This window comes from Carcharodon carcharias, chromosome 5, assembly GCF_017639515.1.
Source record: "Carcharodon carcharias isolate sCarCar2 chromosome 5, sCarCar2.pri, whole genome shotgun sequence".
NCBI classification, from domain to species: Eukaryota; Metazoa; Chordata; class Chondrichthyes; order Lamniformes; family Lamnidae; genus Carcharodon; species Carcharodon carcharias.
The window spans coordinates 64,325,836-64,614,193 of record NC_054471.1 but is presented as its reverse complement, the minus strand read 5'-3'; the positions used below and the strand labels follow the sequence as shown (position 1 = coordinate 64,614,193).

General features: G+C 42.8%; 2 protein-coding genes across 8 annotated transcripts; one reads left to right on the top strand and one right to left on the bottom strand.

The window, feature by feature from the left end:
- Positions 1 to 67,895: 67,895 nt before the first annotated feature.
- On the bottom strand, positions 67,896 to 72,449 carry tpbgb (trophoblast glycoprotein b). Its single transcript, XM_041187188.1, has one exon. The coding sequence runs from the start codon at positions 72,053 to 72,055 to the stop codon at positions 70,895 to 70,897; it is 1,161 nt and encodes a 386-aa protein (XP_041043122.1). The 5' UTR covers positions 72,056 to 72,449; the 3' UTR covers positions 67,896 to 70,894.
- A 24,917-nt stretch (positions 72,450 to 97,366) lies between these two features.
- ibtk (inhibitor of Bruton agammaglobulinemia tyrosine kinase) lies at positions 97,367 to 249,556 on the top strand. 7 transcript variants are annotated; one of them, XM_041187927.1, is made up of 28 exons: positions 97,367 to 97,517; positions 140,354 to 141,107; positions 143,339 to 143,435; positions 144,230 to 144,354; positions 146,911 to 147,021; positions 153,977 to 154,147; positions 155,245 to 155,362; positions 156,170 to 156,350; positions 157,784 to 157,847; positions 171,220 to 171,397; positions 174,098 to 174,278; positions 176,379 to 176,984; positions 178,284 to 178,370; positions 186,506 to 186,588; positions 186,688 to 186,725; positions 187,422 to 187,518; positions 192,674 to 192,775; positions 195,252 to 195,369; positions 200,147 to 200,207; positions 202,699 to 202,826; positions 204,863 to 204,975; positions 221,234 to 221,385; positions 227,562 to 227,716; positions 231,764 to 231,856; positions 236,849 to 237,007; positions 238,692 to 238,853; positions 245,364 to 245,496; positions 247,396 to 249,556. In XM_041187927.1, exons 2-28 carry the CDS (start codon positions 140,784 to 140,786, stop codon positions 247,519 to 247,521), a joined length of 3,963 nt encoding a protein of 1,320 aa, XP_041043861.1. In that variant the 5' UTR covers positions 97,367 to 97,517; positions 140,354 to 140,783; the 3' UTR covers positions 247,522 to 249,556. The 7 variants fall into 7 exon arrangements, with proteins under 7 accessions (XP_041043861.1, XP_041043858.1, XP_041043862.1 ...); XM_041187924.1 differs by having other exon boundaries at positions 157,784 to 157,907; XM_041187926.1 differs by lacking the exon at positions 97,367 to 97,517 and adding an exon at positions 132,826 to 132,844 and having other exon boundaries at positions 157,784 to 157,907.
- Positions 249,557 to 288,358: the final 38,802 nt, after the last annotated feature.

Here is a 288,358-nt window from a genome sequence, read left to right as displayed (position 1 = left end):
TATCCTCCCAGTCCAGGGGTTCCTAAATCTCTTGCTTCCTTTCATTGTGAGGGACTATAAGCCTTTTGTCCTTCTCCTGAAACCTTTCTTCATATCACTGATGTTCCTGCACTAACTAATGCGGCTTTCGCCTATTTGCCAACAGCCTCACATAGAGTACACATTTAGTCTTCCTCTTGGCCATGGGAGTTTGCCCCCATTCCTCATCTTCCTTCAGAGGGTCAGATGCAACCATGATGATTAGCATCCATCCCTCTTCTAAAGGTAATTTCATACCCAAATACAGCTCTACCCACGCTTGCATTTTCCCCTAGCAGGCCCACCCAGGCATACCAGAAATCTGTAGGTAGGTGAATCCACACCTCCCCTCTTATACTCTTTTCTCTGCTGTTCAGCTTGAACCAATCTGCGTGGAAAAAATTATCAAGGCTCACAACTGTTCTTCTTAATAGTTTATAGTAACATTGGTAAACGTACAAACATCAGTATCCTGCTCCCCTTTTAAGTTAAATCAGCACTCACAAATGAACTTACAAATGTCAATACCATGATCCTTTTTAAAAGGTGAATCAGTATCAAACTCACAAACACTGTCCTGTAACTTCTGAACTGCACTCACACTGTTAAATCTTGGATTGCTGTTTTCTGAAAATTTGCTCCTTCGATTCCTGCTGTTCCTTTAGCTTAGTTGTCCTGCTTTAGTCCATCCAATTCCCTTATTAAACTTATTTGCTGAGAGCTCCAGATTGTACAGTGCTGCCACCATTGTTGGCTGCTGCCTTTTCTCTTGTCTGCTTTGGATGTCACTGCTATCTGCTGCTATCACTACTGCTCTTATTACTGAAACATACGTTTCTTAAAAAAATACTCAAAGATCACACCCATGACAAAGATTGCTGCAAAAATCGCTCCTCAATTCTGTGTCTTCTTACATATTGTAACAATTTCATGAATAGTTTATTAGCATATGAAGGTGGTTTCATTGTGCAAAATCCTGGTTATATTAGGCCAGTTTCACTCTAATCAAAAGGTTCTCTGGTTCATGAATGGTGTGTTATGATATGAAGGTGGCTTCGAAAGGGGAAGATCCTGGTTACGATATTCAGTAGGTATTTGCTCTAATCAAAAAGTTCTCTGGGATTAGCCTTTTCAAGGAATGTGACAGCACATTCAGACACTGGCTCTAAATCTGTAGGTATTACTTGCAGTTCTACAGTTTGTAGATGCATACCCATTGTGTGGCCTATTGGCTTCATTAGCTGTCTCTTGATTAGTATATTGAGCAAGTCACTCAATGTGTATACATTAGGCATTCAATGTCCTGTGGAATACTGGGAGGCAGAGTTTGGCCAATTTCTTAAAATTGTTCATAACGAGCAGCTTTTTTTTGCAGAACCCCTTTTCTTTTGCTTTTAAGTGTTCTTCTAAGTTGAATGCGTTATTGCTAAAGTATCGGCTACACTTCCACCATATCCAGCAAAGTAAACTTACAGATGCACCTTTTCTGCCATGTGGCTTGAAGCCCTCAATAAAAAGTCTCCTGCTCTATTATCTTCTGGCTGTTTGTTAACACACCTTCACTAGCCCTTAACAAGCAAAAACTTCTAACTAAGAACTAAACCTGTTAGGTACTGGAAGGAATTGGAAGTGTGAGTGAAAATGCACCAGTACTCTATTTATGTTGCCATACAAAAATACATCAGCAGAATGTTGACACATGTAATAGCATTAATGCACAGATTCCCCTAAGTATTTATATAATCTCACATGCATTGTCTGACTGCAATGCAAGCGCATGGTTGGAAACTTGCCCCGCTGAGGACACAGACCTGACTGTGTCTAACAGGAGTAACTTCTTATTTTAAAATTGTGCTTTTAAATATCCTAATCATTGCTAAAAGCAATGGCAAATCAGACACTCCAGATTACTAATGTTGCTCAAACAGCTAATAAGCTTTTGCTGCCAGTATAGATACTAGTGCCAAAAAAGCAGAAGGGAAAATGTGGATCCTGAAATTGTATGCGGAGCCAGTATATCCAGATTCTGGTCTAGTTTCCAGCACATTCCCATTGATGTAACAGCAGGAGCACATCAGAATGGCTGAACTTATTCAACTCCACCATCTCCAAACTGGTTTTACCAACTGAATGTTATTATCAGTTACAACTATTTGAGGGAAGATAAATGATTGCCAATTAGACAAACTTGGCAAATCCTTAAATAACTACTTGTTCAGCATTATTGGATTTATGCTGTGACTGAAGTGAGTACACAAGAAAATATAAAACTTGGATCAAGCTACCAAGGGTATTTTATGTGCATTGATCTTCTTATAGATTTTGTACTCAGCAGACTTATAAATTGTTATAAACATTCATTTAATATTGCAATGTCCCAAATCATCAACAATTACCTGACTTTAAACAAGATTTTGGCTGTGTCATATGTTAAAGGTAGATCCTTATCAAAAGTGAGACATTATAAGCAAAATTAATATGACAAATTGCAAATATATTTAAATACATGAAGCTTTATTTATTTTCACAGAGGAGGAAACGGGAACAGTTTATGTTTTTAAACCAAATCCCAGAAATTTGACAGTCCTGTCATATTTGCACAATTTTGAGAAGAATTTGGTTTGCCTCATCCACATAACGTGCACTTTATCCATGTGTGAGCCTGTAGCAAATGCTTGAACTGAGACCAGGATTTTCTGGGCCCTTTGAGGAGGGCCTCAGAGGTAATGGGAGGAGGGACGGCTTGTGTAGTATCGTGTGAGTTGGCATCGGAGTCATCACTTCAGTTGCATATTTAGTGCAGGATGGATGGCGTGGTGAGATGAAAGGGTGAGCAGATCTGCCAAGCAGGTGTTGCAATTTTATGCAAAGTGCATGGGGGCCAGGGGGTGCAGAGCTCCGGCAGGTAAATAAGGTGGCAAAGAGGCTGTAGGTTAGTTCAAGGCTTCACTCGGCAGCTGTCGGGTGAGGCAGTGTGTCTTGACAGGAAGGCTAGAGCAGTGGGCCATTGCATCTTGCTATGAGAAGACTGTGGTCCAGTGCTATGACATCAGGAGTGTGTCAGGGTACCATCTGGTTACTGACACTTGGGTGGAATGAAAGGGGAATGAGGTTGTTGGAGGAAGTGCCCGGGAGAGGCGCCCTTGAGACTGGGCCTGCTCATCTGCCATGAGCATTGTGCACACAGGAGGTGAGTGAGGAGGAGCACCTGAGGCGGACAGAGGTATTAGTCACAGGCTGTCACAGGCTGTCAGACAGCATCAGCCTCATGGCTACCTATAGACTGTGGCAGCCTTGGGATGGGGAGACAGGAGAAGACAGCAGAGGGGACCATAAGCAAGCTGCAGTGCGAAGAAGAAGGTGCCCTGCAGCAAGTGTCTACAGGCAGAGGATGAGTATTCTCCTAATGTCAGAGTAGCAGAGTCGCCAAAGACTGAGCCTCCCCGGAGAGGCATGCACAGATCTTTATATCATGGTGACAGGCAAACTGAGCCCTATTGGTATTGGTAGTCACTCGATGCCAATGGCAGCGAAGGTACCAGTGGCCCTTAACTTCTGTGCCCCTAGTTCATTCCAGGAGCCCACTGGAGGCATCTCCCAGTCAGGGGCACATCACTGCATCAAGGTGGTGACCAATATCCTTCTCAGGAGGACCAGCCAAAACACCCATTATCGTACTGATCTGGATAGTCAGACTGAGAGAACCACAGGAGTCAGAGCCATCACTGGATTTCCCAGGTGCAAGGTGTGATAGATTGCATGCATGTGGCCATCAAGGCTCCTACAGGCCAGCCAGTGGCCCTCATTAGCAGGAAGGGATTTCATTCCATCAACATGCAACTGGTCTGTGACCACTGCCAATGGATCCTGCAGGTGTGTGCTTGGTACCCTAGAAGGAGCCACGATGCCTACATACTCAGGCTCTCCCAAGTGCCCGAACCTTTCACTCCGCCCCACAGCCCTTCAAGGTTGGATTCTGAGCAGCCAGGGTTACTCACTAAAGAGATGGCTACTGACTCCAGTTAGGAAACCTCAGATAGAAGCAGGGGAGAAATACACCAGTCATGTGGTGAGCCAAGCAACAATTGAGCAGACCATCAGTCTCCTAAAGATGAGATTCAGGTGTCTGGATCATTCCAGCGGGGCACTTCAATATGCCCCAGTAAGGGTCTCTTGGATTGTGGTGGTCTGCAGCACTTTGCACACCCCGGTGGTGCAGAGAGAGGAGGCCATAGCCAATGAGGATATAGTGGAGTGCAAGACATCCTCAGACAAAGAGGATGGTGAGGAAGCCAGAGAGATGCTTCAGCACCATGAATGACAACAGGAACCCCATGGAGGATGCAATGACAAATGCACTAGGGAGCCTTGGAAGGCACTTACAAATACACGCTTCAGATGATCCTTCCCACGTCATCCTTCAAATCAAAGAAAGGTCCACCTTCACCCTCCACTGTTGCTGTTTATTTCAAAATCCCAGGGTCCTACACCCAGTGACACTTTGCCCATCTGCATGGATAATGTGATGACCACAAATGCCATGGTCCCTCCCAGACAGCTGACCTATGAAAGAGAACAGAAATTCAAAGAGTTTCACCCTTCCAGACACAGGCCTCTAGAATCAGCTGAAGTTCAAATGGATGTATGTGCAGTGGAGGACACAGGAACACCATCCTCATGCTCACCCAAGGCTCCATTGTGCCCAATCATGAGACTATTCATCTTCTTGCATCCCCATTCTTACCTCACCATCCACAATGGAGCGGCTCTGCCAAATCCAGAGCTTCCTCTTCCATGAGTGTGAAGGTAGCGAGCAATGGGATCCTGCCATCAGTCTGGGTCCTTTCTTTTGCACTTTGGGCTATATTCTTCTGCAGAAACAAAGAAGAGAAATGTTAGTTACACAACAAAGAGAGGCACACTCCCTAAGCAAGTGGCAGCTGAGCTGTTAATTTTGGGGGCACTTGAATATGTCCAGTGGTCGACACACTGGAGCAACCTTTCAAGGGTCAGCACTGGGTTACAATCCATGTAGAGACCGATAACTTGAAAAAAAAATTGAACTTCCAGTGACTGGCTGAAAGGATCACACAACAAGATTTCAAGTTTTAAGGCTTTTACTGTAACAAACAAGCTAAAAGCAACGTTGACTAAACATTATTTCAGTAGGCAACTTAAACCCTAAACTACAGAAAAGTTTCCTATTATCTTTTAAATGACCAAAAATTATCTTTTAAATGACCGAAAATCCTTCTCCATGGTTATATTTAACTCTGTCCCTTAAGGCACTTTGTTCATCAGGAACTACTCCAAGGCTATTCTCAGGTCCCAAGGGCTTGCTTTTTCTTTTTCCAGTCAGGTAACTTCTAATTCCCCGAACTGACTTTCATGGTGAGGGTGATCCCAGAGATTTCTCCCCAAGCCAATGCTAGGCAAATTTTCCAGCCCTGTTTAAATCCTCATGAACATGGTCTCCTCAATCCAAGCATAAGCTTCCACCCACATTCTGCGTGGTGAACAATAGAAACTTGCTTCCTCTATCTCTCTGCTCTTTCTCTCTCTCACTCTTAGATTCTTTCAGACTGACCATATCTGTGAGGTTCAGTGATATGTTAGGAAACCCTGCAACATGATCCTAGAGTGGTTTCCTGTGGATTCTTACCCTCTCAAAGTCCTTTTCCATGGCAATGTGAATTACATGGAATGCTGATTAACTATCTTCTAAAACCACAACTCTCTATCTTGGAATTAAATAGAGAGTTTAAAGTCTAACTGTCTACAAAACCTGACATTCCTAACACCTCCCTGCAACTTGGAGAACACCAGTCTATCTGCCATCAGCATTGCTGTCCTTGTCATTATTTACATGAGTGATTATCTTGTATCTTCCTCTCAGTAAAACAACCTGGGATCCCTTTAATCTTTAATAACCAAGCCACTGAACTTGTCAGGCAGAATTCAGAGCAGATCACATGACCTCCTTCATTCCTCCATTTTACCCTAAATTTTATCCCACGGCATGCAAGAGAAAGCTCCAAACCCAAACAATATTACAAACTTTGTATTTGTGGCAACTGACAGACCCGTTGACCAAGATGCGGTATATTTTTCTTACAGGATCTTCTGCGGCCTAACCCCATTACCACTGAGTGGTAATTCTCCACCAACCTTACTTCTCATGTTGCCATTTGTAAACCCCTAAGGGAACTGAGGTGTGGGGTACTCACCTTGGCAGAACGAATGAAGTCTTTCACATGCTTGCAGCACTGCAGCCAGATTCTCCGGATGACCCTACTGCTGACCTCCTCTACAGCCTCCATCGTCTTGCTTGATTAGGGGAGGTCTCTTCCTTCTCTCCCTGGGAAAGAGGGCCTCAATCCTTTCCTGAGTAGCCTGGAGGAGAGCATGCAGGATGTTGTCACTGTAACATGCCACGCCAATAAGTATCAGTTTCCTCTGGCTTTCAGAATGGCTGCTTTGCGGACCAGTATAGACCTTCTCACACTGGCAGGGCTGGACTGGTGGCTGTGGCTTCAATGCAGACTGAGGCTTCAGTGCTGGCTAAGGTTTCACTGTAGGCTGTGGTCTCACTTCAGTGTTGCCTGAGGCTTCATTGCAGGCTCTGGCCTCATGTGCAGGTTGTGGCCACAGTGCAGGCTGATGCTTCACTGCAGGCTATGGTTTCACTGCTGGCTTGGCTTCATTGCAGGCTGAGGTTACAGTGCAGGCCGAGGCTTCTTTGCAGGCTGTGGCCCACAGCAGGTGGCTTTGGCCTCAGTGTTGCAGGCTTCACCGCTGACTATGGCTTCAGTGCAGGCTGCAACTTCACTGCAGTCTTTAACTAAGTCTCAAGAGTGCTAACACATCTTATAAAATGTGGCTACTGTCTCACTGATCGCTTTCATTCCAGCATTGATCCCCCGCCTGCCGGCAGATAATTGTGCCACAGTGCAGGATGGCACTCCATTCAGAGATCAGATCGCAAGTGTTAGCAGCTACTTCTGGTCCCGGGCCTTTCATGGAAAATCCCAGCCTAAAACTTCTTTGTCCCTTTCCCTGCTTTTTTTCTCCCTTCATTATTTCTCCTCTTCTCAAACCTATTTTCTGGCAGAGTTCCATTTTACATTACAACAGTGACTACACTTCAAAAAGTACTTCATTGGCTGTAAAGCACTTTGAGAACAAAAACAAAAATACCTGGAAAAACTCAGCAGGTCTGGCAGCATCTGCGGAGAGAAACACAGTTAACGTTTCGAATCCGTATGAGTCTTCAACAGAACTAAGTAAAAGCACTTTGAGATATCCGGTAGTCATGAAAAGTGCGACATAAAATTAGTCTTTTGTTCTTTTTCTATTTTTCTAAGTCTGCAATAAAATACATGTCCAGCTGTTCCCTGTGAGCTGAGATGGGAACAGCAGTACAGTGGTTATATAACAGGACAAGTGACACAGAAGCCTGGCCTAATGATCTAGAGACATACACTAGAATTTTCCAGTCCTGCAAGGCAGCACAGACTAAAGGAAGTACACAAGTACATGCCAGGGGGGTGAGGGGCAAGGCAGCACTAACTGAAGGAAGTACACAAGTACATATATGGGCAGGGTTCAGAGGGGTGGGTGGGTGGGGGGAGGAATTGGCCGAGCACTTGGAAGAGCTTGTCAAAAGTGAGCATTCTTCTGCAGCTGAGACTCCTCAACTGAGAATCAATCTGCCCACTCAAGCAATGCAAAAGCATGAAAGTGTCACCAAATGCTCCAGAACTTTTCATCCCTCAGACACAGACTGCAAATTATTGTGTGTTTTAGGGGGCTGCAGAGCAATTAGCCGACTGGGCAAGCTGTAGAATCCCCTGGTGAAAGCTGGTCATGGCGGAGGCACTGGTGAGGGCACTCACAGCCCCTTGCAATGTCTTTATTAAAGTTTGGATCAGTATCTATTATGGTTCAAGCTAACAGCACAGCCCTGCAGTGCGGGTTAGGACAATGCCTATGCATAAGCTGAGAGCACAGCATGCAGTTCAGTGGCCAAAGCTGCCATCAATTGGTCAAGTGGAGTGGGGAGGATGTGGGTGGGGTCTCGGATAGCCATGAAGCGCACTACACACTGGGCATCCAAGTGGTGGCCAGCACACTCCTGCATGCTTGAAGGGGCCCTCAGACTTAACCAAGAGCGGTTCTTAGGACACATATGCTACCCACGTGTTTCTCTCTTTAATCCTGCAGGAGTGGAACATCAGGATCATGGAGCCTGGTGACTTAGCGGTATGCCCCATGGCTTACAGAGACCAGAGAAGAAGAAGAAAAGTGCGGCGGAGGCGTCGGCTCGGCAAAGGGAGGAACACCTCCCTCACGATGAACGTGTGGCAGGGCCTGCTATGTATGCAGCTGAAGGTCCACAGCAAGCCATTTCTTATAGGCACTTCACGTGACCCAGGGTCTATAGGCAGAACATGTCATTCCTGAAGATGACTGAGAACCACTTTCGCCGAAGACTGTGCATATCCAGGGAACTGGTTGGTCACATCAGCCACCTGCTGCAGGATTTGGAGGGCATCGACTGCCAGTGGCGGTGAAAGTGATCACGGTGCTCAAGTTCTACGCCAGTGGCTCCTCCCTGGGCTCCACAGGTGACCTGTGCAGGATCTTGAAAGCCTCCATGCACAACTGTATCCAGGAGGTCACGGACATCTTTGCGAACGCACAGGACTCTGTGCATTTCGCTCGGGATCAGGGAAGCCAGAAAGCAAGAGCGATGGGAATTGCGCAGATCTCAGGTTTCCCACAGGTGCAGGGTGCCATCGACTGTACTCACGTGGCGCATAGATCTCCATGGCAACAAGCAGTCAACTACGTCAACCGCAAGGGCTTCCACTCACTGAATGTTTAGCTGGTTTGCAACCACCACAAAAGCATTCTACAGGTCTGACAGGTCTGAGCAAAATTCCCATGGAGAGTCCCACATCCTTAGTAGGTCTCAAATCACTGATATCTTCCAGGGTCCACAGAGGCTGTAGGTTTGGCTCCTCGGGAACAAGCGCTACCCACAGGCAGTGAGGCTGATGACCCCGTGCGGCAGTCTCAGAGGTGACGGTATAACAAGGCTCATGCCACAACCCGGACTTTGGTGGAGCAAACCATAGACACATTGAAAATGACGTTCCATTGTCCCAACAGGTCCAGTGGAGCACTGCAATACAGTCCACTGAGGGTGTTGCGCATCATCATCACTTGCTGCGTGGTCCACAATCTGGCACAGCAACACGGGGAGGACCTGGCTGAGGAGGAGATGGAATAGCTGCTTGTCTCCTCTGATGAGGAGGATGTTAAAGGGGATGATGGTGATGAGGTCCTTGAAGGGGAGAGAGGTGTTGCTAAATTTTGAGACAGCATGATTCCTCCCTTTGGCAGCCATGACTTTGCAGCAGCTTCCGATCCCTTAGAGAGTGCTGGCTCAGTGCAGGGGAACCCTTTAAATGTGGCACCCAGGTTATTGAAAGCCTGAAGTGACGGTGGAGTGGGTGAATCAGACGCCTCCCCACCAGCAATCCTGCCTGTTTCCTGTGAATGCATTATTAATGAGGTGGAACGTGCGTGGAACGGGACAATACATCACGAAAACCTGCCATTGTGGCCGGCAGGTAAAACATCTTGTTTCATGCCCGCTACCGCACTGCGTCCAATTCTGGGACAGTTCAGTCCATAAATTCCAGTCCAAACTGTACAGCTGAACAATGCAATTAATTAAATAAATCTGGAACAGCTGTCTGAGCTGTCTCACAGACTAGACAAGCATAGGGCACTCTACATAGCAAAGGCTATGGGCCCTGACAACATTCTGACTGCAGTCCTGAAGATTTGTGTCCCAGAACTGGCCATGCCTCTTAGCCAAACCCTTCCAGTACAGCTACAATGCTGGCAACTGCTTGACAAAGTGGCCAATTGCCTAGTCTGTCCTGTCCACAAAAAGCAGAGGCTCAATTTGGGCTCTGCCAGGACTGCTTGGCTCCAGACCACATTATAGCCTTGATCTAAACATGGGAAAAAGAGCTGAATTCCACAGGAAGGGTGAAAGGTAAGAGGTGACATCAACGCTGCATTTGATCAAGTGTGGTATCAAGGAGCCTGAGAAAAATTGAAGTCAAGGGGAAAACTCTCCACTCGCTGAAGTTACACCTAGCACAAAGGAATGTTGGTTTGGTTGTTGCAGGCCAATCACCTCAGCCCTAGGACATTGCTCCAGGAGTTCCCCAGGGTCATGTCCTAGACCCAAACATCTTCAGCTGCTTCAACAATGTCCTTTCCTCCTTCCCTCCAACTGAAGTGTGGATGTTTGCTGATGATTGCCGTGTTTAGTTCCATTCACAACTCCTCAGATAATAAAACAATCCATGCCAGCATGCAGCAAGACCTGGACAACAGTCAGGCTTGAGCTGATAAGTGGCAGATAACATTCTATTTCCAACAAGAGAAATCTAACCACCTCCCCTGACATTCAATGGCATTACCATTCCCACACCAATGCATCCTAGAAGTCACCATTGACTACAAACTTAGCTAGAGCAGTAACATAAATACTGTGGCTACAGGAGTAAGTCAGTTGCTAGAAATTCTGTGATGAATAACTCACCTCCTGATTCCCCAAAGCATTTTCATCATCTACAATTAAGGCATATAGCAGAATTGTGATGGAATACTCTCCACTTCCCTGGATAGCCACAACCCTCAAGAAGTCTGACAAATCAGAACAAAGCAGCCTGCTTGATTGGCATCCCATCCACCACCTTAAACATTCACTCACTCCACCACCGACACACAGTGACAGTGCTGTGTGCCATCTACAAGAAACACTGCAGCAACTTGCCAAGTCTCCTTTGACAGCATTCCTAACCTGTGACCTCTACCAACTAGAAGGACAAGAGCAGCAGGCATGTGTGAACATCAATACCTGCAACTTCCCTTTCAAATGACACATCACCTTCACTTGGAAGTATATCACCATTCCTTCACTGCCACAGGGTCCCTTCCTAATATCACCGTGGCTGTACCTACACCAAATGGACTGCAGGAACCCCATCACCACCTTCTTAAGGGCAGTTACGAATGGGGTATAAAAACTGGCCTAGCCAGTAACTATTCTTCCTGTAAATTAAAGAAACAAAGCAGGCTGTAGGTGAGATACCTCATTGCTAATTTGGATTTAGGAGATTTAGGCTTAAATTCGTCCCTTTACCTCTCTGAAAGAAAATCAAGCAATACCATAGCGCTCAATCCTTTTCCCAACAGATACCAATCTAGCTCCCTTTTAAAGGTACTAACTGAGACCAAATCAACCAGTTCATATGGAATGAAAACAAAGTACTGCAGATGTTGGAAATCTGAACTTCATCTGGGAATCTGTTCCATGTATCTCATCATCCTGGAGGCGAAAAAGATTTTCCAATCACTAACTTCCTCTAGTACTGTAAGTTTTGTATTTAAATAATTATTAGGTAATACAGAACTTGAGTATCGCTGGAAAAAGAGACATGCTGTCGAAGCTTTTCATCTTATACTCATCAGGACAGAATTCGCAAGAATATCAATTGTAAAGGAAACAACAATTTACACTGCATGAGAAGTGGAGCAGTTAATTTTGTATCTGCCTCGTCCAGAACTATTTTTTTCATTTGTTTTGATTCATTTGCAGGATGTGGACCAGCATTTATTGACCATCCATAGCTGCCCTTGAGAAGGTGGTGGTGAGCTGCCTTCTTGAACTGTTGCAGTCCATGTGGTGTAGGTACACCCACAGTGCTGATAGAAAGGGAGTTCCAGGAATTTGACACAGTGACAGTGAAGGAACGGTGATATCTTTCCAAGTCAGGATGATGAGTGACTAATCCTATTTTCCAGCACTAGGCCCATAGCCTTGTCTGCCATGGCATCGCAAGTGCACATCCAAATACTTCTTAAATGTTATAAGGGTTTCTGCCTCTACCACCCTTTCAGGCAGTGAGTTCCAGATTCCCACCACCCTTTGGGTGGAAAAATTCTTCCTCACATCCTCTCTAAACCTCCTGCCCCTTACCTTAAATCTATGGCCCCTGGTTATTGATCCCACCACCAAGGGGAAAGGTTCCTTCCTCTTTTCCCTATCTATGCCCCTCATAATGTTATACACCTCAAACATGTCCCCCCTTTCTGCAGTGCATCTTGTAGATGGTACACACTGCTGCTGCTGTGCGTCGGTGCTGGAGGGAGTGAATGTTTGTGCATGTGGTGCCATTCAAGCAGGCTGTTTTGTCTTGGATCATGTCAAGCTCCTTGAGTGTTGTTGAAGCTGCACTCATCCAGGCAAGTGGAGAGTATTTCATTACACTTCTGACTTGTGCCTTGTAGAAGGTGGACAGGCTTTGGGGAAGTCTGGAGGTGACTTACCTGTCACAGGATTCCTAGCCTCTGACCTGCTCTTGTAGCCACAGTATTTATATGGCTGGTCCAGTTCAGTTTCTGACCAATGGTAACCCCCAGGATGTTGATAGTAGGGGATTCTGTGATGGTAATGCCATTGAACATCAAGGGGCAATGGTTGGATTCTCTCTTGTTGGTGATGGTTGTTGCCTGGCACTTGTATGGTGCAAATGTTACTTGCCACTTATCAGCCCAAGCCTGGATATTGTCCAGGTCTTGCTGTATTTGACCATGGACTGCCTCAGTATCTTAGGAGTCAAGAATGGTGCTGAACATGGTGCAATCATCAGTGAACATCCCCACTTCTGACCTTATGATGCAAGTAAGGTCATTGATGAAGCAGCTGAAGATGGTTGCACTGAGGACATTACCCTGACGAACTCCTGCAGTGATATCCTGGAGCTGAGATGTCTGATCTCCAACAACCACAACCAGCTTCCTTTGTGGTAGGTATGACTCCAACCAGTGGAGAATTTTCCCCCTGATTCCTATTGACTCCAATTTTGCTAGGGCTCCTTGATGCCACACTCAGTCAAATGCGACCTTGATTCTCACCTCACCTCGGGAATTCAGCTCGTTTATCCATCTTTGAATCAAGGCTGTAATGAGGTCAGGAGCTGAGTGGCCTTGGTGGAACCCAAACTGGGCATCAGTGAGCAGGTTATTGCCAAGCAAGTGCCACTTGATAGCACTGTTGATGACCCCTTTCATTACTTTACTGATGATTGAGAGTAGACTGATGGGATGGTAATTGGCTGGGTTGGATTTGTCCTGCCTTTTGTGTACAGGACATGCCTGGGCAATTTTTCACATAGCCGAGTAGGTGACAGTGTTGGTGCTGTACTGGAACAGTTTGGCTAGGGGCATGGTAAGTTTTGGAGCGCAAGCCTTCAGTACTATTGGTGGAATATTGTCAGGGCCCATAGGCTTTGCACTAAACAGTGTCTTCAGCCATTTCTTGATATCATTTGGAGTGAATCGAATTTGCAAAAGACTGGCATCTGTGACGCTAGGGACCTCTGGAGGAGGCCGAGATGGATCATTCATTCGGCACTTGTAGCTGAAGATTGTAGCAAATGCTTCAGCCTTTCCTTTTGCACTGCTGTGCTGGGCTCCTCCATCATTGAGAATGGGGATATTTGTGGAGCTTCCTCCTCCAGTGAGTTGTTTAATTGTCCACCACCGTTCACAACTGGATGTGGCAGGACTGCAGAGCTTTGATCTGATCCATTGGTTTTGGGATCACTTAGCTCTGTCTATCACTTGCTGCTTATGCTGCTTGCCATGCAAGTAGTCCTGTGTTATAACTTCACCAGGTTGACAAATCATTTTTAGATATGCCTGGTGCTGCTCCTGGCATGCCCTCCTGCACTCTTCAGCATTGATCCCCTGGCTTGATGGTAATGGTAGAGTGGGGCATATGCTAGTCCATGAGGTTACAGATTGTTTGCGAGTACAATTCTGCTGCTGCATATGTCACAGCACCTCATAGATGCCCAGTCTTGAGTTGCTAGATCTGTCCAAAATCTATCCCATTTAGCACAGTGTTAGTTCCACACAACATAATGGAGGATATCCTCAATGTTAAGGCGGGATTTCATCTCCACAAAGACTGGGCAGTGGTCACTCCTACCGATACTGTCATGGACAGATGCATCTGCGACAGGCAGATTCTTAAGGATGAGGTCAAGTATGTTTTCCCTCTTGTTGGTTCCCTCACCATCTGCTGCAGTCTTGCAGCTTGATCCTTTAGAACTCAGCCAGCTCAGTCAGTACAATTGGTATCAAGCCACTCTTGGTGATGGACATTGAAGTTCCCCACCCAGAGTGCATTATGCGACCTTGCCACCCTCAATGCTCCTCCAAGTGGTGTGCAATATGGAGGAGCACTGATTCATAAGCTGAGAGAGGACGGTACATGGTAATCAGCAGGAGGATTCCTTGCTCATGTTTGACCTGATGCCATGTGGCTTCATGGGGCCCAGGGTCGATGTTGAAGACCCCCAGGGCAACTCCTGCCCAACTGTACACCATTGTGCCACCACCTATGCTGGGTCTGACCTGCCAGTGGGATAGGTTGTCTGGGACATTATCTGTAAGATATGTTTCCATGAGGATGACTATGTCAGGCTGTTGCTTGACCAGCCTGTGAGACAGTTCTCCCAATTTTTGCACTAGCACTCATATGTTAGTAAAAAGGACTTTGCAGGGTCGTTTCCCTTGCCTAGGTTGATGCCAGGTGGTTTAGCAACTCAAGACTGGGCATCCATGAGGCGCTGTGAGCCATCAGCAGCAGCAGGTGGTCTATCCAGTTTCATTCCTTTTTGAGGCTTTGCAGCAGTTTGAAACAACTGAGAGTGGCTTGCTAGACCATTTTAGAGACAACCACATTGCTGTGGATCTGGAGTCAATTTTGGCCAGATGAGGTAAGGACAGCAAATTTCTTTCCCTAATAATAAACTAAACATCCCAGTTCTTCTGGTATTGTGCTTGTCCGAACCATTGTGCCTGGAATATTATCATTAAAGGACGTTAGTGAACCAGTTGGGTTTTTACAACAATTAGCAATGGTTTCATGGTCATCATTTGACTTTTAATTCCAGATTGTTACTGAAATCAAATTCCACCATCTGCTGTGGCAGGATTTGAACCCAGGTCCTCAGAGCATTATCCTGGGTCTGTGGATTACTAGTCCAGCAACAATACCACTATGCCACTGTCTCCCCTATTGCCAGTGTCCAGGTTAAACAGCTTAACAACTTCAACCATAGTGCAAGAGGAGGACCCTGGCACAGGCAGTCAGCAGCAGTCTATCTAGAGGATTTAGCATCTAGTCTATATTCAAGTAAGAATAAGTGTAAAATAAAAGCAAGGGTCCTTATTCTGATTAGTTAAGATATGTCTGGGGAGCTCAGTCCCGTGATTTACACATCCTGCGCTATGTGGGAAATCCTAGATGCTCCTGGCGGTCTGGATGACCATGTGTGCAGGAGGTGCCTCCAGCTGGAGCAACTCAAGCTCTGGGTTTTGGAGCTTGAGCGGGAGCTGGGAGCACTATGGTGCAATCACAAGGCTGAGAGGTTTGTGGATAGTACGTTTCAGGATGTGGTCAACCTGCAGCTTAAGGAATTTCAAGCAGAGAGAGAATGGGTGACTGTCAGACAGAAGGAGGGCAGGTGGTGAAGGAATCCCCCAGTGCTTCTCACGAGCAAACCGTTTTTCGGCCTTAGAAAATGGTGAGGGTGATGGTTCCTCTGTGGAAGCCAACCAGAGGAAAGGTCATGGCACTGTGGGTGGTCCAGCTGCTCAGAGTGGAGGAAAAAGTGTGGAGGGGCAATAGTGGTAGAGGATTCATTAGTGTGGGGAGTAGATAGGCCCTTCTGTGACTGTTGACATGATTCCAGGATGGTATGTTGCCTCCCGGGTGCCAGGGTCAAGGATGTTACGGAACGGCTGCAGGATGTTCTGAAGAGGGAGGATGAACAGCCAGATGTTGTAGTCCATGTTGGGACCAATGACATAGGAAGAAACAGAAATGGGATCTTGCAAACAGACTTTGAGGAGTTAAGTAGAAAATTGAAAAGCAGGACTTCAAAGGTAGTAATCTTGGGATTACTCCCAGTGTCACACAATAGTGAGCATGAGAACAGAAAGATAGAGCAGATGAATGTGTGGTTGGAGAGATGGTGCAGGGGGGAAGGCTTTAGATTCCTGGGGCATTGGGAGCATTTCTGGGGAAGGTGGAACCTGTACCAGTTGGACGGGTTATATCTGAACAGGAACGGGACCAATATCCTCTCAGGGAGATTTGCTAATGCTGTTAGGGCGGATTTAAGCTAAATTGGTAGGGGAATGGAATCCTGAAAAGTAGTTCAGAAGGGAGTTCTGGGCCCAAAATTTGGAAATGAGCCCAGGCAGTAGGGGGCATTTTGGAGTTAGTGACCATAACTTAGTTAAATTTAGAATAGTTATAGAAAAGGACAAGGTTGGGCCGGGAATAAAAATTCTAAACTGGGGAAAGGCTAATTTTACTGAGATACGATTTGGCCAAATTGGACTGGGAGCAGTTACTTGCAGATAAAACTGTGTAAGAGCAATGGGAGGCATTCAAGGAGGAAATAGTGAGAGTACAGGGCAAATATATTCCCGTAAAGACAAAAGTGGGGACAAGTCCAGAGAACCCTGGATGTCAAAGGACATAAAGGTTAGGATTAAGAAAAAAAGAGAAGCTCACATCAGATACCAAGGGCTCAATACAGCACAGTCCCTAGAGGAGTATAAAAAGTGCAGAGGAGAGCTTAGAAAGGAAATTAGGAAAGCTAAGAGGGTGCATGAGAAAGCATTGGTGGGTAAAATAAAGGAAAATGCAAAGGGTTTTTTTTAAATATATAAAGAGCAAGAGAATAACCAGGGAAAGAGTAGAGCCAATTAGGGACCATAGAGGTAATCTATGTGTGGACCCAGGAGACATGGGTACAGTCCTCAATGAATACTTTACGTCAGTCTTCACAATGGAAAAGAACGGTGCAAGTATAGACATCAGGGTGGAGGATTGTGAAATATTAGAGGAAATTAACACAGAGAGAGAGGAGGTACTGGCGGGTTTGGTGGCCTTAAAAGTGGATAAATCCACAGATCTGGATGAGATGTATCCCCGGTTGTTGAGGGAGGCAAGGGAAGAGATATCAGGGGCCCTGGCAGTAATTTTCAAATCCTCTCTGGCCACAGGTGAGGTGCCAGAGGACTGGAGGACTGCTAACATTATCCCATTATCAAAAAAGGAAGGAGGGGATAGATCAAGAAATTACAGACCAGTCAGTCTAACTTAGGTGGTGAGGAAGTTACTAGAAAAAGCTCTGAGGGACAGAATATATCTGCACTTGCAGAGACACAAATTAATCAGCGATAGTCAGTATTGATTTGTTAATGTTTGACAAATTTGATCAAATTTTTTGAGGAGGTAACCAGTAGTGTTGATGAGGGTAATGCATTTGATATGGTCTACATGGACTTTAGCAAGGCATTTGATAAGGTTCTTCACGGCAGAATGGTCAAGAAAGTAAAAGCCCATGGGATCCAAGGCAAAGCGGCACATTGGATCCAAAATTGGCTGAGAGGCAGGAAGCAGAGGGTGATGGTAGAGGGATGATTCTGTGACTGGAAGACTACTTCAGTGGTGTTCTTCAGGGCTCGGTGCTGGGGTCCTTGCTGTTTGTGATGTACATAAATGATTTGGACTTAAATGTAGGGGGTACGATCAAGAAATTTACAGGTAACACAAAAATTGGTAGGGTGGTACATGGTGAGGAGGATAGCCATAAACTGCAAAAGGACATCAATGGACTAGTGAGGTGGGCAGAGTAGTGGCAAATGGAATTAAACCCAGAAAAGTGTGAGGTAATGCAGTTGAGGGGGGCTAACAAGGCAAGGGATTACACTATGAATGGTAGTTCCCTGGAAAGTACTGAAGATCAGAGGGACCATGGAGTGCATATCCATACATCCCTGAAGGTAGCAGGGCAAGTAGATAAGGTGGTTAAGAAGGCATATGGGATACTTGCCTTTATTAGCTGAGGCAAAGAATACAAGAGCAGTGAGATTAAGCTGGAACTATATAAAATGCTGGTTCGGCCACAACTGGAGTACTGCGTGCAGTTCTGGTCACCACATTATAGGAAGGATGTGATTGCGCTAGAGAGGGTGCAGAGGGGATTTTCCAGGATGCTGCCTGGGCTGGAGGGTCTGAGCTATGAGATTGGATAGGCTGGAGTTGTTTTCCTTGGAGCAACAAAGGTTGAGAGGAGACCTGATAAAGGTGTATAAGATTATGAGGGGCATAGATAGGTTGGATAGGAAAGCACTTTTTCCATTAGTAGAGGGGTTAATAACTAGGGGGCATGGATTTAAGATAAAAGGCAGAAGGTTAAGAGGGGAGCTGAGGAGAAATTTTTTCACCCAGAGGATGGCAGGAGTCTGGAGCTTACTGCTGGAAAGGGTGGTTGAATCAGAAGCTCTTGTAACATTTAAGAAGTATTTCGATATTCACTTGTGTTGCCATAGCCTCCAGGGTTTTGGGCCAAGCGCTGGAAAATGGGATTAGTATAGTCAGATCTTTGATGACTGGCGCAGACACAATGGGCCGAATGGCCTCCTTCTGTGCTGTGGATGTCTATGAGTCTATGGGATTATATCCAAAGCTTTCATTATTTCAAAGATCATGGGCAGGATTTTTAGCTTAGCGTGTGGGTGCACGCCTGACCTGACCAAGTGTGAAATGACACACGATGACGTCAGCCGAACATGCCGACATCAACGCACAGTCGCGCAATAGTTTTGTCGGCAGGCACGTGCCGGAGACGGCAGCACATCCGCCAACAATTAAAAGGCCTGTTAAGAGCATTAAGTTACCAACTGTGCTGAATTTTTCACTGCCTGTTCAACCTAATGGAGCCACAAGCGGGATGAGGTTTCCTAAATCAAATACAAATGAAATAAAAGCTTTAATTTTTCATTTAAAACATGTCCTGCTCAAGTGACAGAGTCACACAAGGAGACATGTTTCATTCATTTCTTGTGCTGTTTAATAATTTTTTTCAATATTTTCTTCATCTTCCTGAGGCAGCTCTGTGCCTCAGAGAGATTATTCAGCGCTCTTTCACACACATGCGCGAATTGTTCGCTAGGCCCGTTCGCCCTCCTTCCCCCCGCCCTCCCATACAGGCAGCGCTTATTGTTGCCGCTCGCATATCACACTTTGCGAACCTTAATTGGCCCGTCTGCATAAAATCGCACAGCGCTGCCGATCGCGGGCGGTGGTTGGCTTTCCGACCGGCCCTGCCCGCTCCTGTCGATCCTGCATGCCAAGGGCAAAATTCTGCCCCGTGTCTTCCCTTAACTTTATATCCAATTAAAATAAATGTAATTGCATGCGTTCTTTCTTTATTACTTAGTTTTCCAATCACCCTGGCCTTTATCCTCTGAACCTTTCTTAAATGTAACCAGAACTGCACATCATACATCAGGAATGGCTTCCTGTGATTGTGTGTCAACCTAATGTTTACTGACTTCTAATGAATCTCCTCCAGATATATCCAATATCCAATTTTCCTCATTGACAATTGTTTCACTTTGACCAATGGCTTTCAGAATAGAAACAATTCCTCATGAATCACTTTCCTTTTCAAATTCTGACAATAGAAATCCTGCATCTTGCCAAGTCTGTCATCCAGAGCTCCTGGATGTGTAAGCAAGTCAGGCAGGATTCCAGCAACTGCCCAATTTCAAGCTATTTTTTTGTGGCCAGCTGACCCTTGAACACCAACATCTGAAGTCAAGTGGCTCCCCTTTGGCATCATTTTGTTATTCTAGTTACTGTTGTTTGTTTATTTAAAAATCACTTTGAATGGGCCAACCACTCGCTGAAATTTTGGAGTGTTGCCCTTTAAGAAGAAACACTCCATTGCGTATCCCAGGGTTTCTAGGCATCCTGAATCCCACAGTTCCACTGATCCACTTAAAATAGGATCCTTTGATGTTATTTGTTTGAGTGAACTAAATCTTTCTGGAATTTTAAACGTGTTGCCTCTTTAAAGAGAGGCAGTTGTTTAGGTCCAGCAAGGTTGAGCTTAATCAATAGCATATTTCCCACTGGTCTACTTAAACAAAATCTTTTCATGTTATACATATGTTCATTATTAGCTGTTCCTATCAGCATTATCCTACATTTATCCCTATTGTAATCCATTTTGTATTTCTAAGCTCAGCACATAATTTGCCTTAGACTCTAAAGATAATCAATCTTTTTAATCATTAGCCTGTCTACATTGCTTTGCATCATCACAAAGCTTAATAAAACTAGTACAAACACTTTGTTCCATATTATTCACAAATACTGTGAGTAAGGGAGATTCTATTACAGATTTCTAAACACCATTGCTAATTACTTTTTCCAGGAAGGCCACCTTGCCTGGATCAACACCATCTGACTTTTATTTCTAAACTAATACACAATCTGTTTGGACAATTGGTTATGTAGCAAACAAAAATGCCAGAGAAGTGAGACTTGGGATCAATTAGTACCATTTTAAAAGGAGCCTGATCAATATCTGTTGAGAAGCAGGACTGGAGGTTATAGAAATATTTCATGCTGTTTGATTTTCTTTTCAGGGAAGGTCAGCAAGCAGAATCAGTGTTCTTTAAAGTAGAGATCAACAGGAAATGAGGAGGTGAAGTCCATAATACAATGATAATATAGAAACTCTGGCTAGAGGGGGCTTGATGGGCTGGTTAGGCTTTTCTTGCTTCAATTTTTTTTTTATTTTTATCTGTTCGTTAAACCTTAGTCTCACATAAAGAGCTTTGATGAATGTCTTTTGAAAACCCAAATAAGGATTAACTATTGAATTATTTTCATCCAACACTTCAGTTATTTCCTCAAAAATTCAATAGGTTGCAAGACATGACCTATTTGATCCATCACAATCTCTTTTGCTCCAGCCCAGATGGTGACCCATTCTTGGAGGTCCTACTTGAAGGTCCATAACAAATCTAAGTTTCTTGCAAACCAAAGTTGGTGTCCTAGGTCTGCACAGTAGGCTACACTATTAACAGTCACCTCCTAGTTATGGTGTATCATGCATTGTCCATCATATTTTCTTATCTCTGAAAGGCAATAAATCTGTAGAGTATAATAAATCTGTACAATACTTAAAATATAGGTAGGATCAAGCCAGTGGGTCAAAAAATTGTCCTCACAACATAATTCTAACATCTCAGTAGCATAAGTAGCATCTTGGTTGAAACAGTCTTCAGATTATCTGAATTTTTGAAGCATGGAGTTCAGGTATTCAGACAGAACTAAAGCTGTAATTTATGTTGTGAGAGTCCTTTTAAGTGAAAGATATGCCTTAGAAGTTAGCTATGAATTTGGTGTTAATATTTCAGTATTACTATCTTTCTGCAAACATTTTGCTTTATAACTGAGCTTGTCCATTCCATGATTTGTTAGTCAGCATTTATTAACATTTAACCAACCTGTCCTAGACAATAAGCAATTTTTTTACTTAATCATTCTCTGATGCAGACGAAGGAAAATCCATCCAGCACAAACATATCTCATTTCCAATGATCGGAATTTGCAGTCAAAAACAAAAATGGTCACTATCACCATGGAAACAATGGGCTATTTTAAAGCTGATTGATGCCAATTTTTAAATCCCAGAATCACAGAATTGTTACGGTGTAGAAGGAGGCCATTCGCTCCATTGTGTCTGCACCAGATCTCTGAGCATTTTAACTTAGTGCCAATCTCCTGCCTTTTCCCCATAACCCTGCACATTGTTTCTATTTAAATAATCATCCAATGCCTCCTTGAATGCCTCAGTTGAACCTGCCTCCACCACACTGCCAGGCAGTGCATTCCAAATCCCAACCACTCACTGTGTGAAAAAGTTTTTCCTCATCTCACATTTGCTTCTTTTACAAAACACTTTAAAATTGTGCCCCCAGTTTTCGATCCGTTTACGACTGGGAATAGTTTTGCCCTATCTACTCTGTCCAGAACCCTCATGATTTAGAAAACTTCTATCAAGTCTCCTCTTAGCCTTCTCCTCTCTAAGGAAAACAGTCCCAACTTCTCCAATCTTTTCTCATAACTGAAACGTCTCGTTCCTGGAACCATGCTTGTAAACCTCTTCTGCACTCTCTCCAATGCGTTCACATCCTTCCAAAGCTGTACACAATACTCCAGCTGAAGTCTAACCCGTGTCTTATATAAGTTCATCATAACCTCCCTGGTCTTGTAATCTATGCCCCTATTAATGAAGCCTACTGTATGCTTTAGTAACAGTTCTCTCTACCTGTCCTGCCACCTTTAATAACTTATGTACATATACACCCAGGTCTCTCTGCTCCTGCAGAATAGTATCCTTTATTTTATGCTGTCTATCCATGTTCTTTGTACCAAAGTGTGTCACCTCAACTTCACCACATTGAACTTCATCTGCCACCTATCTGCCTAATCCACCAATATGTCAATGTCCTTTTGAAGTTCTACACTAACCTCCTCACAGTTTACAATTCTCCCAAGTTTTATATCATTCACAAACTTTGAAATTGTCCCCTGCACATCAAGACCTAGATCATTTATACATCAGGAAAAGCAAGGGTCCCAATACCGACCCCTGGGGAACTCCACTTCTTCCAGCCCGAGAAATACCCATTAGCCATTACTCTCTGTTTCCTACCCCTCAGTCAATTTTGTATCCACATTGCTACTGTCCCTTTTATTCCATTACCTACAACTTCCCTCACAAGTTTGTTATGTGGCACTGTATTGAATGCCTTTTGGAAGTCCATGTACACTACATCAACGGCCTTGCCCCCATCAACCATCTCTGTTACCTTTGTAAAAGTCCAGCAATTTAGATAGACATGATCTTCCTTAACAAATCCATGCTGACTATTCCGAATCAATCCACGTTTTTCATGTGACTACTAATCCTATCCAAGATAATTGTTTCTAGAAGTTTCCCCACCACCTAAGTTAAAGTGACTGGTCTGTAATTGCAGGGCAGATCTTAACAAATTTTTTGAGCAAGGACGTAATTTTTGCAATTCTCCAGTCCTCTGGCACCTCCCCTGAATCCAGGGAACATTGAAAGATTATTGCCAGTGCCTCTGCAATTTCCACTCTCACTTCCTTTAATATCCTTGGATGCATCTCATCCGGTCTCAGTGTCTTATCAACTTTAAGTACAGGCAGCTTATCCAATACCTATTCCTTATCAATTTTAAACCCTTCTAGTGACTGAGTTTCCTCTGCTGTCACCATGGCCTGGGCAGCATCTATCTCATAGGTAAAGACAGATGCAAAGTATTCGTTTAACACCTCAGCCATGCCTCTTGCCTCTATGTGTAAATCCTCTTTTTGGTCCCTAATAGGCCCTACTCCAGCCTTTCACTATTGAAGTGCTTATAGAATACTTTGGGATTTCCTTTTATGTTAGCTGCCTGTCTTTTTTCATAATCCCTCTTTGCCTCTTGTATTTGCTTTTTCACATCCCTTCTAAACCTCCTACATTCAGCTTAGTTCTCATTTGTATTTGCTACCTGACACCTGTTGTGAGCACACTTTTTCTTCTTTAACTTAATTTCTATCTCCTTTGTCACCCAGGGAGCTCTGGATTTGTTTGTCCTACCCTTCTCTTTTGAGGGAACATACCTTGGCCGTGCCCAAACCATCTCCCCTTTGAAGGTAGCCCATTGTTCAGCCACTGTTTTTCCCACCAACCTTTGGTTTCAGTCTAACCAGCCTAGCTCTGTTCTTGCCCCATTGAAGTTTGCTCTCTGTCAGTTGATTATTCTTACTCTGGATTGACCAATGTCATTTTCCACCATCATCCTAAACCTTATGGTACAATGATCACTGTACCCTAAAATGTTCCCTCACTGTCACTTGATCTACTTGACCACCTCATTCCCAAGAACAAGGTCTAGCAGTGCCTCCTTTCTTGTTGGACTGGGCATCTACTACTGTAGGAAATTCTCCTGAACACAATCTAGGAACACTTGTCTGTCACTGCCCAGTACACTACCACTATCCCAGTCTATATACAGGTAATTAAAGTCCCCCATTATAACTACTCTATGATGTTTACACCTCTGTGTAATTTCCTTGCAGATTTGTTCCTTTATATCTTTCCCACTAGCTGGTGATCTATATACTACACCGAGCAATGTAATTGCACCCTCCTTATTCCTTAACTCTAGCCAAATCATTTCTGTCCTTGAATCCCCTGACACACCCTCTTTTGCCTGTACTGCAATACGCTCCTTAACCAAAAACATCACCCCTCCTCCTTTTTTCCCTTTCCTATCTTTTCTGAACACCTTGTAACTAGGGATAGTTGACACCCACATCTGCCCTTCCTTAAACCACCTGTGTGTGATGTGTGTTATCACCACAACATCATAATCCCACAAGGTAATCTGTGCCTGTAACTCCCTAATTTTATTAACTATACTCGGTGCAATCACATACATGCAGTGTAACCTTGATTTAAACTTCATTACTTGCCCCCTTACTATGACTCCTTCTATTAACTTACTATTCTCTAATATAAAGCTACCTACCTCTCCCAGCATCCCATGCACACTGGTATTACTTTCTAATATTCTCCCCTAGGTTCCCACACCCCTGCTGAGTTAGTTTAAAACCTCCCCAACAGCACTAGCACTTTTACCCTGTTCATCTAAAATCACCTAGAATATACTGTAATACAGTAATCTCCCAGTTTGTCATACTCTTTGCTCTGCAGCTAATCTTTTACAGCATCATGTGGAATGCTCCCTTTTTGCCACTTTGGATGTTGATTTAACTGGCTGATAACTTATAAGGTTACAACTTTACTCGTTTTTCTTCTTGGAACTATGTTTGCCATTTTTCAGTTCATAGAAGCTACTGTGTAGTTATTCTTTTTATTCATTTCTTTACTGATCCAAAGTAAATTCACCTTGAAAGTAAAAAACAAATTGAAAGTATAATGGGAAAAGGATTTAGAGCAGAAGACATGACAAAGAAATGAGAAGGAAAGCAATTTACTAGAATGCTGAATGAACAAAGTGTGTGTTATTCAATGGATATAAAGCAAATTCATTTAAATTTCTGTAAAAACAGTACAGCATAAAAGGTGCAGTAGTAGAATTATTGCTAAAACTTGGAAAATAGTTTTAACTCACTTAATTTGTCTTAATTACTTTTTAAAAAATTATTGCTTTGTAGGATGTGGCCAGGCTAGCATTTATTTCCCATCCCAATTACCCTTGAGAAGGTGGTAGTGAGCTGCCTGCTTGAACAACTGTAGTCCATGTGATGTAGGTACACCCACAGCGCTGTTAGGGAGGGGGCTCCAGGATTTTGATCTAGCGACAGTGAAGGAACGGCGATATACTTCCAAGTCAGGATGGTGTGTGGCTTGGAGGGGAACTTCCAGTTGGTGGTGTTCCCAGGCATCTGCTGCCCTTGTCCTTCTAGGTGGTAGAGGTCACAGGTTTGCAAGGTGCTGTCTAAGGAGCCTTGGTGAGTTCCTGCAGTGCATCTTGAACATTGGTACACACTGCTGCTACTGTCCATCGGTGGTGGAGGGAGGCAATGTTTAAGGTGGCGGCTGCAGTGTCAATCAAGCAGGCTGCTTTGTCCTGGATGGTGTCAAGCTTCTTCAGTGTTGTGGGAGCTGCACTCATCCAGGAAAGTGGGGATTATTCCATCACACTCCTGACTTGTGCCTAGTAGATGGGGGACAGGCTTTGGGGAGTCAGGAGGTGAGTTACTCGTCCAGAATTCTGACCTGCTGTTGTAGCCACAGTATTTATATGGCTAGTCCAATTCAGTTTCTGGTCAATGGTAACCCTGAGGATGTTGATAGTGGGGGAATCAGCGATGGTAATGCCATTGAATGTCAAGGGCGATTGTTGGATTCTCTCTTGTTGCTGATGGTCATTGCCTAGCACTTGTGTGGCACGAATGTTACTTGCCACTTGTCAGCCCAAGCATGGATTTTGTCCAGGTCTTGCTGCATTTGGACATGCACTGCATCAATATCTGAGGATTCACAAAAGGTGCTGAACATTGTGCAATCATTAGCGAACATCCCCACTTCTGACCTTATGATGGAAGGAAGGTCATTGATGAAGCAGCTGAAGATGGTTGGGCCTAGGGCACTACCCTGAGGAACTCCTGCAGTGATGTCCTGGAGCTGAGATGACTGACCTCCAACAATACAACCATCTTCCTTTGTGCTAGGTATGACTCCAACCAGTGGAGAGTTTTCCCCCTGATTCTCATTGTTTCCAGTTTTTCTAGGGCACCTGGATGCCACACTCAGTCAAAAGCTGCCTTGATGTTAAGAGTAGTCACTCTCACCTCACCTCTGGAGTTCAACTCTTTTGTCCATGTTTGAACCAAGGCTGTAATGAGGTCAGAAGACGAGTGGCCTTGGTGGCACCCAATCTGAGTGTCAGTGAGCATGTTTTTGCTAAGCAAGGGTTACTTGATAGCACTGTTGATGATCCTTTCCATCACTTTACTGATGATCAAGAGCAGACTGATGGGGTGGTAATTGCTGTGTTGGATTTGTCCTGCTTATTGCGTACAGGACATATCTGGGCAAGTTTCCATGTAGCTAGATAGATGCCAGTGTTGTGGCTGTTCAGGAACAGTTCATTTGTGGAGCTGCCTCCTCCTCCCACTGGTTATACCTGACCTCATCCTCACCAACCTGCCTGCCGCAGATGCATCTGTCCATGACAGTATTGTTAGGAGTGACAACTGCACAGTCATTGTGGAGACAAAGTCCTGCCTTCACATTGAAGATATCCTCCATCATGTTGTGCATACCACCGTGCTAAATGGGATAAATTTCGAACATATCCTGCAACTCAAGACCAAGCATCCACGAGGCACCGTGGGCCGTCAGCAGCAGTAGAATTGTACACGAACACAACCTGTAACCTCATTGCCAGGCATATCCCCCACTCTGTCATTACCACCAAGCCAGGGGATTAACCCTGAAGAGTGTAGGAAGGCATGCCAGGAGCAGCACCAGGCATACCTAGAAATGAGATGTCAACTTGGTGAAGCTAGAACACAGGACTACTTACATGTCAAACAGCCTAAGCAGCAAGTGAAGATAGAGTTAAGCGATCCCACAACCAATGGATTAGATTTATGCTCTGCAATTCCGTCACATCCAGCTGTGAAAGGTGGTGGACAATTAAACAACTCATTGGAAGAGGAGGCTCCACAAATATCCCTATCAACAATTCTGGGAGCCCAGCACATCAATGCAATAGATAAGGATGAAGCATTTGCTACAATCTTCAGCCAGAAGTGCAGAGTGGATGATCCATCTCAGCCTCCTCCAGAGGTCCCCAGCATCACAGATGCCAGTCTTCAGCAAATTCGATTCACTCCATGTGATATCAAGAAACAGCTGAAGACACTGGATACTGCAAAAGCTACGGGCCCTGACAATATTCTGGCAATAGAAGCGAAGAATTGAGCTCCAGAACTTGCCGTGCCCCTGGCCAAGCTGTTCCAGTACAGCTACAACACTGGCATCTACCCAGTTATGTGGAAAATTGCCCAGGTATGTCTTGTACGCAAAAAGCAGGATAAATCCAACCCAGCCAATGACTGCCCGTTCAGTCTACTCTCGATCATCAGTAAAGTAATAGAAGGGGTCATCAACAGTGCTATCAAGTGGCACTTGCTTAGCAATAACATGCTCACTGATGCCCAGTTTGTGTTCCACCTGGGCCACTTAGCTCCTGACCTCATTACAGCCTTGCTTCAAATATTGACAAAAGAGCTGAACTCCTGAGGTGAGGTGAGAGTGACTGCCCTTGACATCAAGGCCGTATTTGACAGGGTATGGCATCAAGAAGCCCTAGCAAAACTGGACTCAAAGGTAATCAGGAGGAAAACTTGTTGGAGTCATACCTAACACAAAGGAAGATGGTTGTGATTATTGGAGGTCAGTCATCTCAGCTCCAGGACATCACTGCAGGAGTTCCTCAGGGTAGTGTCCTTAGTGCAACCATCTTCAGCTGCTTCATCCATGACCTTACTTCCAACATAAGGTCAGAAGTGGGGATGTTCACTGATGATTGCCTGTTGCAGATGCATCTGTCCATGACAGTATCGGTAGGAGTGACCACAGCCCAGTCTTTGTGGAGATGAAATCCCGCCTTAACATTGAGGATATCCTCCATTATGTTGCGTGGAACTAACACTGTGCTAAATGGGATAGATTTTGGACAGATCTAGCAGCTCAAGACTGGGCATCTATGAGGTGCTGTGAGCCATCAGCAGCAGCAGAATTGTACTCGCACACAATCTGTAACCTCATGGACTAGCATATGCCCCACTCTACCATTACCATCAAGCCAGGGGATCAACGCTGAAGAGCGCAGGAAGGCATGCCAGGAGCAGCACCAGGTATATCTAAAAATGATTTGTCAACCTGGTGAAGCTATAACACAGGACTACTTGCATGGCAAGCAGCATAAGCAGCAAGTGATAAACAGAGCTAAGTGATCCCAAAACCAATGGATCAGATCAAAGCTCTGCAGTCCTGCCACATCCAGTTGTGAACGGTGGTGGACAATTAAACAACTCACTGGAAGGGGAAGCTCCACAAATATCCCCATTCTCAATGATGGAGGAGCCCAGCACAGCAGTGCAAAAGGAAAGGCTGAAGCATTTGCTACAATCTTCAGCCAGAAGTGCTGAATGAATGATCCATCTCGGCCTCCTCCAGAGGTCCCTAGCATCACAGATGCCAGTCTTTTGCAAATTCGATTCACTCCAAATGATATCAAGAAATGGCTGAAGACACTGTCCAGTGCAAAGCCTATGGGCCCTGACAATATTCCGCCAATAGCACTGAAGGCTTGCGCTCCAAAACTTACCACGCCCCTAGCCAAGCTGTTCCAGTACAGCACCAACACTGTCACCTACTCGGCTATGTGAAAAATTGCCCAGGCATGTCCTGTACACAAAAGGCAGGACAAATCCAACCCAGCCAATTACCATCCCATCAGTCTACTCACAATCATCAGTAAAGTAATAAAAGGGGTCATCAACAGTGCTATCAAGTGGCACTTGCTTAGCAATAACCTGCTCACTGATGCCCAGTTTGGGTTCCACCAAGGCCACTCAGCTCCTGACCTCATTACAGCCTTGATTCAAACATGGACAAAAGAGCTGAATTCCCGAGGTGAGGTGAGAATCAAGGTCGCCTTTGACTGAGTGCGGCATCAAGGAGCCCTAGCAAAATTGGAGTCAATAGGAATCAGGGGGAAAACTCTCCACTGGTTGGAGTCATACCTACCACAAAGGAAGCTGGTTGTGGTTGTTGGAGATCAGACATCTCAGCTCCAGGATATCACTGCGGGAGTTCCTCAGGATAGTGTCCTCAGTGCAACCATCTTCAGCTGCTTCGTCAATGACCTTACTTCCATCATAAGGTCAGAAGTGGGGATGTTCACTGATGATTGCACCATGTTCAGCACTATTCTTGACTCCTCAGATACTGAGGCAGTCCATGTTCAAATACAGCAAGACCTGGACAATATCCAGGCTTGGGCTGACAAGTGGCAAGTAACATTTGTGCCACACAAGTGCCAGGCACTAACCAACACCAACAAGAGAGAATCCAACCATCACCCCTTGATGTTCAATGGCATTATCATCGCTGAATCCCCCACTATCAACATCCTGGGGGTTACCATTGGTCAGAAACTGAATTGGACCAGCCATATAAATACTGTGGCTACAAGAGTAGGTCAGAGGCTAGGAATCCTGTGACAGGTAAATCACCTCCGGACTTCCCCAAAGCCTGTCCACCTTCTACAAGGCACAAGTCAGGAGTGTAATGGAATACTCTCCACTTGCCTGGATGAGTGCAGCTTCAACAACACTCAAGGAGCTTGACATGATCCAGGACAAAACAGCCTGCTTGAATGGCAACACATGCACAAACATTCATCCCTCCACCACCGACACACAGTAGCAGCAGTGTGTACCCACCTACAAGATGCACTGCAGGAACTCACCAAGGCTCCTTCGACAGCACCTTCCATTCTAAAAAGGGCAAGGGCAGCAGATAGATGGGAACACCACCACCTGGAAATTTCCCTGCACGTCACTCACCATCCTGATCTGGGAACATATCGCCATTCCTTCACTGACACTGAGTCAAAATCCTGGAACTCCTTTACTAACAGCACTGTGAGTGTACCTACACCACATGGATTGCAGCGGTTCAAGAAGGCAGCTCACCATCTCCAGGGCAACTATGGATGAGCAATAAATGCTGGCCCATCCAGCGAAGCCCATAACCCGTGAATGAATAGTGAAAAGCAAGTTGTTCCATTGAGCACCACCATTTCATGACTGAATGTGACATGACTGCAGAGCTTAGATCTGATATGTTGGTGTGGTATCTCTTAGCTTTGTCTTTTGCATGCTGCATCTGCTGCTTGGCATGCAAGTGGTCCTGTGTTGTAACTTCACCAGGTTGATGAATCATTTTTAGGTATGCCTAGTGCTGCCTCTGGCATGCCGTCCTGCTCTCTTCATTGAACTGTGGTGCAATGCAGCATTATGTTTATTATAATCTGATTAAAAATATGTAGTGTGGCTTACTGATGCCAATTTTTGTATTGCTACCATCTCACTTACGTCTAAAAATTGGGTTATTAAGATAAAAATCACATGGTCGAATAACCTACTAATTTACCCATGCCGGTTTTTAGGAGGTTCTTGATTTAGGCACTTTCCAGCAGTATTTTTGGGCTCCCAACCTGCAGTACAGTAAAGCTGGAGGAAATACTGTCATTCATTTTTTACTGCAGCTTGCTTTTGCTTTTTGAATGCCGAAGGCTTCTAGTATTTGATCTCCTTGCCACGGTAAGCAATTGAAAAATGTTCCTTGCTGCTATAAGCTACTGCTCCCTTTCATTCTTGTCTTATAACATGCTTCTACATGCCTATCAAACTCATCCATCCTGCTGGATTTCTCTGCTTTCACTCTCTGAGCTACGTACAAAATTGTGTGATTAGCTCCGCAGTTCACTGAGTCACGAGGTCAATATTATGGCAGAAGTTCCCCACACATGACTCTGTCAACCACACACATGGGGCTGAATTTTCTGTTTGGCAGGGGTGGGGGTGGTGGGGACTGGGCACAGACCCAAGAGGCCGCCATTTTACACCGGCAGGCCAATTAAGTTAATGCCCAAATCAGCATAATGCCCGACTCCCAATGATAGCAGGAGTGGGCAGGCGGTGGTGGGGGTGCATTGTACACCGGGTCCAATGGCGACCCAGCGGCCTGTTTATCAGAAGCGCTGACAGCCTTTGCAAGGTTGCTCACAATGTCAAGTGGAAGGGCTCACTAGAGGGCTTCTGGTGAGCAGGCCAGTTCGATGGGGAGGCCAGTGGAGCAGGCCAGGCTGGAGGGTAGGGCAGCGGGACAGGACAGGCCAGGCCCAAGTGTAGGGCGGGGGGGCCAGTGTGCCCCTCATTTCTCAGGTGACTGCCTTGCTGCCCTCCCCGAGGAGGTGGCAGCACGGCGGAAGGTGCTGGTTCCCCGGGATGGGAGGAGGGGCCCCCTGATCACATGATGAAACGTGCCTGGGGGGAGGTGGCGGAGGTGGTGATCTCCCGTGAGGTAGTGCGGCGCACCTGGGTCCAGTGTCACAAGCGTTTCAACAACTTGTTGCGCTCTGGCAGGGTGAGTACCATGTCGGTATTGGACATGTAGCCCAGCAGGCCGGCTTAACCCCCTGCTGACCCCCCCACCCCCCTCCCCCCAAACCCCGCATCCACCCCCCACCCCCACCCCCCCCCAACCCTGCCACCACCCAATTCTGAATGTAGTGACTGTATTGAATCATTGTCGGCATTTTTCCTTTGTTGGGTGGGCCAGCAGATACTGCCCATGCTGAGGTCAGCCTGAAAGCGTGATGAGGAGGTGTGTTTTGCCCCTGCAGCATGTGTTATGCTGAGTCCCACATGACTGGAGTGGGGGCAACTTGGAGGAGCCGCACCTGGGCGCTGTGTTTGAACTCCAGGACATGTCCAAGTCAGGGGGATGACATGCTGGGAGGGGAGCTTCAAGCTGGCGTGGCAACAAACAATCTGATGAGCTCTGCGCTCCACCTGCTTGCGCCTCCTTGCTATGGAGGGATATATCATGCGGTGCCTAATGTGATGTAGGCAGCATGTGTCCGAGCGGGGGGTGCGGGGGGTGTGGAGCAGGCCTAGCATCTTTGTGTGAGTGTTCAGTAGCAGCGGGATGAGGAGGCACTGGAGCCCCGCAATGTCCCAATCTGGTTGAGGTGGGCCGTGCATGTAGAGAGTCCATTTGCAATTTTCACTAATCAAAGCTCGTCTCTCATTTTCAGGAGAAGAATGCTCATAACGCAGCAGTGAGTGTGAGGGCTGGCGGCGGCCAGGCGCAGATCCCTATTCTTAGCCGTTTCGAGCAGGAGGCCTTTGATCTGGAGAGGCGCCATGCGCCAAGATCCACTGGTATCGGTGAGGCTGGGGTGCCACAGCCAGGTATTTATACACAACAGTGAGGTCAGCACTGTTTTCCAATAGTCATTGCACTGCTGAATGTTAACTGATTTAATTTTGCAATATGTCTTGACCATTGGTTATGGAAGGATGAGTGCATAATGATTCAGGGAACAGGGACACACATTGACATTGTCTCCACGTTAACTGATCCACTACCCTTGTTCTTCCTTTCAGCATCAGTGGAGCAGGGCCGGGAGGAGGAGCAGCAGAGGCCCCCTCTCACACCTGAGGGGCCTGAAGTCTCACCAGCGTCACACCATTTCTGCGAGGCAGGCACCAGCGCATATACGAGCGCCTCGGTGGGGATTAGAACGTTGGCTAGTGTCCCGGGGCAGAGCGGTGAGGGCACTTCACAGTCGCTGGAGGAGCTGGCAGAGACAGAGAGTGCCCATGGTGCCAGCAGTTAGAGGACTGCAGGGGACCAAGCACATGCTCAGTCGGTGGCTGATGATGTGCCTCTGGAGTTGTCCACGATGCAGCAGATGCAGGAAATGCGGCGGGGTGTGTGGGAGCATCTGGGGGAGATAATGAGGTTATGCTTGGCTTGGCCTCTGTGTTGGAGGAGTCTACATGGATGCTTGCCGAAGCAATGAGCCACATGTCCAAGCGCCATGCTCCTCCTTGGAGAGAGTGGCGACCCTTGCGGAGAGGATACTCCAGGATACCCGTCAGGTCTTCCTGGGGATGCGCCCTGACCAGCATGCCCTCACATCGGCATTGCTCTCAGCTGGTCAGTGCCAGCGTGGGAGATGATTTGGGCATCAACTTTCACAATTCGGTGCCCATCCATCCACGGTGAACAGGGAGGTCCGAAGTGAACTCACGGCGCAGCAGCTGCCTGGCATCTCTATAGGCACCTCTCAGGGCGCTCCAGATGAGGGTGGCAGCTCCTCCATCCCTCTCCAAATGACCGTAGCATCTCGTGAGGCTGCGAGGTCTGGGGAGATGCCAGCTGTGGAACTGGCGGCTCCCTCCCAGGCGAGGCCAGCACTGGCTCCACGGGCCAGATGATGATCGCCAAGGTCATCGAGGCCAACAGGACAGCAAAGTCAGCATAAAAACAAAAAACTGCGGATGTTGGAAATCCAAAACAAAAACAGAATTACCTGGAAGAACTCAGCAGGTCTAGCAGCATCGGCGGAGAAGAAAAAAGTTGACGTTTCAAGTCCTCATGACCCTTCAACAGAACTGAGTAAATTTAGGAGAGGGATGAAATATAAGCTGGTTTAAGGTGGGGGGGTGGGGGTGTGGGAGTGTGGGGGGAGAGAAGTGGGGGGGTGTGGTTGTAGGGACAAGCAAGAATGATAGGAGCAGATAATCAAAAGATGTCACTGACAAAAGAACAAAGAGGTGTTGAAGGTGGTGATATTATCTAAACGAATGTGCTAATTAAGAATGGATGGCAGGGCACACAAGGTACAGCTCTAGTGGGGGTGCGGTGGAATAAGACTAACAGGGCATAAAAGGTATAGATTTAAAAATAATGGAAATAGGTGGGAAAAGAAAAATCTATATGAATTATTGGAAAAAGCAAAAGGGACGGGGAAGAAACAGAAAGGGGGTGGGGATGGAGGAGGGAGTTCAAGATCTAAACTTGCTGAAATTGATATTCAGTCCGGAAGGCTGTAAAGTACCTAGTCGGAAGATGAGGTGCTGTTCTTCCAGTTTGCATTGAGCTTCACTGGAACAATGCAGCAAGCCAAGGACAGACATGTGGGCAAGAGAGCAGGGTGGATTGTTAAAATGGTGAGCGACAGAGAGGTTTGGGTCATTCTTGCGGACAGACCGCAGGTGTTCTGCAAAGCGGTCACCCAGTTTGCGTTTGATCTCTCCAATGTAGAGGAGATCGCATTGGGAGCAACGAATGCAGTAGACTAAGTTGGGGGAAATGCAAGTGAAAGGCTGCTTCACTTGAAAGGAGTGTTTGGGCTCTTAGACGGTGAGGAGAGAGGAAGTGAAGAGTGCTGTTGTTGTCTGGCGCACTGACCTCTACCTCGCGGAGGCTGAGCGTCAACTCGCAGACACTTCCTCCTACCTCTCCCTGGACCATGACCCCACCACTGAACATCAAGCCATTGTTTCTAGGACTGTTACTGACCTCATCTCCTCTGGAGATCTTCCTCCCACAGCTTCCAAACTGATAGTCACCCAACCTTGGACGGCCCGCTTCTAGCTCCTACCCAAAATCCACAAACAGGACTGTCCCAGCAGACCGATCATGTCAGTCTGTTCCTGCCCCACTGAACTCATTTGTCATTATCTTGACCCCCTTATCTCTCCCCTTGTCCAGTCCCTTTCCACCTAAATCCATGATTCCTCTGACACCTTACGTCACATCAACAATTTCCAGTTCCCTGGCCCCAACTGCCTCCTCTTCACCATGGACGTCCAATCCTTCTACACCTCCATCCCCCACCAGGATGGTCTGAGGGCCCTTAGCTTCTTCCTCGAACAGAGGCCTGAACAATCCCCATCCACTACTACTCTCCTCTGTCTGGCTGAACTTGTTCTCACACTGAACAATTTCTCTTTTAACTCCTCTCACTTCCTCCAATTAAAGGTGTGGCTATGGGTACCAACATGGGCCCCAGCTATGCCTGTCTCTTTATGGGGTACGTGGAACATTCCTTGTTCCAGTTCTACCCCAGCCCCCTCCCACAACTCTTTCTTCGGTATATCGATGATTACTTTGGTGCTGTTTCATTCTCTCGTCGGGACATGGAAAAATTTATTAATTTTGCTTCCAATCTCCACCCCTCCATCGTTTTCACATGGTCCATCTCTGACACTTCCCTTCCCTTCCTTGACCTCTCCGTCTTAATTTCTGGTGATAGATTGTCCACCAATATCCATTACAAACCCACTGACTCCCACAGCTACCTCAACTACAGCTCCTCACACCCCGCTTCCTGTAAGGACTCCATCCCATTCTCTCAGTTCCTTCACCTCCATCGCATCTGTTCTGATGATGCTACCTTCAAAAACAATTCCTCTGACATGTCCTTCTTCTTCCTTAACCGAGCTTTTCCACCCACGGTCGTTGACAGGGCCCTCAACCGTGTCCGGCCCATCTACCGCACATCCACCCTCACGCCTTCTCCTCCCTCCCAGAAACATGATAGGGTCCCCCTTGTCCTCACTTATCACCCCACCAGCCTCCGCATCCAAAGGATCATCCTCCGCCATTTCCACCAACTCCAGCATGATGCCACCACCAAACACATCTTCCCTTCACCGCCCCCCCCACCCCCCCACCCCCCCACCCCCCCCACCCCACTCCCCCGGTGGAATTCCGTAGGGATCGTTCCCTCCGGGACATCCTGGTCCACTCCTCCATCAGCCCCTACTCCTCAACCCCCACCTAATGCACCTCCCCATGCATACGCAAAAGATGTAACACCTGCCCCTTCACTTGCTCTCTCCTCACTGCCCAAACACTCCTTTCAAGTGAAGCAGCATTTCACTTGCATTTCCCCCAACTTAGTCTACTGCATTCATTGCTCCCAATGTGGTCTCCTCTACATTGGAGAGACCAAACGCAAACTGGGTGACCGCTTCGCAGAACACCTGCGGTCTGTCCGCAAGAATGACCCAAACCTCCCTGTTGCTCGCCATTTTAACAATCCACCCTGCTCTCTTGCCCACATGTCTGTCCTTGGCTTGCTGCATTGTTCCAGTGAAGCTCAACGCAAACTGGAGGAACAACAACTCATCTTCCGACTAGGCACTTTACAGCCTTCCGGACTGAATATTGAATTCAACAAGTTTAGATCTTGAACTCCCTCCTCCATCCCCACCCCCTTTCTGTTTCTTCCCCATCCCTTTTGTTTTTTCCAATAATTTATATAGATTTTTCTTTTCCCACCTATTTCCATTATGTTTAAATCTATACCTTTTATGCCCTGTTAGTCTTATTCCACCCCACCCCCACTAGAGCTGTACCTTGTGTGTCCTGCCATCCATTCTTAATTAGCACATTCATTTAGATAATATCACCACCGTCAACACCTCTTTGTTCTTTTGTCTGTGACATCTTTTGATTATCTGCTCCTATTACTGCTTGCTTGTCCCTACAACCACACACCCCCACTTCTCTCCCCCCACAACCCCGCCCCCCCCCCAACGTTAAACCAGCTTATATTTCACCCCTCTCCTAATTTTACTCAGTTCTGTTGAAGGGTCATGAGGACTCGAAACGTCAACTTTTTTCTTCTCCACCGATGCTGTCAGACCTGCTGAGTTTTTCCAGGTAATTCTGTTTTTGCAAAGTTAGCAGGCTGTCTCAGATGCCACTCCCAGCGATGGGGCAGCACCAAGACGTCACACCCGGAAACAAAAACATAAGGCACCTTAGGCACACCACAGGCTTTTCACTGGTACTTTTGTGTTGGCCCGAGATGAGGTCCTTATGATTTGCTTTGTTTGGTAACACTATTTTGTTTTTTTAAGAATAAGTTGGTTTGCTTGACAGAATAAATTCAGCTATGTCACCATGGCTGAGGTGCCTCTTTTCTTCTGCATGGTTTCCAAAACTGTAATGAGTGCTTGGCTGGACATTCAGCTTTATTAACAAGGCCCTTCGTTATTGTTCCTAACCTGGCAGGTTTTGCACTTAGGTGTCGAGTATTGAGCCGACAGCCCACGCTTGTCCTGGTGGTCCATCTGTGGTGTGCTAGCTGAAGGTTCATTGGATTAAAGCCTCCTGGGTGTCCCTGCCTTCCTGGAGTATGCCTGGGTCAGCGTCCAGCCCTTCAGCATTTCCCTGTGCAAGCTCATCCTCGGATTCAGTTTGCAGCCACTGCATCTACATCTTCATCATCCAGAGAGCCCCCTTCCCAGCGCAAGATTGTGGAGAGCACAGCATGCAACCACTATCACCGACACACGATCTGGGGAGTACAGGAGTGCATCTCCTGAGTGGTCCAGGCATCAGAAACGCATTTTGAGAAGACCGATGGTTCTCTCCACCACAGCCCTTGTGGAGGCATGGCTCCTATTGTACCGCTGCTCAACTTCTTGGATGGAGGAGAGGTGTCATGAGCCACCTTCTGAGGGGATAGCCCTTGTCACCCACCAGCCATCCATCCGTCCACGCCAGAGCACCGAAGAGCCTCGGCCCTGGGAGTGTCTGAGGATTTAGGTCTCATGGGAGCTGCCTGGGTACCTTGTACAGACTTGTAGAATCTGCATCCTGTGATCACACACTATCTGCACGTTCATGGAGTGGAAGCCCTTCCTGTTGACGAAGGCACTGGGCTCTCCTGCTGGCGCCTTGATGGCCACATGTGTACAGTCTATTGCACCCTGGACACAGGGGAAGCCAGCAATGGCCGTGAAGCCTCTGGCTCACTGTGTCTGGCTTGCCTGGTCCCAACAGTAGTGAATGAAAGTCAATGCACACCTGAACAGAGCATCTGTAACCTGCTTGACACAAGTGTGGACAGCTGATTGGGAGACACCGCAAAGATCACCCACTAACCCCAGAAGGAGCCAGAGGCATAGAAATTGAGGGTGGCTGTGACTTTCAGAGCCGCTGGCATGGGATATCCACCCACATGTTCAGCGGAAATCTCAGGCCCTATCATCTGACAAATATAGTTGACTGTCTCCCTTGAGTGATGGAGCCTCCTTTGGCACTGCACCTCAGACACATTGAGGTAGCTGCCTCGCCACCTGTACACCCTGGCAGCAGTATAGTGGCGTCTTCTGCAGCCCCTTCTGCCTTGGTCTACCTCTTGGCCCTGTGTCCCTTGTGCCTGTGCCTGTCCTCCCAAAGGTGGCTCCCCAGGAGGCTGAATGTGCACTCCTGGCCTCCTCCCCCTTCTAGCCATCCCTTCCTCCTCAGAGGAGCTGCCTCCAGTGGAGAGTTCAGCTCCTATTCCCAGACTAAGGGAAGGCTTCCCGAAACCTGCAGGCCCAGAAAAGATTCCTCACTGCAGAGTGCTGACCCGAAGGTTAAGAGTCCAGAAAAAGCAGCTGGTATGTGTTTTGAAGTACTGCAGGCCACACAGGCAAGTTTCAAAAACTTTTACAAATAAATGCTTGACTGTGCACACTCACGACCCCAGGGACCCCTCTTATCCCACCCATGGATGAGGTTAATATAAATGCGTCCTATCTGCCTGCCCGTTGCGCCCGTACGCTGAGCCGAAGATCGCACGGGCGCGAAAAATCGGCCTCGATTGGTGCCTCAAGGGCCTGAAATGGCCCATTAATTAATGGTGGATGTGCGTCGGACATCATCGTGTGCCCGCCCAGTGAAATATCGCAATGGTGCGCAGTGACGTTGGGACGTTCGCCCAACGTCACTGCGCGTCATTTTATGCACGGATGTGCAGGGCCTGCCTCCGCATGCCAAAGGGAAAATTCAGCCTATGATCTCAGCCTTGTGGTTAACTGCACACAGCCCTTGTCTTGCTTATTCGTCAACCATCAGCAGAGAATTTTATCTGTTCTTTTACATAGTTACATTTCTTGGTCAAGGCTTGCAAAGTTTACCCCTTATTAGATAGAAGCTGAGTTGTGTATTGTATAACAGATGAGTGCAACTTCAGTGTTGCTTCAGTTAATAGATCAAATTAAATTGCATAGAAACAAGGGATGGATGGATTTAATTGTTTCTAATTGTATTTTTTTTAGCCAGTGCTTTACAGTGATCAATCATCAGTAATCAATGATTAACGTGCTACACTAATCATACATTCTGACATACGCCGTGTTCAATTGTTCAGTGTTTGATAATGTGTGTCAGTTGACTGTTCTCTGTGCTGTATGTTGTTTGTCAAGCCTGTGGGTGTGGTTACAGAGGAAGAGAAACTGAAAGCAAGCCAGAAGCTAGAAGCATGTGGCTGGAGGCATTTCGAAAAAACTTTTGTAGTAAAGTCCTGCTGACACATAGAACCTGCTATGTGCCACTGCTACATATCTCTGAGGTATAAAATGCAATAACTAGCTACAAAGGTGGATAATTATTTAAATGTATTACCTCCAGCACCTTTTGGAGTTCAAGACATGAATAAAAACATACATAGAAAATAGGAGCAAGAGTAGGCCATTCGGCCCTTTGATCCTGCTCCGCCATTCATTATGATCACGGCTGATCATCTAACTCAATAGCCTGCTCCCGCTTTCTCTCCATACCCTTTGATCCCTTTCGCCCCAAAAGCTATATCTAACTCCTTCTTGAAAACATACAAAGTTTTGGCCTCAACTACTTTCTGTGGTAGTGAATTCCACAGGCTCACCACTGTCTGGGTGAAGAAAATTCTCCTCATCTCAGTCCTAAATGGTCTATCCCGTATCCTCAGACTGTGACCCCTGGTTCTGGACTCCCCCACCATCAGGAGCATCCTTCCTGCATCTACCCTGTCTAGTCCTGTTAAAATTTTATAGGTTTCTATGAAATCCCCCCTCATTCTTCTGAACTCCAGCGAATATAATCCTAACCGACTCAATCTCTCCTCATATGTCAGTCCCACCATCCCAGGAATCAGTCTGGTAAACCTTCGCTGCACTCCCTCTATAGCAAGAACGTACTTCCTCAGATAAGGAGGCCAAAACTGCAAACAATATTCCAAGTGTTTTCTCACCAAGGCCCTGTTCAATTGCAGCAAGACATCCCTGCTCCTGTACTTGAACCCTCTGGCTATGAAGGCCAACATACCATTTGCCTTCTTTACCGCCTGCTGCACCTGCATGCTTACCTTCAGTGATTGGTGCATGAGGACACCCAGGTCTCGTTGCACATTCCCCTCTCTCAATTTATAGCTATTCAGATAATAATCTGCCTTCCTGATTTTGCTATCAAAGTAGGTAACCTCACATTTATCCACATTATACTGCATCTGCCAATACATTTACCCACTCACTCAGTTTGTCCAAATCACACTGAAGCATCTCTGCATCCTCCACACAGCTCACCCTCCCACCCAGCTTTGTGTCATCTGCAAATTTGGAGATATTTCATTTAGTTCCCTCATCTAAATCATTAATATATATTGTGAATAGCTGGGGTCCCAGCACTGATCCCTGCAGCATCCCACTAGTCACTGCCTGCCATTCGGAAAAAGACCTGTTTATTCCTACTCTTTGTTTCCTGCCTGCCAACCAGTTTTCTATCCATCTCAATACACTACCCCCAGTCCCATGCACTTTAATTTTACATGTCAATCTCTTATGTGGACTTTGTCGAAAGCCTTCTGAAAGTCCAAATAAACCACATCCACTGGCGCCCCTTCATCAACTCTACTAGTTCCATCCTCTAAAAATTCCAGTAGATTTGTCAAGCATGATTTCCCCTTCGTAAGTTCATGTTGACTCTGTCCGATTCTGTCACTGTTTTCCAAGTGTTCAGTTATTAAATCTTTTATAATGGACTCTAGAATTCTCCCCATTACCGTCATCAGGCTGACTGGTTAATAATTCTGTGTTTTCTCTCTACCTCTCTTTTTAAATAGTGGGGTTTCATTAGCTACCCTCCAATCTGTAGGAACTGTTCCAGAGTCTATAGAATCTCAGAAGATGACAACCAATGCATCTCCTATTTCTAGGGCCACTTCCTTAAATACTCTGGGATGTAGATTATCAGGCCCTGGGGATTTATCGGCCTTCAATCTCATCAATTTCCCCAACACCATTTTCCAACTAATACTGATTTCTTTTAGTTCCTCCCTATCACTAAACCCTGTGTTCGCCAACATTTCTGGTATGTTATTTGTGTCCTCCTTTGTGAAAACAGTTGGTCAGCCCTTTCTTTATTCTCCATTATAAATTCCCCTGTTCCTGACTGTAAGGGACCTACATTTGTCTTCACCAATCTTTATCTCTTCACATACCTATAGAAACTTTTACAATCAGTTTTTATGTTCCCCGCAAGCTTACCTTCGTACTCTATTTTCCCCTTCTTAATAAATCCCTTGGTCCTCCTGTGCTGAATTCTAAACTGCTCCCAATTCTCAGGTCTGTTGTTTTTTCTGGCCAATTTGTATGCCTCTTCCAAGGATCTAATACTATCTCTAATTTTCCTTGTAAGCCATGGTTTGGCCACTTTTCCTGTTTTACTTTTGCACCAGACAGGAATAAACAATTGTTGCAGTTCACCCATGCACTCTTTGAATGTTTGCCATTGTCTATCCACCATCATCCCTTTAAGTAATGTTTCGCAATCTATCATAGCCAACTCGTGCCTCATACCATCGTAGTTTCCTTTATTAAGATTCAGGACCCTAGTCTTAGAATCAACTACGTCACTCTCCATCTTGATGAAGAATTCTATCATATTATGGTCGCTCATCGACAAGGGGCCTCGCACAACTAGATTGCCAATTATTCCTTTCCCATAATACAATATCCACCCCAGCTTGGCCTGTTCTCTAGTTGGTTCCTCAAAGTGTTGGTCCAGAAAACCATCCGTATACACTCCAGGAATTCCTCCTCTGCAGTATTACTACTAAGTTGATTTGCCCAATCTATATGCAGATTAAAGTCACCTATAATTACAGGTGTTCCTTTATTGCATGCATCTCTAAATTCCTGTTTAATGCCATTCCTAAAATCATCAATACAGTTCGGGGGTCTATATACAACGCTCACTAACTTTTTTTGCCCCTTGCTGTTTCTCAGCTCTACCCATACAGATTCCACATCGTCGGATCTAATATCTTTCCTCACTATTGCGTTAATTTCCTCCTTAAGCAGCAATATAACTCCACCACCTTTTCCTTTTTGTCTGTCTTTCCTAAATCTTGAATACCCCTGGATGTTCAGTTCCCATCCCTGGTCACCCTGCAGCCATGTCTCCATAATCCCGATTATATCATACCTGTTTATATCTATTTGCTCAGTTAATTCATCCACTTTATTGCGAATGTTCCTTGTGTTAAGGCACAAAGCCTTAAGGCTTGCCTTTTTAACTTTACTTGTCCCATTCCCACTATTTTTCACAGAGGCCCTGTTTAATTCTTGCCCTTGATTTCTCTGCCTATCACTTTTCTTATTCCCCTTTCTGTCTTTTGTTCTTGTCCTTGATTCCGCCCCCTCTGACTCCTTGCATGGGTTCCCATTCCCCTGCCATTTTAGTTTAAAACCTCCCCAACCACTCTAGCAAATATTCCCCCAGGACATCAGCCCCAGTCCTGCCCAGGTGTAACCCATCCAGTTTGTACTGTTCCCACCTCCCCCCAGAACTGGTCCCCATGTCCCAGGAATCTAGAACTCTACCCCTCACACCATCTCTTCAGCCACGTATTTATCCAATATATCCTGCTATTTCTACTCTGACTAGCATGTGGCACTGGTTGTAATCCTGAGATCACTACCTTTGAGGTCCTATTTTTCAACTTACTTCCTAACTTCCTATATTCTGCCTTTCGGACCTCATCCCTTTTTTTACCTATGTTGTTTGTACCAATGTGTACCACGACCACTGCTCACCCTCCCCCTTCAGAATGTCCCCTAGCTGCTCTGAGACATCCTTGACCCTAGCACCAGGGAGGCAACATACCATCCTGGAGTCTCGTTTGCAGCCACAGAAATGCCTATCTATTCAGCTTACAATTGAATCCCCTATAACTATTGCATTCCCACACTTTTTACTCCTCCCCTGTGCAGCAGAGCCAACCATGGTGCAATGGATTTGGCTGTTGCTGCTTTCCCCTGAGAGGCCATTCCCCTCAACAGTATCCAAAGCAGTATATCTGTTTTGCAGGGGAATAGCCATGGGAGATGCCTGCACTGCCTGCCTATTTCTTTTGCTCTGCCTGGTGGTCATCCATTCCCTACCTGCCTGTGGATTCTTAGCCTGCGGTGTGACCACCTCTCTATATGCTATCCACGATACTCTCCGCCTCGCGGATGCTCCACAGTGTCCCCAGCTGCCACTCCAGCTCTGAAACCCGGGTTTCCAGGGGCTGCAGCTGGAGAAACTTCCAGCACACATGCTGGCTCCGGGCACTGGAAATGTTCCCGGCTTCCCACATAGAGCAGAAGGAGCACGCCACAGCTTGGAGCTCTCCCGCCATGACTTACCCCTTTAAATTAAATTAAACCTTTTGGAAGATACTTAATATCAAATAATATCAATTACTCTATCAATTTCTTCCCTGCTCCTTATTGTTATAGAATATAGACCTTACAAACAATGAACCACAAAATAAGACCTTAAAAACTATAAGCGATAAAAGTGGTAAATAGTTACCCGACAGTACTCACAGTACTCAAAGGATCACCTCGTTCCCTCCTCACTGAACTCCCTCAGTCACCTCTGCTCTCCCAGCTCCTTTTCAACTCCCGCCTCCTCTCGCGCTCCTCTTCAACTCCCGGCTCCTCTCGAGTTCCTTTTCAACTCCTGGCTCCTCTCATGCTTCTCTTCCTACACATATGGATGATTCGACGTAGTAGCAACTCGCAAGGAACTGATACTCATCTATTGCCTCGGAGCTGAAATCCATTGAATATTCGTGCAGTTCACAAAAGAAATGTCTATGTTTGATATGGCAGTAAGTGCTCTCAAAACATACTTCGGGTTAAAGAAAAGTGCGATGATCAAACAATATACATTCTGCCAGAGATGCCAGGGAAATGGTGAGACCATAAAATAATATGTGGCAACATTGTGGCAGTAGGCTTCCTTAAGTAAATTTGGCATATTGACCAATGAAATAATTCATGACCAACTTATTGAAAAAACTTAAATTACATGAATTAGGGAATACCTCTGTGTGGAGTATGATTTAACCTTGGAAAAACCCACAACCTTAGCTGTCTAAATCAAATCAGCCATGCTTAATCCAAAGAGGTTAAACAGAGATGCACCTTGAGACTCAGGGTTTCTGACACAGCTTATCCAATCAGTTCAACTGCAAGGGTTACGGATAAAGGGACCTGAGCAGGCTCATCAACACTTGCATCATTGCGGTCAGGTACCCTCACAAATGTGCCCAAATTGTAGAAGTGTCCATCAATTCACAACGCCACATCCAACTCAAGGGAAAAAGTGTGACTCATACTCAAAAATGAATGTCATATAGAAGAATCTATTCCTGAGAGTGACATTTGGCATGTATATTCCATCAGAGATAATAAAGTACCAGGTTATTTTAAGGAATGCTCAGAGGAGACCTCAAGCTTCTCGGTGTCACTCCTCATTGATGTTGGCATGTAAGTATCTATATTGACCGACAAACTCCACCATTGTTACCATTGGAACTTTCTCTCACTCCTGTGACAGACAACCTTCAAGTTTCTGATGACTCAGTTATTCCAATATTGGAAATGATCATATTTCCAATGCACCACAAAAATGTCAAACTAGACAAATTCTCATTCTATGTAACCAAAGGCTTATGGGGGTAAACCTATTTGATAAGCTTGGCTTCAAACTTAAAGATCCCACTGGAGCACACATTAACATCATCGATGACACACTATGTACAATGGTATCCTTCCTTATCTACTGGGTTTGGGGAGATTAAGGTGCACTGTCATGCTCATCATGTTAACACATCAATTTTGCCAGTTCCACAAACCTTGAGATGGTTGCCATTTGTGATCTGTGCCAAAGTGCCACAGGAGCTGAAGTGACTTGAAGCATATGGTATCATTAAGCAAATTAACTGATTGCCATGGACATGCACAACGTGAACAATGGTGAACATAAACTAGACATCAACCTTAAAGCAGTCAGCAAAGCTATCATTGCAGTCAAGTATCCACTTCCTATGATCCAAGAACTACTGGCATCATTTCATGACTCCATAGTCTTCACAAAGCTCAGCATATGATGGGACCATCTTCAGATACTGCTGGTGGAACAAAGCTGATATTTTACAGCTTTTTTCACTCATGAAGGTGTGTTTCAGTACTGCAGCATGCCCTGTGGACTAATTTCAGCACCTAGCGCATTCCAGAAGCTCATTTCATGAGTCATGTCAGGCACTCAACCTACTTGATGATGGAGCTGTGCATGGAAGTGTTATGACCAATGCAGTTGGTAAAGCTGAGTTATTTAAAAATCTCAGAGGGAAACTTTAAACAACTGTCATAACCTATAATTTTAAGTGTTATGTTTGAGATGCGACTCAGGATGCAATTGGTGCAATTCATGAAATGGACCACCAGTTCTCGAGGTATTACATTAAACTAAATGAAACATTTTATTAATTAATGCAGGTTAAAATATATATACACATGGCTTCAAATTACTACTATGATAACTTTTAACAAATTCCCAACCTAATCTCCATTAAGGCAACAGCAATCCATAGACTTAACCAAACACCAGGCAAAGCATTTTCACTTTACGAATTCAAAATGAGGTTTGTTTCACTTTTATTCCTGTGGAGAGAGTTGGAGGCTTACAGCTGCTTTGATGTTACATTGCCTCTGCTCTGCACACCTGAAAACTGCTGAAGTTATACCTACCACTGCCCACTGAATGTAAATTTTCATTGTATCACCAGCCCCTTCTAACAATGAAACCTGTTTCACAGTACCAATTTCATTAGTAATATAAACATATGGCTTGGTAGCTGCTAGATAGGCGTCGGTTTTCATCCCACTTCTTGAATGCTGTATTCAAAATATGCAAATGCATGCTATCACTCTTGCATATCAAAACTAGTACACATCAAAGCACCCAGACTAGCTGGCTTTAATCCAATTAAGACACACCCACAGAATAAACCTCTATTTTAAAAGAAAAATATTTTCCAATAATATTATATACATTATTAGCTTCATGACAGGAAGGGACAAAGCAGAACACGGTCAATGGTTATCAATGGTGCTCACTTGACTACACCATTTTGATGCACACAAAGGATAAATGTACTTTTGCAGCATCCAAGATTGACTTTCTAGGGTACAGAGTGATAGCTGCTGGAGTAAAGCCTACACATGACAATATCAAAAATTCTTAGCTGCCCTTCTGACCCCATGAACAAATTGCCATTGTTCCTCAGTACTGCCAGATGTTAGCACAAATTCACTCCTAAGTATGCAGAGATCGCGGAGCCGCTTTGAAAGTTGCTACACAAAGATGCACAATGGGAATGGACAATCTCATAGCAAGCAGATTTTGACATGTTAAAGGTGAAGATATCATCTCTGTCAGTCCTTGCACATTTCAGCCCACACACACAAACATGTGTCACTGTAGACGTGTCAGAAAATACGATTGTAGCTGTGTTTCACAATATATTGAAGGAAGTGAATGACCAATCACGTATGCTTGTTGTTATGAACTGAACACAAATATCCTACTGGAGAGGGGGCCTATATCTACACTTGGGAACACTGACATGTGTATCTCTATGGTAGAAAATTCACTCTCTGCACTGATCACCAAGCGCTTAACTACATTGTTAGCCAAGTTAGGATCTGGTCATCAATCTCTATGCATCTACACATGGTCAGATCCTCTTTATCAGCACAATTTTGAGGCAAAGAATACCGCAGGTTCATGCAACCAAATAGTTGACATGCTTTGCCATGATACTATCACAATCAGTGTATGTGATTGATAAGTGACTTGCAACATTGAAGACTACATGATTGCAGTGATTTTGCATGCACCCACAAATCTTAGGTGAGTGGAGGTGGAGACAGAATCGGTGACAGACTGCATACTGCAGAAAGTAAGTCAGTACTAAAAAAACCAAGTGACCTTGTGAAATTGATGAGGAACTGGTCCAGTACCACAGAGTACACAATGAGCTCACATTGTTGGATGACAACTGTATCACACGTGGAACTCGAGCGATTATTCTAAAAGCACTACAGCAACATGTATTGCATCTTGTCTGTGAAGGGCTTGCCATTGTTAAGATGAAACAACCATCCCGTGAAGCAGTCTGGTGGCCAGCAATAAAACTGTGCAAAGAAGAGTTCACTAGAAACTGCATAACATGTACGCTCAGTGAAAAATCTGTTAAAGCATGTTCTGCAACTCTACACCCTACCCCATGGCTAACGATACCATGGCAATAACTCCAAGTAGATATTTTTGGAAAGATGCAAGCAGCCCCTAGCAATCAATATTTTTTTGCTTGTTGCTCACGATTGACATATCAAATGGCGAGAAATCGCTATTAGAATTCCATAACTGTCACTTTGGTCATTGACATTTTATAAAAGTTGTTTATAGAATAGGGTTTATCAGGGATTGTTCTACAGACAATGGACCACAGGTTGTTTCCAGTCATTTTATAGAGGTCCTAGCAAGCTACGGAATTCCCCACTCTCTGACATCGCAATACAGCCTGCAATTGGCTGGTGGGGTTGAGAAATTCCATAGGGTTATCAAAGACAATCTAAGACCTATCATTTTTCTTTCATTCATGGGATATGAGTATCGATGGCTAGGCCAGCATTTATTGCCAATCCCTAATTGCCCTTTAGAAGGTGATGGTGAGCTGCCTTCTTGAACCGCTGCAGTCCATGTAGTGTAAGTACACCCACAGTGCTATTAGGGAGGGAGTTCCAGAGTTTTGACCCAGTGACATTGAAGGAATGGTGATATATTTCCTTGTCAGGATAATGTGTGGCTTGGAGAGGAACTTGCAGATGGTGGTGTTCCCATGCATCTGCTACCCTTGTCCTGTGAGGTCATGGATGTCATGGGTTTAGAAGGTGTTGGCTAAGGAGTCTTGTTGAGTGGCTGCAGTGCATCTTGGAGATGGTACACACTGCTCCCACTGTGCATTGGTGGGGGAGAGAGTGACTGCTTAAGGTGATGATTAGGGTGCCAATCAAGTGAGCTGCTTTGTCCTGGATGGTGTCAAGTTTCTTGAGTGTTGTTGGAGCTGCACTCATCCAGGAAAGTGGGGAGTACTCCACCACACTCCAGACTTGTGCCTTGTAGATGGTGGACAGGCTTTGGGGTGTCAGGAGGTGAATTATTCTCTGCAGAATTCCCAGCCTCTGGCCTGCTGTTGTAGCCACAGTATTTATGTGGCTGGTTCAGTTCAGTTTCTAGTCAACAGTAGCCCCCAAGCTGTTGATAGTGGGGAATTCAGAGATGGTAATAGCATTGAATGTCAAGGGGAGATGGTAAGGTTGTCTCTTGTAGGAGATGGTCATTGCTTGGCACTTGTGTGGCATGAGCATGTCAGAGGGAGAAAGGTTTATTAATCCATTCATATCCTAGGTCACACAGGTCAATTCATTCCACACACCCCAGCCGGATAGACACCAGTCAAACGTATAACTGGTCATAACTTTCACATACTGCTGACCATTCTTAATCCATCAGCGTCATCCAACAAGACTATCAGAGCAAAAGCAGAAGAAATCACAAAGTGTCAAGATAAAGCAAAAGCCTGCTTCAACAAGTGAACACACGTGAGGGAACCATGATTTGAAGTTGGGGGTTGCGTCCACATCAAACATTTGCATCATCTCTATCAGGATCAAAGCAGGGTCAAATGATTGCTCGGTACCAACACCTATCTTTTGGATAACAACACTAATTGGGTCCTGAGTTGCTTAATAATGAGCAGACCAGGATATTTCAAGGACAACAACTATGAGGATACACTTCCTTTTCCGTTGAGCGACCATGATGTTGATCACTTGCCTCATAGAGGTGATCACGTAGAACCACAGCCTCAAATTCATAGATCTTAGTGCTATCATTAGCAGCCTTCATATCTCAGAGACTAATTCTGTAGACACTTTGAACTTTAAGAATGACTCAATGTACATAGGTTTGATGTTTAGGATGGTTAAATTTAAAATCGGGTCCTTTAGGTTTACAAAGGTGATGAAACATATTATGATCCCATTGTGGAATGGTAAACTAGTATAACCAAATTTACAAAACAATCCCCAAATGAATAAATTCATGATTTCACTTTTTGTAACTTTATTTTAAAATGAATCAGAACCAATGTATGTTAAACAAGAATTAACTGGAAAATTATATTTTAAATAAAAAGATAAATTTAATTTTTAAGTAGTTGATACAACAAAGATATGCCTGACACAAGCACTTGCCTCTGCATTGCTCCCTGGACAGATGTGGCAGCATGTGCACTTTTAGTCTTTCCAACTCAATTGATTTGGCCCTCAAGTTGCATTCACTAGCAGGCGTAATCCATTTAAGGTCCCTGGATTAACATCGACAAGGCACATGTCTATGAACCCTCTCTCACTTAAGTCATGTCAGTCTTGATGTCATAACTTTGCAGAGTTCCTTTTCAACCAAAGAACCAACAATACCTGGTTCAAAATCTGGTCCTATGATACAAACTCTGAGCTCTTTTGCATACCTGAGCTATTCAAATTGCCTTTTAGCATTCGTTTCCTTTTAGCTTGCTCACATATCACTTCCCCAGATGCCTCTGGAATTCTATTTTCCTTCTTACTGCCAAACAGAAAACAAACCTTTTCAAAGAGAGCTTTGTTGACTTCTCCTCACATGAATTCTGTGTTCCCTTTTCTGTCCCTGTCTGCTTTCTCTTTATATCTGATCTGTGTGCTGATTGCCCTCTGCCTTCACCTCTCCTTTGTGCCTGGCCACATGGCTTCTACCTTAACTTCCTTTCTGTTGCTACTATTTCCAGGTCAAGGATCACCAGGTCACATAGACTAGTGTTTCTTCTTACCCCAGAAAATTACAACTGATCCCTTTACAATTGATAAAAAGGTGTTAACTTTCGGTACAAAATTTTCCTCCATAGTTTTGAACTTATTTTCTTTCCTGGAAAGCTAGGAGGACACTCACTAGTTACCAGCAGATTTAGAAGCTTGACCTGAAAAGGGCAATTGAGAGTGTGGGAGCACAGCAGAAGAATAATGCCAACCAGTATCTCCCTATCCTCATAGCAAATGTTATCAGTGATAATATTTAGGCCCAAGAAATTTTATGATAGTATAAGTGACAAGCTGTGTCTTTGTAGAATTTGAAGCTCTGGGTGATCTGTGCCAACTTTGATACCCAGATCTGCCATCCAGATCACATGCCTAGGCAGTCTTGTAAGCAGCTGTCAAAGCGAGTTCAGCTCTCTATTTTTATGTCACTGGCTCATTTCAGGCTGTAATGGGTATTTTTGTAACATCACCTAAGGGGACCATTCAGGCCTGCATTCACTAGACCACCGATGCCATCTTTAGGAGAGCTGGGGTATTCATCCATTTTAGTTTGATTCCATGCACACCAAAAATTTGTTATTTTAAGCTGAAAGTCAGGTTTTCATATGACTCATCAATTTGTTGGTATTTCACAGGGAAAATCAAGTCTTTCCATTGGATTTGGAGGTTACCAATAAGAACCAATCAGATCAGTTGAAGGCACACTTGGTGGTTACCAATATGAGCCAATCAGATCAATTTGAGGGCAAAAATGAAGGGTATTAATTTTGTTTTACTATTATATGTTCACCAAAGCTGGGCCAGAAAGCATTAAGGTGAGTTAATGTTTTTTTCAGCATTGCAGTTCCAGGTCTTTTTATTAATTCACTGCCCATAATGTAGCTCCTAAGAGCGAACTTTAAAAATGTTTAATTTCTCTTGTGTCTGGCTTTAGTCTAATCTGAAGGTTTATTTTCTTCAAGGTTAACTGCAGCTGCCTTTAGAGTAAGTTCTCTTGTGTAAATATATTAACTGGCTTTAGGGGATCTATGATTGTTTTTAAAAAGTTTGAAAAGGACTTTTAAGAGTTTGTATCAACCATAAAGGGATCAATTGTAATTTTCTTGGGTAATAAGAAACATTGGTCCATGTTATCTAGTGACCCTTGACCTGAGAAGTACCAACAAGAAGGATGTTAAAATGCGGAAACCATGTGGCCAAACACAAAGGACAACAGCAAGACAGGAGAGCTTGCGACAGAAGGCGATCAGCACACAGATGAAACACAAAGAGGAAGTGGATACAAAGAGAAGAACACAAGAGATAGGAGCTGGAATAGACCATATGGCCTGTCGAGCCTGCTCCACCATTCAATATATTCATGACTGATCTTGGACTTCAACTCCTTTTTCCCATCCATTCCCCATATCCCTTAGTTCCCTGAGAGAGCAAAAATCTGTCTATCTCAGCCTTAAATATATTCAATGATGGAACATCCACAACCCTCTACAGTAGAGAATTCCAAAGATTCATAACCCTTTGAGTGAAGAAATTTCAGCCCTAAATGATCATCCACTTACCCTGGGACTGTGCCCCTCGAAATTGATGTGAGAAGAAGCCAGCAAAGCTCTCTGCAAAATATTCAGCTTTCTGTTTGGCAATAAGAAGAAAAATAGAATTCCAGAAGCTCTTGGGAAGTGACGTAAGAGCAAGCCAAAAGGGACTAAATCCTAAAAGTGGTTTGAATAGCTCAGGCATGCAAAAGAATTGAGAGCTTGTGTCAGAATCCCAGATTGTGAGCTAGGTATTGTTGGTTGATAGGTTGAAAAAGGACTCTGGAAGGATACGTCATCAGGACAGACATGAACCCCAAGTGAGAGAGGGTTCGTAGACCTGCACTTTGTTGGTATTAATCATCGTGGGGGATCTCAGATGGAAAAAGCTGCCGTTGAAAGCAATTTGAGGGCTGAATTGATGACTGGAAAAGTGAGAGACCCTATGTGCTGGAGGCCAAGTTAAAGGACTTCAGAATTGCACATGGTGCAATATGTGTTTCGGAATTGCAACATGGTGCAGGTGCTTGTGGTTTTATAAGTCTTTGCTGTATTGACTATGCAAAAGTGAAATTTATCTTTTTATTTGAAGTACCATTTGCCTGTTGATTCATGTTTAATTTATGTTGATTTTGATTTATGTTAAAGTAAAAGTTACAAAAAGTGAAATCCTGTTGGTAGTTTCTTCACGGTGGGTGGGTGGTGGGGGAGGGGTGTGTCATTCAGTAAATGTGGTTATTTTGTTTTCGGTTTCCCCATGGGGATCATAATGGTACAATAGGTTTTTATTCCAAAAGTATACTTTATTCATAAAATGTGTAAAATTACATTAAATAACTTCAAATTTTACATTACATAAAATGCATAGTTCAATTTCTTTCAACACAACTCTAAATTGCTTCACTGCACTTAAAATTACAGGTTATATTTACAATCTACATTTCATGTTAAACGTACAACCTAAGGGGTTTTACACAGTTTCCAGTCCCTTGGTATATTATGGTGGCAGCACCTTAGACATTGGACATTCCTCATTGAGCTTTTGCGGCAGCTGTCCCAAGCTTTCATGCATTCCACAGCACATAGCCCTGGACTTGGAATGTGCCAGTCTGGAAGGCTTGGTCATTGATAGCTCTTTGCACCCACAAAATAGATGATCCTCCAGCTGCAGGTGATGCGCATTCCTGGGAAGATCCTGTAAAGCACAGAGTCCTAAGTTATAGAGCTTCGGGATGAAGCCCAACAAAAACCATTACACCTTTTTCCAGAACTGCTTTGTAAAGGCACATTCCAGAAGAAAGTGGGCGGCAGTCTCTTTCCCACTGCAGTGGCCTCAAGGGCAATGTTTGGAGGCAGTGAGGGGCAAGTGATACTGCACTGCCCAACTGACTAGAATATTTATGACAACATGGCCAGTCCCATCCGTTGCGACGCTGCGGACAGGTAGAACCTCAGCTCATAGTGACATTTGGTATTTGCATACAAAGGTTCTATGTACAGCCTGATGCAGCCGTAAACAAACATGGCCTTCAGGATGAAGGTGACGTTGGGTATGTTCTCTCCCCCTTTGTCTAGTGGCTTCAACATCTTGTCCCTGCAGACACAGGCTGTTTTCGATCTACAAAGCAGAAAATGGCTCGAGTGACCACCAAACGCAGAAGTAGGCTATGGGCCAGACCTGCACCATGCAGAGCAACACCAAGAGAACCTAACATAGTGATGACCAGGTTCTTACCTGCAATGGAGAGGGAGCATTGCTCCTATATACCCAGTTTCTTTATCATCATGGCTATATGCTCCTTCCAATTCTTGGCACACACCACAGCCCCTCTGAACCATGAACCTTCAGATAGTCTGGCCTGTTGATAAAGGGAATATAGGCTGGAATAGGCTGAAAGTCCATTGAATTTCGGCAGAACTGGACAATTCCGGCAGTGGGTGGGGCCAGAAAATCCCACCCATAGGATCATTAGTTCAGTTCTCGAACATGGCTTTGCTCTTATCACAATTTACTCTCGTTTTAAAAACCAGTTCGAACTTGTTGCTGATGCTCATCAATTTGCACAGGTTATGAACCTAAAGGTGAATGGCAGCCAATCAGATCCACCCAAGGGCACATGTCAGCTGCCCTTGCCCAATCCTACAAACCCAGATTTTTGTTCACTTTAATTGAAGTGTGTAATTTTTATTTTCAGTAAAAGAAAATAAACTTTTTTATGTCACCCAAAGAACAATATAACTAGAAATTATGAATGAAAAATGCTTAATGTTAAGCTTGTGTGCTTCTATTTTGTTCCATTATATTCAGACATTTTGTGACCAGTCTAAAAGCCCCATTGGGAGGATGTTTTCCATCGGTTGTTCTTTTAGCCTGCAGAACATGGTGTGGGCGAGAATTTTAGCTACTACTGAAAGAAGTGGAATTTAGCGGTGCCTATTATAGCATGAGTGGTCACCTTTGCACTTGTAAAGGGGCAGTATTTCGGCAACCTTGAAATCTTGCAGCAGTTTCATGCTCATGATTTAATATGTAGAAGGCAAGGACTCTATTCTTTAGTATGTGTAGAAAATTCAAGAAAAGTGTAGCAAAGAGCATTAAGATTTCTGAGGTTTCGTTTGACCTGACAAAGGCATTTGTTGCTGTGAATTGTGATGTGCTGTGGGAGATTCTTCTGGCAGATTTGTGAATATTACACAATGGTATGTTGACCTGAGTAGTAGACCAAGGTCATCTGTCACTGCTATTTGTAGTCACTAACGGAGTTAGACAAGGTTGTGTTCTTGCTCTAATCCTAAGGTGCTTTTTGTGGTACTGTTCAAGGAATTAAAGGACTCTGACAGAGGAAGCTATATTCAAGATTGTACAGTCAAGGTGGCAGTATCTTCAAACCTCATTGTCTGTGTGCAAAACAGTAGCAATGCAGATAATTGTGACTTGCTTCTTGTGAATGATTGTGGACTATTCATCCACGCTATAGGGTATTAATTTGCTTTCTGACTGAATTGCTCAGATGGCACAATGTTTTGCCCTTACCTCCAACTTAAAAATGTCATGGATTGCCCCAACCTGGTCACACAGTCACACCCCTTGTGATTATGTTAATAACTTACCACTTAAGGTCACAGACACATTCTGTCACCCTGGTAGTGTTCCCTCGCAGAATATCACAGTTAATGATGTTAGTCATTCAATCATGCCCCCAGTCTCATATAAAATAATTATGATCCCTTCGATGCTCACAACACCTCTCAATACTTTCTTAATTCAGCATTGCTTTAAACTGTGCTTTCGTGGATTTTAGGATTGTTACCATAAAATAAAAATACTGACATATTGGGTACCTGCATCTTCAGTTATCACTTGCCCAGATAATATTGCATCTACTCATTTTCACATCTCACAAGGCTGTTCTTGAGCAGCCAGTTTTTCTGAGATTGTCAGATTTTATTAATTTCCTAGGTTAGTATGTATGAGACTCTAAGGCAGCGACACAAAAGGGCCATTCTCCACTCCATAAAGTTCAAGGGCCATAAATGGGACTGCAGGCTTCTATTTATAACTGGTGTCAGTGGTAGAACTCTCATCGGAATCAGAAAGTTGTGGCTTCATGGTCCACCGCAGGACTCAACACAGAATCTAGGCTGACACTTTTTGCCCTTTCATGTGAATATAGAAGTTCCCAAAGCACTATTTAAAGAAGAGTAGCATAATTCTCTAGATGCCCTGGATGCCATTTATTCCTCATCCGATATCAATAAAGTAGTTTTTTGGGTAAAACATCTCATTGTTGCTTGTGCAACCTTGCTCTGTGCAAGTTGCTGCCATGTTTCCCTATAGTCAGCACTGACTATACTTCAAAATGTATTTAATTGGTTGCGATGTTCTTTGAGATATCCTGAAGCCATGAAAAGACGTCATAAAATATTTTACAAACATATAAAGCATAGGTTTGTTAGAGAAAAAGCTAAGCCTACTAAGGATCCAAAGGCAGAGGACACAACTAAAGTATCAAATGAGTATTTTGCATCTGTTTTCAAAAAGGAAGGAGATGACCTAAAAGTTACATTACAAGAGGAGCTGGGAAGTTATGAACAGGTTAATGACAGATAAAGAAGATGTATTAAAAAAAAGTATCATTACTGCAAGTTGGTAAATATCCTGGTCCAGATGGAATGAATGTTAGGCTGCTGAAAGAAGTAAAGGCAGGAAGAGCAGAGGCATTGGTCACAATCTTTCAACCCGTATTGCATACAGGTGTGGTGTTAGAGGATTTGAAAGTTGTAATGTTATACCATTGTTCAAGAAAGGGGTGAGGATTAAACCAGAAAACTGCAAGACAGTCAGTCTAACATCATTGGTGGTGAAGTTACTGGAAACCATTGTCAGGGAAAAAATAAACCCTTATTTGTAAAAGTTCAGGTTAATGAAGGAGAGCCAGCATGGATTTGTTAAAGACGAACCATGTCTGACAAACTTGACTGGATTCTTTGATGAGGTAACAGAAAAGATTCATCGAGGTAGTGTGGTAGATGTATATATGGATTTTTGAAAGGCATTCAACAAAGTGCCAAACAGGAGGCTTATTAAAGAAGATGGAAGCTGTTGGAGTTAAGGGGAAAGTGGTGGTATGGATACAAAATTGGCTCTGTGACAGGAAACAAAGAATGGTGATGAATGGATGTTTTTCGACTAGGAGGTATTTTGCAGTGGCCTTCCCCAAGAGTCAGTTTTGGGTCCATTACTCCTTGCAATTTTTATAACAACTTAGACTCATGTGTTAGGAGCAGCATCCTAAAGTTTACAGGTAGTATGAAACTTGGAAAAGTAGTAGATCATGATGAAGGATTTTTATAGGTTTCAGAGTGACATAGACAGGATGGTGAAATGAACAGAAGTTTAGCAGACTGAGTTCAAACTGCAAAACTGTGAAGTGATATACTTTGGAAATACTAATGTGGAAAAACAGTATACAATAAATGACATGATTTTGAAAAATGTAGGTGAACGGAAAGACCTTGGTGTCCATATGTACAAATCAAAGGTGGTTAAAAATGTATGTGGGTTTCTTGGATTGATAAATAGAAAAATAGAATAAAAAAGCAAAAACATTATAGTGAAACATTATAAATCACAAGTTAGACTTCAGCTGGAAAATTATCGGACACTACAATTCAAGAAAGATGTAAAGGCATTAGAAAGGATACAGGTTTTCAAGATAATGAGAGATTTTGATAGGGTATATAGGGAAAAAATATTCTCTCTGGTGACTAGGTCAATAACTAGAATTAATGGATACAAAATCGTTGCAAGAAGATCTAGAGGGGAGATGACAAGCATTTTTCACTCAGAATTGTCAGGATGGGGATTGTTCTACCCGAAAAGATGTTGGAGCTGATTTCATAAACAATTTTACAAAGGTGTTGGACAAGTACTTGAGGAACAGGAACTTACAGAGTTATGGACCAAAAAATGAGAATGTGAAACTAAGCACAGCTGCTCTTTCAAAGAGCCAGCACAAATATGATAGGCCAAATAGCTTCCTTCTTTGTCATAATTTCTACTATTCTATGAAAGGTGCTAAAAATACAAATTTGTTTCTTTACATTAAGTTTCCTAAATGGAAAAGAAATCCTCTCCCTGGGTGTTTAAATTGTTTGTTACGAACAGCAAGTCCTCCATTCCAATGCCAGATTTGCAGTGAATTGTCATTACTGTTGTCACGAGGCAGTCCGGCTTACCAATTTTATTTAGGGAAGAAGGTCAAGTATCAGGATGGGTTATGGGCAACAAAGCATACTTGATGGCTCATGACTTTGAGGGGCAACCTTGTGGACGGGTATAATGAGATATGTTGATGAACTGGGGTGGTCATTAAGTGAACTATTGTGGCTCTGAGAGGAAGGTTTCAGGGGCTAGGTAGCTCAGGAGGCATGCTGCAGTTTTCTGTACAGTGGGTCTCTTGCTGTGCCTTGTAGTAATCTGGTATTCAGAAAGGAGTGGAAATGGAATATCTGTGGGAGAAAGCCCAGTGAAAGGGTTGTGAAGATGAGTAAGACAATTTAGTTCATCTAAATCCAAACAAAATAAAACAAACTATTGTTTGTCCCAGTTTTTAGGGCAGTAGCAGGCGTAAGCAGAAGAAGGTGTCGCATTGTGATTGGGGAAGATACTTGTGACATAACTGAAGGGAATAATTAGCAGTAGTTAAAAAAAAATTTGCATTTACATAGTGCCTTTCACAATCACTGAACATCTTAAAGTCCTTTGCCACCAATGAAATGTAATTTGAAATGTAATAACTATTGTGATATAGGGAACATGACACCCAAATTACCCACAGAGCATTCTCAAGGACAGCAATGTGATAATGACCAAATAATCTGTTTTTGTGATGTTGGTTGAGGGATAAATATTGGCCAGGGTACTGGGGATAACTCCCCAGCTCTTCTTCAAAATGTGCCATTGGATCTTTTACATTCATCCATGGAAGCTAACGGGGTCCTGGTTTGACATCTCATCTAAAAAATGGCACTTCTGACAGTACTGCACTGGAGAGTCAGCCATCATTTTGCGCTCAAGTCTTGGAAGGAAACTTGAACCCACAATCTTCTGGTTCAGAAGCAAGAATGCTACCAACGGAATCACAGATGGCACCCACATTGGGAGAACCTGTATTGTTGTAAGACTGTATTCAGAGTAAAAGAGATGTGAAAAGGCTATGGCAGTCTTGGTAATATGACACTTCCCCCAACTCCTGGGAGCGATCCAGCTGGCAATGATCTGCATGCCCACCTCTCTCCTTGCACCTGACTTAGCTGTCTCAGCATCTGTCTGCCGTAAGAGAAACAAGACCTCCTTCCTGGTCCTGATATCGTCAATAAGGACTTTGAGCGCAATATTAACAAATTGAGATGCCCTAGCCAGTGACAACATACCTGCTGTGCTCCACAAACTTTTCAAACACCAAGAAAAATGACACCTTGCCTTTAAGAGGTGCAGGCTGGCTTTAAGAAACAGCAGGAATGTTTCAGTCTCCCAAATAGGGAGCTGCTTATAAGCAGAACAATTTGTGCTAGCAGCTTCCCACCTATACTCAAATAAGACCCCAAATCGTTTGGGCTTCTGACTGATGCCATCACGCAGGCAGGGTGGAAACACTATCCAATCTGTTCTTAGAAGAAAAATCAATTCTAATGTTTCTTTCTAAGTTCTGTGTTTTCATCTGCTTGCACAGGATTTTTTTTCTTTCAAAATACGGTAGAAATCAAATTCGAAACCGATGGCATCTGTTACTGGCTGTTAAAAATCATGTTGCCGTTTCCCTGACAACTCATTTGATAAATGCAATGCCCAACATAGTACTGGAGATTCATATTGACCACCTAGATGAGATTCTAGCAGTATTTAAGGAAAGGAGGGGAAAAGAAAATAAAGTAGTGAAAAGTATAAGGATATGACTTGCAACCTTAATAGGAAAAATTGGAGATCGTCACCTGGGAAGATGCTCATGAAATATGCTTTGTGCCAGTTTTAATGTGATGAATTTGAGGCTGTGAGGCCATGTTAAACAAATTCTCGGCTCTTAGATTACTGAGTCTATGACCTCAATTTTACTAGCATGCCGAGGACCACCACTTGGACCAAGTAAACCTATGTGAGTGAACGGCAAGACCGGAGAGGGGATTTTACCAGTAGTGACCAATTAAGAGGCGGCCTATCTCTCTGAGTTGCTGGGCCAATAGAGGTGGCCACTGCTGAGGCTGCAAGGGGAAGCAGAGTGAGCCTTCATGTTCAGACACTCTTGAAGGGCTGGAAGGAATTTTTTAATGTGCCTGTATCAGGCAAGGAGGTCTTAGGGATTGGAGGGATGAACCCTTCAGTGGGAGCATCGGACCTTCCTGGGTGGGCATTGTTACAGGGGGGCCCCAATGTGGGCCATTGTGCATTATTAAAGGAAGACCACCTCCCCCCTCCCCAGGAAATCACAAGGAGGCTACCTTAATGTACCTGGCAGTATCAACATGCGTCTGGGAGCCATGCTGCAATAGACCAGAGAAGGTGTTAAATGGCCATTATACCTAATTAATTACCTAATTGACCAACTGCCTCTGGTTGGTGGGCAGCCAATCTGCTGCCATCCCTGCCTTTCGCAATATGCTATGGCAGCGGGAAGATGTGTTTCCCTCCTGGCGCCCTCTTGTGCCATTTTACCAGTCCTCCTGCCTCCCAGCCTGTGTCCAGAGGGCTGGTGAAATCCAGGGCTCTATATAAAGTCAAGTATGCAATAGTTCACAAATGTGGACTATTACAGAAGGAACATGTCTTTACCTGGTCCACTTTCCATGTGAGTTCAGATCCAAACCAATGCAGAAGATATCTTAACTGCCTTTTACAACGCGCTAACAAGCCATTCTGTTCAGGGAAACCAGGGTTGGGCAATAAATACAAGCCTCGCCAGTACAGCCCACATCTCAAGAATGAATTAAAACAAACTACAGTTCCAACAACAGTCCCCCACAATTACATTATGAGTCACAGTTTACAGGAAAAGGACTTTGCTGCAAAAGACTGGAACGAGATGAATTAGAACAGATTTGCATCTGTAATTTCCTTCCATTACAATTCCTAATAATTTGGAGGCAAGGTGATCAGGAGAATTACTAGAGAACTGAGGGAAAGCAGAGCCATTTAATACACGGATAAAGGGAAAATCTTAGTCAACACTAGTCTGGGATGCTGTTTATAAATCAAAGTTGCCAGAAGCCTGCAAACATGTTTTAGGAATATGTGCTCTAGGAAATCTAAAGTAGTGGAAGTAGAGGAGAAAATGCTAGTGCCCAGCTCAGCAGACAAACAAAGGAACATTCATTTTAAAGTTGTCAACTGTCTGTTGTCTGTAGGTCAACAGAAAAATCAATAGTCTGACTTCTAATGATTCATTTTTCCACTTCTGTTTCTTGTGATTTGGAAGGGTCAATTACTGATGTTCGCATTGTCAATGATTTTTTTATCTGCAACAGAAAAAAATCAGCACCCAAGCCTGTCACTTCTTTCACACCCCATCCATCATACCGTCCCTACTATTTCATTCTTTTCTTGGCCATATCCAGTTTTGTAATTAAAAACATCACCATGCTAGAAGGCACATTACATTTTACTTTATTATAGCACATGGTTTCACTGTTGTGTGGTTCTGTGTGTCACAGCTAGAGAAAACAGTTTTAAGGATTCTAGGATCCTTACATAGCTCTATATTAAAGAAAGGAAATTGCAGTGGAGAGGAGAACTGCACCTCATCACAGGCATAGCAGAATAATGAGTGCATGTTGATTGAAGTCGCAGAATCACATCTAATTGCTCTTATGGTCTGGCAAATAATAAGTCTGACAGCTTATCCCTAGGAAACTGTACACCTGTTTTAAAAGTGTAGACTGTTTAATTTGCACAAAAAGCAAATAACAGTAAGTAACACTGCCAAATAACTACAAGGATGTGGAGTTGAGGGAAAATTGTATATAGCAGCAGAGATTTGCACATCATTGTAGGCACATCATTGCACAAAAGTGCGTCAATATTCTAGAAATTATAGTGACTCTTGCTATCATACAAGCTTAATGCACTTGTATCAAATTCCTCTATGCGTTTAATGGGGGTATTATCCAATTTGTTTTATATGGGCTGAATTCTCCATTAAAATAATGAAGAGAGGAATTTTCTACAAACACTAGGGGTAATTTTGACTTTGGTGATACAGTACTATAAAACTAGCAATATCGATGAGGTAGCCCCTTATACCTGTCTACCAGTTTTACAGTGTTTATAGGATAACATCATTCATAGTAATTTCCAGGGTTATACGTATAGTTGAATGCAATAGCCAACTGATAATAACAGTCATAACCAAATCAAGTTACAATGGTAGGGCAGCATTTAATGAGTTCCTTAAACTTAATACAATGTTCAGTTAGTAATGGCAAGATAATTTAATTCATGGTATTTTCTGACTTATTTTGATTGTAATAGAGTTAAACACAATCCCACCAGGGGGCCATGAGTATATACAACAACTTGCAGAGATGTTCAATTCCCTGCTTCCCCTTCCTCCAATTCTTGGCAATGGTCATTTTAAGGGAAACTTTCTAAGGTGCCACAAATGTTCAACAATGGAAAAGATGGAAGTGCATACTTACATTTGAGATAAATAAGAATAACACAGTGACACTCGAACCTATCAGTAAACCTTAAATTTATTGTAATACTCAGTCCATTAATGAAAATTATTTAAGGAACAATTTATGATAGTTTCCAAACTTGAGGCTTTGGAAAGTAAATAATAATTCCAAGTAAATGAAAATTGTAAAGCTAAGTCGATCTGAGGTTTATATTGGAATATTTTGGTTTCTGCAGAAATTAAAACAGAAATGGGAAGTAGACCAATTGGCATCTGAAAGAGAAAGACAGCCATGTTTGACCCTACTTTTATTTTAAATTCCAACATTTAGTTTTTATCTTTTTTTGATGCCCATTCTTCGCATCTTGGTTAGATTTGTACAGATATCTTCAGCTTTAAGATAAATGTTGTTTAATGACTACAGCATCTTTTTTTTTAAAAAAAAAAATCTGTTTTAAACATAGAAATATGCACATTTAGTGGTGTAACCAACAAATGAAATAAAGGGTAGACGCATAATACACAACGTGGGAGAGGAGGGTTGAGGAATTGGTAAATTGCAAAAAAAAAATCATTAACGGAGGATCTGATTTATTTTCTGTGGGTTATACTAGCATCTGAATTATTTCAACAATCTTGGCATAAGGTTATTCCCCTACCTACTCCCACACTGAAAATATCTAAAGGCTAATTTCTGTCTTAGATTCAGACAATTCGTAATGAGTTAGAACTGGTGTAAATCCCATCCAAATGGTCACATTGGAAATAACACTCAATACAAATTGTATAACCACATTTACACAATTATTCTTAGCAACAGGTGCACTCTTAGGTAGGTTAAGGGGAACAGCAGTAGTGAGATAGGAGAATTGTGCATATCAAATTTAAAGGGATGCAGACAATATCACAATAATGAGGCAAACAAAATCTGAAAATCTTTGGAGAACCTTAAAAGGCATCTCAACTAATTAGCAGCCTTTACCTAGACTAAAGTGGTAGACCAGCTCAGTATGTCGTTTCATCATTGCTAAAGTTGAGGCGGTTTAAAAAAAGGGTTAGAGAGCTTTTGCAAACTCTAATCAGTAATTGTGTTTAGCCAATAATCCTTTTATTCTACATTTCTTTATGAAATTAAAGAAAATGAACAAAGTGACAGGAAATTAATTCTACTATGTTTCACATATTCAAAATTTAATATCACCAATGAACCAAAGGAAGTGCAATTGTATTTTGCTTCACTGTGCCAGAATAATTTCTGGAGAATTAAAGCTAATTTTAAACATGTGGGGTCAAGTTTCCCTTGCATACACTCATATACATATTCTGGGTGGAATTGGCCAAACCAGCACAAATGATTGATGAATTTAAACTTGGATGAGTTACTTCCCAAATCACTTATACTTGTATTTTACATGACCTTTTACGCTGGTGCAAGATTCAATTCACCTAAAACATGTCCCACCCACAAAACTGGTGAAGCTCCCAGCTCAAAATTGTGGGATTTTGCTGATTATGCTGGTTCTGAAAGGCTTTTCAAATTGTGCTCATTTTCGGAGGTGAACAGGCACTAGTAGGCACATATTTAGGGTTTTCACATCAAAAATATTTTAATTAACTAAGAAACTGCCTAGTGTATACCAATAAAACTAGCAAATGGTTCCGTATGTTTCTTTAAGTAATTTTCAATGATTTTAATTTGGGTCACTCATAGGACTGGACATTCTTACTAAAATATTTCTATTGATAAAGCCATTTTAGCTGTATTAATGAAACTGCATCAGGTTACCACTCTTAAATGCATCAGAGAATATGTTTAAATGGAAAGGGAATAAGGAAACCACTACAGTTCAACATTGCTCAATTGCAATAGCTTATGGAAAATTTCATGTTTGTGATTAGGCAAATGAATTTTAGTGGAAATGAAGCCTAACCTAACCAGTGCAATTTTAAGTGCATTTTGGCTACAATTTGCACTCAAGGCAGAAACTCCACCCCTTTGTTTCTTTGTTCATTATTTCCTCATTTTAATCAGAATCCAAGCAACATAGATGACAAATACTGAACATCTTTAAAATGGACTAAGAAAACGTGCTTTTTTTAACTGTCCAGTTTGCTAACAAATTTTACTTTACACATTAACCTCCCATATGTCATTCTTATTGTAATTTTCTCCCCACCTTTTTCTTATTGGTGATGCCTACAATATGGCTCTCTGGATATGTGAATGGCTCTCTGGTGTCTTGTCAGCTGACCTTCTTATATGTGTGCAGCTGTGTGGCAATGCTACTTGGCTATCTGTTTAAGGAGACCATAACACGTACGGGTAAGCTTGGTCCTATTCTTACCCATGGTTGCACAATAACTTTAAAGTGGAGATCAATGAAAAGCAATTTAAAATGAGAAACGAGACTATTTTTCTCTCCCTGATTCTTGTAACCAATATTAATGCTCCCACCTTCACCACTGATGGGATTGGGTGACTGCATAAATTATGATTATGGTCTGTTTTGGCACACTCAGTATCATGCCATACTCACGACAGACTCATGCTCTTGAGGGTCCACTCCTATTTGCCCCAACATAGCCAGAACATCTTTTTTATTCATTCATGGCATGTGGGCTTTGCTGGCTGGGCTAGCATTTATTTCCCATCCCTAGTTGCCCTTGAGAAGCTGGTGGTGAGCTGACTTCTTGAAATGCTGCAGTCCATGTAGTGTAGGTACACCCACAGTAATCTCCAGCAATGCTTCAAATCCTCAAATCTATCCTGGATTCCCTCCTTTTCTCTTTTTGCATGTTGTTCCTTAGCGACAGTATCTGCCGTTATGCTAAAAAATGTATGCTAGCAAGACCCAGCCATTTCTATGCACATCTCAGTATTGTGAGACTGCTTATCTGATACAAAGTTATGTATGAATCAATTGCTTGTCTCCCTTTGAAATTCCTCTGTTGCTGATTCTTTTCTTTCCTAGGTATACACTGTCTGAACTAAATGGTGTGAAACCTTCGTTTCTTGTTTGAGCCTGAGCATTTCACAGATCCTAACCATCATCAACACTGCTTATTTTTGCAACAATAACTTGCATTTATTTAGCATCATTCATGTAATAAAATGTTTCAAGGTGCTTCATAGGAGCATTATGAAGCAGAATTTGATGCCAAGCCACACAAGAAGATACTAGGGTAGATGATCAAAGGCTTGGTCAAAGAGGTAGGTTTTAAGTAGCCTTTTCAGGTGAAGGCAATGATGGAACAATTAAAATCAGAGCTGCTCAAGAGGCCGGATTAGAGGAGCGCAGGTAACTTGTAGAGTTATGGGGCTGAAAGAAATTACAGAGGTGCTAGGGGTTTGAGGGAGTGGGGGGAATTCAAAAATGAGGATGAGAATTTTAAAATTGAGGTACTGCTTAAACAAGAGCCTACAGAGTTCAGTGAGCTCAGGGATGTTGGATGAACAGGACTTGGTGCGAACTATGACGCAAGCAACAGAGTTTTGGATGAGCTCATGCCTATGGAGGTTAGAACTTGGGAGACTGACCAGGCATGCATTGGAATTGTCAGAGTCCAGAGATAATAAAGACATGGATGAGGGTTTCGGCAGCAGATGAGAGTTGTTTTTAGTGATAGTCCAAATACATAGTCAGATCATCTTGAGGTCAAGTATGACACCAAGGGTGTGAACAGTCTGGTTTAATTTCAGAGAGTTTCCAGGAAGAGTCAATGGTTAGGGGGTGGAGGAATGGGGTTTGTAACAGGGCTGGAAGACAATGGCTTTGACCTTACCAATATTTAACCGGAGCAAATTTCTGCTCATCCAGCACTCAATGTCGTACAAGCAATCAGGCAATTTACAGGAGTCGAAGGGGATGGTGATGAGGTACAGCTGGGTGACATCTGTGTACATGTGGAAACTAATGCTGTATTTTTGGATGATGTTGTTAAAAGCAAGCATATAGACAATAAAAATTAGGCCAACAATAAACACATAGGAACACCAGTGGTAATGGTGCAGGAGCAGGATGCCACTACAGGCAATTCTATGGCTGGATAGTTAAATATGCAACCAAGTGAGCGCAGTCCTATGCAGCTGGATGATGGTGGACAGACATTGCATGAGGTTGGTGTCATCAATGTGTAAAAGGCTGCAAACAGATCGAAATGGACAAAGACAAGTTTACCATGCTCACAGTCACATAGAAGTCACATTTGTGCGTTAGACAAGAGCTGTTTTGATACTATGGCAAGTGTGAAAATTGAACTGGAGCAGTTCAAACATGGAGTTCTGGGAAAGATGAGCACAGATTTAGGAGACAATACATTTAAGCGAGCTTGCAGATGAGGCAGTAGTTTGCAAGGACAGAAAGTTTAAGTGTCATATTTTTGAGAATAGGAGTAACAAAGGCAGATTGAAAAAGGGGGACAGTATTTGAAGAGAGAATCATTAACAATATTAGTTAACTTGACAGGCAGGAAAAGGAAGTTGGATTGTCAGCAGTTTAGTGAGAAACGGGCTGTTGAAGCAAGTGGTGAGTCTCATGGACAAGATAAGATTGGAGAGGGCATGAGGGGAGAAAGGAAAGAAAAGAAAACTAGGGAACAGAAGCCACTACTGCCTTTAGTCAGCTCCACTGCCACTGAAGCCATTGGCCAGACATTTTTATCTCCAGAATCAACTTTTAGCATGCCCTGTACATCAGCTTCCTGAGCTCCAATTTATACAAACTCTTGCTAATCCCAAAGCCCATTGGCCACACCCTGTCCTGAATTAAGTCCTGCTCACCCATCATCTCTGTCACCACAGATGTGCATTGGCTTGTGTCCCTAACATCCAATTCAAAATCTTTGTCTTCATTTACATATCGTTCAACCATGGCCTCATCCCATCAACCTGTGCGGCCTCCTCCTGACATTTATACTAGCTTATGTTCTACAATTCTGACTGCACTCCTGCACATTCCCTTCCATCCTCTGGCACTCCCTTGGCCACTCCTCACCTGAGATAAATCCCCCAGCTACTGGTTAGAATTCTTTCCCTAAATCTCAATGCTTTGCTGTTTCTTCCTCCATTTTAAAAAATCTTCTCAACCTATCTTTTTGTCCATGCTTTCAGTTATCTCTTCTGCTTAGTATTTATCATCTGTGAAGTACCTTGAGACATTTTGTGTTCAAGGCACCGTATAAATGTGTTGTTGTTGTTGAGTTACCAATGTGCTTTCAGTCTTGGCTTTGTCATCTTTGCAGTCAACCTAGCTTTGATTTAAATAACTTTGCCACCTGAAAGGTACATCTGCAGAGCTTGCTGAGTACAAAGAAATATGTCTCATAACTGCTGCTGTAACTCAACATAACTCGTGAGTGACAGAGAAGTCAAATGAAATCAAATCACCCAGCATGGCTGGACATTACTGTTCAGATGATGAATTACTTTTTCTTTAATGAATCAAAACAAATCCTATCTGTTCTTCACTGTTGTGGTTTTCTTTTGTTTATGGAAATGAATAGCTTACAATGTATGTCTTCACTGTGAGGAAGATGCAGTTGACATTCACAGAACATGAAGGTATCAATAACTATATCCAGCACCATGTCTGCCACAAACACACATACACACACACACACACACACAAACACACAATTTATGAAAGTAATCAATGTTATTAATCAAAACCACATTCATTTAAGACCAAAAAGTAGCTACAATATTATTTATTTTCTTAATAAAAGTTAACAAAGCCATCGTTAAGCAGAAAACATACAGCTTGAATATGCTTACATTCATCAGGGCTCTAAGAATACCTCTTTTTTTCCACCTTCCATTACACTGCTTTATTTGCATGCGATGATTCTTTAACTGACATGGTGATTCTTTGATGATTTAACAATCAACATCATGAGGCCTTCAAATGAATAGATGCACTGTAAACCACCCCCCCCACCCCCCCCCCCACCCACCCACTGCCCCACCCCCCTCCCCTCCATCCCCAGCCTCCCCATCATGGCCTTATTTATGTCTCCAGTATTCACAAGACCGATGGCATTAGTTGAGTATGTGACATGGCAAAAAGCTGTATTCAGCACATTTCTCACCATCACTTCACTGGTGCAAACCTATATATAGAGCAGAACAAAATGCACTCCAGATGGCATTAACCTAGATTTCTATCTGTGCTTTTTTTTTGTTCAGTCAATAAAATATCATACCTGTGTATCATTCTTTGGAGAAAATGATCAGAGTGCAAATGAGAAAAATTTTAGAAAATGACAATCAAAGGAATTAATAGCACCTGGCACCAAGAAAAGTAACATTGAAAAATAGAAACTCAATAAGAACAATAGTTTAGGAAGGGACCATTCTACCTTCTTTATACCGTTACAAGTGATCAGGCAAAAAGTCTCATTTTTTGTTTGAAGTACAAGACACGCGCTGCCACCTTGCACTTTAAAATATATATAGACACCTAATTCATGCCTGAGTTTGGTTTCATAACTAATTTTATATAAATGTATAATTTTCAAAGAATAGATTTGGATAAAATTGGTTCATTGAACTGTGGAAATGTATGTTTCCCACTGTGCTTCAGAAATTCAAGTGGTCAACATTGGTTAAAAACATACGTTTCAAGTAGATTTTGGAACTACTAAAAAGGCAAATGCCTGTGAACGTAAAATAGATGAGCTGATTTCTAGCAGTCATGATTTTAGGTCGTATTTTGTTACAAATATATGCAAATAGTAAGGGCTTAAGGAGGTTTCCACCAACATATTAGACAGGATCTTGCGAGTGAACTCTTGCTATATTTAACTTGTTAGACTTGTCCGATTTCTTCTCCCTCCAAGGTAACAAATGCAAAGTTAGGTTTTAGGTAGTGTCTGCAATCTAGTTTCTCGGAAACATCAGGCTGTGCAAATTCTGCAGCCAGGAGTGTTTTTGTGATCACACCATTTGTTTCCTAGTATTGCTGAAAGCTAGCAGTCCTCCTTCAGGATGTTTTTCAAATGCTATGTGCCTAGATGCCAATGTGTACAAGCCTGTTACCAAGTCATCTGCCAAATTATTGATAAAACATTCAAATGAATTAAATTGATGTGTAATAATAAATTTGGAGGAGGTTATAAACATTAGCTCTGCGTTATTTCACTTTTCTATTTTGTTCTATCAAGTCACTCCATCAAACCTTCCATAGTATGTTGTGTAAAGTTATTCCTCTATTAATAACTACATTAGAGAAAGAGAAATTTTCGAACTTTTCCACAACACAAACACCAAGATAAGATGTTCTCAAGTGCGAATGCCTCACATCTGACATGCATCTGCATTGCAAGGGAAAACGACTACAGAAAGTGAAATGCTTCTGTTACCTATTATGTTCTGATGAAAATCACTGTACATGAAAGGCAGATAAGTGTCTACACGTTAAAGTCCCATGCTGTTGTGGCCGCAAGGCTCATTCATGCTGAGGAGCTGAACAAATGTCAAATGAGCTGGATTCATTCTCTGGCTAGCAATTTTCTAGCATAACCCCAGTGCAACCCCTCCCTAAATGCACCAGAACACTCATGCATTATATCAAGTGGTGCTACGCATTCAAATGTTATTAAATTTTATTATAGGATTGGGGAATCTAACTGACTAATTTGCTAAATAATGCAGGGTTTTCCAGTACAACAATTGGTATTTACAGTTCCACTTTGCACGGTGTTGTCTGTGTGTGCATGCGTGCCTGCAGCAATTACATTCCTTCAATGCAAATTTTCAAATTTGATGGACTAATATTCTTTACGATAGCCTTCTTATTTGTTTTAGTCGAGAAATTAAGTTCATACCAGCTAGGAGTTTTTAAATATTACGAAACGATGGACTTGCAAAGACCACCTTTAAAAAAATCCATAGAAACTGAGGCTCAGCACGAATGTGATGTTGCTGTTCCTACCCGCATGTGCACCCGGGAAATAATCAGTTGTCAGGCAGCACTTCACAACTCCTTAGATGTTGTGACACTCGGCGGGAGGCCTGTGGGCAACATCAATAGAGGAACTCTCCGTGCAGTCTTCCATTCTTTTAAATAAAAGCGGCGGGGTGGGGGGCTGGAGAGAATCCTTGATCTTTGTGGATCCAGATGTTTCCAAACCCCAGAGTTTCACAGAGGCAGACAGGCTGACGACCAGCTTTCATTCCAATATACTCCTCATTACCCAATAGAACTCGTGAGACCAACAGATAAGGAGGAAAAATTAAACGACTGACTTCATTTGTCACTTTACCTTGCTAAATTCGTGGAAGATAGGTAGACTTATTTACAAAAATAAAACCCCCATTAAGCTAGCATTAAAATACCATTACGGTTATAAGCGCCTTTTTCACTCAGTGACTAGGAGTGATTGAAGTCACTGGAACTGAAAAGAATGCATTAAACCAGCGGGTTGCTTTGTGTTGCTGCACCGCCTGGGGACCGATAATAAAACTTCGAGCCGGTGAAGAAGCCCCACGTTTAAAAACTGTTTCGCTACAGCATTTGTTGTATTGCTTGGATCGTTATTTTGTTTTGCTTCAGCTTATGAAATGGTAAAACGGTTACTGTAGCAATTAATCTGCTCTCCCCACTATAATACACTGGAGGGCTTTAAATCCCCAGTGAGTTTTCTGAAGTACTCTATTATTGCAGCAAGGCTTGGAGAGAGAGCTGCGATCTTTTCCAAACGCGCTCTCTATTTTGGCACCATCACACAGTGGGTCATGAAAAGGGGCAAAGGAAGATCTCTCTCTCTCTCTCACACACACACACACCATTGCACATGGTGCACTTCCCACTGAGAGTCAAACCTTTCTGTCACTGTTGGATATCCGCTGTCAGGAGAGTGACACAAGCAGCGTTAAGCCCGTTGGTCCGAGTGGATGGGTCATCATGCATAGCTATTACAAAGAATGAATAGTAAAATAAAATCCAAGCGGACCGTCTTTAAGTCTCAAACAAGTCAACTTTCTTTTACGCATCCGAATTCGAGCTAAGGTTTGTCAATCTGGGGTCCGAATTAATCTCGTATCTGTAATGATAGCCTTCCATATGGTCTCGACAAGCATCCCTGACATTATAAAGCCACTTTTTGATGCCTTTTCTGTTTAGGTACAGGACAAACATGAAGATCACCCCGATCAGGGCCAGGACGATCCCGAGGAAGACGTAAGAAGTTTGCAGCACGCTCTCCATGTCTCCCTGGACGGAACACTTCAGGTCGGAGGGTTTCAGCTGCAGGATGGGTTTATCCCTCAGGCTTTCTGGCGAGGCGCACAGGAGGCTCTCCCTGTCCAGCACTTTGTGGGTGTTCTGCAGCCACGTCAGCAGCTCCTCGATGCCGCAATCGCAGACGAACGGGTTGTCCCGGAGTTGGACCCTGATGTTGGGCTGGGAGTTCAGCTCGCTCAGGGTGCTGTTCCCCAGTCTCTTGAGCGCATTCGAGCTCAGGTCCAGCGTCTGGAGGTTCAGGTTCCTGAAGGTCTCCTTCAGCTCCACGATCGAGTTGTTCCGGAGCTCCAGGTGCTGCAAGCTGGGCAGGCGCGAGAAGGTGCGGGCCGGCAGGTAGAACAGGTCGTTTTCAGCCAGTTGCAGCCTCCGCAGGTTGGGCAGGCTGCCGTTCTGCAGGAACTCGGAGAGCTGCTCCACCACCGAGCCGTTCAGCAGAGCCCGGCTCAGGTTGAGCTCCCGCAGGCTGACGGGGGCAGAGCCGAAAGCCGTCGGCTGCAGCCACCAGATGCGGTTGTTGCTGAGGTCCAGCTGCTGCAGGTTGGGCATGGAGGCGAAGACCAGCGAGTTCACAGCCCGGATCCTGTTGCCGCTCAGGCTCAGGCTGACCAGTTGCTGCAGGGACTTGCCGAAGGCGCCGCTGTCCAGGCTCGAGATGTTGTTGCCGGTGATGAAGAGGGTCCTCACGCTGGCCGGGATCCCGCTGGGGATGCTGCTCAGCTCCCGGTTCACACACTTCACCGTCTTGGCCGGCTCCGAGCACTCGCAGGAGCTAGGGCAAGAGCCCGCACTCAGAGCCGAGGCCAGGAGCAGTGCCAGGGAGAATGTGCCCAGCAAAGCCGAGCTCCCCAGCCCATCACAGCGGCGGCAAGTTAGAGGCAGCCTGTAGGCAGACATGCTCAGCATCGGTTTGGATCAGCTTATCTCTATCAACCTCCTCTTCACAGTCACGGGAAAGTGTGTGGGGGGGTGGGGAAGGGTGGGTACGGGGGAACAACTGGAAATAAGAGGGGTGCACAAACACTGGCAGTGAGTGGAAAGCTGCGAGTCCGGATCCTCCCTCCAGCTCGCGCTCACTCAATTCAACCCACCTCCTCTGTAAATCAACTCAACTTCACTCTTTCACTTTGTTCTGCCTGTCGGGTTCTGTGAGAATCGCCGTCCGCTGCAAGTTTCACCCTCCCGCTTGCTGTTTCCAGGTCTTCCGGATGATGAGAAAGGGGAGGATGAGAATGGAGGGGCTCGGGTTACATATTTCGTGCCTCTCTCTCTTTCTCTCTCTTCTCAATTTGCTGCCTGACTTCAGATCTCACTGAGGGACATATATATATATATATATATATATATGTGGGGTGGGGGGAGGGAAACAGGAACCAAAATCCAATCGGCGTCCCAGAGCAGCCCGCCCACCGCCTGCTCCTTTCCCAGTTCCTGCTCTAACTTTCCACACTTCGAAAGTGTTTCTCCCGCAGGCGCCGCGAGAGAGGAAGTGACTGCCTAGGCTGTGGCCCCAGCTCCACAGTCATGGGCGCCGGGGTGGGCAGGGCTACTCGCATCAGGGGCTGCTGACTAATACCACGTCTCGTTCCCATGGGCTTTGGGGCCGGAAGCAGAGGGCACATTTCTCTTGCGTTGATCAGAAAAAAAGGGTTTCAGGAGTTCGGTGAACACTTCATTTAATAAGTGAGAGGGAGCCACCCGCGAGGTGATCATTCACCCGGCAGGCAGCCCCCAACCTCGCAAGCTGAAATACTGTTTATTAAACAGCACAAAAAAGAAAATCTGACTTCAAAACATGAGAGTCTAAAAAATGGGCAATACCCGCCCTTGGATACAATTGGTCCAAGAGTTGGATTAACAAATAGTAACGACGAGTCATCATCCCGGTATCAGGACGCTCCGCTTTGTAAACATAACATTGTTACAAAGGATATTCATCATTGCTTTACATTTGTGCAGGATCATATTTTCTTCAAACACATTAGTAACTAATGGGAATGGGTGCCAGTCTCCTTAATGTAAGCGATTATAGACAGACACTTTTACATTACAGAGATATAATCACTGGACATGCCCGGCTGACTTTACACTGCACGAAGCCAATGGTTTGACCGTCTGATTGTGGTGCAGGGTAACAGAGCCCTCCGATCCCATGACGAAAAGTCATTCATGAAACATTTACCTTTCTCCATATGGTTTTTTTCCAAATATTTATCTACCTACACACTCTCCACCTCTCCCTGTTTCTGCCCCATTTTTCAAATTGTACCATTCATTTTTTTTTTCACTTGCTGTCGTTTTCCGAACCCCACAATGGAACTGCCATTGGCCAAAATATCTTCGACATCTCAAAGTGTAGGGGGCAATTTTTTCCCCTCTTGCGGTTCGAGGGCCGTTTCCTGTAACATTTACTGGTTTATTATCGTGTGGAACCGAGAAATTTTGGAACATCGATTCCACAATGTAGCACCCGAAGGGACGATTAGCTCTGTGAATAGATCAGGTATGTTCCTGGGTTGGAGTGGCGAATTATTTGAAAAGGCACAGCTATCTATCAGCATTTGGAGTGTGTGCGGGAGAGAGGGAGAGTGGAGCTGCTGAGAGATTGGAAAGAATAATTTCGCGGTTAGAACACCGACCTGACTATTTTGGGCAAAGAGGCTCTGCCTTGGAAGTTCATTTATCCCGTTGAAAGTTCATTTGTCTCCCATTATCCGCCAAACTAATATCAAGCTTTGGTATTATTTGCTCTTTGGGCACGTTTTCTGTCCTCCCCCTCAAATTATCTCCTTTTTAGATGCAATGTCTGGGAGATGTGAAAGGCTGAAATGCAGACGCTGCTGAATAGACAGGAGATCCTCCACAACAACGCCGTTCACCTTCTTACGAACATTTATTTGGCCTCAATAACTCTATTTTACAGACTCGTGCAAAACTTCTACCAGAATGACAGGCTCCAACCAGGTGATAAACACCGTGTCTTCAGTTGAATGGGTTTGCTCCCTCTGGTTATGGCCTGCGATCATGCGTGACTCCGACCAGAGCTCGGAGCGTTGCGATTTGCGCCCAGCCGAGTGTTGACAGCTGAGCCAGGTGCAAGCCGGGGTTTCATTCAAATATTGTGACTGCGCTCCAGATAGCACACATTCCTGTGAATGTGAGCTCGCCAGTTGGTGGTGGAGGGGGAGCACATTCCTGCAATGTTTGGACATCCCTCCAGTTTCATTTTCGCATTACCCAGGGCCCTAAGCAAATTATATTTGAAATATATATAATAAAATCGTCGGTCGGCAGAAAGCTTTCCGCTTCTCTGGGAACGCGTAACAGACTTGTTAGAAAATGGAAGCCCATGGGAGGCTGGCAGCAGGGACACCACATTGGCTAAAGGACAGAAAGCAGAGCGGTGGTGAATGTTTCATTTTCGAACTGAAGGGAAGTGTACAGTGGTGTTCCCGGGGGGGGTCAGTATTGGGATCACTGCTCTTTTGTTCTATATTAATGATCTGACTTGGGTATAAAGGGCATAATTCGGAGTTTGCAGATAACATAAAACTCCAAAATGTGACTCACAAGGAGGAGAGTAGGAATGGACTTAGGAAAGATTGGAAAATGGACCGACACATGGCAGATGAAATTTCATACAGAGTGAAGTGATACGTTTTGAAAGGGAGAATGAGAGGCAACATAAACTAAATGAAACAAGTTGAAAAATAGCGCAGAAGCAGAGAGACATGGGGAAGGTGTATGCACAGCAATCCTTGAAGGTGGAAGGACAAGTTGAGAAGGCTGTTAAAATACATTGGGATCTTTGGCTTTATAAACTGAGGCATAGAGTACAAAAGTAAGGACACTATGCTCTACCTTTATAAAATGCAGTTTAGGCCTTGGCTGGAGTATTGTGTTCAAATGTGGGCACCACACACTTTAGGAAGAATGCCATGGCTTTAGAGGGAGGGCAGAAGATACCTGCTCGAATGGGATCAGGGCTGAGGAACTTCAGTTATGTTGAGAGACTGGAAAAGCTTGGGTTGATCTTCTTGAAGTAGCAACCATTAAGAAGAGATTTGATAGAGTTGTTCAATAAGGAGAAACGAGTGGTCAGCAACCAAAAGATACAGGTTTAAGATGACACATAAAAGAAAGAGAGGAAGCATGAGAAGTAACACAGTGTGTTGTGATGTGGAATGTGCTGCCTGAATGGGTGCTGGAAGCATATTTAATAGTAACTTACAGAAGGGAATTGGATAAATACTTAAAGTGGGGAAATTGCAAGCCTGTGGGGACAAAGAAGGGTATGGGACTAATCGGGTAGCTCTGTCAAAGAGCTGGCATTGGTGTGATGGGCTGAATGGTTTTGTTCTGTGCTGTATTATTCTTTAGTTCTATGACTTTCAGATGCAGCTATGGAAGTGTTGCTTTAGAAAGTCAGACTGAGGAGAGAGGCCCACTTTGTAATAAAACACAGGCCTCCAAGAAGAGATGCTCTGGGGTAGTGAAATGAGGTGAATAAAGGTGTGTCAATCTCAATATCCCACACACAGCAATTCAACATCTGAAAATGATTAATTTCCAGGCCAGGCAAGATAAGAGACCACAGTTTCCTGGAACGCCCACTGCTAAATCACTTACAATGAACTTTCCAACACATATTAAACTGCTTAATGTCGAGGACCATGAGGTGGCATAGCATCCTTTCCACTTCCAGTTTTCATCTGTAACTATTTTTCACTCACATGTAAGCAGATAAATATATAACGCTTTAGAAGGTTCATGCAAAACTAATTCCACTGTCTCTCTCCCCGTAGTGCTGTACCTTCCTCTGCTTCAGAATTTCTTTTAATTTTTTCCTAACCAGTGCAATGCTTTTTACTTTGATCACTGCCTATGGCAAAACATTCCATTCTTCCACACTAACATTGAAAATCCATACACACTATGTCTACTGCACTCTTTTTACCTAATCAGTCACTTCTTCAAATAATTCTATTAAATTTGTCGAACACAACTTTTTTTTTTAACAAATCTGTTCTGACTGTCCTCAAGCCAGATCTTTTTTATCCTGATTAATCTATGCAGTTCTAAATACTAACTCATTTAATATTGATTAAGGACTCTAAGAGTTTATCCATAGTTTCGTCTACCTATCTTCTCAATTCCACTATCATTTGTCATGAAACAATGCAACATATTTGTCTAAAATCTCCTCCATATCTACATACTCCATGGCTAAACTCCCTCTATTCCTCAGAGGTACTGCCCTCAAATTATATTTATATGGTTATAAAAACATTTGAAATGTACCTTTATATTATCTGATAGCACTTTTTTAAGATAATCACCTTTCCAATTGACCTTTGTGCCACCCAGACTCCTCAGAGTTATCTTTAGTGCTGTTAATTGTCTAACAATTGTTATTAATTGTTAATTTTTTTATTATATCGTTGATTTTCTCACAATTATTAATGGATATTGGAATTGACTACTTGGAAATAAACACCAGGAGCTATAAATTGGGCTGCTGATTTGCTATCACCTGTTTTACACTATTGAAAGAGGTCAAGTACAAAAACAGAATGGTGGTTTCGTAGAGTCCCATTTTTAGAAGGCAGTGAGGGCAACAATTTTAAAAGGGATTGAGAAAGGAAAAGAATAGAGAGGACTTGACAATGTTGGTGAACATGGCATGCAGAAGAGGAAATTAAGTGTGCAATAACAGTAGAATTGCTACCCTAATAAAGCTTAACCAATGACTACCAAATAAATCCTTAACACCTTCACATTAACCACTTGCCAAGAACTAGATGAAATGTTTTGCAATAAATGTTATTGTTTGGTTTGCTTGAACCAGTTTATTACCTTATCTTCAATTCATCCTTCATCTAAGCCCTTGAATGTGTAATTGTCATACAGTTCCACACCTGGTTCTCCAGAACTCCCTGCTTAAATCCCACAAATATGATTTCTAAACTGTACACAGCATTAAGACTGCCCTCGTGGAAGTGATCAATGACATTCTATGTGACTATAATGTTGACCAATTCAAATGACATTAGCATTTACAATACTAACAGGTGATTGGAATTCTTAATAGCAATTAACACTTGAGTAGACCTTTTCTTGTCAAAGTCATCAAAAACAAAATCAGGCCATAAATCATGAATATTTATTTATTAAGCTTCTTAGGATAATATAATTAACCATACCTTAATATTAAAGAGTGGGATTGCTCAAGATATTTAGAAAAGAAATATTATCGACAGAATTAACATTCTGGGTTACACAGATCTTCCATGTGTTCCACAGTAAATCTGGAATAAAATGTTAGTATGGTGATTATGAAATGATTGGATTGCCATTAAAGCCCAGCAAACCACTCAGTTGTATCAATTGCTACAGAAAAGTTAAATAAGAATAGAACTGAACAGGCCACCCAGTATCAATTTAAGCATTGGACAAAACAAAGGTACACCCAGTCCTGTCAACCTTGAAAAATCGTCCTCACTAACATCTGGGGACTTGTGTCAAAATTGGGATACAGGCTACTTAAGCAACAACCTGACATAGCCATATTATTAAATCATACTTTTAAGCCAATGTCCCAGACTCCTCCATTAATATCCCTGAGGTGGTAGTGCAATGGTATACACAGTCAGAGGGAGTGGATTTGGGAGGCCTCAATGTTGACTTTGAACTGCATGAATAGGACTGGACACAATAGAGACAATTTCGACACAAGTCCCCAGATGTTAGTGAGGAGGACTTTTCACAGTTGACAGGGCGGGGTGCATCTTTGTTGTGTCCAATGCCTAATTTGATGCTGGGTTCCCTGTTCAGTTCTATTCTCCATGGCATTGGGTCAAATGTGGGAGAGGAAAGCTCCTGCTGATTACCAACTACCGCCTTTCCTCGGCATTCCTCCATGTTGAACACCACTTGGGAAGAAGGACTGTTGATAGCAAGAATGTATTCTGGGGGCCGGGGACTTCAACGTCCATCAACAAAAGACACTCAGTAGCGCTATTACTGACTGAGCTAGGATAAGCCTGAAGGACAAATCTGCCAGACTGGGCCTGCAGCAATTGATGAGAGAACCAACAAGAGGGATAAACCAACTTGACCTCATCCTCACCAATCTACTTGTTGCAAAAGCATCCGTCCATGACAGCATTGGTTTGAGTGACCACCGCACATCGTTGTGGAGACAAAGTCCCACTTCCATATGAAGATCACCCTCCATTGTGTTGTATGGCACTACCACTCTGCTAAGTGGCATAGATTCAGAACAGATATAACAACTCAAAACGGGGCCTCCATGAGGTGCTGTGGGCCATCAGCAGCAGCAGAATTGTATTCAACCATAAACTGTAACCTCATGGCCCGGCATATCCCTTACTCAACCATTACTTTGAAGCCAGGGGAACAATCTTGGTTTAATGGGGAGTATACCAGGAGCAGCGCCAGGCATATCTAAAAATGAAGTGTCAAATCAGTGAAGCTACAACATATGCATGCTAAACAGTGGAACCTGCAATGTTATAGGCAGTTAAGCAATCTCACAACCAACGGATGAGATTAAAGCTCTGCAGTCCTGCTACATCCATTCATGGGCAACTGGTGGTGGACAATTGAATAAGTAATTGGAGGAGGAGGCTCCATGAATATTGCTATCCTCAATGATGACAAAGCCCAGCACGGCAGTGCAAAAGACAAGGCTGAAGCATTTGCAACCAGCCAGAAATGCTGAGTGGATGAGCCATCCTGGAATTTTCTTCAGATCCCTGGCATCACAGTAGCCAGTCTTCAGCTAATTTGATTCACCATGTGAAATCAAGAAATGGTTGAGTGCACTGGATACTTCAAAGACTATGGGTCCTGACAACATTCCAGCTGTGGTGCTGAAGATCTGTTCTCTAGAGCTAACTGTTTTTCTAGCCAAGCCGTACCAGCACAACTACAACATAGGCATCTGCCTGGCAAATTGAAAAATTACCCAGGTATGTCCTGTCCCTAAAAAGGAAGACAAATCCAAAACAGCCAATTTGTGCCCCATCAGTCTACTCTCAATTATCTACGAAGTGACGAAAGGTGTCATCAACAGTGCTATAAAGTGTGGCATTTACTCACCAATAACCTGTTCACCAATGCTCAATTTAGGTTCAAAACCATTCAACTCTAGGTGTCTTTATAGCCTTGGTCCAATCATGGACAAAAGAGCTGTATTCTAGAGATGAGGTGAGAGTGGCTGCCTTGAATATCAATGCAGCATTTGAGAGAGTGTGGCATTAAGGAGGCCTAGAAATAATAAAGTCAATGGGAATCAGAGGAAACTCTTCATTGACTGGAGTCCTACCTAACATAAAGGAAAGATGGCTCTGGTTTGTGGAAGCTGATTTTCTCAGTCCTAGGACATCACTGCAGGATTCCCCTCACTTCTAGCTATTGGGAAATTTTTTCTTCTGGGAAAGGGTTAGCATTATTTTTTTTTTCAAACCCCAACCGGCACCTCTGATTTAACGTGCAAGCTATTTGGCTGACAAGAGAGATACTGGAAACAAGAAGGGGGAGCAAGAGAGGGATACTGTAGTCCGATTCAACATTATAGAGTGCCGGATTGTGGGACAGTGTTTTTTCAATTAACATTCATCCTGTGTTTGTGTCTGTTTGTGTGAAACCACTTCATTATATGGAGGACTCAAAGATACAGAGCATTTATTTTTTAAAAAATAAATTAAGGTGGATGGCTCAACTTCATCTTCATCTATTAGATCAATGACCTTTCTTTCATCATAAGGACAAAGGTGGGAATGTTTGGTGGTTACACAAGGGAGAATTTTCTCCCCGTTGGGGGGCTTGGAAGGGAGCAGGTGGGCGCACAACCGATCACCGCTCGCGATCGGCTGCACGCCGCCATTTCACGTTGGCGGGCCAATTAAGGCCCACCCAGCGTAATGCGCACCTAGAAGCATTGAGCGCTTCCTGTGCTGATGGGGGGAGGAGGCTGAGTCGGTGCCTACGCTCTTTTGCGCATACGCGTGAAAGAGCGCAGAAATCTCCCTGTGGCACAGAGCTGCCTCAGGGAGGTTAGTTTGATTTGTAAAAATTTTAATAAGGAAGAAGAAATGTTTAAGGCATGTTCCCTTGTGCGACCGTGTCACATGAACTGGGACTTGTCAATGAACTTTAATAAAAACTTTCATTCAATTTATGAACACTTCATGAAACATCATCCCGCCTGTGGATGAGGTTTCATGGTAAATGCGAAGGCTCTTTGCCTGCCTGCCAGTGTTAAGGTTGGATGGGCAGCTCAGTTAACCACTCAAATTAGTTTTTAAATGGCCTTAATAGGCCTTTGACAGTTAAGTGGGCGCGTAGCTAACTCCGCTGCGCGCCCACTGAACTGAGGATCAGAATGACCCACAGTGACATCGGGATGCATGGCCAATGTCACCACGCATCATTTTACATGTTGGCAAGTGGGGCCCACCTCCGCACACCGACCAGAAGATTCTGGCCTCAGCGTTCAATACCATTCGCAACTTAGAAAATGAAGCAGTCCCTGCTCGTATGCATCAAGGTCAGGAAAACATTCAGGCTTGGGCTGATAAAATGGCAAGCAACATTTGTGCCACACAAATGCCAGGCAGTGATCATCTCCAACAAGAGAGAATCTACCTCTCTTTGACATTCAATAGGTTTCCATTACTGAATTCACCACAATCAACATCCTGGTGATCACCATTGACGATAAACTTAATTGGACCAGCTATTTAAATGCTGTGACTACAAGAGCAGTTCAGAGGCTGTGAATTCTGAAGCAAGTAACTCACCTCCTGACTCTCTCAAAGCCTGTCCACCATCTACAAGGCACAAGTCAGGATAGAATACATTCCACTTGCCTAGATGAGTGTAGCTCCAACAACTTTCAAGAAGTTCGACATCATCTAGGACAAAGCAGCTCCCTTGACTGATGCTCCATCCCCCATCTTAAACATTCACATCCTTTACCACTGGTACACTGCAGCTACCTACAAAATGACAGCACTCTCCATGGCTCCTTTAGTAGCACCTTCCATACCCACAATCTCTATGATCTAGAAGGACAAGAACAGCAGTCACACAAGAACACCTGCAAGTTTCCCTCCAAGAACCCTAACAACATTTTGGATCCCTACACCACATGGACTGCATCTTCTCAAGGACAATTTAGTGATGGGCAACAAATGCTTTCCTTGCTTATGGTCTCCACATCCCATAAATGAATTTTTAAAAAATTCAAAATTGTGTTTCGGGGTGTATAGCTAATAAAGTAACAGCCTTGATTCAGAGATGTGAAAAGTTTAGTTAGTTCAACTTATTGTTGATAAGTTGGCAGCTTTGGCAAAGATTTATGGACGTTACATAACTATCATTCAGAGTCAGTGTAAGAAGGTTGCTGGTCTTGTCTCCTTCATGGTGTCAGCATGATGTATCTCCAGTAGTTTGGCTTTCTTTTGATATCTGTCCTCCCTCAGTAGCACCAACCTTGCTGCTATTGTCAGCAATTTAACTCTTGCATATATCTGATACAATGATATGCCTTTCTTTGGCTAATGAAGTTCTTAACCTTGCTGGACTCATGTAATTTCTATCTCTCAAAAGTCTGTCTTCTCTAGTCAAGTTTTCTCGCTCTCCCGCCTTGATTGTTTTGCTCTTTCGTATCAATAGAAATATCTTTTATATCTTTTGATTCTCAAGATAAGATGACGATTCATTTGAACTGGTCTGTGAACTGCACCATATTTCAAGGATTCTCTGATTAAGCAATATCAAATCAGACATTTATCAAGCAAATAATGGGAAATTCTTAATTTGTGGAAAACTAGATTTATCCATCAGTTGAAAAACCATTTTACCCTGCTTAAATGCTGGTTCAAGGCAATCCAGGTAAAGGATTAGATTACATCCATATTCAAAGTGAAAACTTATTTCACTTTGCTAGTGTATAAATCATTGGTCAAAACAAAACAAGGTAAGTGATTCTCTTCTTGATTCATTCCAGGCACTTAGTAGCTTGTTCTGTGACAGGTCTGGGTGTATCCAACTCTGACTACTGATTGGAACCTGCCAGTAACTATGAGAGATCCTTTGTTCTCACAGTATAGTTTTACCTTAAAATACTTATCATTCTTACAATTAACTCTTTGTATTTTTGCAGTGATGCAGGATTACTGTAAACTAAGATTAAGGCCTGCAACAGGTAAATGTTGGGGCTGGAATGGAGAAATAGGAGACCACTAAAATCCGTGTTTTTTTTAAACTTTGAGCTGAGTTTCAAACCCAAATGCAAAGACCACCTATTTCTCCATCATCTACCTCTGCCTTGATCTTACCTCCAATGGTGCTGAAAATCTCATCGATGCTTTTTCCGCTTTCAGGATCTACTTCTCCAATACTGTCCTCACCAACCTCTTAGTTCCTTTCCACATAAAATAGAGCTCATCCAAATCCACCTCTATCCTACAATAAATGCAGAGTTATACAAAATTGTGACTCTGATAGGGTGCCGATATCATTTGGAAGATAATTTTGTAAAAGTAACCTTTCAATCCTGTTCCCATGTCACCCCTGCTTTTACTAATGTCTGTTGGTTTCCTACCATCAAAGAAACAAATTCAAAAACCTTGTCCAGGTTTATACATCGCTCTACACTCTCACTTACAGGCAATCATAGAACAGTGCAGCACAGAAGGCCATTAGACATATTGTGTATGCGTTGGCTCTTTCAAAGTGTCGTGAACACTGAGCTTTATGCTTTAAATGTCCCTTTAACTTAAGATAAAACAGAACATGCTGAAAACGTGATGGTGAAATCATGATAAACACTTCAATTTGGAGAAATGCCCAGGTGATCCAGTTGCTATTGGGAGAGAAATTCAAACAGAAATCCAGTGAAGTATAATTTGCCAGTATTAAAATCTTATCCACTATATTTCACAGAAAAGGGACAGCTGCTGTTTGAGACACAGGGAAACAAAGGAGCTACTGCTGTGGGGAAGTGGCTGGACTGTTTTCTGTTACTGACCAAGCAGGATGCTGGTGAGAGTTCAGTTTCTGTTCAAAAGAAAGGTAACAGAACAGGCAGGGCTCTTGGTGATTTAAGGAATGGAGAGACAACAAGGTGCGGCTTGCTGGTGGTAATCATATCCGATAAAACCTGGGCTGAGTGAAACAATTTTTGAAGGACAGTGGAAGTTTTGACCTAGCGGAGTGGGGAGAAGTGAACCTGCTGGACATCTGAGAGTGACTGTGGGACTGTTCCTATAATGCTACATATAGAGTCATAGAGAGTCATAGAGTTATACAGCACAGAAACAGGCCCTTCAGCCCATCATGTCTATGCTGATCATCAAGTACCTATCTATTCTAATCCCATTTTCCAGCACTTGGCCCGTAGCCCTGTGTGCTGTGGCATTTCAAGAGCTCATCCAACTACTTCTTAAATGTTGTGAGGAAATTCTCAATGGGAGAGGAGATTCGGTCAGAAGATGCTGGAAGTGAGGGAAATCTAACCCTATCCCCTTCTCCTTTAGACCAGAAACCCACTTACTTCCTTCAATTACCTCCCTTTCAGAAGCGTGTACAGAGAAAGGGTTTCATAAGACATATTTCGGTTCTGTTGGTTAGTTAATGCGAAAGTTACCTTTTTCATTAGTTTGACGTATTAGTTGCCTGTTAATGTTTGATCTATGTTTATTTTTGTTTGTTTGTTACGGTAAAAGTCTTAAAACATGAAATCCTGTCCTTCTGTTCTTTCTCTTGGTCACTGGGAAATTCATCTCCTTTTAAAAGTTATCGGTCTCTACAGGGCTCATAACACAAAAATCACTGTTGTTAGTCCTATTCCCCAGTTCCTTCCCCATGCCTCTGCTATATTTTTTATCTTATTTATCCAATTGCCTTGTGAAGGCTGCTATCAATTCTGTATCCACAATTACATTAGACAGTGCATTCCAAATCCTACTCATTAAGTAAAAGAAAGTTTTTCCTCATCTCACTTCTGCCAACACCTTAGTGCCCTTAGTTGTTGACCCTTCAGCCAATGGAAAAAGTTTCTCTGTATTTAATCTATCTAAATTCTTCATGATTTTAAACACTTTTGTCAAATTTCCTCTTGGCCTTCTGTGCTCTAAGGAGAACAACCACATTGCTGTGAGCCTGGAGTCACATGTAGGCTAGACCAGGTAAGGATGGCAGAATTCCTTCTGTAAAGGACATTAGTGAACCAATGGGCTTTTACAACAATTAGCAATGGTTTTGTGGTCATCATCAGACTTTTAATTCCAGATTTTTACTGAATTTAAATTTCACCATCTGCCATGGAGCCATCTGCAGAGCATTACCCTGGAATACAAGTCCAGTGACAATACCACTATGCCATCTCCTCCCCCTAGCAGATAGTGGAATTTTCCTCACTGCTTACTGCACTTATCGTTTTGTATCATCTGCAAATTTTGAAATTATGCCCTGTACCCCCAGGTCCAAGTCATCAATGCATATCGAAAGTAGATGTGGTCCTAGTGCTAAATCCTAGGGAACTTCACTTCATACCTCTCCAGTCTGAAAAACAGCCACTCAGCATAATCTCTTTTTTTCTATCCCTTAGCTAACTCTGTACTCGTGATGCTACTGCCCCTTTTATCCATTTGTTTCGATTTTGCTAAGACGTCTAATATATAGTATTTAATCAAGTGCCTTTTGAAAGTCCATATTCACAGAAACAACTGCCACCTTCTTTGTACTTCATCAAAACATTCAATCAAATTGGTCAAACATGATTTATCATTGACAAATCCAAGTGGGCTCTCCTTTATTTGTCTCTGTCCAAGTGGCTGTGAATTTTCTTCCAGATTTTTATTTTTACAAGCTTCTTCACCACTGACATTAAAGTGCAATTGCTAAGTTTATCCTTCTCCTCTTTTTTGAACAAGGATGTAACATTTGAAATCGTCCAGTCCTTTGACACTGTATCTAAAGAGGATTAGAACTTTGTTCATGGGATATAGCTATCACTGGAAAGGTCAACATTCATTGCCTATCCCTAAGCTTTTAACTGAATAACTTGCTAGGCCATTTCAGAAAGCTGGTACAAGTCAACCACATTGGGCAGTGGGTCTGGAGTGAAACATGGGCAAGAATGCTTAAGAACATTAGTAAACCAGATGGCTTTTTACAACAGTCCAGTACTTTCATGGTCAATATTATTGTTACTAGTTTTTTTTAAATTCCAGATTTACATATTAACTGACTTTAAATTCTCTAGCTGCTATGATGAGATTTGTACTTATGTCTCTCAGATCGTTAGTCCAAGTGTTCTGATGAAAGGTCATTGATCGGAAACATTACCTCCACTTCTTTCTTTGCAGAAGCAGCCAGAGCTGCTGAGTATTTCCTCCATTTCTTATTTTTATTTCATTCGTCCAATTACTAGTCTAGCAATATAATCACAATGCTACCATTCCCTATATGACTAGCACATTTGCAAATTCTATCTTACTTCTCTCAGCAATTGAGGATGTATCCTATCTGGACTAGGTGACTTATCTGCTCTAAGTACTGCCAGTTTGTCCAGTGCTTTCACTATTTAACCAATTTTAACTCATCCAGTATCCCAACAACCTCCTGCTTTACCATAGCTCTGGCAAAGTCGGTTTTCTTGGCAAACACCAATGCAAAGTACTCAACTAGTGCCTCAACAAAGCCTACTGTCTCCACCAATAGATCTCCATTATAGTCATTAATTGGCTCCACCATTCCTCTGACAACACTTCTACTGTTAATGTCAAGAGAAAATTTTTATTTGTTTACAGTATGTAGGCGCTGGCATTGCTAGCATTTGTTGCCAATCCCTAATTGCCCTTGAGGATGTGGAGGTGAGCTGCCTTCTTGAGCTGCTGCATTCAGTGTGGTGTAGGTACATCCATACTGCTGTTCGTTAGGGAGTTCCAGGACTTTGGCTGAGCAATAATGAGGCAATGGCGATACATTTCCAAGTTAGGATGGTGTGTGACTTGGAGGGTATCTCGGAGGTGGTGGTGTTCCCATGTTCTGCTGCCCTTCTCTTTCTGCATGGTAGAGGTTGCTGTTTTGGAAGGTGCTGTTGAAGGAGCCTTTGGGTGTTGCTGCACTGCACCTTTGTAGATGGTACACACTGTTGCCACTGTATGCCAGTGGAGTAGGGAATGGATGTTTGAGGTGGTGGATGGGGTGCCAATCAAGTCACCTGTTTTGTCTTGGATAGCGTCAAGCTTCTTAAGTGCTGTTGGAGCTGTACTCATCCAGGCAATTGGAAAGTATTCCACCATACCCCTGACTTTTGCTTTGTCGGTGGTGGATGAGATGAGCCACTCACCTCAGAACACCCAGCCTCTGACCTGCTATTGTAGCCACAACATTTATATGGATGATCCCCAGGATATGAACATGCGAATTAGGAGCAGGAGTAGGCCACTCAGCCCCTCAAGCCTACTCTGCCATTCAATAAGATCATGGTTGATCTGATTGTAACCTCAACTCCAAATTCCTGCCTACACCTGATAACCTTTCACCCCTTGCTTATCAAGAAACTATTTACCACTGCCTTAAAAATATTCAAAGACTCTGCTTCCACTACCTTTTGAGGAAGAGCTCCAAAGAGTCACTACCCTCTGAGAGAAAAAAAATTCTCATCTCTGTATTAGATGGGTGACCCCTTATTTTTAAACAGTGACTCCTAGTTCTAGTTGTCCCACAAGAGCAACATTCTTTCCACATCCACCGTGTCAAGATCCTTCAGGATCTTATATGTTTCAATCAAGTCACCTCTTACTCTTCTAAGCTCCAGCAGATACAAGCCTAGCCTGTCCAATCTTTCCTCATAAGAAAATCTGCCCAATCCAGGTATTAATTTGGTAAACCTTTTCTGAACTGTTTCCAAGGTATTTACATCCTTCCTTAAATAAGGAGACCAATACTGTACACAGTACTCCAGTGAGATCTCACCAATGCCCTGTATAACTGAAACATAACCTCTCTACTTTTGCATTCAATTCTCCTTGCAAAAAAACTATAACATTCTATTAGCTTTCCTGATTGCTTGCTGTACTTGCATACTAACCTTTTACAATTCATGCACTAGGACACCCAGATCTCTCTGCATCTCAGAGCTCTGCAATCTCTCACCATTGAGATTAAATGCTTCTTTTTTATTCTTCCTACCAAAATGGACAATTTCACATTTTCCCACATTATACTCCATTTGCCAGGTCTTTGCCCACTCACTTAACCTATTTATATCCCTTTGCAGCCTCCTTATGTCCTCTTCACAGCTTACTTTTCTACCTTTCGTTCTGTCATCAGCAAATTTAGCAACCATACTTTCGATCCCTTCATCCAAGTCATTTATATCATTTGTAAAAGTTGAGGCTCCAGAACTGATCCCTGTGGCACACCACTTGTTACATCTTGCCAACCAGAAAAAGACCAATTTATACCTACCCTCTCTTTTCTGTTACCTAGCCAATTTTTTATCCATGCCAATATGTTACCATGAGCTTTTATTTTTTGCAATGATGTGGCACCTTATCAAATGGCTCCTGGGAGTCTAAGTACAGTACATCCACTGGTTCCCCTTTTTCCACAGCGTTTGTTACTTTTTAAAAGATCTCCAATAAATTGGTTACACACGATTTCCCTTTCACAAACCCTATTGACTCTGCCTGATTACCCCGAACTTTTCCAAGTGCCCTGCTATGACATCTTTAATAATAGCCTCTAACGTTTTCCCAATGACAGATATTAGGCTACCTGCCCTGTAGCTTCCTGCTTTCTTTCTTCCTCACTTTTTAAATAAAGGAGTTACATTCACTATTTTCCATTCTAATAGAATGAATAATGTTGATGGTGGGGGACTCAACAATAATAATGCCATTAAACGACAAGGGGAGGTGATTAAATTCTCTCTTGTTGGAGATGGTAATTGCCTGGAACTTGTGAGGTCCAAATGTTACTTGCCACTTATCTGCCCAAGCCTGAATGTTGTCCAGTTTTCACAGACTGTTTAATTATCTAAGGAGTTGCAAAAGGTACTGAACATTGTTCACTAATGATTGTACGGGATGTAAACTTCTGACCTTATAGTGGAGGAAAGCCATTGATGTAGCAGTTGAAGATGGTCATACCTACGAACCTGAGAAACTCCAGCAGTGATGCCCTGAGGGTAATAATTCCCTGATTTCCGTTGTGTTCAATTTTACTAGGGCTTCTTAATGTCACTCTTGGTCAAATGCTGCCTTGAAATCAAGGTCTGTCATTCTCACCTTGCCTCTGAAACACCTCTTTTGTCTATGTTTGGGCCAAGGCTGTGATGAAGTCAGTTTTCAACTAGTCCTGGCGGAACCCAAACTGAGCATTAGCAAGCAGTTTATTACGAAGTAAATGCTGCTTGATAGTACAATCCGCAGCACCTTCCATCACTTTGCGGGTGTTTAAAAGCAGGCTGATGGGGCAGTAATTGCCTGGATTAGATTTGTCCTGCTTTATGTTGACAGGGCATACTTGGGCAATTTTCCGCATTATCCAGCATTCTAGCTGTATTGGAACAACTTGGCTAGAAACACACAGCTAGTTCTGGAGCACAACTCTTCAGTACTATAGCTGGAGTTGCAAGAGTCCACAGGCTTTGCTGTATCCAGTGCACTCAGCTATTTCTTGAAAGCATATGAAGTGAATTGAAATTGCTGAACGTTAGCTTCTATAAAGGTGGAGAGCTGAGGAAAAACCGAGATGGATCATCCATTCAGCAGTTTTGGCTGAAGATGGTTGCAAACACTCCAGCCTTGTTCTTTGCATTCGTGTACTGGTCACCACCATCATTGAAGATGGGGATGGTTGTGGTGCCTTCTCCTCTCATTAGTTGTTTCATTGTCCATCACCATTATTGACTGAATGTGTCAGGACTGCAAACCCTTGATCTGCTCTATTGGTTGAAGGACTCCTTAGCCATGCCTGTAGTACACTGCTTCTGCTGTTTAGCATGCATGTTGTCCTATGTTGTAACTTCACTTCATTTTTAGGTACACCTGGTACTGCTCCTGGCATGCTCTTTACTCCTCACTGGGTTGGTTCTTTGGCTTGCTGGAGTTGGTATTTGAAGGGTATGCCGAGCAATGAGATTACAAATTTTGTGGAATTCACATCTAAATGTTTTATGAATAGAAGCATAGAGTAAAAAAAAACAAGGAAGTAATGATTGGGCCTCAACTGGAATACTGCGTCTAATTCTGGGAATCACAATTTAGGAAGTATGCGAAAGCTTTAGAAAGAATGAAGGAAATATTGATGAAAATAGTCCTAGGTTTGAGGGACTTCAGTTACATTGATAGATTGAAGAAGTTGGCGCTGTTCTCCCAGAGAAGGTTGAGAGGAGGTTTGGGAAAGATGTTCAAAATCTAGGTCTAGATTGAGTATATAGAGATGCTTGGCAATAAATCCTGTAATATAAATTGCTGTGATGGTTTGAAATTTGGCATTCTTGCTTTTGTCCTGATGAGTGTAAGACAGAAAGCTTCGGCAATATGTTCCTCTTTTCAACAATATTAGAGAGAAATTGTTCCCATTGGTAGAAGGGTCAAGAACCAGAGGACACTGGTGAATAGCAAAAGAATCAATAGCAACCAGAGAAAATGCTTTTTTTCCCCACAGTGAGTAGTTAGAATTTGGAATACATTTCTTGAGAGTTTGCTGGAGGCAGATACAATCATGGCTTTCAAAAGGGAATTGGATAAGCACTTGAAGTGAAAATATTTGTAGAGCTACGGAGGAGTGGGGCAACCTGATTTGCTCTTGCAGACAGCTGGATATAACAGGCTGAATGGCCTCCTTCTGCACTGTGCCCATTCTATGATTCTATGAAATTTGTGATGTTGATGGCCTCATGGGTGCCCACTTTTGAGCTACTAGGTATGTTCTGAATCTATCCCATTTAGCATGGACATGACGGAGGATGTTCTCAGTGTGAAGGTCAGACTTTGCTTTCACTAGGACTATGTTACTGATTCTGTCATAGATGCATATGCGACAGGTAGATTGGTGAGGATGAGGTCAAGTAGATTTTTTCCTCATGCTGGTTGTCCCATCACCTGCCCCAGGCTTTAGGAAAAAATTTTACTGTCTTTTAAATCTGCCAATTAACACTCTCAACACAAAGTAATAATGCCTCTGATACCAAATGTTGGGCTGTCAGGCAAAACTTCCTTCAGAACTCATTCAGATTCATCTGTCATGATGCTACCATGCCATTCTCAGTGATGGACATTGAAGTCCCCTTCCAGAACATATGCAGTGCCCTTTAGATTCCCTTTTATGTTAGCCACCAATCTATTCTCGTACTGTTTCCTTGCTCCTCTTATTTCACTTTTTCTTTGTGTTTTTTATCTTTAGCCTGATTCTCCCTTGTAGTATCAAGCTGACATCTGTCATATTTTCTACATGCCATTTCTGAAAATTCCTACATCCAGTGGATGCCCACTTATCTTTCAAGTTTGGACCCTATGCATCACTTTTCTCTCATCTCTGCCTTTAGTGACAGTGCCTTCAGTTGTCTGAATCCCAGGAATGTCCTCTCCAAATGCTTTAATCTCGCTACCTGCCTAACCTCCTTCAAAAGCCTCTTCAAAAGTGTTTTGTCATCTCTCCCAAGAGATATTCCCTACTTATTCTATCAATTTCCTTCATTACTTTAAACATAGCAATCCGGTCCCCTTAATCTACTTATCTCTCGGGAATACAAGCTAATTTATTCAGCCTCTTATACAGTTAAGTGTCTTCATTCCAGATTTCACGCTGATAAATTGTCGCTCGATTCCCCCCAGACAGAGGTGCCAAATATTGAGCCGAATATTCTAAATAAGAACTGATTGGTGTTTTAATACAAGTTTTCCAGGGGCAACATCCTGAGTTTAAACAATCTGAAATTTTCTGTCTGCACCCGGAATACTGATACTGGTTTGGTTGGCAGAACAGAGGAAGAATTGGGAATTGAAGAGGAATAAAATCAAAAAAAAATGGAAACACTTCACAAGCAAGCTTGCATCTGTTTAGAGAAAAAACCAATTTGTGAGACATTTTTTTTTACTGGGGAATTGCAGGCTATATGGGATTAGCAGGCAGGGTTTTGCTGAGAAGTATCAATGGATTCTTCTGTCACTTCGAAAGATGAATGTTCTAACAAGAGAAAAAAGACAATTTACAGTCTAGGTTGGTGGCGTCTCGTGTGACACAGGGCAGAATTTTAAGGCAGCGGGATTTACGTTCCCACTGAAGTCAATGGGGTTTAGAATGTCTTGCCGCATTTTACGGTCCCGTCCCCACCGAAACTGGGCCATAAAATTCTGCCCATAAAGTCAAGTTTCAATATGCATAACCAATTGCAAATACTGCATATGACGTTGGTGGGATGGATGGAGGCATTGGCTTTGTGCCATGTTTGTATATCTGAAGGCACTTGACTCTGTTCTCCTCAAATGCCAAAACTGCTTGATGACAGATGCTTCTCCATTTGGGTCTGTCCAAGGTTGTTTTTACCCCCATGCCTTGGGATCCAGTTTGAAAGCTCTGAAACAAAAACAGAATTACCTGGACAAACTCAGCAGGTCTGGCAGCATCGGCGGAGAAGAAAGGAGTTGACGTTTCTAGTCCTCATAACCCTTCAACAGAACTGATCTTTCTTTACACGGAGAGGGAAATATAAGCTGGTTTAAGGTGGTGGGGGGCGGCGGGGGGGTGGGGGGGGGGGGGTGGTGGTGGTTGTGTGTGTGTGTGTGTGTGTGTGTGTGTGTGTGGAGTGGAGGGGGGGTTGTTAGGATAGGAGCAGATCATCAAAAGATGTCACAGACAAAGGAACAAAGAGGTATTGAAGGTGGTGATATTATCTAAACGAATGTGCTAATTAAGAATGGATGGTAGGGCACTCCAGGTATAGCTCTAGTGGGGGTGGGGGAGCAGAAAAGATTTAAAAATAATGAAAATAGGTGGGAAAAGGAAAATCTATATAAATTATTGGAAAAAAAAAGGAAGGGGGAAGAAACTGAAAGGGGGTGGGGATGGAGGAGGGAGATCAAGACCTAAAGTTATTGAATTCAATATTCAGTCCGGAAGGCTGTAAAGTGCCTAGTCAGAAGATAAGGTGCTGTTCCTCCAGTTTGCGTTGGGCTTCACTGGAACAACGCAGCAGGCCAAGGACAGACATGTGGGCAAGAGAGCAGGGTGGAGTGTTAAAATGGCAAGCGACAGGGAGGTTTGGCTCATTCTTGCGGACAGACCGCAGGTGTTCTGCAAAGCGGTCACCCAATTTACATTTGGTCTCTCCAATGTAGAGGAGACCGCATTGGGAGCAACGAATACAGTAGACTAAGTTGGGGGAAATGCAAGTGAAATGCTGCTTCACTTGAAAGGAGTGTTTGGGCCCTTGGACGGTGAGGAGAGAGGAAGTGAAGGGGCAGGTGTTACATCTTTTGCGTGGTCATGGGGAGGTGCCATAGGAGGGGGTTGAGGAGTAGGGGGTGATGGAGGAGTGGACCAGGGTGTCCTGGAGGGAACGATCCCTACAGAATGCTGACGGGGGGGGTGAAGGGAAGATGTGTTTGGTGGTGGCATCATGCTGGAGTTGGCGGAAATGACGGAGGATGATCCTTTGAATGCGGAGGCTGGTGGGGTGATAAGTGAGGACAAGGGGGACCCTATCATGTTTCTGGGAGAGAGAAGGCGTGAGGGCGGATGCATGGGAGATGGGCCGGACACTGTTGAGGGCCCTGTCAACGACCGTGGGTGGAAAACCTCGGTTAAGGAAGAAGGAGGACATGTCAGAGGAACTGTTTTTGAAGGTAGCATCATCGGAACAGATGCGACGGAGGCGAAGGAACTGAGAGAATGGGATGGAGTCCTTACAGGAAGCGGGGTGTGAGGAGCTGTAGTCGAGGTAGCTGTGGGAGTCGGTAGGCTTCTAATGGATATTGGTGGACAGTCTATCACCAGAGATTGAGACAGAGAGGTCAAGCAAGGGAAGGGAAGCGTCAGAGATGGACCACGTGAAAATGATGGAGGGGTGGAGATTGGAAGCAAAATTAATAAATTTTTCTAAGTCCCGACGAGAGAATGAAGCAGCACCGAAGTAATCATTGATGTACCGGAGAAAGAGTTGTGGAAGGGGGCCGGAGTAGGACTGGAACAAGGAATGTTCCACATACCCCATAAAGAGATAGGCATAGCTGGGGCCCATGCGGGTACCCAAAGCCACACCTTTTATTTGGAGGAAGTGAGAGGAGTTGAAGGAGAAATTGTTCAGTGTGAGAACAAGTTCAGCCAGACAGAGGAGAGTAGTGGTGGATGGGGATTGTTCGGGCCTCTGTTCAAGGAAGAAGCTAAGGGCCCTCAGACCATCCTGGTGGGGGATGGAGGTGTAGAGGGATTGGACGTCCATGGTGAAGAAGAGGCGGTTGGGGCCAGGGAACTGGAAATTGTTGATGTGACGTAAGGTGTCAGAGGAATCACGGATGTAGGTGGGAAGGGACTGGACAAGGGGAGAGAGAAGGGAGTCAAGATAATGAGAAATGAGTTCCGTGGGGCAGGAGCAAGCTGACACGATCGGTCTATCAGGACAGTTCTGTTTGTGGATTTTGGGTAGGAGGTAGGAGCGGGCCGTCCGAGGTTGGGCGACTATCAGGTTGGAAGCTGTGGGAGGAAGATCCCCAGAGGAGATGAGGTCAGTGACAGTCCTAGAAACAATGGCCTGATGTTCAGTGGTGGGGTCATGGTCCAGGGAGAGGTAGGAGCAAGTGTCTGCGAGTTGACGCTCAGCCTCCACGAGGCTCTGAGGCTGGCTTTCAGATTGTCTTTATATCTAAGTTTGGGACGTCCTGTTGTGTAGGCACTGGGGAGTAGTAATCTCAGGTGATCAGACAGCAAAATCAGTAGCTCTCCATCTGCAGACATCCTTGAAGCAGTGAAGCATGAATGTCAACAACACTATTCTTCCATACCTGACCTCGAAAAGGGAAAAAAGTAATTTGTTTGGTGGCAAAACATCCCCCATACAGATCGGCGTAATATATTCTATATTTTATAATAAAAGGGATCAAAAACATAGAAATGTCTTCATGCAATTCAGCTACAATGGTTGTGACAGTCTTTTTATTCAAGAGTTCATTACCATATATTGCATGCTGCACAGGCAAAGCCACAAATTAAGTGGCTTACAATCTGTATTTTAAGGATTTCATTTTTAAAAAATTAATAAATTATGCAATACATCTAGAAGAAAATATGTTTTAAGCATTTTTTTTATTTGTTTATGGGATGTTATTTGCTGGCAAGGTCAACATTTATTGCCCATCCCTTCAGAAGGTGGTGGTTTTTTTTTAATTCATTCACAGGATGTGGCTTCGCTGGCTGGGCCAGCATTTATTGCCCATTCCTAGTAGCCCTTGATAAGGTGGTGGTGAGCTGCCTTCTTGAACTGCTGCAGTCCATGTAGTGTGGGTACACCCATAGTGCTGTTAGGGAGGGAGTCCCAGGATTTTAACCCAGAGACAGTGAAGGAACTGTGATATATTTCCAAGTCAGGAAGGTGAGTGACTTGGAGGGGAACTTCTAGGTGGTGGTGTTCCCATCTATCTTCTGCCCTTGCCCTTCTAGATGCTAGTGGTTGTGGGTTTGGAAGTCACTGTCTAAGGAGCCTTGGTGAGTTCCTGCAGTGCAGTAGATGGTACACACTGCTGTTCCTGTGTGTTGGTGGTGGAGGGAGTGAATGTTTGTGGATGTGATGCCAGTCAAGTGGGCTGTTTTGTCCTGGACGCTGTTAAGCTTCTTGAGTTTTGTGGAAGCTGCACTCATCCAGGCAAGTAGGGAGTATTCCATCACACTCCTGATTTGTTCTTTGTAGATGGTGGACAGGCTTTGTGAAGTCAGGAGGTGACAGGCAGACAGTCAAACAGGGAAACAGTCACATAGACAGTCAAACAAATAGGCAAATAGTCAGACAGACAGTCAAATAGACAGGCAGTCAATAGTCACATAGACAGTCAGACAGACAGTTAAACAGACTTGCAAACAGTCAGCCAGACAGTTAATCAGTCAGTCAGACAATACACAAGAACACAAGAAATTGAAGCAGGAGTAAACCATTCACCCCATCGATCCTGCTCTGTCATTCAGTATGATCGTGGCTGAATGGGGCTTCAACTCCACTTACCTGTCCTCTCCCCATTTCCCTTGAGTCCCCGAGAGAGCAAAAATCTGTCTGTCTCAGTCTTAAGTGTATTCAACAGTGGAGCATCCACAATGCCTGGACTAGAGAGTTCCAAAGATGAACAAATATTTGAGTGAAGTGATTTCTCTTCATCTCAGTCCTAAGATAGTCAAATATACAGAAAGACCTTTAGACAAGAGAGTTCGCTAGGCAGACAGTTAAACAGCCAGACAGGTAGTCAGAAACACAGACCAAGAGTCAAACAGTAAGACAGACAGTCAAACCGATAGTCAGACAGAGAGTCAGACAGTCAAATGGACAGATAGACAGTCAAACGGACAGATAGATAGTCAAAAACATAGACAGTCAAAAAGGCACTCAAACAGACAGGCAAACAGCCAGATAGGCAAATGGACAGTCAGTCTGACAGATGGACAGTCAAATAGACTGCAGTCAAACAGTTAGACAAACAGTCAAACAAATAGAAAGACAAATAGTCAGACAGACAGTCAGGGGCAGTCATTCAGACAGTTAAACATATAAACAGACAGTCAGCTAGTCAGATAGGCAGTGAGTCAAAGAGTCAGGCATCCAAGCAGACAGTCAGTCAGACAGTCAGCTAGACAGACAAAACACAAGAACACAAGAAGTAGAATCAGGAATAAACCATGCACCACGTCGAGCCTGCTCCACCATTCAGAATGATCACGGCTGACTGGGGTTTCAACTCCTTTCCTGTCTGTTCCCCATTTCCCTTGATTCCCTGAGAGCAAAAATCTGTCTGTCTCAGTCTTAAATGTATTAAACGATGGAGCATCCACAATCTCTGGGCTAGAGATGTTCCAAGGATTCACAAACATTTGAGTGAAGTGATTTCTCCTCATCTCAGTCCTATGTTGTCTTATGTATGTATTTGAAATCTTTTCCTTTGTTAATAAATATTTTAATTTAATTTTTAAAATTTCCAAAGGTCTTAGTGGACTCATTACTTCTGAATTCAGTGCACACATCTTCTCATAATAAGTACAAAATGCAAAACCATTGTGATAGTGTGGCCAAGTTTTCCTTGTGAATTTGGTCTGCTGGCACACATCATCTGCCACGTTATAACAATTGTCAAATATACAGAAAGACCTTCAGAGAAAAGAGTCAGGCAGGCAGACAGTTAAACAGCCAGACAGGTAGTCAGAAGCACAGACCAAGAGTCAAACAGTCAGACAGAGAGTCAAACTCATAGTCTGACCGACAGACAGTCAAACAGTCAGACAGACACACAGAAAGTCAAATAGACATACAGGCAGCAAGTCAGTCTGACAGGCAGTCAAATAGTTAGACAGTCAAACAGGCAAACATGCAAACAGAGTCAAATAGACAGTCAGACAGCAAAACAGTTACAGAGCCAAACAGTCAGACAGATGGACCGTCAAATAGACAGTCAAACATGCAAGCTGACAGTCAAACAGGCAGACAGTCAAACAGATAGACAGGCAAATAGTCAGACGGCCAGGTCAGGGATAAAAGCAAAAAAACTGTAGATGCTGGAAGTCCAAAACAAAAATAAAAATACCTGGAAAAACTCAGCAGGTCTGACAGCATCTGCGGAGAGGCGCACAGTCAACGTTTCGAGTCCGTATGACTCTTCAACAGAACTAAGTAAAAATAGAAAAGAGGTGAAATGACAGTCAGGGACAGTCAGTCAGACAGTTTAGCAGGCAGCCAAACACAGTTATATAGCCACAGTCAGACGGACAGCCAGTCAGACAGGGTCAACATGTCAGGCAGACAGACAGACGGACATTCAAAGTGTCAAAAGACGGTCGACCAGAGAGTCAGAGATTGAAACAGTTACTCACTTTCTACCTGGAGACCGTCCGTACCCAGAGAGACGAGGGGCAGCCCACATCCAATCAGGACTGGAGATGCTGAGAGAGCGAGCCTATGGGAGCGGGCGAGGGTGCGGGGTGCGTGTTGGTGCTGGTACAGACGGTTGGTTCAGTCGGAGCCCAGAGAGGAGCAGCAGCCGAGTTTGTGATTATGGTTCCCGGCAGCGTATCCCCAGCTCAGTCCAGCGCCACCGCCCTCTTCAGCGCCCGTTTCAACTAGCGAGCGGTAAGGAGGCAGCCCCGAGCACTGGGCCGGATGGGGGCAGCGGGTGAGGGCGAGACACACCCCGACTCCCGGGGCCTGGGTCTTGACTCCCAGCCCCTCGGTGTTTTCTCGGGGGGTGGGGGGGCGGGTCAGGCTCCTCTTCGGCATTTCTGTTTTGACTCTGTAAGGAGAAGGTTGGTTGTTTTAGTGCCACGTCTGCTGTTAGGGCCCAGCACGCAGGAAACCTCTGACCGAATGAGTTTGTGAGGAAGGGCAAAGCTAAAGGTGACCGTCCTGGGCCAGAATGAAACATTAACAGCACTGACACCACCCCCCACCCCCCTCAGTAAATTTTCTATGTTTCTGTTTCTAGGTAACACACGCTTGCAATCTTTGATATATAATATTCCCGTTAATTAAATTATAGCTCAGATAATGTTATTCCAAAACGTTTCTTTTACTTCTGAAGATTCCCCCCCCGGCAATTCTTTTCCAGTACCTTGGGTCTCCTTCATACACGAGTGTTGGAACGGGCTTTTCGAATATAAAGTTCTATCGCGATTAAATTTGATTTTGTTCCAATGTGAGTATTTCTAAACATAAAAACAAAAAAACTGCGGATGCTGGAAATCCAAAACAAAAACATAATTTCCTGGAAAAACTCAGCAGGTCTGGCAGCATCGGCGGAGAAGAGTTGACGTTTCGAGTCCTCATGACCCTTCAACAGAACTGAGTGAATATTAGGAGAGGGGTGAAATATAAGCTGGTTTAGGTTGGGGGGGGGGGTGGGGGTGGGGAGGTGGGGCGGGGAGAGAAGTGGGGCGGGTTGGTGTGTGGTTGTAGGGACAAGCAAGCAGTGATAGGAGCAGATAATCAAAAGATGTCACAGACAAAGGATCAAAGAGATATTGAAGGTGGTGATATTATCTAAACGAATGTGTTAACTAAGGATGGATGGTAGGGCACTCAAGGTACAGCTCTAGTGGGGGTGGGGTGGAAAGGCTAGCAGGGCATAAAAGATTTAAAAATAATGGAAATAGGTGGGAAACGAAAGATCTATATAAATTATTGGAAAAAAACAAAAAGAAGGGGGAAGAAACAGAAAGGGGTGGGGATGGAGGAGGGAGTTGAACATCTAAAGTTGTTGAATTCAATATTCAGTCTAACTCTGGATAGTCATCAAAATTAATAGATGATTGTTTCCAACCTCTCACCACCCCACCACAACAGGCAAATGTCTGCAGCTGACCAACTTGAGTTAGAGATCAATCAAAGACATTTTTTATCCTTGGGATTTGAATGTCATTGGCAAAAACAGCATTTATTGTCCAACCCCATTTGCCCTTGAGAACATGGTGGTGAGCTGCTGCCTTGAACCACTGCAGTCTACATGGTGTAGGTGCACCCACAGTGCTGTTGGGGAGAGAGTTGCAGGAGTTTGACCCAGTGAGAGTGAAGGAACGGTGGTAGTTCCAAGTCAGGATGGTGCATGACTTGGAAGGGAGCTTTCAGGCATTGATATGCCCATGCACCTGCTGCTCTTGTCCTGGGTGGTAGTGGTCAGGAGCTTTGGTGAGTTGCTGCAGTGCACCTTGTATGTGGTACAAACTGATGTTACTGTGCGCTAGTCGAGGGAGTGAATAGTGAAGTGGTCGATGGTGTACTGTTCAAGTGGGATGCTTTGTCTTAGATGATGTCGAACTTGTTGGAAAGTATACGACTGGAGAGCATTCTGCAATCCATCTCCTGGACCCACTCTGCACTTTCCCTCTTTGAAGGTTCAGCCCGTGTCCTTCGGTTCTGGAGCTTGGTGCAACCAGGAACAAATCATAGTTCAATTTATTTAAGAACTTAAATATTTGAATAATATCTCTTCTTTCGGATAAACAATCTTTGATGTTCTCACCTCTCCTCTGTAGGTTAAATGCCTTTAGCTAGTTATTAGTTTCATTGTTCTGACATCCCAAGTTTTGAGTTTATTGAAGTGCTTATCCTCAAGAATGGCAGTTTTGCCCCCATCGCATCTGCCTGCTGTTGTTCTGAAAGGGAGTTTGCTTTTCAGTATGTTTCTGTATTTGCCATTTGTATAATGCTGTATAATTTTGGTGTGGCACTTTTGATGTGTCTCTTCTGAACAAGTTACTGTCTCTTAAACATATGGAGATAGAGTTTCTGCTTTTGGTGGGGTCAGCCATTCTGCCCCAAAATTTCTGCCGGCTTTAAAAAATGCTGTTATTTCTTGAGCCAGCAGAATTGGACAGCGATTTAAAATAATTTTATAAAAATATTTTGCTTAAAAAAAACCCTTGATATATTTAAGTGTTGTAACCTGGTTAAGTTTGATTATTATAGTGGAAGAGCGTTTACCACAAATTACCTTGTCAATCCACCACCTGTGAGTAGCCTGGATTTTTTTTTAAATTACTGAAACTATTTTCCAATTAGATTGGGACACAACCCTTCACTGTCCTTCACTATTGTTGGAACTCCCTTTTAACAGCACTGTGGGTGTTCCGATAACACATGGACTGCAGCAGTACAAAAAGGCAGCGCACCACTTTCTCAAGGGCAATTAGAGGTGGGCAATAAACACTGGTCTAGCCAAAGACGCCCACATCCGATGAATGAAATACTGAATGCCTTAGTACTTTTTTGAAATTCATTCAAAAACATTTAGAAGATACCTATGAAGAATCCTTGTGTCCGAAAGTTTCACGTTAACTTTTGGAGCCTTCTTGAAGACTTGCATGCTTAACTAACTTGCTGGAGCTTTTTAAAGAGGTAATAAAGAGGGCTGATGAAGGTAATGTTATTGATGTGGTGTTCATGGACTTCCAGAAGGCAGTTGATACAGTGCCACACAACAGACTCGTGAGATGTTTTCGCTCATGGAATAAAAGGGATTGTAGCAATGTGGATACAAAATTGGCTGAGTCATGGGAAACAGCGAGTAATGGTTAATAGATATCTTTTGGGCTGGGGGAAAGTTTGTAGTGGAGCTCCCCAGGGGTTGGTATTGGGACCCTTGCTTTACCTGATATATGTTAAAGATTCAGATCTTGCACTTTACAGATGATGCAAAACTTGGAAGCATTGTAAACTGTGAGGAGGACAGTGTAGAACTTCAGAAGGACATAGACAAGCTGGTGGAGTGGGGGGCAGATAGGTGGTAGATGAAGTTCAATGCAGAGAAGTGTGAGGTGATTCATTTTGGTAGGAAGAACATGGAGAGACAATATAAAATCGGGTACAACTCTCAAGGGTGTGCAGGAGCAGAGGGACCTGGGTGTATATGTGCATAAGTCATTAAAGGTGGCAGGACAGGTGGAGAGAGCAGTTAATAAGGCATACAGTATCCTAGTCATTATTAATAGGGGCATGGAGCACAAGGGTAAGGAAGGGTTATGCTGAACTTGTATAGGATGCTAGTTAGACCTCAGCTGGAGTATTGTATACAGTTCTGGAAATATGTGAACACATTGGAGAGAATACAGAAGAAGTTTACAAAAATGGTTCCAGGAATGAGAAATGTCAGTTATAAAGCTAGATTGGAGAAGTTGGGACTGTTCTTCTTGGAGAGGAGAAGGCTAAGAGGAGATTTGATAGAGGTGCTCAAAATCATGAGGACTAGACAGAGTAGTTAGGGAGAAACTTTTCCCACCCGTAAAAGGATTGAGAACAAGGGGACACAGACTTAATGATTTGTAAAAGAAGCAAATGCAATCACACAGTGATTGGTTCGAGCCTGGAATGCACTGCCTGGAAGTGTGGTGGAGGCAGGTTCAGTCAATGCATTCAAGAGGGCATTAGATGATTATCTGAATCAAAACAATGTGCAGGGGTACGGGGAAAAGGCAGGAGAACGGCACTGAGCCAGAATGCTTATTTGGAGAGATGGTGCAGATATGATGGGCCAAATGGCCTGCTTCTGCGCTGTAACAAGTCTGTGATTCTGTGAAGTGCACTTGATGGAAACTCTCACTGATGATCAATTCAACCTGGGAGCAAGGCCAATTTTATATCGGGGGCTGGTTATAATTAACAAAAAGATTGTGGAAAATCCAGTTGCACTGAATGCAAGTGGCACTTTTTTTATTTGCTTACGTGGGTGTTGCTGTTATTGCCCATCCCTTGTTCAGAGGGCATTTAAGAGTCAACCACATCGCTGTGGGTCTGGAGCCACATGAAGGCCAGACCAGGTAAGGACAGCAAATTTCCTTCCCTAAAGGACATTAATGAACTTGATGGGTTTTTACGACAATCGGCAATGGTTTTGTGGTTGCCATCAGACTTTTAATTCCCGATTTTTATCATATTCAAATTTCACCATCTGCCGTGGTGGGATTCAAACCCGGGTCCCCAAGGTATTACCCTGGGTCTCTGAAATACTAGTTCAGTGACAATACCACTACGCTGCCACCTCCCCTGATCTTTGGCACTGGTATCAGGTAAATTGCACCAAGAAAACCAACGTAATCAAGTGGAAACTCCAGGCCATGTTTCTTGAGTAGTCACTCATTTTTGCTGGTGAATTCAATTTTTTTTTGTCATATGCATTTGTTAATTGTTCTTAAGCCCAAAATTTCAACTTTCATTGATCTTAGGACATTATGATGCAAAGGATTTACTTCATCAAATCTTCTGTTTTGAGGAAGTATGTGATCTTGTTGATTACGTAAGGCTTTGGTGACTTCCTATGTAGATAAAGCTTGAGAGTGTTTTCCAATCCACACAATTGTTCACAAGAGAATAAAACACTTAAATGCTAAGCAACAGCAACTTGAAATTATATAGTGTCATTTATCACAGAAAAACATCCCAGGGTGCTTTAGATACATGAGCTAAAGAGGAAGAGATTAACAGAGGTGACTCAAAGTTTGGACAAGGATGTGGATTTTAAAGAGGAGACATACGAACCACTTGGCCCTTCGAGCCTGGATTGCCATTCAATAAAACCATAGTTGATCCGATTACAACCTCAAATCCACATTCCCACCTACCCTTGATAACATTTCACCCCCTTGCTTATCAGGAATCCATCCACTTCTGCATCAAAAATATTCAAATACTCTGCTTCCACTACCTGTTGAGGAAGGGAGTTCCTAAGATATTCAACTCTTAGAGAGAATATTTCTCCTCATCTCTGTCTTAAACAGGTGACCCCTTATTTTTAATCAGTGACCCCCTAAATACTAGATTTTCCCATAAGAGGAAACATCCTCTCCATATTGACCTGTCAAGACCCCTTGGGATCTTATATATTTTAATCAGGTTACCTCTTACTTTCTAAACTCCAGCGGATACAAGCCTAGCTTGTCCAACCTTTCCTCATAAGACAACCCGCGCAATCTGGGTATTAGTTTAGTAAACCTTCTCTGAACTGCTTCAAATGCATTTACGTCCTTCCTTTAAATAAGGAGACCAATACTGTAAACAGTACTCCAGATGTGGTCTCACCAATGCCCTGTATAACTGAAGCATATCTTCCCTACTTTTATATTCAATTCCCCTTGCAATAAGCAATAACATTCTATTAGCTTTCCTCATTACTTGCTGTACTTGTATACCAGCCTTTTGCGATTCATGCACTAGGACACTTAGACTCCTCTGCATCTCAGAGCTCTGTAATCTCTTACTATTTAGAAACTATACTTCCTTTTGATTCTTCTTGCTAAAATGGACAATTTCACGTTTTCCCACATTATAATCTGTTTGCCCACTCACTTAACCTATCTATATCCTTTTGTAGCCTCCTTGTGTCCTCTTCACATCTTGGTATCCTACCTATCTTTGTGTCATCAGCAATTTTAGTATCTATACCTTTGGTCCCTTCATCCAAGTAATTTATATAAATTGTAAAAAGCTGAGGCCGCAGCACTGCTCACTGGCACACCGCTCGTCACATCTTGCCACCCAGAAAATGGCCCATTTATGCCTACCGATTCCTGTTAGCAAGCCAATCTTCTAGCTCTGCCAATGTGATACCCCTCATCATAAGTTTTTATTTTTCTTGATAACCTTTGATGTGGCACCTTATCAAATGCCTCTGGAAATCTAAATAAGTACATCGCCTGATTCCTCTTTATCCACAGCACATGTGACTCCTTCAAAGAGCTCCAATAAATTGGTTAAACGTGATTTCCGTTTCACAAAACCATGTTGATTTTGCCTGCTTACCTTGAAATTTTTCCAAGTGCCCTGTTATAACATCTTTAATAGCGTCTAACATTTTCCCTATGACAGACGTTAAGCTAACTGGTCTGTAGTTTCTTGCTTTCTGTCTACCTCCCTTTTTGAATAAAGAAGTTCCATTTGCTATTTTCTAGAGAATTTTGAAAAATTAAAACCACCACATCAACTATCACCCTAGCTATTCATTTTGAGACCCTAGGATGAAGTCCATCAGGACCCAGGGACTCTCAGCTTCAACAATTTTCTCAATAATACTTCCCTGGTGATTATAATTTTCCCGAGTTCCTCTCTCACTTCCAATTCCTGATTTACAGCTATTTCTGGGATGTTACTTATATGCCAGTCAAGTCCAGTTCAATGGTAAACCTCCTCCACCAGGATGTTGATAATAGGGGATTCAGTGATGGTAAAGCCATTGAATGTCAAGGGGCAATGGTTAGATTCTGCCTTGTTGGAGATGGTCATTGCCTGACAGTTGTGTACTGTGAATATTACTTGCCACTTGTCAGCCCAAGCCTGGATATTGTCCAGGTCTTGCTGCATTTGGACATGGATTGCTTCAGTATCTGAGGAGTCGCGAATCGTACCATACATTGTGCAATCATCAGTGATGGTAGGCAGGTCATTGATGAAGCAGCTGAAGATGGTTGGGCCTAGGACATTATATTGAGGAACTACTGCAGTGATGCCCTGGAACTGAGATGATTGACCTCCAACAGCTACAATCATCTATCTCCCTTTGTGCTCAGTTTGACTCCAACTCTCCAGCAGAGAGTTTTACCCTGATTCCCATTGACTCCAGCTTTGCTAGGGCTCCTTGATGCCGCACTCAGTCAAATGCTGCCTTAATGTCAAGGGCACTCACTCACCTCATCTCTGGAGTTAGCTTTTTGTCCATGTTTGAACCAAGGCTGTAATAAGGTCAGGAATTGAGTGACCCTGGTGAAACCCAAACTGACTGTCAGCAAGCAGGTTATTGCTAAGCCCAGTGCTGCTTGATAGCACTGTTGATGACTCTTTCCATCACTTTACTGATGATTGAGAGCAGATTTATGGGGTGGTAATTGACCAGGTTGGATTTGTTCTGCTTTTTGTGTGCAGGACATACCTGGACGATTTTCCACATTGTTAGGTTGTAGCTGTACTGGAACAGCTTGGCTAGGGGAGCGGCAAGTTCTGGAGCACAAGTCTTCAGTGCTATTGTCGGAATATTGTTAGGGCCCATAGCCTTTGCAGTAATCAGTGCCTTCAGCCGTTTCTTGACATCACACAGTGAATTGAATTGGCTGAAGACTGGCATCTGCAATGCTGGGACCTCTGGAGGAGGTTGAGATGGATCGTTCACTTAGCACTTCTGACTGAAGATTGTTGCAAATGCTTCAGCCTTGCCTTTTGCATTGCTGTGCAAAAGTACAATAACATATTCTGATAAGTTCTCATTTTGTAGCCCAAATACTAAGCCCCAGTCAAAGTAGAATACCGAGGAGTTTCCAGTAGTTTGGAGGAAAGACAAAACAGATTGCCGTAATTACAAACCCAGTAATGTTAGTTCAGTATTGAGCAGAATAATAGAATTGATTAGGATACCTGCATGATAACCTATTTATTAAGCAGCATCATGATCCTGTGCAGCTAAACTCTTCGTCTTTGTTGAGGAAGTGATGTCTCGAGTAATAATGGCTGACTATCAAAAGGTATTTGACGTGCCACATGGAAAAAATACCAAACTATAAGCAGTGGGAATTGAGGTAAAATTGAAGCATAATGAAGAAATCAATTTAAGGCAGGAAGAAACAGATACACACTGAGATACTTTCAGATATCCTATACTGGTGTTGGGATACTTGTAGGATCAGTGTTGAGATCTCTGTATTTCTGATTTAGGTGAGTTTTGTGTGTTCAGAAACTCAGTGCAAGCTGTTCAAGTTAATAACAATACTTGAATAGAAATCATATAGCAAACATGAGCTATATAAAAGGTATAATGTGGAATAATGCTGGATGAAATTTAACGTGGCAGTTGTAAAGTGTCATGGATAGGAAGGGAAAAAATGAGTAACACGCAATTCCTGAATGGTATTGAAATGGCTGAAGGTGAAGGTGCTTAAGCTCAAATACATGACTGTGGAGTAGCAATCACCTGGCATATAGAAAACTGAGCTATTCAATGAAAACAATAGAGTATAAGTTGCACAGTCACACAAACCATTCATTCCTTGGTCAGGCTACACCTTGAATGTTGCTCTCAGTTCTGGCCACTGAAACACAAGGCAAGTATTAAATCTCTGGAGGCACTTTCAAGAAGAACCGCAAGAATGCCAAAAACAACGGTGTGTTTTTTTGGGAAGTTTAGATTATTCAGTCCTGAAATAAAATGTCTGAAAAGAATTTAGTGTGTTTATGTGGTCACGGTATTTAAAAGTTAAACCTGGAAGAACAAATTTGTGGCAGTTGGACGCAGGTACTCAGGCTCAAAAATCTGCTGCCCATATCCTGACTTGCATCAATTCCTTGTCATCTATCACCCCTGTACTTTATGATTTACATTGATTACCAGCCTGACTGCTTCAGTTTTAACATTCTCATCCTTGTTTTCAAATCCCTCCATGACCATGCCCCCCAATCTCTTTACCTCCTCCAGCTCTACAGTCCACCAAGAGGTGTGTGTTCCTCTAATATAAATCCCTAATTTCCATCACTCTACCATTGGCAGCTATGCCTTTAGCTGCTTGGGCTCTTAACTCTGGTAATCCTTTTATCAGCTCCTCTGCATCTCTACCTCTCCTCTTTGAAAACTAAGTTTAGGGAATGAAGAGGTTCTAGTTCGGCAGAGAGTAAAGTAATGTAGAGGTTGAATTGCAGGACAGATGAACAACAACTTGTATTTATATAATGCATTTAATGTAATAAAATGCCCCACAGCTCTTCACAGGAGTGTTATTGAACATAGTCAATGTGTCATGAATGTGGATCTTGATGATTAGGCAATGTGGAGAGTCTGACTAATGGTCTTCTATGTTCTTGAAAAGGCCCTGGGCATTTTATTTTCTTTAACCTGTTTCATGGTTTGTAGAATGTAATTTTTAAAGGTTTCCCAGGTTTCAGATGACTAAGGTGACAGTATGATTTGACCAAGTGAGGATGGATAAGAAAAACAAATTGTCTCTTGCAATTCAACTTTTCAAATAAATTGATCCATCCAAAATTATATTTCAAACAATTAGCTTTTTAAATAACCTTGTCACAATATAATTGCAGTTGGTGTACATGGATTTTGGACATTAATATATACCATTATGATAAGAATCAGTTGACAAATGAATGTGACATATTGCTGATGACTTTCATATTCGGAGTCTAAAGATGCAAGCAAATTGAAACACCTCATTTAAATTGCTTGAAGATTGTGTAGATGTATTTTTTGTTTGCGTGGACAATTCTATTGCATTGTTGATTTCCTGGAGTGATTCACAATTTACTTTAAATGGTTTGCGTTGAAACAGATGACTGTTTAAATGTACACATACTGTATTATAATTCTAGACTGCAATGATCGACTCCTGAAATTGCGCATTTGCCGAAAAAAAAGACATGCTTTCGAAGCTATCCGTCTTGCACTCATCAGGGCTGATGTAAGAATGTCAAATTTCAAAGGGAGCAACAATTTATATTGTGCGAGAAAAGGAGTGCTGATTTGTTGGCAACTTGGCTCTCTTGGTTGAGACATTGGCGAATGCACCAGGGAGCTATTTTCCACCTTGCTTTCGTTTATTCAAGAAAAGTGCAGTGTCTGGACATATTCCTTTTATGTGCTAAGGACTGCGTACAAATGTCTTTTTTCTCATATGCATAAGTGTGCCAAGTTGCTAACTGATAATCTTAAATTGATTGTTAGTGTAATTCTTAACACACTTGGGATTGTTCAGCAAATGCTGCCCAATTGTAGAATCATATCTAACATTAGACATTATGTTCTGAGTTTTGCAAGCACAGGATGGGATGTGCATCCTGTGTATCTGGCATTGCACCAGCACTAAAATTCATATACCATATTACTCATTTGTGTGGTTCTCAGTACCTCTTTTTGACTTGATGGCAGTATCCTGTTGGTGGAAAACACAATGTATATGAATTTCAGTGCCGGTGATGCCAGGTGTTGTAGGTCGTAACGACTGGTGGATTGTATCAAACAGCATGCCCCATCGGTTACTCGCAAGAGGCAGAGTACTAAGAAGATGCATGATTTGCTGGCCTCTGTTTTCTCTGGGTCCACTTCTTGGTCAGCTTAGCTTTCCACTTTTTTCAGTACCCTTTCAGTGAGCATCCAGAGGTCATGGCCATCAGCGACTGTCTCCCAATTGTCAGCAACAATATCCACCACCTTTATACCTTGCTTGCAGGTGTCATTGTAGTGGAGATATGGACATCCAGAAGGTCATGATTCAGTGGCCAGTTCACCGTACTGAAGCTCTTTGAGAATATGGCCATCATCCATCTGATGAACTGGCCAAGCCAGTGCAGATGCTGTTGGCTTAGCAATGAGTGTAATTAGCTTAGCTGATGGAATTAGCACGCTCCAGGGCCTCTGCTTCGGTGACCTTGTCCTGCCAAGAGATGCCAAAAATGTTCTGAGACAGTGAAGATGGAAACTGTTCAGCCTTCTCTCCTGCCTAGTGTATGTTGTCCAGGTCTCACCACTGTAGAGGAGTGCGCCGAGGACGCAGGCTTGATAAACTTGCAGTTTGGTGTTCTCAGGTTGCTGTTGTTCCAAACTCTCCTGCTCAGCTTGGACATCGATGAAGGCAATATATAGCGATCTCCTTTGTTAATGATATTTCTCTTACAGCTGTTGGTCTGAGAAGCTCATTTCAATTGTAGACCTTCCAGTTCTGAAACTACACTGGGATTTGGGGTAGATGCGTTCAGCCAGGATCTGCAATCTGACAAGGGTAACACGGGCAAATACTTCTCCCACAACACAAAAACAGAAAATGCTGGAAAAATTCAGGTCTAATAGCATCTGTGGAGAGAAAATCAGAGTTAATGTTTCGAGTCTATATGACTCTTCAGAGCTATTGAGAAGTAAAAATGTGATGAAATTTATACTGTTTAAGGAGGGTGGAGAAGGTGAAACTGGTTAGAAGGCCAGTGATAGGTGGGGGCAAAGGAGAGATTGACAAAGATGTCGTGAACAAAAGGACAAAGGGGGTGTTAATGATAGTGGTCAGGGCTAAAGGAGTTGTTGATAGTGGCATTAAAGTATGAAAGCGGAATGTGATAATATCAGGACAAGGGTAAGCACTTGGAAAAGAACAACATGAACAAGTGACAGATGGCTCTTGTGGAGGTGGGGTGGAGGGAGGGGATGGTGGTGGGAAAAAGGATTGAAAGCAGGATAAAAGGTGGAGATAAAATAAATGAATGAATAAAAATGAAAATAAATAAAAATAGGTGGATGAAAAATAAAAAATAAAAATGAATATTGAGATAAGGGATATAAAAGGGGTGAGGAGAGAGGGCAAAGTTCATGGTCTGAAGTTGTTGAACTCAATGTTAAGTCCAGAAGGCTATAAAGTGCCTAATTGGAAGATGAGGTGCTGTTCTTTCAGTTTGTGTTGGGCTTCACTGGAACATTGCAGCAGGCCAAGGACAGACATACGGGCATGAGAGCAGGATGATGTGTTGAAATGCAAGCGACAGGAAGGCCTGGGTTATGCTTGCGGACAGATTGGAGGTGGTCCGCAAAGTGGTCACCCAGTCTGCGTTTGGTGTTTCCAATGTAGACACCACCGCATTGGGAGCAGTGAATGCAGTAGATCAAATTGAAGGAGGTGCAAGTGAAATACTGCTTCACCTGAAAGGTGTTCGGGCCCTTGGATTGTAAGGAACGAGGAGGTAAAGAGGCAGGAGTCGCATCTTCTGTGAGTGCATGGGAAGGTGCCATGGGAGGGGAATGAGGTGTTGGGGGTGATGGAGGAGTGGACCAGGATGTACTAGTTGGAATGCTCCCCATGGAATGCTGATTTGGTGGGGAGGGTTAAGGGGAAGATGTGTTCGGTGGTGGCATCATGCTGGAGTTGGTGAAAATGGCAGAGGATGATCCTTTGAATGCGGAGACTGGTAAGGTGAAAAGTGAGGACAAGGGGGACCCTGTCATGGTTCTGGGAGGGAGAGGTGTGGGAGATGGGTTGGACATGGTTGAGAGCTCTGCCAACCACAATGGGTGGGAAACCTTGGTTAAGAAAAAAGAAGACATGTTAGAAGTGCCATTTTGGAAAGTGGCATTATTGGAACAGATGCAACGAAGGAACTTCTACCATGATGCTCAGCAGGAGATTCCTCGATACCTGTTGCAATCACTGCGGCCTCCCTTGTTCTTATATAAGGTCACTATCTGTGCTTCATGCATCGCCCCCTCTTTCCAGCAGAGACAGAAAATTTCGTGCAGATGCTGCAGGGTCATCGGTTTCCCGTGCTTGATGAACTCAGGCAGTATGGCATCAGCACCTGGAACCTTACCCATGAGTCAATAGCTTTGCTAAGCTCCTCCACTGTGGGTTTGATATCCAGCTCTGCCATGACAGGCAGGCTTTCTACGTTCTCCAGAACTTCCTCGGTGACAGTGGCTTCCCAAGGTAAGTGTTCCACCCATCTCTCCAACTGTTTATTGCAATCAGTAATGACCTCCGCTGCATTTGTTTTCAGTGGAGCCATTATTTTTGCTGATGAACCTGTTGTCTTTTTAATCCCTTCATACATGCCGCTGGCATTTTCCCTATATTGAAGGGCATCTGGATATTTTGGCAACGTTGTAACCAGTAGTAATTGACACACCACTTAGTAGTTTGTTGTATTTTACTTCGAGGGACTCTTAGTGCAGTCAGAGTTTTCTTGCTCGGATCGTCCTTGTAATTAATGAGAACAGACCTCTTGGCTTCAATGACAGGTTTCATCACAGTGAGGTTAGCCTCGAGCCAGTCAGCATTTTCCTGCTCTTCTCATATGGTGAGTGTGTGGTATTGTCGATGGTGTCTCAAAATATGTTCCTTTTTGCTGTGTGGGAATGCCAGAACTGTTGGTTTTTATCTGGGTAGGCAGTATGGCTGATGTTGATGTGAGAATGGTTCCTTCAACAGCACCTTCCAAACCCACAACCACTACATCTAGAAGGACAAGGGCAGCAGATAGATGGGAACACCACCACCTGGAAGTTCCCCTGCAAGTCACTCACCATCCTGACTTGGAAATATATTGCCGTTCCTTCACTGTCGCTGGGTCAAAATTCTGGGACTCCCTTCCTAGAGGCACTGTGGGTGTACCTACACCACGTGGACTGCAGCGGTTCAAGAAGACAGCTTACCACCACCTTCCCAAGGGCAACTTGGGATGGGCAATAAATGCTGTCCCGGCCAACAAAGCCACATCTCATGAATGAATAAAAAGAAAATTCTGTTTTGAATGAGCGAACTTCAAGAGGTTGCATCATAACTCTGGTGCAAACACGTCGGCACCGTGGTAGCTGTGTATCTTGAGAATGCTATTCAGAGAGTCATGTCTAGTGATAATCAGATTCAGCTGGTGCCAATGCCCTGATCTTGGATGTCCCCAGAACACCTTGCATGGTTTGTTCTGACAGAAGGTGTTTGTTACATACACCTCATAGCAGCAGAGCTCAAGTCCATTCTCATTATCTTTCCCAGGCTATGTTGCCTGAGGCAGGAGGGCCAGATCTCATGGTCTGCATCCACTCTTGTGTTGAAATTGATCTGTAGGTGACATGAGGATTCTGCTGATGGCAATATCGGGCTCCTCATAAAACTGGTCTTATGCTCTCATGGAGTGTAGATACTCATGAGGTTAATTGGCCCTGTTTGAGTTGAGAGGTGGATGGAGAGAAAACGTTCCAAACTATTTGTGGGTGGGGGTCTATCATTGAGAGTAGCAAGTTCCTTACCGTGAAGCCTGCACCTTGCTCCCACGTTTCTTCCAAATTCTTCCTCTGCCAGATGAATGTGTAATGTATTTCTTTCAGCGATCCATTCTCGGTGAGCCTAGTCTCTTGTAAGGAGGCTAAGTTGATGTTCAGCCTATCAAGTTCCAGGTCAATCACGGCTGTCTTGCATGCATTATCAACAGCTGCAAGTCGTCTGTCAATCCGGTGCACATGGTTCTGATGTTCCAACTTGCCAATGGAAGTGTTGGTAGTTTATTTTTCTTTTGTTTTCATGGTGCGATGGATGTTGTCCCAAGTACCCATTGAAGCAGGTGGGCCATGGAGGGCCAGCACTTTACTAGTTGGGGGCTGCCCAACTTGAGGTCCCAACCTGCCAAGTGGGACATGATAGTCTATTCCGCTGTTGGATACAGCCTGTAGCATTTGTACTCCAGCCCAGTCAAGTTGGGCTTATCACTCGAAACTCAATCCCCCATGTGTTAATGCTTTGCAGTGAAACTGGAGTGTCCCCTCCTGGTGCAAGCCTAGGAAAAATATATGGAGACTCTGAGCTGACCAAATGTCAGGGTCCACCACTTAACCTCTACAGTTGAGTGCAATAGAATCCAAAGCGCATTTGGTACCGGCTTGGATGCAGGAGTTGCTGGAAAGATGACATATTTATACATGCATCTCTCTTTGGGCTCCACTCTAGATTTTAGACCTCAACTCTGCTGAGGTATTCACAAGGCAATGGAGCTATTTGTCCATAGCTGGGAGTTGGTCCATGAGTGCCAGGGCATGTCCACATGTCAGTGGGCTGGCACACTGGATGTCTGGTGACCAAATCTCTTCTCTCTGCAGAATTAACCTGGGGCTGTGAGGGGCCCAGTTTCCATGTGTTGCCATGAGGAGGCATAACTGAGGAATTGTCAACTCTGAAGTGACAGGGAATAACTTACACATGAAGCTCAGTCATCTCAGCTCTAGGACATCACTGCAGGAGCTCCTCAGGGTAGTATCCTAGGCCCAACCACCATCAGCTGCTTCATTAGTTACCTTCCTTCCATCATCATAAGGTCAGAAGTGGGGATGTTCGCTGCTGATTGCACAATGTTCAACACCATTCACGACTCCTCAGTTAATGAAACAGGCCATGTCCAAATGCAGCAAGACCTGGACAATATCCAGGTTTGGGCTGACAAGTTGCAAGTAACATTTGCGCCACACAATTGTTAGGCAATGACCATCTCCAACAAGAGAGAATCCAACCATTGCCCATTGATGTTCAATGGCTGACCATCACTCAATCCCCCATTATCAACATCCTGAGGGCTGCCATTGACCGAAAACTGAACTGGGCTAGCCATGTAAATACTGTGGCTACATTAGCAGGTCAGAGGCTAGGAATAGTGTGACGAGTAACTCACTTCCTGACTCCCAAAAGCCATCTACGAGGCACAAGTAAGTGTGATGGAATACCCCCCACATGCCTGGATGAGTGCAGCTCCCATAACACTCAAGAAGCATGACACTATGAAGGACAAAGCAACCTGCTTGGTTGAAGCAATCCACAAACATTCACTCTCTCCACCACTGACGCACAGTAGCAGCAACGTGTAACATCTACAAGATGCACTGCAGGAACTCAGCAAGCCTTCTTCGACAGCACCTTCCAAATCCATGACCCTTACCATCTAGAAGGACAAGGGCAGCTGATAAATGGGTACAAGTTCCCCTCCAAGCCACCCATCCTCCTGACTTGGAAATATATCACTGTTCCTTCGCTGTCGCTGGGTCAAAATCCTGGACCTCCCTCCCTAACAGCACTGTGGGTGTACCTACACCACATAGACTCCAGCAGTTCAAGAAGGCAGCTCACCACCACCTCAAGGGCAACTAGGGATGGCCAATAAATGCTGGCCCAGCCAGCAAAGCTCACATCCCATGAATGAATAAAAAAAAAAATTGGCTTCTTTTCATATTGCTGCTAGCCAGCAGTGTAGGCTGATATGAGAAACAAACGAGCACACAAAAGCAGAAAGCATGCTTACTCTCATCATCCACACACCAGATGCATCACATCGACCTGTTGGGGACATAGTATGCCTATGGCCATACCAGTCTGAAAGCTCCTGATCTCGAAAGCTAAGCAGACGCAGGCCTGGTTAGTATTTGGATCGGAGACTGCCTGGGAATATCAGGTGCAGTGGACTGGAACACCCTTTGGATTGCAGAAGTAAAACAGCATGTTTGGTGTGAGTTCTATGGGTATCATTGCACATGTATTTAATTCTTTTGTCCAATTATGATGATTACATGAGGTTGGAAATGGGTGATAATAACTAAGAGGTGGAGAGTAGCTTGAAAATCCTAAAGCAAAGTAGTACAAGTTATCACTGGCTTTTTGTTAATAAAAGGAACTTAAGCAAATGCACTTTATCAATATGCTTTTTGAATAGTACACTCAAAAGCTGAGGAAAAAGCCATTTGCCGCATTAAGCCTAATTTCTGTGATACAAATCCATTATTTAATTTCCTTCCATCACTCACTGCCAATCACTAGGCTTAAAACCAGTAGTTCTGCCTGGTGTATACTGCTCAAAATGTCCTCTCCAGGTACAACCTAAGTTTAGAAAAATAAAATGTCTAATCATACTGTTAATCATAGTTTGAGTGGAGCACAAAATATTAAATCATTGTGTTTTAATGTAATTTTAGTAAAACTATTGCATTGTCTTTTTAGTTTCAAGTTATTTAGACTTTTGGTTCTACCAAGTTCCTGCTGATAACCCGGAGCCTCCACGGTCTTGGCTCCAAAACCAGAAATAAATTTCCTCTGTTATTAGCTCAACAGTGCCTGTATGCTGATGACTGTGCAATTAACAGCTCCAGCCACAACTATCCTGACAATGAAGCAACTGAAACCAATCCGCAACAGGACTTGGACAGCATTCAGACTTGGACTGACAGATGGTTGGCAATGACCATCTCTAACAAAAAATCCAAGTGCTTCCCCCAGATTTCAATGGCCCTAGCATTGTTGAGTTCTACTGTCAACATATGTTGGCAATGTTGCATTGAAGGGAAGATTAACTCAATCAGTCTCATCAACAACATGGCCTCTCAAAGACACCTACAAAGCTGAATTCAGGAGTGCAGTGGAAAACTTCCCCATTTCTGGTTGCTGAAGCTACAGCAACATCCACTGAATACCATTTTCTGTTTGAATGTTGATGAAACTGGAGAATACTGGCAAGGAGCTCAGTTTGGGGAGATGGTGGCATAGTGGTATTGTCACTGGACAGTCCAGAGACCCAGGCTCTAGGGACCTGGGTTCGAATCCCACCATGGCAGATGGTGGAATTTGAATTCAATAAAAATCTGGAATTAAAAAAGTCTGATGATGACCATGAAGCCATTGCAGATTGTCGTAATAACCCAACTAGTTCACTAATGTCCTTTTGGGAAGGAAATTTGCTGCCCTTACTTGATTTGGCTTACGTGTGACTCCAATGTAGTTGACTCTTAAATGCCCTCTAAACAAGGGCAGTTAAGGATGGGCAATAAATGTTGGCCTAGCCAGCGATACTCACATCCCATGAGCGGATAAAAGGTCAATGACAACCCGCAATCATTTAAACAGTTCACTGAAACTTGTTCCATAGGACTTGCTAAACTCATAAATCCTCCTTTTAATTTTTATTTAAAGGAAACTTCTGGTCACAAAAAACCATCCACCTCAAACGTGGTACCTTTGTCAGACAGGATAACAACTTGTATTGATATATCTTAAAGTAGGAAAATGTTCACAGGAGAGTAATCAGACAAAAATTGAAACTGAACACGAAGGATATATTATGATGGGTTATGTTAGGATTCGTTGGAGCTTGTCAAAATGGTAGGTTTTAAGGAAGCTGTGAAAAGGAGATAAGAGCTAGAGAGAATTAAAGAGGAAATTTGAGCTCAAGGCCTAAATGGCTGAATGCATGGATGTCTGCGATGTGGTGGGGGGAGTGAGTGATGCATCTTAGCTTAGAGATGGAAAAATGCAGAGTTCTCGAAGGGCTGTAGGGTCAAGGAGGTTAGAGGGACAAAAATTGGAGAAAGCCATGGGTTGATTTGAACACAAGGATGAGAATTTTTAAAATGAAGTGTTGGTTGACCATGAGCAGTAATTATTTGATGGGTGAAATAAATATGGCACTGGTGAGGCTGCAGGCAACAGAGTTTTAAATGAGTCCATGTTTTTGGATGCAGAAGATGGTAGGTCAGCCAAGAGAGCAGTGGAATAGTGAAGTCTGGAGGTAACACAAGCATGGATTAGCATTTCAACAGTTTACGTGCTGCGATAGGTCTGGTGAAGGGCAATAGTGGAAGTAGTTAGTCTTTGTGATGGAGAGGATATGGGATCAGAGCCTCAATTCAGGATCAACTAATACTGTAACTGCAACAGTCCGATTCAACCTTAGGGGCAGTGTGGTGGGGGGGAGAAGGGGGAAATGGAATTGGTGACTAGGATTTGTGGTAGGAGCTGAAGAAAATGGTTTGTTTTTCCAATATTTAATTGGAGGAAATTGCTGTTTGTCCAGTACTGAGTGTTGGGCAAGCAGGCTGATAGCATGGGGGCTGTAGAGGGATCAGGGAGGTGGTGCTGAGAACAATTGGGTGACATCAACGTGCACCTTGAATGTAAGATTTTGTCGAGGTGAAGCCTGTAGTTGAGAAATAGGAGGGGGTCAAGGATGAGATCCTTGGAGGACACCAGCCATTATAGGATATGCCTGGTTTAGATTGGAACGCGAAGAGTGGAATCAGGTGAGGATAGTGTCACTCAGTGATACCATGGATAAGGTTGAGATAGGAAATCCTAGGCATATTTTCTCAGCTCCAGCCTGGGCTCTTTGTAATGACTTGATACACTGGGTGAAATGAGGCACACTAGTCTCCTGGCTGTTAATGTGGGGCCTGCTTATTTGTCCACACCTGGGCCTATTTTTCCAGACAGTTTAGACCTATTTGACCTTCTTTGCGAGGCGACAATAGGTGCTTTGCAATCAACATATTTAAGTGTAGATGTTTGGATCTCTGCTCTAATAATCCAAAGTCTCTGTTGTTGATTTATCAGTGTGTAAATACTACTGTTTACCACCTCAAAAAAAATTCATTGCTTTAAAAACTTCTATTAAACCTCACATTACCTTTTCTGTTCCAATGATCTTCAGCTCTTTCACAGCCAGTTGACAATGGCATTAAATAACCATGCAATCAAAAGAAGGCGATTTTTCCAAGAATATTGTTAATCTGCCAAGCCTAGCAAGGGACAAGACATATAAGAACATAGGACTTAGGAACAGGCTACTTCAACTAAGTTTAGAAATGATATTTCTGCTAGGCTTCTTCCTAATATCCAGCCAATTTATTAGTGCCCTTCCCTTTTTGCCATTGGTCAGGAATGGAGCTATATGCCAGCCATTCCAGAGTGCACAGCTTCAAAAACAGTTCCTCTGACATGTCCTTCTTCCTTAACCGAGGTTTTCCACCCACGGTCGTTGACAGGGCCCTCAACCATGTCCGGCCCATCTCCCGCGCATCCGCCCTCACGCCTTCTCCTCCCTCCCAGAAACATGATAGGGTCCCCCTTGTCCTCACTTATCACCCCACCAGCCTCCGCATTCAAAGGATCATCCTCTGCCATTTCCGCCAACTCCAGCATGATGCCACCACCAAACACATCTTCCCTTCACCCCCCTTATCGGCATTCCGTAGGGATCGCTCCCTCCGGGACACCCTGGTCCACTCCTCCATCACCCCCTACTCCTCAACCCCCTCCTATGGCACCACCCCATGCCCATGCAAAAGATGCAACACCTGCCCCTTCACTTCCTCTCTCCTCACCGTCCAAAGACCCAAACACTCCTTTCAAGTGAAGCAGCATTTCACTTGCGTTTCCCCCAACTTAGTCTACTGCATTCGTTGCTCCCAATGTGGACTCCTCTACATTGGAGAGACCAAACGTAAACTGGGCAACCGCTTTGCAGAACACCTGCGGTCTGTCCGCAAGAATGACCCAAACCTCCCTGTCGCTTGCCATTTCAACACTCCATCCTGCTCTCTTGCCCACATGTCTGTCCTTGGCTTGCTGCATTGTTCCAGTGAAGCCCAACGCAAACTGGAGGAACAACACCTCATCTTCCGACTAGGGACTTTACAGCCTTCCGGACTGAATATTGAATTCAACAACTTTAGGTCGTAAGCTCCCTCCCCCATCCACACCCCCCTTCTGTTTCCCCCTTCCCTTTTTTTTCCAATAAATTATATAGATTTTCCTTTTCCCACCTATTTCCATTATATAAAAATAAAACCCCACTAGAGCTATACCTTAAGTGCCCTACCATCCATTCTTAATTAGCACATTCGTTTAGATAATATCACCAACTTTAATTTTAACACCTATGTGTTCTATTGTACTATTGTCGTTGACATCTTTTAATGATCTGCTTCTACCACTGCTTGTTTGTCCCTACAACCACACCCCCCCCCCCACCTCTTTGTCTCTCTATCTCTCCGCCCCCCACACACACACCTTAAACCAGCTTATATTTCAACTCTTTCTTGGACTCGAACGCAAGTTCTGTCGAAGGGTCATGAGGACTCGAAACGTCAACTCTTTTCTTCTCCGCCGATGCTGCCAGACCTGCTGAGTTTTTCCAGGTAATTCTGTTTTTGTTTTTTTATTCCCCACTACTTTGTTAATGGAACAGCCCTTACCAGTCCACAACTGGACCTGAATAAAACCTAGACTCTGTTACTTTTTTAAAAATTCATTCATTGGGTGTGGGTTTCGCTGGCTGGGCCAGCATTTATTGCACATCCCTAGTTGCCCTTGAGAAGGTGGTGGTGAGCTGCCTTCTTGAACTGCTGCAGTCCATCTGGTGTAGGTAAAATCACAGTGCTGTTAGGAAGGGAGTTCCAGGATTTTGACCCAGCTGTAGTGAAGGAACGGCGATATATTTCCAAGTCAGAGTGGTGAGTTTCTAGGAGGGGAACCTCCAGGTGGTGGTGTTCCTGTCTGTCTGCTGCCTGTGTTGTTCTAGGCGATAGTGGGTGTGGGTTTGGAAGGTGTTGTCGAAGGAGCCTTGATGAATTCCTGCAGTGCATCTTGTAAATGGTACACACTGATGCTACTGTGTGTCGGTGGTAGATGGAGTGAATGTTGGTGGATGGGGTGCCAATCAGGCAGGTTGCCTTGTCCTGGACAGTGTCCAGCATCTTCAGTGTTGTGAGAGCTGTACTCATCCAGGCAAGTGGGGAGTATTTCATCACACTCCTTACTTGTGCATTGTAGATGGTGGACAGGCTTTGGAGAGTCAGGAGGTAAGTTACTCTTCGCTGGATTCCTAGCCTCTGACCTGCTCTTTTAACCACAGTATTTATATGGCTAATCCCGTTCAGTTTCTGGTCAATGTTAACCCCCAGGATCTTAATAGTGGGGGATACAATGATGGTTATGCCATTGAACATCAAGGGGTGATTGTTGGATTCTCTCTTGTTGGAGATGGTCATTACCTGATGGTCATTGTGTGGCACGAATGTTATTTGCCACTTGTCAACCCAAGCCTGGATATTGTCCAGGTCTTGCTGCATTTGGACATGGGCTGCTTCAGTATCTGAGGAGTCACGAATGGTGCTGAACATCATGCAATCATCAGCAAACATCCCCACTTCTGACCTTATGATGGAAGGAAGGTCATTGATGAAGCAGCTGAAGATCGTTGGGCTGGGGACACTGCCCTGAGGAACTCCTGCAGTGATATCCTGGAGCTGAGATGACTGACCTCCAACAACCACAAACTTCTTCTTTTGTGCCAGGTATGGTTCCAAACCGCGGAGAGTTGTCCCCGATTCCCATTGACTCCAGTTTTGCTAGGGTTCCTTGATGCCACACTTGGTCAAATACGGCCTTGATGTTAAGGGCAGTCACTCTCACCTCACCTGACACAGGACACTACTTGCGTGCCAAACAGCATAAGCAGCAAGTGATAGACAGAGCTAAGCGATCCCACCACCAGCGGATCAGATTGTAGTATTTGTATGGCTATAAATCGGGTGTTCAGCTTTTTTGTCCATGTTTGAACCAAGGCTGTAATGAGGTCAGGAACTGAATGGCCCTGGTGGGACCCAAACTGGGTCAGTGAGCAGGTTATTGCTAAGCAAGTGCCACTTGATAGCACTGTTGATGATCCCTTCCGTTACTTTACTGATGATTGAGAGTAGACTTGGGCGGTAATTGGCCGTGTTGGATTTGCCTTGCTTTTTGTGTACAGGACATACCTGGGTAATTTTCTACATCACTAGGTAGATGCCAGTATTGTAACTGTACTGAAACAGTTTGGCCAGGGACGCGGCAAGTTCTGGAGCACAAGCCTTCAGTGCTATTGTCCATAGCCTTTGTAGTATCCAGTGCCTTCAGCCATTTCTTGATATCACGTAAAGTGAATCGAATCGTCTGAAGACTGGCATCAGTGATGCTGGGGACCTCTGGAAGAGGCCGAGATGGATCTTCCATTCGGCAGTTTTGGCTGAAGATTGTTGCGAATGCTCAGCCTTACCATTTGTACTGCTATGCTTGGCTCTCCCCATCATTGAGCAGCGTGGAGCCCCCTCCTCCAGTGAGTTGTTCAGTTATTCACCACCCTTCACAACTGGCTGTGGCAGGACTGCTAGACTGGGTCTGCTGCAGGTGGTGAGATCCATTGGTTATGGGATCGCTTAGCTCTGTCTATCACTCTCTGCTTATGCTGTTTGGCATGCAAGTAGTCCTGTTTTAAAACTTCACCAGGCTGACACCTTGTTTTTAGGTATGCCTGGTGCTGCTCCTGGCATGGGCTCCTGCACTCTTCATTGAAGCAGGGTTGAATGGTAAAGGTAGAGTGCAGGACCTGCCAGGCCATGAGCTTGTGTTCCACAACCAAGTGGTTATGGTACTGGGTTTGTAACCCCAAGGTCAAGAGTTCAAATCTCACAATGGCAAACTATGAAACAATGTAACTTCATCTGAATAGGAACAGATGGAAACGTGTTTGTACTCGAAAGAGTTACAATTCTGCTGCTGCTGATGGTCCACAGCACCTCATGGATGCTCTATCTGTTGCTGGATCTGTTTGAAATCGGTGGTAGTGCCACACCACACAATCTGAAGATGGGACTTTGTCTCCACAATCACTGTGCGGTGGTCACTCCTACCGATACTGTCATGGACAGATGCATCTGTGGCAGGCATGTTGGTGAGGATATTGGTGACCCAGTCTAGCAGCTATATCATTTAGGACTCAGCCAGCTCGGTCAGTGGAGCCACTCTTGGTGATGGACATTGAAGTCCCCCACCAAGAGTACATTTTGTGCCGTTGCCACCCTCAGTGCTTCCTCCAAGTGATGTTCAACATGGAAGAGCACTGATTCACCAGCTGAGGGAGAAAGTACATGGTAATCAGCAGGAAGTTTCTTTATCCATGTTTGACCTGGTGCCAATGTTGAGTACTCCCAGGGCAACTCCCTCCCGACTGTATACCACTGTGCCGCTACCTCTGCTGGGTCTGTCCTACTGGTGGGACAGGACATTATCTGTAAGGTATGATTCCATGAGGATGACTGTGTTGCTTGACTAGCGTGACATCTCTCCCAATTTTAACACTGGCCTCCAGATGCGATTGCTGTTGTCGTTTCCAGTGCCTAGGTGCATCAAGCCAGGTGGTCCGTCCAGTTTCATTCTTTTTTGTGACTTTGTAGTAGTTTGTTACAACTGAGTGGCTTGCTAGGCCAGACTTCATGGGAGCATTTAAGAGTCAACTATATTGGGTCTGGAGTCACGTGCTGGCCAGACCAGGTAAGGGCGACAGATTTCCTTCCCTAAAGGAACAACAATCGACAATGGTTTCATGGTCATCATTAGACTTTTAATTCCAGATTTTATTGACTTTTATTGAATCTGCCTTGGTGGGATTCGAATCTAAGTCCCCAGAACATTACCCTGGGTCTCTGGATTACTGGTCCAGCGACAATACCACTACGCCATTGCCTCCCCCTTCATTCTCTTTTAATTGCATGTTCGTAAAGGCACATATGGCACATTTTTCTTAAATTCATTCACGGGATGTGTGCTTTGCTGGCTGGGCCAACATTTATTGCCCATCTCTAGTTGCTCTTCAGAAGTTGGTGGTGAGCTGCCTTCCTGAACAGACGCAGTCCATGTGGTGTGGGTACACAACAATGCTGTTAGGAAGGAAGTTCCAGGATTTTGACCCAACTATAGTGAAGGAATGGTGATATATTTCCAAGTCAGGTTAGTGAGTGACTTGGAGGGGAACTTCCAGGTGGTGGTATTCCCATTTGTCTGCTGTCCTTGTCCTTCTAGATGGCAGTGGTCATGGGTTTGGAAGGTGCTATTTGAGGAGCCATGGTGAATTCCTGCAGTGCATCTTGAAGATGGTACACACTGGTACTACTGTGCCTCAGTGGTGGAGGGAGTGAATGTATGTGGACGTGGTGCCAGTCAAGCGGGCTGCTTTGTCCTGGACAGTGTCAAGCTTCTTGAGTGTTGTGGGAGCTGCACTGATCTGGGCAAATGGAGAGTATTCCATCACACTCCTGACTTATGCAGTGTATGTATGGTGAACAGGCTTTGGGGAGTCAGGAGGTGATTTCGAGCCGCTGACCTGCTCTTGTAAAGGTCATTGATGAAGCAGCTGAAGATGGATTGGCCTAGGACACTACCCTGAGGAACTCCCGCAGTGATGCCCTGGAGCTGAGATGACTGATCTCCAACAACCACAACCTATTGACCTTTGTGCTAGGAATGACTCCAACCAATGGAGTGTTTTCCCCGATTCCCATTGACTCCAGTTTTGCTAGGGCTCCTTGATGCCACATTCAGTTAAATGCACCCTTGATGTCAAGGGCAGTCACTCTTACTTCACCTCTGGGATTCAACTTTTGTCTATGTTTGAGCCAAGACTGTAATGAGGTCAGGAGCTGAGTGGCCCAGGTGGAATACAAACTGGGCACAGTGAACAGGTTATTGCTAAGCAAGCGCTGTTGTTTGTGACCCTTTCCATTACTTTACTGATAATCAAGAGTAGACTGATGGGGAGGTAATTGGCTGGGTTGGATTTGTCCTGCTTTTTGTGTACAGGACATACCTGCGCAATTTTCCACACAGCTGGGTAGAAGCCAGTGTTGAGGCTGTACTGGAACAGCTTGACTAGGGGCACAGCAAGTTCTGGAACACAGGTCTTCAGCACTATTGCTGGGAAACTGTCAAGACCCTTTTCAATCTGTTGCTTTCTGCAACAGATTGCAGTATAATTTTGTTAGGTTTAATTCACTATGTTTTACAATATTAAGCCATTGTTGTAATAGATCAGTAAACTTCCAATTCCAAGTGCTGTTTTGTTTATGGATTATTATTTTTTTCTGCCTCTTTACTGAAGCCATTCTTTTTGCCCCTGTTCCAAACTGCATTCCCGAGCTACCCACTTCAACCCTCCCCCTGGTAACTGACTGAGGCGAGCCCATAATGTTCACAATCATGGTGTCATATTTGACCCCAAGATGTGTTTCTGACCACATTTGCCCTGTTGCTAAGACTGCCAATTGTAATCTTTGTATTGTTGCTTGACTTCACCCCTGCCTTAGCTGATCTGTTGCTGAAACTATCATTCATGCCTTCATTACCCTAGATTGAACTATTCCAATGCCCCCCTGCCCTACCCCCTCCATAAACTTGAGATCATCCAATACTCAGTACTCATCCAATACTTGTGTAACTCTCAGCCAGTCCCACCCTCCATCACCCTGTGCTTGCTGACTTGCTTAACCTGCTCCTGGTCAAGCAATGTCCTGATTTTAAAAATCTCAGCCTTATTTTCGAACCTCCCTATGGCCTCACCCTTCCCTATCTCTGTAGTTTCCTCCAACACTGCAAACCTCTGAGATATCTGCACTCCCTTCATCCTGGCCTTTCATACATTCCCAAGCATAATTGCTGCACAATTGGTGGGCTATGCCTTCTGTTGCCTGAACTGTTATGACACAGTGGATGGTAAATGCCGAGCTGCTGAAATTCCAAAGGGAAACTTGAAACAGCTGCCGCAACTGTTTTACAATTTCTGTTTGATTTCGAGATGCGCGCCTTGAATTCAGCAGTAATAAATCCTGCGAGACTTGAGAGGTTTTTTTACAAAACTAAATTAAACATTTATTAATAAAGCAAAGATTTTAAGCACATACATGGGTCTACAAATTACTACTATAATAACTCCTAAATCCCCTAATTAATCTGCCTCCCAGATACACCTCTGTTAAGGTAACAGTAAAAACAAATAGATTTAAACAGACCCAGGCAAAGCACACAATACCCAGGACAGTGACATTCAAAGTGAGTTTTCTTAGCTTTGGTTCCTGTAGATAGCAACTTGATGCACAGAGGCTGGAGGCTTTTCGCATTTATGTTAAACTTTAGAATGTGTTCCCCCTTGCACAAAACTTCATCTCCTTTTAAACGTATCCCTTTTTAAATGCAAATTCCATTGTTCCCATATGTTTTTGCAACTTTGCTTTCCTCATAATATAAATCTTTTCATAGTACTAATTTTATCAGTAACCTTTGGGAAAAATAAACACACTGTTTGGCTTAGCTTCTTCTGGCTAAGTCTAACATCTTACCATCTCTTTGAAATTCAAAGTGCAAATCTTCCTTACACCTCACATTCTAAAAGTTCAGCCATGTTTACGTATTTTTCATTTCAAACTGAGCTTCCCTTTTGATAATTCAAAGCCTTCAGACCAGCTGTCTTCTATTCAATTAAATCCCACACACACACACAAACTAATCCAAACCCCACTATTAACCTACCTTTACAATAAATCACAATAATATTATGAAAATTATTATATTTTCATGAGAAGGCTCCAAGCTCTGGAATATGTCCAACACCTCTCCATTACACTTTCCTCCTTTAACACACTTCTTAAAATCTGTTTGTTTGACAAAGCTTTTAGTCATCTGGCCTATATCCCTAGGTGTGGTTCAGTGCCATACTTGCTTTTATAATGCTCCTGTTAAGCATCTTAGGATGGTTCATTACTTTAAAGGTTCTATGTAAATATAAATTGTTTTCCCATGAATGTAGATAGATCACAAAGGAATAATAGCAGTCTCCTACCACCAATGTAACACTTGCGATATTGCATCCCATGTAACCTCCTAAGTGGAGGTGAATAACAAAATACATTAAAACTTACAATCGTCTTTATAGATTATAAAAGCTTTTGTATTACATTCCACAAAGGAGAACAAATTTGATAATTTGTTACATTTATTGCTGATTTATTCTCCTCCTTCCTGTTAATTGTATATTTATTGTTTAATTGTATGCAGGTGATGGGCATAACTGGAACTTGAGATTACTGAAACCATGGCTGTTAGGCTAAGAGATGTAAGCTTGTCATGTATAATTCTGTAAATAAATGCTTATGAAAGTGGTAACGATTGGCTCAAGTTCTATCTTTCCCCGCCTGGCTTCCTGATGTATGACAATCCCTCGGATACCAAAGCAAATTATAGCACCCTTGTTGATAACTCAGCAAAGATTTGAAACTGGGGAGCTTCCTGAGTGTAGTTCTGCTCATTGGGTAGATTTGCATTTGTGTAACCTTTTTAATCTTGCTGGTTAATATTTACCTAACTTTAAAAAATTATGCACCATTTGCTCCCATTATTGACAAGCTTAAATATATATATTATTAATCGGGCTTTCTGAAGGTTTATTATATTTGTACTTGTTTTGCTAGTTCAGTGATTGAAATTCAAGTAGATTGCTTATATTGTTATCCATATCTTTTTAATATTTGAGATTTGAATTGTGGCCTCTGTCATTTCTCCAGTAAAAATTCTCACATTTTTTTTCGTAATTATGCTGCTCAATCCCTGATCCAGGATTGTTTAGCTAATCTCAGTCAAAGAGCCTGTGGTGGTGGGAGGCTGCTACAGATTAGACTTGGTTAAGATTGGTTTATGCTGGAGTGGTTTACCAATGCTCGGTGCCTAGGCTTACACATGAAGAAAGGCCCCATAAATGTTGGGAAGCTTGAGCATGGTTCATTGCATTCAGAGGGGGAAAAGGAAAAAAATTGAAGGAAAATGTAGATATAATATTTTAGACTTTGATGTTTTGCTCTTGACAGCCATATTAAATTGTGATTTTGCTATTTTTAAGAAATCTTTTAGATATTTAGGAGGTCATTCAGAATTGCTGTGAGTTTCATAATTTTAGATAGAATTGCAAGCAAGAGAACAGTCGTGTAGGAAAGATTACAATTCTGGACAGTTCCTAAAATCACTTAATTTTCCTTGCTATTGCCTGATGGGCTGAAGTGAGGACATAGCTGAAGACGCCGGCTCATTAGGCACTTTGTTTTTGTAGCAAGCAAATGTATTGAATTGAATATAAGCTTCTGTGATCCAAAAGCCTGCAGCCGAAGTTTCATTTATTTTAAATCTCCAGTCCTATGAGTACTGGAGACGATTCAAAAATTTATTAGACCTTCAGAGCCCAAAGTTTTGCCTATGGCATCATGAGGTGCTTTATCTCAGAACCTCTGATTATTGCTTTATCAAGGGAATCACTGGTAAATGTGTAGTATTAAATAGTAATTTACAGTATAGAAGCAGGCCATTAAACACAATGAGACTATGCTGGTGTTTATACTTCACATGAGGCTCCACAACCTTTCTTCATTTAACCCTATCTGCATACCCTTCCATTCCTTTCTCCCTCATATTTATCCAGCTTCTTATGCTGTTTGCCATAACCAGTCCCTGTAGTAACTCAATGCATATTCTCATCACACTCGATATAGTGGTTTCTCCTGAATTCTTCATTATGCCATTAGCGACTATCTTATTTTATGGCCCCTAGTTCTGATCTGCCCTGAGTGTGGAAATGTCATCTTAACATCTGTCCTATTAAATACTTACGTAACCTCAAAGATCTCAAACAGGTCAGTCTTTTAATGAAAAGAAACTATTTCATCCCCCTCGCTTCTGTCCACGACAGGCGTAGCCACTCAGTCCTGGTATCACTCTAGCAAATCTGCCTGCACCTCTTTTAGTGCGTCATAGGTTCTTTATAATCTGGATACAAAACTGTTCACTGTATTCCAAGTGTAGTATAACCAAGGTTCCGTACAAGTTTAGCATAACCTTTCTGCTTTTTAATTCCATTTCTTGTTCAAAATATCAAAAGCAGTACTAATTCGGTCCTTGCCGTGTTGCAACATTCAAAGTGCATAGAAATGTTTTGTTTATATTTTGATGTCTAACTAAACACAAGTACATCTTGAAAGCATCAAAAGATACTTCAAAGGGATTTGTAAGGCTTCATTCTGTGATGGCCTTGAAACATTTAAGTGAAAGTCATTGAATGGGCCTGGTCCCTATGACTAGCTTTTCCAGAAACAAATACTTCTTTATGATCCTGCCCACAGATGTGCAGCGTTCAACCTGCAGTGAAAGACAAACATTGAAATTGGCCACGAGAAGCCAAAGGATAAACCCCTTTGCCAGCTTATAAATCTCTCATCTTGCCTTCTGCTGCAAGCTACTTTTTAGAACTTGAAAATTACTCTTTCTGAAAGCCTGCAGAGAATCCCATGCTCATTGCATACTTTGATAACATGTTTAACGGAGAAACTAAAAATAGATAACTTCCTGGCATCCAACCTGACTTAGATTTTCACTTTTGATAGCGAGCTCCCTATCTCTATCCATCTCAAGTAAGCTATCAGACTCTCTAGAATGGATTCCCTTCATTATTTTTAAAAGTTATATATATTTTTTTCCCTATAAGCTTAATGTCCACTATTGAAGCTAGTCCCAACTTGTGGAGTCCATCTTAACAGCAAAGATTAGATCTTCAGAGCCCAAAGTTATGTCTATGGCATCATTAGGTGCCCCATCTCAGAACCTCTGATTATTGCTTTATCAAGGGAATTGCTGGTAAATGTGTAGTATCATATAATTATTTACAGAATAGAAACAGGCTATTCAACTCAATGAGACTATGCTGTAGTTTATACATCACATAAGGCTCCACAACCCATCTTCATTTAACCCTGATCGGCATACCCTTCCGTTCCTTTCTCCCTCATGTTTATCTAGCTTCCTCTTAAATACACCTATGCTTAAGATCAAATATTTTGTCACCACCTTCTGTACATTCTCTAGGAGCCTGATAACTCCTGCTACGTGTTAGCATCAAAACCAGCCACGTTACTCTAGGTGTGGCTCACATATAATATTTGTGGTTAGTGTAGTGTTGTAGAAATATTATCTGAAACCCTATTTGTTTCCTATGGTTTTGGGACCTTCAGTGATTTATCTATGGTAATTTCTAGATCTTTATCCATAACCATTCAAAGGTACTTCAAACATGTGCGTAATTTACCCACATTGAGGGTTATCTTCAATGCACAAATGTATTTCCCTAGTTTACCTAAAATGAAAACAGATGCAAAGTATCCATTTTGCACTTAATTTTCATCTAGATCCTCAAATCTGACTTGCCCTGCTAACTTCCAAAGGATCTATGTGGTCCTTGTTCAGTTTTCAGCTTTTTAAATTTGGCATTTGATTGATGTTGGCAAGACTGCACGTATTGCCCATCCCTGACTTCTGAGAAGATAGTGGTAGGTCTTATTATTTCACTGAAATCCTTATTGTGTGGTCTTACATTGAAAATTACAGGATATTGATCCAGAAAAGGTGAAGGAATGCTAATTATAAGGCCAAGTCAGTATGGTGTGTGACTTGGGTTTGATAAAGTGCCCATGGCATCACCACTCTCCTCTTTCTCAATAATAGATATCAAAGTAACCTCACTGATTTGTATTACAGAACTTGAGTATTGCTGGAAAAAAAAAATTTTGTCAAAGCTTTTTGTCTTGCACTCATTAGGACACTTTGCAAGAAAGGCAAATGTAAAAGGAACAACAGTATATGCTGTATGAGAAGAGAGTACTGATTGATTGGCAAGTGGACTCTGGTGGAGCTATTGCCATGGAGAATGTACCAGTTGATGGTGACTGACAGTTAACTGCCAAGCAGTTTGAAATTTAAACCAGGCAGCTTGACTCTTGGTCAAGGCATTACCCTGAGGATTGAGCCAGTGAATGGCTGTCACTTATTTAGCTGAAACAGGCACATTGTGTGTACATGTCCTTTCTGTCTGCAAATAACAGGGCACTGTGTATTAATATAAGTAGCTTCCAATACATGCAAATGCGCCACACTGTATGCTCGACTAACTATCTTAAATTAGTTGTCAGCGTAATTCTTGGCACACTGAGGATTATTTAGCAAATCTTGTTCAATTGCGGACACTGTTTTGAGTTTTGCAAGCAGGAGCTGTTTGGCTACGGTCTATATCTTGCCTGTTGTGAACAGTGGAAGGGACATGCTATTTGACATGATCCCCCAGTCTTTGGGTCATACAGCCTGCTTATCTGGCACCACACTGGCACTGAAATTCATTTGCTGCAGATTGACTTTTTGGCTTGACGGCAGCACCCTGTTAGTGGCGAATACCACTTGTGTTGCTTCTGCATAGTAGCAGCGTGAAACAGCTAGCTTCACTTGTTCTAAACTGGCAGCCACCATCAACTGGTGCATTCTCCATGGCAACGCCTCGACCAATCAGAGTCCACTTGCTAACCAATCAGCACTTTTCTCGTACAGTGTAAATTGTTGTTCCCTTTTCATATGGTGTTCTTACAAATTGTCCTGATGAGTGCAAGGTGAAAAGCTTCAGCTAAAAAAAGGTCTCTCTTTCAGTTTGAGCTGTTGTGGTACAGTTTAAAGGTGATGTGTACTGCAACCATGGTGTGCAATGATGAATAGAATGGATATTGAGTGCAGTGGCTTGCTTCTGATTTCAGTGGCATTCCTGACTTTATTTAGTAACTAATCTGGCTTATCTGAAGCAAGTCCCTTTCTTGTACCTAGTGAAGAGGTTAATTTCCCTATTAACTTCTCTTTTGCACTTTGTTATGCACATATCATCTTTTCTAAAACAAAAGCAAAAACAGAATTACCTGGAAAATCTCAGCAGGTCTGGCAGCATCGGCGGAGAAGAAAAGAGTTGACGTTTCGAGTCCTCATGACCCTTCGACAGAACTTGAGTTCGAGTCCAAGAAAGAGTTGAAATATAAGCTGGTTTAAGGTGTGTGTGTGGGGGGCGGAGAGAGAGAGAGAGGTGGAGTGGGGGTGTGGTTGTAGGGACAAACAAGCAGTGATAGAAGCAGATCATCATAAGATGTCAACAACAATAGTACAAAAGAACACATAGGTGTTAAAGTTGGTGATATTATCTAAACGAATGTGCTAATTAAGAATGGATGGTAGGGCACTCAAGGTATAGCTCTAGTGGGGGTGGGGAGAGCATAAAAGATATTAAAAAAAAAAAAAAATTTTTTTTTCCCTTTTCTTATAATGGAAATAGGTGGGAAAAGGAAAATCTATATAATTTATTGGAAAAAAAAAAGAAAAGGAAGGGGGAAACAGAAAGGGGGTGGGGATGGGGGAGGGAGCTCACGACCTAAAGTTGTTGAATTCAATATTCAGTCCGGAAGGCTGTAAAGTGCCTAGTCGGAAGATGAGGTGTTGTTCCTCCAGTTTGCGTTGGGCTTCACTGGAACAATGCAGCAAGCCAAGGACAGACATGTGGGCAAGAGAGCAGGATGGAGTGTTAAAATGGCAAGCGACAGGAAGGTTTGGGTCATTCTTGCGGACAGACCGCAGGTGTTCTGCAAAGCGGTCGCCTAGTTTACGTTTGGTCTCTCCAATGTAGAGGAGACCACATTGGGAGCAACGAATGCAGTAGACTAAGTTGGGGGAAATGCAAGTGAAATGCTGCTTCACTTGAAAGGAGTGTTTGGGTCTTTGGACGGTGAGGAGAGAGGAAGTGAAGGGGCAGGTGTTGCATCTTTTGCGTGGGCATGGGGTGGTGCCATAGGAGGGGGTTGAGGAGTAGGGGGTGATGGAGGAGTGGACCAGGGTGTCCTGGAGGGAACGATCCCTATGGAATGCTGACAGGGGGGGGTGAAGGGAAGATGTGTTTGGTGGTGGCATCATGCTGGAGTTGGCGGAAATGGCGGAGGATGATCCTTTGAATGTGGAGGCTGGTGGGGTGATAAGTGAGGACAAGGGGGACCCTATCATGTTTCTGGGAGAGAGGAGAAGGCATGAGGGCGGATGCGTGGGAGATGGGCCGGACACGGTTGGGGGCCCTGTCAACGACCGTGGGTGGAAAACCTCGGTTAAGGAAGAAGGAGGACATGTCAGAGGAACTGTTTTTGAAGGTAGCATCATCGGAACAGATGCGACGGAGGCGAAGGAATTGAGAGAATGGGATGGAGTCCTTACAGGAAGCGGGGTGTGAGGAGCTGTAGTCGAGATAGCTGTGGGAGTCGGTGGGTTTGTAACGGATATTGGTGGACAGTCTATCACCAGAGATTGAGACAGAGAGGTCAAGGAAGGGAAGAGAAGTGTCAGAGATGGACCACGTGAAAATGATGGAGGGGTGGAGATTGGAAGCAAAATTAATAAATTTTTCCAAGTCCCGACGAGAGCATGAAGCGGCACCGAAGTAATCATCGATGTACCGGAGAAAGAGTTGTGGAAGGGGGCCGGAGTAGGACTGGAACAAGGAATGTTCCACATACCCCATAAAGAGACAGGCATAGCTGGGGCCCATGCGGGTACCCATAGCCACACCTTTTATTTGGAGGAAGTGAGAGGAGTTGAAGGAGAAATTGTTCAGCGTGAGAACAAATTCAGCCAGACGGAGGAGAGTAGTGGTGGATGGGGATTGTTCGGGCCTCTGTTCAAGGAAGAAGCTAAGGGCCCTCAGACCATCCTTGTGGGGGATGGAGGTGTAGACGGATTGGATGTCCATGGTGAAGTGGAAGCGGTTGGGGCCAGGGAACTGGAAATTGTTGATGTGACGTAAGTTGTCAGAGGAATCACGGATGTAGGTGGGAAGGGACTGGACAAGGGGAGAGAGAAGGGAGTCAAGATAACGAGAAATGAGTTCTGTGGGGCAGGAGCAAGCTGAGACGATCGATCTACCGGGGCAGTTCTGTTTGTGGATTTTGGGTAGGAGATAGAAGCGGGCAGTCCGAGGTTGGGCGACTATCAGGTTGGAAGCTTCCACAGCAGCATTTCACTTGCATTTCCCCCAACTTAGTCTACTGCATTCATTGCTCCCAATGTGGTCTCCTCTACATTGGAGAGACCAAACGTAAACTGGGCGACCGCTTTGCAGAACACCTGCGGTCTGTCCGCAAGAATGACCCAAACCTTCCTGTCGCTTGCCATTTTAACACTCCACCCTGCTCTCTTGCCCACATGTCTGTCCTTGGCTTGCTGCATTGTTCCAGTGAAGCCCAACGCAAACTGAGGAACAACACCTCATCTTCCGACTAGGCACTTTACAGCCTTCCGGACTGAATATTGAATTCAACAACTTTAGGTCGTGAGCTCCCTCCCCCATCCCCAGCCCCTTTCTGTTTCCCCCTTCCTTTTTTTTTCCAATAAATTATATAGATTTTCCTTTTCCCACCTATTTCCATTATAAGAAAAGGGAAAAAAAAAATTTTTTTTTTTTTTACATCTTTTATGCTCTCCCCACCCCCACTAGAGCTATACCTTGAGTGCCCTACCATCCATTCTTAAGTAGCACATTCGTTTAGATAATATCACCAACTTTAACTTTAACACCTATGTGTTCTTTTGTACTATTGTTGTTGACATCTTTTGATGATCTGCTTCTATCACTGCTTGTTTGTCCCTACAACCACACCCCCACTCCACCTCTCTCTCTCTCTCCGCCCCCCACACACACACCTTAAACCAGCTTATATTTCAACTCTTTCTTGGACTCGAACTCAAGTTCTGTCGAAGGGTCATGAGGACTCGAAACGTCAACTCTTTTCTTCTCCGCCGATGCTGCCAGACCTGCTGAGTTTTTCCAGGTAATTCTGTTTTTGTTTTGGATTTCCAGCATCCGCAGTTTTTTTGTTTTTATCTTCTTTTCTACCTTAGGCAGTCCCTCGGAATTGAGGATGACTTGCTTCCACACCAGTTCAATAGGTTCTGAGATGGTTGGTAAGTCCAATGTGCGATGAGGTTTGTATATTTTCTGTGACACCTCGATTTTGCCTTTACCTGCTCCCCCTTGATGTGTTCAGTATGTTCCTGAATGACCCTTCTCTATTCTGATCAGTGACAAACCAGGGACTCCCATGAGTCAGTGGGGATGTTTAACCTCTTCAGGGATGTTTTGAGGACATCCCTAAAGTACTTCTGCTGTTCTCTTCGGAGTCTCCTGCCACAATTGAGCTCAGAGTGGAACAGTTGCTTTGGGAATGTAGTGTCAGGCAAATGAACATGATGTCCTGCTTAGTGGAGCTGATTTTGAGCAATTAGCGCATCGATACTGGGCGTGTTGACTTGGGAGGGGATGCCACTGTTGGGTTGGATTGGCTTTCTTGTCCCCAGGTTTGGAGGATCTTGTGAAGACACTGCTTCCAGTGTTTTGAGGTGCCTGTTGTAGGTTGTACAATTCTTCAAAGCATATAGGAGCGTTGGGATCACTACTGCCCGGTAAACATGACCTTAGTCTCGGGTTTCAGATCCTGGTCTTCAGCTACTTTTTTCTCGGGTGGCTCAAGGCTGAGCTTGCACATTGAAAGCAATCATGAAATTTGTCATCTTTGTCTGCCTTTGTTGAGTGGAGGTTCCCAAAATGAGGAAAATGGCCCATGTTTTCTAGGATCCCTCCATTGATCTTAATCATGGGGGCATGTTGTGCTGTGGAAGCTGGTTAGAAAAAAACAGAAATACACACCTTATTCAAGGAACAGACTAGGTTTCCCTGCCAAGCAGTATAAATTTAAATAATTATTTCTTCTTTACCACAGTTAGTTCTGCCTAGGTGCACTCTGCCATCTGTCTTCTCTTTTACGTTTACTCCAGGGTCTTCCTGAAGAACGAGTCTTAACACTTAAGTTGTCTGCAGCAGTAACTTATGCAATCATCTGAAATCTGATGACCCATGATTGTTGTTGCCTAAATACTTCCCAGCGTGTAACAGTCTATTTAATTCTGCACTACAATGTCGATTAAGATTATGGGCTAGATCAGTGGTGTCAGACTCGTTTATATAGTGGGTCTGATCCAGTACCTTGGCACTTGAAGTAGGTATTTATACAGCTGTCAGCATACAGTTCTTTAAAAGAAAAGTCTTTCCAGATTTTGGTTCTGATGATCCAGCTATTTGATGGACAATCATACAATTTGTCTTAATAGCAACATGACATATGTGTTAGTAAGCATCACTGCTTTTTTATTAACTATGCTTAAAAATTATCTCCATGTTTTTTTTGATGCCATCCAAAACTCTGCTGGCCCTGTCTTAACTTGTAGTGAGTCTCATTCCCCTATTACATATGCTGGCTGACCTACATTGGCTCCCTTTCAAGCAACATCTTGATTTTAAAATTCTCATTCTTGTTTTCAAATCCTTCATTGCCTTACTCCTCCCTATCTCTGTCATCTCCTCCAGCCCCACAACTCTGAGATATCTGCCCTTCTTTAATTCTGGATTCTTGTGTATCTCCAGTTATAATTGCTCGACCATTGGTGGTTGACCCTTCAGTTGTGTAGGCCTCAAACTCTGGAATTCCCTCCCTACAACTCTCCATCTCTCTACCTTGCTTTCCTCCTTTAAGATGCTCCCTAGAGCGTACTTCTTCCAAGCTTTTAGTCATCTGACTTAATATCTCTATGTGGTTCAGTGCCATACTTTATCTCATAATTCTTCTGTGAAGCGCCTCGGGGTATTTTATGTTAAAGGTGCTAGATAAATATTAGTTGTTTTTGTCTTTGAATGTTGTGTTCTTTCACCACTATGTTGCTTACATATTAAGTAATTGGGCTTTCAATTCAAGCCTGCAAATAAGTATAAAATTCATGTAAAGGTTCTGATAATTTAAGCAATTGGCATCACAGTTATTCTGGATTAAAAACTGCACAGCTTGAGGAGTATGAAAGTACCATTTTTTGTTGTTCTTGCATGGAACTTAATGATATTGTGATTACCATTTCCTGAATGTTCTACTTTTTGGTCACCAATTTGAACTTTATTGATAACCATGTTAATTAATTTCAATTAGAAAGAAAGCTGCGTAATGACTGAGAAAACAGTCCTGAATACATTAAAAAAAAATACTCCTCCCTTTTCTTACCACAACCATTCCCTCTTTGGTCTATTCTTGAATAATTAATATCTTCAATTATAACCATTAATCTTTTAATGCTTATTTCCTTGGTATTGCAGATTAAGGCCCACTGTCTGTCATATACTCCTGTTCAGGTCTACTTCACAGCCTTACTTTCTCTCAGCAAAAGGCCATTCTGTCAGCAGCTTATTCTGTGTGCCTTTTGCTGAGAGCATGATTAATAATGCCTCGTAGTATATATGAATGAAATCATGGGGCAGTGGGCAGGTAAATTCACTTTGTTCACTTATCCATCCTTGAATGCCCAGGTCCTGCCACATGTGATTTGGGTAGATGCAGTATATCAAGGAGGTCCAGATTTAAATATACGTATTGGGAACCGATTATATCAGTCAGACTTTGAAGCCATCAAGAACATACATCAGATTTTAACTCCAGGCTGAGAAGCTTACTGCATGCCAGAAGAGGACTAGGGCTTGGAGACATACGAACATACAAAATAGGAGCAGAAGTAGGCTATTCGGCCCCTCGAGCCTGCTCTGCCATTCAGTGAGATCATGCTGACCTGTTTGTGTTTCAAATTCCACATTCCCATTTACCCCTGATAACCTTTGATTCCCTTGCCTAATAAGAATATATCCACCTTTGCCTTAAAAATATTCAGTGACCTTGCCTCCATTCCACTGAGGCAGAGAGTTCCAAAATCGCACAACCCTCAGAGAAAAAATGTCTCCTCATCTCTGCCCTATAAGGACTACCCCTCATTTTAAGAGTGTCGCCTGATTCTGGACTCACCCAAGAGGAATCATTCTTTCCGTATCCACCTTGTTAGGACCATTCAGGATCTTTTAATCTTCAATCAAGTCACCCCTGAAATATGTGCTTTTGGAAATCCCCTTTGTGGGGCCTGGATGAGCTGGTGTGCTCCCCTGGGCCTTGCAAGGAAAGCTTGGGCAATCCCATTCCCTGCTGTGAGATCTTCCCAGGCTGCACATTTTTTTTAAAAAGAGGCCAACAGCCACCTTAATGGGGCCCAGGAGCTAAAATAGCTCAGGCCACATTGTTTGAAGCATCAGGTTAATTTCTAACTCATCTTACCACTCAAAACCTGCCCCAAGTTGAAATTGAACCCCTTGATTGGTTTCAATGTAGAAATGAACAGATGAGTATCTTTTCTGAATTCTAATTTTGAATATGTTGCAGTGGGCTGCTAATTGTAACCATTAACTAGCATGTATTCGCCACTTGAGCAATAGTCCTAAACTCATGTACCCACCTTATTCCCATATCTCTTTAGCCCTCTTGCCTTTAAGCATCTTTTATAAATAAGGCAGGATCTGGCCAAGGTAGACTGGAAACAGACACTTGTGGGGAAATCTACAGAGGAGCAGTGGGGGGGCATTCAAAAAGGAAATGGGGAAGGTACCGGCTCAACATATTCCTTCTAGGGTGATAGGAAGGAATAACAAGCCCAGGGACATTCAGGCTACAATGAGAAGGGAAAGAGAGGCTTTTAGCAGGTACAACGAAAGCAAATCAGCGGAGACATTAGTGGAGTGCAGAAAGTGCAGGGTGGAGCTTAAGAAAGCAACTAGGAGAGCAAAGAGGGGATGTGAGAAAGCTCTAGCTGGTAAAAGTAGGGAAAATGCCAAGATATTCTATAAGTATATCAGTGGGAAGAGGATAACCAGGGAAAGAGTAGGACCCATTAGGGACCAAGGGGGCAATCTATAGCTGGAGCTAGAGGACATTGGTAGAATGTTGAACAAATACTTCATATCCGTCTTCACCAAGGAGAATGAGGATGAAGGTATCGAACTCGGGGAGAGAGACTGTGAGGTTCTTGAGCAAATTGATATAGGGAGTGACAAGGTATTGGAGGTGTTGGCAGACTTAAAAGTGGACAAGTCTCCAGGTCTGCATGATTTGTGTCCCAGACTGCTGAGGGAGGCAAGGGAGATCGCAGGGGTTGGACCCAAATTTTTAATTCCTCTCTGGCCATGGGGGACTGGAGAGCAGCTAATGTGGTTCTGCTATTTAAGAAGGGTTGTAGAGAGAAGCCAGGGAACTACAGGCCAGTGAGTCTCACGTCAGTGGTAGGGATACTATTGGAGAAAGTTCTGAAGGAGAGAATCTATGTCCACTTGGAGAGGCAAGGTTTGATAAGGGATAGTCAGCATGGCTTTGTCAGAGGGAGGTCATGCCTGACAAATTTGATTGAATTTTTTGAGGAAGTGACCAGGTGTGTAGATGAGGGTAGTGCAGTTGATGTAGTTTATATGGATTTCAGCAAAGCCTTTGACAAGATCCCACATGGGAGACTTATAAAGAAGGCAAATGCACATGGGATACAGGGTAATTTGATAAGGTGAATTGAAAATTGGCTTAGTTGTAGGAGACAGGGTGATGACAGAAGGATGCTTTAGTGACTGGAAGCCAGTGTCCAGTGGCTTACCACAGGGAACTGTGCTCAGTCCCCTATTACTTGTCATTTATTTAAATGACATAGATGACTATGTGGGGTGTAGGATTAGTAGGTTTGTGAATAACACAAAGATTGGCCGGGTGGTTAACAGTGAGGTTGAGTGTCTTGGGCTACAGGAAGATATAGATGGGATGGTCAAATGACAGATAAGTGGCAGATGGAATTTAACCCTGAAAAGTGTGAGGTAATACACTTTGGAAGGAGTAACTTGACAAAGAAGTATTCAATGAACAGCAGAACACTAAGAAGATTTGAGGAGCAAAGGGACCCTGGCGTGTGTGTCCATAGATCTCTGAAGGCGGAGGGGCATGTTAGTGGGGTGGTGAAAAAAGAATTTGGGACACTTGCCTTTATCAGTCAAGGCATAGATTACAAAAGTAGGGAGATCATGTTGGAGTTGTTTAGAACCTTGGTGAGGCCACAGCTGGAGTACTGTGTGCAGTTCTGGTCGTCACATTATAGGAAGGATGTGATTGCACTGGAGGGGGTGCAGAGGCGATTCACCAGGATGTTGCCTGGGTTGAAACATTTTAAGTTATGAAGAGAGGTTGGATAGACTTGGGTTGTTTTCGTTGGAGCAGAGAAGACTAAGGGGTGACCTGATCGAGGTGTACAAGATTAAGAGGGGCATGGACAGGATGGATGGGGGCAGCTGTTCCCCTTCGTTGAAGGGTCAGTCACAAGGGGACATAAGTTTAAGGTGAGGGGCAAGAGGTTTAGGGGAGATGTGAGGAAAAACTTTTTTTACCCAGACGGTGGTGACGGTCTGGAATGCGCTGCCTGGGAAGGTGGTGGAGGCAGGTTGCTCACATACTTTAAAAAGTACCTGGATGAGCACTTGGCACGTCATAACATTCAAGGCTATGGGCCAAGTGCTGGTAAATGGGATTAGGTAGGTAGATCAAGCGTTTTTCACAGTCGGCGCAGACTCGATGGATCGAAGGGCCTCTTTTGCACTGTGAGATTCTGTGATCTTTTGCACCTATTTATAAATGCAGTCATGGTCTCTAACATCTGATGAAGCCTTCTCCAGATTCTTGATGCCTTGTGTATAAATGAATTTCTCCTGTTCCTGTCCTAAGGTCTTAAAGTCCTATATGAATGAAAGTTCTTACTTTACATGAACCTTTTGCAGCTTTCTTGTTTTTGGTATTTGGGCAGGTGGGATTGTCCGAGTTCTTTCTTTTCATTGACCTCTTGCTGTCAATAAACATTGACCATTGGAACAAAGTGGACTTCAGTTAGAGATCTGCATGCCTCACCAATGTCCCTGACGTAATTTCAGATGCTGTTCAGAAGGATGTTGGCTGATGCAGTGCTCTGACTGCATATGTAAAGTAATAAAAAACAAAAACAGAATTACCTGGAAAAACTCAGCAGGTCTGGCAGCATCGGCGGAGAAGAAAAGAGTTGACGTTTCGAGTCCTCATGACCCTTAAAGTAATTGTCTGAAAATGTTTTTTTTTTGTTGCCCTGCACACTTTTCAATCCCTATAGGTGCAAGGTGTAATAAGTATAAAATTATTTTACTGGAATGAATTAAAATATTTATCTACATTATGATTTTTAAGTCAGTATGTTTCTGCTATAATATTTAAAAAATGTATATATCAGAATGCATGGTTGATTATATATCATGTGTGACAGATTCCCTTAAATGGCACACATCCTGCTATAAATTTCAAGACAAATGGAAAATATTACTGCCAGAATTTGGTAAATATAAAGGCTGAAATACTATACTGGGCTCAGGATAAAACTTGGCTGAGTTTCTGAATAGTGCAAAACTAATGATAAGTTTTAATGCAGCAGAGGAAAAACACTAAATCTAATTTAATTTTTCCTCTGGATATAGCTATAATGCGATTCCATGACACCAGATAGTACACAAATATTGACTACAATTGAAGTTTGGAAAACTGTTGTCCTGAGGGTTACTGAAGTGGCTGAAATGTTATCTTGTAGTCTTGATTAGATGTACTTAGAGGAGCAGTATTCTATCCTGATTCCCTGGACGTTGCACTCTGTGGTTTAGCTTATTTATACCCTTATATCAAATTGACTTTTTGTGCAGGCTTCAAGAGTGCACTTATGTTTTCTCACATGCAACTGCTATTCAGCCAGTTTCTATTTGATTCTGACCAAATGCATGCAATACAGTGTATTTTAAATAAAGGTAATATCCCCATGGGTTGTAGACTGACAACAAAGCTTTCATAGTTTGTGACCTGTCAAGAGAATGAAAGATTGTTAGTCATCAAACCATGATATTTTATGCCCTGTGCAAAAAAAGCTGTTTCCAATGTTTTACCATTTTTGAGAAAGTGCTGTGTTCTCTTCAGAGTGGCATAATGCTCAATAAATACAGGGCATAGCAGCCTTTTCTGATATAAATGCAAAATACTGCAGGTGCTGGAAATCTGAAATAAAAACAGAAAATGCTAGAAATACTCAGCAGGCCTGGCAGCACCTGTGGAAAGAGAAAGAGTTCAACTTGAGAGGAAGAGTCATGTTCAACTTGAAATTTTAACGGTTTCTCCACAGATGCTACCAAACCTGCTGAATATTTCCAGTATTTTCTGTTTTTATTTCAACCTTTTCTGATGTCAGTTCATAAGTACTTTTTAGCACATTGCACTGATTTTTTTTTCAGTATCTCCAGTATAATAGAAGTAATGCAGGAAAAATTGCATAATGCTTTCTTGTTATGCTCGCCTGCATTTATATTGCAACTTTTTTTGAAAACCCGTTGAAGAAAAAGAATGATCCTAAGTGTGTGAGAAGTGGTACTTTAGGAATTTCTCTTGTAAAGCAGCAAAATTGAACTAATACAGCTTGTTGAAATATTTGCTGTGCACTGAACTATGTTTTTAAAAATTATTTTTACAGGTGACACTTACAATTATGGAGGCTTAAGCAAGAAAAGAGTTGTGGGGGAGCTTCCCTTCCCCTATGGTGGCTGACTTCGGAGGAATGATATTCAAGAGAGTGTGATGGATATATTTTGACCGAAAGTTTACAACAGTTTTTATTTTCCAGAAATATTATAATTAAATTTCTATTTTTGTCTATTTAATTGCAACAAAGTGCCATATATTATAGATAGTGTTTTATACCTTGAAGGAACAGTTCCTTGAACTAAACCAGCACTGTTCTCATGTACTGAACTAATGTAACGAAGGCTAGAGGATTGCTAGAGTGCAGTGTTTTTAAACACAAGCACAAATCTAGCACTGATGGTACAGCTGCCAGGCAACTAAGTTCCGTAGCCTTCAACAGAAATTTAAGACTTTTTGAAGACCTAGAAAGTGGGAACAGAATGAATTTGGTGACTGCTGACTGCACTCCAAAGTGCCGCTCTCTGCAGCATGCCCTTGACATGATTTCAGTGATGACTAAGGGAACTGAAGGTCAAAGTAAAGCCTTCCTTTCATCTTATTGCTATAATGCAGCTTCCCTGAAAGATAGTTTTGGCAGAACAGTTCTACACATGGCTGCGTCTTGTGGTAAAAAATCTGTTTTGGATTGGCTTCTTGAAAAGAAAAGGGCTGATCATTCCGTGAAGGATAAGGAATCTGGATGGACAGCTCTGCACAGAAGTATATTCTATGGACACATTGATTGTGCTATGTTTCTTCTCAAGGTACTGTGTTCTATTCTGTTTGTGCAAGTATTAATAGTCCAGTTAATATTGTTGCAAGAGTTATGTAGCTATGACGTTGTATTAGATAGTTTCTGGATCTTCTAGGCAGCTAAGTTTCTTTACCACTACCACTCCTTGTACTATGTTGGTCAATGAAAAAAGAAACCAAAGAAAAGATCAGACCTCATGTCAATCTGATATTCAGTGGCATAGATAGGAAAACATTATTTCTAAAAATCGAACTTTACAATAATAGCAACTTTACCTTTAACATAGTAAAACATCCCAAGGAGTTTTACAGGAGCATTATCAAACAAAATTTGAACCGAGCCACATGAGATATTAATGCAGGTGACCAAAAGCTTGGTGAGAACAGGTAGATTTAAAGGAGGAAAGAGAAGTGAAGAGGTTTAGGGAGGGGCCTATGCGACGTGGGACTTGGCAGCTGAGGGCATGGCCGCCAATGATGGGATGACTAAAATATTTAACTAGAAAACATTTCAGCTTATCTAGTAGAGTTGCCAACCCTACAGGCTTGGTCTGGAGTCTCCAGGAATTGAAGATCAATCTCCAGAACACTACTGTGTACATCCCTGGAGAAAAATTATCAGAACATTGAAAACGATTGTTTTTTTTGTCATTTTCTTTGAATATTTAATTTACCAGATATAAAAATATTGAAAACTGGGGGAAAAAGGCTGTTTGGTTGGCGGTCAAGCATCATCTAATTGGGTATTTGAGTCTTTTCGCTTTCCAATTGGCATAGGAAAGCAGTGCGTCACAAGGATGGACATGTTGGCAACTAATGGCTGGACTGTGGGGGCAGATCATGTGTTGAAACCTCCAGAAATGCATTTACTCACAGTTGCCAACCTTATCATCTAGTACTGAATTTTGGAAAGTAATGTGACGATTTAGAGACAAGTGGATGGACTGTCACAGGTGGTGGAGAGATAGACCTTGGTATCATCACTGTACAGTTGGAAATGGGTGATATCTTCAAGGGGCAGCATGTGCAGTCATATTAGAACCTGCAACGTATATTAAGTTGGAGGCAACTCATATGTCGTCATTGACAGTGATAGACAAACCATTGTCATCTATTTTAAGAAGCACAAAAGAGACTTGATTTTTGTAACAGCAGGATTACCTGAATAGACATATGCCTTGGGGAGTGAAAGCATAGGGTAGGGGTAAACGAATAATTTTTAATTTGAGGCATGTCAGTATTAATCTCTGCAAGCACCTTTTTGATTTGTACATTGCATTGCTCCAGTTACCAAATTAGGTAATATGGTGAGCAACAGCAATTAGTCAGGAGGATATGGGTGGGTTAGCAGAGTAGGTGATGGATAAATGCAAGAAAATGTGAAGTACATCTTTGAAAAAATAATACTGAAGGAATGTATATTGAAAATAGATTATTTGGAGAGTAGGGGGCTGCAGGATGGTCTATACACAGATCTTCAACCTGCAGATAAGGGCATAAAGACAAGGTTTTATATAATAGAGCCTTGAATACTAAATCACAGAAGTGATATATTGATATAAGCCCCACTATTTAGGCTACAATTGGGATACCAAATGCCAACCTGGACTCACCATTTTTATATCCTTAAGAAGGATAGAGTGAAGATTCTTGAGAATTATATCAGGAATGTGGGATTTTAGATATGGAGAAAGCTTAATATTAGGGGTTTGTATAGGATCTAATGAAAGTTTTTCTAAAGAATGGAAGGCTTTACAAGGATAAATAGCTAACTATTGTTTTCACTGAATCAGTCATGAAGAGACATAAACTTGGAATTGTTATTGGAAGATCAAAGGGGCTGTTAGATTAAATGTTTGCAAATACAGATTTATTGGGAACATGAACTGTTTCACTACAAATGGCTATTGAGGTGTAGACTAAAAGATGTTTCAAAGAAGGATTAAATTGGTATTTACAAATGAAGAATATAAGAAGATATGGGGAAAGAGCAGGGCAATGAGATTATAACCCCAATTGAAGTTATATCTGGCTGAAAGACTTATTTCTATGCTCTAGTTGCCATGATTAAAGTTTTAAAGTTGCATGTGGTGCTGTTTAAAGTGGATGTGATTTCTAGAATTTCATCGACTTTTTCAAATTTCATTTTCTTTGTACATTGAAATTATCTTGTTTATATTGCCTTTTAAACATGTGAAGTTTATAGTTTCTGATTTCTGCTTTTGCCATTTTTTTTTAACAGCATGGGAGTAGTCTATATGTACAGGATAAAGAAGGGTTATCTATACTCGACTTGGCCATGAAAGATAGACCATCACATGTGATTTATCGAAAGACTGGTATAATCCTCTCTTCATTCTCTCAATATATGTATGTAGTAATTTAAAGTAAAAAAAAAACTAAGTAAACATTGAACTATCTGTTTAAATGTTTATTGTAAAATCCTTACAAAATCTCTACGGTGTCATTTATAAATCATGTGACTGAGTTCTAAAGGTTATTTTAAGTATGGGTACCTGGTTGTTTTGAAGTAGGAATCTTCATTGTATACAGTACCAGTTAGCTGCAGGTGCTAATGGAGTTGGAGGAGCAATTAGTGACATTTTAAAAGTGAACTTATTGCATTATTTATGCCACCAACACTGCAAACACAAGACTAGTGTAAAGATGCAACTTGACAATCTTCTGTACCAGTGATTTGCTATATGACTAGTTTAATTGATGTCCAATAAAGATTGGGGAGATGGTGATGAGAATAGATAGTTTCTTGGAGGGAGCAAATAGAGGATAGAGTGACCTGCTGTTGGCATTAGCAGATGCTGTAAGCAGGCCATCTGCTTCTCCTCTTGGCTGGTTATGACATGTAGCAACGCAAGAGGTTTGGCAAAACATTCTAAAAGCGCCATAAAAGATATTTAATAAAAAACATGTGTGTTAATCTCTCATTCTGTTCATTTAATGTTATAGAAACTGATCTGAATTTTGTCCAAGTATTTTTAATTCTTACTATTAACATCTGTTGAAGGTTGCATTGATTAAACGAACTAATTTAGCTATGTGACTGCTCAACATTATACTTAGTGGTTTAGTGGCTTTTGAATTTTTGACATGTATATTCAGATTTATTTTCTAGATCCCACTGAAGTCTATACCTGGGGTAACAACACTAATTTTACTCTTGGTCACGGAAGCCAACAAAGCAAGCATCATCCTGAGCTTGTAGACTTCTTCTCCAGGTCAGGGATCTACATTAAGGAGGTACAAAAACTTTCTTACGATGCAAACTTATGTTTTAAAATCTCTTGTGCTAAAATGCAGGCCCCACAGCAGATATTTAATAATTTTTTGCCAATTAACTCTTGGAGTGTGCAAACTAATCACCTGTATCTGCCTGGCTCAGTGATAGCACTTTTGCCTCTAAGCCAGAGGTTTATGTGTTCATGACCCATCCCAGGACATGAGCAAAAAATCTAGGTGAGCCCGTCAAACTTTGAAGGGATGCTATGTTTCTAAAAGTGTCATCTTCTGGATAAGATGTTATGTCAGCCCTGTCTGTCGTGTTGGATAGATATTAAGGACGACATTGCACAATTTGAAGAAAAAGGCCTCCTGCTGGTCATGCTAACATTGATCAGATGCCCTGCTTACAGCATCTGCTAATGCCAACTGGTCATTGATCTCATTTTGCTGTTTGTAGAATATTCTGTGCAAAATGGCTGCCACACTTTTTCAAAAGCAGCTGCAGTTATACTTCAAAAGTAATTCATTGGCTGTGGAATGCAATTGTTTCTTTCATTCTGATTTACTGTTTACATTCAGCTTGAAGTATGTATCTGGCGTTGTTTTTTAGGAATGTGAGATTTTAAATATTGAAGAAATTGTACATCCAGAGTTTGAGTATTTCATATAGAATGTCCTGTGAACCACAAGATTAAAATCCCTAAAAACTTCTGTGTTTCATAGAAATAAAATTCAAAACTTTCTTTTTGCATCAAGGTGACCTTATATGAAATGATTTATAAGCTATAATAGTTTTTCTTTTATTATAAATGTTTGTTAGAAGCAGTGTTGGCAAGGAAACTGAAATCAGACAAGTTAAATCCTAATTGATGTGGTATGGAGCTTACTATTTGTGGAATGTGTGTAATCAGAAGTAATGTGTGCTTGATGTAAAAGGAAAGAATGTTACCGAGGTTTGGACATTATGGTGCCTGATATCAGTTCAGAGTAGAACATTATGGTAGGTGATATGTGTTGCTTTATTGATTTGACAATTTTTTTTATTGCAGCATATACCTTGAACAGCAAAATAAGCTGTTGTCAGTAAACTTACTTCAGCATTCTAATTTTTTAATTGGTTAATGAGCTGTGAGATATCACTGGCAAGGCCAGCATTTGTTACCATTGCCCAATTGGCCTTGAGAAGGTGGTGGTGAGTTACCTTCTTAAACTGTTGTAGTCCATGTGGTGTAGTTACACGCACAATGCTGTTAGGGAGGAAGTTCTAAGACTTTGACCCAGTGACATTGAAGGAATGGCAACATGTTTCCAAGTGAGCATCATTTGTGACTTGGAGGGAAACACAAGTATTGGTGTTCCCTTGCATCTGATGTCCTTGTTCTTATGGGTGGTAGAGGTCATGGGTTTGGAAATGCTGTTGAATGCAGTGCACCTTGTATATGGTTCACCTGTGGTGAAGGGAGTTAATGTTTAAGGTGCTGGATGAGGTGCTAGTCAAACAGGATACTTTGGTGTTGAGCTTTTTCTTAATTCTTTGGGATGTAGGCATCGCTGGCAAGGCCAGCATTTGTTGCCATACCTAGTTGTCCTTGAACTAGGCCATTTCAGAAGGCATTTTAGAGTCAACCACATTTCTGTGGATCTGGTGTCACGTATAGGCCAGACCAGGTAAGGATGGCAGATTTCCTTTCCCAAAAGGTTATTAGTGAACCAGATGGATTTTTACAACAATCGATGGTCACCATTATTTTATTTTTAATTAACTGAATTTAAATTCTATCAACTGCTGTGGTGGGATTTGACCATTAGCCTGGGCTTCTGGATTACTAGTCTAGTGACATTGTCACTACTCCATCGTCTCCACTCTTTTTCTATGTTGTTGGATCAGCAATCATTCAGGCAAGTAAGGAGTATACCATCACACTCCTGAGTGGTACCTTCTGGGTTGTAGATGGGCTATGGGGAGTCAGAAAGTGAGATACTCGCAGCAGAATCTCAACCTCTGACCTCGCAGTAGCCATAGTATTTATATGGCTGGTCCAGTTAAGTTTTTGTTCAATGATGATCACCAGAATGATGTTGGTGCATTTTTCAGCGATGGTAATGTTGTTGAATGTCAAAGGGAGATGGTCAGGTTCTCTCTTGTTGCAGATGGTCGTTGCCAGGTACTTGTGTGGCATGACTGCCACTTGTTATCTTGTCTAAGGAAATGTCCCTCATTTAATCATGATTTAACAATAGGCTATTGTTCAGTGGATGGTTCACAATCTAGTGGAAAAATTTGTTCTACAAATTGGACAGGTTGCAATAAAAATAAAATTTGATGCACTATTGATCTGGTGCAAAGCATGTCAAACCTATTCTACCGATTATGCTTGTGAAAGTAACGATTAAGCTAAATTTGAAACTTTGTTTCTGACATTGTTTCCGTGATTGGAATCAGAAATCGTTTCTAATACATCTTTTGGAGGCTGAATGCTTTACAGTTTTAATGAGGCAGATACTACTCAAATGTGTAAAATTGGAAACAACAAAAAAGTAATCATTCAAATAATGTACTTTGTTTTTGTCCAGGTTGTGCTTTGCAAATTCCATTCAGTATTCCTTTCCCAAAAAGGTCAAGTGTACACCTGTGGCCATGGCCAAGGAGGGCGTCTTGGACATGGAGATGAACAAACGTACCTTGTAGGTAGAAATTCTATGTTAAAATTTCTTTTTTTTAAATCATTTTATAATTTTTTCCCTTTCTATGAAAAGAGATTAGAGATATTTTGAAAATTCATGATACATTTTTAATTTATAGTGATCTGGCTTTTCCACTCAGTGACAAAGCTAAGTCGTTCACTGCTGGCTGCCCAAAAAACCCCCATACTTGCCTTGTCTGTGGGCTACAGTGAAAGCTTCCTCATCCTCCTGCAGCAGGACCTAGTGTTGACACAAGCAGTGAGGGCTTCCAGTATGCTGCATTATGAGTGAAGCCTTTTAACATCATAAGCTGAAGACACGTCCCTTGATTTTTAAACAAGTTATGTCACTTTTTAAAACTGTTATAAACTTTTAAGTGCTATTGAGACTTTATGACAGTTTTTTTTAAAGTTTGTTGGCATCTGCCTCTTGGACATAAATGCAGAAGGATTCCTCTCGACCTCCCAATGGAGTTCCCCACTTCCCTTCCCCAGCCAACACCTTAGCTCTGCCACCAGCATCCTCTGTTCTGCTTTGGCTGCCCTTGCTTCTCGGTCCCATTGGTGTTAAAAACTGCACTTGGCAGAGGGGGAAAAGGTAGCATTTGATAGAGGGGAAACTGAGAAGCTGGATTTGCCAGGGGATTAATGAAAAAAAAAAACATTTTTATTCACAATTAGCAGCCATCTGTTAATTTTGTGGGGACATAAGCATGACTCTGATTTAAAACTCTGATTTTTAACCTTAACTTTTAGCACAAAACATCCATACAAGTTGAGAGCAAGCAGGCAAAGTTTTCAAATTAATAGCCCTTGTTGCTTTAAGAATAAGGAGGATGGGAGTGTGGGCTCAGGGCAGGTGCACTGCAACTTCTGGATTTCAGTGTTCTGACTTCTGAGCATTTGCTGCTATTGAGAAAGGAAAATCAGAGCCAGTGTGTACAGGAGACAACATTGGCACCTTTTAGGATCTTTTGGGATTGTCAGTCTGATTGTATCTATGATGGGGGCAGCATGTTATTTGGTGATTGTGATAATTTGATGAATCTCAGGCTTTTGACTGAGCCAGAGCAACATCAAGGGTCCTATCCATTTGCAACCTTTGTGGCATGCTGAGACAATATTGTTTTGTGGTCCTATTCTAACGGTGGGAGGTAGTCCGAGTTGTTGTGGGCTGTTAGGAAGTAGTTCCAGACTATTTGATGCATTTTGAGTTCCAGATAGAGTCCATCTGTTACCCAATTTGATTACATATAATCTTGTGGGAAGAAATGAAATCTTTGGCATCTAGCTATCTTTAGCAGTGATAGCTCTCACTGTTTGACTGTGGGTGATATTTGTGAGAATTCTGTTCCCAGTCCCTTGGTGGCTATTGTAGTAGTGAAGGAAAGATGCTTGTTAACCATTATGGCCACTTCTCAGCTCTTGGGTGTTTTGGAAGCTGTAGCTGTTCAGCCCACCCAGTTCCTCGTGAGCTTTACATGTTGTGAAAGGTGAAGTGGGTCTGCATCGCTGTTTGCCAGCTTTTTGTTGAGTTGTTTAGCATTTTCTTCACTTTTAGCTATCTGAGTATCTTAACATCTTGGCTAAGTATTTAAAAAGAATCTTTTGTGAATCCCATTTTCCCTTTGCTCCACCTTGGGCAGCAGAGCTTCCAGCTGCCTTGGCACTACCCTGGGACTCCCTCCCTAAACCCTGGCAAGTGTTCATTTCTCCCTACACCTTTTAGCTGTCTGATATGTTCCCTTCTCCCCTCACACTTGGTAAAGGACGTTGGAACATTTTAATTTAAAAGGTGTTATATCAGTACAAGTTGTGGTGCAAGTTTGACCTTTTTAAAGTAAGGCCCAAATAATATGATTGAGACATAAAGGGTATTGTGGTGTGGTCTAGCAGCCAGAAAATGTAAAAGTATTCCAGAGGTCCTGCTGAACTTCATGGTAGTTCTAGGTTGCTGCCATGGAATAAGATAATGGGAGAAGGTTGGTCATTGGAAGCGAAACAATCATCGGGAGGGAAATAAGTGATTGGTTTCTCTAGTCCTGATGACTATCTAACTGAGGGTCTATGTGATTGGCAACCATCGACAGTAAGTAAGTGATCAATGCTTACCAGAAGGAGGTTGGTCATTGAAGGGGGAGCGGACAGGTTGTGGGGTCAGGGATATTTACGGGTTTAGTTGTTGACTGGAGTGAACTGCTCCTAGTTCAACCATGCTGTAAAGGCACTTACTTCATGGATCTGCCTTTACATTTCCTTTCTGCTGCCTGCCTTTCAGAGGCACAAGAAAACTGACCTGTATTTGTTTAAAATATAAGCTGTGATAATTGGAGGAGCATAGCCTCCTGAAAATATTTTGAGGATGACCTAACTGCTTAGAATGAGTTGGTTGGTTGGTCACCTTACCCCGTGCCCCCAGCAACCACCCCAATCTACCTCTGTTAAAACCAGAAGTAGGCATTTTAGGGTTCGAATGCTCATTTTTGCCCTGAGCAGGTTAAAATTACCCCCTAAGACTTTGAATAATGTTTGTATATGATTTTGCTGGGAACAATAAAACGTTAACCATTTTCACAATTGTCTGGTTTACATGTTCTCAAGCTGATAGCAATATTTTCCAAATTCTTTGGAATGTAGATCCGTTTTATTCGAGTTATTTGTAGGAACAATTGTGTTCTGTGTTTATAGCTTTCTATGAGTTCCTTGTCAATTTCTTTCCCTCCTGAGAACACTGATTTCTCTCTGGGTGGGATATTAAGAGTTTTTTTTTATTCATAAGATGTAGGCGATGCTGGCTAGGCCAGCATTTATTGCCCATCTCTATTGCCCATGAGAAGTCTGTGGTGAACTGCCTTCATGAATCACTGCAGTCTGTGTGGTGCAGGTGCACCCACAATGCTGTGAGGGAGGGAGTCCAAGGATTTTGACTCAGTGACAGTGAAAGAATTGTTGTATGATGTGTGTGCCTGCATGCCTATGTAATAAAAAGGTGCTCAGCAGAGCAAGGGCTAATGTGACTGGAGAATTAACACTGCCCATGGTATGATGCATAGGTACACATGGTAATAGACTGAGAGAACATTCTAGAAGCAGCCTACCTGCACGGCAGCCACACCATGCATGACATTAACTGAGGCCTGTACATAGTTAAGGATTAACAATAGATGGTTCATGTTTAAACACAAGTCTCAAGATCTCTTTATTGAGACATCAAACAAACCCATAACACAACAGGAATGGTGATATATTTCCAAGTCAGGATGGTGAGCGGCTGGGAAGGGAACACCTGGGTGGTGGTGTTCCCATGTGTCTGCTGCCTTTGTCCTTCTAGATGGTAGCAGTCGTGGCTTTGGAAGGAACTGTCTAAGGAGCCTTGGTGAGTTCCTGCATTGCATCTTGTAGATGGTGCACACTGCTGCCACTGTGCGTTGGTGATGGAGGGAGTGAATGTTTGTAGATGGGGTGCCAATCAAGCAAGCTGCTTTGACTTGGATTGTCCAAGCTTTTTGAGTGTTGTTGGAGCTGCACTTACCCAGGCGAGTGGAGAGTATTCCATCACACTCCTGAATTGTGCTTTGTAGATGATGGGCAGGCTTTGGAGAGTCAGGTGGTGAGCTACTCGCCACAGGATTCCTAGCCTCTGACCTGCTCCTGTAGCCACAGTATTTATATGGCTGGTGCAGTTCAATTTCTGGTCAGTGGTAACTGCCAGGATGTTGATAGTGGGGGTTCAGTGATGGTAATGACATTGAATGTCAAGGGGCATTGGTTAGATTATCTCTTGTTGGGGATGGTCATTGCCTGGCATTTGTGTTGTGCAAATAGCAGTATCCAGTGCCTTCGTCAGTTTCTTGATATCACCTAGAGTGAATCAAATTGGTAAGGAGTGGCATCTGTGATGCTGAGGACCTTCAAAGGAGGCCGAAATGGATCATTCACTTGACACTTCTGGCTAAAGATTGTTGCAAATGCTTCAGCTTTATGGAACCATAGAAAGGTTATGCTGTAGAAAGAGGACATTCAGCCCATCATGCCTGAGCAGGCCAAAAAGAGAAATAAGAAACTAGCTGCCTCATTTTATCCCATTTTCCAGCACTTGCTCTGTAGTCTTGCAGGCTATAGCATTTCAGATGCAGATCCAGGTACCTTTTTAAATGAGTTGAGTGTATAAACTTCAGCCAGCAACTTAGGCAGTGAATTCCAGATGGCCACCACCCTCTGGGTGAAAAAGTTTTTCCACATGTCTGCACTAATCCTTCTATCAATCACCTTAAATCTATGCCCCTTGGTAAATGACCTCTCAGCTAGGGGAAACAAGTCTACCCTATCTAAGCCCCTCATAATTTTGTGCCACCTCAATTAGGTCACCCCTTAGCTTCCTCTGTTCTAAGGAAAGCAACCCTAGCTTATCCAATCTCTCCTCATACCTGCAATTTTCAAGCCCTGGCAACATTCTTGTAAATCTTCTCAGCACTCTCTCCACAGCAATTATGCCCTTTCTGTAATGTGGCAACCAGAACTCTACACACAATTCCAGCAGTGGCCTAACCAGTGTTTTATACAGTTCCATCATTCCATCCCTGCTTTTGTATTCAATACCTCACCCAATAGAGGAAATCATTCCATATGCTTTCTTGACCACCTTGTCCACCTGCCCTGCCACCTTCAAGGATCTGTGGACATGCACTGCAAGGTGTCTCACTTCCTCAACCCCTCTCAATAGCTTCCAGTTTATTAAGTATTCCTTTGCTATGTTTGCTCTCCCCAAATACATTACCTCTCACTTTTCCTGGATTGAATTCCATTTGCCACTTCTCCACCCACTCAACCAAACCATCAATATTATTCCTGAGTCGACAGCTGTCCTCTTTACTATCAACTGCATTGCCAATTTTTGTGTCATCTGCAAATTTCCCAATCATGCCTTCTACTTTGAAGTCTAAATCATTAATATACACAACAAACAGCAAGGGCCCCAACACTGAGCCCTGTGGAACACAACTGGAAGCTGTTCTCCATTCACAAAAACATCCATCAACCATTACCCTTTGTTTCCTGACACTGAGCCAATTTTGGATCCAACCTGCCATCTTCCCCTGTATCCCATGAGATCTTACTTGCCTGATCAGTCTGCCATGTGGGTGGGACCTTGTCAATGCCTTACTGAAATCCATGTAGACAACACCCACTGCACTACCCTCATCAATCCTCCTTGTTACTTCCTCAAAAAATTCTATTAACTTAGAGGTAAGACACGATCTTTCCCTAACAAAATCATGTAGCCTATCCCTGATAAACCATGCCTTTCTAAGTGACAGTTTATTCTGCGCCTCAGAATTGTTTCCAATAATTTGCCCACCACAGAAGCCAGACTCACTGGCCTATAATTTTCTGGCCTATCCTTTGCACCTTTTTAAATGATGGTACAACATTAATAGACCTCCAATCTTCTGGGACCTTGCCTGTATCTAGCCAGGATTGGAAATTGACCCTCAATTTCGCCTTCGAGATTCTCCCGCTGATTTGACACAGTTTTTCCTCTGAATAGCTGTGTCCAGTGCACTCTTGCCAGCTCACCTCTCAGCTTTGTAAAATTTAGAATTTTTACTCATATTCTATCTTTGTTCTTTTCCATAATGATGCTAAAGCTAACTCTAGTATGGCTACTATCTCCAAAATGGTCCTCCATTGCTACTTTATCCACTTGTCCAGCTTCATTTCCTTAGACTAAATCTGGAATTGCTCCCCCTCTCGTTGAGCTTGTTATGTGTTGGCTAAAAAAGTTCTCTTGAATGCAATTCAAGAATGTTGTGCCCTCTGTGACCTTCACACTGTTCATATCCCAATTGATATTAGGGTAGTTGAAGTCTCCAGTGATTACTGCCCTATTGTTTTTGCACTCGGAAGCCCTGTCTACACATTTGCTCTTCTAGCTCCCTTCCACTCTTTGGGGATCCATAGCAGACTCCTAGTAATGTGGCTGCCCCTTCTTTATTTCTGGGCTCAATCCATATGGCCTCATTTGATGCTTCATTTGGCATATTGCCCCTCCTCACGGCTGTTATTGATTATTTAACCAATAATGCTACACCCCCACCTTTTTTTATCCACTTCCCTATTCTGCCTGGAAACTCTATATCCAGGGAAGCTGAGCTTCCATTTTGTCCCTCAAGTTAAGTTTCATCAATGACCTCTCTTCCACCCCTTCACCGCTAGCTTTAATGTGCCCAAAGGATGCATCCCTGACCTCTGCCTCTTCCTTCTCAACCTGCGGCCACTTTGCAACATCACCAAAAAAACATGGGGTCAGGTTCCACATCTGTGCTGTTGACACAGCTATTTGTCACTTCTAGACTCTGGTACTCTAATTCACTATTGGTCAGCTTCTCATCCTCCACACTGCATAAGCTTCAGCTTTCCTAAAACTTCGCTATCTCTATCCTATATGGCACTATTTTTGTGCATTCTGACCTTCCTGGCCTATGTTGGCTTCCAGCTTCCCAATGCCCAAAATCTTAAATTCTGATCTTATGTTTAAATCCATTCAGAATCTTTCTCTTCCCTATCTCAGTAACTGCCTCAAGTCACATATGCACCTCAGAACCTCTTCCTTCACACCGCCATTAGTGGCTTTGAGCTCTGGAATTTTTCCTCCAACCTTCCTGCCACTCCACCTCCATTTCCCTCTTTAAGACTTTTTGAAAACCCGTCTCTTTGATATCACTTTTGGACACCCCTTCTGATACCATTACCTTTGATTCAGAGCCTATTTTTGACTGATTTTCTTTGAAGCGCCTGAGGCTAGATTTGTACATTTAGGGCACTGTATAAATGTTGAGCTTTTCTGAACCTCATGACTCAGCTACTTGGCAAGACATTGTTGGACAAGATGTGTAGAGATTTCTAATGAGACTTTTTGATTGCACATTTACTATATAACTTTGCTGTTTTGTTAGGTTCCCCGAATGGTGGAAGGTTTAGCCAGCCATCGTTGTTCTCGGATGGCAGCTGCAAAGGACCATACAATTGTTTTGACAGAAGATGGATCCATTTTTACTTTTGGACTGAACACTTACAATCAGCTGGGTATTGCACCTCCACCAGCCAACAGTAGCATACCAAGACAGGTATTTATGGGAAGTCTTTTGGAGATGCATGACAAATGGCCATTTGAGGGGCCGATGTCCTTATAATGAAGCAGTTTTATTTTGAACATTTAATGCAAACTGGAAATTTTAGTGTCACTATCAGCAACTTTTTCAAAAATAGTTGATCTGGGCTAATGAGAATTTTCAGTGAGTATATTTCGTGAAGTTAAGGTTAAACAAAATTGTGGGAAAGTTTCAAATTCTTAAATTTATTGAACAGTCAATTAAAGTTAGGTTTTGCCGTATTTCATAGGGTGGGAATTGAATTTTGGGATTTGGTATCTTCATAACTTCAAAGGACATTTGGATATGTACTTGAAAAGAGATAAAAATGAAGGGCTGTGAGGAAAAAGCAGGTGAGTAGGACTAATTAGGTAACTCTTTGTAAGAGCCAGAACAAACATGGAATAGGCTCGTTCTGTACTGCAAGATTCTATGATTGTATTTTATGAGTGTCGGAGAAGAATTACCAAATAAATGTGACCTTTTGTAGCCACTGAAGTTAAGCAGTTCTCTTTCACGCCATTATATATGAAGATTTGAAGTGGAAATGCCCAGTAAAATTAAATAATATTCTTAGTTGACAGTTCTAATTAGTAGATCCAGAGATTATTTATTACATTTGATTCAGATTTAAGTAATTTTATTAAAAATGTTGCTTTTGAAAGCTAACCAAAACCATCATCCTGAATAATGTGTGGTTTTATTTTTCAAGTTCACTCTCCACCTAATGTTTCCTGAAACTTCTAACTTTCTTAAATTTTTAAAATTAAATTTCATAAACAGAGCTAAATTATGTGAGTGAGCTTAATGGAAGCCTTAAATTAGCTTGGGGTAACCACAACCCAAACTTTATAGCAAGTAAAATCTAAAATTTATTTTGATCTCAATTGCACATGCTGTCGAGAACTTTGTACCAGTGCGCTGTTTGAGTATGATGTACCGTAATGTTAAGAATTTTTGTAAAACCATACATGGAACCTGTTGGTTTGGAATAAATAGAAAAGGAAACGTTTTTTTTTGTTTTTATTTGCTTAATATTTGTGGATCTGTACTTTTTTAACATGTTTATGAAGGTTCAGTCCAAAACCCTTAAAGGAAGAACTGTGATTGGAGTTGCTGTGGGACGATTTCACACTGTTCTGTGGACAAGGGAAGCGCTGTATACCATGGGTCTGAATGGTGGCCAGCTTGGTAAGGTGTAGAAGCTGTTTCAGTTGTAATGCTTGTACTAGTGAATTTGCCATACCCATTTTGCATGTCACTAAAAACCTGCACAAAGCTGTGACATTTTATACACTAATTGTATTTAACAAAAATTTCTTTTCACTTTGCATCATCCTCCACTTTCTATAAATATCAAGTGTGGCCAGTTCCTTATAGCCTAAGTTAAATGTAGGGTAAACCCTCTACATTTTGCTCAGCCTTAGAAGCGCACACTGCTACATTATTTTGATAATTTAACTTTGAACACTTTTTAGGCTGTTTAGTGTATGATTGTATGAGCTTACATGAGATACCTGCAATTGTTTAAAGGGAGTGATTATTATTCTGCCAGTCTGAGCAGGATTTGAACCTTGGTCAGATAGGTGAAAGGACATTGTGCTACGCTATATTTTGTTTACCTCACCTGTAGCCTTTGTTTTAACATTTTGTTATGATTGTTTTGTGTGTGGGTGGCTTACTGGTTTAAAGTCAGTTTAAGTGTACAAATTACATAATTATAATTTTTGACAAATATAGGTGATAAAATTGTTTTTGGCATACTCTGTGCTAAAAAATGTTAAAATATTGGTACACTATTCTTGGAAATCTTCCTCCATTTTTAAAGTTGCAATGATGGTTGTATCCCTCTGCTTTAAATTCAAGATTTTGATCTTGCCTTTCAAATTTTTGGAGATGTCAATATCTGTGTGTTACATTACAGTTTATTCTGAATGTGTGTGAATTTGAGTATTCTGACATGCCAGTATTTAAAATTTATCTGAATTATTGATTCAGGTTACTTAATGGACCCTAATGGGGAGCGATGTGTGCTTGCACCTCGTCAAGTATCAGCTTTGCATCATAAGGATATAGTGATATCTCTAGCAGCAGCAAGTGATGGAGCCACAGTGTGTGTTACGGAAAGAGGAGATGTTTACCTGTTGACAGGCTATCAATGCAAGAAAATTGCTTCCAGGTATTTATTTGTCTTTAACATTTTTTAATTATTAGAGTAGGACTGTTTCAAAGGATAGTAATTGAGAATCTACAGACCTGAATTTACAATACTGTATCTCTGGTGGAATCTCAGTTGCCAGAGCACAGATTGGAGAATCCAACTTGGAAGTTAAGTATGTCCAATTCGTGGTGGTATTTAGTGATACTCTGAACTGTTAACATGTTATTCAAAGCTCCCAAGGACCAGTGTGTCTTAGTTTTGGGGTTTGCATTATATGGATGGTAACTTGTTGATTCCTGGGATGAAGGGGTTAATTTATGAGGAAAGGCTGAGCAGGTTAGGCCTATAAACGTTTAGAAGAATGAGAGCTGATCTTATTGAAGCACATAAGATTCTGAGGGGGCTTGACAGGGTAGATACTGAGAGGATGGTTCCCTTCATGGGAAATCTAGAACTAGGGAGTACAGTTTCAAAATAAGGGGTCTCCCATTTAGGCCTGAGATGAAGAGGAGCTTCTTCTCTTGAGTCATGAATGTTTGCAATTCTCCACCGCAGGGAACAGTGGAGGCTAGACCACGTTCAAGGCTAGGTTAGACAGATTCTTGGTCTACAACGGAGTCAAAGGTTATGAGGGGGACAGGCAGGAAAGTGGAGTTAAGGCCACAATCAGATCAGCCATGATCTTATTGATTGGCAGAGCAGGCTTGAGGGACCAAACAGCCTATTCCCCTTATTTTTTATATTCTCTTGTACCTTGTACTTTGACTACACTTTGATTTATAAAACCAGCATACTTCCTCAGACAACGCACTTGTGATTTGCCTCGTCTTTCTAGAAGGTAACACATTTTTGCATTTAAGGGAGTAGGTTGGGCCTTTATTTATTATTTAATTTGTAGTGAGAATAATAGTGAACTTGTTACTATCAATATTTGGACAATTAGTGAACCAGTTAAAATGTATTGTGCACTGTTTTGATGTTGCAATAGAGATGTACTAGTATTGAAGAAAGTAGAGAGAAGATCAGTAACAGTGATTTCAAGTGGAAGCATAATGACTGAGAGGGAAAAGTTAAATAATTTCAGTTTACATTGTTTAGAGAGTGAGTCCTCCCTGAAGTATATAAGATATTAAGTAGGCTAGAGAATAAATCCAAAACCGGTCCAGAGATAGTGGAGTATAAGTTACTGAAAATATAAATCCGATATTAAAGTTTCTACACATAACGGATGATAAGTGTCTGCAATTACCTGTCAGGGTAGTAAAGGTGCAAACACTGGGAGCATTCAAGATACATCTGGATAGTAGTCTAGTAGAGTTATGGAATTAGATGTAATGCCGTGTAATGTTCTTAGCGTACATTGGATTTTCTCGATTGCTAACCTTTTGTTGTATGTATGATAATTATCTTTCCAGGAGGTGCTGAATTTAATTGTTTTCTTGGATGTGCAGGCAGTTAAACTTGAAGAAAGTTCTTGTTACTGGTGGACACCTGGATCATAAAGTTGACCCTCAGGTACTTAATGAGGGAGGAGGTGAAAATATTTGCATACTTGCCCTGGATGAAGCAGGCAGGGTAAGTGGAGATATTTGCAGTTTTCCTTCACCCCTCTCTCTCCTAATATTATGATGTACCAACGCATGCACTAGGGGTCAGAGGCACAGAGATTTAACTGGTGTTTTTAACTATGTGCTGTGGTGTTGCTAAATGGAGGTCAGTTACATTATAAGTATTGGAAAATTTTGTGTCCCCACTCAGCTACTCTCCTCTGCCTAAAGATGACATAGACAGTCATCTGAAAATTAATTGCTTCTCTTATTTTTTTCAGCTGCAGGCAGTATCTTCTGGTAGGCTGTAATGGAGAGTGTGGGTGAGAAATCGAATATTTAGAAAAAAAACACTACCTCTTACCCCTCCTTATTCAGCTTTATATTCTTATTTAAAAATAGACAAATAGCTGGGGGAGGCGATGGTATAGTGTTATTGTCAGTAGGCTAGGATTCCAGAGACCCAGGGTAATGCTCTGGGAACCTGGGTTCAAATTTCATTGCGGCAGATGGTGAAATTTGAATTCAATAAAAATCTGGAATTAAAAGTCTGATGACCACAAAACCATTGCCGATTGTCGTTAAAAACCCATCTGGTTCACCAATGCCCTTTAGGGAAGGAAATCTGTCGTCCTTACTTGATCTGACCTACATGTGACTCCAGACCCACAGAAATTTGGTTGACTCTTAAATGCCCTCTGAACAAGGACAATTAGGGATGGGAAATAAATGCTGGCGCATGAACAAATTTGTACCTACCTCGAATTTGGGCGGATTTACTTATTGCCACACTTTTATCAGATCCAGCGAGTCAGATGACATTTCTTCAATGTTTAGGTGTAACTGTTTTGTTGTTAAATGCCAACTGCAATACTACTACTATTCTTGCCCAGTTGGATCTACATATAACTGTAAACCACATGGATGACTTTTGATGTCCTTCAAAGTGGCCTAACAAGCCATTCAGTTATACAAACAAATTGCTTCAGAGGTTCCAACACTGTCTTAGGGTAGCTAGTGATGAGCAATAAATGCAGCCTTGCCAGTCATCCATGGAACAAATAAAACAATGAAATGGTTACATCCCCCTCTTCTCATAATAGCTGAAGAAGAGGTGACAGTGAGGCAGAGATGTAACTATAATTTGAAGTACCGATTATTGTGGAAGGCAAAGGGTTGGGAAATATTAGTACCACGAACAGTCAGCCATGACTGGACATAATAAGATTGGTGTGACATTTTTAAAAAAAAACTTTAAAAAATTTATAACATTGTTTCTGTGATCTGATTTCTTTGCATATTGAACTAATGCAACTTAAAGGAATAAACTACCTTGTGTCTATGGTTATGTGACTGGGGAAAAAGGGAATGATCACTAACAAACTCAGGGTGGTGATAAAGTTCTTTGATTAGTTTAAAGTATCCTTTTTCTAAATAGAACCTGTTGTCAACAATAGCACTAATTGGCACGGAAGTAGAAAGTACGGTATGTGACATCTGCTTTTGGCTATAGTGTAAAATGATACCCTTAAATATTTGTAGAATATGAATCCTTATTAAATGTTAATTGTTGCTGATAAGTCATTTACAATATAGAAATATGAAAAATCACATTTTGTCAATGAAGTGTTCTCTGCCAATGCTTTTACAGTTTGAATATCAAGTCATTCAGCATTTACAAAATTGATTAGAAAGACCTTTTATTTTGACCTTTAGCCTGAAGTTTGTTCAGTCATGTACACCCAGGATTGAAGTGTAGTGTTATGTGTGCCATCTACTGGCCTTAGCATAGGTGGCAGTTGTTTGTTTTGTTTGAAATAGGGTATTGTTATGAACAAAAATGATTTTATTCCTCAAACTTTAGCCAGAGTGGTAGGATGTAGGTTGATGCTCAGGATCCATTCATCCTTTTGAGCTCTTGCTGTTGGCTTTGGCGATGATGTCTGGAGCAGTGGTAGGTGGAACTAGGCATAGATTTAGTCAGAAATTAGAAAATTGCTGATCATGGTTCACCTTTTTTTGGCCATTGTGACAGAATTTCATCCTGCGACAAACTGGAATGCCTTTGCAATATATAATTATTGGAATCTAAATTGCCTTATCTTAGATGAAGTCTTTTGTTTAGGTATTGGGAGAGAAGTTGCCTTAGTGCCAGTACACAAAACACTATGGTGATAACTGCGCTTTTAGGGTACAGCAGTCTGGCTTAGCTAGTTCTATGTAAAGACGTTGTTGCCTGTATCTAGATTTTGTTAAAAAGAATGTTGTTTTCAAAATGCTGGTGCATGTGTGTTTATAGACATGGGGAGAAATTTGTCTTCAATGTCTGAACTGTGAAAGGCCATTTAATTCAGATTTTGGTCATTGAAATTTATATTTACCCTGAATGTATGTTATAGATGCCATCTACTGGCTTTAGCATAGCTTATCATTTTATCAGGGAGTTATTGGTTTTCATATGTCATCTAAATGTCAATACTTAATGCAAATTCTCCACTGAAGAGCATGATTAAGTGTGATGTGATGGACCAGGAGGGCCATTATGCATTTAGTGATGTTCAATGAACAGTGCAGGAGGGCATGCCAGGGGCAGCACCTGTCATACCTAAAAATGAGGTGTCAAACTGGTGAAGCTACAACAGGACTACTTGCGTACAAAAGAGTATAAGCAACAAGTGATAGTCAGAGTTAAGTGATTCCGCAACTAACAGATAAGATCTAAGCCCTGCAGCCCTGCCACATCGAGTCATGAATGGTGGTAAACAACGAACAGGAGGAGGCGGCTCCACAAATACCCCCATCCTCAATAATGGGGAGCCCATCACATCAGTGCAAAAGAAATCAAAACCAGCTGCAGCCATAAGTGTCGAGTGGATGATCCATCTCAGCCTCCTCTGGAGGTCCTCAGCATCACCGATACCAGTCTTAGGCATTCGATTCACTCCATGTGATATCACGAAACGGCTGAAGGCACTGGGCCCTGACGATATTCCGGCAATATTACTAACGACTTGTCCTCCAGAAGCTGCCGCACTCCTAGCCAAGCTGATCCAGTACAGCTACAATACTGGCATCTACCCAGCAATCTGGAAAATTGCCCTGGTATGTCCTGTGCACAAAAAGCAGGACAAATTCAGCCCAGACAATTGCTGCCCCGTTGGTCTACTTTCAATCATCAGTAAGGTGATAGAAGGGGTCATCAACAGTGCTATCAAGCGGCACTTGCTTAGCAATAACCTGCTCACTAATGTTCAGTTTGGGTTCTGCCAGGGCCACTCAACACCTGACCTCATTACAGCCTTGGTTCAAACATATGCAAAAGAGCTGAATTCCCAAGGTGAGGTGAGAGTGACTGACCTTGACATCAAGCCAGCATTTGACCGAGCGTGGCATCAATGAGCCCTAGCAAAACTGGAGTCAATGGGAATCATGGGGAACTCTCTGCTGGTTGGCGTCATACCCGGTAGTGATTGTTGGGTGTTAATCATCTCAGTTCCAGGACATCACTGCAGGAGTTCCTCAGGGTAGTGTCTCTGCTCAATCATCTTTAGCTTCATCAGTGACCTTCCTTCCATCATAAGGTGCGAAGTGGGAATGTTCGCTGATGATTGCATAATGTTCAGCACCATTCGCGACTCCTCATACCGAAGCAGTCCATGTCCAAATGCAGCAAGACCTGGACAATATCCAGGCTTGGGCTAACAAGTGGCAAATAACATTTGCGCCCCACAATTTGTGCCAAGCAATGACCATCTCCAACAAGAGAAAGCCATTGCCCCATGACATTCAATGGCAATACCATAGCTGAATCCCTCACTATCATCACCCTGGGGTTTACCGTTGACCAGAAACTGAACTGGACTAGTTATCTAAATACTGTGGCTACAAGAGGAGGTCAGAGGCTAGGAATCCTGCAGTGAACTCATCACCCGACTCCCTAAAGCCTATCCACCCTCAACAAGGCACAAGGCAAGAATGTGATTGAATACTCTCCACTTGCCTGGATGAGTGCAACTCCAACACCATCCAGGACAAAGCAGCCAGCTTGATTAGCACTCTATCCACAAACATTGACTCCATCCACCACAGATGCACAGTGGCAGCAGTGTGAAACATCTAAAAGATACATTGCAGGAACTCACCAAGGCTTCTTAGACAGTATTTTCCAAACCCACGATCTGAAAGCACAGGGGCAGCAGAAACTTGGGGGTGGGAACACCAAAACCTGTTCCCCTCCAAGCCACTCATCATCCTGACTAATATATCGCTGTTCGTTCACTGTCACTGGGGCAAAATCCTGGAACTCCCTTAAAACACTGCGGGTGTGCTTGCACCACATGGGCTGGAGCAGTTTAGGATGGCAGCTCCCCACCACCACCTCAAGGGCTGTTAGGGATAGGCATTGAATGCTGGCCTAACCAGTGACGCCCACATCCCATAAATAAATAAAACCAATGTTGTATCAATGATTCAATTAAGGTTTCTTGCAACTGTATCACTATTGTGTAACTTGGGCATTGTGCCACTTGCTATGTCATTTCTGCTATTCTGTAATTAGCTTGTATGTAAATGACAACAGTTTAAATTAATATATTGTATTTTAACATAGTAAATGATCCAAAGTGCTTCGCTAGATTGATTAGGGTGGAATGCAATAAGGGATTTACTGGAGACGACAGCATCAGAGTTGGAGGGTGTGATTGAGATTGTTAGCTACAGAAGTGTTGAGGAGAATGGATGGCCAAAGGCTATATGTTTGTCTCTCTTTAATCTGCAAATTCCATTGTTCTACGTGTCTTTGCAAATTTACTTTTCCCATAATATGAAAATCTTTCATGTTGCCAATATGGTCAATTCCTTCGGGAACAATAAACATACTGCTTGGCCTTGCTTTTCTTGTTAGTTGTAAACATCCTATCATCCCTTTGAAATCTAAACAACACGTTCACTTATCTGAAAATGATAATTTCCTTCACACCCTACATGCTGCCCTCATCCGTGTTTACTCATCAGCATTTCAAATGCCTTTTACACCGAACTACTTCTGATGATTTCAATCTTGCAATCTCTGACTCCAATTCAATTAAGTCACACACAGCCATACACACACTCAGTCGTAAACCTACTTTAGAATAAACCACAATAATATTATGAAAAAAATATGATAGTTTCATGACACCAACTGATCAGAGTAAAATTACATAGCCCTATCATATATAACTGAGAATTCGGGCAGCTAACTGGAGGGTAAAGCTCGATCAACATTCCCACTCTAAATTATGGTGGAACCCAGCGCACACCTCTGTGAATTGTGACAAGTGAACATGGGGTGGGGGGGAATGGGGGGGCAAAACATGTGAGCTTATGATGGGTATGGAAAATGAATGCAGGAAAGTTCTTTAGATACATGATTCTATGCATAGATGGCATAATTTAAAGTTAGTGTGTCAAAGGAAAATAGAAACATTGGCAATATTTTATTTCGAAAGAGGCAGATGGGCTCCTTGCACCACTGCGACATTTCCGGTTTCCAAAGCTACTCAGCCCTCCAGCTCTTATCCATGTCTTTGTTACTTCCAGACTGGACTAATCCAGCACTCTCCCATCCTTCATGCTCTGTAAACTTTAGCTCATCCAAAGCTCTAATATTTGAATCTTATCCCATATGCGTTCCCACTCATCCATCAGTACTGTCCTTGCTGGTCTGCACTGGCTCCCAGCACTCTCAAGTGCATTTGATTTAAAATTTTCACTCTTCTGTTTTAGATCCCTTCATTACTTTACCCTTCTCTATCTCTAAACTGTCCCACCTCTGTTATCCCTACCACCCTCCTGCACCCTCTCCTCAACCGCCCCCCCCCAACTCAAATGCTATATTCCTGACTCTGGATTCTTCTGTATGCCTCCCAGCATAGGTGGCCATGCCTTCAGCTGCCTAGGCCCCTTGTTCTGGAATAATAATCCTAGACTCCTTTGCTTCTCGACCCCTGTCTCCTCAAAACCAATCTTGTCATCCTTCCTATTATTTTGTCCTTTGGTTCAACCTCCATTTTTAACTTGTGAAGTGTTTTTGGATATTTTTTCAAATTAAAGGTACTATCTAAATATACAATGATAATGATGATGGAATTGTGGCACTGGCTAGCAGCTGGTGGTTGAATAGAAAACTATGGCAAGTTTTCCCTTAGGTACTGGATGAATTCATGTCATTAAAAACGATACAAGACTGTTGCTTCTCAACTTAGACAAGAAACCAAATGGGAGATTTGGAAGGGTAGGTTAGACAGACCAATGTTTTCTTCCCAAAGCATCTAACCACATTATATTCTCAATGCTTTGCAGTATTGTTGCAATCATAATGTAAATACACAAAGATAAAATGGTCCTGCAGTGCTGTGGTAGAGTCAGAAAGCATTCGTCTATGAAACTTGCCGCTCTTCGTGTTCCCTTCCTCAAATCCATGTGGAGGGTGAGAGCCAAGAGGCAGAAGGGAAAGTTTTTGTTTTTAGTGCTTGAGCATAAAGCATTACCTGGAGAGACTAAGAGGAAAATTGATCAGTGCTGATCACATGCCTAAAATGGGGCCTATCCATATAAACTAATGAACAGAAATTTGACTTGACTCATTTTAAGTGCAGTGTGGATCATGGACCTACAAACACAAATAGCCATGTGGGGATATGATTTTGTTGCAATAATGGAAACGTGGCTTAAAAATGGTGAAGACTGGACTTTTAATATTCAAGGATACAAGGATTTCAGAAAAGATAGGAAGAAATAAAGAGGGTGGAGTGGTGATACTGATTAGGGAAGATATTGTGTTGGAAAGAGGATGCTCTGGAAACAGGATGTCTTTGTAGGGGTATGGGCAGAATCCATTTGTCTAGAATATGACCACTATTACAGGTATTCTGAAGGCCTCCAAATACTGAGAGCTGTCTCCTTCTATGCTGTTAACCATTCAGTAACTCTATTCTATGACCTGGAACTTGCTGCCTACAAGGGGAATAGAAGCAGGGACTTTCAATGAATTGAAAAGAAAATTGGATATGTACTATAGAGGGAATTAAACTTGCAGGTCTGTGGGGGAATGGGATTGACTGGATTGCTCTACAGAGCCAGCATCGACCTGATGTACCAAATGGCTATTATGCCTCTGTGACCTAATTTTCCTCTCTGTCCTGGTCAGGTGATGCTTTATGCCCAGCTGAAGATGAAATAATCCCAATGACTGTTATAGTTTCCTGCTACAAATTAAGTGGGTTTATAATCTTTATACCACACAATTACCCATTCCAACTTGTCTGTGACCTAAAACAAAAACAGAATTACCTGGAAAAACTCAGCAGGTCTGACAGCATTGGCGGAGAAGAAAAAGAGTTGACGTTTCGAGTCCTCATGACCCTTCCACAGAACTGAGTGAATATAAGGAGAGGGGTGAAATATAAGCTGGTTTAAGGTGGGGTGAGGGGGTGGGGTGGGGGGGGTGTGGGGCGGGGTTGGTGTGTTTGTAGGGACAAGCAAACAGTGATAGGAGCTGATAATCAAAAGATGTCACAGGCAAAAGAACACAGGTGTTGAAGGTGGTGATATTATCTAAACGAATGTGTTAATTAAGAATGGATGGTAGGGCACTCAAGGTACAGCTCTAGTGGGGGTGGGGTGGAAAGACTAGCAGGGCATAAAAGATTTAAAAATAATGGAAATAGGTGGGAAAAGAAAAATCTATATAAATTATTGGAAAAAAGGGAGGGGGAAGAAACAGAAAGGGGGTGGAAATGGAGGAGGGAGTTGAAGATCTAAAGTTGTTGAATTCAATATTCAGTCCGGAAGGCTGTAAAGTGCCTAGTCGGAAGATGAGGTGCTGTTCCTCCAGTTCTCACATGAAATGTCAACTCTTTTCTTCTCCGCCGATGCTGCCAGACCTGCTGAGTTTTTCCAGGTAATTCTGTTTTTGTTTTGAATTTCCAGCATCCGCAGTTTTTTGTTTTTGTCTGTGACCCATCCTGATGAATGTATAACCTAATTTTTTTTTTTGAGTGCAGTCTAAAGGAATACCCTAACATTGTTTGCTGAAATTCTCAAAACAATTTTCAACTTATTTTCTGGAAACATGAGAAATTTCTAAGATATAGTGCAGTATTTTGTAATGTTGGTGGGAATTAATTAATCAAGGCCAACCTAAAGAGCAGACAACAGTTACAAATATTATGTTCTGGGACTGTATCTTTAACTTAAGGTAAAACGGAGGAATGAAGGGGGTCATGTAACCTGTTCTGGTTTCTGCCTGACAGCAAGCTTAAGTGGCTTGACTGCTGTGGGACAAGCGAGGCCCAGGTCCAGAGACTTGCTGAGAAGATGCAAGATGTTCACACCTATAGATAGTGGTAAGAGTAATTGTGCTGACTGTGCTGGACTGTTAGCTCCAAGTCACACAGGGAAGTGTTAGGAATGTTAGACTTTATAAATGGTTAGACTTCAAACTGTAAGTTTAATTCCAAGATAGAATGGAGTTAAGTGCCTAAGAGAAAACTCATTAGCATTTCTACCTGAATACAAGGCCCATGTGATTCGCATTTTCTTGGAGATGAGCTTTGAGATGCAAAAGCCTATTGAAAACCACTGTAGTATCAGGTCACAAGGTTTCCTAAGATATTACCGAACCTCTCAGACACAAGTCAGTCTACAAGAATCTGAGAGAGGTGAGATTGAGGCACCTGGTCTTGCACCTGAAGTAGAGAAAATACCGACCTTATTGTTCATCTCACAGAACACAAGTGGGAGCTTGCCCACAGATTGAAGAGACCAAGATTGTGATTTTGTAAAGGAGGCTTGAAGATTTGCCTAGCTTGGGCTAGAGGAGAAGAATCTCCTTCACAGTGAAAGTCATTTCTGGCATTAGAAGTTATCCAGCTGGGAAAGAAAACAAACAGACCATCAGGAATAGAGAATAGCTTTGGACTGGTTCTGGGAGAATAAAGGGCCCATTTAAGGGACAGCATGAAGTATAACCATGGTGGGGGATTTTCGGTCTTTTAAAAAGTTAAATGGGGAAACTTCTCTGTAGTTTAAAGTATAAGTTTTCTCTTTAGTGTTTAGTGAATGTTGCTTTTCGTTTTTTTGACAGTAAAAGCCTTAACTTGGAACCTTGTCATGTGATCTTTTCGGTCACTGGAAATTCAAATATCTTTTTAAGTTATTTGTCTATACAAGAATCATAACTATTATTAAAGGCTGAAGCCAAAGGAATTGCAGAACCTCGGGACTTATGGGTGGGGTGGAAATCACTTAACTCATCAATATAAGCAAATGGGAAATTAACAAGAGCACAGATCACCTATTGAGCTGAGCTCTCTGCAGTTGAAGTGAGACCCATTGTCAGCCAGAAGTTAATAGAAGTTACAAATGGAGCTGAACACTCAAAGTAGCAGCAATCAACACCCCTCTGACTTTATAACGAGTGGAAAGTCATTGAAGCAGCTGAAGATGTTGGCTGGAATTTTCCGTGCCAGCTGGCATCGGGCATGTTCGGTAGTGTGAGCAGACAGTGGCGTGATTGGTTTAACGACCAGTTTCCGATCGTCCCCTCAGCCCGCTGATGGCGAGCCGTGTTCTTTGCCATCAGACATCGGGAACCTCATTGCAATATATCAGCATGTCATTATTAGGCCTGCCTACTGGAATTGGTCCTCCCCTGCCCCCCAGCTAGATCGTCCGCCCACGTTGGCGAGCAAACATACCAGTGTAGAACACGTCTTGACAAGTGTGGCGTGCAGATGTCGGGACTTACCTGCCAGGGCTTTGCTCACATCGTGGGCATCCGAGGAGTAGAAGGTGCTGGAGCCCACCATCGATGTCCTTCATCCTCCGGACACCCTCCCCTCTCCATACTCCTTCCTCACCAAAACCCATGCTGGGTGGATTTTCATAGACATGGCTCTGCTGTGAAGCAGCTCAAGGAAGTTGGAAAGTCACCGTTGATGCTCACAATGGATGATGGTCAAGGGGGTGGAAGAGGAAGGTCTAGAATCGACTGGGAGAGGAAGAGGTTTCAGGGGGTAAGGTTGGGAGTGGGGGAGTGAAGGTGTTGGGAAGGGGGAGAAAGGTGGTGTCGGATGGGCGTTGTTGGGAGGGAGAGAAAGGTGGTGTCGGATGGGCGTTGTTGGCAGGGGGAGAAAGGTGGTGTCGGATGGGCGTTGTTGGCAGGGGGAGAAAGGTGGTGTCGGATGGGCGTTATTGGGAGGGGAAGAAAGGTGGTGTCGGGGGGGTGTTTTTGGGAGGGGGAGAAAAAATGGGGTGAGGTTGGGAGAGAGGGAATGAAGGTGTCGGGGGATTGGGAGGGGGAATGAAGATGTCAGGGGAGGTGGCGGGGCAGGAGGGGGTAACGAGGGAGGAGATAGCAACTGGGGAGGTAGGTGTAAGGAGGGGGTGGAAGATGCAGGGGAAGGAGTGGGGAGGGTGTCTGGGAGGGAGTAAGGGGTGTGGAGAGCGGACGGAGTCTGGCATGGGTTTTGGTGAGGAAGGTGTATGGAGAGGGGAGGGTGTCCGGGTGTTGACAAAGGGGTGTGGAGAGGGAGGGTGTCTGGAGGATGAAGGAAGGGTGGGTGTGGAGAGGGGAGGGTGTCCGGGCAGTGAGGAGGGGGTCCAGAGAGGGGAGGGTGCCTGGAGGGTGAGGAAGGGGTGAACGTTCAATGGAGGGATTTGACGGCCTCCTGGGATGCAAGCTGAGGTTGGACATAGAATGAGGGAATGATGGGAGGTAGGTGGGAGGGTGAGTGTTCAATGGCAGTGATAGAAGAGGTGGCAAGGGTTGTTGATGGATGGGAGGCAGACACGGACCCTGGGGGCGAGAACGAGGAGATTGGGGAAGAGAATGTGGATGGGGGTAGGATTTTTGGGCAGGAAGGGAACGTGCATGCTCACCTGGATACCCCTGAAGGAAAAGGATTGGGGCTGGCAGGTAACGGAGGGGAGGTGGAATGTGATTTTGGGGGTGTCAACTGTGATTGGGGGAAAGGAAATGGGTGACTATGGGAACGTAAAGGACAGAGAGTGAAAGTGAAACTAAATTAGCACCATGTTGTCCAAATCGAAAGTGAAACGAGAGTTGTGGTGGGCAAGATCATGTGCTGCATGGGAATGTGATCAGTGGATGGGTGGAAATGCATGTCAGTCAGATGGACAGTTAAAAACGAACCCCAGCAGCCAGCATTCAAAATGCTCAGGGCATTGAGGTGAGTGTGAAACCTGAAGGATCCACGTGCAAGGGAGAGTGCTTGCACGAGACTCCAAAATACCCTGCCACACAAACACTTGTCCCTCCGGAATCGCTCGTGGGCCAGTTGCTCCTCTGTGGTGACAGATCTTCCAGGCTGCTTATTCCCACCTCTTCACTGGAGGAGGCATCCTCTTGGCTGCAGATGAGCAAGTGGATGGAGCTGAGGGAATGGCTGAGTGTGTCGGTCCCTTGGCAGAGCTCCCTGTGAACCAAAGTAGAAATGAGTCGTGCATAGCAGCAGAGTCAAAAGTGGGAGAGAGAGCACTCAGTTGTGTCAAGGGAGAGATGATGTGGTGCAGGATCCAAGGCTGGTTGGTCACGCCGCTGCCCACCCTGAAGCTAGAGCAGGGGTAGAGGACATCGTGGTGGGCCTCCACGACATCCAGAAGGTGTTCCAGTGATGTGTCGCTAAATATGGAGGCTGCAGTCATCTTGCCTTTTGTAGACATCCTCCCTGCAGTAGTTTTAGCCTGGAAGCACTGAGATGCGCGTACACGGCTACAATTTTAATATGGTGCCCTGCATGATGAAGTGGTGAGGAGATAACAGGCGAATGGGAACCCATCTGCCATGGAAACGGCGTGTTTCCCGGGAATGTATAAATAACGTGGCAGGTTTGGGACGATACGACGTGAAACCCTGCCATCACGGCCTGCAGGTAAAATGTCATTGGGTCTAGATGCACTGGTGCAGAGGATATCTTACCATAGGAATTGATTGACACAGAGAAAATTACACCCTTTAAAGGAGAATTGGGTACATATTTGAAATGGCTACAGATATTAAGAAAGAACAGGGCAATCGGATTAGGTTTTAGAATGCTGTAGCAAAAGACCAACAGAGCCAAGATAGGCCATATGTCTTGCTTTGGTATTGTAACCATCTAAGGTTCTAGTCAGTAATCACGCAGAAAATGGGACGGGAGCTTTATTTTCAGCACCTTTCTGGAAAAAGAAACCTGGTCTTTATCTCTGATTTTTATCAAGGGAGTGGATTTTTGGGCGGGAGCTGTCTAACTATTCATTTTTTTTCTGCAAGTACTTAAGGAAAATGGGTTTCTTTCAGCTTCTACAATATCTCTGTCAGTTTCAAGGACCCTGTTACAGGACACCTTATCTCCCCAGTTCCCTTGCCATATTGTGCATAATAGTCTGATGAAAAGCGGAAAAAGGTTGGAATTCAAGCGTCAAGTTTATGGCCAGGATTTTACAGCCAGCGTGTGGGGATAGGCCCTACGCGCGATGATGTTGGGCGTGCATCCCAACGTCATTGCGTTGTTTTGCAATGTTTCATTCGGCAAGCATGCACCGGAGTCGGCTGTGTACCAGCCGATAATTGATTAGTCTATTAAGGCCATTAACGAAGTAATTAATATCAAGTTTACACTGCCCGTCCAACCTTAATGATTGGCGGGCAGGCGAAAAGGCCAGGCGGCCTTTTACGTTTTTAGGAAACATCACCCATGAGCGGGATGAGGTTTCCTAAAGCTTTTACGAAATAAATAATAAGGTTTTTCTGAAAAATAAAAACAGTTCCCATCTCATGTGACACAGTCACATGAGGGGACATGTTTAATTATATTTTAATTACATTCATTAATTTTTTTCAAAAGCGCTTTAATCTCCCTGAGGCACGGAGCTGCCTCACGGAGATTGAAGCATTTTTCGTGCGCTTGCGCAAAAGAGCGCTAGACCCAACTCTTTCCCCTGCCCCCCCCACCCCGGCCCGCACAGGTAGCGCAGCGCTATTGCTTGCATATTACGCTGGGCGGGCCTTAATTGGCACACCTTCATAAAATGGCAGTGTGGAGCCCATCGCAGGCAGCAGTCGGCTCTGAGACTGCTCCCGCTGAGCCCGCCTGACACAGGAAAAATTCAGGCCTATGGATCTTGTGTTGCAGAAGTACTCAAACCCCAAGTATCAAGTAATGATTTCGTGTTTTTACAGTTGTCATTTTGCTCATTGTCTTTGTTCAGAAATTAATTATTTTCTTAGGAAAAACACCCTCCATTTATTTTACTTATGGGCAGTTATTTAATTCAATTTCTCTCTTCGCCATCAGGTGTTTTGTTGGCGATCTTCAAGCTGCTTCATTAAACAGTGTCGTTGGGCCTATGGGCGACAGGTCTTCATGTCGGACATTGCCCTGAGCAAGAATGAAATGATTTTTGTAACACAAGATGGAGATGGGTTTACAGGGCATTGGACTGGAGCAGAAAAGACAAATTCAGAAAAGAAAGGTAAACATTTCAGTCTTGTTGCTCTTCTTGTAATTAATTTCTTTAAATGGATTAAAATTAAATGTTACAGTATAACATTAGTCAAAGGTTATGTCTATCTAGCTTAGAGCTTGATAGCTTCATAAGTTCATTTGATTAAGACATAGGGCTGGATTTTGCCAATTGAGGCCATTGACAAGATAATTAAAACAATTAAAGGTCCTGCCCTTCCAACTATAAGGTTGGTGGGCACGCCAGGAGCCCCGGCGGGCTTCTGAAAAAACATGACCTCATCCACTGGTGGGATGGGGTTTCATGTAGGGTTTAGAAAAGTTTATTAAAGTTTCAGTGAAATTTATTAACCTGTCCCATCTCATGTGACATTGTCACATGTGGAGAACATGTTAAGGTTTTTATTATTTTTCTATTTTTATAAGTTTTTATACAACTGTCAGCGATCTCTCTGAGGCAGCACTTAGCTTCAGGAAGATGTGCGCTCTTTCGTGCGCATGAGCGAAAGAGTGCGCGTTCGCATTTGGGGAATCCCCCGCCCGCACAGGAAACGCATAGCGCTTCCCGCTGGACGTCAGGCTGGGCGGGCCTTAATTGGCCTGCCCAGGTAAAATGGTTGAGGAGCCCACTTCTCCGGCGGGGATCGGCTCCCTGCCCGCCGGAGATTGGGTCGGGCCCGACAGGCAGAAAATTCTGCCCATAGTGTTTTTTTAAACATACAAAAAAGATGGTGTCTGTCTAACTGGTTATCATTAAGCACATGTGATCTCGGCTCTGCCTGAAAAATTTAAATACAGGTACTTCAAGTCTTAGAATAGATGGTAGTCTATGGGTTATCTGTTTTGATGCTTCACCTCCCTAAAATGAATGCCTTCTCTTCTCTTCTATCACTTAGTATTTGAAGCAGAGGGATTTAAAAGCTGGATTTCATTTTTGTGAAAAGGCTAAATCAGCCTATCAAAAGACCTGAATGCAAGGACTTCATAGACATAACTGCTTATCAGAGGTTCAAGCACAAGCTGCTCATGAATTTTCATGTATTAATTTTAATGACCCGATTATTAAGCACACTTTGTGCTTGTTTTATTTGATGGGCTGTGGGTGTCGCTGGCTAGGCCAGCATTTATCGCCCATCCCTAATTGTCCTTAAAAAGGTGGTGGTGAGCTGCTATCTTGAACCGCTGCAGACTGTGTTGTAGGAACATCCACAGATGTTGGGATGGGAGTTCCAGGCTTTTGATCCAGCAACAGTGACGGAACGGTAATCTAGTTCCAAGTTAGGATGGTGTGTGACTTGGAGGGGAACTTGCAGGTTATGGTGCTCCCATGCATCAGCTACCCTTGTCCTTTTAGATGATAGAGGTTGCAGGTTTGGAAGGTGCTGTCGAAGGAGCCTTAGTGAGTTGCTGCAGTGCATATTGTAGATGGTACACACTGCTGCCACTGTGCATTGGTGGTGGAGGGAGTGAATGTTGAAGATGGTGGATGGGGTGCCAGTCGAGTAGGGTGGGAGGGGCGGGGCCAGGGGAATACCAAAATCTAAGCCAAAGTCCTAGAGAATGGGGAATCAACCCTTTCATTAGTTCTAAAGCAAAATACTGCAGATGCTGGAAATCTGAATTAAAAGCAAACAATGCTGGTAAAACAGTAGGTCAGGCAGCATTTGTGGAGAGGAACAGAGTTAATGTTTCGAGTCGAGATGACCTTTCATTGATTCACCCAGTCAGTAACTATGCAGACAGTTCCAAAAAAAACTTTTGCACCCAGTTCCCAACTCCTTTATGATGGGTTAGGTAGCACTCAAAATGAAGAAATGGGTAGTAATTTTTTTAACTACTTAATACTGAAACTGCTTTATTTGGGACTACTTAAAACAGGGTATAGCTGTATCAATCATGTGCATGAGGATAGCAAAATTAAATTGAGGCTCTACTGTTTTAAATGCTAAACTTTGATTGTGGTTTTCACTTGCAGGTTTTTATAAATTTTGTCAATGATGGGTGGTAATACTTGTTTTCCTTGTTTTTAGCTAATAGTAGGAATTATTGAAAAACGATTGGTTGATTTACTATTGATCTCTCATCTGGTTTCCCTATTTGAAATTTCCTCTTTTGGAAGTTGATATCAGCCTGCCACTGGATTGTTTCAGTAATAAAATCAAAAGATGTTGAAAAAACTCAGCAGGTCTGGCAGCATCTGTGGAGAGAGAAACAAAATTAATGTTTAGGGAAATCGGTAAATGTTAACTCTGTTCCCCTCTCCACAGATGCTGCCAGACCTGCTGAGTTTTTACGGCATTTTTTTGTTTTTAATTTTGGATTTAAGCATCTGCAGTATTTTGCTTCCATCTTGGGGTTGTTTCAGTACTTGGGTTACTACTTTCTATTCTTGGTAGGAAAGGATTCTGTTTATAAAATTGTAATGGGAGTAACTTGTAAGAATAAAATCATCGTCGTCCTTTTTTAAAAACAAAATGCCTCTCATGCATTTGAACTGGTTACGCACCAAAAGAAATAGTTGTTGCTGTGACTTTGTAAAAGTTGCATAATGCACATCTCAAATATGTAAACACTATTAATTTTTCTGTCCGAGTGGAATTTGTATAATACCTGAATTTTCCCCAAGTAAACCTGACTCTGGTTTGAAACTAGACTCTCATTTGGCAAGGAAGTATGTTATTGCTTGAACTGGTTTTCCTGTTTTTATTAGAGGAATTTTCCAACATTCTGCAAAGTTCTTTGGACCAGTTTGTTAACACAGCAGGAATGAGCAACAACTTGTATGAAAGGATTAAGCTTGAAAAGCTTCCTTGTGTTCATCGTGCCGTTTCTGTTACCATGGATTTGAATGGGCGCAACTTTGCTATTTTACAATCTGACCCGAAAACTAGGTAAGTGTTTTAGTTTGTGCCAGATAACTGTAGATGAACAACATTCACAGGGAGGATAAACAAAATAGAAGGAAATCCTCTTAACTGTGTCCATTAGAATGTGAAAATTCTAATTACTAACTCTTAACATAGCTGGTGATAATGAAGTACGATAATAGTTGGCTTCAAAATTCAACTTATTCTCAAAATTACATGTGATGTACTCTCTCTTAAATAGCATATAAGAATAAGCTGTGACAGGGAATCATATTACTACTATGCTACGATGTCTCTATTCATTCTTTCAGGTGAGATGTTAAACCAAGGCCCTGTCTGCCATCAGTTGATCATAAAATATCCCATGCCACTATTTGTGTTCTTCCTGGTATCCTGAACAGCATTTATACCTTAACCAACATGACTAAAACAGTTATCTGGTTATTATCACATTGCTATTTGTGGGAGCTCAGTCAGTAAATTGGCGGCTACGTTTCCTACATTGCAGCAGTGCCTGCTTAATAAAAGTTGGCTATAAAACATTTTAGGATGTTCTGAGGTCATGAAAGGTCATGATACGAACATATGAACAAGGAGCCGCTGGCCATTCGGCCCCTCGAGTCTGCTGCTGCATTTAAAAAGATCACGGCTGAGCTGATAGTAACCTCAAACCTGTATCCCGCCTACTGCCGATAACCTATCACTGCCTTGCTTACCAAGAACCTGTTCACCTCTACCTTAAAAATATTCAAAGGCTGTGCTTCCACTGTCTTTTGAAGAAGAAAGTTCCGAAGACTTACAACCCTCGGAGAAAAAATTTTGCCTCATCTCCGTTTTAAATGGGCGACCCTTATTTTTAGAGTGACTCCTGATCCTAGATTCCCTCAGAAGAGGAAACATCCTCTCCACACCCACCCTGTTAAGCCCCCTCAGGATCTTATATGTTTTAATCAAGTCGCCTCTTACTCTTCTAAACTCCAGCAGATACAATCCTAGCCTGTCCAGCCTTTCCTCATAAGACAACCCATCCATTCCAGGTATTAGTCTAGTAAGCCTTCACTGAACTGCTTATAACGCATTTACATCCTTCCTTAAATAAGGTGACCAATACTGTACACAGTGCTCCAGATGTGGTCTCCTTAGTGCTCTGTATAACTGCAGCATAACCTCCCTACTTTTGTATTCAATACCCCTCACAATAAATGATAACATTCTATTAGTTTTCCTAATTACTTGCTGTACTAGATAAATACAAGCCTTTCTTTAAATATTATAAACATCTGCATTATCGCATCATAGTAATGATAGCAGAGATGGTTATTCAGCCCATTGATTCACTGTCGGTGGTAAATCTTCAGTTAGTGCCATCGGCTTGAATCACAGTTCCCTGCCCCGATGTGTTAGCTTCTATTCCACCTTTTCAAATATGTACCAAAAATTTCCTCCTATGTAAGTAATGTTATAATCTCTACCCCAGTAGCCATATGTGTAGAGGTATTTCTCTTTTCAATAACTATCCTTTCTCCTTCATTTTTAGGATAATTCTGTCTGTGCCTCCTTGTTACCAACTTCCCAACCAGTGGAAACCAACTTTCACTTATTACCATCTGAACACTTCATAATTCTGAAAATCTTAGATTTTCCCTCTTTAACCTTCACTGTTCTTTTGGGTGTGGTTGTGGGGGGTGGAGTTGTGGAAGGGAGAGAGGCCTTAATTCTTCAAGTCTTTTTGATATACTTTTGTGGCTTTAATATCCTTTCTGCAAACAGTACTGCACACAGTACTCCAAATGCAGCCTAACCTTTACATTTACTATTTCAATATATAAAACCCCTTGTCCCATTGTATTTTTTTAGCTTATTCTGTTTGCATTTCTACCTTTTAAAGACATATGGATTAGCAATCTTAGATCATTCTGCATCTGTTTTGTTTAAGCTTTTTTTTTTACCCTTCATAGTCTCTCTTTCCCGAAAATGTATTCACAGTTCTCTAAATTGAACTATATCTGCCCACTTTGTTAACTTGTCTACCCTCCTGTATTCTGCTACCATTTGCTCTGCTGCCTAATTTGGTATTATTTTTGTATCTATGTCCTTTCATAGAATGTTTAACTTTTTTTTTAGCCTATATGAAATTCCAAATGTGTCTTCCTCAAGTCTTAATGAAGACTTCGGCAAACTACTCAGGGAGGCCACTGAAACTGACAGTATCCATGATATCACATGTCAAGTTGGCAATCAGATTTTTCCCAGTCACAAGTATATCCTGGCCATGCGATCTGACTATTTTCGAAAGCTTTTCTTTCCTGATGGAGAAAACGTTGAAATCCCTGATGCCCAACTACAGGAAGATGATGCAGTGGGATGTGACTTGTACATTCTGGATAAGATTCAGGCCGACTTGTTTGCCAATATTTTGCAGTTTATATATACAGATACCTGTGACTTGCTAACTGACGGCTACAAACCAAAAATCCACTGCAAAGATAAAATAGAAACTTATCAAGATCCACTGATATCCAAATTGGAAGGATCTATGCAAAAGTTCAGCTTTTGTGAAGAAGTAAAAGGAAAATCTGCATCTGAGGTTTATGAAAACCAGCCATGTAAGAAACCGAATACCAAAAGTAAAAACAGCAAAAAGACCAGAAGGCTTAATGAAGAGGCTAATCCAGTTAAAATGCTGCAGGTTATGGCAAAAAAATTTGGTCTCGCCAGTCTATCTGCAAGGTAAGATTAGGGGGAGAAGCCCAATTGAGAGAGTGTAATTTGTTTGTTTTTCAAAGACATTAGAAGTTTCTATTTCTTTCTTTTAGAAGAGTGCATTGCCTGTTTCCATTGGGCAGAATTTTGCCCTCGATGGGCAGGTGGAAAGCCGACCCCCGCCGCTGAAACGGGGCCCGCTGCCATTTTGAGTGGGCAGGCCAATTAAGGCCCACCCAGCAGCCTGCCCGGTGCTTCCTATGTGGGGTCGGGGGGAAGGGATTTCCCATCTGTCAAAGTGCACTCTTTCGCGCATACGTGAAAGAGCACACTGCTCCCTGAGACTAAGTGCTGTCTCAGGGAGATTAGTGACAGTGTACAAAACTTAAAAAATAGAAAAATAAAAATATTATTTAAGATGTCACACGAGATGGGACATGTTAATAAATATCACACTACATTTATTATTAAAGTTCTTAAAAAGGAACATGAAACCTCATCCCGCCAGCGGATGAGGTTTCATGTATTATCAGAAGCCCGCTGGGGCTCCTGGCCTGCCCGCCAACCTTAAAGTCAGGCAGGGCATTTAATTACTTTAATTGCCCTGTCAATGGCCTCAATTGGCCATTGACAGGTTGGCGGGCGGACAGCTGAGTTTGCTGTCCACCCACCTTCCTGAAAATTTAAAGGGACTGGGATGATGTCTGGGGTTCCTCCCGGGTCATTTTCCTGTCGGCGAGCGGGCCCCGTCCCCAAATCGCCGATAGGAAAATTCTGGCCATTATTTCTGAACAAGTTTTATTCTTTGAACCATAGAAAAGATATGGCACAGAAAGAGGCCATTCAGCCCATTGTGTCTGTGCCAGCCAAAAAAGAGAAAAAGAAAATAAAAATCAGCCATCCGTTCTAATCTCACCTTCGAGCACCGGGTCCGTAGCCTTGCAGGTTACAGCAGTTCTCTTTGCCTTCTAGACCTTCAAAAGACACTCACATGAGTAGAATTTTTCTTTGTGCCTCAGATTAGGCATTAATCGGAAGGTCCAATATTAACGCCACCCTTCTGATTTTCTGGGACTGGCTTCATTTACATAACATGGCTGAGCTCTTGGCACTTATTGGGACTGACATTGAATGTCTTCCAGAGAATACATTCCCCTGTTGGATTAGGATGAGGAAAATGGCCTCAATTTTGAGTTAATTCCGAATTAGGAAGTTCAAAAGTTAATAACCAGAAATAAAGTACTCCAGCATTGCCATGCTGGCCTACAAAAGGTTACATTTGTGTGGTTTCATGCTTCATTACAACTTAAATATTGCACTTTGCAGATTAGATGGGGTCAAATTGGAAAATTGGAAGATAAAAGTTGTGCATAAGAAAGGTGGAAGCAAATTGAAATTCAGTCAAAAGAAGTGGTAGGTGCTCTATTTATCTCTTCAAACATGTAAGGATATAACATTAAAACATGTTTATTGAATTTTGATGCAGAACAGTGCTCTTCTGATGTTAGCATGTGTCCCTTTGGAAAGGTCGTTAGCTTTCCTCTGCATCTAACCTTGGAGTACTTGGCACACTGAATATCCAGGCATTTTTGACACCCTAACTCTAATTCAGCCACCCATGGAGAAAAATTATGCTGTTAGCCAAAAAAAAATGAATGTGAGAATGATTTGCAAGTTGTTCATTGTTGAATTCACAGAATCACAGTGCAGAAGAGGCCCTTCGGCCTGTCGAGTCTGCACCGACACGTGAGAAACGCTTGAATTGTTGTTATTTGTTCATGAGATGTGAATTTCACTGGCAAGGCCAGCATTTGTTACCAAACCCTAATTGCTCTTGAGAAGGTGCTGCTGAATCGCTTTCTTGAACCACTGCATTCCATGTGGTGTAGGGGCAGTCTTATTATGGAGGGAATTCCAGGTTTTTGATCCAACAGGGATGTAGTTCCTAGACTGTAAGTCTTCTAGATAATGTAAGTAAGCAATTTTAGAGAATATGATTATCAGTGATAACCAGCAAAAGATTTACATAATAGCTAGAAATCTTGATGTAATAGAGATGAGTCTCCATTCTCAAGTGGTTCTGCACTTTGTAATTTTTTTTATTGGTAAGGCCATTATAGGTCTCTACTTTTATTAGATTTAGGTGCCTTGTGAGAAACCAAACATTAAAGGTTGAATTTTCTGTGCCCGCTGGTGGTGGGCGTGATAGGTGGCATGAGCGAACAATGTGGCGGGAACAGTTTCACAACGGCGGGAAGGCAAGTCACAATTGTCTGCTGAGCCCGCCGACAGCTGGCTGTGTTTCCTGCCATTGGTCATGGGAACCTCATTGTAATACATCAGCATTTCATTATCAGGCCATCCTGCCAGGCTCCTGCAACCCCGCCGGATTGTCCGTCCACGTCGGCGGGAAAACACGGCGATGTACACTTGGCGGCCTGCACTTTGGGTGAACTGGAGGTGAGTGCACAGCAACATTCTGCAGAGTTTGCTAAGGTCGCCAGTGACTTGACAAGTTTCATGGGCACTTGAGGGGGGGCGGGTTTGGTGTCGCCAAGTGCTGCCCTGTCCAACTAGTGGGGGGGTGCGGTGGACCAGGGGGCAGGTGCAGCCCTGCCGCTGAAGCGACTTTGAGATCGAGAAGGAGTGGGGCGCAAGTGTAGCCCTGCTGTTGAAGTGACTGCTGGCAGGGGTTGGCACACATTCAGGAACCTGTAGAAATTGACCATTCCTCTGCAACTGAGACAGTTCGGACAAAATCAAATTGATATGATTAGGGTCGGGCTCCTAGCTTATCTACCCAGTCCAGCAATGCAGAGGCATCAAAGTATCAAAGTGCCACCAAGACCTGTAGAGTCCCCCCCGCCAACCATCGCCCCTGCACAGACTGCAAATTCATGAGCACTTTAGTGGACTGCACACGTGCAATTTCCTCGCTAAAGCTGGCCATGTAGCAGTCACTGCTGAAGGCGCGCACAGCCCCTTGCGGTGTCAGCATCCAAGTTTGGACCAGTCTCCCCAATGGTTCAAGCTGACAGGGCAGCTATGTAGCACACCAGTCTCTGGCCATCCAAGTGGTGGCCAGCACCCTCTGAGAAGCGTTAAGGGCTGTCACGCTTAACCAGAACAAGGTTCTTAATACACCCATTCTAACCACGTATCTCTCTCTTTCATCCTGCAGGAGTACAACATCAGGATCATGGAGCCTGGTGAACTAGCTGTATGCCTGATGGCCTACAGAGCGCAAAGAAGACAGAGGAGAGAGCGACTGAGGCTTCTGTGCACAGGCAGGAGCAGCAGCCTCAGGAAGAAGGGGCGGCTTGGGCTCCATGCGCTGCTCGAGCCTAGTAACACCCAGGGTCTGTAGATGCCGCCGTTCATTCCTGCAGATGACCAAGAGCCAGTGTCACTGAAGAAGGTGCACGTTTGGGGACCGGTCGCTCACATCTGCCATTTACTACAGGATTTGGTGCCACAGGGACCTGGAGGGCACCCAATGCCAGTGGCTGTGAAAGTGACCGCGGTGCTCAATCTCCATGCCGGTGGCTCCTTCCAGGGTTCCACAGGTGACCTCTGTGGGATCTCTCAAGCCACCACCCACTATTGCATCTATGAGGTCAGGGATGCCATTTTATGAAGATACACAACTTTGTGCATTTTGCCTGGGACCCGGACAGCTAGGGTGCAAAGACTGATGGGATTTACCCAGATCTCAGACTTCCCACAGGTGTAGGGTGTGATTGACTGCACTCAGGGGGCACTCAGATCTCCATTGCAACACACGGTGGACTACCTCAACCACAGAGGCTTCCATTCGCTGAATGTGGAGCTGATGGGCGACCACCAGAAATGCATCCTGCAGCTATGCGCACGGTTTCCAGGGAACGTGCACTATACCAACATCCTCAGTTGGTCACAGATCCCTGGAGTCTTCCCCGGTCCACAGAGATGGCTCCTTAGTGACTAGGGCTACCTGCAGAGGCTGTGGCTGATGACACCCATGTGGTGGCCTCAGACTGCATCAAAGCAACAGTATAACGAGGCTCATGCTGCAGCTCACAACTTGGTGGAGCAGATCATCGGGATGCTGAAGATGGAGTTCCACTGCCTGGACTGGTCTGGTGGAGCCCTGCAATACAGTCTGCAGAGGGTGTCATGCATCGTTGTCGTTGACTGTGCCCTTTACAACCTTCGTCTCCAACAGGGAGATGAGCTGGCTGAAGAAGAGATGCACATCTCCTCCGATGAGGACTCCGCTGACGGGGATGAGGCTGAGGAGGCCCTTGGAGGCGACAATGACGGGGATGAGGCCCTCGCACTGGCTAGGCAGGGCAGGCATGCTTGGGAAGCCTTCATAAATTTGTGGAGGATGACAACGACATGCAGCAAGGTGACCCCATAGTTCCTCACATCAGATTTGTGAACGTTTGACTCTGGTCTGGCATATAGCAGCGTGAATACCCTCTGAGACTGCTCCAATTATGGAGATGCCATGGAGGCCCTAATAGTGTCTCGATTTTAGAAGAATGATAACCAACATGCATTGAGGACACTCCATAAATCTTCACATAGCTTCTGAGAATGTATGACTCCTCTCTGGCAGAGTCATAGCATAGAGATGCAGCCATGAAACTTTAGAAACATTTGTTGCTTTGTCCGCCTTCAGCACTTGAGCCCTTAAGGAGCTGGCGCACAACATCAATGGCCACAGATGCTGAAGAGATGGGGGCCAGCCCCCCCATAAAGGTGCTGAGAATACAGAGAGAATAAGAGAACGCTGTGGCGCCTGCCCACTACATTCTGGCAGCAATGACGAGCACTGCCGTGGTGCAGGCATCAGTAATGTCTCGAGGGAGTGTGAGGCCAGATCATGACTTTGGTCTGAAGGCTGCACAGAGAAGAGGCCCTGGTCTGAGGCACCTGCCAATATCTTGTGCAAGAAGATTTCACATTTGTGTGAGAAACTGCTCATTAGAACAAGGCGCCATAGGCAGGGAGACATTCTCGGGAGTTTATTGACAGTAGTGAGCAGTACGTAAAAGTGATTAACACCCATGCCCAGGCTATGCGACTAAGCCTCCTTAAATTGGACACTGAGTGCAGAGAATCGCATAGAGTGGTATGATGCAGATCTGAATTCCCAATCTGGATCAGTAACTCTGGTGTGGGAGGCAATGTGTGCAGGTCATCTGATGCAAGAGAGGAAGTGAAAATTGTGGAGTCAACCATGGATGAGAATCATTTTCTTCAACAGCTGCAGAGTTGCAAAGATGTGGGAGCCAGTTACGTACCAGCTACAGGAGACAAATGGTTCAGGGAGACCAGAGTGGAGGTTGTTGGGGAGGAGAGGAAGTGCGGAAAATGAACCTAAAACTTCTTTCACCCGGTGCGGTGGGGGGCCGGGAGGGAGGAGGACCTCCTCATGAACCTGCCCCTGCCCCTGGGCCTGGCCAAGTTAGCCATTAACAGGTCCAGGCAGCTGGCGATCGAGGAGGTCATCCGACCCGACTGTCCGCCCTCTTCTGCGGCTACATTTGAAGCTGGGTGTCCCTGGAGAGGGAGCATGTGGTGTCTGCCGGCACCGTTGAGGCCTTCCGTGCCCGGTGGGCACTGCGGGGACTGGGGTGCTTTATCGACCCTTTTAATCACATTTTGGTTTGATGTTTGTAAGTTTTCTTTAAACTTTGTCTTTGGTTTTACAGCTATCCTAATTTAGGGGCTGTTTTTACTTTATCCCTCATTCTGTTAATTTAGTTTAATTGTTTGACTCCAAAAGAGTTAAATATCCTAAACTGTTAAATGTCCTAACCCTGCAGCTACGTCTTGGTGCTCCCTGGTCACCCACAGCGGAGGTGGAGGCAGCCTGCTGACTGCGACACCCTGTCTGTGATGACTTTGGCAGGCGTCCTCTGGAGGGCCGAGACTTGGAGGGCCCCACCTGCTTTCAGAATCCTGCTGTATGCCTGTGGAGCTAGAGCTGCTGAGGTCACAGGAAGAGGGGAGACGGTTAGGCTGAACACACTTGGAGTCACCTGGGTGGATGGGCCCAGACTGTGCACCTACGGATCCTCCTCCCTATGGGCGCCTGGGGGGGCCCAGGCTGACTCCTAGAGAAGTAGGGGTAGCTCAAGTGAGATCGAGCTGCCCAGCACCCATCTCGCGCATACGCTGTTGGAGGCGAACTATGGCATTAATGATGGAGTTGAACCTGAGCAGCAGTGCAGGAGGGAAGTCCTGGGCCAAGGTCTCCATGGCAGCCACCATCCTACCAGTGTTGACCTCACAGCGCCAGCATGCCGAAGCAATCACCTCAGACTGAAGGCAGATGGACTCTTCCATCGTGCCTTACAATCTGTGAAGTGCAGCGGACCTCCCATTCTCTAGCTTCCCTCTGCAGCTCCAGCAACTGTGACATGACCAAGTCCAGAGGCTTGTCATTTGACTCGGACTCGGCAACATCCTGGCCTCCAGTCCTCTGAGTGCCAGACACCTGGTTATACCTGCCACCACTTGCGTTGGATCAGACAATGTGATGTGTTCACCAGATTGTGCTCTTGGGGCTGTTGTATAGCTAAGTCCCACCGAGGTGTGTGTCTCTATGCTGGTGGAGGAGGTGTATGGATGAGCACTGTGATGGGACTTCAAGGAGGTTCCTCCAGATTCCTCTTCTGAGGTTTCTTCGGGGCTTGATTGGAGGCCCTGGGTCATGAACCCTGTTGGCTGTTTGGCAGATGTGCCTGCGAGAGCAAGGATAGATAATTAGTGCATAGCAGTGGCCTGTGAAAGAGGACACATCACACGGCATGGTTGTCTGATGGATGTTGCACTGCTGGATCCTCACTTGGTGGAACAGTGCTGACCTCACCATGAGCACAGGAACGGTTCCAGTCATTGCTGTCAAGCTCAATGGCTATTTTTTCAAAGTACGTGAGGACCTTGATTTCGGGCATTCCACCACCGGTCTGCGACCTTTCTCTTGTGTATCAGCATATCCTGCATGAATAGAGATGGAGAAAGTGTAAGCAGAACAAGTATGCCTGGCCTGTGCGGTGTTGAGTGGTCCCACGGACGGGATGAGGACACTTAAGGTGAGTGAGAGAGAGTAAATGGTGATGCCTCTCGAAATGGCAGTGAGTGTGGCAGACTCTGTGGATGTGTGGTGGGTTTGAGAGTGTGAGTTGAGTGATAAGATGAGTGACTTACCCTGGCGGAACGGAAGTGATCATTCATCCTCTTGTGCCACTGGGTGGCTGTCCTCTTTTGCAGGGCGTTGGCACCGACCACCGCCTCCCAAGCCGGGTTAGTGGTGTTGCTGCTCGTCCTGTGGCCAGAGCGGGGGTAGAGGACATCCCAGCGGGCCTCCAAGGAATCCAAAAGTCACTCAAGATGCGTTGCTGAACCTGGGGGCCTGCAGTCTTCTTCAGTTTCAGGGCTATGTCTTCCATGCAGCAGTGGTGAACTGGAAGCACGGAAATGTGTGCTTGCGGCTGGACTTTAAACATGGTGCCCGGCGTGAAGCAGTGGCAGGGTGATGGTAGGCAGGCAAACAAGAGCCCTCCCGCCATGGAAACGGCATGTTTGCCAGCAGTGCCTAAATAGTGAGGCGGGTTCAGTGGAAACAGTGTGAAAATCCACCATCATGGCCGGCAGGTAGAACATCGATTTACCCGCCCGCTACCGCATTTAGTGCAAATTTGGGAAAATTCCGCCCCAAGCTTCCACTGGGTAAAGGTGTTAAGCTCCACAAGTGTGAAGTTTTAAGACCATAAGACGTAGGAGCAGAAGTAGTCCATTTGGACCATTGAGTCTGCTCTGCCATTCAATGAGATCATGGCTGATCTGATAATCCTCAACTCCACTTTCCTGCCTTTTCCCTATGACCCTTGATTCCTTTATTGATTAAAAATCTGTCTGTATCAGCCTTCAGCATACTTAACGACCCAGCCTCTACAGCCCTCTGTGGTAAAGAATTCCTCAGATTAACAACTGCCTGAGAGAAAAAATTCATCCTTGTCTCTCTCTTAAATGGGTGTCCCCTTATTCTGAGATAATGCCCTCTCATTCTATACTCACCCTCAAGGGGAAACAACCTCTCAGCATCTACCCTGCCAAGCCCCCAAAGGATCTTATATGTTTCACTAAGGTCACCTCTCGTTCTTCTAAACTAAAATGAGTACAGGCCAAACCTACTCAACCTCTCCTCATAAAAAAATCCCTCCATACCCAGGATCAACCTAGTGAGCCTTTGCTGGACTGCTTCCAATGCCAGTATATCTTTTCTTAGATAATGGGGCCAAAACTGTTCACAGTATTCTACGTGTGGCCTAACTAGTGCCTTGTATAGTTTTAGCAAGACTTTCATATTTTAAACTTCATTCCCTTCCAAATAAAGGCCAACGTTCCATTTGCCTTCCCTATTACCAGCTGTACTTGTACATTAGCTTTTTGGGATTCATGAACGAGGACCCCCAAATCCCTCTGTGCTGCAGCTTTCTTCAGTCTTTCTCCATTTAAGTAATATTCAGCTCCTCTATTCTTCCTGCCAAAGTGCATAACCTCACATATTCCCACATTATTATCCATCTGCCATGTTTTTGCCCACTCACTTAGCATGTCTATATCCCTCTGTAGACTCTGTGTCATCCTCACCACTTGCTCTCCTGCCTATTTTTGTGTCATCCGCAAACTTGGCGACAGTGCATTCATTTCCTTCATCCAAGTCATTCATTTATATCGTAAATAATTGTAGCCCCAGCACTGATCCTTCTTGGCACTCCATTAGTTACAGGTTGCCATCCTGAAAATGCCCCTCATATCCCAACTCTGTCTTCTATTAGTTAGTCAGTCCTCTATCCATGGTAATATACTACCCCCCAACACCCTGGGCTCTTATTAAGTAGCCTTATGTGTGGTACCTTATCGAACACCTTTTGGAAATCCAAATAAATTACATCTCCTGGTTTCCCGTTATCTATCCTGCTTGTTATCTCAAAGAATTCAAATACATTTGTCTTGCATGTTATCTTCCTGGTCTGTGCTGATCAGTTAGCTGATATTCACAGCTGGGGCATTCCAGTGCTCAAAACAGAAAACCCAGTCTTACACACCTAATTGCCAGTCATTTGCCTTTGCTGACAAAGTATGTGATGACTTTGGGTGAGATCAGCTTTCCATGATGCAGCTGTTTCATACGGTCAGATAGGCAGCAGGCACTTACTGTCTAGGTTAACATTTGAACAATAGTTGCTTGAGGATGCTACCAAAGGGCTGTCGAGGCCTATTGAATGAAACTCAAGTGTATGGGATAGGAGGGAAACAAACACTAATAAAAAGCTGGTAAAGTATTGTCCTTTATGTTTATAACCACCGTGGACTATTCTGAGGTGCGGTGCCTCTGCTGTAAAAAGCATGTGGATAACTTAATTGTGATTTTAAAGAAATCTTTATGATTAGACTTTTTTCAGATAGATCCAGTTTCTCAAATCTCCACTGTATAGATCTTGCCAGAAGTGAACTTTCATTCCTACCTTTTCTTTGTTCCCTCTTAGCTCTTATTTGTGTGATGTAACTTTGAGATCAGAAGATGGAAAAGAATTCGTCTGCCACAAATGTGTGCTATGTGCTAGACTTGGTAAAGATGCTCATTATCTTTTTGATATGTGTACATTTGTATATTTGTGTTTGTATTATTGTTCAGAAGCATTGATAAATTACATTTCTTTTCTTCTAGAATATTTTCACAGAATGCTGAGTAATGCCTGGATTGAGGTATATATAATTGTGCTTTATTGTGCAATGAAACCTAGTTGGACTGAAAGCTGTTGAAAGTGAGAATTATAGCTATGAATTATTAGAAATTCCAGGTAAAAATGGTCTGATCTATAAGTGTACGTCAACACTTTATAAGTTTAACCATTTTCCATAAGTATTTTGCATGACAAAATAGATAAATGATTACTCCAAAAAGAGTGGCGCATACTACATATATGCTAATGTCCTATTTAATAATCTGAATTCGGAGGGACGATTTCAATATGCAGCGTTTTGATTCTATTGTAAATTGAAATGTTCTGTGCTCCAACTTCATTCTGTTTCCTTAATATATTCTGTTAATGTTATATTTGTAATTCTGGAGGTTGAAAGGCTGAATAGTTAAAGAAATGTTACTGTTTTAGGTTCTCACAAATTTACATTGTATTGCTCCTTTTAATAACTCACTCACCCCCCCCCACCCCATTATTAATTAAAAATAAACATCTGAAAACATTGGCTAACTGGACATACATATTCAAACTTAAGTCTCCTGCTCCAGCTTAGTAATTTGAGAGAAAATAGAAAGTATTAGATATTGAAGCATAATTCTATGTCATTAATTTTAAAGTTGACCTTTTGTCTTTTCTCCATATTCTTTCCTCCTGCCCACACCTACCTCTCACCATCCACCTCTGCATTTTTTGTGTTTAGGCTTCTTGTTGCACAGCATTGGAAATGCCCATCCATTCTGACATTTTGGAGGTTATTTTGGATTATATTTATACTGGTGAAGCTCCAGCTGTTAAAGGTCAGAACTACATTTTCCATGACTTATGAATCAAATTATGTAAATGCATAAGGGTTATTTTATAAGTCTCCCTTTCCTTAGCCCCTCTACAATAACTTAGTGCAAGGCGTTGCAAAGTATTACAAAGTAGTTACAGCATAGAAACAGGTTTTTCAGGAATAGATCCATACCTGCATTTGTGCTTCACTTGAGCCTCATTCCACACTTTTTCATTTAAACTCATCAATATATCCTTCTAGCCCTTTCTCGCTCATGCTTATCCTTGAATGCATTTAAGCTATCTCCTCAACTATGCCCTGTGGTAGCAAATTCCACGTTCTAACCATGCTCATCAACAAAAAAGTGTCTTATGCAATGTCTTTAACATAGTGAAACACGCAAGGCTCATCACAGGAGTGTTATCAAACAAACTTTGACACCAAACCACATAGAGATATTAGGGCAGATGACCAAGGAAGTGGGTTTTAAAGAGTGTCTTAAAGGAGGATAAGAGGTCGGGAGATTTAGGGAGGCAATTAGAGATTTAAGGGCTTGGAAGCTGAAGGCACGGCCACTAATGGTGACATACTTGAAATCAGGGATACACAAGAATTTAGAATTAGAGGAGTGCAGATATTTTAGAGGGTTGTAACTCTGGAGGAGGTTACAAAGATGAGAAGCTAGGTCATATGAACTAAGGTCTGGACTGATAAGTGGCAAGTAACATTCAGGCTACACAACTGCCATGCAATGACAATTTCCAACAAGAGAGAACCCTACCATCTCTCCTTGACATTCAAAGGCATTACCATCATTGAATCCCGCCACTACCAACATCCTGGGGTTATCATTGACCAGAAACTGACTGGACCAGCCAAATAAATCCTGTGGTTACAAGAGCAGATCAGAGGCTGGGAATTCTGCCGATTGTAAATCACCACCTGACTCCCCAAAGTCTTTCCACCATCTATAAGGCACAAGCCAAGAGTGTGATGGAATACTCTCCACTTGCGTATTGCAGTTGCACTCATCCAGGCAAGAAGCATGGAACCAATCAAGACTGTTTGATTGGCACATTATCCACCACCTTCAACATTCGCTCCTGCCAACACCGACACAGTAGCAGCAGTGTGTACCATCTACAAGAGGCACTACAGCAACTCACTAAGGCTCCTTTGACAGCACCTTACAAAACCATGTCCTCTACCAACTAGAAGGACAAGGGTAGCAGATGCCTGGAAACACCACCACCTGCAAGTTCCCCTTCAAGCCATCCTGACTTGGAATTATATTGCCATTCCTTGTTGCTGGGTCAAAATCCTGGAACCCCCTTCCCCAACAGCACTGTGGATTTTTTAAAAATTTATTCATTCATGGAATGTGGGCATCACTGGGTAGGCCAGCATTTATTGTCCATCCCTAAATACTCTTGAGAAGGTGGTGGTGAGCTGCTGCCTTGAACTGCTGCAGTCCATGTGCCAAAGGTACATCCACAGTGCTGTTAGGGAGAGAGTACCCGGATTTTGATCCAGTGACAGTGAAGGAACAGCAATATATTTTCAAGTCAGGATGGTGAGTGTCCCCATGTGTCTGCTGCCCTTGTCTCTCTAGATGGTGATGGTTGTGGGTTTAGAGTGTGCCTTCTAAAGAGGCTTGGTGAGTTTCTACAGTGCATCTTGAAGATGGCACACATGCTGCCACTGTACGTCAGTGGGTGGGGGAGTGAATGTTTGTGGATCGGGTACCAATCAAGTGGGCTGCTTTGTCCTAGATGGTGTCAAGCTTCTTGTGTTTTTGGAACTGCATTCATCCAGGCAAGTGGAGGATATTCCATCACACTCCTGACTTGTGCCTTGTAGATGGTGGGCAAGCTTTGGGGAGTCAGGAGGTGAGTTAATTGCTGCAGGATTTCTAGCCTCTGACCTCATGTGGCCACAGTATTTATATGGTTAGTCTGGATCAGCTTCTGGTCAATGGCAACCCCCAGGGTGGTGGTAGTGGGGGATTTAGCAATTGTAATGCCAATGAATGCCAAGGGCCAATGGTTCGATCCTCTCTCTTGTAGGAGATGGTCATTGCCTGGCACTTGTGTGGCATGAATGTTACTTGCCACTTGTCAGCCCAAACCTGGATATTGTCCAGGTCTTGCTGCATTTGGATATGGACAGCTTCAGTATCTGAGGAGCCGAGAATGGTGCTGAACATGGTGCAATCATCAGTGAACATCCCCACATCTGACCTCATGATGGAATGAAGGTCATTGATGAAGCAGCTGAAGATGGTTGGGCCCAGGACACTACCTTGAGCAACTCCCACGGAGATGTCCTGGAGCTGAGATGACTGGCCTCCAACCATCTTCCTTTTTGCTAGGTATGATTCTAACCAGTGGAGTGCTTTCCCCCGATTCCCATTGACTCCAGTTTTTCTAGGGCTCCTTGATGCCACACTCTGTCAAATGCAGCCTTGATGTCAAGGGCAGTCGCACCCTCCCTCCCTCCATTCGCACCCACTCTCGCATCCCATTCTGACCTCAATCTAGAACATGGGGTACAGCCTCAGGTTAAGTGTTGAACTTTAGGATTGAGATGAGAAATTTCTTTATTCAGCCGGTTGTGAATCTTTAGAATTCTCTAATCCAGAGGGCTTTGGATGCTCGATTGTTGTGTGTATTCAAGACTAAGATCAAAAGACTTAATCTCCCAGGAAATCAAGGGATATGGGGAGTGGGCAAGAAAATGGAGTTGAGGTAAACGATCATATTGAATGGCGGAGCAGGTCCAAGGGGCCAAATGGTCTACTCCTGCTTTTATTTCTGATGTTCTTATGTTCAGTGCCTCTGCTTTTTTTTTACAATATAGAGACCAGATCTGTTCACAATGTTTCAAGGAGTATGTGGCCTCCTTATTCTTATCAAAATGTATTACCTTCCATTTATCTGTATTGAAGTTCATTTGCTTCATTACTTGCCTATTCTGCAAGTTTATTAAAGTCTTCCTATATTTTGTCTGTCTTCCTCTGCATTAACTACACCCCCCAATTTGGGTGTCATCTGCAAATTTGAAATATTGCATTGCCAATTCCCAAATGCAAATTGTTTATGTAAATAGCGTACCACTGCGCTTCCAGCAAGGATTCTTCTGGAACCCCACTTCCTACCGTTTACTAATCTGAGTAACTACCTTTAACCTCTACTGTGTTTTCTGTTTTGGAGCCAGCTTGCTGCCCATTCTGCTGCTTGCCTCCTGACTCCACATGTTCCAATCTTATCAAAGGATTTTTTTGAAATCCAATATTACGCTTACTGCATTACGTCTAACTACCCCTTCTGTTACTGCTTCAGTGAATTGTTGTAAGCCATAGAGGATAAGGGTCCCAGTATATAGGCATAACCATTTGATGAAGACAGGATCTTGTCCTGCTATAATACCCTCATGAGGCAAATGAGCCTACCAACACTCACTGGGATCATACTTGAAGGATGGCCAGTTAATTCAGGTAGTTGGATGGTAACTTGCCCTGTGGAACAATAACATAACAAGAATCAACCATGTTAACTCTTTCATAATCAAAAACCTATGTTTTGGTTTAAACAGACTAGCTACCGTCACTGTTTAAGCTATGATCCTTTTCAGTTAATGAAATGTGCTGAGTTTGCAATCTAAAGTGGGCCTTATGCTCTAATGCTTCAGCAATAGCAAACACTGGCACTTAAAATGAGTGAAATTTTACAGCCTGTTGGGACAGTCACCTTTGAGTTGTTTCTGAGGCTGGAGCTTTGAAACATCCGATTTGGGCTTTTAGCATCTCCTTTGCATTCTATGAAAGCTTAACCATTCATGGCATGATAAGTTTTTAAAATTTATGTTTTCTGTGAAATGGTATACCTTTGGTATTTTGGGTTCTCTGCCTTGGTGACAAGCACAAGCCCACACTGCATCACCTTTTTTTCCCATTGCAATCATCATCCTCAATTCTGAGTAAGATTTCCAGTTTTGCTGCATAGTTATTATTTTCCTATTGTGGTTCATGGACAAATCTAACTGCACTAAGATTAATCAAAATCATGTGTGATGTTTACAGCTAGGAGATAATGAATCAAACAGATTGTACCAACCAGTTTTTTTTTAAAAAGTTCCTTTTACCCCCACTGTAATATTTGATGGAACTATTGGCTTTGTCTATTTCTATTGCCTGGTGTGTGAGTGAAACGCACATAAAATAGAGTCATAGAGGTCCACAGCACAGAAAAAGGCCCTTCGGCCCATCAAGTCTGTGCTGGTCAAACAAGTACCTAACTATTCTAATACCATTTTCCAGCATTAGGCCCATAGTCTTGTATGCCATGGCATCACAAGTGCACATCCAAATACTACTTAAATGTTATGAGGATTTCTGCTTCTACCATCCTTTCAGGCAGTGAGTTCCAAAATTTTTTTCCTCACATCCCCTCTAAACCTCCTGTCCCTTACCTTAAATCTATGCCCCCTTGTTACTGATCCCTCCACCAAGGGGACAAGTTCGTTCCTGTCAGTTCCTTCCTGTCTACCCAATCTATGCTGCTCATAATTTTATACACCTTAATCATGTCCCGCTCAATCTCCTCTGCCCAATCTATCCAATCTCTTCTCATAACTAAAACTCTCCAGCCCAGGCAACTTCCTGGTAAATTTTCTCTGCACTCTCTCTAGTGCAATCACATCCTTCTATATTGCGGATTCTGGAACTGCACGCAATACTCTAGCTGTGGCCTAACCAGCATTTTATACAGTTCCAGCATAACTTCCAGCTCTTATATTCTGTGCCTCGGCTAATAAAGGCAAGTATCCCATATGCCGCCTTAACCACCTTATCTACATGTCCTGCTACCTTAAGGGACTGGTGGACATGCACATCAAGGTCCTGCTGATCCTTGGTGCTTCCCAGGGTCTTAACTACTTAAAAGTTTGAGACATTTCAACAAAATACCAGTAACGATTTTATCAATAGTTAATATTAGTAGTACTTAGAACTTTTTGCAGTGTCTTTCATGCACCATGAAAAGCCTTGAATAATGCACCTGAATGAGCCCTGTGCATATTGCCAATATGAAGAATTGTCTCAATTTTGCTAAAGCTTGTAGACATTTTTAGTGTTGATAAGGAAAGCAAATGATCATATTCTATATTTTTTCTGATAGAATCACAGGATGTGGAGTTTATTTGTAATGTGCTCGTGGTGGCCGATCAGCTTCTTATCAGTCGCCTCAAGGAGATTTGTGAAGTGGCTATTACAGAAAAATGTGAGTTTCTTTACTTACTTTTGTAGTCAATCGCTTGATAGCACAGAACTTGATTATTCCTGTAAAGGAGAGACATGTTGCCGAAGCTTTTCATCTTGCACTCATCAGGGTGAAGGTAAGAATGCCCAATTTCAAACTATCTTATTTTTTATTTGTTCATGGAAGGTGGGCATCACTGGCTAGACCAGTATTTATTGCCCATCCCTAATTGCCCTTGTTTAGAGGGCATCTAAAAGTTAACCACATTGCTGTGGGTCTGGAGTTACATGTGGGCCAGACCAGGTAAGGACAACAGATTTCCTCCCCTAAAGACATTAGTGAACCAGGTGGGTTTTTACAATAATTGGCAATGGTTTCATGGCCATCATCAGACTTTTAATTCCAGGTTTTTATTGGATTCAAATTTCACCATCTGCCATGGTGGGATTCAAACCCTAGCCCTCAGACCCTGGGTCTCTAGAATACTAGTCCAGTGACTGTGCCACACTATGGCATCGCCACACCAATTTACACTAAAGGATAAAAGGGTGCACTCTTCAGTAATATGTTTCTCTTTTCAGCAATACTTTTCCAGTATCCATTTTTAAGATACTGAATCAAGACTGAGCACTTTGCAAAGGGAACCCATAACAAGCTGTAGTAGAAATGATATACATGGCAGCTTGACTTCATTGCTATCACCAAATACTTGCATGTCTTAGCTGACATGTTGTGGTTTCTAGACTTGATTAGTAAAGCTCTCTCAATATTGTTTAGATTGAATTTGCTGTATGACTGGGCCATGATTTGAAATTTTGCTGATTGATTATTTTTAGATACACTTTTTATTAATTCTTTGGGAACAGCTTTCATTTACTGTCATCCATAATTGCCCCAAGAACATTGTGGTGAGCTATTTTCTTGAACCACTGCAATTTGTTGCAACTTTTGATAGAGTGATAGAGCTGTGTGGCTTGCTCAGACACTTCAGAGGGCGGTTAGAAGCCAACAATGATGGGGCTGGAATCGCATATAGGCCAGACTGGGTAAGCTCATCAGGTTTCCTTCCCTTAAGGACGTTAGTAAACTAGTTGGGTTTTAACTAATTTTATTGATAACTAGCTTTTTAATTTCTAGATTTTTAAAAGTTGAATTGAAATCTCAAACTGATCTGAACTCATGTTCTCTGGGTTACTAGTACAGTAATATAACCAACACATGACTTTACCTGCAGTTGGGAGAGATTTTTTTTGGTAAAGTAATTTTGTTTATTGGGATTGGTTTGTTTATACATTATATTCAGACTTCTTGATGGTTCAAGATATTTAGTTAGGAATGAAATGATAAATAGGATAAACTTCTCGGTTAATTTCACAAAAGCAAAATGAGTGTTGTCATATAGTGAGCTGATAAAATACACTTTGCAAAGGTGCAACTCACCAAGCTACAGAATGTTGGGATGCAAGTTGACTTCCACATAGTTACTTTCTGACTTAAATCAAGCTTCCTGTGCAAAGCACTGACTGGAGCCCAGGGAAAAAATATTTTTTTTTTAAATTTGGGCGTAAAGGAATGTTACTGAGAAACAAAGGTTCTCTTGGATCGAGCAATGTGCAATGAAACCATAGGTAAAGTGAGAATATAAAATTGGTTTTTAAGAAGCAGTTGAAAATAACTAGCCATTATTTTTAGCTCAAATTTTAAAGCCAGTTCTGTTTCATCAGAAAATATTTATAAATGGTAAACTAAAATGATATCAGAAGTTTCAGTTTGATCTGAAAACACCAATTACTTAGCTGTCTCAGATTGCTTTGCTCACTGTCGTTAATAGTTTTTGTTTATGTTAAACAAAGAATGGGATTTCAAAATAGCTTTGTCTCCCTGTCAAAGATTTGAGAAGCTAAAACTAAGTTTTTTCTTTTTTATTCATGTTTCCCTAGAGTCATATATGACACTTGTATAAACTTACTTACATTCCCTTGAGGTTAGAAAGTTGAGGGATGATCTAATTCACAAACTAAAAATGGTAGATACAGAGAAGCTAATTCCACTCATGAAGGAAGTCTAGAACGAGAGGGAAAATCTTAAAATTAGTGTTAGGCCATTTAAGAAAATTGAGAAGCACTATTTCAGGCAAAGGGTAGTAGAAACCTGGAGCTTTTACCAAAAGTCTGAATGCTAGATCAATTGAAATTTTCAAATCTAAGATTCAAGGCTATGGGCCAAGTGCTGGTAAATGGGATTAGGTAGGTGGGTCAGGTGTTTCTCACGTGTCGGTGCAGACCCAATGGGCTGAAGGGCTTCTTCTGCACTGTTTGATTCTGTGGTTCTGTGACTAATGAATGTGGAGCAAAGGCGGGCAAATGGAGTTGAGATACAGATCATTCATGACCTTTTAGAATGGTAGAACAGGCTTGAGGGGCTGTATGGCTTATTCCTGTACGATATTGCTATGTTTTCTTGAATATTAACAGACTTCATTTTGTTCTGTTTTCAGTAACTTTGAAAAATACTTCAGAACTTTTGGAGTTTGCCGCAATGTACAATGCTGAACAATTAAAGCTGTCCTGTCTACAATTCATAGGTCTAAATATGGCAGCTTTGCTTGAAGCAAGGTAAGAACAATTGTCTCTCCATTTGCTGCTACTCTTAGACTATTTATAAAAGATATAAACTCTGTTTTTCCTTTTCTTGAGACTACCTATTGGACATGAAAAATTAATATATGATTCATGAGTTAGCTTGATAATTTTCATGCTCTTCTGTTCTACTATTGGAGCCAACCTTATAAGCATTCCTTCTAGAACCATCTTCTAAAACCCCATTGCCTTGCCACCTCCCTTAACTTCAAAAGCCTCTTAAAAGTCACACCTCATCATAATTGATCATCTCCCTTTGCAAAGGACTCCAAAATAAACTATACAATAAGCTCTATGTAAATGCATTTTGTTATTTGGATCCTCTGAGGATTTTGTGACTACTGTTACCACTATTAATAGTTTCTTTTGATTGCTTTTTTTTTGTAGTAGCCATTAAAACTGATGATAGACCAGGGTTGGTTACTGTCTTGAAAATATTTTTATGACAAATGTATGATATATATGTGTGCATTATATATTGTTTGAGGATGTGACAGAGGGGATGTGACGTATATGAACTTTTAGAAAACCTAGGAAACTAATAGAGCATTTTTGATTTAAAAAAAAATGATAGGAAAGGAGAAAAACTTTAAAGGGCAATTTTTGAGACAAATCGGAAGTGGGTTGTGGTGTCTCACTGGGTTCTGTTCTAAGATTATTACTTTTCATTGCATACATTAATGATTTGGTTATAGCAGGAAAGGTATCCAAACTGCAGATGGCTCTAAAATAAGCATAGCAAATAATTCTGAGGATCAAAGGGGAAAAATACTTGCATTTTTAGCATCTTTCATGACCACCAGCCATCTCAAAAGCGCTTTTGAAGCCAGAGAAGTGATTTTGAAGTATAGTTACTGTAGGAAACACAACAGCCAATTTTCACACAGCAAACAGACAGCAAAATGACTTGATCATTTTTTTTGTGTGATGTTGATTAAGCAATAACTATTGGCCAGGACACTAGAGGTAACTCGCCTGCTGTTCTTCAACATAGTGCCATGGGCTCCTATACGCCCACCAGATAGGGCAGATGGAACCTCAGTTTAACATCTCATCTGAAAGACAGTACCTCCAACAGTGTAGCATTCTTTTTCAGTACTACACTAGAGTATCAACCTTGATTTTTGTGCTCAAGTTCTGAAATTGAAACCTGGAACCTTCTGATTCAAATGTGAGAGTTATACCAACAGCCACAAAGGAAGCTGTAAAGGAATGTTGATAAAATGGTGGAATGCGTTAAAAAAAAAAGCACGGCAGTAAACGTGAAGTTGCACCTTTTGGTTAAAAATGGATATAATCATTATACTGTATATACATTATACTAGGAAAGCTGTGTGTGGAAGGGCAGAAGGAATTGGGAGTTCAGATTCAGCAGACATTAAAAACAACATCTCGAGCAGATAAAGTCATTTAAAATAAGTTCATAAGATAACTGTTTTATGGAAAGAGGTATAGAATATATAAGTTGGTATCAGTAAAATAATAGAAGGACCCATCAAAATGACCTAGTTGCCAATAATCTGTTCACTGATTCCGGTTTTGCCTGAATCAGTCACTCCATAGTTCTTGACAGCTTTGATCTAGAGTTGGATGAAGGAAGAAAGGTGAGAGGAGTTGCTCTTGACATCAAGGCTAGATTTAACTGAGTATGGCATGAAGGAGTCCTAGCTAGCTTGTAGACAATACAAGTCAAAAGAAAGATACTCTAGTAGCTGTAGTCATACCTGACACAGTGGAATGTGGTCATGATTATTGGATACCAGCTATCCACAGACCTCAACTCAACCATCTTCTCCTTCATTAATGACTATCCTTCCAACACAAGGCCAGGACTAGGGTGGTTGCTGACAATCCCATAATGTTCAGCTATATTCATAACTCTCCTGACCATGAAGCATAAAGGACACCAAGCAAATTAACTGCTCTGTCTTGGATAGTATCAGGTGTTGCCAACTACCAGATGCCAGAAAGCATTTATGCCACAAATTGTAGGTAGTGACCGTCTTGAATAAGAGTAAGTCCAGCCACCTTCCCTTGACCTTCACTGGCACCACGATTGTTGAGATTCCACCATCAACATCCCAGGGTCAATGTTGACCGGAAACTGAACTGGACTAGCTGCCCTAACAAGAACAGGACAGAGGCTGAGTACTGTACAAAGAGTGACGCACACTCTGACTTCTCAAAGCCTCTTCAACCTCTACAAGAGACAAGTTAAGTCTGTGAAAGAATACTTGTCACATTCCTGAATGGGGTCAGCTGCAGTGACACTCGAGAAGCTCAACACCATCCAGCGTAACAGTGAATTTGTTTGGAGTACTAAATATCCCCTCCTCTACAACTGTAACACTATGGCTGCAGTATGTTCCATCTACAGTGTGCACTATAACAATTCATACAGGTTACTTTGACAGCACCTCTCTTCCTTGCAATCCCTACCACCAAGAAGAACAAGAACAACAATGTTGTTGGAAATTGATCACCTTCAAACCACACACCAATCTAATTTAGATTCCTTCACCTTCGCTGGGTTAGGATCCTGGAATTCCCCACTTAATACCATTGTAAGAGCACCATTATTAGAAGTACTATTGTGATTCTAGTAGAAGATCCACCACTAGCTTCTCAGAACAGCTAGAGATGGGCAATAAATGCACATTGCCTGTGTAACCCAAAACCATAAGAAAAACTTAAAAATGTAGCAGTGGATCTTTTATAAAACTTTTAGGAAGACTGAAGTTGGAGTACTGTGAGAGCTTTTGACCTTAACCCTAAAGGAAGGATACTGAAGCAATAGAAAGGGTACTGATTCATTCTGATGCTGTCTAGTATGAGGAAATGTAAATGCTCAAAGGCTTGAAAAATTAGGTGCTGACCATTATCTTGCTATTAACACATTCTGCTATCTTATCTTTATGCCACTATTAACACCCACCTTAAATTTTAACACTATTGTTACCACTCCCTTTTTCTTGTGTCCAAGACATCTTTGTCATTTAATTTCTCCTGAGCTCCAACCTATCCCTGAACATCTACTTTTGTCCACCTGTTCCAACCCCTCTTCAGTAGCATAAAACGTTTCACATTTCTACCTACCTTCAGCTCCAAAGAAGAGTTATATGGACTCAAAACGTTAACACTGTTTCTCTCTCCATAGATGTTGCCAGACCTGCTAAGTTTTTCCAGCATTCCCTGTTTCTGTTTGGAATAATTAGGACTGTTTTAGTTGGTCAGACGATTGTGGGTGATTTGATAGAGATGTTTAAGATTATAAAGGATCTAATAAGGTATATGGATGCAGGGTATTAGATATTTTTGCACAGTGAATTGAGGAACTGTGGAATGCACTTCTGGAGTTAATGGTTGAAGCAGAGATCATGGGGCAGATATCACCCCACCCCTTCATGTGGTTTTCCAGCAATGAGCCAATGCCTGATGATGTTGATGGGAAACATGGACCTTTGAGGGCTGGGTCTCATTAACATAAGGCTGGCGGGCAGAGAACAGAGGCCCCAGAACAACTCGCTGGTTTTGCACAGCTGCAATATTGGATAGCTTGGCCAGGATTCTAGGCCTGGTAAAGTGGAAGTCTGTTCTTGGGAGCCCTGGGAGCCTGACATAAGGTATGCAAATCTGGCATGAGGGATGGGAGGATTTGAAGAGGGTCTTAGAGAGATAAAAAAATTCAAGTGCATGAAGTCTTTTGGAGTGCCAAAATGCTGTGTTCTCGAGATAGTGGGAGGGAGGAGACCACAGAGATTTGAGCATGAAGGTGAGAATTTTAAATTGGAAGCCCCACTTTCTCGACTGTGCCTTCAGCCATCTCAGCCTGCACTCTTGCATTCCTTCCCTAAACGCCTTTACCTCTGTCTGTCTCCTTGTTAGGTCCCACCTCTTTAACGAAGCTTTTGGTTGATCCTTTGGTTCACTTTCCATTCTTTTAATTACATAACTGTTTCCTGTGCTTCACTTTGTTGCAGAAGTGTAAATGTAATAAGCAAGTGTTGTGCATACGTTTATTGTGAGATGTATGTATCTAAACGTAATGCGAATAAAAAGTCATCAGGTGGAATCTTGTGGTAGCACTGGGGTCTCAGCCGCCAGCTGGAGAGCTGGTGAGATTCCCCGTCACGTCTTTTCAAGAAGGCCCACCACCTTTTATGTCACTCGGGCACTTAACAGACCAGGAGTATCCCTTTCCCAAGTATCAAAGACCCTGGGGATGGAAGTCCCACCTGCCAAGAGCTGCCAGTCAGTCAGAAGCTGGCAGTTCTTTAGCACTCAGTAGTGCTGCCGCTGGTACGACACCCACTTGAGGCCTTGGATCGAGGAGGGAACCAGGCACAGTTGAGTGTTGACAGGGTGTTAGGGTGAGGGTCATGGGGAGGGAAGCAGGGGCAGGAGGGTGCTTTCAGTGATCCCCATCCCCCAACACTTTCCTGAGGCTGGGCCCCGCCACCTGGCACTAACTGCCTTTGAATGAGTGACTGCCTCCAGGAACCTGCAAACAAACACAGCAGGGTTTGTTTGTCATGCTCCCCACATGGTGAGCCACGCTGCCTGCCTTTGGGATTAATACCAGCAGTGGCAGGATGAGTCTCTTACTTGGTGGCGGGATGGGAAGGCTGTCTGTGGGCCTTCCCACCATGGACTTAATGAGGGTGGAGGCAGGAAAGCACAGTATCTATTTTGCATGCCTGAAGAACCACAGGATGGATGTATATAGAAGATTGCTACTGATTTTTAATTTCAGATCTCTGGACATTCTTAGTGATGAAGTGCTGAAGGAGCTCTCAGTTTCTTATCGGAATATGGTAAGAATTCTCAGACTTTTTTATATATAGCATCAACTACAACACAGGATAAAACTTCCTATTGGGTTGATTTATCTCCTAGTTTTATTAGATATGCTGATTTGAAAGCTAATTTGCACACTATATTGTAAAGGATAATGCTAGTAATACCCTATAGGTGCTGTTTACTGTTGGTATAAGTGACGTTTAATTTCTGTTTACCAGGCCTGTTCTATAATGGTACGACTGTATTTGTATTGTGAAATAGAAATAAGAAAATAAGAACTTCTATTTATATAGCGCCTTTCAAAATGTCCCCAAGCACATCCCAGCCAGTAGTAACTCGTGTAAAGTGGGCACATAGCAAAGTCCCACAAACAGCAGTTGGAAAAATGAACAGATAATAAGATTTAATAGTGTTGGGTAAGAGACAATGGTTGAGCATGACATACGAAGAATTGCCTTCTCTTTGAATAATGTGGTAGGATCTTTTACATCTGCCTGAGGGAATAGCTGGGGTTTTTTTATTTGTTCATGGGATGTGTTGCTGGCTAGGCTAGCATTTATTGGCCATCCCTAAATGCCCTCGTTCAGAGGGCATTTAGCGATTTAAGAGTAAACCACATTGCAGTGGGTCTGGAGTCACATGCAGGCCAGACCAGGTAAGGACGGCAGATTTCTTTCCCTAAAAGACATTAGCGAACCAGATGGGTTTTTACAACAATCGGCATTGGTTTCATGGTCATCATCAGACTTTTAATTCCAGATTTTTATTGGATTTAAATGTCATCATCTGCTGTGATGGGATTCAAACCCAGGCCACAAGAGCATTACTCTGGGTCTCTGGGATACTAGTCCAGTGACAATACCACTATGCTTCCGTCTTGGTTTTAGTCTTATCCAAAAGACAACACCTCTGTCACTACAATGCTCACTGAGTGCTGCATTGAAGTATCAACCTAGACTATGTCCTCAGGTCTCTGGGGGAGTTGGGACTTAAACACTTATGGCCCAAAGGCAAAAGTTCTTTGACAGCACTTTCCAAACCCGCAAAACCCAGGACAAGGGCAGCAGATACATGGAAACACCACTAACTGCAAACTCCACTCCAAGCCACAAATCATCCTGATTTGGGATTGTATCACCAATCTGTCATTGTTGCTGGGTCAATGTCATGGGGGAAGAATTTTTCCTATGGCGGGCGGGCACAAAGTCAATCGCCACCTGCGATCGGCTGCGTGCTGCCATTTTACATGGGCGGGCCAATTAAGACCCGCCCAGTGTAACGCGGCTGGCAGCGCTCAGCACTACCTGTGCGGGCGGGGGGGAAAAGGGAGAGTCAGGCTTGCGCTCTTTCGCGCATGTGCTCAAAAGAGCGCAGCAACCTCCCTGAGGCACAGGGCTGCCTTGGAGATTAAGTAGATAATAAAGCTTTTTAAAAAAATAAAATAAAAAATTATTTAAACACGTCTCCTTAGTGTCACATGAGCTGGGACATGTTTGTGAAGTTTGCAAAATTTATTTAATTATTTTATAAAACCTTCAGGAAACCTCATCCCGCCTGTGGATGAAGTTTCCTGAAAAACACGAAGGCCACTTGGGCTCTTTGCCTGCCTGCCAACCTTAAGGTTAGATGGGCTGCATTGTTAATAAGTTAAATTACTTTCTTAAAGGTCTTTAATAGGCCTTTGACAGTTTGGCAGGCGCGCAGCCTCCTCCGGCATGTGCTCACTGAACGAACTATCAAAATGATGCGCAATGATGTCGGGACACACACCTAATGTTATCTTGCGTCATTTTATGCTTCAGCGTGTTTGGCCCACACCCGCATACGACGGTAATATTCTGCCCATGGAACTTCCTGCCTACCGGCACTATGGGTGTACTTGCACTACATGGGTTGCAGCAGTTCAAGAAGTTGGCTCAGCACAAATTTCTTGAGGCCAATTGGGGATTGTCAGTAAATGCTGGCCTTACTAGTAACACACTCTCGTCCTGTGAATGAAATGAGTCAAAGCAGAAATTTAAAACTAGTAGTCGTCTTCATTAATCCACATTATCCTGTTCTGAAATGTCAGATTCTCTCTGCTGGCATGCTAACCAGCATAAATATGAACGGTTGTCACTAAGGTGATTTGTAAAACACAGAACTATTGATTGAATTCTATACAGGTTATTTTATATATACTTTGATCATATGGCTGCTACCATATATTTATTTTGATATCTATTTATTTTGGTTTAAACTATGTCTCCAGAAAATTACAAGAATAAATCTGTTGCGTTCTTTTGCAGATGACTATTGTTTCATGAGCAGCTATATTCATTATTTTGGGATATTTTAAAATGTAACTTTAATGTTTGTACTTAAGTTTTTTGGGGAGGGAGATAGGTAAAATTGCAATAGTATTGATTAATACCATCCACAATACCAAATTAATTTGTTTTTTTTTATGTAGTTCCTTGATAAACTTAGAAAGCTGTGTTCTGATGCTTGAGTTTTAAATGATAGATTCCAGCCATGCAAAATAGGATCATCACTCCTTATCCAGGTGGCCCAGACATCAGTTCCCTTGGCGAAGAGATTGATGATAACTCTGTAGCCAGTAAAATTGAATTGGACATTGAACAATCTTCCAAGTAAGTGAGACTCCTTACCAGGTTATGATAATGCCCATGGTTTTTCCTCATCTGTGCTATCTGAAAAGGGACAATGTTGCTGTATTTATAATCAGGTTGGTTATGACTTCTGGTTAATCTGTTCGTATGCAATTTGTATTGTAAACTGTTTAGATCAAATATTGTTAGGCATACTTACTTAGATTGTTGGGAATTCTCTAAAGCTGCCAATTGGAAAACATTTTAAATGCTGTTATTAGTGAAGGCAACCATAATATATAAATGACTCCCGTAAATATAATAAACATTGGCAGCTGTCACCAGTTGTGATTGATCTGTGCACTGTACCCGTGTGGTCTGTGCCTGATAATCTTTATTGACAGGTTTAAAAAAAAACAGCTGACCACTTGGATAGTCTAGTTTGCTGTAGATTTGTAAAACAACAATGTTGACTTTTTTCTTGACAATATATTTGCAAGTATAGGAGCAAATAGAATTCTAATGTTGTATTGATGCAGGCACAGTATTGTTATTGTTGCTGTTTATATATGCATTTGTAAACCTGCTTCTTGCTTAGCATGATATAGGGAACTGTGAGATTGGAGTTTTACTTAAATTCATTTCTGAGTTAGACCAGCTGAGGGAGTAGTGGTGTTAAGTTTAAATTTTACTGATCACCACTGTTATTTAACTTGAATTAGTAGTTACTTTGCACTGAATCTTTAATAATCCCGGATAATCTTTTATGAGGTAGGGAGTTAATAATTTAGAGTTTAATGTGTGTGAGAAAGCTAATATATTTTTTAGATTATTATCAAAAGCTGGTTATAAACCTTAGGTAACAAAGGAAATGTAGTTTTTGGCTCTTTAGATCTGGTTTCAAGCTCAAGGATTGGAAGACTGATGCGTTTGTCTCATGTTGTCCATAAAAACAGCTAAGTGATGATTCCCTTTTATCCTTCATCCTTTTATGGGAAGCATCTACTCTTTTCAATATGGCTGTGATTATTAACTCATGTACCAACCCCCCAGCAACTTTTTACAATATTTCAACATGCTGACCCGCCACATTATAGAATCCAGTTTGCAAATCCATTTTACACTGCAGATAAAAGTGAAGTATCTTCATTTATGGCATAAAGCAATGTGATATATGTACAAACAATGTCATCTTGTGGTATGGGGACTGTCCTTGATAAGCTTGATAGTAAAGCAGTTGATTACCAAATCATAGCTTAAACAACATTGTACTAAATACTCTCCAGACACATCTGAAAGTGTATATGTCAGATTGGAGAGTTGTTGAAATTCTAGGAAGAAGCTACCTCTGGAATATATGGAAGAAACCAGGGATTTGCAGGAAAGGGCTCACTGACTTTTCTCTTGTCCAAAAATGTATGAACTATCATATACTTGAAAGTTCTGGTTATTATCTACTTAAGCTTTTACGATGAAACTGGAGGAACTTCTATATATTTAATAAAGTTAAAGGGCATACATTAAGGGTACTTTGAGATATTGAATGTAGAAAGTTTCCTGTGCGTGGTGGAAAGGGAATAAAAAAATTATTTTACAGGAATAAGTAAGTTGTGCAGTTTTACCTTGCTGCTTTGGCATCTCAAAATAATTTAATGGAGATTGGAAAACACTTCCCAAAAATTAAAGAAGTTTTAAAGTTTCTAACTTAGTAAGATAGCTGTAAAATGAAAAATATAAGTTTAGCAATGTATCTTTATCACTAAGCATTTGTAAGCTGCTCCTTGCTTTACTTGAAAATTCAACAGTCTTTCATAATCCAGCAGTGAGATCACAATTTAATTAGATATTTAACTTGTATTTTTCAGTTAAATTAATTAGTTGCAGGGTCTTAAGCTTAAGTTAGCACTGTAACAAATGATTTGCGACTGTTAATTCCAAAGATCAAGTAGTTATTGCAACTCTTTGCTTTTATATATTTCGGCAAGTGAATGTGGAGAAACCTAAATTTAATCTTACACTTTGTGTCAAGCTTGAGGCATTAAGCAAGAGGCAAATTAAAATTGTTTTTTTTTCTTCAGAGAAATGCTTCTCAAAAAGGCAAAAGTAAAAGCAAAAAAAAAGCAGAGACGGCGCTCGGACAGTTCAGGAGGATACCATTTATCAGATCTCATTCAGAGCCCAACTTCAACAGGTAAGCCGCATTTGAGATAGTGTGGTGAGAGTAGGGTATGATCTAGGCTTGGGCTGCTGATTGTTCATTCAACATCTGACAGGTATATTTCCATTCAAAACTAGGATTATACTGTAGCTCCTAACCTGAAAAGCATGGTGCTGTCACAGTTTAAGTTTTAGATCCACAAAAACCTGAAGGATTATATATCTTTTGAGTGGAGCAGCAAGAGGTTGGGAAGGGACTTTTAGGTTATAATGCTGTCCTTTTAATCTTAGAATCTTGGTTACAATTTAGCACAAGCAGATGATACTGTTCTTGGAAAACCTTTGTGAGGACAGAGTCTGATTTGCTTGTGATCCCCTTAGCTGTTGAATACCTGTGAACACTTGCTGAGGCTTACATGTGAATAGACTGACTAGCCTTTATGAACCATACTCCACAACAGCTCCACATATACAAGGAGAGGAGAGGAGAAAGGTGGCTTGGGAAAGAATGTCTTCTAACTGTAATGTTTTCGCCATTCTTTGAATATTAACACACCAAAACCTTTCCATAGCAGCCCTTAAGGCCATGGTAGTGCTGATAGTTTGATTAGGGAGCTTTGTTTATTTTGTAATGGATTAGCTTGATAGAGCTGGGCTGAGAAATCATTGAGAAATTGTATGAATTGGCTTTTGTGGCTCTGGCGTCGAGTTAAAGGATAAAAACAATAATGTTGGAAATGTTTTAAGCAAGTCAGTTAACACCTGAAATCATATACATCTTTCATCAGAACTGTGCATCTATTTGTACCATATATTTCAAATTTCCTTCTTTGATTTCTGAAGGTGCAGACCCTTGCTAGGATGTATCTCTCTGGGTGCCTAGCAGCCTTCTGACAAATGGCAATATTTCATGCCTGAATCTAGACATTCAGTTTGGGCTGACTATTCTTCATGGAAGACACCTGAGCCTGGTGCCCCCTCATGCACTGTTCAAACACATGCATTTTCCATACAGAATTACTGATGCTAAGTTGACAACAGTCTGGGTTTTCCATCCTGTCCCAGAACCCCAGTTAGTGGAATCCCTTTCAACAGACTTAGAATTTGATGTGTGACTTTTCTACTTGGTATAGATTAGTGGAGGTACTGTTTTTATTAGATTAAGGATAGTGAAGAGGAGATGTTACACCCTCTGATCCTGCAACGAGCACAGAGACTCGGGCTTCCTTTTAACTGGTTTTATTCAAGCATATGCAAGGGAGCCGCAATCATTCCTAAGAATGAAGACCCAGCTCCCGGATTGATTACATTTCACTACTTTTGTACTTTTTCTTATTATACCACATTTGAGTACATTTGAATACATCCATTCGGCAACCGACACACTGGTTCCATTATCTCTATCATATTGAGCACATAAACATGTGATTTTGCTAACCAATTATTCTAAAGGATGTATACATAATTATATTATCCAAGCAAAATTAAAACATGTACGCAAAGACCTTGGTTCTTACAACTCAAGACTGTTTGTGTTTCATCAAAGCCCCCTCTGTCCATTGTTCATCTTCCCATATCTAAGGTAAAACCATCTGCCCCTCCCCTATGTGAGAGGGGAGTACACTTAATCTAATTTATGTCATACTTTTGTCTCCAGTCTGACTCTCAAAGGCTGTGCAATCTTCATCTGGTAATCTTCAACGCTTAATATGTTTAGCAGCCATGTCTGCCTGGAGATTTTAGGGGTTTTTCAGGAAATTCTTACTGCATTCTCTTTTAGCATTTTTAATTTCCCCCTAAGAATAGTTATGAGTTCAAAGGGATTTTAATCATAAACTGATATGTTTATGGCATTGCTTATGCTGGAGGATCACCTTTCTCTTGACTAAATCTAGCTGGCTCATGCACGTGTTCCTTTACTGTGGTATTCAAGATCTACTATGCCTGGGGTATGCAGGAAATGGGAGGCAACACAGAGCATTTTAAAGATGATGAGGTAAGGCTGCAGCAGAGTTGGTGCAATATGGCAGTTGAAAGAGGAAGTGGACCTGAAACTATGGAGCAGCTTGGGACTATTCAAAGAAATCTGAAAACTGATGTTGAGTCTGATGTACACAAGGAAACAGGAGAAGGAAGCTGGGGTGCTGGGGAAGGCCAGTCATTTTGAAAGAAGCTGAGAAGTTTGGGGCTTGCAATTTATGGGTAATAAAGAATCTGGGGTTTAGAAACACTGAAGAATGGGATGAGAGCAGGGACAATGAAGAGGATAATTTCAAGCATTGGCCAGCTAGAAATGGAGTCAAGTTTTTGCACTAGTGTGCTGCAGAGCTTGGTACAGAGGACAAGCATTGCACAGCAGATAAAACATGGGTCGCGTAGAATACACAGATGTAAAATGTGAAGATACATTTAATTAAGCAGTAGCAAGAATTGTTTAGTATAATCATATTGAGATCATTGTATCTCTTGGATTGGTCAAGGATAGGTATACCTAGTCAGAACAAAGCTGAAACTCTAAAGCAGCGTATCTTATTACTCAGCTCAATTCACTCCCAGCTTGCTCATGCAATATCTTTGACTATAAATATGACCAAAGAGTCACTTGGTAGTTCTAAAACTTTTGGGGTTTAAGTCTACTTTTATATTAAAGATAACGATACCAGCTCACCATCCTTATTGATTGCCTCCCCTGACTTTCATTCCTAATTAATTCAAAATATTTACTGAACAGGGCTATGAATGAGCAAGTATAGCAGGAGAGTCAAAAGCAACAAGAACTAAGCAGAAAACTGGTAGGTAGGAAACTACTTTGATAGGGACGGTTTTGCTTGTTAGGAGTTTCAGAAAAAACTGAGCAGTACAAGGTGGGCAGAATTTTGGGCAATGCCATTGAAGGAAGTGTGGAACGCAGATCCAGTCAAACTGCTGAAGAGAACATAAGGAGCAGATCAGGCCGAAGGAACTTCAGCAAAGCATTGTGTAAAACCCAGGTGAATGTTGAGGAAGATTCTTGCAGTGATTAATATAGATTGGGAGATGAGGCATTTGCAGAAAATCTGGTAACAAAATCCACCCTAAGAATTCAAATTACTGTCAAGTACTCCAGATTGATCCCCAGGTTCCCAATAAAGGACTGGACTTTACAGGGACTTCCAACACTTCCAGGCTACTCTGAGTAAGAATACATATTTTATTTAGATTTATTTTAATTTTTGTGTTACAAATACTACTTTTTAACCCTAAGTTTTCGGTAGATGGAAAATTGAAGAGGCAGTGGACCTTCATAAAATTATTTGTGATTTTATTGCTAAATTGGTATCTTTTCAGAATTAATAGGGTGATTTGTTGGGGCAGTTTTTGTTGTTTAGTTGCTCCTAAATGATTTTAATTTGTTTACTTAAACAATTGAATACTTGCTAATTTAAGCAATGCCTTTTCATCCAATTATCTTTTTTTTTCTCTTGTCCTAAGAATGGTTAACACCCTGAGGTGTGATGTCCTGAAATTATACTTTTAGGGGTGATTACTTTTGAATGACATGATGCAATGGATGTACACTAGATGCAAGGCTTAATGATGTACATGTTAAGCCTTTGCAAAGTTAGTCGTTGAGACCAGATTGCACAAGATTTACATAATAGTTTGGCTTGCCATGTCTTTACGCCACATTATGCAACTTGAGCATCCTACGTCCTGGACGGTTAGAAATAGATTACATAAATTCATGACTTATGTAGGTTGTTTGTAAAGTAATCTTTCCAGCACCAAAATCCATGGTGACTATTCGGAGAAAGTAGTTGTTTTCTACTATGGCACACACAGCCACAACCATTATTTGCCTTTGAAGTTGTTATTGTGGCACAAGGGGCCTAAGATTATTCTGTTTTTCCCTTGCATACTGTTTTTTTCCTTTTTTGCTTTGTGAGTAACAGACATGATACAATTATTACGGACAGGGGGAGAGAGATAAACTGAAACCCACAATTCCCTTCCCTTCTGACTGTAATCAGGTGGTTTATTTTTGAAAAGGTATACGTGTGTGTTTCTAAACCCCATTAGTTTGTGGTCAATTTAAAGGTGCCAACAGGAGACTCCTGTGGGTTTAAACAAAGAATACTATTAATTCACACACACCTTCTCACTACCCCCCCAACCCCACCCCACCAAACCAGAAAGGTCCAAGTGCTACATCAGTCACACACCATACACTGCAGAATGATGCAATTAAAGAAGATAGTGCACTTATACAAGTATAAACCAAACAAACAGTTAGAAGTTCATGTATCTTTGCGAGTCCATCGAAGAAGGAAGCTTTTCCCACTCTTGAAGTGTAGTTCGAATATGTTCTGATGTTGGGACCAGATATCAGGATTACCAAAGGATTCATAAGACGTAGGAGCAGAAATAGACCATTCGGTCCATCGAGTCAGCTTTGCCATTCAATGGAGATCATGGCTGATCTGATAATCCTCAACTCCACTTTCCTGCCTTTCCCCATAGCCTTTGATTCCCTTATTGATTAAAATCTGTCAATCTCAACATTGAATATACTTAATGATCTTCTGCAGTAATGAGCCTACAGCCCCCTGCAGTAAAGAATTCCACAGATTCACAACCCTCTGAGAGAAGAAATTCCACCTCATCTCTGTCTTAAATGGGTGACTCCTTACTCTGAGATTATGCCCTCTGGTCCTAGACTCACCCACAAGGGGAAACAACCTCTCAGCACCCACCCTGTCAAGCCTCCTAACACTCTTGGGGGTAGAGTTTTCCTGTTGGTGTGTGGGGACAGGACCCGCACGCCGACGTATAAAATGGCGAGCAGTGACATCAGGCGAGCATCCCGATGTCACTGCATGCCATCTCGATATTTAGGTAGGTGGGCGCGCAATGATCTTTGATGCGCGCCCACCATTAATTTATGGGCCACTTAAGGCCCTTGAGGCACCAATTGACGGCGATTTTTTGGGGCCCGTGCAATCTTTAGATTGTCACAAGGGCACAACAGGTAGGCAGGTAGGGGACATTTGTATAAACCTCATCCACGGGCGGGATAAGAGGACTCAGCGGGGATTGCGAGTGTGCTCTGTCAAATATTTGATTCGGAAAATAACTGATACCTGCCTGTGTGAGCTAAAATACTTCAAAACGCATACCAACTGTTTGTACAGGACTCTCAACCTTCAGGTCAGCACTCTGCAGTGAAGAATCATTTTGGAGTCTGCAGGTTTCAGGAAGCCTTCCCTTAGCCTCGGAATGGGAGTTGAACTCTGCACTGGAGGCATCTCCTCTGAGGAAGAAGGGAGAGCTAGAAAGGAGAGGAGGCGAGGAGTGCACATTCAACTTCCATTCAAGCCACCTTTGGGAGGAGCGGCACAGGCATAAGGGGTGCAGGGCCAAGAGGTAGCCCAAGGCAGAAGGGGCAGCAGAAGATGCCACTATCTTGCTGCCAGGGTTTACAGGCAGCGAAGCTGCTACCTCAATATGTCCGAGCTGAAGGACGCTCTGTCTCTCAAGGGAGACAGTCAACTATATCGATCAGATGATTGGGCCTGAGATCTCTGCTAACTGTGTGGGTGGACACCCCATGCCTGTGGCTCCAAAGGTCACAGCTGCCCTCAACTTCTATGTCACTGGCTCCTTCCAGGGGTCAGTGGGTGATCTTTGAGGTGTCTCCCAATCAGCTACCTCCACTTGTGTCAAGCAAGTTACAGACGCTCTGTTCAGGCGTGTATTGACTTTCATCTGCTATTGTTGGGATCAGGCAAGCCAGACAAAGCGAGCTGGAGGCTTTGCGGCCATTGCTGGCTTCCCCCGCGTTCAGGGTGCTATAGACTGTACACATGTGGCCATCAAGGCGCCAGCAGGTGAGCCCAGTGCCTTCGTCAACAGGAAGGGCTTCCACTCCAGATAGTGTGTGACCACAGGATGCAGATTCTACAAGTCTGTGGAAGGTACCCAGGCAGCTCCCATGACACCTACATCCTCAGACACTGCCAGATGCCGGGGCTCTTCGGTGCTCCGGCCCGGCTGGATGGATGGCTGCTGGGTGACACCTCATGACCCTTCTCCGCCATCCAAGAACAGAAGCTGAGCAGCGGTATAATAGGCACCATGCCTCCACAAGGGATGTAATGGACAGAGCCATTGGCCTTCTCAAAATGCGCTTTCGATGCCTGGACCGTTCAGGGGGCGCACTCCTGTACCCCCCAGATCGTGTCGCTGATAGTGGTTGCATGCTGTGCTCTCCACAATCTTGTGCTGGAAAGGGGCGATGTTATGGACAAAGAAGATTTAGAGACAGTGGCTGCGACTGCACACGATTAGCCCAGTAGTGAGTTGGAGGATGAGCAACACAGGGAAATGCTGAGGGTGTAGACGCTGACCCAGGCATACTCCAGGGAGGCAGGGACACCCGGGAGTCTTTAATCTAACAGACTTCAGCTGGCACACCACGTATCCACCTCCACCACAAGCCTAGGCGGCAGGCTCTGTACTCGATTCCTGAGTGCTAAATCTGCCTGGATAGGAACATCAGGGCCTTGTCAATAAAGCTGAATGTCCCACAAAGCGCTCATAACATTATTGGTAACCATCCACCTGCAGAAGAAAAGAGGCACCCTCAGCCATGGTGACATGTCTGAATTTAATGGTATAACAAAAGGAACTTAAGAAAACAAAATGACAAAGGTGTTAAACATCACACCAACTCATAAAGACCTCATTGTGGGCCAACACAAAAGCACCAGTGCTAAACCCATGGTGTGTCTAAGGTGCATTATGTTTACGCTTTCGGGTGCTACGTCTTGGTGTTGGCCCCTCGCTGGGACTGGCATCTGAGACAGCCTGCTCACTCTGCTGTCCTGTTGGCCTTGATGACTTTGACAGCCATCTTCTGGCCCGTGGAACCTGTGCTGGCCCCGCCTGGGAGGAAGCTGCCAGTTCCATATCTGGCATCTCCCCAGTTGTCGCAGCCTCATCGGATGCAATGGTCACTGACAGAGGAGCTGCCGTCCTCATCCAGAGCGCCCTGAGACGAGCTTGCAGAGACAACAGGCAAATGTTGCGCCAACATGAGGTCACTTCGGACCTCCCTGCTCACCGTGTATGTATAGGCACCGAGCTGGGAAACTTGGCGCCCAGACCATTTCCCAAGCTGGCACTGACCAGCTGAGGTCAATGCTGATGTGAGGGCTTGCTGGTCCGAGTGCATTTCCAGGAAGCCCTGATTGGTCTCCTGGAGGAGCCTATCCACGAGAGTCGCCGCTCTCCATGGAGGAGGCATGGCGCTCGGCCATGAGGCTCATTGCATCGGTGATGGTCCGCGTAGACTCCTCCGCCACAGACACTAAGCCAAGCATAGCCTCATGTATCTCCACCAGATGCTCCCGCACATCTTGCTGCATTTCCTGCGTTTGCTGCATCATGGACGACTCCAGAGGCACATCATCAGCCTTGGACTGAGCATATGCCTTTTCCCCTGCAGTCCTCCAACTGCTGGCGCCATGAGCACTCTCTGTCTCTGCCCGCTCCTCCAGCGTTGGTGAAATGCCCTCACCGCTGTGCCCTGGAACACTAGCCAATGATCAAATTCCCACCAAGGTGCTAGTACCTGTGCTGGTGCCTGCCTGGCAGAGATGGTGTGACACTGGTGAGTCCAACAGGGCCCTCAAGTGTGAGAGGGGGCCCCTGTGGCTGCTCCTCCCGGCCCTGCTCCGCTGTTGCTGAAAGGAGACAATGTCAATGTGCATCCCTGTGTCCCGGGTCATTATGCGCTCATCATTCCATAAGCAATGGTCAAGCCACGTTGCAAACTTCAGTCACTGAACATTCAGCACTGCCATGGCTGTTGGGAGAACAATGGTGACCTCAGTGCTGAACAAACGTACCTGCCCATGGCACCCCAGGCTCACCGACACCAGTGGACCTGGGCACATGGTGCATCTCCAGATCCAGGGCCTCTTGCTCAAGCTGGGTAAGCATTGCCACCTGGACCAGCCCTTACCCGCTTGGCGGCATTATGTGCATTCTTCTCTTGAAAAGGAGAGAAGAGCATTGATTAGTTCTACTTATACCTGGATTCTCTTCACAGCCAGCCCACCACAACCAGAGTGGGACATTGCAGAGCTCCAGTGCCTCCTCACCCCACTGCTGCCGAACACTCTCTCAAAGATACCAGGCCTGTCCTCCCATTGGCCAAATGCTGTCTACATCACATTTGGCACCACCTTCCATAGCAAGGAGGTACAAGCACGTGGAGCACAGAGGACAGCAGATCGATTGGTGCCATGGCATCTTGAAGCTCTCCTCCAAGCATATCATCACCCTGACTTTGACATGTCCTGGAGTTCCAGCACTGCGCCTAGGTGCAGTTCCTCCAGATTGCCCCCAGAACAGTAATGTGGGTCTCAGTGTACCACGTGCTGTGGGTGTAACACCCATCTATTCACCACCCTCTCAGGGTGACCCTGGCATGGGCAATATCTGCTGGTCCACCTAGCGAATGACACATGCCATCAATGATTCAATGAAGCCGCTACACTCAGACTTGAGGTTGGGGGGGGCACCGGGTGGGGGGGAAAGCCTACTTGCTGGGTTAAGTGACCAATGCCAAAATGGTACGCACCCTTTCCAAATGCAAGAGGTTGTTGAAACGCTTGCGGCACTGGGTCCACATGTGTCGCACCACGTCGTGGGAGCTCATGACCTCTGCAACCTCATCCCAGGCACGCTTGGTCATATGGGGGGGCCTCCTCCTCCCATCCTTGGGTATAGGGACTTCCCGCTGTGCTGCCACCTCCTCAAGGAGGGCAGCAGGGCAATCATCCGAAAAACGAGGGGTGGCGATTGGGTCCGCGCCTGCGCCCGCTCTGCCTGCCTGACAGGCAGAAAATTCTGCCCTATGTGTTTCAATAAGGTTGCCTTTCATTCTTCTACATTCCAATGAGTACAGGCCCAACATACTCAAATCTCTCCTCATACGAAAATCTCTCCATATCTGGGATCAACCTAATGAACCTTCTCTGGACTGCCTCCAGTATATCTTTCCTTAGTTAAAGGGACTAAAACTGTTCACAGTATTCTAGGAGTGGTCTAACTAGTGCCTTGTATAGTTTTAGTAAGACTTCCCTATTTTTATACTTCATTCCCTTTGAAATAAAGGCCAACATTCTACTTGCCTTCCCTATTACCTGCTGAACTTGTATGCTAGTTTTTGCGATTCATGCACGAATACCCCCAAATCCACCTGTGCCACAGCTTTCTGCAGTCTTTCACCATTTAAATAACATTCAGCACCTATATCCTTCCTGCCAAAGCGCATAACCTCACATTTCCCCACATTACATTCAATTTGCCAAGTTTTTGCCCACTCATTTAACCTGTCTATATCCCTCTGTAGACTCTTTGTGTTATCCTCACCACTTGCCTACCCACCTATTTTTGTTTCATCCGCAAACTTGGAGATAGTACATTTACTTCCCTTATCCAAGTTATTCATATATACTGTAAATAACTGGCCCTAGCACTGATCCCTGTGGCACTCCACTGGTTACAAGTTGCCATTGTGAAAATGCCCCTCTTATCTCAACTCTATCTTCTATTAGCTAGCCAGGCCTCTATCCATCCTAATATACTACCCCCAACACCGTGGGCTCTTATCTTTTCAATCCTCTGGGACTTTTCAAGACTCCCAGGATTCTTGGAAGATTACGACCAGTGCATCCACTATCTCTATAGCTACTTCCATTAAAACCCTGGGATGCAACCCATCAAGTCCAGGGGACTTATCGACCTTTAGCCCCATCAATTTCCCTAATACTTTTCCTCTAGTGATAATTTTTGTATTTATTTCCTTCCCGCCTTTTGCTCCTTGATTATTTAGTATTTTTGGTGTGCTGTTCGTGTCCTCTACCATGAAGACTGATGCAAAGTATTTATTCAACTCCCCTGCCATTTTCTGGTTCCCCAGCTTCATTCTCTAAGGGGCCTATGTTCACTTTGGCCTCTCTCTTCCTTTTTATATATTTAAACAAGCTCTTCCTGTCCATTTTTATATTACTTGCTAGCTTACCCTCAAAGTTCTTTTTCTCCCTCTTTATTGTTCTTTTGGTTATTTTTTGTTGGTTTTTAAAACTTTTCCAATCCTCCGGCTTACCACTAATTGTTGCCATGTTGTATGTTTTTTCTTTCAATTTGATGCTATCCTTAACTTCCTTGGTTATTCATGATTGGGTTTACCTCCTTCCTAGCATCTTTCTTCCCTACTGGGATATATTTATCTTATGAGTTAGGAAGTACTTTTTAAACATCTGCCGTTGTTCATCAACCGTCTTTTCTGCTAAACCCCTTTCCCAGTCCACTCCAGCCAACTCTGCAACAAAACCAGAAAATGCTGGAAAAGCTCAGTAGGTCTGACAGCATCGGTGGAGAGAGAAACAAAAGTTAATGGGTAGAATTTTCTGCCTCCCAGGTGGGCAGGCCTGACCCAATCTCCGGCGGCCGGGGAGCCGAAGCCCGCTGGAGAAGCGGGCCCCGCCTCCAATTTAAGTGGGCAGTCCAATTAAGGCCCACCCAGCGTGACGTCTGCCAGAGCACGCATCTTCCTGAGGCTAAGTGCTGCCTCAGGGAGATTGCTGACAGTTGTAAAAACATTAAAAGTAGAGAAAAAAAAATCCTTAACATGACCCGCTCATGTGACATGTTCATAAATTTCACTAAGACCTTATTAAACATTTTAAATCCCTACATGAAACCTCATCCCACCGGTGGATGAGGTTTCATGTTTTTCCTAGTTCCTGCTGGGGCTCCTGGCCTGCCCACCAACCTTAAGGTTGGATGGGCAGGTCCTTTAATTGTTTTAATGATCCTTTTGATGGCCTCAATTGGCCATTGACAGGTCAGCAGGCCCGCAGCTGATTCTGCTGCGGGCCCGCCTTCTTGAAATTTTAAATGAGGCAGAATGACGCCAGGGGTTCCCCCCGATGTCATCCCGCATCATTTTACGCGTCAGCAAGTGGGCCCCGCCCTCTGCCCGCTGATGGCAAAATTCTGCCCAATATTTCAAGTCCATATGACCGTTCTTCAGAGCTCAGCCAACTCTGCCCTCATTTCTTTGTAATAACCCTTATTTAAGTTTAGCACAGTTGTTTCTGATCCAAGTTTCTCACTCCCAAACTGAATGCTAAATTCTACCATATTATGGTTGCTGTTTCCTAGGCGATCTTTTAGTCTGAGATCATTTATTAAACATGCTTCATTGCACATTACCAGATCCAAAATGGCCTGATCCCTGGTTGGATCCACAACATTTTGTTCTAGGAAACTGTCCCGAATATACTCTATGAATTCTTGCTCATGGCTTCCTCTGCCAATTTGATTTTCCCAATCTACATGAAGATTAAAGTCACCCATAATTAATGTACTGCCTTTTTTAGATGCCCCCATTATCTTCTGATTTATTCTGTCCTACAGTATTGCTATTGTTAGGAGGCCTATAGATGACTCCCACTAGTTTCGTCTTCCTCTTGTTATTTCTTACCTCCACCCATATGGATTTTACATCATCTGATCCAAGCTAATTTCTTGCTATCATACTTATTCCATCCAGTACTAACAAAGTTACCCCATCACCCTTTCCTTCCTGCCTGCCCTTTTCAAAGGTCACGTACCCCTGAATATTTAGTTCCCAGCTTTGGTCTCCTTGTAACCACATTTCTGTAATGGCTATAAGATCATACCCATTAACCTCTATTTGTGCCATTGATTCATTTATTTTGTTCCGAATTCTGTGTGCGTTTAAGTAACGAGCCAATAATTTTGCCTTTTTAACATTTTTTCCCCCTTTGACTCTATTTGCTGCTTTTTTTTAATGTTTGTACACTCGGTCCCTTGCTGTCACATTCTTGATATCATTACCTAAATAGCTGCCCTGCAAGGCTGTCATATCCTTTTTGTTTTGTAACCCTACGTATCACTTTTCCAGAACCGTCCCACCACCACCCCCCCTCCCTGGACTCTATTGAGTTTAAAGCCCTCTCTACAGCTCTAGTTATTTGATTCACCAGGTCACTGGCCCCAGCACAGTTCAAGTGAAGACCGTCCCACCAGAAAAGGTCCCTTTTACCCCAGTACTGGTGCCAATGCACCATGAACTGAAACCCATTCCTCCCACACCAATCTTTCAGCCATGCATTTAACTCCTTGACTTTATTTCCCCTATGCCAGTTTGCCTGTGGCTCAGGTAGTAACCCCGAGATTATTACCTTGGGGGGTTCTACTTTTTAACTTGGCTCCTAACTGTTCAAATTCTTTCAGCAGAACCTCCTTTCTAGTCCTACCGATGTCATTGGAACCAATGTGAGTGACGACAACTGGATCCCTCCCCTCCCAATCCAAGTGCCCCTCCAGCCCTGAGGAGATGTCCTTAACCCTGGCACAGGGCAGGCAACACAGCCTTCGGGACTCAACGTTCACGGCTGCAGAGAACAGTATCTATCCCCGTAATTCTACTGCCCCTACCACCACTACGTTCCTATTTCCTTCCCCCACTTGAATGATTCCCTGTACCACAGTGCCATGGTCAGTTCGTTCATCCTCCCCGCAGTTCCTGCTCTTGTCCACACTGCTTGCAAGAAACTCATAACCGTTGGACTTTTGCAGGGGCCGAGGCTCCTTGAACGCTACCCTGTGCGTCCCCATACCTGCCTCACCTGCAGTCACACCCTCCTGTCCCTGATCACAGTACACATTTGAATTGCCTAATCTGAGGGGTGTGTCCGCCTCCTGGAGCAAAGTGTCCCGGTAACGTTCCCCCTCCTTAATGTGGCGTAATGTCTGCAGCTCTGACTCCAGCTCCTCAACTCAGATCCGAAGTTCCTTGAGTTGCAACACTTAATACAGATGTGTTCACCCTGGATCACCTTGGTGTCCAGCAACTCCCATATGCTGCAGTAGCAACATGTCATTCGTCCTGCCATCGCTAATGTATTTTATTTATGAATTAATTACTCTTGTATCCCTGCTCTTTACACTTGAAAAATTCCCCGCTCTTTACAATTTATTGTAATTAATTTTTACACCAGTATCCTTCAAAGAAAAGAATGTTCAGGTCATGAAGTCAGGCACTCGTGGCTGTTGTGTCAGGGGTTTCAATTGCTTTATTGGTGTACTTGGAGCTTTGGAATCTGGCTAGGAAGCTTTTTAAAGCCTCTGTTCTTAAAAGGCAAAGGCCTTTCTCTGCAGCTGTTGTATTATCAGTATTATTCTGTATACAATGCCTAGTCTCTCCTGAGTTTTGGGATAAAAGGATTTCAATATCAGACAACCAGTTTCGGTCACATGACCAATGGCCATTGATATACCATCACAGTATCTTTACAGTGCAGAAGGAGGCCAATTCTGGTCACACGACCAATGGCCATTGGTATACCATCACAGTATCTTTACAGTGCAGAAGGAGGCCAATTGGCCCATCGAGTCTGCACTAGCTCTCTGAAAGAGCATTCCACCTGGTCCCACTCCCCTGCCCCAATACCTTGCACATTCTCTCTTTTCAGGTAGCAATCCAATTCCCTTTTGAATACCTCGATCAAACCTGTGTCTACCACCCTTTCAGGAAGTTTGTTCCAGACTCCAACCATCCTCTGAGTGAAAACATTTTTCCTCACATTCTGGATGCCCTGGACTTTTTTTTCACATGTAAATATGATCAAATAATTTTCTGATGAAATCTATGTCTACAACAATAACAACTTATATTTTTATAGTACCTTTAAGGTAATGAAAATATAACACTGAGCCACTTAAGGAGATATTAGGTCAGATGACCAAAAGCTTGGCTAAGGAGGTGTCTTAAAGGAGGAAAGTGAGGTAGAGGTGGAGAAGTGTAGGGAAAGTATTCCAGAGTTGGGGACCTAGGGTAACTGAAGGTACAACCACCAATAGTGGAAAAATTAAAATTGGGGATGCAGAAGATGTCTAGCTAAAATGTTCCTCTAATAATCCACCTCAATTCATAGCAGATCTGATTCTCAGCAGGTCCATAATAGGTTGAAATTCACTGCCTTTTCATTTACACTTTTATAATGTACCTGATTTTAAAGTAAAGTTGAATACTCAGTAGGAAGAAAAAAGTCAATTTTCAAAAAGAAAGGAAACAATTAAAAGTGTAAGATATTCAGACAGCTTTTCAAGGAAGAGGGAGAGTGATTACATTGCACTAGAAAATTTACATATTCAGTGGCCTCACCTTTGGAAGCTATTTGTTCCCATGATTTGTTGGTTAATTGTCAATTAGGAAGAGAAGCAGGCCATTCAGCCCTTTGAACATGTTCCCTGTGAAGATCCACGGTACATTTTACAAAGCTAAAGGTGCTATGTAAGTGCAAGTTGTTGCTGATTAATCACCTTATGAATACATAATAGTGGAATCCACATATAGCCCAAGAACTGTTCAGACATACTTATGAAATGAATGTTGGGGAGGAAAAATTCCCCATTTGCCCCTCAGAAATTACTGTGGGATTAAGGATCCCTCATCCAAACTATGGTTCACGACACCCCGAGGTGCCGTGAACCACAAATCCTTTCAAAGCTACCCTGACTCCATGAAAACTGCAGAGAACTATTCCTGTAATGGAGCTGGCCAAGTCAAGCGTGCAGGTAGTGGCATGTGACAAAAACCAGCCCACACCTTTGAATGGCACTGGTAAAAATCCCCCAAAAAGGTTGGGAATCCAAGAATCGGGCCCCAGCTGCCATTTTCACCCCTCCATGGAGTTTCCCCAGTTCCATGAAAATCCAGCCCATCAGAGAAGGTGACCAAAAGCATGATCAAAGGGATAACTTTTCAGGATTTACTCAAAGGAAGAGAGAAAAATAGAGAGGTTTAGGTATGGAATTCCAGAGCTTAAGGGCTAGGAAGGCTGGAGGAATAGCTGCCAATGATGGAGAGAAGGCACTTAGCAATGAGCAGGAGCACACAGATCTCAGAGGATTCTAAGAAGAGTCATACGGACTCGAAACATTAACTCTGTTTCTCTCTCCACAGATGCTGTCAGACCTGCTGGGTTTTTCCAGCATTTTTCTGTTTTTATTTGTTTTCCAGCATCCGCAGTATTTTGCTAGAAGGTAGAAGGTGGTCTTTCACACTTGTGGATAACTGATGTTATCAGCTTTCTTTTGTTTCACTGCAAATGACATAGCATCATCAAACTCCTAGACTTGTGTTTTGGAGTAAGCTTCACACAGTGGCAGGTGTAAATTCCACAAAGGAATGCTGTCTAGGCATGTCCATTCAAGGGGTGACCCTCCCCAGTATGATTTAAATTGGGACTTTCTGGAAGTTTGATAGTCTGGATTGAAGTTGCAACAGCCACCTGACCTGCTTGGCAGCCATCTTAACAGTTCATCAATACCCAAATTTAAATAAATAAAGGCACCACAAGCTTTCTTATGAACATAGTCCATATGACTCTATTTGTTTAGAGGTTGTTGCTGATATATTCAGCCCTGGTTCAAGGTTGAAACAATAAGGTGCTAAAGATGCCAGGTCTCAAAGCAGCTGTGAAGTAGTCTGGTTACGAGGGATGTAGGGAGATTACTGTCACTACCAGGCCTTCAGATTGGAAATTTCATTTAATGCTGGTTAGCAAGAGTTTTTGAGATGGAGCAGGAGGAAAAAAAACACTTTTGTAATAAAACTTATGAAAAAAAAACTAGCATGGCCCACAAAGAACCTGCACTAAGTTTCATTTCTGCAGATCTGAGATAGCTGAAGTAGGCACTGAGGCTGAAAAAATATTAGAAAGGCTTAACAGAAGAAAGCAAGCTCCAGACTTTACACTCTGATCTCTGAAAGAAGGTGGGATTTCTGGACAGAACTAATTGGACGGATTTACAGAAGGGCATCAGCAATTACATAATTTTAAATATTTATTTATGAATTATTTGATTTTACATGATATGTATTAGAAATAAAACTTCTAAAAACGAATCAGAAAAATATTGCTTGAGAAAATTGGCTTGTTTTCTGACAGCTGTTCATTCTGGATAGGTGGATTGAGGGAAAAATGTAGTTTTGCTGGTAGCTTTAAAAAAAATTCAATGAATCCACATGATTAACCTGACTGGCTATTTGAGTTAATTTGAAAAATTGTGACACATGATTTTGCATGCTATGGATGTATTTAGGTTGTATGCTACAGATTGAAGATGGGGTGCATGCAAGACTTTTCATTACACACAACATTTTCTAACTTTTGTTTTAAGATGAATATTCGTTATTCTTGCAGATTTGCAAAGACCTGCTAAAACTAATTCAGTGGAATCCCTGCAGGAGATGTTGATGTCTGATTCTGAAGGCAGCTATGCTGGTGGAGTAGCCAGTCCCAGAGAGTTAGCTTCACCTGATTTTTCAGCTGGATTCTGCCAAGAGAAATTGGAGGTCTGCAAACTATATACAGCACATTGTTGATGACTATGATAATTATAGTGCAACACAAAAACATGCTAAAACACTCCGGTCTTGAGCCACTTTACAGCTTTGGGTTGTTTTGGCAGTCCTTCTCTATTTCCCTAATTTCCTGTTGTACACTGTCCTTTGTCATTTGTTACAGCTGTTCACTATCTTACTGACTATCTTTCATCATTATTGTATTTTATCCGATGTGAATACTGCTATTTTATTAAAATTTATTCTTTATTAACAAAGGAAATTTAAGTGTATTTGAAGTGAGTAACTTTTAAACTTTTCTGACAGTAATATGAAACCTAAATCAAATAAATATTGCAGAGTTGGTAGGGCTTTAGTCAAAGTGAATCAAAAGCATATAAATTGCAGCTTCTAGAATTGATGTTTGCATAAATTTACCTGTTTCATAAAACTTCTAACCTTTTTAAGACTGTCAGCAGTTTATATTTCTATCTACATAAAAATGTAGATGGCTTTCCTCACATGTTAATTAATCAAGTTTAGCTAAAAAACAAAGCAAATGCTATAAAATATATATGAAACTAATGTTGACAATTTTTGCATTGTATTCAATATATTTTCTAGGTATATTTTCATTAAAGCCTAAATAATATAGTTTTCTAATACCTGGAACTGATCTATATGATAATTACATTTAACCTTTTTTAGCAAAACATTTTACATATAATGTTCGATTACACTGCATTAGAATTATAAGTGCTCAAGTAATTGTACAAATCAAATAACTTGATATGTAGCTAGTGATTGGCCAGTGTATGGCATATAATTTTAGTAGGTTTTGAGGCATAATCTGGTATGATTTATTTACGATGAATCTTATAGCCCAACTCTCACTACCTACCATATGAGCTGTACTCTGTCACAACTTACAAAATTGGTTTACTTTAGGCTAGCCCAGGAAATTCTTGCCTCCTTGAGTTTGTAACTGTTGGTTTGTAACTTTTCAGCCAAAAGGATTGACCTCCAATCACAATGACCTTCCTTTGTGCTAGCTACTTAGGAGTTATCCCCCTGATTCCCATTGACTTCAGTTGGTGACAGACACAAATGAGCGCTGCTTTGATATAAAGGGCAGGCGCTCTTACCTCGCCTCTGGAATTCAGCTTTAGTGTCCATGTTTGGACCAAGGCTATAATGCAGTCTGGAGTCAGGTAGTCCTGGTGGTAACTCAAACTGAGCATCATTGGGCAGATTATTGGTGAGAAAGTACTGCTTGATAGCAATTAATGATTTTTATTTTTGTTGCTAATTGAGAGTAGGCTTTTATATTAGTATAAAAACAAAAAAACTGCAGATGCTGGAAATCCAAAACAAAAACAGAATTACCTGGAAAAACTCAGCAGGCCTGGCAGCATCGGCGGAGAAGAAAAGAGTTGACGTTTCGAGTCCTCATGACCCTTCGACAGTCGAAGGGTCATGAGGACTCGAAACGTCAACTCTTTTCTTCTCCGCCGATGCTGCCAGACCTGCTGAGTTTTTCCAGGTAATTCTGTTTTTGTCTTTTATATTAGTAATTGGCAGAGTTAACTACGTCCTACTTTTTGTGGACAGATATACCTGGGTAATTTTCCACTTTGTCAGGTTGATGCCAGTGTTGTTGTACTGGAACAGCTTGTCCAGAGATGCAGCTACTTCTGAAGCACACGTCCTCAGCATGAGAGCTAGGATGCTGTTAGGACCCATAGCCGTTGCTGTGTTTAATGCACTAATGCTGAAACAGACACTAATGTTCTTATAATTAAACTTGTAAAATCTGGAATAAAAGCAGAAAATGGTGGCAATGCTCGGCAGGTCAGGCAGCATCTGTGGAGAGAGAAACAGAGTTAACATTTCAGGTTGATGACCCTTCATCAGAACTGGGGAAAGTTAGAGATGTGGTAGGTTTTGAGCAAGTAAAAGGTGGGGGAGAGGGGAAAAAGGGACAATATAAAATAAGGGGTACAACTCTACAGGATGTGCAGGAGCAGAGGGGCCTGGATGTATATGTGCTCAGGTCATTAAAGGTGGCAGGATAGGTGAAGAGAGCAGTTGATAAAACATACAGTAACCAAAGCTTTATGAATAGTTGCAAAGAGAACAGGAGCAAGGAGGTTATGCTGAACTTGTATAAGACACTAATTGGACCTCAGTTGGAATATTGTGTACAATCCTGGGTGCCGCACTTTAGGAAGGATCTGAACGCATTGGAAAGGGTGCAGAAGAGTCTTACTTCACTTATGAAGACAGATTGGAGAAGTTGGGAGAGTTCTCCTTGGAGAAGAGAAGGCTAAGAGGTGATTTGATAGAGGTGCTCAAAATCATGAGGGAGCTAGACAGAGTAGATGGGGAGAAACTGTTCCTATGCGTAAAAGGATTGAGAACAAGACACAGATTTAAAGTAATTTGCAAAAGAGGCAAATGCGATGTGAAAAAAAGCTTTTTCACCCAGCGAGTGGTTCTGGTCTGGAATGTGCGGCCTGGAAGGATGGTGGAGGCGGTTTTAATCAAGGCATTTAAGAGGGCATTAGACGTTTCTATTCAAATAATCAATGTTCAGGATTACGGTGAAAATGCATGAGAATGGCAATAGGTCATAATACTCATTCGTGAGCTGGTGTTGACACTATGGGCTGCATGGCCTCCTTCTGTACCATAACAATTCTGTGATTCTGAGAACAAACAGGAAGGCCTGTGATAGGGTAGAGGGAAAGTGAGATTGAAGGATTAAATGTTTCATAGTTGTGGTTGTTGGAGGTCAATCATCTCAGTTCCAGGACATCACTGCAAGAGTTCCTCAGGGTAGTGTCCTAGGTTCAGCCATCTTCAGGTGCTTCAGCAATGACCTTCCTTCCATCATGAGTTCAGGAGTGAGGATGTTCGCTGATTGTGCAATGTTCAACACCATTCAAAACTTCTCAGGTACTGAATCAGTCCATGCCCATATGCAGCAAGACCTGGACAATATCCAGTATGGGCTGACAAGTGGCAAGTAACATTTGCGCCACACAAGTACCAGGAAATGACCACTCCAACAAGAGAGAATCTAACCATCTCCCCTTGATGTTCAATGGTATTACCATTGCTGAATCCCCCACTATCAACATCCTGGGGGTTACAATTGACAAGAAACTGAACTGGACTAGCTATATAAATACTGTGGCTACAAGAGGGGAGCTGGTGGCGCAGTGGCTTTGTCACTGGATTGGTTATGCTCAGGGGAATCCTACCACAGCACTTGGTGGAATTTGAATCCAATAAAAATCTGGAATTAAAAGTCTAATGATGACCATGAAACCATTGTTGATTGTCATAAAAACCCGTCTGGTTCACTAATGTCCTTTAGGGAAGGAAACCTGCAGTCCTTACCTGGTCTGGCCTACGTATGACTCCAGACCCACAGCAATGTGGTTGACTCTCAAATGCCCTCTGAACAAGGGAAATTAGGGAAGGGCAATAAATGCTAGCCAAGCTGGTGCCGCCCACATCCCATAAATCAATATATAAAAAAATTTAAAAAGAGCAGATCAGAGACTTGGAATCCTACAGCAAGTAACTCACCTCCTGACTCCCCAGAGTCTGTTCATCATCTACAAGGCACAACTCAAGAGTGTGGTGGAATACTCTCCATTTGTCTGGATGAGTGCAGTTCCCACAACACTCAAGAAGCTTGACACCATCCAGGACAAAGCAGCCTGTTTTATTGGCAACCTATCCACAAACATTCACTCCCTCCACCACTGAAGCACAGTAGTAGCAATGTATACCGTCTACAAGATGCACTGCAGGAACTCACCAAGGTTCTTTAGGCAGTACCTTCAAAACCCACAGCCCCTACCATCTAGAAGGAGAAGTATGGAAGACACATGTGAACACCCACCACCTGGAAGTTCCCCTCCAAGCAACTTGCCATCCTGACTTGGAAATATATCACCATTTCTTCATTGTCGCTTGGTCAAAATTTTGGATCTCTCTCCCTAACAGCACTGTGAGCGTACCTACACCACATGGACTGCAGCAGTTCAAGAAGGCAGCTCACCGCCACCTCCTCGAGGGCAATTAGGGATGGGCAATAAATGCTGGCCAAGCCAGCGATGCCCACTTCCCATGAATAAATGGGAAAAAAAGGTTCATAATAGAAAAGCCAAAGGGAGTAGTAATGGCAATAGCAAGTAAACAGAAAGTATGTCCAGATGAGGTGTGAATGACAGATTAGCAGCCCTCCTTCCTGTGGGGACTCTCTTCCGATCTCACAGTTTCTCCATCTCCATTTCACCTATTCTGATGATGCAACCTTCCATACTTGTGCACTCAATATGTCTGTCTTATTCCTCAACCAACTTTCCGTCCACCATTCACCACCCCCACAGTTTGACAGGGTCCTCCATTGTGTCATCTATTTCATGTACCTCTGCTATTAGCCCTTCAGAATCATGGAATAATAAAAGGAATAAATGATCCAACAAAAAAAATGCATGAGATAGAATGGAGGCAGAGGTTATGATCTAAAATTATTGAACTCAATGTCGAGTCCAGGAGGTTGTAGAGTGCCAAGTAGATGAGTACTGTTCCTCGAATTTACATTGAGCTTTGTTGGAACACTGTAGCAGGCTGAGGACAGAAAGGTCAGAGTGGGTGCAAGGTGAAAAACTGAAATGATAAGCGGCTGGAAGCTTGGGGTCATGTTTGCGGACTGCATGGAGGTGTTCAGTAAAACAGCACCCAGCCTGCATTTGGTCTCTGCTATGTAGAGGAAGACCACATTGTGAGCAGCAAATTCAGTGTACAAAGTTGAAAGAAGTACAAATGAATCAATGTTTCATTTGGACGGAGTGTTTCAAACCTTGAATGGTGAGAAGGGAGGAGAAAAGACAGCTGAGAAGAGACTTGATAGAGGAATTCAAAATCATGATGGGTGTGGACAGAGTAGTTGGGAAACAATGTTCCTCATGAAAGGATCGAGAACATGAGGGCACAGATTTAAAGTAATTGGCAAAAGAAGCAAAAGTGATAAACTTTTACACACAGTGAGTGGTTAAGGTCTGGAATGCACTTCATGAGAGTGTGGTGGAGCCAAGTTCAACTGAAGCATTCAAAAGGGAATTAGACTGTTATATGAAAGAAGAGAATGTGCAGGGTTACGGGGAAAAGGCAAGAGAATAGCATTAAGTGAATTGCTCATTCAGAGAGCTGGTGTAGACATGATGGGCTGAATGACTTCCTGAGTTGTAACAATTCTGTGATTCTGAAGAGAGAGAGAAAGGACTGAGCAGTGGTGCATGGAATAGTTCAGACACAGCAGAGGGCCCTGTCAGCTTAGGGGTGGTGGGCGTAATCCTCAGTTGAGGAATAAGAAAGACATATTGAATGCACTGGTATGGAAGGTTCCATAAACGGAACAGATGTAATGGAGACGGAGAAACTGGGACATTGGAATAGAGTCCTTACAGGAAGCAAGATGTGAGGAAGTGTAGTCAAAAGTAGCTATGGGAGTCAGTGGGCTAGTGAATATTAGTTGATAGCCTATCCCCAGAAATGGAGGCAGAGAAGTCAAGGAAGGCAAGGAAAGAATCAGAAATGGACCAGGTAAAGGTGAGAGAAAGGTGAAAATTGGGGACAAAGTCGACAAAATTTTCCAGCTCATGGTGAGAGTAGGAACGGCACTGATACAATCATTAATGTGCCTGAAAAAGAGATAAGGGAGCACACCTAGAATAATGAATGTCCTACATAGTCCACAAAAGGGAGGCATAACTAGGACCTGCTTTTACCCGTTGCAACACCTTTTATTTGGAGGCAGTGAGTAGAGTTGAAGGAGAAATAGTTCAATATGGGAACATGTTCAACAGCTGGCAGAGGGTAGTGGGATGGGGACTGTTTGGGCCTCCTTTTCAAGGAAGAAGCGGAGAGCTCTCTGACCGTCCTGATAGGGGATGTCATGGTGAGACATCCAAAGTTTTGTTCTTGTAGTTTGACATTGTCAGGACCCATCAATTGGATTGACTACCTTGTAATGTACTAACAGCTATCTATTATCCTATGTAATTGCCTGTGGTACTTAATGAGAATTTAATGACTAAATTGATCAGTAATTTCAAGTGTTTAAAGCATCTTTGCAGTGGTATTTTATGCATGATTGTTTCAAATTTTAGATTGATGAAAGAGCCCATGTTTCTGAGATGAAAAATCCAACTGAAGAGGCAAAAATGAATGAAAAAATATGGACATCTAAGAGAGAATCTAACCCAAAGCCCATTCCTAGATCCAACTCTGGAAGTGCTACTGGCTGGGTGACCAGCTCTTTCAGGTATAAATGTCTCACATTCTGATTTAGAAAGCTATCCATGTGAATATTTAAGTTGCATGTCTGTGAATCAAGAATGTTGTATGTTTGATCTATGCGTGATAAAACATTTTTTGTGTAATTTAGTTCTGTCCAGTGTTTCAAAGTTATACATATTGTAAATGTCTTGTAATAAAGCACATTCTGTCCTTGAACAGCACCTTTTATGTGGCATCTTTAATGTAGAAAAACATGCTAAAGCACTGTAGAGGGATGATGGGGGAAAAAAGTGGATATTAAGCCGAAGGAAAGGTGACCAAAACTTTGTCAAAGGGGTAGATTTTAAGGAGTCTGATAGGAACCTAGGAATTAGGAGTAGGCCATTCGGTCCTTCGAGCCTGTTCTGCCATTCGATAAGATCATGGCTGATCTGGTTGTAGTCTCAATTTCACATTCCTGCCTGTCCTCCATAATTCATGACTCTGTTATCCATCAAAAATCCATCTAGCTCAGCCTTGATTAAATTCAATGACCTATCCTCCACTTCTTTCTGGGAAAGTGAATTCCATAGACAAGTGCACCTTTGAGAGAAAAATAATTTCCTCATCTCCACCCTAAAAGGGAGATCTCACCCACATGAGGAAACATCCTCCTGGGGGAAGATGGACTTGCTAAAAAAAAAAATTAGAGGATCAAGAAATGGTTAATATCTGAAATTAATTTGGCATATTCCTCAAATTAAAATTGAAAAACTCTGGATACATCAATCTTAGCTCCACAACCTATAATAGAATCATAGAAATTTAGAGCACAGAAGGAGGCCATTCAGCCCATCACATCTGTGCAGGCCGTCAAGTAGCCATCTTGCATGATCCCACTTTCCAGCTCTTGGTTCTTACCCTTGTCAGTTATGGCACTTTTATGTTTATCCAAGTACTTTATAATTGATCTGGAAGTTACTATCTTTACCACCCTTTCAGGCAGAGAGTTCCAGATCCCTTCCACCCTATGGGTAAAAAAAAATTCCCCTGAATCCTCTCTAAACCTGTTCCGTCTTACCCTAAATCTATGTCATTTGATTATGGACCCCTACCCACTCTACCTAGACCTCTCAAAATTTTATACGCTTCAATCAGACCTCCCATCAGCTTCCTCTGCCCCAAAGAAAACAACCCTAGCCTATCCGATCTTTCTTAACTAAAATTCTCCAGTCCTAGCAACACTTCCTTAAATCTCCTCTGTACAGTCGAGTACAATCACGTCTTTCCTATAGTGTGGTGACCAGAATACAGTACTCCACCTGTGGCTTTATCTAGTGTTTTATACAGTTACAGCATTACTTCCCTGCTCTTTTATTCTATACTTTGGCTAATAAAGAAAAGTATCCCATATGCCTTCTTGACCACCTTATCTACTTGTCTAGCCACCTTCAGAGATCTGTGGGCATGCACTCCAACATCTTTCTGTTCCTCTACACTTCTTGTTCACACACACAATCACAGTGCAGAAGAGGCCCTTCGGCCCATCGAGTCTGCACCAACACGTGAGAAACACCTGACCTACCTACCTAATCCCATTTACCAGCACTTGGCCCATAGCCTTAAATGTTATCCTATTTATTGTATATTCTCTCGCCTTGTTAACCTTTCCAAAATATGTTACCTCACTCCTCTGGATTGAACTCCATTTGTTATGGTTGTGCCTACCTGACTAGTCCATTGATATCTTCCTGCAGTCTTGAGTATTTTCTGCATTATTAACCACGCAGCCAATTTTTGTATTATCTACTTCTTAACCATACTCACTACACTCAAGTCGAAATCATTGATGTATACCACAAAAAGCAAGGGGCCTAGTATTGAACCCTGCGGAGCCCCTCTGCAAACAGCATCAAGTCACAAAAACACCCATTGATCATTACTCTTTGGTTCCTGCCTCTGAACTAATTTTTGATATAACTTGCCACTTTGCCTTGGATCATTTTACTTTAATGACTAGTCTGCCTCCTGGAACCTTATCATTACCCCTGTCAACCCTCCTTGATTTTGCACAAAAAATTCAATCATGTCATTCAGACATGACCTTCCCTTAACAAATTTATGCTGACTGTCTTTGATTAATGGTGTCTTTGATTCATGGTGTCTTTTTAAATGAAGTTTTGTCCTGTCCCTCAGAAATTTTTCTGATCATTTTTCCACCACCGAGGTTAGGCCGACTGGCCAGTAATCACTTGGTCTACCCTTTCTCCCATTTCAGGCAATGGAACATTGTTATTTGCCCTCCATTCCTCAGAAACCACACCTGTAGGCAGAGAGGATTTCTTCTCTGGCTTCCCTTAACATCTGAGGATACAATGGAAGCCCACCTACCATATTAAAATGACCAATTAAGGGCTAGTTAGGAACGAAAACAGAAAATGTTGGAAAAACTCAGTAGGTCTAACAGCATCTATGGAGAGAAAAACAGAGTTAACGCTTCGAGTCCGTGTTTTTCTCTCCAAAGATGCTGAGGTTTTCCAGCATTTTCTGTTTTCGTTTCCGATTTCCAGCATCCGCAGTATTTTGCTTTTATCTAAGGGTTAGTTAGGCTTTATTAGAGCCCTAATAATACACTTCCCACGCCATAATACAGTTACGCGGGCATCAGGGTGGGAGCAGGAGCCCGATTTTTAACCTCAAATAGTTAAAGGACGGGAAGAAAGTGGGGGAGTGTCACTCGTCGAGGCTGTCCTTTGCAGATCGCAGGGCAGCCCCTGCTTGGACTGAACCCCCTGTTCGTTCCTACCCTCTCCCTCTGTTAAAACCACCTTCTCCCCTCAATTGCCCCTGCCTCTCCCCCTCCCCCTCCCCAGTAGTCTCTGATAGGCCCTACTCTTTGGTTATCCTATTGCTCTTTATGTGTTTATAAAACATCATTAGGTTTTCCTGGATAATACTTGCTGATGATTTTTTTATGTCCTCTTTGGTTTCCTAATTTCCTATTTCCTATCACCCCTCCATTTATACTCTTTTAGGTCTTCTATAGTATTGAGCTCTCAGTATCTTTCATAAGCTTCCCATTTTTCCTTCATCCACTCCTTTTAAGGCCTTGAGGTCCAGGGGCCTGTGGGTTTGTTAGTCTCACCTGTTTTCTTTGAGAACATACTTCTTCTGATCCCTCATTATTTCTTCCTCTGATCTGGAGCTGACTTACTGCACCTGTAGTCAGATATCAGGAAAACACATTAAGAAACTGGAGGATTGGACCACAGTGCAACAGTTTAGAAAGCCTTCTGGGATCAAAATTCATTTTGAACAGTGGCACAGAAATGAGCAGGATCCCATTAGCTACTTGTTAAATGCTTCATCCGAAGTTCAGTTTAACTGACAGTTAGTTAAATGTGGAAATGTGTGTTAGGCAGGCCGTGTAACATGATGCCAATATGATACCTGCGACTAGTGCTCCTGCTCAAGGTGAATTGCTACCCAATTGAGTCCTCCTTCCCAGTGCTACTTCGTTTCCCTTCAAAGCCATCATTCTTTCTGCTGCCTCTTCCTAACTTCCTTGCTTATCTGTCCCAGTCGTCTTCCTTACTCATCCCTGAATCCTTGTCGCTTCTCTCTCTTCCTTTTCTGTGTCTCGCTATCTCGTGCTCAGTCACTCGTAGCCCGTCGCTTGCTCGCTCACAGCCCACCACCTGTTCCCTCCCTGCCTCGCTCGCTGCCCACTAGCTGAGGCTCCCTCCCTCCCTGCCTGCTTGTGGGCTGCCTTCCTCCCTCTTTACCTCCCTCCGTTGCTAGCTGGCTGGCTGTCGCTCCCTTTCTCTAGCTGCTGCTAATCTTGACTGTCCCCTTTTCAAACATATGATCCTGATGCTGAACTTTCATGCCTGATTATCATTACTATTCTTGCTCCTGCTTATACAGGCACATCCAGTATTGTTCCATTAGTTGCAACATTTGAGACTAATTTAAAATTTATCCTATATAAAGTTCTAATGTGCATTATTGTGTTAGTCCTTTTGTTAAGCTATGATCCGTTCAAATATGACCCATAATTGTCATGCACTTCCTAAATTAATTTCTTCTTCAGTCCTGCAAGTCCTCCCACTGGTGGCCTACGAGCTATCATGGAAATGGAAGAAAATATGCAAAAATGTGTAACTGCACCAAAGACTAATGCAAGGTGAGTATAAAGCTTTACTGTTGTCAAAAGTAATACTGAATCAGAACAAAGCTTTTAATGTTTTATTTCTCTATTTCCACACAGTAGAAGCTAGTTCTAACTAGATTTGTTTTTGTTGGAAGCACGTGTAAGCAAACCTGTAAAATTTGCATCATGTAACCTCTTGTCTCAGTATCAATAAAACCCATGACCTTTGTAAATTCTCCTTACCTCCTTTTTAAAGGCTTCTGCTCTTACCATCTCCATTCTTCAACTACTGTAAGTCAAGCTCTACAGTTAGCATTTTTTATATAGAAAGGACTAGTGTAGTTTTGTTCCTTTGTGTTTCTAGCTGTTTTATTGTGCCTTAATTGTTCAGCTTTAGCTCTAGGCTCTTCATGAGCTGGTTTGAAATTTTAAAAACCCTTTCATAGGATGTGGGCATCACTGGGCAAGGCCAGCATTTGTGACCCATTCCTATTTGCTTTTGAGAAGGTGGTGTTGAGCCGCTGCCTTGAACCGCTGCAGTCCATTTGGCCCAGGTGCACCAACAGTTCTGGGAAGGGTGTTCCAGGATTTTGATCCTGCAACACTGAAGGAATAGTGATATACTGCTAAGTCAGAATGGTGTGTGGTTTGGCGTGGAACCTGCCGGTGGTTGTGTTCCTATGCATCTGCTGCCCTTGTCATTCAAGGTGGTAGAGGTCGCTGGTTTGGGAGGTGCTGCCAAAATAGCCTTGATGAGTTGCTGCAATGCATTTTGTAGATGGTACACACTGCTGCCACTATACATCAGAGTGGAGGACGTAAATGTTTAAGGTGGAGGATGGGGTGCTGACCAAGTGGGCTGCTTAGTCCTAGATGCTTTGAAGCTTCTTGAGTGTTTGTTGGAGCTGTACTTATCCAGGCAAGTGGAGAGTTCCATCACACTCCTGACTTGTGCCTTGCAGATGATATTTAGGCTTTGGGGAGTCAGAAGGTGAGTTACTCACTTCAGAATTCCCAGCCTCTGATGTGCTCTTGTAGCCACAGTATTCATAAGGGGGGGATTCAGTGATGGTAATGCCATTGAATGTCAGAATGGTAAGATGGTTAGATTTTCTTATTGGTGATGGTCATTGCCTGGGACTTGTGTGGCACAAATGTTACTTGGCATTTATCAGTCCAAGCCTGAATGTTGTTCAGGGCTTGCTGCATATTGACACGGACTGCTTTAGTATCTGAGGAATCATAAATGGTGCTGAACATTGTGCAATCATCAGTGAACATCCCCATTTCTGATCTTGGGTTGGAGGGAATATCACTGATGAAGCAGCTGAAGATGATTGGGCCGAGGACACTCTGGCAGCAATGTCCTGAGATGAGGATGATGGGGCTCCAAAAACCAGAATTATCTTCCTTTGTGTTCAGTATGACTCCAACCAGTTGAGAGCTTTCCCCCTGATTTCCATTGACTCCAATTTTGTCAGGGCTCCTTGATGCCAAACTAGGTCAAGTGCTGCCTTAATGTCAAGGGCAGTCACTTTCACCTTCCTCTTAAATTCAACTGTTTTGTCCATCTTTCTATAAGTTAAGAGAAAAATCTGCCCTTTTCAGGACACAAGGCAGTTTTGTGCAAAACACTTCATTCAGAAAAGGTTTTTGTATTTTTTCTGAATGGTCCTCTGCAAAAAAAAAAATGAAGTTCAGGATCTCAGTTGCACTTTGAATCCTGACACTAGGCATGAGATCACACACATAGCACATGGTATCTCAGCAATGCACTGATTCTGCCAAAGCACAGATGAAAAGCAGAGATCTTGGGTACTACTGGTATGCAGTTTCTGGTATAACTCGTGAAAAGGGTGGAGCATGAATCAATAAGTGAAGTTTTGGGAGAGAGGCGCAGTATATATTAGAAAGGTGGGGTGTAATTGGATCAAGGGGAGCTAGATTAGTGTGGACCCCCTGTTTCTTGGTAACATTTTTTGCAGAGGTGATGGCCTTGCCCACTGGCTGAAACTCCAGGGGTAAACAGTGTAGGAAGCTACGACTGGATTTTACAGTGGTCAGGGATTTAACTGTCCGAGGTCGTGGTTTCTGCAACCATGTGGGAGATGTGCCACCACCCCCCCAGCATCACTACATCCTCTGCCAAGACGCCTTGAAGCTGCGACCCTCTATGTCCATAATAGTACCAACTGCAATCCACGCCAGTGAGACATAGGAAAGAACAGCAAAGGTGTCACAAGTTGGGCATCTTTCAGCAGCGCTGTCTATGTAAGTTCCTGGGCATCACATGGTGAGGCAACATTACCAATGAAGAAGTGCTACAGAGAACTGATGAGAGGCACCTGTGGGACATGATGATGGAGAAACAACAGAGACTGGCAGAACAGCTATTTTGCCTCACACACACATGCTGCACCAGAGTGACAGTCATATGGATACCATCAGGTGGACAAAGAAGACAGGGCCAGCAAAGAAACCTGGAGAAGTATATTTAAGGAGGACCTTCAAGAGCAGTGCTCCTGGAGGGAAAGAGCTTGCAATGGACTGATGCCTGTGGCAGAGTTTTGTTGCTCGTTGTCCTTCATGGGACTGGACGAATTAAGTACAAGTGAGTAAGGTCCTCAATAGCCTCAAGGGAGGGTGGGTCATCTGACACCTACTCAGCTGCTGGTAAAATTTCAGCAGAGGCAGGTAGATGAACACATTACCATTCCATCCGATTTTATACTCTTCTATCTACCAATCTGCTCCTGGGTAACAGGCCTAAAATTCCAACCCATAAGTAGACAACTGTGTGATGGTGGTTTAGCAGAGCAGAGATTTTAGTAGGCTGAGGCCGAAGCCAGAGGCTTTGCTGAGGCTAGAACCTGGAGCAGATACACGGCATAATAGCCTAATGAAAGCAGCAGGTTTGGTTCAATACATTGTACAACTTGTTTACACTAATGTATTACATATTACAAGCAAGCATAGAAAAACCACAGACTGAAGGTATTGAGAGACAGGAGGTGGCTAGCCTTCAATTTTTTCTTGGGCACAGGAGATTTTACACATGCCCCCTTCCTCTCCCTCTCCTCCTCCGCATTCATATGCATGCGCTTTCTATGACATGCTAATAAATGAAAGATATTTCTATAATACTGTTATGTAAAATTTATAACGAGTAGGAAAAATGTTGAGTACTCTTTCTGGTTCAGTGATTCAAATTGTGGTGCAGAACTATTATTTGATCAGCCCTCCATTTAAGTAGCTTTGTAAAAACTGCTGGCTTTAGGACTGTTGGAATGGATACCTATTTAAATTCTGACTTCATGGGACTGGGAGCTTTCGGAGTTTCATTTTAACCAGGAAATTGTTCTTTCATTTTATCTGTCTCCACATCAATCAGATAGGTATCATAGGTTCCATGCTGTGGTTGCTGCTAAATCTCTCTATGTTCAAACAGAGGAATTCAGGAAATCAAGGTTTATTTTAATGGTGGGTACGGAATCCTAGACAGCTCAGCAATGAAGCTAATAGCAAAAAGGCTGCATGAGTGTTATCTTCGATGCTTTCATCTAGATGATAGGAATCCATGAGGTCAAGGAAAGGCTATTCCAGTCATTCTGTTGCCACCTACTAGGCATCCCGTTTTCAGCATTGATTTACAGCTATATGGAATACTTCTTATGTGTCTACTAAACATTACCATTTAAATTTGATTACTGCACACGATTAATTTGGCAGCAAGGGTTAGAAGTTCCTAGCTGGTGTTTCCCTTCTAAATTATCAGTGTTTTAGCATGGCTCCTACGGGTCTGTGCAGATTATCACCATATGGATGAAAGCTTATTTATCGAGTAGGATTTTCATTCTTTGAATGATATCCTTCAGTCATTACAATCCCACACAGCTATGTCCTCAGGATATCTTGTTTGTTTTGGCTAAGGTTTTTGTAGTGGGGTTACTAAAGATTACTTCCAGGCAAAAGAACTGGTATTACCATACATGTCCGACAGGTTTATGTGACATGCAGTTAGGGGGTCAGATGTAGTACAGTGCCAATTATACAAGATGTGAATTTCATGGTTGTGATTCAGCATATGATTTCCTCAGAATCAATTGGACAAGTTCTCATGGTACGTGAAGGATTTTGAATGAAAACCTTATAAAATTATCTAACTTTCTAAATTAAATTTTGCAACTTAGTTTTTAAATGTTTGTAACCCTTTTTATAACAGATGAACATTATTAATTTTGTTATATTCTATACTATGGGTAAGATTTTCGGGTCGTTGGGCTGGCATGGTGGGCAGGCCCAGGAAATGATCAAACCCAGATTGCGATTTCACACTGACTGGCCAATTAACGGCCAGCCACTGTGAAACATGCACTCAAAGGCTCAGTGCTGCCGGGTTGGGAGCAGGAAGAAGGTGAGTGCTGAAGTCTGCTTGGGCATGGGAAGCATGCAGTGAAAGCTCCCTGAAGGCAGAGAGCTGCCCCAGGGTGCTGAAGAACTTTAAACCATGTAATAAAGATTTGGAAATGCAGGAAAAAATGTCCACACATCAGACTCCCTCACATGAACATATAGATTATAAAAATTCTGTCAAAACATTTTATTTTTCTTTAATACTAGAAACCTCATTCCGCCCATGGATGAGGTTTCCTCAAAAATCCGAAGGCTGCTTGGCCGATTAGGCAATGAAAAATCGCACTTAATTAATACGTTAATGGCCTTAATAGGCCTCTTAATTGTCGGCAGACAAGCCGACCAAAATATCACGCGAGTGCATGATGGCGTTGGGACGCTAGTCCGACGTCATCACGCTATTTATGCCCGATCGGGTCAGGCGAGCAGGTGCCCGTAGGACGTAAAGTTCTACCCTATGATTAAAATGCAAGACAATTTTATTTCTAGGTAATATGAGATTGTCTGCTAATCCCTGTGGATGCTCAATATAAAATTTGTAAATTTAAGCTTCATGTAACGCTGCAAGAAACAATTATTTGATGATTGTTTAACCGTGCATTATTTTCACAGTGGGAATAAATCAATGTGCCATGGAGTGAAGCTTTCTCAGAAACAGAGAAAGATGATTGCCATGGCAGCTAAGGAGCCATGTACAAACAGCAGACTGGACAGCACACCTGTGAAATCAAATCTGACTACATTAACCCCATCAAAGACAGGAAATGCTTGGTAAGATCAAAAGTGCCAACACGTTGAAAATATGTATAATAAATGGATCTTAAATAATGTTTAAGGTATTTGCTGTATTTTCTGATGTGTTAAGTACTCAAACTTGATTAGTGCCTTTCCTTGTGATGAATTTTTTTTCCTCTACTTGTCAGCTGCATTTGCATGTCACTTGCAATAATTACATTTGTCATTTTGAGTCACCATTGAAAGTTATTGAAGACATATGGCCTAGACACCCAACTGGGAAAGTGAAGTTTGAAAACTGGATGGCAAATGCCTTGTTAAATAACATAGGCTTCTGCTTTTTTGTAACACAAAACTACCCCTTGCATATTTTCGATATGTAGCTAATATATTAATATATTGGTATTGGTATATTTGAATCTGCAACTGTAATTTCATTACATACCTTAAGGGGCTCCAACCTCCGCTCAAATTCATCTTTGAAATGGAGCAGCCAAATGAGCTCCCTTTCCTCAATGTGCTTGTTGAGAAATCTTCACTTTCACTGGTCAGTGTATGCATTGGGGTTCCTACAGTCCCAAGCACTATAACATTGGCCTTATCAGTAACTTCGTAAATAAGGCCTGAGCCATTTGCTCACCATGCAAGCTTGATGCCGAAATAGGAAGCATCAGAGCAATTTTGCAGGATAATGGCTACCCTGTTCAGATCATTGCTCGCTGCATATGGTGCAAACTCATGAATAAGGCCTAAGGCTGCCACTTTTGATCCTGAAAAGTGCCCAGTCTACCTTAGATTACCCCAGAAGAGTAGGGTGTCTCAAAAATTTGAGCAACAGGGTTAACCACTTCATACTTGTGCTATGCAGTAGCAACACAAGTGATATTCTCCACTAACAGAATGCTGCCTTCAAACCAAAAAGATGTTCTGCCTATGTTATTTAACAAGGCATTTGCCATTCAGTTTCCAAACTTTACTGCCTACGACACAAATAAGTAATGTGGTATATGAATTTCAGTGCTGGTGTGATGCCATGTATGTAGGACATATGTCCCTACAACTGGGGGATCATATCAAACAGTCCCTTCAGCTGTTCAAACAGGTAAATAACTGACCGTACTTAACCAGCCTGAGCTTGCAAAACTCAGAACATAGTGTCCAACATTAGGTGTGATGCCGCAGTTGGACAAAACTTGCTAAATAATGCTAATTGTACTAAGAATTACACTGACAACCAATTTAAGATTATCAGTCGGGCTTGCAGTGTGGCTCACTTATGTGTTCTAGAAGGGCCATATATTCACACGTGGGGCCCTTTCCTTTGCAAATAGAAAGAACATCTCCATGCATTGCACCTTTTTCAACTAAACAAAAGCTTGTTTAGGAAAGAGCCATTCCCCAATGGCAGTACCTTGACCATTCAGAGTTGACCTGCCTGGTTTGAATTTAAACAAAAGCTTGGCAGTTAATTGTTCCCTGGTGCATTCTCCATAGCAACACCTTGACCAACCAGAGTGCAATTGTCAATCAGTCTGCATCCTCTTAAGCAGTATAAATTGTTGTTTCCTATGAGATTTGGTATTCTTGTGAATCTGTCCTGATGAGTGCAAGGTGAAAAACTTCAGCAGCATGTCTCTTTTCTTAGCACTATTATTCATTTTTATTTGATCAGTGATTTCAGTATTAAATTTGTTAACTGTTCCAAAACATTTTCACTTAGGGTGACTCCATTCAATGGACTCTCCTCCCCAAAATCATTCCGTGACCTACTGGTGGAAGAAAAGTCGTCAGAAAAAGCAGATGACTCCCTGCCTTCCAGCTCATGGGAAAATAATTCTAAACAACAAGAGCAGCCTAGCAACAAATATGAGCAACCTACCAGGTGAAGAATTTAATTAATTGATAAATAAACAAAATACCTAAATTAGTATATGGCTAAACTGTCAGATAATGAGCATGCAGTACAAATTCTGCCATAGATCTTCAAAAGTACCCCCCGAAGGCTAAAGAAAAGCTACACCACTGATCCTTTCAGCATGCTGCTGCTATAATTGTGAATGTGCATAGCACATCATTTAAAAGTAACCACTTGATGCAAAACTTAGCATTTTAATATTTCAACCAGTGACTTTAGATCATGATTATGTTTGGAACTGTATCTTTTGAGTACTGTTAATTTCTGTGCAAATGATGCAAACTTTTATTTAAAAAAGCTTTTATCTCTTTACTTACCCACCATACCACTTAAATAGAAGTTGTTTTCTCTTCCAGTTGCAAAATATACATTTTCCCAATTTAAAAGGGTGAAAAGTCCCTGCTATTATGTGGAGTTGTGCAAAAGTGACACCGAGGGACTCTCCCTCTCTCTTTCTTTTCCTCCCTCTCTTTCTCCTCATTTACAGTGAGGGGATGTTAATGCAGCTTTATAGGAAGATGCATGTGACAGGCTTTCCAGGAGGCGATGAAATAATTCAAATGTTGTATCAGTTAAACATTCATGAAGAAGTTCATGTGTCAACATCCATAAAACATCCTCCAGTTTAGTTTCTTAATTCACCAGTTGACTCCGCTGTTCATCAGGTGTTAGGTTTTGAGTAAATATATAAATTCAGTAGTTTGGTATCAGATCAGAAATAATTTGATTAATATCTTGTGCATTCTTTCCCTGCTGTAAGTTCTGAATATTGATTTTAGAAATGTTTTAATATAGACCTGAAATTTATCAGTTTTAGTTGAGATAATTTAGTATTTGATGAAAATGGGCTATGTTTATCTAACACATTGTTTGAATAATTACAATGTGCCTTGCAAAGGTAGGTGATTTCATTTCACTGATTAGTCAGTTAGCCATTAGGAAATACACATTTTTAATTTATTCTTTCATAGAATTTGAGAAGGGTTCACCTTGAGTCTTTCCTACCATTTTTCCTCAGTAATCCAGAGGAAGGTAAAAAATAAACAACTCTATTGTCAGTTATTCTCTTCCGTCTATCCCAGTATCAAGCTAACTGTAGGAAATTCCCAGACACAAATCTGTCAGCTAAAGTTTGCAATCCCTTGCTCCTACCGGTTCAGTTCAAAAATGCTGATCCAGCTTAAAAATGTCAGGGGATCGTTTAATGCTGTGTAAGAGATGAAGTTCACTGAAAAAATAACATCAATTTGACTTTCAGCACATTTCATGATATGATGGAGCATCACTGTATGAAGTAGTTTTTGTCTGGCTCATCAATGATTGCTAGAACAATCTAGAAAATTGAGACAGAGAAGCTGATAAATGCAGAAATACTTAAACGGTGGATCTCCTGTAGTAGTGTTCTGGAATGTTAATGTGATGTTTAACTGCCAACCTGGTCTACTTTTAAGGCCACTGTTCAAACATTTCCTGTGGGTATGTAAATAGGTAAATTGGCTTAGAGTGTAACTTTTTGGAACAAAGGCTCAAATGTATAAACTTTTAAGTTTAATATTTGCATCCTTCCTTTGTATTGTCCTTCTTCACCAAATATTTCAGTACTTAACAAAATCACGATTTTGATTAAAATCCATACCCCAAATGGGAGTAATGTTGGGCAGAATTTTTACCTCATCGGGCGGGCAGCCCTGGGAGTGACCATGCAATGGACCACTGCCCACAATTGGGCCCGACTGCAATTTCTTGCTGGCTGGCCAACGCTGATGACCTCAGCACTTCCGGGGTGGGGATGGGAGGAGTGCAAGCGCTGAAGTCTGTGCAAGCACAGCGAGTGCACTCAGTGAAAGCTCCCTGAAGGCACAAAGCTGCCTCAGGGAGCTGAAGATTTCTAACATTAAAAATAAAGAATTCAGATGTAAGGAAAACATGTCCCCTCTGTCACATGAGCACGGCCATGTTAAAAATGAATTTTAAAATATTTTATTTTTTTTTAAATCACTGTTTGAAACCTCATCCAGCCTCTAGATGAGGTTTTACAAAAAATCCAAAGGCCATGTGGCCTATTTGCCCGCTCACCAACTGTAAGGTTGGATGGGCAGGGAAAATCTCACTTTAATTAATGGGCTTAGCAACACTCTTAATTGTCGGTGGACACGCTGCTGACTCCCAGTGCGTCTGCCAACTGCAATATCATGTGAGTGCGAGATGATGTCTGGCCGCTCGCCCGACATCATCGTGAGCTATTTCACGCCCATGTCTGGGGGCCCGTGCCCACTCGCTGAGCTGAAAATCCTTGCCATTGCGTTTCTTCCTGTTACATTAGTATGAGTAATTATTTTTGATTACTCTGTGCAGAAAAATTTAGGACCGATGCTGTAACCATTTAGATTACATTGCAAAATATAGAAATTCTGCTTTTAAATTAGTCACTGTTTAAAATTGCAATTAGCTACACATTACATGGTTAATCCAATTGAATATAAATAGTAGTTTTCTGATTGTGTAGACGTCACATGTAAATCAGAAATTTTATATACAGTAAGCTCCAGGGAAACAGGAGACTAAGACTCTTTAGTGAAAGTTTTTTAAACTATGACTGGTTTTGATAGCGAATAGGGAAAGATTATTTCTTTTGGTTAGGAAGAGGAGTTGGCAGTACAGAGAATGACTGGTATAGATTAGGATAAATTTTGTGAATGGATTACTAAAGCATAGAATATTTCGGCGCACGGAACGGTCAAAGTAGAGGCCATTGCCTATTTTAAGAAAAATCTGAAAAAATATTTGTGTCTTCTGCTTCAAAGCTAAGGGACGGAGGGCAGTGGGATTCATTTTGCATTTCTGTAGCAAAGGTCGTGTATATACAACCAGGGATCAGGTTATTTTGGATCTGATAATGTGTATTGAGGCAGGTTAAATAAATGATCTCAGTAAAAGATCTCCTAGAAAACAGTGACCATAACATGGTAGAATTTAGCATTCAGTTTGAGAGTGAGAAACTTGGGTCGGAAACAACTGAGAAAACTTAAATAAGGGTTATTACAAAGGAATGAGGGCAGAGCTAGCTGGAGTGGACAGGGATAGGAATTTAACAGAAAAGATAGTTGATGAACTATGGCATACGTTTAAGAAAATAGTTCATAACTCACAAAGATATATCCCAGTGAGGAAGAAGGATTTCCGGAAGAGCGTAACCCAATCATGGTTAACCAAGGAAGTTAAGGACTGTATCAAATTGAATGTAAAAACATTACAGTGTGGCAAAGATTAGTGTTAAGCCAAAGGATTGGGAAAGTTTTAAAAACCAATAGAAGGTGACCAAAAAAAAACAATAAAGAGGGAGAAAATAAACTTTGAGGGTAAACTAGCAAGTAATATAAAAATGGACAGTAAGAGCTTCTTTAAATATATAAAAAGAAACAGAGAGGCCAAAGTGAACATAGGCCCTTTAGAGAATGATGCTGGGAAAATAATAATGGGGAACCAGGAAATGGCAGAGGAGTTGAGTAAATATTTTGCATCAGTCTTCACAGTAGTAGGCACTAATAACATTCCAAAAATACTAAATAATCAAGGGGCAAAACCAGGGGAGGGACTAAATATAATAACTATCACTAGAGAAAAAGTACTAGGGAAACTAATGGGGCTAAAGGCTGATAAGCCCCCTGGACCTGATGGGTTGCATCCAAGGATATTAAAGGAAGTAGCTGCAGAGATAGTGGATGCATTGGTAGTAATCTTCCAACTATCCTTAGGCTTCTGGAAAAGTCCAGAGGATTGGAAAACTGCCATTGTGACACCCTTATTCAAAAAGAGAGGGAGACAAAAAAACTGGTAACTCTAGGCCAGTTAGCTTAACATCCATCATTGGGAAAATGTTAGAGTCTAATATAAAGGATGTAATAGAGCATTTAGAAATACATAATATATTCGAGCAGTGTCAGCATGGCTTCATGAAAGGGAAATCATGCCTGACAAATTTATTAGAATTCTTTGAGGAGATAACAAGCAGGATAGATAAAGGGGAACCAGTAGACATAATATATTTGGATTTCCAAAAGGCGTTCGATAAGATACTGCACTTAAGGCTAAGCCCCAGAGGATTGGAATGATAAGAGCCCGTGGTGTTGAAGGTAGTTAGTATATTAGCATGGATAGCAGACTGACTAGCTAATAGAAGACAGAGAGTTGGGATAACGGGAGCATTTCCCATTATAACTAGTGGAATGCCACGGGGATCAGTGCTGGGGCCACAATTATTTACAATATATATTAATGACTTGGATGAGGGAGATGAATTTACTATTGCCAAGTTTGCGGATCACACAAAAATAGGTGGGAGAGCAAGTGGCGAGGTTGACAGAGTCTACAGAGGGATATAGACAGGTTAAATGAGTGGGCAAAAACTTGGCAGATAGAATATAATGTGGGAAAATGTGACATTGTGCACTTTGACAGGAAGAATAGAAGAGCTGAATATTATTTAAATGGGAAAGACTGCAGAAAGCTACAGCACAGAGAGATTTGGGGGTCTTCGTGTATGAATCCAAAAAGCTACCATACAAGTTCAACAGGTAATAGGGAATGCAAATAGAATGTTGGCCTTTATTTCAAAGAGAATGGAGTATAAAAATATGGAAGTCTTGCTAAAACTATACAAGGCACTAGTTAGACCACACCTAGAACACTCTGAACAGTTTTGGTCCAGTTGTCTAAGGAAACATGTACTGGCATTAGAGGCAGTCCAGAAAAGGTTCACTAGGTTGATCCCTGGTATGGAGGGATTTTCTTATGAGGAGAGGTTGTGTAGGTTGGGCCTGTACTCGTTGGCGTTTAGAAGAATGAGAGGTGACCTTATTGAAACATATAAGATCCTTTGGGGGCTTGACAGGGTAGATGCTGAGAGGTTGTTTCCCCTTGTGGGTGAGTCTAGAACCAGAGGGCATTATCTCAAAGTAAGGGGTTGCCCACTTAAGACAGAGATGAGGAGGTATTTCTTCTCTCAGAGGGTAGTGAATCTGTGGAATTCTTTACCGCAGAGGGCTGTTGAGGCTGGGTCGTTAAGTATATTTAAGGCTGAGATAGATAGATAGATTTTTAATCAGCAAGGGAATCAAAGGTTATGGGGAAAAGGCAGGACAGTGGAATTGAGGATTATCAGATCAGCCATAATCTCATTGAATGAGGGAGCAGACTGAGGGCCGAATGGCCTACATCTGCTCCTACACCTTATAGTCTTATGCCCTCCTGTGCTGTAAATATTTATGTTGTAATTCTGGGACTGCGTCTCGATCTTTGTCAGCAATGTTGATGTCAACAGAAACCACATTTGGGACCAGCATTATTGGTGTCAGTCAATATTGCTAACTTCAGTAGGACTGTGCGATAACAATGACTGGAATAATTTCTACAAAGCTTCACTTTTATCATGGTGGTGACCAATATACCTATTATTTTTCTTTGTAATTTGTGGCCAATTCGTTTAAGTCCACAGGCCCTTTAACTGTTTTTGCGTAGCCGTGACTGCGCAGTAACTCAAAGGGGCTGACTCGAACTTAGCCTGTGCAGAAAACTTTGGGCTGCACAGTTTAAAGGGTACATTAGTGATGACACACTACTTTCTGAAGGACTTTTGCATTGTTGCAAAATGGACAGCTATGAGTGACTTACTTTTGTAGGGCTTTAATTTTCTATAAAAAATGTAATATGAAGAAATGAGGGCCTTTACTGGGTATGCTTCTCATATGTATAGTACATTTGGCTTTTTAAAAATTCCTTAGACTTTTGGAGTGCTGATGAAGTGGTATGTGTACTAGATGTGGCTTTGTTGCATGTCATGGAAATGAAATGGAAGGATATATATGTCATTCAGTCTCGTGGTCTGAGACAAGTCATTTTGATCAGATGTGCTGAACATGAATGATCTCTGCACCAGCTGAAGAAAATCTTTGCAGATTTAAGGGTCACTTTGTTTTTAACGTGTTGAATATGAATATAAAAGCATTTTGAACCATCTTAAAAGACTCATTTTTGTGACTTCTAATTTTCCCAAGTTTTAGTGGGTCATAGTACAGTTTTTTATTCTGTGAAGGTAACTTGCCAGCCCAGTCTCCAATTTCAGTATAATCACAATGGCATCCTAAAATCCTGGAATCACAACAGGCATCCAGAATTGCAAACCTACTGTCAACTTTTAAGAGCCGATTAATTATTTGTAGCTCCTGTGTATTACTGATTTTTTATTTGTAAACTCTTTTGAAAGAAAACAACCTTTTAGGCTTACATCTGTGAATTTCTTTTTGATATGTGTAGCCAATATTTACTATGAAATTAGCACTATGCAAAAAGCAGTGTATAATTAATGTCACTGCAAAATTTGTTGCTACCAATGCAGTCAGCATAAAATGTACCTGTTTCTTAAAGGCTATGTTAATTGTTTTCAATATATATTAATTCTAAATATTTCATTTCTAACAGCCCTTGGTTAATGACAGTTGCTAAAAGCCCACCAGCAATGACTCCAATCACTTTTGCAGCTATAGTGGAGGAGGAACGTCAGCAAGAAGCTGCACTTGTGAAGAGCAGGGAGAAACCGCTGGCTTTGATTCAGGTAACACTATTTTTAAACTGTTCTGATGACTAACTGCTCTGAAAAGGCTGCATTTTCAAAAGAGCAGATGAACAAATGAATTGCTCCTTTCTCTAGCAGATCAACTATTGCGTTTGACCTCAAGTGCTTTCAGAAAGGTTTTTTGGAAAATTAACCAATTGAACAAGGCCGACAATAATTCAGATGCAAGGAAAGAAAAGGTTTCATGGATGACAATGGCATATAACTTGGCAGATGTGTTGATGTGCTCCTCATTTGCACACTACACAATTGTCTATCTCTATGCAAGGAATAGTCTCCATGTACATCTAGAGGCAAAGACGGTGTAGAAACTTAGAATTAAAGAAATATAGCACAAAAGGAGGCCATTCAACCTACTGAACCTGTGCTAGTCCTGGCTGTGCAGTTTGTTATCTTGACTCATAGAATGGTTACAGCACAGAAGAGATCATTCAGCCCATTGCCTGTGCCAATTCTCTAGGAGCTCAGTCCTACTCTGCTGCTCTTTCCCCCTGCATTATATTTTCTTCACATGCTTATACAGTTTCCTTTGGAAACCACAGGTGAATCTGTCTCTGCCACACTCAGGCTGTGCATTTCAGATCTATTTATTACATAAAAAATTTCTTCCTCTTGTCACCTTTGGTTCTTTTGCCAATCACCATAAATCAGTACACTTTGGTTCACTTTGCACCAATGGGAAATGTTTCTCCCTATCCACTCTGTTCAGACCCCTCATGATTCCACTCTAAACCTTTTGCCTTGTTCTTTCCCTGCCCATTCCTTACATCCTTCTATATTCTCTGTAGAAGTGTATTTCTCCCTTATAGTGCCATAGATAATGTTTTCAAGTTAAATCTGGTCATAAAGGAGGAGCCTAGGACCTGCAACTAATTAAACACAATCACATTTGGAACTTAACATTTGTACAGCGCTCTTTTGAGAGTAATTTTCTGATGTGAAACTAGTGCAGTTGCTGTAAAATTGAAGTTGAGATGCATTGTTGGGAGCTCCGATTAATAAACAGTCACAATTAGCCTGAAGCTGTACGCTATTGGCCACTAACAAAACATTGTCTTACAATCTACTTTGGAATATGCTAAAATCTAGATTTTAGACGCAGTGCATACAACTTCAGGCCCTACTTTCTAACCAGCACAGAAAATGGCAGCAACAAAGCCATATTGGCTGTTGAATACCCCAAGCACCATTTTGCTGCTCTTTTCTACTGGTAGTGCAATGCTTTTGAAGTTTTCCCAATTCTCACGTGTAAAAACTAAGCAAATGTAACTGTTGCCGTTCCAGTTTTACACATTCAGTAACCTTAATTGTTGATAGACCTCGAATGCCTGGAGCCTAAATTTTCAGATTCTTGTTATTCTATTCACTTTAAACAGTTTTTAAAAAAAAATCTTTCATGGGATGTGGGCATCACGGGCAAGGCCAGCATTTGTTGCCCATCCCCAATTTCCCTTAAGGTGTTTGTGAGCTGCCACCTTGAACCGCTGCAGTCCGTGTGGTGTATGTACGCCAACATTGCTGTTAAGGGCATTTCAGGTTTTTGACCCAGGGTGGGATTTTCCGCACCCGCCCGCCACCAGTATCTTCCGCTCCTGCCGTAAGCCGATGGACTCCTGGCTGGGGCGCCGCCTCGCCTGCGGCAGGACCTGCCCGCGACAGGGCCGGAAAATCCCAGTCCCAGTGACGTTGAAGTTCTAAGTCAGCTAGCTGTCATTCTAGATTGGTAGTGAGTAAATGAATCATGATAAAAGCATGTTTTAGCAAGGAATTGAGTAAAGGTAGACTGTTCCCAGTGGCTTTTAAACTGAGGAATTCAGTTAAAAATTACTGTAATATCTTAATTTCAAAATGAAAACGTTTTTTATCTTTGATTTGCAGATTGAGGAACGTGCTATCCAGGATTTGCTAATCCACTACCAAGCCTGTGACAACCCTGAGGAATTCATTATGATAGATAGATCGCCACAAGGGCCCATAGCAACCCCAATATGGAGTAAACACTGATTCTGGAGTTAACAATAACATATGGTTTGAAATTAAATTGGTCAGTGCTTGCTCTGAAAAGGTTGCATTTTCAAAAGGGCAGAGGAACAAAAGAATTGCTCCTTTCTCTAGCAGATCAACTATTGCGTTTGACCTCCAGTGCTGCTGAGGCAATATTTTCATTTGGAATATATATTTTTAGATACCTTCTTCATTAGCACAGTAAATAAGAATTTGATATATCAAGTGCTGATCAGATATTGGTATTTTGTTTTCTCTCCACTTCCCCACCTCACACATTTTCCAAGTACTGTATATTTTTAGTTGCAACTATGCAAAGTTGGTGGCAGAGAATTCCTACAGGAAAAAATTATGTTTTGGGAGGGGAAGCTGAAGTATCTATTATTGAGTCAATTAGAAAACATAGGTACTATTAAGATCTAAATTATTTTAATGAGCCACTACATCTTTAAATTAATAGCGATGAGAGGAACATCTGGCCTATTACTTTAGTTTCTTGGCCAATTCCAGCTTTTGTTTAAAAAGTACAACACTGAGTAGGTTTAATGGATAGAGAACCAACAAAAATTTGATTTTTCAGTTCATCACTGCTGTCATAGGGAGGTATGGAGATCAGATGTCTGATCCACAGGAAAGGGAAAAATCTACTGTATGTACCTCTTGACACCTGAATGAAAGCGTTGTTGGAGGTGTAGCCACAAGTCGACCATTCTCTAAATTACAGTTGGTAAAAGGAAAGTGAAAAAAAATTCATACAGTGATCCAGCAATAAGTGTCACAGAATCACTTGCAACTACATTTAAAAACTCATGGAATCTACTGAGGACCAGCATTGCTTGCTGATGTTGGGGAACCACACGTACAGGTCTGTCTGGTGGAATGCTAGTTTTTACTGCCACCCAAAGCCTTTAAATAGTGTCAAAAATGAGGAAGATTCAATTATTATACAACAGCACACAAAATCTCCAATACTGTCAGTACTTTCTATACAGAGCAGCAAAGTCAATCTAAGACCAGTGGCAATAGCATAATATTCTTCCCATTGCAGTTAGTTTAAACTAAATTTAGATTAAACTCCATCGACAGCCAATATCACCAAAGTTGTTTTTGCCATTATAGGTCTGGTCCAGGCAAGCTGCACAGATTAGCCTGCCTGCCGACAGACTTGAGATGGCAGACCTCAACTTGATGACTGTATTGGTTGCTGTTTATGCTTGGCACGAGCGGAAAATAGTGAGTACAAATTCAAAGTGAAAGCCTCCCTTGAGCAGCAATGCCTTCGACAGCAGTGGCTTTGCTTTTTTTTTAAACTTAACAAGATTAGACAGCAATTATGCAATCAGATGCATCCCTGCTGACTCCCATGTTGAAATGATATTGTACTAGTACAGCTCAAACATTTATATTGGTTTTGTAGTGCTGAAATGAATTTCTAATGAGAAATCTGTTAACATAAAGTAATACTGTGCATGAAACAGGGAGAAGCATTTTAGCATTTATTTTGCTGGTGCACATTTGAAGTTTTGAACTAACACTGAGTCTCTAGTAGATTTGAACATAATACCAAATGCTAGATTTGGTTTTTTTTAAGCTGTTGTGGTGCCTAGCTTTCCCACTATGTACGTTATTTGAAACAACAAAGTTTATTTGTGTTTGAAAGGCCTTACTGTAGCTGAGTGATTAGGCAATATTGGAACTGCATGATTTGTTTGCATTTGCACAACTGAGATTGGAGCTGTTGACTTTCCTGTTTGTCAAAACTGGTGTGTGATTTTGCGCTCTAGCAAGTAAAATATCTGTTACTTGTAACGGATCACTTGGAAAATTAAACTTAACCACTTGGAAGGAGTGTCACCATTTAAAAGATAAATTAATGGGGGGGGTTGGGGAGAAGGGCAAACAAAAGTTAAGATTCTGTGTACATGATCCTTCGCTGTTTAAAAAGGAAATGTGTTTTCATCATGTTCATGGAGTTTAGCCACGATGATGGCAAGTTAGAGAAAAATGGAAGCAATAAATGTGTATCTGACTTGAATGTGTGATACTTTATTTAACTACGATACTATATACAACCTTCTTCAATATGTGCTTTATCAGACATAATCAATTTTTCTTTGTTCAGTTTCAACATTTCTAAGATCTAAAAAGAAATAAGTACTTGTACACTGTCCTTTTACAAGATTTTCATCATTTAGAGCCGTCTTGGTCAGATTACTTTTCTACTGTCATTGGCAGCATTGTGAGAAACAGAGTTTTTAAACACTTTTAAATGTAGTTTTAATCTTTTGCAGAAATGCAGTGGCACTTATACAAGTATTTCCTTTAAAGTTTCTTTCTAAAAGCGCTTAACTTTAGCAGATATTTGTATTTTTCATATTTTCACTCTTGTAGAAGCCTCTCAATCTATTACTATCTTGGTCATAAAAATATTCAGTCCTGAGGTTCTCCACCAACCATGATTGTCCCAGTGCAATTCAAACATTTCTGGTGGATTTCAGTAGTGCATATCTGGATTAAATTACAAAATTATTTTTTACACTATGGGCAAAGCGGCATTAATATTCTGATAGTTAATCAAGTAAACTTGAGAGTTGAGAGGAGGTGGTGGAAGCAGGTATGCTAGGGTGTTTAAGAGGCAGCTTGACAAATACATGAATGGGATGGGAATAGAGGGATACGGACCCCGGAAGTGCAAAATGTTTTAGTTGACGGGCAATATGATCGGAGCAGTTTTGGAGGGCCAAAGGGCCTGTTCCTGTGCTGTACTTTTCTTTTTGTTTTTATTTTTTTGTTTTTATCTCTGTGTTTAATTGACTGCCACTGCTCTTCAAGAAATGCCTACCTCCTTGAAGAAGTTCTGTTCCTCTCTGCGACAAGATTTCCGTATCTCTCTGTTGTCTTGCTCACCTTCTTTGCTTTCCATTTCCCTCCTAGTGTTTGACAAGGTGTTTACTAAAACCCGCTTTCACAGCCATATCTCCTTTCTCAGTGACTGTCTCCGTCTCCGACTTACCCCACGTGGATTTCAACTGAAATTCCACCCCTCATGTTTCGAACCCACCCAGGATTACAGGTATCTCCGGGACATAAAACGTTTCTCGGACTGCTGTTCCCGTCACATTCTGAAATCCACACTCAGTGCCATGCGCCGCCACATGAACACACTCGACCTCTCCCTCCAGCAGCACCGCCGTACCCTTTTTCAAAGCTGCGCGTGCCCCCAGTTTCATTTTATCCTTCGGCTCATCCGACGCCTCAACAAGAAACTTTTTCTCTTTCTCTCAAGTGCTAAGGAACGCAAGCTACAACAACTCATCGACACCAACACCCATCTAGGACCCCCCACCCCTGCCTGTTCCTCCGTCCCCACCCTTTCTTCCAATCCCAACCCCAGCCGTGTATTCACTATACCCCCTGACCTTCCCCTCTCCGATGCTGAACGTTCAGTGCTCAGCAAAGGACTTAGTTTCATACCCTTACGCCCTCACCTCAATGAATTTCGGGCTCGGCATGATACTGAACTCTTCTTCCGCCGTCTTCGTCTCCGGGCTCACTTCTTTGGGCAGGAGTCCTCTCCCAGTTCAACGGATCCTTCTACCCATCTCCAATATTCTCCCTCCACCTGGACCCCTCCCTCTGGATTCTTACCTTCTCTCGATCTTTTCATTGAGAACTGTCGGCGCGACATTAGTCGTCTCAATTTCTCTGCTCCTCTCACCTATTCTAACCTGTCTCTCTCTGAACTTACTGCACTCCATTCTCTGAGGTCCAACCCTGACATTGTCATCAAACCCGCTGACAAGGTTGGTGCTGTTGTTGTCTGGCGCACTGACCTCTACCTCGCGGAGGCTGAGCGTCAACTCGCAGACACTTCCTCCTACCTCTCCCTGGACCATGACCCCACCACTGAACATCAAGCCATTGTTTCCAGGACTGTCACTGACCTCATCTCCTCTGGGGATCTCCCTCCCACAGCTTCCAACCTGATAGTCGCCCAACCTCGGACGGCCCGCTTCTATCTCCTACCCAAAATCCACAAACAGAACTGCCCCGGTAGACCAATCGTCTCAGCTTGCTCCTGCCCCACAGAACTCATTTCTCGTTATCTTGACTCCCTTCTCTCTCCCCTTGTCCAGTCCCTTCCCACCTACATCCGTGATTCCTCTGACACCTTACGTCACATCAACAATTTCCAGTTCCCTGGCCCCAACCGCTTCCTCTTCACCATGGACGTCCAATCCCTCTACACCTCCATCCCCCACCAGGATGGTCTGAGGGCCCTTAGCTTCTTCCTCGAACAGAGGCCCGAACAATCCCCATCCACCACTACTCTCCTCCGTCTGGCTGAACTTGTTCTCACACTGAACAATTTCTCCTTCAACTCCTCTCACTTCCTCCAAATAAAAGGTGTGGCTATGGGTACCCGCATGGGCCCCAGCTATGCCTGTCTCTTTATGGGGTATGTGGAACATTCCTTGTTGCAGTCCTACTCCGGCCCCCTTCCACAACTCTTTCTCCGGTACATCGATGATTACTTCGGTGCCGCTTCATGCTCTCGTCAGGACTTGGAAAAATTTATTAATTTTGCTTCCAATCTCCACCCCTCCATCATTTTCACGTGGTCCATCTCTGACACTTACCTTCCCTTCCTTGACCTCTCTGTCTCAATCTCTGGTGATAGACTGTCCACCAATATCCATTACAAACCCACCGACTCCCACAGCTATCTCGACTACAGCTCCTCACACCCTGCTTCCTGTAAGGACTCCATCCCATTCTCTCAATTCCTTCGCCTCCGTCGCATCTGTTCCGATGATGCTACATTCAAAAACAGTTCCTCTGACATGTCCTCCTCCTTCCTTAACCGAGGTTTTCCACCCACGGTCGTTGACAGGGCCCTCAACCGTGTCCGGCCCATCTCCCGCGCATCCGCCCTCACGCCTTCTCCTCCCTCCCAGAAACATGATAGGGTCCCCCTTGTCCTCACTTATCACCCCACCAGCCTCCGCATTCAAAGGATCATCCTCCGCCATTTCCGCCAACTCCAGCATGATGCCACCACCAAACACATCTTCCCTTCACCCCACTTATCGGCATTCCGTAGGGATCGCTCCCTCCGGGACACCCTGGTCCACTCCTCCATCACCCCCTACTCCTCAACCCCCTCCTATGGCACCACCCCATGCCCACGCAAAAAATGCAACACCTGCCCCTTCACTTCCTCTCTCCTCACCGTCCAAGGACCCAAACACTCCTTTCAAGTGAAGCAGCATTTCACTTGCATTTCCCCCAACTTAGTCTACTGCATCCGTTGCTCCCAATGTGGTCTCCTCTACATTGGAGAGACCAAACGTAAACTGGGCGACCGCTTTGCAGAACACCTGCGGTCTGTCCGCAAGAATGACCCAAACCTCCCTGTCGCTTGCCATTTCAACACTCCACCCTGCTCTCTTGCCCACATGTCTGTCCTTGGTTTGCTGCATTGTTCCAGTGAAGCCCAACGCAAACTGGAGGAACAACACCTCATCTTCCGACTAGGGACTTTACAGCCTTCTGGACTGAATATTGAATTCAACAACTTTAGGTCGTAAGCTCCCTCCCCCATCCCCACCCCCTTTCTGTTTCCCCTTCCTTTTTTTCCAATAAATTATAAAGATTTTCCTTTTCCCACCTATTTCCATTATATATATAAAAAAACCCACTAGAGCTATACCTTGAGTGCCCTACCATCCATTCTTAATTAGCACATTCGTTTAGATAATATCACCAACTTTAATTTTAACACCTATGTGTTCTATTGTACTATTGTCGTTGACATCTTTTGATGATCTGCTTCTATCACTGCTTGTTTGTCCCTACAACCACACACCCCCACCCCCCCCCTCCACCTCTTTGTCTCTCTATCTCTCCGCCCCCCACACACACACCTTAAACCAGCTTATATTTCAACTCTTTCTTGGACTCGAACGCAAGTTCTGTCGAAGGGTCATGAGGACTCGAAACGTCAACTCTTTTCTTCTCCGCCGATGCTGCCAGACCTGCTGAGTTTTTCCAGGTAATTCTGTTTTTGTTCTGTACTTTTCTTTGTTCTTTGTCTGAGAAGTGAAGTTATTCAGAGGCACGTGGAAGTCACTTTTATGTATCTATCTAGGAAAAAAAGTCACCAATTATGTTTATATCCATCAAAGAAAAACCTTTCCTCCTTCTGCTCTTGAGCCATTCTTTCCAAGTGTTGTTGGGAACACCACCACCTGCAAGCTCACCTCCAAGCCACACACCATCCTGACTTGGAAATATATCACTGTTGCTGGGTCAAAATCCTGGAACTCCCTCCCTAACAGTACTGTGGGTGTACCTACACCACATGGGCTGCAGTGTTTCAAGAAGGCAGCCTACCACCGCCTTCTCGAGGGCAAATGGGGATGGTCAATAAATGTTGGCCAAATCGGCAATGCCGACGTCCCATAAATGAATATTTTTTTTAAAAAAACAAGCTTAATAAAGAGAAAATTCTCATTTAAATAACATGTTAAAGGAGAGGAAGAGAAAAGTACTGAAAATAAATGTAGATCAATTTGTTTGCTCCTTGGATGTGGGAGAAGCTAGTGAAGTTTCATTTATTGCCATTCTCCGTCGTAATTGTTCTGGTAACAGAGTGGCTTGCTGGACTACTGCATGATAACTTGCTTTCTATAAAGTGCCTTTAATGTGGTAAAACATCCCAAGGCCCTTCACAGGAATGTTGTTAGACAAAGTTTGACATTGAACCATATGGTGATATTAAGACAAATGATCAAAAGCTTGGAAAAAGAGGCAGGTTTTAGGGAGTGTCTTAAAGGAGGCAAAAGGTTTAGGGAGGAAGTTCCAGAGCTTGGGAGCGTAAGCATCTGAAGGCATAGCATGCAAGCATGATTAATATACAGGGCAGTAAGAGACAACACACTGGACTAGAATCATATGTGCACCAGACTGGGTAGAGGTCACCGATTTTCTTCCCTGAAGGATGTTAACAAAGAAACAGGAGCACAATTAAGCCTTACCTCCACTCAAGCCTGCTGCGCCATTTAATAAGATCATGACTGAGAAGAGTCACCGTCGCCGGGAAGCAATCTGGGAAGAGTGTCCTTTGCAGTCACTGTTGCGAAATTAAAAAAACTGTGACATCACAGGAAAACCGTAAGTTCATTGGTTGGTAAGTAACTGCTAGTTTGAACTACCTATTCTAAGTTGATTTCAGATTAAAGGTGACTACTGGGGCCCAGGATCGGAGGCCTAACACTTCAGCTTCAACTCAGCAGAGACAGCGAGTTCCAATTGATTTTAAAAAGTGTTTTTGAATCTCTATTCAGGATCTAGGAAATAGCACTGCAGGAGCCTCAGCCCTTGCCCTTATCCAACAGGTTCGAGATTCTTGCCCCCTGTGTGGATGAGAGCGGGAACTGTAGGGAGGATGAGCAAATTGACCATAGCACCAGGGTACAGGGAGCCATTCAAGTGGAGGGAGAAAAGAGAAATGTTGGAACCAGGGATAGTATAGTTAAGGGAATAGATACTGTTCTCTGTAGCTAGGATCAAGAGCCCCAAAGGCTGTGTTGCCTACTTGGTGCCAGGGTTAAGGATATCTCATTTGGGCTGCAGAGGAACTTGGAGTGGGAGGGGAAAGATCCAGTTGTCGTAGTCATGTTGGTACCAACAATATAGGTAGAATGAGGAAAGAGGTTCTGCTGAGGGAATACGAGCAGCTAGGGGCTAAATTAAAAAGCAGAACCAAAAAGGTGGTAATCTCTGGATTACTGCCTGAGCCACGAGCTAATTGGCACAAGGTCAATAAGATTAAAGAGGTAAATGCATGGCTCAAAGATTGGTGTGGGAGAAATGGGTTTGAATTCATGGGATATTGGCACCAGTACTGGGGAAAGAGGGAGTTATTCTGTTCGAATGGGCTCCACTTGAATCATGCTGGGACCAATTTCCTGGCAAATCTCATAACTAGGGTTGTGGATAGGGCTTTAAGCTAAATAGTGGGGAAGGTTCAGTTGCATGGAAATATAAAAAAAATCAAAGTTTAAGGAGAGGGTAAGAGTGCAGGTTAGTGACAAGGCTGGTTGTTACCAAAAAGTGAAAGGAACGGACAGTATGTGTGAACGCCATATTGCACCAAAGAATCATATAAGAGTTGGGAAAATCGACAATAGGGTAAATTTAAAGGCTTTGTATCTGAATGCATGTAGCATTCAGAATAAAACTAATGAGTTAACTGTGCAAATAGATATAAATAGATATGATTTGGTGGTGATTACTGAGACTTGGTTACAGGGAGAACAGGTTTGGGAGTTGAATATCCAAGGGTACTCAGTGTTTTGGAAGGACAGGCAGGAAGGAAAAGGAGGTGGTGTAGCTTTGTTAGTAAAGGAAAAGATCAGTGCTATAGTGAGGAATGATATAGGCACTGGAGAGCAAGACGTAGAGTCAATCTGGGTAGAAATAAGAAATAGCAAGGGAAAGAAGTCCCTAGTGGGAGTAATCTATAGGTCCCCAAATAGTAGTTCAGCAGTGGGGCACAGTATAAACCAGGAAATGCTGGGAGCAAGTAAGAAAGCCATGGCAATAATTATGGGTGATCTTAATATGCATATAGACTGGACTAATCAAATTGACAAGGGTAGCCTCGAGGGAGAGTTCATAGAGTGTATTGGAGATTGTTTCTTGGAGCAAGATGTTGTGGAACCAACCAGGGAACAGGCTATTCTGGATTCAGTTTTATGTAATGAGATGGGATTAATTAATGATCTCATAATAAATGATCCTCTAAGGAAGAGTGATCATAGCATGATAGAATTTCAAGTTCAGTTTGAGAGCGAGAAACTTGAGTCCCCCACTGGTGTTCTGGAGTTAAAAAAAGGTAACGACATAGGCATGATGGCAGATTTGGCCCTAGTGGACTGGGCAGGAAGTCTACAAGGGAGGACAGTTGATGAACACTGGCAGATATTTAAGGAGATATTCAATCCCTCCCAAGTAAAATATATTTCAAAGGGGAAGAAAGATGGTAAGGGGGGAAAAGCATTCATGGCTAAGTAAGGAAGTTAAAGATAACATAAAGGCAAAAACTAAGGCATACCAAATTGCAAAGGTCAGTGGCAGGCTGGAAGATTGGGAAACTTTTAAAGATCGACAAATGGTTACTAAAGCAAAAGCTTCTACAGGTATATAAAAGGAAAGAGAGTAGCTAAAGTGAGTATTGGCCCCTTGGAGGATGAGACTGGGGAGTTGATAGTGGGGAACGCAGAAATGGCAGAGACGCTTAATCAATATTTTGCCTCCGTTTTCACAGTGGAGGACACTAGTACCACCTTGATAGTAACAGGTCGTGCCGAGATTATTGAGAAGTAGGAACTTAGAACAATCACCATCACTAGAGAAAAAGTACTAAGCAAACTATTGGGATTAAAGGCTGACAAGTCCCCAGGACCTGATGGCCTACATCCCAGGGGCTTAAAGGAAGTAGCAGTAGAGATAGTGGATGCATTGGCTATAAAATTCCCTGGACTCTGGAAAGGTTCCAGTGGATTGGAAAAATGCTAATATTCAAAAAGTGGAGGAGACAAAGTAGGAAACTATAGACCAGTTAGTTTAATGTCTTGTCGTTGGGAAATTGTTGGAGTCCATTATTAAGGAAGTAGTAATGGGGCATCTGGAAAGTCAAAATGCATCATCAGAGTCAGCATGGTTTTATGAAGAGTAAATCACGTTTGACTAATTTGCTAGAGTTATTTGAAAGTGTGACAAGCAAAGTGGATAATGGGGATCCTGTAGATATAGTATACCTGGACTTCCACGTGGTCTTTGATAAGCTGCCGCACAAAAGATTAATATACAAGATAAGATCACACGGAGTTAGGGGTAATATATTAGCTTGGATAGAGGTTTGACTAACCAACAGAAAACAGAGAGTCAGGATAAATGGGTCTTTTTCTGGATGGCAAGCTGTAACTAGTGGGGTGCCTCAGCGTTTGCTCCCCGGGCCCCAATTATTTACAATCTATATTAATGACTTGGATTCAGGGATAGAAGGTACTATGGCTAAATTTGCAGATGACACCAAAATAGGTGGGAAAGTAAGTTGCAATGAAGAAATAAGAAATTTACAAATGGATATGGGCAGGTTAGGTGAATGGGCCAAAATTTGGCAGATGGAGTTTAACGTGGATAAGTGTGAGGTTATCTATTTTGATTGCAAGAATAAAAAGGCGACTTATTATTTAAATGGAGAGAAACTTCAGAATGCTTCAGTGCAGAGGGATCTGGGTGTCCTCGTGCATGAATCGCTGAAAGCTGGTATGCAGGTACGTCAGGTAATAAGGAAGGCAAATGAAATTTTGGCATTTATTGCTAAAGGAATAGAGTATAAAAATAGGGAAGTGTTGTTGCAACTGTACATGGCTTGGTGAGACTGCACCTGGAGTACTTTACAGTTTTGGTCCCCTTACTTGAGGGAGGATGTAGTTGCACCGGAGGCGGTTCAGAGGAGATTTACTAGATTGATTCCAGAGATGCTGGGCTTGTCTTATAAGGAGAGATTGAGCAGTTTAGGCCTATACTCGCTAGAGTTTAGAAGGATGAGAGGAGAACCAATTGAGGTATATAAGATGCTAAAGGGGATGGACAAAGTAGACGTGGAGCGGATGTTTCCCCTTGTGGGACATTCTAGAATGAGAGTCCATAGTTTTAGGCTAAAGGGTGGTAGATCTATATCAGAGATGAAAAGGTATTACTTTTCTCAAAGGGTAGTGAATCTGTGGAACTCACTACCTCAGAGTGCAGTGGATGCCGGGACGCTGAATAAATTTAAGGAGGAGATAGACAGATTTTTAATTAGTAACAGGTTGAAAAGTTATGGGGAGAGGGAGGGAAATTGGAGTTGAGGCTGAAATGAGATCAGCCATGATCATATTGAATGGAGGGGCAAGCTTGAGGGGCTGAATTGCCTACTCCTGCTCCTAGTTCTTGTGTTCTTAGATTACAGGAAGATATAGACGGGCTGGTCAGATGGGCTGATCAGTGGCAAATGGAATTTAATCTGGAAAAGTGTGAGGTGATGCACTTGGGCAGGACAAACAAGGCACGGGAACACACAATGAATGGGAGGATCTGAGGGACCTTGGTATGCATGTCCACGGTCCCCTAAGGTAGCAGGACAGGTTGATAAGATGGTTAAGAAGGCATATGGGATACTTGCCTTTATTAGCCAAGGCATAGAATATAAGAACAGGGAGGTTATGCTGGAACTGTATAAAACGCTGGTTAGGCCACAGCTATAGTATTGCGTGCAGTCCTGGAATACACATTATAGGAAGGATATGATTGCACTAGAGAGAGTGCAGTGGCGATTTACCAGGGTGTTGCCTGGGCTGGAGAGTTTTAGTTATGAGGAGAGATTGGATAGACTGAGGTTATTTTCCCTGGAGCAGAGGAGACTGAAGGGGACATGACTGAGATGTGTAAAATTGAGGGTTGTAGATAGGGTAGACAGGAAGGAACTTTTCCCTTGGTGGAGGGATCAATAACCAGGGGGCTTGGATTTAAGGTAAGGGGCAGGAGGTTCAGAGGGGATGTGAGGAAGAAATTTTTCACCCAGAGGGTGGTGGGAATCTGGAACACTCTGCCTGAAAGGGTGGTAGAGGCAGAAACCCTCATAACATTTAAGAAGTATTTGGATGTGCACTTTCAATGCCATGGCATACAAGGCTGTAGGCCTAGTGCTGGAAAATGTAATTAGAATAGTTAGGTACTTGTTTGACCGGCACAGACTCGAGGGCCGAAGGGTCTTTTTCTGTGCTGTAGACCCCTGTGACTCTATGACTGATTTGATCTTTGTCTCAACACTCTTCTACCTGTTCCCATAATCCTTGACTCCCTTATACTTCAGAAATCTATCTATTGGAGCCTTGAATATAGTCAGTCAACACCCACAGCTCTTTGGAGTAGAGAATTTGAAAGGTTCAAAACACTCAGAAGAAATTCTTTTTCATCTCTGTCTTAAATGACAATCACTTATTCTGAAACTATGCTCCCTCGTTCTAGATTCCCCCAAGAGGGGAAACATACTCTCAGCATCTACCCTGTCAAGTCCCCTCAGAATCTTATGTTTCAATAAAATAACTATTCATTCTTCTAAACTCCAATGGGCGTGGGTCCAACCTGCTCAACATTTTCTCACAGACAACCCCTTCATCCCAGGAATCAATGTCGTGAGCTGTCTCTGTACTGCTTTCAATGCAAGTATATCCTTCCTTAAATAAGGAGACCAAAACTGTGCACAATATTCCAGATGTGGTCTCACCAATGTCTTGTAGTTATAGCAAGACTTCCTTACTTATATATTCCATCCCTCCTCCAGTAAAGGTCAACATTCCATTTGCCTTCCTAATTACTTGCTGCAACTCCATGTTAACTTTGCATTCCATGTCCAAGGAGACCCAGATACCTTTGTACTGCAGCACTTTTGTAGGCACTCTCCCTGGAATTGTTTGCTTTTCTTCTTCCAAATCCACATTTTCCCACATTATACTCCATCTGCCAAATTTTTGCCCACTCACTTAACCTAACAATATTCCTTTGCAAACTCCTGTGACCTCCCCACAACTTGCTTTCCCACCTATCCTTATAAATGTGTCAGCACATTTAGCTACAATACACTCAAACCTCTTCATCAAAGTCATTAATGTACACTTTTAAGTAGTTGAGGCCCCATCACTGACCCCTATGGCTCTCCATTAGTTACAGTTTGTTAATCTGAATATGACCCATTTATTCCAACCCTGTTTCCGAACAGTGAGCTAATCCTGTATTCATGCTAATATAGCATCCCAAAACTATGAGCTCTTAGCAATTGCACCTTATAGAATGCCTTTTAGAAATCCAAATGTGCTATATCCAATGCAACAAAAGCAAAATACTGTGGATGCTGGAAATTAGGAATAAAACAAAATGCTGGAAACACTCAGTAGGTCTGGCAGCACCTGGAGAGAGAAAGTTAACATTTCAAATCTACTGGTTCCCCTTATTCAACCCTGTTAAATCCTCAAAGAACTCTAATAAAATTGTCAAATATAATTTCCCTTTCATAAAACCATGTTGACTTTGCTTGATTGTATTAGGATTTTCTAAACTTCCTGCTCCTACTTCCTTAATAATGCAATGCAGCATTTCTCCAATGACAGATGGTAGCCTAACGGTCTTTTTTATTTATTCATGGGTTGCGGTGTTGCTGGCTAGACCAGCATTTATGGCCGATCCCTAATTGCACTTGAGAAGGTGGTGGTGAGCTGCCTTCTTCAACCACTGAAGTCCATGTGGTGTAGGTACTGTTAGTAAGGGAGTTCCAGGATTTTGATGCAGCAACAGTGAAAGAACAGCGATATAGTTCCAAGTCAGGATAGTGTGTGGCTTGGAGGAGAACTTGAAGATGGTGATATTCCCATGCATCTGCTGTCCTTCTATGTGGTAGAAGTCATGTGTTTGGAAGGTACTGCTGAAGGAGCTTTGGTGAATTGCTGCAGTGCATCTTTAGATTGTACACACTGCTGCTACTGTGCAACATTGGTGGAGGGAGTGAATGTTGAAGGGGTGCCAATCAAGTGGGCTGATCTGGGGAGTTAGGAGGTGAGTTACTTGCTGCAGAATTCCCAGCCTCTGACCTGTTCTTGTAGCCACTGTATTTATATGGCTGGCCCAGTTCAGATTCTGGGTCAGTGGCAACCCCCCAAGATGTTGATAGTGGAGGATTCAGAGATGGGATGCCATTGAATGTCAAGAGAAGATGATTAGGTTCTCTCTTATTGTGGCACGAATGTTACTTGCCACTTATCAACTTAAACCTGAATATTGGCCAGGTCTTGCTGCATATGGACACAGGCAGCTTCAGTATCTGAGGAGTCACAAATGGTGCTGAACGTTGTGCAACCATCCGTGAACATCCCTACTTCTGACGAGATGATGGAGGGAAAGTCATTGATGAAGTAGCTGAAGATACTTGAGCCTAGGACACTACCCTGAGGAACTCCTGCAGTGACATCCTGGAGCTGAAATGACTGACCTCCAACAACCACACCCATCTTCCTTTGTGTTAGGTATGACTCCAACCAGTGGCCGGTTTTCCCCCTGATGCCCATTGACGCCAGTTTTATTAGGGCTCCTTGACGCCACACTGAATCAAAAGTGGCCTTGAGCATAGGTCTTTTGTCCATGCCTGGACTGAGACTTAAATGAGGCCAAGAGTGAAGTGACCCTGGCAGAACCCAAACAGTGTCAATAAGCAGGTTATTGCTGAGTAAGTGCCGCTTGATAACACTGTTGCTGACACCTTCCATCACTTTGCTGATGCGTGAGAGCAGACTGATGGGTCCTGCTTTTTGTGTACAGGACACACCTGGACAATTTTCCACATTGACAGGTAGATGCCAGCTACACTGGAATAGCTTGAGCTAGTTCTGGAGTACAAGCCTTCAACACTATTGCTGGAATGTTTTCACGGCCCATAGCCTTTGCAGTATCCAGTACCTCCACCATTTCTTGATATCACGTGGAGTGAATCGAATTGGTTGAAGGCTGGCATCTATGATGCTGGGGAGCTCCAGAGGAGGCCAAGATGGATCATCTGCTTGGCACATCTGGCTGAAAATAGTTGCAAGTGATTCAGATGTGCTGGGCTCCCTCATCATTGAGGATGGGTATATTTGTGCAGCCACCTCCTCCTGTTACTCATTTACTTTTCTACTACCATTCACAACTGGATGTGATGGGACTGCAGAGCTTTGACCTGAGCTGTTGGTTGTCGGATTGCTTAGCTCTGTCTGTCGCTTGCGGCTTTCGGTGTTTGGCACACAAGTAGTCCTGTGTTGTAGCTTTGCCAGGTTGACATTTTTTGGTATACCTGACATTGCCCTTGGCATGCCGTCCTGTGCTCTTCATTAAACCAGAGTTGGTCCCCTGGTTTGGTGGTAATGGTAGAGTGCAGGATATGCCGGGCCATGAGTTTACAGACTGTGATTGAGTACAATTCTGCTGCTGCTGATGGTCCACAGCGACACATGGATGCCCAGTTTTGAGCTGCTGAATCTATTTGAAATCTATCCCATCTAGCACAATGGTAGTGCCACATGACACGATGGAGGGTATCCTCAATTTGAAGGCGGGACTTCACGTCCTATAGTTTCCTGCTTTGTCTCCTTCCTTTCTCAAATAGGGGTATTGCATTTGTGGTTTTCCAGCCCATTGGAACCTTGCCAGAATCTAGGGAATTTTGGAAGATCACAACTAATTCAACCACTATCTCTGCAGCACCTCTTTTACTACCCTAGAATGTAGGTCATCAACTCCAGGCCACCTATCAGCCTTTGGTCCCGGCAGTTTGCCTAGTACATTTTCTCTCGTGATAACGAACCAATTTGATTCTTTAAAGCAGCTTTAATGATCACTTTTTGTTCTGAAATTTCCCAGGGTGGATTCTTAATTTTCATTTTCACCACAAGGGTGTCTCTATTCCCCTTTCAGTCTGTGTGGTGAAGGTACATCCGTAATGCTGTTGGATAGGCAGCTCTAAAATTTTGACCCAGCAAGAATAAAGAAATAACACGTGGCCAAATCAGTTATTGGTGCTCCCTTATCCTAACGAATAAAGCACAAGTCGATTGTGGTGTTTTTTCTTTCATATTTCTGGAGCAGTCTGGCATTTTTACCTAATGTGTTATATCATGAATGTGCACCTCTTAAATTCTGCAACAACAAAATTCTGTTGGGGCAGTAAGAGAGTACTGCTGTTTCTCCACATATTTGTTTTCTTCTTGGGCTCTGAGGAATTTTCAAGGAATCTCATTTTTTGCCACGTTTATAGACAGATACCAGAGGGCTCTATCTGAACATTCTATATTTTGCTTACACCACTCCTTTTGTAGTTAGTTTTTGATAATTTAAGAAAAGTATCTGGTGTGGTTTGATATGATTTGGCTTTCAAACTGATAGGATGCAGTGGAGTTTGTACATACTATCCAGTAGCAATAATGTACGGAAGGCACTCCATCCCAGATTGCTCGTACAGAAGGTTATGTTTTAGTCCTTAGGGAGTGAGAACTCGCCTATGAAAGTGTATTTTACATGTTGGGCAGAAAGGAAAAAATGTCTAGAATGGGCTTGAATCGCAATAGTATGCTTTGTCTCTTAATATAAATTGTTATTTTGTAATGTACATGGATTTACCACAGTCCCTAATCCAGAAAGAGGTTTGGGTTCTCTAGGGGACTCAAAAGAAATGATATTAATATAGAGTATGCAGGAAATAACAAAAATGCCCGGAGAGCCCCACAAGGCTAGGGACATGGAGGCTCTGTTGATTCTAACAGCAGAGCGTCATTAACCTTTGTACCCCTACCTTCCGTCCAGCAGCCAGCTGACTGGACACTGGCTGGCAGGTAAGAGGCAGGAGGCTGTAGCCTGGAAAATGGCCTTGGGCATTGGAAATGAAGCTCTGGTTCGCAAACTGGGCAACACCATAAAAAATGAAAGATTATCTGGCCAGTCATCCATTTGCTGCTTGTGGGACCTTACGTTATACAGTTGATTATTGACTTTGCTTACGTTATACTGTCTGCATTTCTGCAGTGATCTATTAGTTCTAAAACATTTTGGGATATCCTGAGAATGTGATAAATTGCTGTAGAAATGCAATTTTTTTCCTTTACCTGCCTGTAAACAGTTCTAGGAAAGAATTTTGCCACATGTTTCTCTTTATCCAGGTACACTTATCCACCGGTGAAAAAAAAAGCATTGAATAAACACACTTTCTACTCTCTTGGATACTAATTTGTCAAATTATCAGGAACCTTTACATACTACTGAATGTGAACATCCTTTCCCTCTGCTGACTTGACTAAGGAATGTGTGCTGACATTGCCTAAAGATGAGCACCAAAATCTAGCACCCAAGACAGTAAAAGAATGCATGAAGCTTCAAATGGAACCAGGCCCATACAGAATGAAAACGAGTCAAGGAATGTAAAATATATTATGCAATTCCAATTTCTAAAGGACAGAAGCTTGATTCTAGGAATAGGAAAATATAATTCAAAAATATGTAGCAAAAATAACAAGCTACTTTAATTTATTATTGAGAAACCCAGGAGAAGGGCTAAATATGGGACACCACCAAGAAGGAATTTTGGCAGGAAGCTTGGATTTTACAAGTTTGCAGATTACAAGAGGAAGTAAAGACTGGGAAAGAAATTTCACAGGTTTGATGTCATTGGAAGGGATGAGTTAAAGGAGGAAATGGACTGATAGTTTTAAATGCGATAATGATACAGGGAGGATGAAAACCAAAAGGTAATTTATTTAGAGCCCAAGATAAACAAAAGGAAAGTGCAACAAAAGAATAACTTGCATTGATGAAATCGAGATAAAAATTAAGATTGACAGAGGGATTAACAGAAAGCATGAATGCAAATTGTTTGTTCAAATTCTCTGATAGTTTGACAAATTAATGACTGAGAAGTAGGAAATTCTCATATCTAAGCTTTGGAAAAAATAATCTTTCATAGGATATAGCAGTAGATACTAATTTGAAATTCCAGTTGACCAGATTTTGGAAATAAAACAGTTTAATCATTCAGAGATCTTTAGTCAATTGGCAACTGACAAAACAGACACATGGTATTTAATATTCTTCTTTCTTCTGTTTTTGAATTTTCCTCTATTATTTGCATAATTAATTTCCACCTTTCATGTTTCCTTGTTCAATATTTCTCAAAATCAACTTAAACCATCTAGTCCTCCGTGAAACATTAGAGCATGGACAACATTGATATTTTATCAATTCATACGACGGACTGCAAAACCCTTGGTTTCCTTGTTTTCGATAAGGACTCATAAGTTGTCAGGTAGTAACTGGCTGTGTTGGATGATGACTAATGTGATTCTGCTCGAAGAAAATTCCACTGACAATCTGGCCATTGATCAAAAAGCTGCTCCAGTTTGTATCCCCCCACTGCACTCACCCCACCCCACCTTGTGCATATGGTAATTCTTTCACAGGTTTTTAGGATCATTTAAGGCTGCTTAATTGAAAACTGAAGAACTTAGACTATTATTGCACCCTGAACATCTCAGAGTCTAATAGCAATAAATAAAATCTGTATTTAAAGGCTAAATTCAGAATGGCCTTGAGCCATTTTGATTTTTTTAATTTACTATCCAAACTGCCTGGTCTAACTGATATCAAGATTCTCTGCTCATCTTACACTACTACTGAAAGTGTTATCTGATGGAAGAAAGAAGTCATGCTTCTAAATTACTGCTTCAATTAAAGGTGAAATAGACATGAGCATCAGAAATAAGATAAAACACTTAATATTGTGAGTGAACCACGACTGCCTTCTAATTGATAGCATCAAAGCATTCAGGTTGGAGGGGAATGATAACAAGCTAATTACCATTGTACAATTTTTTTTTTTACTATTACTGCACCTTATTTTGAGTCTAGCATAGGACCCAATTCAAATTTTAATGCTAAGTCCAAAAATCAGCTATTCCTGCCAGGCATCTTGGTGTACAGGACTTCAGAACTATAGCCTAATATCATTTCACTAAGCATTATAACACTGTCTTTAACAAGTTGCTTCTTGGGCTTGTGGCCCTTTGTTCATTTATTTACCTCTGCCAAAAGTGCTTGGATAAATGTATTACAAGGGCTTCATTTCTCTCTGGACAATGGAAAGATTTGATGACTGTGTCAGCGAACCTTTTGGAAAATGAGATGCATAGCACCAGTTAAAAATAAGCTAATTCCCGAATAAAAGAAACAGGTAGAAGAGAAAGAGACCTACCTAAATCACTAAGAATATAAGCATTAATGACCTTTTTTGCCTATATGCATCATGATTATGGGTTTTCTCTCCACACTCAGGCCAAACCAAATGCTGAATGATCCAAATTCATGAAATTAAGAAGAAAGAACTTGCCTTCATGTAGCATACTACGTTCGAGGTGCTATAAAAATGCACAGTGGTGTTGTGGTGCTTTTCATGTCATCAGCACATTCTAAAGGGGTGCATGGCAACATGTACATTCACCTAGGGGGCAGGCAGGGCTTTGGTTTAATGTTTCATCCAAAAGAGAGCACCTCTGACAATCAATGCAGCACTCACTGAAGTGTCAGTTTATATTGTGTCCTAACATCTGCTCTGGGGCGTGAGAGCGTGCTAACCATTGAGCCAAGGCTGATAACTTAATCTGGATTTGTTCCATTTGGGAGACCTGTGTTTCAGAAGCTGGTTTTCTTCTCATCCTTGATGTTTCTGACACAAGTAAACCAGGGCAGGGTGGGGTCGGTGGTACCTCAGCTGAAACCATGGCAGCGGAGCATGAGAAACCCTGCGAAAATTCACCCGTGCTATAGTGCCCTGTGAGATCAACATTTTGGGTAAGATTTTTCATAAAGCTGATGACATTATGCATATGAGTCTGATTTGGACAATAAGCAGTGTTTTTAAACATGAGGATCAAATTATAGAATTGTTATGTGTGAAGTACAATGTTTCAAACATATTTCCGTCAAATGCATTTATCATAATTTACAAATGAGTTCTTGTGTATGTTAATATTTTCAACCACAGCAAATTGAACATAAATGTGTAGAGAGATACCAAGAGAGCTAAAAATCCTATATTTTTCTTCATGCTAGATGAACTGAAAACATTGGAGGGAGGGAATGGGATAGTTACAAAAAAATATGGTTATGCAGTGAATAAGAGTTGGGACCGCTGTCTACCAAATGGAACTTTGGGCTGAAGATGGATGGTCCAGTAATGCCAATCTGTCAGTGACCTTCACTACTGATCCCTGTGGACTATGTTGAGTACATAATTTAAATATTCCCTTATCACTAATAGGCCACCTTAGGGGCGCCTGTTTGTTCCAAGAGGCTGCAAAATATAGCAATCGGTGGTTGAGCTGGAGACTGGCAGAAACTTGCCCACAGTGGTGCTAGTCACTAGCAACACCTCGCCAAATGGGGGGCTGAAACATGTGCTGTAAATTTTTACATTCCTCCTCTTTGGGAGACCCATGCCACAACCCACAAATATTAATCATAAAACAGGACAGCAGGATAATAGCCTGAGAACATCGGATGATGCCAAGAACTCATCTTGGGATTGAAGCTCACACCCATTATCTGAATCCTGAGCGTAGTAATGACCTTGAAGTCACAAATGTTATCAATTACAACATATGCATGCTCCACGGTATGTTATTAATTATAATATAAGCTGTTTAAGTGTTTGTGCCAACTGTTAGTGCACTCCAAGCTCTTCTTGTTTGATACTCGCATCAGGGAATAATGAATATTATATCATTGCTGTGAGTAAATCAAGAAACAATCTGCAGTTGATTGCCAATGAATTCTGTGCTTAGTACATTTTGTAATTCGTTCACGGGATCTGTTCGCCGCCAGCAATGTATTGCCCATCCCTAATTGCCCTTGAGAAGTTAGAGGCTAGCCACCTCCTTGAACTGTTGTAGTTCATGTGTTGTTAGAGTGGGAGTTCCAGGATTTTGACCCAGTGACAATGAAGAAATGGTGATATACTTCCAAGTCAGGATGGTGTTAACTTGGAGATAGTTGTGTTCTCATGCACTTGCTGCCCTTGTCCTTCCAGGTGGTAGACATCATGCATTGTTGTGGTGAATCTTGTAGATAGTACGCACTGCAGCCATGATGCCCTGGTGGTGAAGGTTTAAAACTGTGGATGGGTTGGAAATCAAGCAGCCGGCTTTGTCCTGGATGGTGTGGTGCATCTTGAGTGTTTTGGAGCTGCATTTATCCAGAAAAGTGTTCCATCAGACTCCTTACTTGTTCCTTGTAGATGGTGGACAGACTTTGGGGAGTCAGGAGGTGAGTTATTCACCACAGGATTCCCAGCCTTTGACCTGCTCTTATAGACACAGTATTTATATGGCTGGTCCAGTTCAGTTTCTGGTCAACGGTGACCCCAGGATGTTGATGGTGTGGGATTCAGTGATAGTAATGCCATTGAATATCAAGGAGAGGTGGTTGGTCTCTTTCTTGTTGGAGATGGTCATTGCCTGGCACTTGTGTGGTGTGATTGTTACTTGCCACTTATCAGCCCAAGCCTGAATGTTGTCCAGACCTTAATGCATATTTGAGGAGTTGTGAATGGAACTGAACATACTGAACATTATGCGATCATCAGCAAAAATCCCCATTTCTGACCTTATGATGGAGGGAAGGTTATTGATAACGACAATCATTTTCTTTTGTGCTAGGTATGACTCAAACCAGTGTAGAGTTTTCTCCCAGATTCCCATTAACTTGATTTTGCAAGGGCTGTTTGATGCCACACTGACTAAAATGCTGTGTTGATGTCAAAGACAGTCACTCTTGTCTCACCTCATAGTTTTTATTCATTCATGGGATGTGAGCTTCGCTGGCTGGGCCAGCATTTATTGCCCAACCCTAATTGCCCTTGAGAAGGTGGTGGTGAGCTGCCTCCTTGAACAGCTGCAGTCCATGTGATGTAGGTATACCCACAGTGCTGTTAGGGAGGGAGTTCCAGGGTTTTGATCCAGCAACAGTGAAGGAATGGCGATATATTTCCAAGTCAGGATGCTGAGTGACTTGGAGGGGAACTTCCAGGTGGTGGTGTTCCCATCTGTCTGCTGCCCTTGTCCTTCTAGATGGTAGCAGTCATGGGTTTGGCAGGTGCTGTCGAAGGAGCCTTATGAATCCCCGCAGTGCATCTTGTAGATGGTACACACTGCTGCCACTGTGCATTGGTGGTGAAGGGAGTGAATGTTTGTGGATGTGGTGCCAATCAAGTGGGCTGCTTTGTCTTGGATGGTGTCAAGCTTCCTGAGTGTTGCGGGAGCTGCACTCATCCAGGCAAGTGGGAGTATTCCATCACACTCCTGACTTGTGCCTTGTAGCTGGTGGGCAGGCTTTGGGGAGTCAGGAGGTGAGTTACTTGTCACACGCTTCCTAGCCCCTGACCTGCTCCTGTAGCCACAATATTTATGTGGCTAGTCCAGTTCAATTTCTGGTCAGTGGTAATCCCCAGGATGTTGATAGTGCAGCTTTCAGTGATGGGAATGCCATTGAATATCAAGGGGCAATGGTTGGATTCTCTCTTGCTGGAGATTGTCGCTGCCTGACATTTGTGTGGCGGGAATGTTACTTGCCATTTGTCAGCTTAAGCCTGAATATTATCCACCTCTTGCTGCATTTGGACGTGGACTGCTTCAGTATCTGAGGAGTCACGAATGATGCTGAACATCATGCAGTCATCAGTGAACATCCCCACTTCTGACCTTATGATGGAAGGAAGGTCATTGATGAAGCAGCTGAAGATGGTTGGGCTGAGGACACTACCCTGAGGAACTCCTGCAATGATGTCCTGGAGCTGAGATGACTGACCTCCAACAACCACAACCATCTTCCTTTGTGCTAGATATGATTCCAACCAGCAGAGAATTTTTCCTCTGATTCCCATTGACTCCAGTTTTGCTAGGGCTCCTTGATGCCACACTCTGTCAAATGCTGCCTTGATGTCAAGGGCAGTCACTCTCACCTCACCTCAGGAGTTCTTTTGTCCATGTTTGAACCAAGACTGTACTGAGGTCAGGAGCTGAGTGGCCCTGGCAGAACCCAAACTGGGCGACTGTGAGCAAATTATTGTTAAGCAAGTGCCACTTGATAACACTGTTGATGACCCCTTCCATTACCTTACTGATGATGGAGAGTAGATTGATGGGATGGTAATTGGCCGGGTTGGATTTTTCCTGCTTTTTGTGTACAGGACATACCTGGGCAATTTTCCACATAGCCAGGTAGATGCCAATGTTGTAGCTGTACTGGAACAGCTTGGCTAGGGGCGTGGCAAGTTCTGGAGCACAAGTCTTCAGTATTAATGTAAAAATATTGTCAGGGCCTACAGCCTTTGCAGTATCCAGTGCCTTCAGCTGTTTCTTGATACCACGTGGAGTGAATCGAGTTGGCTGAAGAATGGCATCTGTGATGCTGGGGTCATCTGGAGGAAGTCGGGATGGATCATCCGCTTGGCACTTCTGGCTGAAGATTGTAGCCTTATATTTTGCACTGATGTGCTGGGCTTTTCCGTCATTGAGGGTGGGGATATTTGTGGAGCCTCCTCCTCCAGTGAGTTGTTTAATTGTCCACCACCATTCACGATTGGATGTGGCACGACTACAGAGCTTGGATCTGATCCATTGGTTGTGCAGTCACTTAGCTCTGTCTATCACTTGCTGCTTATGCTATCTGGCATGCAAGTAGTCCTGTGTTATAGCTTCACCAGGTGACACGGGCATGAAAAACATTGACAGGTAAGATAAAGGAAAATCCAAAGTTATTTTGCAAATACATTAAGAGTAAGAGGATAACCAGGGAAAGAGCAGGGCCTATTAAGGACCATAGTGGTAACTTGTGTGTGGAGCCAGAAGACATAGGTAGGGTTCTAAATGAATACTTAGTGTCCGTGTTCACAACTGAGAGCGACAACATGAGTATGGAAATCAAGCAGAAGGACTGTGGTATAATTAAAGAGATTAGCATAGAAAGGGAGGAGGTTCTAAGTGGACTGGCAGTCTTAACAGTAGATAAATCTCCAGGTCCAGATGAAATATATCCCAGGCTGTTGAGTGAGGCAAGGGAGGAGATAGCAGGGGTGCTGGCAATAATTTTCAATACCTCTCTGGCCACAGGAGAGGTGCCAGAGGACTGGAGGACAGCCAATGTGGTACCGATATTCAAGAAGGGAGGAAGGGATAAACCAGGGAACTACAGGCCAGTCAGTCTAACCTCAGTGGTGGGGAAACTATTGGAAGCAGTTCTGAGGGACAGAATTAGTCTACACTTGGAGAGGCAGGGATTAATCAACGACAGTCAGCATAGTTTTGTTAAGGGTCTGACCAATTTGATTGAATTTTTCGAAGACGTGACCAAGCATGTAGATGAGGGCAATGCATTTGACTTTTTTTTTTACTTGGACTTTAGCAAGGCTTTTGATAAGGTCCCACATGGGAGACTGATAATGAAGGTAAGAGCCCATGGGATCCAAGGCAATTTGACAAATTGAATCCAGAATTGGCTGAGTGGCAGGAAGCAGAGGACGATGGTCGAAGGTGTTTTTGTGACTGGATGCCTGTGTCCAGTGGGGTTCCACCGGGATTGGTGTTGGGTCCCTTGCTGTTTGTGATATATATAAACAATTTAGACTTGAATGTAGGAGTGTTGATCAGTAAGTTCGCGGATGACACGAAAATTGTTGGGGTGGTAAATAGTGGGGAGGATAGCCTTAGATTACAGGAGGATATAGGTGGGCTAATCAGTGGCAAATGGAAATTAATCCAGATAAGTGTGAGGCGATGCACTTGGACAAGACAAACAAGGCACGGGAATACATGATGAATGGTAGGACTGGGAATTACCGAGGATCAGAGGGACCTTGCTGTACAAGGTAACGGGACAGGTACATAAGGTGGTTAAGAAGGCATAGGGATACTTGCGTTTATTAGCTGAGGCATAGAATATAAAAGCAAGGAGGTTATGCTGGAACTGTATAAAATGCTGGTTAGGCCACAGCTAGTGTGTTGTGTGCAGTTCTGGAATCCGCATTATAGGAAGGATGTGATTGCACCAGAAAGAGTGCAGGGGAGATTTACCAGGATGTTGCCTGGGCTGGAGAGTTTTCGTTCTGAGCAGAGATTGGATAGGCTGGGGTTATTTTCCCTGGAGCAGAGGAGATTGAGGGAGCGGGGGGGATATGATTGAGGTGTAAAGAATTATGAGAAGCATAGCTAGGGTAGAGATGAAGGAACTTTTCCCCTTGGTGGAGGGATAAATAACAATGGGGCATAGATCTAAGGTAAGGGGCAGGAGGTTTAGAGGGGATGTGAGGAAGAATTTTTTCACCTAGAGGGTGGTGGGAATCTGGAACACTCTGCCTGAAAGGGTGGTAGAGGCAGAAACCCTCATGACATTTAAGAAGTATTTGGATGTGCACTTGCGATGCCATGGCATACAAGGCTATGGGCTTAATGCTGGAAAATGTAATTAGAATTGTTAGGTACTTGTTTGACCAGCGCAGACTCAATGGGCCGAAGGGCCTTCTTCTGTTCGGTTAGACCTCTATGACTATGACTCTATGACTTGATGACACCTCAGTTTTGGTGCTGCTCCTGGCAGTTGAACCCCTGGCTTGATAGTAACAGCAGATGGGAATGGATGTACCGGACCATGTGGTTACATGGTGCCTCATGGATGCCCAGTCTTGGGTTGCTAGATCTGTTCGAAATCTATCCTTTTTAGCACGATGGTGGTGCCACACAACATGATGGAGGCTTTCCTCAATATGAAAGCAGGACTTCATCTCCACAATGACTGTCCAGTGGCCACTCCTACCGATGCTGTCATGGACAGATGCATCTGCGGCAGGCAGGTTGGTGAAGGTGAGGTCATGTATGTTTTCACCTCTTGTTGGTTTCCTCATGATCTGTCACAGATCCAGTCTAGCAGCTATGTAATTTTGGACTTGGCCAGCTCGGTCAACAGTGGTGCTACCAATCTACCCTTGGTGATGGACATTGAAGTCCCCCACCCTGAGTACATTCTGCACACTTGCCACCCTCACCCCAGGTGATGTTCAACATGGAGGAGCACTGATTCATCAGCTGAGGGAGGGCGGTACATGGTAATCAGCAGGAGATTTCCTTGCACATGTTTGACGTGATGCCCTGAGACTTCATGGTGTCCAGTGTCAATGCTGAGGACCCCCAGGGCAACTCCCTCCCTACTGTATACCACTGTGCCACTGCCTCTGCTGGGTCTGTCCTGCCGGTGGGACAGGACATACCCAGGGATGGTGATGGTGGTGTCTGCGTATGATTCCATGAGGATGACTATGTCAGGCTGTTGCTTGACTAGTCTGTTCGACAGCTCTCCAAATTTTGGCACTAGCCCCCAGATGTTAGTAAGGAGGACTTTGCAAGGTCGACAAGGCTGAGTTTGTTGTTTCCAGTGACTAGGTCGGTGCTGGGTGGTCCATCCAGTTTCATTCCTTTTTTGTGACTTTGTAATAGTTTGTCACAACTAAGTGGCTTGCCAGGCCATTTCAGAGGACATTTTTAAGAATCAACCACATTGCTGTTGGTCTGGAGTCACACGTAGACCAGACCAGGTAAGGATGGCAGATTTCCTTCCCTAAAGGGCATTAGTGAACCAGATGGGTTTTTACAACAATTGACAATGGTTTCGTGGTCATCATCAGGCTTTTAATTCCAGATTTTTATTGAACTCAAATTCCACCATCTGCGTGACGGGATTCGAACCTGGGTCGCCAGAGCATTACCCTGGGACTCTGGGTTACCAGTCCAGTAACAAGGCTTTAATGAAGTCAGGAGCTGAATGGTCCTGCTGGAATTCAAACTGAGCATCAGTGAGCAGGTTTTGCCGTGTAAGTACTGCTTGATAGCATTGTCAATGATGCCTTCCATCTCTTTGGTGATGATCGAGAATAGACTGATGGGCGGTAATTAGTTGGGTTCGACTTGGAACGTGACATATCTGGGAAATTTTCCACATTGCCGGGTAGATGTCAGTGTTGTAGCTGTAGTGAAACAGCTTTTTTAGGGGTGTTGCTAGTTCTGGTGCACAAATCGTCAGTACTATTTCCAAATGTTGTCAGGGCCCATAGCCTTTGCACTCAGCTGTTTCTTAATATAATGTGGAGTGAATCGAATTTGCAGAAGACTGGCATTTTGATGCTGGGGACCTCAGGTGGAGATGGAGCATCCACTTGGCACTCCCAGCTGCAGATGGTTGAAAATGCTTCAGCCTTGCCTTTTGCGCTCATGAACTGGGTCCTGCATTATTGAGGATGGGGATGTTCATGCAGCTTCCTCTTTCTAATTGTTTTTATAATTATTCACCACCCTTTTTGAGTGGATGTGACAGGACTGAAGAGCTTTGACCTGATCTGTTGGTTGTGGGATATCTGTCGCATGCTCCATCTGCCTTTTGGCATGGATGTAGTCCTTTGTTGTAGCTTCTGAAGAAACTAGTTCAATTTTTTTATTTGCTACAAGATTGGCATGTCATTTTTAGTAGGAGAAAGCAGTGGTAGGTCTTAGCATTCCATTTGTCCACAGTTTCTACCAGTACCCTGCCTAGTGGTATGGGTGCCCACTGGGGAATAATTAAATTGGTCTGTTTACGAAGCTTGATTTTTGGCTGTGAACTCAAGTTAAAAGTGTGGGGAATGTCAATCTAAGAATCATTGGTGGCAGCTAAAGCAGAATAAATATCACTTTAGGGGATATGGCACAATAGTAGTTATGCTGGTGGGCTAGCAATCCAGGGATCTGAAGAAATGAGTTCAATTTTTTTATTTGCTAGGAGAGCATTTATTGCCCACCCTTAATTGCCCTTGTTCAGAGGGTATTTTTAAGAATCAACCACATTGCTGTTGTTCTGGTCTGGAGTCACATGTAGGCCAGACCAGGGAAGGACAGCAGATTTTCTTCCCCAAAGGGACATTGTTGTAAAAACCTATCTGGTTCACTAATCAGCTATGCTTTTATGGTCACTTTTAATTCCAGATTTTTATTGGATTCAAATTTCACCATCTGCTATGGTAAGATTTGAACCTGGGTCCCCAGAACATTACCCTGGGTCTCTGGAATATTGGCCTCCTGACAATACCACTATGCCACCCCTCCCCCTAAATCCCACCATGACAGCCAGGGAATTTAAATTAAATTAATGAATCTGGAATTTAAAGAACTAGTATCAGTAATGGTGAGCATGAAATCACCGGACTGGCATAAAACCTCAACAAGTTCTCTACCATTCTTTAAGGAAATAAATCATCTGTACTTCTGGCCTTTGTGTGACTCCAACCCACAAAATGTGGCTGACTCTTAACGGTCCTCTGAAATGGACTAGCAAGTCACTCAGTTGCATTCAAGAAGCCATCTCACCACCATCTTCTCAAGGGGTGGGCAATAAATGCCGACCTTGCCAATGACATTCTTAAAGTGTGAATTAATGTAAAATAGCTGGCTGTTTAAAGCTTAAATTTAAGTAAATTACCAGGAATGAATGGGGCCAGTTAGCTCAGTTGGCTAAATGACTAGCATGTGCTTTAGAATAACAATAACAGTGTGAGTTCAATTCCTGTTCTGGCTGAGGTAAACTTGGGACCTGCCTCCTTACCCTGTCGCCTGAGAGTGGAAGGTAACAGCTAGCCACCACAGGATGAAGCATTAGCAGCCAATAAGCCAAGGATCTGCCCTTGAGTAGAGTACCAGTCATAACTAGGAATGAGCAGCAATTATTAGATCGCAGATAGACATGGAAAGAAAGTTTAGAACTGGCTTCAGACCCATTCAGTTATACCCATGGATTTATGGAAAATGGATACTTTATTTTGATGGAAAATGGACAATCTGTTTTGAAACAAGATGGAGTCAAGAGGTCATGTGATCTCCCTTCTTGATTGCCAATATACATGAAACCGCACACCGCTGGAAGTTAGCCTGCTTGTCTAGTCAGGAGATTAAAATGCAAATTACTTCTTAGGGTATTCCATTGAGCATAAATTAAAATGCAACAGACCTTTCCTGAGAAGTTAACAGCTGCTATTGTCCAAGTACCTATTGCAAAATGGCCCTGCATTTCTTGGCTGCAGAATGGAATTCCACAGAATGGTGGTGAGAACCCATTCCATCAGAAGGAGATACAAATGGCTGAAACTTAAATCCTATTGTGTGTCAAAGCTTAAGTTGTCAGGAACCAATTGTGTGGGCAGTGGAAAAACAGATAGTACGGTCACTTGATAGAAACCTGGTTGTGATAAGGAACATTTATTAACATGCACTATGAGAGTAGCCTCATTCAGTCAGTCTGAGATAAGGAGACTTAGAGAGAGGAGATCCAGCCCATCAAAGGAAGGACTCTGCCTAGAGTCCACCAGCAGGCAGAGAAATGGGGCTAGCCTTTAGCCTACTGATTTGACGAAATGTATTGAAGCACCTCAGAGTGCAACATGATGTATGTTGATAACTCCAATACCATTGTCTGATTGTCTGCATTGACCATGTTGAAATGATTGTAATATTCATTGATTGTATTGATGCACCTTGTGATCTATGTGTAAAAGTTGAATCTGATTGTACTTTTGTGATGGTGATTTTGAAATGGTTTGGAATGTTCTTCCAGATATTTTATGAATAAAGTATATTTTTCAAAAAAAAGATTTGACAAACCAAGCCAGATCTTCACTTCAGGGACTTGACTGCACCTCTACTGGAGCAAAGCCAGAAACCTGCTGCTGCAAGTAGTAAGCCCCTGCAAATTCATTGCCAACATCCGTTTTCTTCATCAAAAGGGAATCAGCTTGTCTGCAACATTTTAAGCTCCCATCTTGAAAGACTCAACAGTGAATTTTTGAACTTGTTTGAAACCTAAGTGCATGCTACCTCTTTTGTAATCACGTTTTCTTGTGTGTGTGTGCGTGTGTATCTGTATGGGTGGGTGAGTGAGTGGGTGCTGTTGTGAATACATGCAGGCGTTGAAAAATAAACATTTATTCTACCTGTTTTAAAACTTCTGCGTAAACCTGTCTTTTATCTGTCCTTGAGAGTCACAGCACTCAAGGGGTTAAAAGACATCTCTTAAAATACATCTATCTGTGGTCAATCAAGAGATGGAAAAAGGGGAAACCACCTTCCCTGTCCATAATACTTGTTTGGCACTGGGGAAGGAAGCCCCGCTGCCGTCATGAAACTGAAATGCAGATTTTCAAGAGAGGTGGATAAGGGGTGGTGCAGGATTGGGGAGCAAGTAAAGGAGGAGCAGCTTCATTATGAGAAGGAAGAGAAACAAAATCAGTACTAAAAGACAGAGAAAGGAGAGAAGCTGTACCCCTGTGCACTTGAAATGTCAAAGTGGCTTAATGACTTACAGAATCAGTAAGTGCAAGTTTTCGAATCATTAGCAAACCACCATAGTTGGAAGAAGAAATATTGGCAGAGGTACTAGAATTTGCATTTTCATGAGTAGATCTGATGTCTGAAACCTGCTTCCTCTAAAAATCATGCTGATAATCAGATTGCTTAAGAATGATCTTCTCAAGAAGATGTTTTGATCTCTAATGGTTTTTTTAGTTTTTTATACATTTATAACGGATATTTTTTCTGCTTGTGTGTGATTATTTCAATTGTTAAAATAAATCAATTAATTTTAGAGTGAATAAGTGGCCTGACATTGTTGTGTTCATTACATCTTTATGGAAAGCGCAAAAGGGGGTCCCTTTAACAATAAAATAATTCATTAAAAATATTTGCTCTTCCGATTTTTAAAGTAATTGAAAGAATAGCTGCCGTTATACAATTGCCTTGATGGGGCGCTACTTTTTAATATCTAAGGTGTTGTTAAAAATATTTTTTCTAGGTCTCTGAATGATATAAACTCCTACAGTAACTTTCCCAACCTCTCCAAACATTTAATATGAAATGTGCACTTAGTACAATGATTATCATGAATCATCGGTGCACAGACAAAATCATTATTCTACTGCTGTCTCACCAACATATTTCGTTTGTGTGTAGCATCACCTTAATGTGCTCATGGTTACTTCACTCATGAATTGAAATATCATCCAGATTAATGGTTTGCTACTGACATCTTTGTTGTGTAACATCTGCGTTGCAGATCTAAAGGGAAGAGCTTCCCCAAGGGACTTACATAACCAGAGAAAAATGCCTTCTGACGGAATATGTAAGCAAATGACTCACAAAAAGACAATGTTTTAAATAACTTAAATAAACAATTCTCTAGTGCATATTTTTTATAAAATTGTCCAAAGAGGACTTTCTTTACATCCAATGCCCAATGTACACTGGTGTGAGACCACACACATTTTTGTACAGGTGAAAATGCACTTGTAGGTCAGGCTAGCCTTGTTCTCTTTAAGGAACATTTGCTCTAGTCAAATTTTTGTGTTTTTGGAAAGTGCATTGCATTTTCTATGAAGGAATAAATATTTTAAAAGTATATAATTATTTTTATGTTTTTTAAACATGGCAGCAACTTGAAACTGAACAAAAGATAAGCCGCTTGATGACTTGGGCCACTAGAACATCTGTGAGTTTGACTCCCGAGTATGGGATCTGAGTTCTGACACCAGTGGTAGCTGATATTTGCATTGATTTCAGACTTTCCTGAGAGGAGAAGCTCTGCCAATCTCATTCACATTGTCTGCAAAAGAAAGTTACAGCATTAAGTCATTCTCACCATCTTAACACCCTTGTTATCAAGTCTTTATTTTATGGTTGTGTGCTCTCAAATCTACAGGGAAATTACTGTTCCAGGGTAATATCTTAATTCTATTTCAGCCTGCGCTGCTGGTGCAACCGCAGTCGAGATGATCCCTAGCCTTTTCTAGACTGAGGTAGGCGAGTTCATCTGAAGGCCAGGGTCAATGCAAGTCATCAGTCCACAGACATTTTTGGGTGGAATTCCTGCAGGTATGCTCCAATCTCCATTGTAAGGTTGGCAGAAACCTGGGAAAAATGTCATAAATGGTTGCTTCCACCATTTCTCCTGGGATTCTGACGATCTGCCATCACTGAAATACCAGACGGAGATTATCACAAATCCCTTGGACATTCTTGCCGTTGATGTGAAGCAGTCTGCCGAAGATCACCCCAAGGCCTGTCTCTCTCAGAATTTAATGGAGCCCTGCCAATGGAATGAAATACCAGCACAAACAGATTTTCTCTTAAATTCCTGCACTTCCCCCAACACCTAAGGTGGAAATCTTGCTTTCCACTCTTTCTTGCCTTCAGGAATTTCATGGTTTGAGGGTTAATATCAGCAGCAAAGTCAAGTAGTGAGATTTCAATTCTGTGTATAACTTATTGAGATGATAAGCATTTGTTCATCCACTAGCTGGCAACCAAACTTTCAAGGGCCCATTTCACAAAAGATCTGGATTGAGGGACACACTGGCTTGAAACAATTCAAAAGAAAGAATTCTACACTGCCTGGCAACTGATGACTTCTATTAATCTTGCCCCTTGGATTCAGGATGGGGGTTCCTACCTCAGGTTAGGGCCGGCTGGGGATCATCTTGACTGCACTTGCAATTGGTGATGCAGGCTCCAAATGTTTCAGGGCCTAAGACTGCCAGTGGGATGTCATCTGAGACTAGTCATTTCCTTCAAGATTTGAGGGGACTTGGGGGACTTCCACTACCAACATCCTGGAGTTGTGTGGAAGGAACTGGCTTGTGCTTCACCAATGTGATAATGAGGTTGATTATAGAACCTGGATGTTCCACCAACAATGCTGAGACAAATTGAATAATGGTATGCATTTAATTAAAAATTTATAATTCATGAAGTAGTGATGGAGAGGTCTGAAATATTGGAGGAAGTCAGGGCTCTGGGTCCAGGTGAGTAGATCGATGTGTAGGCAAATGCACAGAATTGTCATGCCATAATCACCTAATTTCTACAGTCATTATAGGCTTGCACTTACTGCAAACAAAGAACCAGTTACACCCATCCAAGAAAGGCCAGGAAATACCTTGGCAATGCAGTGAGGGCAGAAATCTGGCATAGCCAGCCTTTATCTCACCACAGCAACTAGAGAATAAGCTTTCCCCAGGCACTGTTTTGAGGAAGATTGACTCTGATATTTCCAGGTCATTGGGGTTGGACAGATGAATCACTCTGGTCACTTGCTCTGTTCCACTACAGCTGTGATCCTTCTTTGGCTCCTCTATAACAAGTTAATGATCAAACGTTTTGGTGAATGTACTGTTTTGTTTTTATAAAATGCAACTTTTTTTTTAGCTATTTCTTTGAACCATGTGAAGAGGAGCCGGATTAATGAAAATTGTGCCAATAGAGGCTAGGACAAAAGTAGGAGGGTAGAAGGCACTGGGTGCAAATAATTCTCAAATGATGTTAGGCTGTCTAGTTTTAAAGCATTATGGAAAGAAGTGCAAAGGATATTAAGTAGGGTTTCAGAGTTACAAGTAATATTTGATCCATCTTGAAGGAACAGATTTTGGAAAAGCTTCAAGATATCTGACTTTACTGAGGACTCTTTTGGAAAAGATGTAGCAGTCAGATAATAAGCATCCACCAGTGAATAGATTGCTAGACGAGTCGAGCCAGGAAACGGTTGCTTGGCTACACAATTACGTGTGGAAAATTTATGATGGGATGTGAGCTGTAGTATTATGGGCAGGAAAGAAGAATAACAGAACTAGTGGATTAAAGTAGTAATTGATTAAACTAATATTAGATTAAAGAAAATTGGAACTCAGAAACACAGGCTCAGAGATATTGGGAATCTCCTGGGAGCTATTCCCATTTTTCAATCATAACCTCGTTAAACTTTTGGAGGGAACCCTATTTACATAGGTAAGGTTTCCTCCTATCCTCCGAAGAAGTTACAAAGACAGAATGGGAGAAGACCCAAAGAAGATTCACAATTTTCATACAATTTGCTATTTTTGTTTTACTGCTGAAGGAATGAATACATCATTTTATTAAAGTATTTTAATTTTATGTTATTTGTACTAAAAGGTGGAAACAGGATTCATATGGTATTTATAGCGAGCTTTTACATTTTTGAGACAATAATTGTTTATTTACAAAGTAGAAGTGATTTTGATAAATTCACAACTTTAATTTTTCCATTGTCTGTTACACTTTCTTTCAGCCACTTTTTGCATTGCTGAGAAAGGAAACATGTCCAAACTAGTTTCTTTTAAAATCACTCGAAAGAGGAAGATGGGGATTGTCAGGAAGACATAATAATTTTCAGAATGTTATTGGAATCTATTGTAAAGTAGAGTAATAGTGGGGTCTGTGTCTGTGTGTGTGTGTGTGTGTGTGTGTGTGTGTGTGACTTAATTGAATTAAAGGCAGCTGGTCTGAAGACTTTGATGTATCAGAAGATAAGCTAGGTTTGAAATGTGAAGTAGGTAAACACAAGTGTAAAGGGAACATTTGCATTTTTAAATAAACCAGACCAGCTTGATTTCAAAGGAGGGGTGAAATGTCTCACCTAGCCAGGAGAAGTTAATAAACAGTGTGCTTCTTTTTTCCGAAGATTATTGGTAAAACTAGTACTGAGAGAGTTTTTTATTATTAGAGAGGTAAAGCCCAAAGACATAGTGAAACAATAGGAATTTGCATGCAAAGGGGAAATATGGATAAAGGAGAGGAGGCTGTGTTCAAGGGAAGGCATTCTAAGATCTAAAACAAGTGTGAAAAAGCCTCCAGCATCTAAGCCTCAAGCTGCTGTCTACAAAGAACTGAAGTTAAGAAAATTCACTTTGAATTGGATTGTTCAGGGGGGGTTGTGTTTCTTTGCCTGGGTCTTTTAAAATCTGTGTGTCTTACTGTTATTTTAACAAAAGTATAACTGGGAGTTAGATTAACTAGGGGATTTAGAAGTTATCATAGTAGTAATTTGTAGATCTATGTATGTGCTTAAAATCACTCCTTCTATTAATAAAGGTTTAATTTAGTTTGGTAAGAAACCTATAAGCCTCAATGATCTTATTACTACTGAATTCAAGGCACGCATCTCGAAAAACAGTCGTGGCAGTTGTTTCAAGTTTCCCTTTGGGATTTGAACAGCTCGGCATTTACCATCAGCTGTGCCATAATAGGGATAGACTGAGGCTAGAAATGGTTGGCTTGGAGTTTGCAATGGGAATAACTGTAAGGCTATGAGTGATCACCAATATAATGGGACTAAATGGGACAGCAACTCTTGGTGTCCACACATGCAGTTGGCTTTTTCAATATAAAAATTAGGATTCTAAGACAACATTAGATGCTGATTGCCATTTTAGGACTCAGATTAGTGGAACTCGTGTGGTGAATGCTCTGTCCATGTGCAATTAAACATGGAATTTTGCTGCCTCATTTACTGTTTCTGCACAGGCTTGGCTACACTGGTACAAGACATTCAGCATTAAAACACATGAAGCGCGTAAAAGTGCAATAATTATCTACGGGTTACCCAGTAATCATGCCATAAAAAATTAGGGTTAGTGCATTTATGTTTAACTCAATTTTGAATTGCGTGTTAAGTCTTAATTAAAGATAATAGAAATTGCACTTATATACCATCTTTCATGACCACCAGGTATTGCAAACTGCTTTACAGCTAATGAAATTGTAATGTAGGAAATGCAGCAGCCACTCTGTGCACAGCAAGTTCCCACAAACTGCAATGTGACACTAACCAGGTAATCTGTTTATGTGATGTTGATTGAGGGATAAAAATTGACCAGGAGGAGGAAGAGGGAGAGGAGGAGGAAGAAGGAGCAGAGAGGTGGCCATGTTTAGAAGGTAGGTGATCAGGACCAGCTCAGGAGTCAAAGCGCTCATCAAGATGGCATCAATGTTCAGACACATATGATCCAAGGCATCTCCTGGGCTCCTCGTATCCAGTTGCAATGCATGCTCTGGAACTTGCTTTGATCTGCCTGTGAGAACACTTCTGTTAAAGACTCAACCTTGAATAAATCCACTCTTACTGCCAATGCATGGTGCACATATGTCCATTGGTCTCGCTGTCCCCGTTTACAGACCACAGCTTTCCTTCACCATTTCTTCTATCTTTTCCAGTTTTGCCATGAAAGAATGGAGGCTCACAAATCTGGGACCATGGCTCAACATTTCCAGTGTTATCAATAAATTACAATGTCCGCATTCACACCTGAAGTACAACCCACTAAGTGCTCTGACTGGTGCGAGGACCTCCACTCTTGACCAATTCTACATGATGCTCCCTTTGTATCTGTTTGGGGCTGAGATGCGAGTGTGGCAGTCGTCCTTATTGCTGAAGTGCCAGTAAGGGTATCTCCAAGGCTTCTGCACCAGCAACAATACAGGGACAGCCACTGCCACAGGGGTCTACTGCATTGATGTTCCCTCAGCCAGAGCAGCCAAGGAGGTCAATGATGATGGCAGCAAGTGAGGCTCCTTCTTCCACCGCCTTCGTCTCCGTGCTCACTTCTTTGGGCAGGAGTCCTCTCCCCGTTCAACGGATCCTTTTACCCACTTCCAATATCCTCCCTCCACCTAGACCCTCCCTCTGGATTCTTACCTTCTCTTGATCTTTTCATTGAGAACTGTCGGCATGACATTAGTCGTCTCAATTTCTCTGCTCCTCTCACCCATTCTAACCTGTCTCTCTCTCTCTCAACTTACTGCACTCCGTTCTCTCAGGTCCAACCCTAACATTGTCATCAAACCCACTGACAAGGGTGGTGCTGTTGTTGTCTGGCGCACTGACCTCTACTTCACGGAGGCTGAGCGTCAACTTGCAGACACTTTCTCCTACCTCTCCCTGGACCATGACCCCATCACTAAACATCAAGCCATTGTTTCCAGGACTGTCACTGACCTCATCTCCTCTGGGAGATCTTCCTTCCACAGCTTCCAACCTGATAGTCGCCCAACCTTGGATGGCCCGTTTCTACCTCCTACCCAAAATCCACAAATAGTACTGTCCCGGCAGACCGATCATGTCAGCCTGTTCCTGCCCCACGGAACTCATTTCTCACTATCTTGATTCCCTTCTCTGTCCCCTTGTCCAGTCCCTTCCCAATTACATCCGTGATTCCTTTGATACCTTACGTCACATCAACAATTTCCAGTTCCCTGGCCCCAACCGCTTCCTCTTCACCATGGACGTCTAATCCCTCTACACCTCCATCCCCCACGGGGTTGGTCTGGGGGCTCTCCGCTTCTTCCTTGAACAGAGGCCCGAACAATCCCCATCCACCACTACTCTCCTCTGTCTGGCTGAACTTGTTCTCACACTGAACAATTTCTCCTTTAACTCCTCTCACTTCCTCCAATTAAAGGTGTGTCTATGGGTACCCGCATGGGCCCCAGTATGCCTGTCTCTTTATGGGGTATGTGGAACATTCCTTGTTCCAGTCCTACTCTCGCCCCCTCCCACAACTCTTTCTCCGGTACATCGATGGTTACTTTGGTGCTGCTTCATGCTCTCGTCAGGACCTGGAAAAATTTATTAATTTTGCTTCCAATCTCCACCCCTCCATCATTTTCACATGGTCCATCTCTCTCACTTCCCTTCCCTTCCTTGACCTCTCTGTCTCAATTTCTGGTGATAGACTGTCCACCAATATCCATTACAAGCCTACCGACTCCCACAGCTACCTCGACAACAGCTCCTCACACCCCGCTTCCTGTAAGGACTCTATCCCATTCTCTCAGTTCCTTCGCCTCCGTTGCATCTGTTCTTATGATGCCACTTTCAAAAACAGTTCCTCTGACATGTCCTCCTTCTTCCTTAACCGAGGTTTTCCATCCACGGTGGTTGACAGGGCCCTCAACCTTTCCTATTTTTACTTAGTTCTGTTGAAGGGTCATGAGGACTCAAAACGTCAACTGTGCTCTTCTCCGCCGATGCTGCCAGACCTGCTGAGTTTTTCCAGGTATTTCTGTTTCTGTTTTTGTTTTGGATTTCCAGCATCCGCAGTTCTTTGCTTTTATCATCCTTTTCAATGACTGCTTCAGCCCTTGGCTGGCATTCCACATGGCAGGAGGGCAGCACCAGTTCAGGTGGAACTGGCATCTACTCCATGCATCCTTGTACCATCAGCACTACTGATTGCCAATGCTAAAGAGCATTGCACGCATTTTGTGAACTTCAGTGTACAGCTCCTGTATCTACTCAGAGTGTGCTGACACATATGGCTCTCCGTGAGGTTGGCCACTCTCTCAGTAGAAAAGCTCATGTGTTCAAAGCCCCGAGCCCATGCTGATGACAGAGCTGAAAGAACTCCTCCATTCACGGCCCATGACCCCATACTGCATCAGGGAACTCCAATAGATGGGAACAGGTCTCACGCTGTTAGTCAAAGTAAACCTACCTTTCATACGACTCCTGAGGCCCTGCATCTGTGCCCAGTTGAGCGTGGTTGTGTCTGTCATCCAACAGGGACTTCTCACAGCTGTCTCAGCCTCTCTCATCTCTTCTTGTTCACTAGTACTGTGCCCTTCACCCAGTGCCACCCTTTCTAACTGCAGGTGAGGATCCACAGCTGTGAGTGGATCTGTGCTGGTGGAGGGTGCACTTGAATGATGCAGCGGTGCTGGCTCTGCTGATTCTTGAGAGGCTCTGAATGATGCTGCTGTATTTTCACACACCGCCTTCATGACTGATGCTTTGGGGAACATAAGGCAATCAGGAGAACTTGCCCATGACAGCAGATGACTCGATAATGCCGAGGCTTCCCAATGAAGCATTGGTAGGCTGTCAGATGGGGAAGAATGCAATTCATCTCCTTCCTGTAAAGAGCTCACCATCTTTTCACCCTCTTCTCCAGGTGTTTCCATTATCTCCATCACCCTCTTGGTCCTGTGAGGCCACCTTAGCGATTTCCATTGCAGACTCTTCCACAGCTATAAGAATGGCAGCTGGGATATTCCTTCTCATGTTTGCACCCTCTCCTGTGAATTTTGGACTCTCTTCTTCTGCAAGGACAAATGAAAGAGAGAGAGAGAAAGATGAGGCAATTTTGGCCTCTGTCACCAATATCAGTGGTTCATTTAAATAAGAACTGCCAGGTTCGCAACAGTCTGGGCATTGCCGAAGGGTCACTGATTCTCCAGGGCCCTCTCCTGCCACCCACCAGAAACAGGACCTCTTGCCTCTCACGGCGTCCAATAGAACCTCAAGCTGTAACCATGAAGCAGGCTGCCTGGCTACTGTCTCCTCGACTGCTGAGCACAGGCTTCTATGGGAAATCAAAGTGGCTGCTACAGCAATGGCTACTGTCATGTCTTTAAATCAGCCCCACACTTTATACAAGTCCCACCTGCATCCCGTTCCTGCTGCCATTAACACAAGAAATAGGAGCAGCGGTAGACCACAGGGCATGTCGAACCTGGTCTGCCATTCAATACAATCATGGCTGATCTTGGGTTTCAACTCCACTTTCCTGCCCACTCACCATATCCATTAATTCCCTGAGAGACCAAAAATGTATCTATCTCAGCCTTAAATGTATTCAACAATGAAGTATTCAACATAGAAGTTTCCAAAGATTCATAACCCTTTGAGTGAATTTCTCCTCATCTCAGTCCTCAATGATCAGGCCCTTATACTGAGGCTCTGCCCCCATGTTTTAGATTACCCGACCAGCGGAAACAATCTCTGTGTCTACCCTATCAAGCCCCTTCAGAATCCTTCAATGAGATCAGCTCTCATTCTTCTAAATTCCAGAGAGAATAGACCTGAGTTACTACCCCTCCCACTCCAACCAATTAGCAGCTGACATCAAGGAAGATCACCAGCTGTAACTACCTCATCCCCATGCCCACCCCCCACCACCCCAGTGTGGGCTTGGACTCCACTGAAGCCAAAATCCTGCCCAGTGCAGGATTCTTCAATCTGATTGGTTGAGAATGCACTCTGTTGGCTGCCGTGCTCATACATTCAACAGATTTCCTGTAGAGGGTGCTGTGCTGAGAAAGATCTCCATATACAATAAATTATTGCGCAAAAGCCCACAGAGTGTCTGTGGGCAGCTGTAAGTGTAAGTGCTTTCCTTTGCCGCTGACCGCAAAATCCAGCTGTTATCTTTTTCTCCTTTTTATTTATATAATCGCAGCATAAATGAGGCAGTTTCACAAACAGGGAAGAAAACCCTCTGCAAGTCATATTTTACACGCTTATCATTGTTGAATTAAAACAAATAGAGCTGAAGAATAAAAACTGGACTGCAATCCCATTTCATTCATATAATTATATAGAATACACGGAAGTTACAACATGGGAACGGGCCATTTGGACCAAATAGTCTATGTTGGCTTTTTATCCTCTCAACAGCAGTAGACTTACACCCAGATCCACCCTGCACCCATATCCCTAGATTCTTTTACCCTCAGCAACCTATTTCACTGATTCTTAAATGCTGACAAGAGCGTATCATTTCAGGCTGATGCTTGTTGGAAACAGGGATGGTAGTGCCTCAACAATGGAGGTATCATTAACATCCCCGATTCCCACTAGTGATGTGGCCAATGCCATCTTCCTAAAGGCCTACTGTTGCATGGCTGGAGAGCCTGCCTGAATCAGACAATTGGCCCTCTTAATACACAAGCTGATGTCCTACAACATCACTTGAACCTGATTACCATTTTAGGACTCAACTGGACAAAAATAAAAGCAGGCTTAATGTTCCGTCCATGTTACAGCTGGTGGCCCAGCCGACGAGGATCTCAGAAGGTAAGTACTCCGCTGGAGGCGCCGCAAAGTAATGCGCTGCTAACTACTAACATCCTAGCCCATGCCCACCACCCCTCCGGCCATAAGCTTCTTATGGCTTGAATGGTGGCTGGGTTGCCCAATGCTGCCACAACACATGCCAGCTGCCTGAGAGATGCTTGTGTTCAGCCTGTAACCTGTTGGCCCAATGTTATTGAGGGCTGACACTCGAACTGAACCAGGCTTTTTGCTGGCACTATTGGACGCTGGCTGACTGCACAGGCTGGGGTGTGGCCCTGCTGCAGATGGTCACTGCTCAATTGTTAGCTCATTAACCTCACAACTCTTCATGTAACAACATTTTTCCAGCTGCCTCTCCTAAATTTCTTGTGTTTAACTTTGTAAACTTACATTACCGCAGATCTGTTGATGGCAGGAAATTGTCTGTTTATGTTTATTTATTAATCTGCAC

Coding starts and splice junctions, on each gene's coding strand:
- tpbgb (XM_041187188.1), bottom strand. CDS start 72,055: ATGCTGAGCATGTCTGCCTACAGGCTGCCTCTAACTTGCCGCCGCTGT.
- ibtk (XM_041187924.1), top strand. CDS start 140,784: ATGAATTTGGTGACTGCTGACTGCACTCCAAAGTGCCGCTCTCTGCAG. Junction 155,363..156,169: donor TCTGAATGGTGGCCAGCTTG/GTAAGGTGTAGA, acceptor TTATTGATTCAG/GTTACTTAATGGACCCTAAT. Junction 231,857..236,848: donor GCACCAAAGACTAATGCAAG/GTGAGTATAAAG, acceptor TTATTTTCACAG/TGGGAATAAATCAATGTGCC.